The 288,358-nt window shown below is 41.7% G+C and overlaps 2 protein-coding genes and 1 long non-coding RNA gene across 4 annotated transcripts; 1 reads left to right on the plus strand and 2 right to left on the minus strand.

Moving 5' to 3' along the window:
- Positions 1 to 34,044: 34,044 nt before the first annotated feature.
- LOC117977235 (small ubiquitin-related modifier 5) lies at positions 34,045 to 47,895 on the minus strand. The gene is made up of 3 exons (XM_055104752.2): positions 43,902 to 47,895; positions 35,526 to 37,267; positions 34,045 to 34,955 (listed from the first exon to the last, which is right to left on the minus strand). Exon 1 carries the CDS (start codon positions 46,462 to 46,464, stop codon positions 46,159 to 46,161), a length of 306 nt encoding a protein of 101 aa, XP_054960727.1. The 5' UTR covers positions 46,465 to 47,895; the 3' UTR covers positions 34,045 to 34,955; positions 35,526 to 37,267; positions 43,902 to 46,158.
- Positions 47,896 to 106,555: 58,660 nt separating this feature from the next.
- LOC106634196 (uncharacterized) lies at positions 106,556 to 137,450 on the plus strand. The gene is made up of 3 exons (XR_004668285.3): positions 106,556 to 112,210; positions 120,730 to 120,881; positions 132,395 to 137,450. It is a non-coding gene; the product is annotated as an uncharacterized LOC106634196 (long non-coding RNA).
- BCAS1 (brain enriched myelin associated protein 1) lies at positions 114,340 to 229,731 on the minus strand. Of its 2 annotated transcripts, XM_055104755.1 has the most exons (12): positions 229,645 to 229,731; positions 229,081 to 229,150; positions 199,356 to 199,936; positions 166,854 to 167,012; positions 165,975 to 166,019; positions 163,472 to 163,606; positions 156,246 to 156,458; positions 146,205 to 146,246; positions 137,711 to 137,878; positions 128,234 to 128,299; positions 124,233 to 124,496; positions 114,340 to 115,788 (listed from the first exon to the last, which is right to left on the minus strand). In XM_055104755.1, exons 1-12 carry the CDS (start codon positions 229,714 to 229,716, stop codon positions 115,714 to 115,716), a joined length of 1,890 nt encoding a protein of 629 aa, XP_054960730.1. In that variant the 5' UTR covers positions 229,717 to 229,731; the 3' UTR covers positions 114,340 to 115,713. The 2 variants fall into 2 exon arrangements, with proteins under 2 accessions (XP_054960730.1, XP_054960731.1); XM_055104756.1 differs by lacking the exons at positions 128,234 to 128,299; positions 229,081 to 229,150; positions 229,645 to 229,731 and having other exon boundaries at positions 199,356 to 200,295.
- Positions 229,732 to 288,358: the final 58,627 nt, after the last annotated feature.

Consider the following 288,358-nt stretch of genomic DNA (forward strand, 5'->3'; position numbering starts at 1 on the left):
CTTTCGTCTTCTTTTTGGCTTGTTGGTTAATGTAGAGATATCAGTGTTGTAACAAATAAGTTACTATTATTTTCTAGTATGTTCCAAGAAGCAAAAAAAAAAAATATTGCTTGCCTGATTTATTACCAGTGTATTCTGTTCCTGCTGTTAAAAAATTAGGAAAAAAAAAAAAAAGGGAAAGGAAAGAAAAACATTTCCAGTTCGTTGAGCTAACTGGTGGGTGAGAGGCTGAGAAATGATACCATCCTTGCGAAGGCAGATATTATGTCCCAAGAGCACACGATGTGTATGTTCTCAACCTTCTGGCTCTGTTCCACCTTGGTAATAATCCAACCAGTTAATTCCGTGGGACTTAAGCTTCTGGTCTTTGTCTGAACAAATCAGAAATTGCCAGAAAATGTTAGAACAAATTGTAGGTCCCAGTTGTAGTGAAGGGTAGGATATATCCCAGAAACAAAACAAATGACTTAATCCATTGTCAGATGTGGGGGCTTTATGATTCACCCCTTAAAAGAGAATTATGGTGGGGCTTACTTCCCAAGTGAAAGAAAGAGAATGTGCTCTTCCATCTAATCCGATTGTAGGAAAATTTCGGAATGTCACCTTTTAGAGTAAACATTGCTTGACTCTTAGATTAGGTCTGTAATTTATGATGCAGGATCTCCTTTAGAGTTTTCGGTAAAGAATGCTGTATTTGTTCCTTTTCTGTTTGTAAAAATAGGCGTTTGGGTGTGACATCCCTTAGGGTGATCATTATCAGTGTATCATTTTACATATTCTTGTGCCAATTCTAAAATAAGCACATATATTTCTCAACCAGTTGAGTATCTCCTAAATGATGCTTTCTTCTCAGTGGGAAGCTTTGGATACTTATGAAAAAAAAAATCAGAGTTCTTTAAGTTGGAGAGTCCACGCTGATATTCATCACAATTTGCATTTGAATAGTACAAACTACAGGAAACCATGGTTGGGGGGGGAGGTGAAATTTTTATTATGTGCTTGGCGAGGAGTCTCTGAGTGTTTATAGTTTGGGAACGGATACTAGCAGAAGGCTTTCTGTTGTTGTTAGGGACGGCTCACATTCCCTTCCCACCCACTCACTGCCATCTACAGCTCAGCTTTGGAGTCAGAATAGCACTTTTCCTACATTTAGTAGGACTAAGAGAGATTTTTTTTTTCTCCCCTTGGCATATTCCTGCAGCTGGATATTAGGGAAGCAAGGAAGCTGTTGAATAGCTTTCTAGCTAACCACATTCATAGTATTCTTTCTCATCTTCCTTGAGAGTTTCTGTTTAGTTTTGTTCTGTTCTAAGGACCTATTTCCTCTCTAATGAAATTTTCGTAGGACCCTGTTGTTTGAATGTTTGTTTCTGGACCCTTTGAGGTTTCTTTACTGGCATTGTTATTTTGATTGGAGAGCCAATCTGCTATCTGTGAACTTTTGCAGATGCGTGAATCGTGAGTGAGATAGAGAGGTGAGATATATTTGAGTGTGTGGTACGGGGGAGAGAAAGAGTCACTTTTTGTGCTCTTCCGGGCACGTCTTCAAACACACCATGCTGTCCCCACACAGTGAGTAGAATTATCCCAACTGTTTTTAAGTTTTAAAGTGCTAACAAACAGAAAAAACAATGCAAATAATTTTCTCTTCAAGGATCTCTGAGAACTCTGGCCACACCTCATTCTTAAACGCATAATATGTGAGTGACTAGGACAGAATTCTTTCCCTGGATTCCCTTAGAGAATGTCTCACGAAATAACGTCTCATGGCAATGAATCATCGGCTCAGGATCCGACCAGTAAGCCACTGGCCACATTTCTATTTTTAAGAGTCACTAGGAAAAGTTGGAAATAATTTTAGAAAATAAAGAAAATACTCTTTTGCCTTTCTTTCATTTTCTTTTCATTTGGGGAGTAAGTGGAGAATGGGGGAAGAGATCTCATGTCTTTGATTCATGTAAAGCCAAGTTCTGGAAATATAGCAAACGCAGGAGAACTCTTTCTTAAGTGGTAGGAACAGTCCTAATTCCCACAGTTTAGGTTATCTGGTCTATTTCAAGGTTTTGGTGTGTGAGGTTTGGTGTCAACAGCATGATATGATCTGTGGTATACTTAGGGTTCCCAAATATGAATGTAGAAGCATTGAAATAATTTATTTTATTGGATTTGAATTCACTAAATATAGCCCTTGAGTCATGTATAAAATCTCATTGTTCTAATATGAAACAAATGCTGAGTTTATTGTCAAGCCTAATTAACATGTCATGAACATGGGGCACCTGTAAATGATAGAATCTGAGTTAACAACAGCTCTCTGACTGTGTGCACGGGCTGTTTGGAGGGCTTCTTCATGCTCAAAGTTCAACGGCATTTAGAGTTTCAACAGTTTACTGCTTCAATTTTTGTTTACTTTCGTTTCCCCTGGGCAGAACTCTCTAATCTGGGTTTAAGTTTTTATACTATACTTGTGAGAGGTGCTCAAATTACCCTACTCCAATAATAGCATACTCTTCATATGGGAAATTTGAAAAGTGCCTCTGCCCACTCTATACAGAATTTCCTGTGCTGTACATTTATCCTGCTGAGACAGGAAACACAATTATTGTTTGGAATTAAGCTAGACCCTTGAGGAACATGAAGTTCTGCTTACGGTTTCCCCACCCCCCTCCATCATCAGACATGGGTGTTGTTTTATCAGAATTAAATAAAAACGGATAATGTAGCTACAAATAGCTACAGGGAAGGAAAAATCTATTTGTAGGATTTTTATTACTTGTGCCTAAATAAGATGGTTCTCTGAATATTTGCTGACTGTTTACAAGAGAAAATAATCATTCCTGGCTTGTAAGCCTGTCAGGCCATCACAGAAGAAGGTGCAAACTATTTCCACATTTTTTAACCCCCTCAGTTTCTCTATGATTATTCGTTGACTATTTTAGCTGGTGACTCAATGAAAAAACAGAGTCTAAGCAATTTCTCTAGGAATCAAGATTTATCTGCATTTTTTTTTTTTTTTTTTTTTTTGCCAGAGTGGCGTGATCTTGGCTCACTGCAACCTCCGCCTCCCAGGTTCAAGCGATTCTCGTGCCTCAGCCTCCCAAGTAGCTGGGATTACAGGCATGTGCCACCATGTTCAGCTAGTTTTTGTATTTTCAGTAGAGATGGGGTTTTGCCATATTGGCCAGGCTGGTCTTGAACTCCTGATCTCAGGTGATCTGCCCACCTTGGCCTCCCGAAATGCTGGGATTACAGGCATGAGCCACCGCGCCCGACCTTGCATCTTTGGATAATCAAATATTACCTCTTCAGAAAAGACTTCCATGGAAGCCCCTTATGAAATACTGCCAGAGCCCTCACCTCCCATATGGCTCCATTTTCTTGTCCTGTTCACTTTCTTCAAAGCATTCATCACTATGAAGTATTATATTAATATATGTATTATTTACTAGCTTATACACCTCTAGGACAGTGCTACCCAACAGAAATATAATGCAAGCCACACAGGAAATTTAAAATTTTCTAGGAGTCATATTAAGAAAGTAAAAAGAGGTCAGGCGTGGTGGCTCACTCCTGTCATCCCAGAACTTTGGGAGGCCAAGGCAGGCAGAGAGCTTGAGCTCAGGAGTTCGAGACCAGCCTGGGGAACATGGTGAAACTCCATCTCTACTAAAAATACAAAAATTATACTAGCCGGGCATGATGGTACACACCTGTAGTCCCAGCTACTCAGGAGGCTTATGTGGGAGGATCACTTGATCTCAGGGAGGTCAAGGCTGCAGTGAGCTGTGATCACACCATTGCACTCCGGTCTGGATGACAGAGTGAGACCTCATTTCAAAAAAAAAAGAAGGTAAAAAGAAAATGAATACTATTATATTTATTATAATAGTAGTGTTTCATTAAACCCAGTATGTCCATAATATTATCATTTTAACATGTAATCAACATAAAATAATTGTTAATGAGATATTTTATATTCATTTTTTGAACTAAGTCTTTGAAATCCAGTGTGTGTTTTACTCTCACAGCATATCTCAGTCCCGACCAGCCCCATTCAAGTGCTCAGTGGCCACTTGAGGCCTGTGGCTACCATGTCAGCCTGCGTGGCTCATCTATAAACTCCAGGTGGTCAGCAACTTTGTTTTGTTCCCTAGAGCATTGACGCACACACACTAAAGACATAGTAAATAGTCAGTGAAGTAGCAAATGAATGTTAAAATTATAAAGACCACAACTGTTTAGCCAAAGGTCTGTGTATTCAATGCCTTCCAGCATGTTGCAATGACTGTAGTTTTTCTCTTTTTCCTAATGTTTCCTTCTTGCCCACCAATCTAAGGATATCAAAATGCAAAGAATGTCACTATGATCATTTGTTTTGTCATTGAACTGGTTTTTCTGGGAAAAGCCAGATACCATATCCCGTGGTGAATCTCTGCCCACACACCCCTCTGAATGGGTTCATTAAAGTTCCATTCTTGCATATTTTTTTCCTCTTGGCTCTATGTTCCGTCCCTTTAATCAATTCTTGAGCTGCTTAATTAGCAATGATTCAAAACATTTTTTAAAAGATCACGCATCCCTTGATATTTTGCCAGCACCTCCTTCCTTTCATCAAGGCCAATAAACAAAAATGCATTTGGCGCCTTCTTTGTGCCAGATACCATTGCAGTAGGAACTGCAGATATACTTTAGCATAGCAAAGACCCCAGTCCTCTCCCTCAGTCCAGTGGGGAGAAAGTCAGTCATTACGATGAGGATGAGGAGAGTCTGGTGGTACAGACACGAGCTCTGGTGATGGACAATGGAGGTTCAAATCCTGGTACTGCCACTTGCAGCTATATGGGCTTGAGCCTGTCACAATATATCTCTAGCCCTTAGTTTTTCCATCTGTAAAATGGGGATAATAATAGTATGTACAGGTATTAGTCAATTTTTACACCGCTATGATGAAATAACAGAGACTAGGTAATGTGTAAAGAAAAAGAAGTTTAACGGACTCACAATCATGGTGGAAGGCAAAGGAAGGCAAAGGCACATCTTACATGGTGGCAGGCAAGAGAGCGTGTGCAGGGGAACTGCCCTTTATAAAACCATCAGATCTTGTAAGACTTATTCGCTATCATGAGAACAGCATGAGAAAAACCCACCCCATGATTTAATTACCTCCCACCGGGTCCCTCCCATGACACATGGGGATTATAGGAGCTACAATTCAAGATGAGATTTGGGTGGGGACACAGCCAAACCATGTCAGTACCTCATAGTGTTGTTGTGAGGATTAAATTATACATATGTGTTCCGTGGTGAGCAGGTCTATGCAAACCTACCCCAAAAGTCCTAAGAAGCTAAAAGACCAAAGAAAGTGGCTGACACAACGATTTTCTTGGAAAATAACATTTCATAGGGACTTACAAACAGAAAACATGTTTGTGTCTTGGGTGGTGGTGAGACAAGATGGTGGATCCTTGTGTCATTATCCCCCAGACCCAGAACTTCTATGTTATAGGGAAAGGTGACTACAAAGGGATGTTTAGGACAATTGAAGTGCAATAACATCTAGATTGTTTGACCTCAGGGCAGAATTTACAGTAACTACCTGCTCTTACACAGGAACAATAGACAATCTGGAAATCTTGGAGGCCTTCTGGGGAACTAGGGTTAATCAGAAGTCAACATGTCGGGTTAGCTTCCAAGATGGCGCTGCTTTAGCCTCCACAATACGTGTCTTTGTTACTGATTGTCTTTACTACACATTAAAACCCCTGTTAAGGGGTAGCCTTGGCTCATTGCTAGCAGTGGTTAAGAGACATACATATCTATTAAATAAAAGTAATGACAAAAACCACAATTACTTTTGCACCAACCTAATGTTAATATTAAAACATGGCCCTTTAGAGCAATTCACAAGGCACACCAGCACTGACACTGATGGGTCAGGTGGCATTTCTTAGGGGAAGCACCTTCTCAACTGAAAGCCGGTGGCGAGTCCAAGTTGGCTGGATAAAACGTTTAAGCGGGAGGGAAGAGTGTGTGCAAAGACCCGGGATGAGGAACTATTCTGGCAGTTTAAGGAACTGGAATAAGTCAAGCCTGGCTGAGACACAAGCCCCAAAGCCTCTGGGAACCAGGTAGAATATATTAGGGTGAATCATATAATATTCAACAATTTTCAGACTATAAGAACAGCGATTACCTACGGTTTAGCCTAAGAGGATGGCTAAAGTGTGCTGTGTGTTAAAAACAAAAATGTAAACCGGAACAACAGCAAGTTCCTTGATAAATTGTGGGGCAGGAAACACTGGGTCTCAATGAGCAGCCGTGGCCACTTGGGCTGGCAGAACACGTGGAGTGGAGCAGCTGTGCAAAGGGTGGCCCCAGTGCATTGCCACCACAGACGCCCTGTGTGACTATATACTCAGCTATGTGCATTTTTAAAGGGAAGTCCAAAAATAACACTTTATAGGTTGTCTTTTGATTTTAAAATGTTAGTGTGCTCTCTGTCTCTCTCTCTCTCTCTCCCCCTTTCTCTTTTGGCTAGGGGAGCAGAGTAGGGACCAGAGTATTTGCAGGCTGAAAGTGGCCCCTAAACTACTTGAAGCCAATCTTTGGCTCAGAGTTTACACTAAGGCGGGCAGGAATGAGGCACCTTCTGATTTTTTAAATTTTTTATTTTTAGGAGCACCTTGTTGAATGATTTTTTTACTTTTTCTTGCTCCGCTTGAAATCTTTTCCTTTTATTTTTTAAGACAGAGTCTTGCTTTGTTGCCCAGGCTGGAGTGCAGTGGCACGATCTCAGCTCACTGCAATCTCCGCCTCCCGAGTTCAAGCAATTCTTCTGCCTCAGCCTCCAAAGAGCTGGGATTACAGGCATGTGCCACTATGCCTGGCTAGTTGTTTTTTTTTATATAAATATTTTTAGTAGAGACAGGGTTTCGCCATGTTGGCCAGGCTAGTCTCGAACTCTTGACATCAGGTGATACACCTGCCTTGGCCTCCCAAAATGCTGGGATTACACGTGTGAGCCACCTTGCCTGGCCAGAAAATCTTTTCCTTCTAGAGCCCTCCAGTGGCTACTGCGGCACTTAGAATCAAGTTCAAATTCTTTGCCATGGTTTATAAGACTTCCCCCAGCCCTGACCTGATATACCCTGTAGCCTCTCAACTGTTGAGAGGAACCTCTTCTACTGTTCCTCCGTAACAGTGCTCTAACTGCACTTAACTTTAAAACAATTTTTTTTTTGAGATGGAGTCTCGCTCTGTCACCAGGCTGGAGTGCAGTGGCGCGATCTCGGCTAACTGCCACCTCTGCCTCCCGGGTTCAAGTGTGCCTCCCAGGTTCATTCAATTCTCCTGCCTCAGCCTCCTGAGTAACTGGGACTACAGGCATGTGCTACCACGCCCAGCTAATTTTTGTATTTTTAGTAGAGACGGGGTTTCACCCTGTTGGCCAGGATGGTCTCGATCTCTTGACCTTGTGATCCGCCTGCCTCAGCCTCCCAAAGTACTGGGATTATAGGCGTGAGCCACCACGCCTGGCCTAAAACAATTTTTAAAACTCACCAAGTTTATTTTTTGCCCCAGGACCTTTGCACTGGCTGTTCTGTCTGTTTGATATGCGTCTCTCTTAGGTGATCACAAGGCTGGCACCTCCTCATTCAGAGTTCAGGTCCAATGTTATCTCCTCGGGGAGGCTGTGTCAAGGATCACCAAGGTCACTCTCAGACTTGAGAACTTGCCAGAAGAACTCACAGGACTGAGCATCTAGTAGTGCGCATGACTCACGTGTATTGCAATAAAAGGACGCCAAGCCAAATCAGCGAAGGGAAAAGGCACTCGGGGTGATGTCTAGGGGAGACCGGGTGCAAGCTTCCAAGAACCCTCTTGCAGAGGAGTCACACAGGACATGCGTACTTCCCCAGCGACAGTGGTGGCAACAGGTGTCACATGTTATCTACCAAGGAAGCTTATTAGAGACCCAGTGCCCAGGGTTTTACTGGGGGCTGGTGAAATACGTACCCAAATCCAGATTCCCAGAAGGAAAGCAGATATTCCGCATAGACTGTGTCATCTGTACAAACAGTTTAGGCACAGTGAGCCATTCTTTCTTTTTCTGTTGGTTTGTATCTTTTTATTTCATAAATTGTTTTTACAACTCCCTATGGTTATGACCACCTAATGCCAAAGTAAAAATTTTGAATTGCCAGATTTGTATGAAAAGGCAGAACAGTATGTAAAACTATACTTTAAAATAAAACTATAAAATAAAAAATTAAAAATATTAAAAAAATTAAAAATAACTATAAAAGGTTGAGGGTCACCAATCATTCTAAAGAATAGAGACAAATAAAAGGAGAAGCATATTGTTGTTTATTTAATATAATTATAAAAGTTCTGTAACACTGTCATTCAGGTAGAATTTGTGTCATTAGGCCAGGCGCGGTGGCTTACGCCTGTAATCCCAGCACTTTGGGAGGCCGAGGAGGGCGGATTACAAGGTCAGGAGATCGAGACCATCCTGGCTAACACAGTGAAACCCCATCTGTACTAAAAATACAAAAGAAATTAGGCGGGCATTGTGGCTGGTGCCTGTAGTCCCAGCTACTCAGGAGGATGAGGCAGGGGAATGGCGTGTTCCCGGGAGGTGGAGCTTGCAGTGAGCCGAGATCACGCCACTGCACTCCAACCTGGGCAACAGAGCAAGACTCCGTCTCAAAAAAAAAAAAAAAAAAGAAATTGTGTCATTAATTATTAATGTCCCTATCTATTATCTAGGATTGACACTTTGAGGAAATTGACTGTTTTTGTAGATCCACTTCAGATAAGAGCTCATAGCGATAGATCTAGTGGCTTAGCTGCTTTAAGATTATCTCATGAAATGTTGCAATAAAAAATTATTTTTCGGCCTGTCGTGGTGCCTGTAATCCTAACATTTTGGGAGGCCGAGGTGGGAAGATCACTTGGGGTCGGGAGTTTGAGACCATCCTGGCCAACATGGTAAGACCCCGTCTCTACTAAAAATACAAAAATCAGCTGGGCATGGTGGCGGGCGCCTGTAGTCCCAGCTATGCAACGCGGGAGGCTGAGACAGGAGAATAGTTTGAACCCGGGAGGTTGCAGTGAGCCGAGATAGCGCCATTGCACTCCAACCTGGGTGACAGAGCAAAACTCTGCCTCAAAAAGAAAAAAAAATTATTTTATATTTTGTCAAGTCACTCTTAACAGTTAATGGTGGGAATCCTCCTGAGATCCAAGCTTTCAGACAGTGGTCAAGGGCCCATAGCAAGCAGGCGTTTCCGAGGAGGGCAGTCTCACACTGCTGTTTAAACTCTTTTCTGCGCAGAGGGCTTCCCTGGGCACACCCCCAAAGTTACTCTCCCCTCAGTCAGTTTCTGATCTATAATTCGGTTTTCTTTTCTTCTTGGTCCTTACTACAGTCTAACATAATCCCATTTATTTCTTTGCTTACTGGTGGGCTGCCTGTCAGGTAAAGATGTGAACTTCTTGTGAGAGGAAACCACACCTGACGATTTGCTGTTTGAACCCTAGTATCTATAACATTGCCTAGCTCAGGTAATCAGCGACTATTTATTAAATGAATTAACAAATGATTCACCGGTCCATTGCTCAAGGATAATGCTTGCTCCCTGATGGGACAAGAATGACTTCCTTTTACTTGTCCTAAGTGCTTCTCTTTCAGGCTTTGCACTTTGGCCTGTGGGTGCCCTGCTCAAGGTGTTGGCTGACTTGCTCAGCTGAGAGGCAGCTCTCCTGGGTGGGAACAGTCTAGTTTATCCTCTCCCTGGCCAGGCGGACTGACTCTTCTTTTCTTTTCTTTTCTCTTTTCTTTTTTCTTTTCTTTTCTCTTTTCTCTTCTCTTCTCCTTTTCTTCTCCCTCCCTCCCTCCCTGCTTGCTTGCTTTCCCTTCCTTCCTTCCTTTCTCCCTCCCTCCCTACCTCCCTCCCTCCGTCTCTTCCTTCCTTCCCTCCTTCCTTCCTTCCTTTCTCCCTCCCTCCCTCCCTCCCTCCGTCCCTTCCTTCCTTCCCTCCTTCCTTCCTTCCTTTCTCCCTCCCTCCCTCCTTCCTTCCTTTCTCCCTCCCTCCCTCCCTCCCTTCCTTCCTTCCTTCCTTTCTCCCTCCCTCCCTTCCTTCCTTCCTTCCTTCCTTTCTCCCTCCCTCCCTCCCTTCCTTTCTTTTTTCCTTTCTTTCTTCTTTCTTGGTTTTCCTTCTTTCTCTGTCTTTTTTGGTTTTCTTTCTCTTCTTTAATTTTTAATTTTTATACATTTAGGCAGTCCAAGTGCAGTACTTGATTATATAGTGTTATGGTTGAGTCTGGGCTTTTAGTACAACTATCATGCAAATAGTGTGTGTTGTACCCACAGACCGCATCTTTCCGGACTGAAATGTTTTCAGTTTGTTTCTTTTTTTTTCTTTCTTTCTTTCTTTTGAGACTCTGACTCCCTAGTTCAAGTGATTCACCTGCCTCAGCCTCTCGAGTAGCTGGGATTACAGGCGCCCACCACCACACCCGGCTAATTTTTGTATTTTTAGTAGAGACAGGGTTTCACCATGTTGGCCAGGATGGTCTTGATCTTCTGACCTTGTGATCTGCCCGCCTAGACCTCCCAAAGTGCTGAGATTACAGGCATGAGCCACCGTGCCCGGCCCGATTTGTTTCTTTTTAAATTTAATTTTAAATTTAAATTTTATTGATTTATTTATTTGTTTTTGAGACAGTCTCTCTGTCACCCAGGCTGGAGTGCAGTGGTGCGATCTCGGCTCTCTGCAGCCTCCTCCTCCCAGGTTCAAGTAATTCTCCTGTTATTCCCATTTTATGGATGAGGAAACAGGTTTCCTGAAGGCATTTGCTTTGGGTTAGAACATAAAGCCAGCGAGTAGGGGAACTGGAATTCAAATTGAAGTCCGTTTGACTTAAGAGGCTCCACCTTTGACAATTAACATGCTGTCTACACAACACACACACACACACACACATACACACACACACACACATACGTGCGTACATTTTATAAGCGCTGAAGTTGTAAAAGGGTAACCTTTGATCCTTACACTACCTTATACTTCACAGCAAACTTTTCCAGAGAGTTTCATCTCAACTTCCAAGGCACTTTTCCCAGCACTTTGGGAGGCTGAAGCCGGTGGATCACCTGAGATCAGGAGTTCGAGACCAGCCTGGCTAACATGGTGAAACTCCATCTCCACTAAAAAAAATACAAAAATTAGCCAGGCATGGTGGTGGGCACCTGTAATCCCAGCTACTTGGGGTGCCGAGGCAGGAGAATCACTTGAACCCGGGAGGCAAAAGTTGCAGTGAGCTGAGATCGTGTCACTGCACTCCAGCCTGGGCGACAGATGGAGACTGCACCTTAAAAAAAAAAAAAGGGGGGGCCGGGCGCGGTGGCTCAGCACTTTTGGAGGCTGAGGCGGGCAGATCACCTGAGGTTGGGAGTTCGAGACCAGCCTGACCAAAATGAAGAAACCCCGTCTCTACTAAAAATACAAAAATTAGCCGGGCGTGGTGGCGCATGCCTGTAATCCCAGCTACTCGGGAGGCTGAGGCAGGAGAATCACTTGAACCCGGGAGGCTGAGGCAGGAGAATCACTTGAACCCAGGAGGCAGAAGTTGCAGTGAGCCGAGATCGCGCCATTGCACTCCAGCCTGGGCAACGAGAGCAAAACCCCATCTCAAAAATCAATAAATAAAAACGAAACTTCCTTTTTTTTCTTTTTTCCCTTTTTCTTTCCTTCCTGCTTTCCTCCTCTTTCATCCTTCATTCACTTTTTCTTCAGAAACGCAGCCAGGCACTGTGCTAGTCACTGGGGAGACAGGTGCGAACAAGACACACACCTGTAGTTTGCCTCTTTGCAATCTGGCTTTAAGGTGCTGCAGGCATTGAAGCCACCAGGTTCGTAAATGGCAAGCCACAAGAATTTTGCAAAAGGTCCCAGAAAGTGAGGAAGCCACTGAGGTCATGACTGCAGGGCACTCCCACTGTGCGAACAAAAAGTGAGGCCACAGCTGTTAGGTGCCACCACAGGAGGAAGCAAAAATATCATCTCCTTCCTGCCAAGAGGTCTGAGAGGACTCGGCTGCCTGCACCTCGGCATGTCCAGCCTGCATCCTGCTCCTCACCCTGGCTAGGATGGTGCCTCCCCAGCTATGCAGTCAGTGGGCTGTGTGGGATCCATTGTCCCCATGTCCACCTCCCAGAAACCTCGCGGCTAGGATTGGCCCTGCCTTTCACCCAGGTGTGGCCACCAACTACTTGACCTTTAGACATAAAGTTTTTTCTTTTAACTTTTGGTGCCTGCTTCACAAACATTTTATCTCCCTCTTCTTCTTCCTTTCTCCCTCTTCTCAAAAGAGGCAGCCTCTGGAAAACAAAAGAAAAAGACAGAAAGAGGGGGATTTAAGGACTATCGAACCCTCCCCTCCTGCTAAATGTTTAGGTTTTCATAGTCCTTATTAACCCTATCCATGGTTCCATTAATGAAACATCCCTCAATTCCCAATAATAACAACTAACTTTAGGCCAGGCGCTGTGGCTCACGCCTGTAATCCCAGAACTTTGGGAGGCCAAGGTGGGTGGATCACCTAAAGTCAGGAGTTCGAGACCAGCCTGGCCAACATAGTGAAACCCTGTCTCTATTGAAAATACAAAAAATGAGCTGGGCATGGTGGTGCATGCCTGTAATTCCAGCTACTTGAGAGGCTGAGGTGGGAGAATCACTTGAACCCAGGAGGTGGAGGTTGCAGTGAGCCAAGATGGTGCCATTGCATTCCAGCCTGGGTGACACAGTGAGACTTCACCTAAAAAAATACTACTACTACAATGACTACTACTAGTACCACTTCTTGTAATAGCTAACTTTAACCAAAGACCTTATGTGAGCCTGCACTAGCTCACAGATTCCTCCCAATACTATGCAATGTAGGGACTGTGATTATCTCCAATTATAGATGAGAAGCTGAGCCTTGGAGGGAGGACTGCCATCTGTCTAGCATTAATGGTTAAATAGCTAGAAAATGGTGAAGCCAGGCAGGTCAGACTCCAGATATATATGTGCATTTATTGCAAACTCAACTTTCATTTTCCTTTACCCGTGTATAGAACCCATCACAGAGGAAACGGATTTCATGTGAGTCACATGCATATTTTTTCTATAACACTTTGGAATACTTAAGCACCATCAATTAAAAAGTCATATATCCCTCTGGGTTCTTTGGTGATACTTACTGAGTGGAAGTAGACATTATGTTCTCTGTCCATAACTGATCAGCTCAAAATCTTTGTTAATTATTGTGCCCTGAGTTAACTTACTCATTATTTCTTTTTGAAAGATGGTAGGCTTGAAAATATGTCTAAGGAAAAATCATATTTGTGTGGATATATTTTTTTAGCCCTCTATGTAGATTCTTACTGCACTGGGGCATAGTCTCACAGGGTTAAATTATTCAAGCCACAGACAAAAACTTGTACCCAAATGTTTACAGCAACATTGTTCATAATAGTTAAAAGGTAGAAACAATAAAAATGTCCATTAGCTGATTAATGGAGAAATAAAATGTGATCTATTCACACAATGAAATATTATTGTCATAAAAAGAAATGTATTAATACATGCTACAACATGAATGAACCTTGAAAAAATGTTAAGTGAAAGAAACCAATCACAAAACACCATACACTATATGATTCCATTCATATGAAAGTCCGGAATAGCCTGCAGGCTGACGTGGCTCATGCCTGTAATCCCAGCACTTTGGGAGGCCAAGGTAGGCGGATTGCTTGAGGCCAGGAGTTTGAGACCAGCCTGGGCAACATAGCAAGACTCTGTGTCTCTACCAAAAAATTAAAAAAATTTAAAACATAATAAAGATAAATAAAATTTTTTAAAAGCTGGGTGAGGTGGCTCATGCCTGTAATCCCAGCACTTTGGGAGGCCAAGGTAGGCGGATTGCTTGAGGCCAGGAGTTTGAGACCAGCCTGGGCAACATAGCAAGACTCTGTGTCTCTACCAAAAAATTAAAAAAATTTAAAACATAATAAAGATAAATAAAATTTTTTAAAAGCTGGGTGTGGTGGCTTATGCCTGTAATCCCAGCACTTTGGGAGGCCAAGGAGTTGAGGCAAGGAATTCGAGACCAGCCTGGGCAACATAGTAAGACCCTGCCTCTACTAAAAATAAAAATAAAATTACCTGGGCATCGGGGTGCACACCTATAGTCCCAACTACTTGGAAGGCTGAGGTAGGAGGATTGCTTGAGCCCAGGAATTCAAGGCTGCAGTAAGTTATGATCATACTACTGCACTCCAGGCTGGGTGACAGAGAGAGACCCTATCTCAAAAATAAATAAAATAATAAAATAAAAAGAGTCCAGAATTGGGTAATCTATAGAACAGAAAGTAGGTTGCTTAGGGCTGGCAGGGCAGGAGGAGTGGGTACCGGGGGATTAGGGGATAGTAGGTAAAGTTTATAGGGTTTTTTGTGAGGTGATAACAATGTTCTAAAACTTATTGTGGTCGTGGTTGCCCATATCTATGAATACACCAAACACAATTGAATTATGCACTTTAAAAGGGTGACTTTCATAATATGTGAATATATTCCAATGAAACTGTTTAAAATATCATTAATCTGGCCACATAAAGCTTATAATTCAAGCTTTATGTACAGGCATCCCTTGTTTTCACTATGCTTCACTATATTGCCCTTCTCAGGTACTATGTTTGTTACAAATTGAAGGTTTGTGGCAACCCTGTGACCAGCAAGTCTATCAGCACCATTTTCCCAACCACAAAGTGAGTATGACGTGCTCGCTTTGTGTCTCTGTGTCACATTTTGGTAATGTTCACAATACTCACACTTTGCCATTGTTATTATATCTACTATGGTGATCTCTGATCAGTGATCTTTCAGTTACTATTGTACTTATTTTGAGGTACCATGAACCATACCCATATAAGATGGCAAACTTAATTGATAAATATTGTGAGTGTTCTGACTGCTCCACTGACTGGCTCATCTCTCTCCTTCTTTCTTTCTTTCCTTCATCTCTCACTTTCTTTCTAGGCTTCCCTAGACCCTAAGACACAACAATACTGAAATTAGGCCAGTTACTAACCCTGTGATGGCCTCTAAGTGTTGAAATGAAAGGAAGAGTTGCATGTCTCTCACTCTAAATCAAAAGTTAGAAATGATTAGGGCATGTCAAAAGCCAAGAAAAGCCAAAAGCTAGGCCTCTTGTGCCAACTAACCAGCCTGTGCATGCACAGGAAAAGTTCTTGAAGGAAATTGAAAGTACCACCCCTGTGAACACATAAGTGATAAGAAAGTGAAACAACTTTATTGCTGAGATGGAGAAAATTTTAGTGGTCTGGATAGAAAATTAAATCAGCTATAATATTTCCTTAAGCTAAAACCTAATCCAAAGCAAGGCTCTAACTCTCTTCAATTCTGTGGAAGGTAGAGAGGTGAAGAAGTTGCAGAAGAAACGTTGGAAGCTAGCAGAGGTTGGCTCATGAAGTTTAAGGAAAGAAGCCATCTCCATAAGATAGAAGTGCAAGGCTGGGCGCAGTGGCTCATGCTTGTAATCCCAGCACTTTGGGAGGCTGAGGCGGGTGGATCACGAGGTCAGGAGTTCGAGACCAGCCTTGCCAAAATAGTGAAACCCTGTCTCTACTAAAAATACAAAAATTAGCTAGGCATGGTGGCGAGCACCTGTAATCCCAGCTACTCAGGAGGCTGGGGCAGGAGAATCACTTGAACCTGGGAGGCGAAGGTTGCAATGAGCCAAAATCACACCACTGCACTCCAGCCTGGGTGACAGAGCTAGATTCCATCTCAAAAAAAAAAAAGATAAAAGTGCAAGGTGAAGCAGCAGGTACTGATGAAGAATCTGCAGCAAGTTCTCCAGAAGCTCTAGCTAAGATCACTGATGGAGGTGGCCACACTAAGCAATAGATTTTCAGTGTAGATGAAACAAACTTCAATTGGAAGAGGATAGCATCTAGGACTTTCACAGCTAGAGAGAAGTCAATGCCTGGCTTCAAAGCTTCAAAGACTGATTCTTTTGTTAGGGGCTAATGTAGCTGGTAACTATAAGTTGAAGCCAATGCTCATTTGTCATTCTGAAAATCCTACGGCCCCTAAAAAGATGATGCTAAATCTACTCTGCCCATGCTCTATAGGTGGAACGACAAAGCCTGGTTGACAGCACATCTGTTTACAGCTTGGTTTACTGAAAATTTTAAGCCCACTGTTGAAACCTACTCCTCAGGGGAAAAAAATTCAAAATATTACTTCCCATTGACAATGTACCTGGTCACTCCAGAGCTCTGATGGAGATGTTCAAGGAGGTGAATGTTGCTTTCATGCCTGTTGACACAACGTCCATTCTGCAGCTCTTGGATCAAGGAGGAATTTTGACTTTCAAGTGTTATTATTTAAGAAATACATTTCTAAGTCTATAGCTGCTATAGATAGTGATTCCTCTGATAGATCTGGGCAAAGTAAATTGAAAACCTTCTGGAAAGAATTAATGATTTTAGATGCCATTACAAACATTCTTGCTTCATGGGAGGAGGTCAAAATATCAACATTAACGGGTTTGGAAGAAGTTGATTTCAGCCTTTATAGGTGACTTTGAGGGGTTTAAAGACTTCAGTGAAGGAAGTAACTGCTGACGTGATGGAAACGGCAAGAGAACTGTAATGATTAATGGAAGTGGAGCCTGCACATCTGACTGAATTTCCGCAATCTCATGATAAAACTTGAACACATAAGGACTTGTTCCTTATGGATGAGCAAAGAAAGTGGTTTCTTAAGGCCAGATGTGGTGGCTAACACCTGTAATCCCAACACTTTGAGAGGCTGAGGTGGGTGGATCACTGGAGGCCAGGAGTTCGAGACCAGCCTGGCCAACATGGCAAAACCCCATCTCTACTAAAAATACAAAAATTGTCGGGTATAGTGGTGCACAACTGTAATCCCAGCTCCCCAGGAGGCTGAGGCAGGAGAGTGGCTTGAACCCAGGGTCAGAGGTAGCAGTGAGCTGGGGTGGCACCACTGCACTCCAGCCTGGGCAACAGAGCAAGACTCTGCCACAAAAAAAAAAAAAAAAAAAGAAAGAAAGTGGTTTATTGAGATGGAATCTGCTCCTGGTGAAGATGTGAACATTGTTGACATGACAACAAAGGATTCAGAGTATGACATAAACTTCGTTGCTAAAGCAGTGGCAGGGTTTCAGAGGACTGACTCTAATTTTTAAAGAAGTTCAACTGTGGGTAAAATGCTATCAAACAGCACCTCATGCTACAGAGAAATCTTTTGTGAAAGGAGGAGTCAGTTGAAGCAGCAAACTTCGTAGCCTTATTTTAAGAAATTGGCACAGCCACCTCAACCTTCAGTGACCACCACCCTGATCAGTCAGCAGCCACTGAGGCAAGATCCTCTGTCAGCAAGAAGATTACAACTGTCTGAAGTCTCAGATGATCATTAGCTTTTTTGCCAGTAAAATATTTTTACATTAAGGTCTATAAATATTTTTTAGACATAATGCTATTGCACATTCAATAGACTACAGTATAGTGCAAACATAAATTTTATATGCACTGGGAAAAAAATGTGTGACTCACTTTATTGTCATATTTGCTTTATTGTGGGGGCCTGGAACAGAATCTGCAATATCTCTGAGATATGTCTGTGGTTTTTTTTTTTTTTTTTTTTGAGAAGGAGTTTCGCTCTGTTGCTGAGGCTGGAGTGCAGTGGCATGATCTTGGCTCACTGCAACTTCCGCCTCCCAGGTTCAAGTGATTCTTCTGCTTCAGCCTCCTGAGTAACTGGGAATACAGGTGAGTGCCATCCCACCCAGCTAATTTTTATATTTTTAGTAGAGGTGGGGTTTTGTCATGTTGGCCAGGCTGGTCTCGAACTCCTGGCCTTAAGTGATCTTCCCGCCTCGGCCTCCCAAAGTGCTGGGGATACGGGCAGTATGGAGTCTTTTCAGATTGGCTACTTTCACTCAGTGATGTGCACTTATCTTTCCTCCATGTCGTTTCATGGCTTGATAGCAATTTTTTTTTTAAGTGCTGAATAATATTCTATTGTCTGGATGTATTACAGTTTGTTTATCCATTCATCTACCAAAGGACATCTTGGTAGCTTCCATGTTTTGGCAATTATAAATAAAGCTGCTATAAACATTCATGTGCAGATTTTTGTATAGACATAAGTTTTCAACTCTTTGGGTAAATACCAAGGAGTACAATTGCTGGATCATATGGTAAGATTATGTTTAGCTTTGTAAGAAGCTGCCAAACTGTCTTCCAAAGTGCCTGGACCATTTTGCATTTCCACCAACAATGAATGACAGTTCTTATTGCTGTACATCCTCACTGGCATTTGGTAGAGTTGTTGTTCTGAGTCTTGGCCGTTCTAATAAGTGTGTCATGGTATTTCATTGTCATGGTATTTCATGGTATTTCATGTGTATACTTGGCATTGCCCAGATGACATAAGATGTGCAGCATCTTTTCATGGTTTATCTATGATCTGTGTGTCTTCTTTGGTGAAATGTCTGTTAAAGTCTTTGGCCCATTTTAAAATTTCATTGTTTGTCTTCTTATTGAGTTTTAGGAGTTCTTTGTATATTTTAGATAATAGTTCTTTATCAGTTGTGTCTTTTGCAAATATTTTCTCTCAGTCTGTGGCTTATCTTTTCATTCTCTTGTTGTCTTTCATGCAGCCTTTGGAGTTTTTAACTTTCTGACTTGTCCACACATGAGCTTCCAGTCATGAATCAATTACACTTCAGGTGTAAAAAAATAATCTTTTTTTTTTTTTTTTTTGACATGGAGTTTTGCTCTTATTGCCCAGGCTGGAGTGCAATGGCGCGATCTTGGCTCACTGCAACCTCTGCCTCCCGGGTTCAAGCGATTCTCCTGCCTCAGCCTCCTGAGTAGCTGGGATTACAGGCACGCGCCACGACGCCTGGCTAATTTTGTATTTTTAGTAGAGACGGGATTTCTCCATGTTGGTCAGGCTGGTGGCGAACTCCCAGGTGTGCCTACCCTGGCACCGGTTCCCACGGAGATTTCTGCCCTGGTAAATTGTGATTCCGGATATTCGTCTGCTGGTCTCTCCAGGTTGGGGAGTAATGGTTTGCCCCATGACCTCTCTTGCCATAAGAATCTAAAAGAACTGTTTGGTTTTTAGTTTGGTTAGCCTTCTCCTTGTTGTTAGGATGAAGTGCTGACTCCCAAGCTTCGTGCTTGCTGGACTGGAAATTGGAAGTCTGCCTGCCAGTTTTAAGAAACTAAAAAGTGATGAACTGAAAATGTCAGGTAAAGGGATTTCTTTTCTTTTCTTTTCTTTTTTGTCATTTGGTTGGATTCTAAATATAAAATTTAGGCTTCTGGTAGAAGTTCTAAAGATGCCTGAAAGAGGATAGTTTTGACCGATATGTTTGTTGGCCACGCGTGGGAAAATGGTGTTAGTGAAAAGCACATGAATCCTGGTGCCAGCAGAAAGTGGGCATGAATTCTTCTTCCGTCAATACCCAGCTTTGTGCCCCCAGGCAAGTCACTTCACTTCTCTGAGCTTCCTTTTTTTAATCTTGGAACTAGGTATTGAGCCAGTAACCGGAAGTTGTGGTGAGGGTTAGAGGAAATTTGTATATAGAGCATTACAGAAGGCATATTCCCCGTTAGTGCATACATGATAAAAAAGAAACATCACAGAACATTATAGAAGCAAAATATTTTCTTTCCTTAAGTATGGAAAGAAACTGATGGAGTGTTTACTTAATTCTACAAGGATAAAAGAAACTATTCAAGGTTAACACAATGCAGACTGAACTGAAGAGCGTTATGTGGAAAGCAAATTTGAATAACGGAGAAAACACAACTCATTCTCACAGCTGTTGAAAGTCTCTGGGCACATTGGGTAAAGGCTAAGAGGTTGAGCTTTCCCCCTTGGAGCCTTGTGGTCATTGGGAAGATTCTCCTTTGAGGGAATCATTCTGTAACGTAGTAATTGAGTAGTAAGAGAGAATTGTCTTGCTAAGAGCAGTAAAGTAAGTGGCCGAGTAGCAAATCTTCATCAGTTATCAGATGCATCTCTTAAAAAGGCCTATGTAATACTCAGCAACAGGATCACACTATTGTGTTTGGGAGAATAAACTTATTTCAAGCACAAAGATTCCTCCTTCCTCTTTTAAAATCTCTACTTTCTGTGCTCCTCCCCACTTTGAGGGAAGTGATACACTGAAATTAAGTGATGGCTTATTATCACGGTTAACCAGTCTGTCTTGAATTTGCAGCCTGAGCTGACCAGCGCTTATCCTCATGTGACCTTGGGTGAATTAATGGACACCTCTGAACCTCCATTTTCTCCTGTGTAAAATAGCAGCTGCAGCAAAAATGAAATATCAATAATCTCTGAAAAGAATTTAGCTCAGTGTTTGGTGAAGATTGCCTCTCCTGAAGTCTACAAAAGGGCTGGTTTGGTATGTATTCAAAATCTAAATGTTCTTTTGAAACAGCAACTGAGAAACACTGTGTTGAAATTAAAGTGGCAGTTTAGAAGAAGTTTAAAAAGCTGAGAAAGTATGGATTTTGCGATGATCAGGGGTAATCTCGCCACCTGGAAGAGAAAACAAACATCCTGCTATGTTTTTTGCTTTGCTGTAATCACTTCGACATCTAGCCCGTAAGTGAACAAAGATGGGAAAAGATTGGCAAAGATCAAAATAGAATTGGAGAAGAGTTTCAAGAAGAGGTCAATGGAGGGGGACAGCTTATCAGTTCTGGATGGAACCTGGTCATGAACACATATGGAGAAGACTGACAGGTGAATGCACAAGCAGCTCTTGCAGTTGTTCAGGCTCACATGAAGCCCTGGACAACGCTGTGCTGCTGTGGCTGCACCTGCTACCAGCCTTGACACTGCATGTTCTCTATAGAAATGATACTGCTCTTGAAGGGGTAAAACTGGTTCTTGGGAAGACATGAGAGAATCTCACTTTAGAAAATATTAATATAGGCCGGGCACGGTGGATCATGCCTGTAATCCCAGCACTTTGGGAGGCCGAGGCGGGCAGATCACTTGAGGTCAGGAGTTCTAGACCAGCCTGGCCAACATGGTGAAACCCCATCTCTACCAAAAATACATGTATGAAAAATTAGCCGGGTATGGTGGTGCATGCCTATAATCCCAGCTACTCGGGAGGCTGAGGCAGGAGAATCACTTGAACCCAGGAAGCGAAAGTTGCAGTGAGCTGAGATCACGCCACTGCACTCCAGCCTGGGTGACAAGACTCCATCTCAAAAAAAAAAAAAACTATCTATCTATCTATCTATCTATCTATCTATCTATCTATCTATCTGCCAGGTACAGTGGCTCACGCCTGTAATCCCAGCACTTTGGGAGGCCGAGGCAGGTGGGTCACCTGAGGTCAGCAGTTCAAGACCAGCCTGGCCAACATGGTGAAACCCCGACTCTACTAAAAATACAAAAAAATTAGCCAGGCGTGGTGGTGGGCACCTGTAATCCCAGCTACTCGGGAGGCTGAGGCAGGAGAATTGCTTGAACCCAGGAGGCGGAGGTTGCAGCGAGCCTAGATCGCGCCATTGCACTCGAGCCTGGGTGACAAGAGCAAAACTCCGTCTCAAAAAAAAAAATTAATATACGTGATACACAATATATGTACCATGCAAAAACAGATAACAGTATACATGTGGTATTGAAGTATCATGGGGGACAATTGAAAAATAAAGTCTAAAAGGCTCTCCGGAGGATTACAGGTGAAAACAGCGCTGAGAAGCACTAACTCACACCACTAGAACGGAGCAGACGGAACATGGCAGAAGGGCAGGGGCCCGATACAGGACCTCAAGGAAGAAAGGAACTTGGGAGGACAGGGAGGTGGCGGTGGGCCTTGGGAATAGGGATTTTGCGAGTTTGGCAAGTGGGAGATTCCCCTTGAGGTAGCAACGCAACCCTCTTGCTTCCTCCTCCTACCAGTTTGGAAGGCTGTGCCACGTGGCAAGAAGAGAATAAACATCTTGGGAATTCTGGCTGTGCTGTACATTTGCTGTGTGGCCTTCGGCAAGCTACTGACTTCTCTGAACTCAGGATCTACAAACTGAGGATAAGCAACAGGAGAATCTCTGTGAAGTACTTTAAAAACAGGAGATGTTTGGTAAATGTGCAGTCACGTTCATGACTCTTCAAGTTTCTTTTGAAATTTCTGAAAATGCCTGGTGCGGTGGCTCATGCCTGTAACCCCAGCACTTTGGGAGGCTGAGGCGGGTAGATCATGAGGTCAGGAGTTCAAGACCAGCATGGCCAAGATGGTGAAACCCCGTCTCTACTAAAAATACAAAAAAATTAGCTGGGCGTGGTGGCGCGTGCCTGTAATCCCAGCTACTCAGGAGGCTGAGGCAGAGAATTGCTTGAACCTGGGAGGCAGAGGTTGCTGTGAGCCCAGATCGCACCACTGCACTCCAGCCTGGGCGACAGAGTGAAAATCCGTCTCAAAAAATAAAAAAAAAAAAAAAAAAAGAAATTTCTGAAACTACGTATATGGGGGATTAATTGCACATGGGGTGTTGTACATCCATTATTCTATTTAATCCTTACACGAGCCCTATGAAGTGTCTGTGATTAGTGTTATTGCCCTTTTACTAATAATAAACTCAAGCTCTGGAGGGTTAAGTGTAAGTGGCTCAAGCTCATATAGTGCCAGAGAGTAAAGATGTAAATTCCCCCACCCCATCAGCAGAGAGCCCCGTGCTCGTTACCATCATATTATTCGTGAACATTTCACATCAGCTGGGACTTTTTGCCCAGGAAATTATACATCTGTGCACAATTTTGCATACCATTGCAGAAGACTGAGTCTATCCCAAACTCCTTGTTCTAAAGTAGAAGTTTCAACAAGGGACTGTAACTTCCTCCTGAAACACAGTTTGGGAATTGGTAGAGGTGCTTTGGATGAACACATCAGTGTAGTACTAACATGTGCTGGCATACACAGCAGGGATGATGGGTTGGATGTATTTTTTGAAATGTATTTTTAAATTTACATACAGTAAAATTCACTCTTTTTGGCGTACAGCACAATAAGTTTTGACACAGTATAGTAATTTGTTTGTTTTTTGAGAGACGGAGTCTTGCTCTGTTGCCCAGACTGGAGTGCAGTGGCACGATTGCAGTTTACTCCAACCTCTGCCTCCGAGGTTCAAGCAATTCTCACGTCTCAGCCTCCCGAGTAGCTGGGACTACAGGTGCATGCCACCACGTCTGGCTAATTTTTGTATTTTTAGTAGAGACAGGGTTTCACCTTGTTGGCCAGGCTGGTCTCGAACTCCTGGCCTCAAGTTATCCTCTTGCCTTGGCCTCCCAAAGTGCTGGGATTACAGATGTGAGCCATAGCACCCGGCCTAAATCTTTTCCCCATTAAAAAAATGGGTAATTTCTTTTTCTTTTCTTTTCTTTTTTTTTTTTTTTGAAACGGAGTTTTGCTCTTGTTGCCCAGGCTGGAGTGCAATGGCACAATCTCGGCTCACTGCAACCTCCGTCTCCTGGGTTCAAGCGATTCTCCTGCCTCAGCCTCCCAAGTACCTGGGATTATAGGCATGCGCCACCACACCTGGCTAATTTTGTATTTTTAGCAGAGATGGGATTTCACCATGTTGACCAGGCTGGTCTTGAACACCTGACCTCAGGTGATCCGCCCGTCTTGGCCTCCCAAAGTGGTGGGATTACAGGTGTGAGCCACCGTGCCTGGCCGGTTTATTTTCTTATTTTTGAATTTTGAGAGTTTAAAAACCGTAGTATCAAAAGCCTTTGTCAAATATATGATTTGCAAATATTTTTTTCTAATCTGTAGCTTGTCTTTTCATTCTCTTAACAGTGTTTTTTCAGAGTGAATTTTGATAAAGTCTATTTTATCAAAACTTTCCTCTATGTATTGTGGTTTTGCTGTTGTAGCTAATGTTTTCAAACACCATAAGCCAACCAGAATACAACTAGGGGCCATATTTGCCTTGTGAGTTCCATATTTAGGTAGGATTTTTAGGCTAGAAGGAACTTTAGGAGACATGGAAGACAGAAACATGTGCCTCTTGTATTTCCTGCAGCAGGGTCTGTAATTGACCGAGGGCCCTGCGATGCTATGATCTGAAAGCTATTATCATATTTGTGCCAAGGTTACATTTCCCGTGGGCTGCTCCTTGCCCATGACTACATGCGACAGGGATACTAAGGCAGGCTTGTTCCTGGGGGACATGAGACTCCTCTGATACGTAACTTTGGCTTTTTCAAAACTTTCTCAGAACTGCATCACCCTCTCAAACTTTCCCTACCAACCCGTCCTTTCTTCCCTTCTTCCTCTGCGGGGGTTAGGCCAGCATTGTGGGAAAACTCCTTCCCCTTCTCCCTCCAGCTGTTTCTCCCAGGAAATGTGAGGCATGCTTTTTCCACTTTGCAGTCTGATAGTCTGTACCTCAAAGGAACCAAACGAATGCAGAGGATCCCCTGCCACAGGAATCACTGTCTCCAATGCCATGCCTGGCAGGTAACGTACATGAGTAAACAGGGTCAGGTGAGGACTGAGGTGAACTGAAAATTCCATGCCCTATTTTATGAGGACAGCTTCTACCTAGTTCTAACAGGCTGTTATCAAGATGAAATGTGAGCCCACAGCTGAATGCCACTAGATTTTTAAAGAGAAAAGCTACAAAATTTTTACAATTTCTTTTTTTTTTTTTTGAGATGGAATCTCGCTCTGTCGCCAGGCTGGAGGGCCGTGGTGCAATCTCAGCTCACTGCAATCTCCGCCTCCTGGGTTCAAGTGATTCTCCTGCCTCGGCCTCCCGAGTAGCTGGGACTACAGGCGCACACCACCACACCCAGCTAATTTTTTGTATTTTTAGTAGAGATGAGGTTTCGCCATGTTGGCCAGGCTGGTCTCGAACTCCTGGCCGCAAGTGATCCGCCCACCTCGGCCTCCCAAAGTACTGGGATTACAGACGTGAGCCACCACGCCCGGCAATTTTTACAGTTTCTAATTCAACCCTGTCATTTGTCAGAAGAAGACAGCAAGACAGAGAAAGGAAGTGCTTTTCCTAAGATCATCTGAATAGAAGGTGCAAAGTGTGGCTGGAATCCAGAGATGCCGCCTCCTGATCCAGCTCTTTCCTTTCTTCCTCTCTATTCATTATTGATTGACTATCTGGGTTTGTATTTGCTGTGTCACAAGTTATCTAAACATTTAGCATCTTATAATAAGACATATTTATTGTCTCATAGTTTCTGTGGGTCAGAATCTGAGCCCTTGCTTCAGGGTCTCAGACAAATCGGCATTCAAGATGTCAGCCTATGCTGGGATTTCATGTAAAGAGTCTACATGGGAAGAAGCTGTGTCCAGGCTCATGCGGTTATTGGGAGGATTCAGTTCCCTGAGGGCTGTTAGATTGAGGACCTCAGATCTTTTCTCAGTGTTGGTCAGAGGCCACCCTCCATTTCTTGCCACCTGGGGCATTCCAGATGGCAACTTGCTTCATCGAAGTGTGCAAGCTGAGAAGGCCATAGAGAGAGTCTGCTAGCAAGATGAAAGTCACAATCTTTTGCAACCCAATCATGGAAATGACATCCCATCCCCTTTGCTCTATTCTATTTGTTAGGAAGTCACTAGGTCCAGCCCACACTCAAGGGCCTACACTACAGGGACATGGGGATAGGGTGGGGACCATGGGGCTGGGCTAGAATTCTGCCTACCACAAGGCCTTTTTTTTGAAAATGGAAAATTCTCAGTTGTGCTTGATCTTTCTCTTCTAAACCAGGAAACCACTTTTCATGGGAGAGGTCAGGGATCTATTAAGACAGAAACAAGTGCTGGTATAACTGCAGAAAGAGATAGAGAAGAGAGATCAGTGAAAGCAAGAAGGAAAAAAAATTGCAGCGGATAGTGTGAGGGGGGCAAAAGGAAGCTCCAAGCCAGGACAGCAAAGCCCTCTGTTCTCCTTTTCAGGTGACCTCACTGTGCTCTCTTTTCTTTCTTTTTTTTTTTCTTTCTTTTTTTTTAGATGGAGTCTCACTCTGTCACCCAGGCTGGAGTGCAGTGGCATGATCTCGGCTCACTGCAACCTCTGTCTCCCAGGTTCAAGTGATTCTCCTGCCTCAGCCTTCCGAGTAGCTGGGATTACAGGTGTGAGCCGCCATGCCTGGCTAATTTTTGTATTTTTTAGTAGAGACAGGGTTTTGCCATGTTGGCCAGGCTGGTTTCAAACTCCCGACCTCAGGTGATCTGCCCGCCTTGCCCTTCCAAAGTGTTGGGATTACAGGCGTAAGCCACTGCACCCGGCCTGTTCTCTCTTTTCATTTTGTACTTGCCACAGGTGTGAAAAACTGACAGATTGTTCTTAGCAAAGTTCAGACATGGCTTTTGCAGAGATTATTTGCTCTTTTGATGATTACGTATTTCTTCTTCCACTACTGATAGTGTATGTAGTTGTCAAGGGAGAATACCCAGATCAAAACAAAGGAAACTGATTCCTTTGCACATAGGGAGGAAGTTGTAACTGCCCAATGGGTTCTCCTTCCTCATCGCCTAGACAGACCTGATTTATCAAAACAGGGGAATTGCAATACAGAAAGAGTTTAATTCATGCAGAGCTGGCTGTACAGGAGGCCAGAGTTTTGCTGTTACTCAAATCAGTCTCCCCGAAAACTCAGGGATCGGGGTTTTTACGGATAATTTGGTGGGTAGGAGGTTGAAAAATGGGGAGTGCTGATTGGTCAGGCCGGAGATGAAATCCTAGGGAGTCGAGGGGGTCCCCTTGTGCTGAGTCAGTTTCTAGGTAGGAGCCATAGGACCAGATGAGCCAGTCTATCCAGGGCTGTGCTAGCGGATTCACTGAGTACAGGGTCTGAAAATATCTCAAGCACTGATCTTCGCTTTTACAATAGCAGTGTTATCCCCAGAAGCAATTTGGGGAGGTTCAGAACCTCGCAGCCTCCAGCTGCACAGCTTCTAAACCATAATTTTTAATTTTGTAGCTAATTTGTTAGTCCTGCAAAGGCAGTGTAGTCCCAGTCAGGAAGAGGGTTTTTGTTACAGTCTTTCTTTCAAAGTGAAACTATCAACTAAGTTCCTCCCAAAGTTAGTTTAGTATCCACCCAGGAATGAACAAGGACAGCTTGGAGGTTAAAAGCAAGATGGAGTCAGTTAGATCAGATCTTGTTCACTGATACAGTTTTCTCCGTTGTAATTTTTGCAAAGGTGGTTTCAAACTGTGGAAAAATATTAAATGAATAACTGTTAATATTTTTAAAGGGCTGGACAGCCTTGTCCCATTGAATGCTCAGAACAACCCTGTGAGATTGATATGAGTATTGCCCCCATTTTACAGAGGAAGAAATTGAGGCTCAGGGCGATTATGAAACTTGCCTGAGGTCACAGCTAGATGGTGCTGGAGCAGGAATTGCTTCATATTTGTTTTACTCCAATAACCGTCACCAGAGCATTACCCAAACTTTATTCACTCATGTATAAACTGTCATAGTTGTTGTCATATCTAATATCGCTTATCCTACTGTCACATATTTGTATCATATATGGGAACATTTTACCACTCTCTCCCTATAACATGCAGTGGTCCAGGCTCTGAACTGCTGAACTGAACTGAGTTCAATTCTGATTCTACCACAAGCTGGACCATCTGGGCAAGCTACTTAACCTCTGTGAGCTGCAGTTTTCCCATCTCTAAAATGGAGCACATGGGCTCAGTTTGCCGGCTAGTAGAGAGACTAAGTAATATGATAGAAATAAATTACCAGGTACGTTGTAGGTGCTCCATAAATACTTTGTTGGAAGGACCCTCAAAAAGTAGAATTTCTATTTAATTAGCTCTTCTAAATGACATATCCATAGTTAACACATTTCCAACACCATCATCAGTATTAATGAATTTCTTAGCTTCCCAGGACTGCAGAAATGTCCAATTAAGTACTTGTTAAAAATGGAATGAAAATTTAATATCCCATAGTTTGAGACAATATCAAAAAGTCTTGTTACTCTATTTGGATCATATCAAGGAAACTGGATAAATATATTTGCTTATATTTGCTATAGTTTTGTGTGTGTGTGTTTGCTTACTTGTGGAAACCATAATGACCAATATTATACCATGGCTGAGAGTGTAGATTTGGAGGTTTTAATTTCTGATCCCTCAGTTCATTGACTTTGTGACATTGATTATCTAATAGTTCTCTGTCTCAATTTCATTAGATAAGTTGGGAAGGCTTTCAGCTGTAAGTAGTAACCACCATAACAAAAAGCCAACAGAGGCTGAAACAAAGAGGTTACAATTTTTCCTCACTTTAAAGGATGCAGAGGTAGTAGTGTGCTTCCGTAGCTCAAGAATGTCAGTGCTTTGTGGTTCCCCTAGTCTTTCCTTATGGTCACAGGATGCCTAACCCAGTTCACTTTTATGGCAGGGAAAAGAGAAACAAGTAGAACCACTGACATCTAATCATTTGCAAGACAACAAACCCCTGCCCAGAAACTTTCCAGCAGTCTCTTCTGTTCGGGCTTCACTGGCCTGAATTGTGCCATAAGGCCAAGTTGCTAGGGAGCCTGGGAGGGGCTCCAGAGTGGAAGTGGCCAAGGAACAGGGAGCTGTCGTGAGGATGAACTGAGATAATGCATATAAAGGGCTTGGCACTGTGCCGGACTGTAACAAGCACTTCATTCATACTTACAATGATTGGCATTTTCATAATCGGGATGTTTGAACTGGAACAGGGGAACTCAGCCCTGATTCCAGTGTTCTGCAGGGAGTGAGTGTTAGACGCAGGGCAAAAACCTGATTTTCTGCCAGACTGGATGACAATACTATAACATGACTGAGAGTGTAGATTTGGGGGTTTTAATTTCTGATCACTTAATTCATTGACTTTGTGACATTGATTATCTAATAGTTCTCTAATAGCCCCCCTCCATGAGGGGCGGGTTTATGTCTTTCTTGTCAATTAGCCCAGCTCAGTGCCTAAAAGTAGATAAACATATGGTGCTGCTGAATAAATATTTGATAAATGAATACATACGTAAAGATAATTTGATACATTTATTTTTAAATTTTTTTTTATTTCCATAGGTTTTTTTGGGTAACAGGTGGTGTTTGGTTACATGCGTAAGTTCTGGAGTGGTGATTTGTGAGATTTTGGTGCACCCATCACCAGAGCAGTATACACAGAACCCAGTTTGTATTCTTTTATCCCTCACCCACTTCCCACCCTCGCTCCCTGAGTCTCCAAAGTCCATTGTGTCATTCTTATGCCTTTGCATCCTCATAGCTTAGCTCCCACTTATGAGTGAGAACATACAATGTTTGGTTTTCCATTCCTGAGTTACTTCACTTAGAATAACAGTCTCCAATCCCATCCAGGTTGCTGCAAATGCCATTAATTCATTTCTTTTTATGGCTGAGTAGTATTCTATCATATATATGAGATATATATTGATATACATGATATATAGATATATATGATACATATGATATATATTGATATATGATATATAGATATATATGATACATAGATATATGATATATATTGATATGTATACCACATATATATGTGTGTGTGTATATATATACATGCCACAGTTTCTTTATCCACTCATTAATTAATGGGCATTTGGGTTGGTTCCAGTTTTGCAGTTGCGAATTGTGCTGCTATAAACATGTGTGTGCATGTATCTTTTTTGTATAATGACTTCTTTTCCTTTTTTTCTTTGAGACAGAGTCTTGCTCTGTTGCCCAGGCTGGAGTGCAGTGGCTCAATCTCAGCTCACTGCAACCTCCGCCCCAGGTTCAAGCGATTCTCCTGTCTCAGCCGCCCAAGTAGCTGGGATTACAGGTGTCTTATCACCATGCCTGGCTAATTTTTGTGTCATGACTTCTTTTCCTCTGGGTAGATACCCAGTAGTGGGATTGCTGGGTCAAGTGGTAGGATAATTTGGTGCATTTCTTAAAGTTTTTACTGTTCACCATTCTCAAAAGCCATTTATTCGTTGTCTATTTAATAAACTTCAGAATATAAGAATCATAAAACTGGAACTTTTGTAAGTATATTAATTATCTCTTGCTGTGTAACAAATTTTCCCTAAACGTACTCGCTTAAAATATGGACATTTAAAAACATTTTTTTTCTGTTTATTAAAATAAAATATTGTCTCAAGGGCCAGCTAGAAAAATAATGGACATTTCTTATCTCACGGTTTCTGAGGTCAGCAATCCTACAGCAGTTTGGATGGATGGTTCTGGCTCAGGGCCTCTTGTGAATAGTCAAGATGCAGTCAAGATGTTGTTCTGGGCTGGAGGCACCTAAAAGCTTGACTGGAGTTGGACAACATGCTTCTGAGCAGGCTCACGCACGTGGCTGTTGGCTGGAGGCCTCTGTTCCTCACTATGCAGACCTTCCCATAGGGCAGCTTGAGTTCTCATGTCGCAGCAGCTGGGTTCCTAAGAGGAACAGCAAGGAGGAAACTCCAGTGCCTTTTATGATTAGTCTTGGATGTCACCCAGTGTCGCCCCCACAACCTTCTGTTCCTTAGAAACAAGTCTCTGGACTCTGCCTACACTCAAGGGGAAGGGAAATAACCTCTGCCTTTTGGAGACAGGAGTGCCAGAGAATTTGTGGACCTATTTTAAAACCACCTCCAACTGTTTCGTTCAATGATTTCTAGCATCTAAATATGCTTGGCTCATATAGTCGGTGCTTTAATGGAAGTGGCTCCTGTTTATAGGTCTTCAACCTTATACAATTGGGGACTTCCCGAAAGAAAAAGAACACAAAATTAGTTAGGAAAGTTAACGTTTATTTAGAATAAAAGAAGAAAGTACAACAAATTGTAAAAATTTTAAAGCTGAAAAAAATTACTAATATCATAAAATCCTCCCAAAATAGCATCTTTTAAAAATTAACCAACTGCTTGACTTTTTTTTGAAACACAGTCTTGCTCTGTAGCCCAGGCTGGAGTGCAGTGTCTCGATCTCGGCTCAGTGTAAACTCCGCCTCCCGGGTTCAAGCGATTCTCCTGCCTCAGCCTCCTGAGTAGCTGGGATTACAGGCACCTGCTATGATACTTTTGTCCTATATGTTTTAGCTACAAACTCTTTAATTATCTTTTAACAATACTGCGTTATTATTTTATAGAGAGTGACTATGAGAAGGAGGATTTAGTCTTTCCTCCATCATGACTGATCAGAATTTTTAATATAATTTAATTTAATTTTAGAGACAGGGTCTCACTCTGTCGCCCAGGCTGGAATGCCATGGAGTGATCATATGCTAACTGCATTGTCAAACTCCTGGGCTCAGGTGATCCTCCTGCCTCAGCCTCTAGAGTAGCTGGGACCACAAGTATTAGCCACCACACTTGACTAATTCAATTTTTTTTTTTTGGTAGAGACGAGATCTTGTTATATTGCGCATGCTGGTCCTGAACTCCTGGCCTCAAGTGATCCTCCCAAAGTGTTGGGATTGCAGGTGTGAGCCACTGTGCCTGACACGATTGATCAAAAAATTTTTTTTTAATTACTATTGTCAGTTTTGAAAAGTTTCTTTTGGCTTCACCACTTATTACTGGTCAGGTATTGTAAAATTTTAGGATTATTGTGTTAAATTTGAGAAAACATATATCACATTTCTTTCTTACATGACCTCCAAGATTTCAGGGCAATTCGAGTTTTCTTGCGCAGCAGTTAATCTTAATGCTCTTTGAAGGATGACACTCATTAACCAGTCTTGTTGTCCCCATCCTCTGCGTAAAGACGGAGCATGTGTTTTATGTTATCTTTGTCGATGCCAATACATCATGTCAAGTCAACAAGAACTTTACTTCATTTTTCTGGGTGATTCTATCATTTACTCCTCTTTAATAATAGGATGATTGGATAACCCAATCGCTTATTCATTACTTTTACTCAAAATTCTGTCTTGTTCTTAATGGTGTGACCTGTGTTCTGTTTCAACAGAGAACTCACTGAGAGTTAAAGGTCAGGGTACATCAAACATTATGAGAGGCGGCTGGGCACACGGGCTCACACCTGTAATCCCAGCACTTTGGGAAGCTGAGGCAGAGAGATCAGCTGAGGCCAGAAGTTGGAGACCAGCCTGGCCAACATGGTGAAACCCCATCTCTACTAATAATACAAAAATTAGCTGGATGTGGTGGCACACACCTATAACCCCAGCTATTTGAGAGGCCGAGGCTGAGAGTTGCTTAAACCCGGCAGAAGGAGGTTGCAGTGAGCTGAGATCATGCCACTGCACTCCAGCATGGGGGACAAAGTGAGACTTTGTCTCAAAAAAAAAAAAATTCATGAAAGGCCACCGGATTTGTTGGAAATGCACTAACCGTGACCATCCTGTGTGTTCTCACACACGTGCTTGCTGTTTGTGGAATTGCAACACTGAAAGGTACATTTCAGTGTCTGCATATACTGTTTTACTGGAACACAGCTATGCTTATTCTACATGGATGCTTTTGTGCGACAATGTCTGAGTTCAGTAATTGCATTAGAGGCTACATGGCCTACAAAACCTAAAGGATTTGCTATTTGGCTCTTTACAAAAAATTTGCTGACCAGCTACCCTCCTATGGCAATAAGTAAAAGATATACTCACCCCTTCGGCCTCACTGAAGCAATGACCATTTTTCAGTCCTGAGTACATACCAACCTGTAGACTGCCTCAAGACTTACCTCCCTGCTATTCCTTCTGCCTGGAGCATTCTTCTCTTTCCTAGCTAGTTTTCCTTCTGATCCCATTCATTCTTCAGACAATATCACCTAATAAGAAAAGACTTCTCTGAACACCTATCTAAAACAGGTCCTCCCTGTTCTTCTTCTTTTTTTTTTTTTGAGACAGAATCTGTCGCCCAGGTTGGAGTGCAGTGCTGCGATCTTGGCTCACTGCAACCTCCGCCTCCCAGGTTCCAGTGATTCTCCTGCCTCAGCTTCCCGAGTAGCTGGGATTACAGGCACTCGCTGCCATGCCCTGGATAATCTCTGTATTTTTAGTAGAGATGGGGTTTCACCATGTTGACCAGGCTGGTCTCAAACTCCTGACCTCAAGTGATTTGCTGGACTTGGCCTCCCAAAGTGCTGGGATTACATGTGTGAGCCACTGTGCCCGACCCTTCCTGTTACTCTTCACCACAGTTTCCTGCTCTTTTCCATGATGGTCCTGCCCATGGTTTCTAATGATTGATTGGTCTTCTTGTTTAAAGTTATTGCCCTCTTTACTCTGTAAACTCCCTGTCAATAGAAACTACACGTCTTATCACGATAGGTAAAAAACATGTACTCCGAAGTCAGATGGCCTGGATTTGAATCCCGGCTCTGTTACTTATAAGTCATGGAAGCTCGAGTAAGTCATTTCTCCTCTCAGCTTCTCAGTTTTCTCATCTGAGAATGGGCGCAGTCATAGTAACTATTGCATTAAGTTCTGAAGGTTAAATGAGTTGATGCAGATAAACCACTAAGAACAATGCCTGGCTTATCATAAGCATTAGAGAAGAGTTAGTTATTAATACTCAAAACTGTATCTTCAAGGTCCAGCACAAAAGAGCTGAATGAGTATCCCTTTAACAAGTGAAACTTTTTTTTTCTGAATGAAGCATTTGTGGAATGAAGGTTTTATCTAGATGAAAAAATAAGTATCTCATATCTCTCATGCTCTTTAATCATATGCTGCTGTACTGAAACATTATGGGCGTCTAATTTCATTTATCACATGAAAGGCAATGATTCACCTTGACTTACAAAACAAAGTCGAATCAGTAATGCAAGAGTTTGAATTATTTTTTAAAATTAATCCCGCCTCCCTCCAAGACTCCCCCAGGATCTGTATTAGTATGCCATGGCCAGAGTAAAACCTATAAATATTATGAGGCCTACATTACTCAGCTGTTGCCACAATAATGCAAAAAATCACTCCAAGACTCAGTGGCTTAAAATGGTAATTATTTATTCTCACATAAACATTTGCAAGTTAGCTGGGGTTTAGATGACCTGGGGTGGTCCGGGCTGGGCTTCAAGTTATGGGCTGAGTCCAAGTTTGCTCCAGGTGTCTTCCATCTTCCTTGGACGCAGGCATGTGTATGCATCTCAAGGCAATGTTGGAAGTGCAGGAGAGCCAGGCCCACTGTGCAAATCCACAGTGACCTTGCTGGCATCATGCTTGCTAACATCTTACTGGCCAATAGTCACATGGCCAAGTCCAACATCCCTAAGTCAGGGAAGGGTATTCCTCCAAAGTGGGGAGGAGTAAAAATTTTCTGAACACAAATCCGAACTATCCCAAGACCTGTACCCAAATAAAAATGAAAACAAAACTCAACTAAAACTTAAAACTATGTCTTCCAAAGGGACAAAAAAATCTGTATGTTGAAACTTAAATTAACTTTCCTGAATTTTCTTGTTGCATCATTTGGCCAGTAAGGCAGGAGCACGGTGTACTCTCTGCTTTTCTGGTCCTTGAAGCATGTGCTTCGTCTGCATAATGGGCCAATCAGAGCTGTTTGTGTTTCTGTCCTAGCACCGCCCCCATGCAGCAGATATTTGATAAAGTTGGTGGAAGGCAATTATTGAATTCTATAAATATATGGCAATTGCATCAATGCATGCTATATTTGTTTTACAGAAATTTAAGGTCGCTGTAGGTATTGTGCGTTTCTACATCAAAGCTTCAAAAATAGTTCCGGGGTGTGGAGGTGCACATAGCTTCTACTAGCAATACACACACTCTGGAGCACTCCCGGGAAGTCGTGGCCTCTGGGTTTTCTGTTTGTTTCTCTGTCTCCCTTGCAATGTAAATGAAATCACTTTCTCAGCCTGATCATTGCTCGAGGGAAATGCATGCCTGGAAAATAATCAACAGAGAGGAGAATGTAGACAAGTAAGTAAACAGTTTAATGAATATAAAATAAAATGTGAATTAAAGCTGGCTTTCAGAACCTACCATTATCCTTTCATCCACTGTTTATTCAATAATTACACAGTCAATTACAACTTGCATAAAGGATTTTATATACCTATTAGTCTATAAATATCTACAGTATATGCGTATTTATAGATAGGGAGGAGAGGATCGTGACTGAGGAAAAGTGTTCTGACAGAAATAACTGCAAATACTGCAAGGTTGAGCTTCTACCAATGCTAGTTTTTCCTGACCCAGGAGAACTCACATAGTGTTATGAATTTTAATATCACAGCAATTTTTTATCGAGAACCTAACAGGAGCCACACATTGGATTAACCGAGAAATCTCTCTGTATCTATACTCATATTATTTCTAACCCATGTGACACAGCCACCATATATCCCATTTTACAGAAGAGAACACTGAGACTCAGGAAGCAGTTCGAGCCTGTGTTTGAACTCTATTATGTTTCACGAGAGAATAGGCCTGTGATGAAGTTTGGCTACCCACCTGTGTACAGAGAGGGCCGATGGAAGACAAACAATGCAGGCATGTTGATATCCATGTGGCTGTCGCATTTTTTGTGTGCCAGGATTAATGTAATAGAACACTCGGCATGGGAAGCCACCCCGGGGCTGCTCCTGTATATATTTTGTTACATATTCCCTTCTGTTTCCCTTCAGTCATTTAACATAGAGCTGCTTTCACTAGGAGGACGAGAATAGGCATGGTGAGTATGTCTCCTGGATTAGCAGGTGCCTCTGGTTTGAAAATGTTCATTCTCAGAACCATCGGTGAAACCCAGAGATGAAATCTTACAAGCTAATGATAAAGCTTCAAGTAGCCACCACCATGGGAAGGACTTAATTATGTGATGTTTAAAGCAGTGTCTGTAGATTACACAGATATGGTGTCTCCTTTCTGTCTGGCGCATGCCTTACAAGGCACCTTTATTGAATCATGACTGTTAGCTTTCCTTGGCTGTGTGTTAGGGCCCTGGAAGCTTCTATTCAGGTTTAGCTATTATCCACGCAAAGATCGTTATTGCTCTCTTGTTTGTATTTTAGCCTGGAGATTTGTCAAGGAAAGAAAAAACAATTAGGTAACTGTGTAATGACAAAAGAGCAATTTGGTTTGAAAAGTCTCAGAAAACAGCTATTTTTTTTTTTTTTAACTTCTAGGGCATTTCTGCTTTTTTGAAAACAAAATATGTTTAGGAGAATCTTTGTTTTTACAGATACAAAATAAAGCAAGAGGGTTTCTGCCTTTCTAGTTAAAGAGCAATCTTTAAAAGTCATCCAAGAAAAGTTGGCTCTGTTTTCTGAATTGCTATTTGGGAGAACAAAAGAAGCAAGGGAAAGTTTGACTTGACTTCCTCTACAATTTGTTTATATCATCGGAGCAGAAAGAATCTCAGGGCTCAGCTCTCCACTTCCTGAATGAAGAGAGAGAGAGAGAGAAAAAAATGCCCGTGTGTCAAATTCATTGAGATGTGCAAAGTGATCAGCAAAAATCCTGATCGACTGTAGCCCAAATGGCAAAGGAAGGATATTCTTCAATTCAGCTGCTATCTGGCAGGAGAGCTGCAAAGTCCTGATGGCGAGTGTCACCAAATACCTCCTCCTCTCCTCCCCAGCCACAGAAAGGACAGGCAAGGAGGGTGCAGCCTCTCCTGGCCTGTTGCTATGGAGTCCGGCTAATCCAAGACAATGTTTCAGTCGGTCCAATCCAAAGACAGCAGTGGTAGCAATGGAATAGCATTGAAATTATAAATATTTACTTGAAAATAATGCTCAAGCCAGACTTAACTGAAATGATAAGGTCCTGTTTACTTCTCTTGGTAGTAGCCAGCTGAAACAACCAAACCAGTTAAGCAACATTTTTTTTTTTTTTTTTGGTCAGGTATGTACTGAATCACTGGCAGCAAACTTCTGGGATTTTAGGAGAGAGCTTTTCTCTCTCTCTCTCTCTCTCTCTCTCTCTCAATTCTGGGCAGAATGCTTATTTTTGTTTCGTTTTGTTTGTTTTAAGGAAAACAACAACAGAACTTGAGGCTGGCTGAGTTTATTAGATTACTGATTATCACTGTTAGTTTCCCGCTGCTTGTGTTTGTTGGGGGTGGTAAGGGAGATGAGGACAAGAATTCAGATGAAAAACACCCAGGCTTTTCTCTTCTTCATGAAATCCCCCCTGTGAGGTTTTCCAGCTTGCCTTCCCATAACTTGATTCTGGTGAGGTCTGCCATAGCTAACCTATTAAAGAGAACATTGAAATTGGTGGGTGAAAAGGGTTAAAAATACAGCTTAGCAGTGAATATATTCGGGTTTAGCACCCTTACTGGAGGCTGTGATTTCACTGGCCTTGGAATACCAGAGGGAATTGCAAAACGTGTAGATAGAATGAAGAGATAGAGTGCAGATAGAGTGGGGACAGAATAGAGTGGTAAAAAGAACCAGGCTAAGGGTGGCTACTTCCCTCTGATGGGTGGGTCATTCTTGCTAAAGTGGGTTTCTTGGTGAATTACAGTGGCAGCTCAGAGCTGGGGTAAGAGGAGAAAATGCCATCCAATAAGGCTGGAGGCAGTTTGAAAGATGAATAATATAACATGCAGTGATTTCAAACTTCATGCTTTCTTATTGAAAGTTTTTCTTCCAGTTTGGAAGGCAAGTTTCAATCGATTCTCTTGTCTAATCCCTGCTTCCTGCCAGGCTGCGCTGTTGCTGTTTTCAAGAAGAAACCTGGGCCTTGATTTGAATGCTTCAAACACTCAGTGCTCAATTAGCCCTCTTTTGAATCCTCTCTGACGGTTGGTTAAATATGGGTCGAAAGTGCTTTTTTAAAGTGGAACTGATCTTGGGTTGAGGTAACTTAATCTTCTGGTGTTAAGACGCTGAAAAATAATGTTTTAACGGAACAATTACTAGAAGACATGGAAATTGCATTAGGCTCGTCTGTCCAGTTCTATTTTATAGACATGAACATTTCAAAGTACAAAGGGCTATTCTATAAAAAGGACACTTGGCTATTCTTTATAAAGGTTCCCCTTGTACTTTTATAGAATGTTTACAAGGTTAATAAGTATGCTTTTTTTTTTATCACTGTATATTTTAAATGGCCCAACGACTGCTCCCACGTTGATTTGAGAATCATTGAAACTGCCTGAATGGAGCAGGGGTATCCTTTGTTTCCCATTGATTTGGAAACAAAAGACTCAGGGGGGAAAAAAAGTTTAGTTTGCTTCTGAATGCCATATGCAGATGAACGTTCTGCTGATAAAATACACCAAGGATCTGAAAACTTTTTCAAGTCTTAGAACAAGAAGGTTACTCTTGCAGTCACACTGCATGTTTGAACCTGCCTTCCATTTTTCATTTCTCCCATTGTGCCCTGGGCTACCATGGGATTACTTAAGTCACACACCCAAGTCTTCGGAAAAAAATAAACAGCAGTCAATAGAAGAGAACCACCATCAATCGAGGCAAAAGTTGTCTGCTGTTTCTTACTTAGGAAATACCCCATGGACATCATCAGTAAATAAGGTCCCCCACTTTCCCCCTCATCATTTTTCCCAAATTCTCTATATCCAAGATTCTCATCCTTGGCGCTAGTATTTACGACTAGAACATTCTTTATTGTTGGTGGCTGTCCCGGGCAGTGTAGGGTGCTCACCAGTATCTGGTGACAGTAGCTGTTCCCTCTACAGTCATGAAAATAAAAAATGTGAAAATTGAGAGCTGGGCACAGTGGGTTCACCTGTAGCCCCAGCTACTCAGATGGCTGAGGCAGGAGGTTCCTTTAAGCCCAGGAGTTCTAGTCAAGCCTGGGTAATGTAGGAAGACGTTGCCTCTAAAATATATGTATACACATATATATTTTATATATATTATATATTTAATATATAATATATTATGTATTTAATATATGATATATTTTATATATAATATATTTAACATATAATATATTTTATATAATAAATTTATTATATATTTATATATAAATATATATATAAATATATATTTATATATTTATATATTATATATAACCAAAATTTATTATATATAATAAATTATATATAGTATATATAATTTATTATATATAATTTATTATTTATATATTATAGAATATGTTTTATATAATACATATGATATATAATATATATGTATTATATAATACATATGATATATTACATATCATATGTATTATATATTACATATCATATGTATTATATAATACATATAATATATTACATATTATACATATTATATAATACATATAATATATTACATATACGTATTATATAATACATATATATTACATATTATATGTATTATATAATACGCATAATATATTACATATTATATGTATTATATATAATACATATAATATACATTACATATTATATAGCGCATATAATCTTTATATATTAATAACGCATATAATATATTATATATTATGTAACGCATATATTATATATTATATAATGCATATAATATATTATATATAATACATACAATATATAATATATTGTATATATAATACATATATAATATATTATATATCATATATTTTATATATAATATATAAAATATATATTTTATATATAATATATAAAATATATATATTATATATTTTATATATTATATATAAAATATATATTATATATATTTTATATATAATATATAAAATATATATTATATATATTTTATATATAATATATAAAATATATATTATATATATTTTATATATAATATATAAAATATATATTATATATAAAATATATATTATATATATTTTATATTTTATATATAAAATATATATTATATATATTTTATATATAAAACTAAATGTTATATATTATATAATGCATAAATTTATATACAAATATAATTATACATAAATATAAATATCTAGAATATAGCATATATGATATAGATCATATATATCATACTATATTATAATATATATTATAATATATAGTATTATAGTATGATATATACTATATTTTATATTATATACTATATACTATATTATATGTATCATATATTATATTATATATAGTACATACTATGATATGTATCATATATGATATATAATATATTACATACTATATGATATATATTACATACTATATGATATATAATATATATCATGTATAACATGTAGAATATACACTATATAATTTTACATATAATATAGTATACATATTATATATAAGTGTGCAGCCTAAGCAATATGGCAAAACTCCGTCTCTACAAAAAAATTAGCTGGGGGTGGTGGTATGTGCCTGTGGTCTCAGTTACTCAGGAGTCTGAGGCGGGAGGATCACCTGAACCTGGGGAGGTCGAGGCTGCAGTGAGCCACGACTGCACTTCAGCCTGGGCAACTGAGTGAGACCTTGTCTCAAAAAAAAAAAAAAAAAAAAGTAAAGTGTCAACGTTGCCAATGTTTCCAAGAAGGGGAGGTGGGGGGTTGGCTTCTGGTTGGGAAATACTACTTGAGAACCAACTGCCCACAGACTCCTGCTTGAGAAAAGAAGAGGTGAGTTAAATGCTCAGCCAGTTATAATGAAAACAACTGGTTACAAAATAGTACTTTTAGTCAGAATTCATAGAGTTAGAACTTAAAATAGACAAAAGGAAAGGGAAATAATGCATCAAGGGACCCAGAGATCACAGAATAACCAGCCCTTCATTTTCAGGTGAGGGCCTCTGTGGGAAGGTGCGTTCCAAGCCACACAGTTGGAATTTGAGCGAACTGAACCAAGGCTGGGCTTTTGTGTTTGCTGTTTAAACAGTGTGTGGTTTTACTCACCCACCATAGTGCTCCTCCTACTGGTGGGCACCTTACAGTAGGCTGAAAACAACGTGTCTCACTGTCCTTTTTTGTTTGTCTCTGAGTATTTTTCCTTATGATCTTGAAGTAACATTTACTTAATTTGCAATGAATGAAAACAGGCATGTACAGCAATCGTTTAAAAAGTATATTTTATGAGGTTTTGTAAGGATAATAGATTAAAAATTATTGTAGTGACTGTAAATAAATATGGCTATAAACAGTTAAATTCTTTTTGGCATATAAGATACATCTTTGCTCCTTTAGTAGGTATAGTTTACATCAACTATTTTATTATATATCTAAAAAAGAGAAGCCATGCCCAGAACCACATATTCCAAGTCCTATAATCATAAAGGTAATACTAGTGATGAGTGTTTCATGTTTACTTTTTAAAAAATAAGTTTTGAATTATGAGCTGTCCTGAGCAATAGCACAGGTGGACAGAATAGCATCACAAACAGTCCTGAGCTCAGCACTCTGCTTGACTGGTTTTGAGCTCTCCTGTTTCAGGGTCTTTTCAGGTCCTTCTGGCCAGCAACCGTCTTTCCTTTGCAGGGCTCACACCTTCCTTCCTTCATGCAAGCCTCTGCTGAGATGGTATCTCTTCGGACAGGTCTCCTGACTGCTCTATTTGTAGAGAATGCAACTCCAAAATGTATTCTGTATAATAAACAAAAAGCACCCTCCATCTCCCCTGGTCACTCTTCATAGCACTTATTATATATTTGTTTGACTTATTTATTGTCTAGCTTATCCAACTAGAATCCAGGCTGTGACTCGCTGAGGGCTTTGTTTTGTCTACCAATACCCAGAAGGATGCCTGTTATACTGTAGGCACTGAGTAAATATCTATTGAATAAAAGTATTATTGCCTGGGCAAACTTTGTAGGCAAGAGCAGGCTAGTAACAGTTTGGTGTAGGTTGATGAATTCTTACACTCTGGTAAATGACCTTTGTCTTTTTAAGTATAATAATATTATGTTTAATGTTTAAATGGCTTAACACGACAAATTATATTTCCAAGAGTTAATCATTTATCCATCTTAAATAACAGGTCTTGTTTTCAGTAGAGAAAAGTTTAAGAAGAAAAATAAAAAATTGCCTTTCAGCCTACTGATCAGAGAAGCCCTAGTGACACTTAAACAAGCAAAAAAACAAATAATAAAAACACGAGTTTAGGCTGCGGCTGCTCATGCCTGTAATCCCAGCACTTTGGGAGGCTGAGGCAGGCAGATCACCAGCCTGGCCAACATGGTGAAACCCCATCTCTACTAAAAATACAAAAATTTGTCAGACGTGGTGGCACATGCCTGTAATCCCAGCTATTCCGGAGGCTGAGGCAGGAGAATTGATTGAACCTGGGAGGCGGAGGTTGCAGTGAGCCAAGACTGGGTCACCGCACTCCAGCCTGGGTGATTGAGCGAGACTCTGTCTCAAAAAAAAAAAAAAAGTTTAGAGTTAGAAACTTAAAATTTTATAGAAAGGTACAGAATAAAAAGTGGCAGATGTTCCCCTGTGTACTTTCTTGTTCCTTTCATAAAAATAAAACTCCTGTAACTAATTTCTCATGGATTGCTCCAGAAAAAATTTTCTATGCCTATAGGCATAAATTTATCAACAAAATACACATTCTCTTAAATTGCTTTAAAGATACACACACATGCACGTGCACTTCCCAGAAGTTTCTGTAACAACCCTTGCACAATTTATACTTAGATATTTATTTGCACAACCATATTGTGAATATCACCTCCATCTGTCTGCCTGTCCCCTGTTCCCTCCCTAGTGCCTGGCACGCAGCAGGTAATGACCTATTCGTTGAGTGAATAACTAAACTAGTACATCCTGGTTTAACAGAAGGCACTATGCTTTTATTAATGCACCCTGACAAACAGAATTCTTATACCACTAGTTAAGTTCTTCAAGATTCATACTCAATGAATATTGATGGTTTTTTTAAAAATTGATTTTGTTCTAGGTGCTTTCACATGAATGGGATCCTCAGGCTAATCTCCTGAAGTGGTTATTTTAATTCCTGTTCTTCAGATGAGAAAATGGAGACTCACAGAGTTAAAGCCAAATTATATAATAAGAGCTTAATACTAGGAAAAGGTTCTAGGCCTTTGTGCCCTACTTATATTTCTAAGTCTCTTCCTTTCCGCTAGTTTCAAAAGTAAGAATGCTATGAATGTTTAAGCTTAGCTCTGAATACCAAATATTTCTGTACAGTCTGTCATGCTACAAAGGTTCATTTCAAATCTAATTAGCCCAGCAGATAAAGCAAGGAGCTGAAGACTCTAAATAAACCACTAACAAACAAAAAACACCTCTAACACAAAAGAAATCTCTTGATGGTGTAAAAACTAAGCAATGTGGCTTCTAAGAACGTGGCTTCTGAACAGCTCAGAATCAAAACACAGGAAGTAAGCTGTTAATGGCACAATGAAATGAATAAAAACTATTTTGGGGGTGAACCAGAATTTGCTCTCTGCTATTTACTGGTCCGTGTTCAAAGTGGGGAGAGGGGCCTTGGGGTCAAGAGTTTCCCCAGTAGCCCTATTTCCAAGAAGAAATAGCCAATACACAACTCTGTAAAAAAATTAAAAAACATGGAATTGCACACTTAAAATGGATGAATATTATGATATGTAAATCATGTCTCAAGCTGTTAGAAAGAAGAAAGAAAGAAAAAGCAAGCAAGCAAGCGAGCCAAATTTAATGCGGTTTTACTTTGCCAGCTGTCAGCTGGTACAGATTTTGGTCGTGTGTGGTGTGTGTGTGTGTGTGTGTGTGTGTGTGTGTGTGTGTGTGTTTAAAAAATGTGGCCTGTGATCCAGAGCATACCAGGATGTGGGAGACTCACAGGTTACTGTTTAATATTATATAGAAAACATGTGTGCAGAGCCAAGGAGGGGAAAACAGTTCTCTAATCAAAAGACAGGACTAGGGCTTCCTGAGATGTAAAAATAGATGAAAAAGGTGAATCTTTTGTTCTGTGGGTGTTGCCACAGCGTCACCTACTAGGGTGAAACTGCAGTGTGTACCACTCACCTCCCACTTATAGCTGGTCCGTTGATTCCGTTGACTCGGAATAGCAGCCTTGTTCCATCTGCTGGAGTCAGAGGTTTATGGAGGCAGAAAGTGTATGGAATTATTTCCAAAAAAAATAATCACAGGAACGGGGAGAGGGAGGGAGGAAGAGAGAGAGAGAAAAAGAGAGAGAGAGAGAGAAAAAGAGAGAGAGAGAGAGAAAGGAGAAATGAATTTTCAGAATAGAATGAGGTTGGCTGTGTTTGCATTAAAACATTTAAATGAACACTGCAAAAGCTATAAACTGATGATTCCTTAAGAAGAGCTGACTGTTGGGATTGGACCAGAAAAAAGAACCTCAAAAGGGAAGGGATGGGCAGGAGGGAACTTGCTACTGAGAGGAGTAGGGTTTGCAGGTTTGCAGTTATACCTGTTGCTGTGGTTTGATGCCCCTGTGACTGCGAGGCAAGAAAAAGTAGGTGGGACGTGAGGCTCTCTGCCAGCCAAGGGGCCAGGGGAGACCCCACACACACTCTGCATCAGCGCCTCACCACAGGAAGGAGGATAAGGACAAACAAGCACCCTCTCCATGCCAAACAACAAAACAAAACGTTCTTATTCAATGTAAAAGGAAAAAAAAAAACCCAAAAAACAGGTAAGAGATTTCCCACCCTCCCCCCCCCCTTTTTTTTTTTATGAGCGAGAGTTTCACTCTTGCCCAGGTTAGAGTGCATTGGTGCAATCCTAGCTCACTGCAGCCTCAACTTCCTGGGCTCAACCAATTCTCCCACTTTAGCCTCCCAAGTAACTGGAACTACAGGAATGGACCAGCGTGGCCGGCTAATTTTTTAAATTTTTTTGTAGAGACAGTTTCATTAAGTTGCCCAGGCTGGTCTCACACTCCTGGCCTCAAAGGCTCCTCCCACAGCACTGGGATTACTGGCATGAGCCACAGTGCCCAGCCAACTGAGGTAATTTTTTTTTTTTTTTTTTTTTTTTTTTGAGACGGGGTCTCGCTCTGTCACCTAGGCTGGAGTGCAGTGGTGCAATCTCAGTTCATTGCAATCTCTGCCTCCTCAGTTCAAGCGATTCTCCTGTCTCAGCCTCCCAAGTAACTGGGATTACAGGCACACACCACCATGCCCGGCTAATTTTTGTATTTTTATAAGAGATGGGGTTTCACCATGCTGACCAGGATGGTCTCGATCTCCTCACCTCGTGATCCACCCGCCTCAGCCTCCCAAAGTGCTGGGATGACAGGCGTGAGCCACCACACCCGGCCTCAACTGAGGTAATTTTTTGAGAAATTCTGGGCAAATGCCCTCACTTACCACTGATCGTAGGTTTAAAAACGCCAATAAAACTTGTTTATTGCTTAAGACTAGGGCAGTAGTTACCCTGCTGGGGAAGTGATAGAAGGGGGTGCAGAGGTGTCCCTTTGTGAAAACCCATCAAGCTGGATACTCCTGATTTTTCCACTACTGTGTATCTAGCAAATATTTGACTTTTTTTCTTTTACAATTTTTACAAATATTGTTTATTTTAATGAAGCTGGTGTAGACAATGTCCATTTAAAACCCGATATCCCAGGCCAAAAAGTACAAATAAAAAAGAGCAGTATTCTGTTGTATTCATTTCTGCATGTATACCTTTATTGATAATGAAAATCAGAACTTTTCTGGGATCTTCTGACAAGATTAAGAAAAAAAAAATCTTCAAATGTCTTTTCTTCAGGGAAGCCATCTTTGGAGTTAGTCGTTACTCTCAACCTTATCTGTCATCTTGACTTAACCTGATGCTCCTTTTCTTTTGGTCCAGACCCTCAAATCTTAAAAATAGCTTCAAGTTGTTAAGGAGAGGTCATTTTTCCACAGCTCAGTTCTCTAAAAAACTTCCATCTCCCACCAAAAGTCATAGTCCAGGAGTGAAACAATCACATGGTTGAACATCAGGGCCAACTGGAAAGTCATTATGAACACTTGCATTGGTCAATCTTATCATCTGAAAATGTACAGTCCTGAAAAAGGTGGCCTCTCTGTGCACACATAATTTTTATAAAAGGAGAGGGCAATATGAAGAGGCCTGAGCCTTGATCACCAGAAATCAGCATAATGAAAACAAACAATAATGAATAATGAACACCAGAATTCAAATTACCAGATGTTTTAAAGAGATGGAGTGCCTGTTTTCAATTCCGTTTTAAATACCATGCTACAAAAGAACTATTTTAAAAAATAAAAAAGGATTGAGGGAAAAGGAAAAAAAAAAAAAGAAATGTCTAAACTGTTGAATGACCTCCGATTTGTTCCTGATAAACCTCAATCACATCTTCTTCCTCCATTCCCAGTTCTTCTGGAGTATGATTATCAGCAATTCTCTGACCTTCAAAGAGAAACCTGAGGGAATTCACTGGAACGCCCTGTCTCTGACAGTACGATTTCTTGAGCTTCTTGAGAGGTGTTGTCATTTTCACTTTGAAATGAATCTCACTGCTATCCTGTCCAATAACCCTGAGTTTAATATCTTCATCTTTTATCTTATCCCCCAAATGCTCAGTTGAAGGTTTTGCCTCCTGGTCAGACATGGTGATGGGGCATTCACCTGCAGGTCTCCGAACAGCAGCAGTCTCGGCGTAGGCAGAACCTCGCTCTGGCGTTTACAATGCCATCTCCCTTCGTCACAGCACGACACCATGGCGGCAGTCACTTCCGCTATGCCTCACGACACTTCCGCTATGCCTTGCATCACTTCCGGTGCTCACTTCCGCTAGGCGCAGAGAGGAGGGAGGGAGAAGAGCTAACTTTTTTTTTTTTTTTAAGTACCGATACGTATTCCCTGTTCCTGCTTCCTCATCAATTTCAAACTTAACATGACCCAAAGAGAACTTGGGTTCTCTGTTCTCAGGGGCTGCCAGCCATCTTTTCCCAGCCTCACTCCAACAACTTCAGCACATCCTTGATTCTTCTTTCTCTAATCTCCTCACCCAGTCTGGATAGCCTGTTGTCTCTCCCTCTAGAACAGGTCTCAAATCTCCTGGCTTTACCCCATCTTCATCGAGCTGGCCGAGTCCATGTAGTATTTTGGCTGGACAACTGCCACACACTCCCAGTTGGTTTACCCACTGCTTCACTTGTCTCCCTCTCCAGCGAATCCATTCTCCATTTCCATTTTATTTTATTTTATTATTTTATTCTATTTCATTATTATTTTTTGAGACAGAATCTCGCTCTGACACCCAGGCTGGAGTGCAGTGGCACGATCTCGGCTCACCACAACCTCCGCCTCCCGGGTTCAAGCAATTCTCCTGCCTCAGCCTCCTGAGTAGCTGGGATTATAGGCATGCGCCATGATGCCAGGCTTTTTGTATTTTTTAGTAGAGACGAGGTTTCACCATGTTGGCCAGGCTGGTCTCAAACTCTTGACCTCAAGTGATCCGCCCGCCTCAGCCTCCCAAAGTGCTGGGATTACAGGCATGAGCCACTGCTCCCGGCCCCCATTTCCATTTTATAAGAATGGAAATCAGATAACGACATTCTCCTTCTGTAAAACCTCCCCATGGCTTCCCTTCACATTGAAAGAACCACCCAGGCTAGGGAGAAGCCTTCTGGTGTCACAAAAGAAAAGCCATGGCCACCTCCCCTCATCCCTTCCCTCCTCCCTCTTGGTCATTGTGTTCTGGTCTCCTTCTGTCCCTCCAACATGCGTAGCTCATTCCTTCCTCGGCGACTTTGCCTTGCTGTCCTCTGTCCCGGGTCTCGGCCCTAATGTCTCCTCGCCACAAAGGCTGTCCCTGGTCACCTGTGTGGTTGCCACTCACCGTCTCATCACCTTCGAAACCCCTGTCACTGCTGGACATGTGATCTTACCTCTTTGTTTTGTTGTTTATTGGATGTTTCCCTCATTAGGATATAAGTGCCCAGAGGGGCAAGAACTGTCTACCTTACACTACCCTACACTACTTCGGGTGTATAAAAACAATTTGAATGGTCACATGCTTAAAACCCGATTCCTGAACTTCCCATTCCCACCGTCACCGCCTCCCTCCTGTCCTGATCCTCTCCTGGTCTTCCCCTCTCAGCGCACGGCAACTCTATTCCTTCAGTGGCTCAGACCCAGATATTGGAGGCGTCCGGGGTGCCCCTTTTCCCCTCACATTCCACACTCATCCTGTCCGCACCTTCAGTTGCCTTTACCTTGAGAGAGCCTGAGACCACCTCTGTGTCCTGCTTCCGCCCTGGTCTGGGCAGCCACAGGGGTTCCTGGAGCTTCCTGCAGTCGCTGCACTTACTGTCTCTACATCCCCCTGTGCCCTCCTTCAATCTAGTCTCTGGAGTGCGGTTATTTGAAAATCATTTCCAATGCCACATCTCTTTCCAGAGTTCTCCAAAGACGGCCAGCTCAGAGTGAAATCTAAAGCCATTTAGTCACATCAGCCCAAATGCCCCTCTCTGACCGGCTCGCCCACCTACCATCCTTTTCCTTGCTTATTCCACTTTGGGGACACTATCTAAGGGCACGCCTCTGAGGCCCTGTGAGTCTGCTGCTCTCTTTCTGGAAGGACCTCTCCCAGATGCTACTCAGTGCTCCCTTCCTTGTGGAGATCTCTGCTCAGTGAGGTCCTCTCCAGCGTCTCCCTTTAAAATTGTCCCCTCGGGACAGGAGCTGTGGCTCCTGCCTGCAATTCCAGGGCTTTGGGAGGCCAAGGTGGAAGGATCACTTGAGCCCAGGAGTTCAAGACCAGGCTGGGCAAAATGGTGAAACCCTGTCTCCACAAAAAAATACAACACTTAGTCAGGCATGATGGTGCAGACCTGTGGTCCCAGCTACTCTGGTGGCTGAGGTGGGAGGATTGTTTGAACCCAGGAGTTGGAGGCTGCAGTGAGTTTTGATAGTGTCACTGCATTCTGGCCTGGGTGACAGAGTAAGACCCTGTTCTTTTGTTTTGTTTTTAAATGCCCCCTTATACACATGGTCCTCCCCTATCTATCTCCCTATTTTTTCTCCAGAGCACTTCTGACTCCTCAGACGTGTGTCGTTTTTATTATTTGTTGATGCTCTTCTCCCACTACAATGTAAATTCCACGTGGGTGTGGATTTCTGTCTTTTTGTCACTGTGGTATCCTCATAGTTCAAATTGGTGCCCAGCAGATATTAAACACTCATAGATATTTGCTAATTGAATGAACTAGTGATGATGTTCACTGTTGAACAGCATACGGTACAAATCTAAGTCCTCATCCAGTGAGCGAATTAAGGATAATTAAAAGAAATTTACCAAACTTCAAACTCACTCAATCAACAAAGATATATAGAGTTTCTATTGTAAGTCTGGAACTGATCTACCCTGATTTACAGTGTTGAATGAAATAGATGAGATCTCTGACCACCTGCAATTAGCAGTGTACTTGGGGAAAATCCACTGATCCAAGAATCATAGAAACGTTTCATCACAAACTTGGTACTGCTGGCAAGGAAAAGTCAAGAACTCTCGGAGTGTAGTTCCATTTGAGAACTAGGAGGGCTTCTATGAGGAGGTGACATCTGAGCTGAGATGAGAAGGTTGAGATGGTGAAGGGAAGAGGTACAGGGGTGGAGAATGGGGAGAAAATTTCAGGCAGAAGAAACTTCAGAGGCAAAGTCCCCAGTCCCTGGGTAATGGTTAATCATTTACATCTTACTGCTTCCAATATTCTGGTTTCTGATGATTACTATGATTTAACTTCATTTTTTAGCTACCAGTAGAATATTGGTGATAATTTGCATTCTTTACCTCCATATTGGAGGGATGGGAAATGCCTCCAAACCCAGGATTCTAATTAAATTTGGGAGACCACAGAGTTTATGCAGCGTGTGGTTGGATTTTTACATCATCCTTGTTTGTTTTCTTCTCTTTCCAGTCCTTCGACACTGGCTAGTCATTAAAATTTAGAGCTCACCCTAGGTTAAGTGGACAATTTCCTGGAAAACAGCTGGTTGAGTTCCCCCCTGTGCATCGCTGAAATAAACATCCCCTTTGGAGAAAGGCTTCCTTTAGTGCCTTCCTGCTTAGCATCTTTTTGCAGTCTATATTCCTATTTTGCATGACTTCTCAGAAAAAATCTAGAATGATAAGTAAAATAATAGGCAAGGTTTATTAAGCACGTCATTGCTTCACACTACCGTCCTGGGAGCTAGGCACTATTATTATCCTGTATTCACAGATGAGGACCCGAGGCTTGGGAAGCTAGTGTGTTTCACACCAGTCAATAATGAGCAGAGGCAGGTTTAACACCCAGGACCATGTGACTCAAGAACTTGTGCTCTTAACCATTGAGCCACAAGGCCTCCCTGGCCCTAAACGTGAAGGTCTCCTGTCAGTTTCAATTTCCCCAGCTGTTACATGAAGGCATTGCAATTGCACCCAACATTCTACAGTAGGTGTGCAGAGGGTGGGATTGGTGTTTTCTCTTGTAGAGGGAACCAACTCTGTCTTATCCTAAAACTCGGCTGGGCGCTGGGGCTCACGACTGTAATCCCAGCACTTTGGGAGGTCGAGGTGGGTGGATCACCTGAGGTCAGGAGTTTGAGACCAGCCTGACCAACATGGTGAAACCCCGTCTCTACTAAAAATACCAAAATTAGCTGGGTGTGGTGGTGCGCGCCTGTAGTCCCAGCTACTCAGGAGGCTGAGGCACAAGAATCGCTTGAACCCAGGAGGCGGAGGTTGCAGTGAGCTGAGATCGCGCCACTGCACTCCAGCCTGGGTGACAGGGCGAGACTCCGTCTCAAAACAGAACAAAACAAAACAAATCTTGTGCTAAAAAAGTTTAATACATGGATGTTGAGTAAGTCACAGGTGGAGAAAGGAGTCCTAAGAAACAAAGAAATACAGAGGCAGAGAGGAAGAAGAGAGGAGGAGTAGGGGGGTGGGGAGAGAGAGAGAGATAGATAGACAGACAGACAGACATGAGCTAATGCCTAGCTCCCAGGATGGTTGTGTGAAGCAACAACAAGCTTAATAAACCTTGGCTGTTATTTTGTTTATTATTCTTCTAGATGTTTTTGTCAAAAGTCCCACATTTCTAGGGAGCAGAAATGCTTCTTGAGAACTTTCTGCTGGAAGGGGTGAGCTGCAATTCTGTTTTCTACTCCATGTCACTCTGGTAAAGATTCTCCATCCCTGCAATTAGAGTTTGATGATTTGCCTTGGCCATGGACTCATTCCTTGGCTGAGGGAGAACAGGCTGTCTTCATTAACACTCTGCTGAGATGGCTGACAATGGTTCGTGAGGGTAGATAATCCGCTCAAGTTGCTGTGTAACCCAAAGAACCCGAAATGAACGCTGGGCTTTTCAAACCCAGCCATTACTCTTCCTTCCTCGTGGTCACCTCCTGCAGAAAGGCTGGAAGTGAAACCTAATTCAGTCTCGATTCTGTCTTTTGCTCCCACTTTTGAGAGCTCATCTTTATTCAGAAGGTGCCTGGTACGGTACCAGGCACGTAGTAGGTGCTTAGCCCGCCAATGGTGGGGCAAATAAGTGAATAGAAAAGAAAAACACATCCCCACTGTTTAACAATTGCTCCCTTCACCGAAGCTCCCTGAAAGAAGAATTCCTTCTGCTGGGCTTCTTGAGGAGGTCCAACAAATAGCCCTTTCTTCCCTGCCTGGGTTCTTAAACAGCTGAGCCATAAGACAGAAGAATAAGCCAAAATGTGGGCCTGGCGCGGTGGCTGACGCCTGTAATCCCAGCACTTTGGGAGGCCGAGGCAGGCGGATCACCTGAGGTCAGGAGCTCAAGACCAGCCTGACCAAGCGGGTCTCTACCACAAATACAAAAATTAGCTGGGGCATGGTGGCGTGTGCCTGTAATCCCAGCTACTTGGGAGGCTGAGACAGGAGAACTGCTTGAACCCAGGAGACGGAGGTTGCAGCGAGCCAAGATCGCACCACTGCACTCCAGCCTGGGTGACACAGAAAGACTCCCCATCACACACACACACAAAAAGCCTGGGTGCGGTGGTTCACGCCTTTAATTCCAGCACTTTGGGAGGCCGAGGTGGGTGGATCACGAGGTCAGGAGATCAAGGCCATCCTGGCTAACACGGTGAAACCCCGTGTCTACTAAAAAAAATACAAAAAAATTTAGCTAGGCGTGGTGGCGGGTGACTGCAGTCCCAGCTACTCAGAAGCAGGAGAACGGCGTGAAACCGGGAGGCGGAGCTTGCGGTGAGCCGAGATCGCGCCACTGCACTCCAGCCTGGCAGACAGAGTGAGACTCTATCTCAGAAAGAAAAAAAAAAGTCAAAATATCATCTTTATTGCTGAAAAGTCTATAAATATGTGTGGGCCAGAGGGCTTGCCAGCACTGACCAGAATTAGGCAACCCTTCCAACTCCAACAGGAACAGAGAACACAAGATCCATGGGCAACTCCCTCCTACCCAAATATACAAGGAGCAGGTGGCAGCTCAGCCGCTTTCTTCTTCCCCAATCTACCAGCCAGATCAATCACTCCTCCTCTTGCCGCGTGGAGTGGGGAAGGGGCAGAGACAGGCCAGGAGTTTTAGGAGCTGGGCTTTCTTCTGGGGGAAGATGTCTTTCCTCCCAGCCTCCTGACTAGGCCCCTGTGGGCCTAGGGATGTGCAGAAGGGGTGTTGGCCCCAAGCTGATAAGAATCTACTCTGCAAGTCCTGTTCATTCTCTGTGTGGCTATCTACTGATTACTTTTTCACAGCCTGTGACTAAAAAAATTTCCATTACCTGAGACATGATATTAAAACGCCTGGTTTTGAAAAGTAGGGTATGTCAAATGACTGTGAAAGTTCTCTTGCAACAGAAAAGTAAAAATCCCTCAGAAAAGCAAGATCTAATAATTCAAAAAGCAAGATATAATAATAATTATTATTATCATTGACTGGGTGACATCCAAAAGTCAGTTTATCCAATGCCAGGAACTGAAATGTCTGGCCCACCAGGAGAACAGTGGCTGAGCTCCATGATGCTCCTGAGTTTGAACTTTTGCTCTGCACCTTGTCAGCTGTGTAAACTGAGGCTTGTTACATATGTGTGTGTGTGTGTGTATATATATATATATATTTATATCATTACAATTTTTCATGTTCGTAGGTCCATGGTAGGTGTATATACTTATGGGGTGCATTAGATGTTTTGATATAGGCATGCAATGTGTAATAATCACATTATGAAAAATGGAGTATCCGTCTCCTCAAGCATTTGTCCTTTGTGTTACAAACAATCCAGTTATACTTTTTTAGTTATTTTGAAATGTACAGTTTAACTATTATTGACTATAGTCACCCTGTTGTGTTATCATATGCTAGGTCTTATCCATTCTTTCTAACTTTCTTTGTTCTTTGTACACATTAGCCATCCCCACCTTCCCCCACCCTACCACACCACCCCTTCCCCTCTCCCCTGCCACCCAACCCCACACTTCCAGCTTCTGGAAACCATCCTTCTCTTACCTCCATGAGTTCAACTATTTTGATTATTAGATCTCACAAATAAGTGAGAATGTGTGATGTTCGTCTTCCTGTGTCTGGCTTATTTCAGTTAATATGATGACCTCCAATTCCATCCACATTGTTGCAAATAACAGGATCTCTTCTTTTTTATGGCTGAATAGTACTCCATTGAGTATATGTACCAAATTTTCTTGATCCATTCATCTGCTGATGGACACTTAGGTTGCTTCCAAATCTTGGCTATTGTGAACACTGCTGCAACAAGCATAGGAGTGCAGATACCTCTTTGATGTTCTGATGTGCGTTCTTTTGGACATATACCCAGCAGTGGGATTGCTGGGTCATATGGTAGCTCTATTTTTAGTTTTTTGAGGAACCTCCAAACTGTTCTCCATAATGGTTGTACTAAGGTGCATTTCCACCAACAATGTATGAGGGATCCCTTTTCTCTACATCCTTGCCAGAATTTGTTATTGCCTGTATTTTGAATATAAGCCATTTTAACTGGGTTGAGTTGAGATCTCACTGGAGTTTTGATTTTCATTTCTCTGATGATCAGTGATGTTAAGCACCTTTTCATATGCCTATTTGCTATTTGTATGTCTTCTTTTAAGGACTATCTAGTCAAACCTTTTGTCCATTTTGAGTGGGTTATTATATCTTTATATTTTTTATTTTTTTTAGACAGGGTCTCACTCTGTCACCGAGGCTGGAGTGTGATGACTCAATCATGGCTCACTGCAGCCTCAACCTCCTGGGCTCAGGCGATCTTCCCACCTCCCAAGTAGCTGAGACCACAAGCACAAGCACATGCCACCATGCCCAGCTAATTTTTTCTTGAGATGGGGTTTCACCATGTTTCCCAGGCTGGTCTTGAACTCCTGACCTCAAGTGATTCACCTGCCTCAGCCTCCCAAAGTGCTGAGATCAAAGGCATGAGCCACCTCACTAGGCCAAATTTTTTTCCTACAGAGTTATTTAAGTTTCTTTTATTTTCTGATTATTAATCCCTTGTCAGATGGGTAGTTTGCAAATATTTTCTCCCATTCTGTGGGCTGTCTCTTCACTATGTTGATTGTTTCCTTTGCTGTGCAGAAGTCTTGTAACTTGATATGATACCATTTGTCGAAGCTTGTTACTCAATCCATCTGGACCTTATTTACACAACTATAAAATAGGGATGGTAATAGCATCCATTCCTTAGGCTTTTTAGTGGCGATTAATTGAAGATATACATGCATTTCAAACACACACACGCACTAGTGCCTGGCATATAGTAAGTTCCTAATAAATGTGGTTGATACTGTTATATGATTTGTATTATTGGTGATGATAGTTGGGGTCCTTGCGTCACCATGAAATATAAGTTATTCACTCTTATTACCCCCCTGTTGTCTATTTGCTAATGTGCAACAGAAGTGCACTAGGATGCCAGGTGTGGTGGCTCATGCCTATAATCCCAGCACTTTGGGAGGCCGAGGCGGGCAGATCACTTGAGGTCAGGAGTTTGAGACCAGCCTCACCATCATGGTGAAACCCCTTCTCTACAAAAAATAATAAAAAAAGAAAAATTACCCAGGCATGGTGGCGCATGCCTGTAACCCCAGCTACTTGGGAGGCTAGGGCGCGAGAATCACTTGAACCTGGGAAGCAATTGAGCCAAGATTGCACCACTGCACTCCAGCCTGGGTGAGAGCGAGACTCTATCTCAAAAAAAAAAAGTGCCCTGGGAGAGCAGTCTGGGAGTCCAAGTTCAAATCCAATCTCTGGTGTTTTCTACTATGTGATAATTGGCAAGGTCACTAAGCTTCTTTGAGCCTCAGTTTCCTTGCCAGTTATGAGTGACAAAGAATCAGAGGAAAGATCAATTTGACCTTGGAACAGGAACTTTGTGCTCCCTGGAGCATTCTTTCCTTCCGGCTTTTCTTTAGTTAATACCTGTTCAGCTGGCTGCTGCCTCTGTAGGGGAGCCCTCCACAACCTCCTAGACAGAGTCAACTCCCCTGCTCTTATCCCATTGTGTCTATTCACTTGCTCCACAAATTTTAATGAGCAACTACCTTCCAGACACTGCTCTAAGGTCAGAGTGATGAACAAGCAAAACGTGGCCTTGGGCTTTCTAAATTGGGAAGAAAAAGTCAAGGGACTCTCCTACAATATCGTGTTCTCCAAGGTGACCTTCTCTCCCCAGGTGGGCTTGTTCTAGGTTGTGGACATGATCCACATGCTCCAGACCTAGGAACACACACACACGCACACACACACACATTCACTTACCTTCTCCCTAGACTAGAAACCTTGTAAACCTACATATTGGTTTCTAGCTGAGAATACATTGAAATTCCCCAAAAATGTTCTCCCAGCCTCAGGCCTCCTCTGCACCCCAGACTGAGATTATTCAGAGGCGTTACTTAGCCTCTTCTGAGAGCTCCTTTCTGAACATTATGGTGTTAGAGGAGCACCAAGGCTCTGACTCAATCTACTAAGAGGTGGGGTTCACTGAGGGGCTCCACCACAGTCAAACGAGTGCAGGAAACAGCATAAAACCAAACCAACCAGAAGTAGATAGGTCATTTCCTTTCTCACTCCTGTCTAGGATGCCTTTGGCAAGCTTCACTGGGAAAGGAGGAGCCAGAGAGCTGAGCTATTAACACACCTGAGTGTCCTCACTCTGCCACTTATTACCAGTGTGGCCTCAGGCGAGGAGCTAACTCATTTTAGGCCTTGGTTGCTTCATCTGTAAAATGGGATGATGGTGTTGACTTCATAAGATCATCATGCGTGCTAATGGTGATAACACACGACAAGTGTTTACTATTATGCTTGCAGCATAACTGCTGAATAAATATGAGCTACTATTACTATTAGGATGCATGCCATTCTTCTTACATAAGAGAAAGACAAAAGTGGTTTGATGAAAATACATAACGAATAAAATACACGGAATATATGATTCTTCTCTCCCCCCGGCCACGCTCCCCCACCCACATGGCTGACTCATGTCACTTTTGAGGTCATGGTGGAAATGTCATCTCCTGAGAGAAGGCTGTCCTTTGAGGCAGTTATTCCCAACCTTGGCTGCACACTGAAACACCTGGGGAGCTTTTCCAAATAATGGTGCTGGTTCAACCCCCAGAGGTGCTGCCTGGATGTGGACTTTTTTTTTTTTTTTTTTCAGATGGAGTCTTGCTCTGTTGCCAGGCTGGAGTGCAGTGGCACGATCTCAGCTCACTGCAACCTCTGCCTCCCGGTTTCAAGTGATTCTCCTGCCTCAGCCTCCCAAGTAGCTGGGATTACAGGCATGCGCCACCTCGCCCCGTTAATTTTTTTATTTTTAGTAGAGACGGGGTTTCAGCATGTTGGCCAGGATGGCCTTGATCTCTTGACCTCGTGATCCGCTTGCCTCAGCCTCCCAAAGTGCTGGGATTACAGGCGTGAGCCACCGCGTCCAGCAAGGATTTGGAGGTTTTTAAGTGCTCCCAGGGAACTCTAGCGTTTAGCCCAGCTGGAGAGTCACTACTGCTTTTAGAGGCAGTGTAGCGTGGTAACTGAAAGCACAGCCCTGGAGCCAGACTTCTCAGGTTCGAATCCTGATTCTATGGCTTACTAGCTGTATAACTTTGGGCAAGTTATCAAAACTCTTAGGGCCTCAGTTTCTTCATATGTAAAATGGGTATAATGATCATAACAGACCTATCTCACAGTGTTGTGAAGACTAAATGAATTAATATATGACATGACTTAGTGTTGGAAAGACACAGAGTGTTAACCAAAAATAAAATTTGAAGGCCCTCCCTGCCTTCCAACCATCTGAATGGACCCCTTCCTCACCCAGTGCACTCCAAATTTAACCTGAAAGGCTGGTTCAGGCCATGACAGGAAAGAGGGGGGGTTGGACATGCCTCATTATGCCCTCCTCCCTTTTGTAATTCAAGAAAGCCAATGAGCATTTAACATCAACACAGACCTTAAGTCTGATAAGAAACATTTACAATCTATTCTCTCTGAAGCCTGCTACCTGGAGGCTTCATTTGCATGAGAAAACTTTGGCCTCTGCAACTGCCGATTGTAGCCCAGATATTCCTTTCTATGGATAATAACTTTTTCAACCAATTGCCAACCAGAAAATTCTATTTTTTAAAATTTTTATTTATCTATTTATTTGTTTATTTATTTATTTATTTATTTTTCAGACAGAGTCTCACTCTTGTCACCCAGGCTGGAGTGCTGTGGCACGATCTTGGCTCACTTCAACCTCCGCCTCCCAGGTTCAAGTGATTCTCCTGCCTCAGCCTCCTGAGTAGCTGGGATTACAGGCGCCTGCCACCATACCCGGCTAATTTTTGGACTTCCAGTAGAGACGGGATTTCACCGTGGTGGCCAGGCTGGTTTCAAACTCCTGACCTCAGGTGTTCCGCCCACCTCGGCCTCCCAAAGTGCTGGGATTACAGGCGTGAGCCATCGCGCCCGGCCGCCAGTCAGAAAATTTAAAAATCTACCTATCAAGATACCAAAATCTACCTTTCCAGCACTAATTCTGTGTCATATATTAATTCATTTAGTCTTCATAACACTAAGAGATAGGTTTGTTATTATCATAGGTAGAACCTGGAATCACCTTCCCCTCACCCCACTTAAAGTTGTCATATTTTTCTGGACTGAACCAATGTATATCTTACATGTATTTGATGTCTTATATCCCCTAGAATATAAAAGCCGAGCTGCGCCCTGTCCACCTTGGGCATATGTTCTCGGGGTCTCCCAAGGGGGCTGTCATGGGTCATGGTCACTCACATTTGGCTCAGAATAAATCTCTTAAAAAATTTCACAGAGTTTGACTCTTGTTGTTGACAACAGCGAGGTCTTTAGTTTTAATTCCTTTTTTATTTTAATTTTAAATACATTTTTATTGTGGTAGAATATACATAACATAAAATTTACCATTGTAGCCATTAATAAGTGCACAACTCGGCCGGGCGCGGTGGCTCACGCCTGTAATCCCAGCACTTTGGGAGGCCGAGGCGGGCGGATCACAAGGTCAGGAGATCGAGACCACGGTGAAACCCCGTCTCTACTAAAAATACAAAAAAAATTAGCCGGGCACAGTGGCGGCGCCTGTAGTCCCAGCTACTAGGGAGGCTGAGGCAGGAGAATGGCGTGAACCCGGGAAGCGGAGCTTGCACTGAGCCGAGATCGCGCCGCCGCACTCCAGCCTGGGCGACAAAGCGAGACTCCGTCTCAAAAAAAAAAAGGGCACAACTCAGCGGGATTCAATGCATTTCCAATGTTGGATGATCAACACCACCATCCATTGCCAACACTTTTTCATCATCCCAAACAGAAACTCTGTACTCCTTAAATAACAACCCCCCATTCTCCCCAGCAGTCCCTGAGCCTCTATTGTACTTTCTGTCTCTGTAAATTTGTCCGTTCTATGTACCTCATAAAAATGGAATCATAGAATATTTTTCTCTTGGGTTTGGTTTATTTCACTTGGCATAATGTTTTCAGGTTTCGTCTATGTCATAGCATGGATCAGAATTCCACGCTTCTTATGGCTGAGTAATATTCCATTGTATGCACGTACCTGTTTGTTTATGCATTTATCTGTTGATGGAATGTGGCTGTTTCTACCCTTTGGCTATTGCAAATATGTGCTATGAGCATTGCTGTAAAAAAGTATCTGTTTGGTTGGGCGCTGTGGCTCACGCCTGTAAACCCAGCACTTTGTGGGGCTGAAGTGGGCGGATTACCTGAGGTCGGGAGCTCCAGACCAGCCTGACCAACATGGTGAAGCCCTGTGTCTACTAAAAATACAAAAATTAGCCAGGTATGATGGCGGGCACCTGTAATCCCAGCTACTCGGGAGGTTGAGGCAGGAGAATCGCTTGAACCAGGGAGGCGGAGGTTGCAGTGAGCTGAGATCCCACCACTGCACTCCAGCCTGGGTAACAGAGCGAGACTCTGTCTCAAAAAAAAAAAAAAAAGTATCTGTTTGATACCTTTAATTATTTGGGTTTATACCTACAAGTGGAATTGCTGGGTCATGTGGTATTCTCTTTAATTTTTTTGTTTTCCTCAGTGGCTGCATCATTTTACATTTGCTCCAGCAATAGACAAAGGTTCCAATTTCTCTACATCCTCACCAACACTCATTATTTTTGGTATCTCATTGTGGTTTAGTTATAATTCCTTTTGATCTCATCCAAAGCAGATTACCCACTACCTGTCATCCTCTCACCCACAGAACGCAACTCTTTGCTTCCATGCTGGTATCACAGCGTGGCCTCATGTTTGTTGAACGTTTGCCTTGCTGAGCAGCCCAGGAGTTGGCAAACTGTGGCCTGGGGCTGCAGGTGAAACCTGGTGGCTGTTTGTTTTTGTATAGTCCACAAGCTAAAGATGGTTTTTATATTTTTAACTGGTTAAAAAAAAAAAAGAAAAAGAATATTTTGTGAAATATAAAAACTATATAAAATTCAAATTTCATTGTTTATGAATACTCTTATTGGAACACAGCCATGCTTACATATTTAGGTACTGCCCATGGCTGCTTTTGCCTTAGAAGGCAGAATAGAGTAGTGGCAACAGGGGCTGTATGGCCTGTAGAGCCTAAAATATTCACCATGTGGCCCTTTAGAGAAAAGGTTTGCTGAACCCTGCACTGGACCCTGAACTCAGGGACAGTGATCCTGCCGTCTCCAGGGTGCCTGGCCATTGGTAGGAAATTAACAAATAGTCATCGTATTGGTTCATTCTCCCATACTAACTCCAGACACAAAAATAAATCTGAGTTAGATCAGAGAACTAAATATAAACTTAGAGTATTCTAGAAGAAAACATAGAATAATATTGTCGTAGGCTTGGGTTAGGCAATGATTTCTTAGGACACAAAAAGCACTAATCGTCAAATAAAATAAATAAATTGGTCAACATTAAATTTTTAAGCTTTGTTCATCCAAAGATACTACAGACCAATCTGGAACCTGCCACATGTACCAAAATCCATGCATACTCAAGTCCCCCAGTCGGTTCTGTGGAACCTGAGTATATGAAAAGTCAGCCCTCTGTTTTGCAACCTGAAAATACTGTATTTTCGATTTGCAGTTGGTTGAAAAAATCTACGTATAAGTGGAGCCACACGGTTCAAACCTGTGTTGTTCAAGGGTCAACTGTATTAGGAGAATAAGTAGACAAGCCACAGATTGGGGGAAAATTTTGCATATGTGATAACTTGTATCCAAAGTATATAAAGAACTACAAATAATAATACAAAGATAAACACAACTTTTAAAAATGAGCAAAAGACATCGAAGTGCAATTTAAAACCACAATGAGATACAATTTCATGCATATTAGAATAGCGAAAAAACAAAAACAAAAAAGAAAACAAATGTTGGTGAAGATGAAGAGTAACCAGAAGGCTGGTTCATTGCTAAAGGGTGTACAACTGTCTGGCAGTTTCTTATAGACTCTACTCTTACGTATTACCCAAGAGAAATGAAAACCTGTGTCTACACAAAGACTTATTCATGAATATGCCTAGCAGCTTTATTCATAATAGCCACAAACAGGAAACAACCCAAATGGCATTAATAGCAAAATAGATTTTTTAAAAATTATTTTATTTTATTTTTTCGAGACAGAGTCTTGCTCTCTTGCCTAAGCTGGAGTGCGGTGGCATGCTCTTGGCTTACTGCAACCTCTGCCTCACAGGTTCAAGCAATTCTCCTGCCTCAGCCTCCTGAGTAGCTGGGACTACAGGCGCCTGCCACCCCGACTGACAAATTTTTGTATTTTTAGTAGAGACAGGGCTTTGCCATGTTGGCCAAGCTGGTCTCAAACTCCTGACCTCAGGTGATTCACCCGCCTCGGCCTCCCAAAATGCTGGGATTATAGGCATGAGCCACCGCATCCAGCTGCAAAATAGATTTTTTAAAAATGAGGTCTATCTATACAGTGAAATATGATTATTCAGTAAGAAAATGGAACAGACAGTCCATGGAACAACATGAATGAATCTCAAAATCACGTAGAGTGGAAGAAGACAGACATGAAGGAGCACAGTCTGAATTATTCCATTTCTATGAAATTACAGGAAAGATTAATCTATAGCAACCAAAAGCAGGTTAGTCATTGCCTCTGGGGGGTGGGGCATGGGGCTTGGCATTGCTTAACAAACAGCCCATGGTGCTTTCTGGGCTAAAGGACACATTCCCTTACTTGTTTTGGGTGGATGTTAATTACAGGGGTGTATATCATTCTCAAAACTCAGAACTAAACACTTAAGATCTGTGCTTTTATTGTATGTACATTATGCTTCCTTTTAGATAATGGGAGAGGAACAGCTGCCCTTGAAAGGTGACAAAATATTCCTTCATAGATGGACAGTGTCCAAGTGTCAGCTCCCATTCTGGCCTTGGTGAGCCCAGTTGGATTGTGAAGGAAACGGAGAAATCATGGTGCCCTGATGTCTGTCCACTGCGAATGGCGTTTCCTGTTTTAACCAGACCTCTCTTGTGAAGGAAAAAATAGCCATCACTCCATGAGCGCTTCAATTTCCAGTCTAGAAGGCCATTTCCTGGCCTTGCGAAAAAACGACAGCACCCTCTGCCCAGCCTAGAACATCTTCTACCTGCTGGGCCCTGCTGGTGGCTGGGGCCCATCTGAATGCAATCACTTGTTTGTCCCTGGCCAGGGAGAACATCCTTCCAGCAGCCTTGCCTGGATCTGCTGAGTGAGCACCCAGGCTCCCAACGCTGCAGGGGAGGGGGAGAAGCAGAAGCAGTGATTGTCTCTACTTTTATTTTTAGATGATCAGTGAGACAAAGCTGCCTGCATGAGGCAAGTTGTCAAGACCTCTGACTTCCTTATGGATCTGAAGCCAGCTTCTCAGTCTTCTCTCATTGTATCAGTTTCCTATGGCTTAAGGATAACAAATGTCCTTAAGCACTAAGTGGCTTAAAACAACACAAATGCATTATCTTACAGTTCCAGAGGTCAGAAGTCCAACACAAGTCTCATGCAGCTAAAATCAAGGTTTTGCCAGTTCCTTCTGGATGTACAAGAGGAGAATCTGTTTCCTTGCCTTTTCCAGCCTTAGAGGCTGCCCACATTCCTTGGCTCATGGCCTCTTCTCCACTGAAAGCCAGCAGCATTGGCTCTCTCTGTGCCTTTCTTCTAGAGTCACATTTCTTTCTGACTACTTGACTGTCTTCTTCTTCCACTTTTAAGGACCTGTGAGATTACACTGGGCCACTTGGATAATCCAAGCTGAACTCCTTATTTTAAGGTTAGCTGATGAGTCAAGCTAATTCTGTTTACAATCTTAATTCCCTCTTGCCATGCAAGGGAACACAGTCATAGGTTTTGGGAATTAGGATGTGGATATTTTTGGAGAGCCATTGTTCTGCTGATTGCACTCCCTGATGTTCAAGTCCAACTTTAACTCATAAGCTCCTTACTCTCTTAAAATGGCCCTCGGTTGATAGTTTGGTTCCAAGACTTACAAGGTGTGTGGATAATGGTAACAGCAACAGCAATAATTACAGCAACCATACACCGAGAACATGCTATGAAGCAGGCACAGGGGACACATGATATCATCTGATCCCTGTAGGACCTGATGGAGTAGGTATCATCATCCCTATTATAGATGGGGAAACCGAGGCCTGGGCAGTATAAATAATGAGCCCAAGGTTACTCAGCTTTTAGATGGCAGATTCAAGATTGGAACTATAGCTTGCCTGACTTTAACGACTTCCGTCCTGACAGCAAATGACTAAATAGCAAACCTCTACCCTGTCTCCAAGTCAAGCTTCCTCTGAGCAGATATTTTAGATGAGGAATAAAGATGATGTCTGTCCAATGCTTAGTGCAAAAGAGAACCCAAGACATGGAACTTTAGTTAGGTAGCTTAAAAACAATACTATTGGCCTGGCGCAGTGGCTAATGCCTGTAATCCCAGCACTTTGGCAGGCTGAGGTGGGCGGATCACCTAAGGTCAGGAGTTCAAGACCAGCCTGGCCAACATGGTGAAATCTCATCTCTACTAAAAATACAAAAATTAGCTGGGTATGGTGGTGGGTACCTGTAATCCCAGCTACTTGGGAGGCTGAGGCAGGAGAATCACTTGAACCCAGGAGGCAGAGGTTGCAGTGAGCTGTGATTGTGCCACTGTACTCCAGCCTGGGTGACAGGGCAAGACTCTGTCTCAAAAAAATAAAAAATAAAAATAATATTGTTGCCTCTATCTCCCCTTTCCCTTTCCCTTTCCCTTCTCTTTCCCTCCCCTCCCCTCCCCTCCCCTCCCCTCCCCTCCCTGGCATCTTTTAAAGTGGGTGACAATGGGGTAAGGGTTTAGATCTAGGCTCTAAGTTTAGGCTACCCAGGTTCAACTTCTAATATTGTCACATTAGCTGCTTCCACTTGGGTCCATCTCACCCCTGTAAGCCTCAAGTTCCTCCTCATTTGTAAAAAGTGTAGTGTGATACTATCTGCCTTGCCAAGTGCTGGGTGGATTAGAAACAATCATGCATGTGTAGCACACGGTAAACCATCACTATTAAGCCACTCCCACATGTCCATTATTGAAGCAGGTGGTGTGAACAAGAGAGGCATGTATGGTCTTTGTTCACAAGCATCTCTCCCTCTCGCCCTCAGCCTTTCTTTCTCTGTCTTTTACACACACACACACACACACACACACACACACACCAGTTAATGACATCAAGGGGGAAATTAGGAAAGATGAAAAATTGGAGACCAAGATGTTCATAACATGGTTCTAATTTGTGGTTAAGAAATTCATGAAGGAATAGGTCAATGTGTACTCAGAGAAAGGAAAGATTCACTTATGAAGAACGTGGGAGTGAATCACAAGACTGTCACTGTCTGCAACCCTTGAAGGGGCCCCTTGACCATCTTGCTGGGCGATTTGAATCACCAGATGTGGTCTACCACAGTGTCTCTCATGCCGCTGCTCACATACGAACTTCATGATTTTTGCCATATCTCTTGCTGCCTTGTTTAGTATTGACTTAAGATTTTTCTTTCATTATTTGGATATTGACTACACTGACATAAAAAGGAAACTTTATGTCACTATGGTAAATGGGAGGCTGATATTCTTGCCACAGATAGAAACTGTGAAAAAAAATACATACCATTTTTTTTTTAAAGAATGCTTTTTTTAAACTTTTTTTTTTAGGTTCAGGGGTACACGTGCAGGTTTGTTATATAGGTAAATTGTGTGTCATGGGGTTTTGGTGTACAGATTATTTTGTCACCCAGGTAATAAGTATAGTACGAATAGGTAGTTTTTCCATCCTCTCCCCACCCCACCCTCCACCCTTAAGTATATATGTGTTCATGAAAATACACAACTATTAAAAGTAATACAGCCAGGTGCAGTGGCTCATGCCTGTAACCCCAGCACTTTGGGAGGCCGAGGCGAGCGGATCACCTGAAGTCAGGAGTTTGAGATCAGCCTGGCCAACATGGTGAAACCTCGTCTCTACTAAAAATACCAAAATTAGCTGGGCGTGGTGGCGTGCGTCTGTAATCCCAGCTACTCGGGAGGCTGAAGCAGAAGAATTGCTTGAACCCACGAGGCAGAGGTTGCAGTGAGCCAAGATCGAATCACTGCACTCCAGCCTGGGCAACAGAGCGAGACTCCACCTCAAAAAAAAAAAAAGAAAAAAAAGTAATACATAATGTTGCCGATAGCTCTCTGAATACCCTTCTGTATCCCACCAGTGTTTGGTATAACATACTTCAGGGTGCACCACTCTTGCAGAAAAAGCTGAAAATTCTGTATCTTTAGTTATTTAATTTTTTTTTTGTTTTAGAAATGGGGTCTGGCTCTGTCACCCAGGCTGGAGTGCAATGGTGCCATCATGGCGCACTGCTGCCTGAATGTCCTGCACTCAAGCTATCTTCCTGCCTCAATCTCCCTAGTAGCTGGGACTACAGGCGTGAGCCAACACGCTGGCTGGATTTCTGCATCTTTAGGTTCTTAATCCTTAACCTTTTTGCCTCTCAGTTTCTTATCATTAGAATGGGGCTGTTTCACTGTGCACAGTGTCTCACACCTGTAATCTCAGCACTTTGGAAAGCCAAGGCGGGAGAATCTCTTGAGGCCAGGAGTTTGAGATCAGCCTGGGCAACAAATCAAGATCCCCATCTCTACAAAAAATTTAGCCAGGCATGGTGGTGTGTGCCTGTAGTCTTAGCTATTCAGGAGGCTGAGGCAGGAAGATCACTTGAGCCCAGGAAGTTGAGACTGCAGTGAGCTGTGACCACACCACTGCACTCCAGCCTCGGCAACAGAGCAAGACCCTGTCTCAAAAAAAAAAAAAAAAAAAAAAAAAAAAAAAGAGTGAGGATGTTTATAAAAAGAGTCATTATTATTGAGAAATGACTGAGCTGAGCATTTTGCACCCATTAGTTAATATAGCCTTCATAAAGTTTCCATAATGATGTGTTATTATTGAGGTTGTATCTGTGAGGACACCGAGGCACAAAGAGGTAGTTTTGTTCTGTCACACAGCTTGTCACTGCAAGGAGTGCGAACCCAAGACCATCTGAACATGAAGCCTTGACATCCTGCAGTCCTGCCTCTCTGTGCTAGCCAGTTCATGGGGGCTGAGAGCAGCCGAATTAACTAACGATGAAGAAGATGCACTGGGGATAAAGAGGAGAGGCTACTTACTGGTGCTTGCCATGGGCCAGAGACTCCTGGAAGTACTTTTTCTGTATCAACTCATCTCATCCTCATCATAGACGTATAATGGAAGTCTTAGTATTATTCCCATTTTACAAATAAGGATGTTGAGGTACAGAACCTTTAATTAACTTGCATCCAGTAAGTGCTGAACCTGAATTGGAACCTAAGGGGTCTGGTTCCAGAGCCTGTCCCCCAACCTGATAAAGGCATCACACAGATGGTACAACTGTTTATATCATCACCGGTGACAGTTTCAACTCTGCAACTGAAGACTTATCTGTCTGCCTCAGGCTCTTATTTAGCCCCTGCCTGGCCCTACCTTGCTTGATTTCTTTTTTATTATAAGATGGAATTCAGATGACGTGAGCCTTCTAAGGAATTAACTTTGTGGCAGGAAGGTGCTCATTCGTTCATTCACCTAACCAACATAATTGGTGTCTATCTATGCAAGACACTGCACTGTGTGTCAACAAAACAGGAAAGCGGTTGTGTGTGATGGTTCAGATGGCAGACACAACAACCACACAGACCCAAGATCCACACCCCACATCCATATTTGTTAGCTTGCAGGAGTTCTGGTCTGAACTTCTCCAAGCATCTGTTTCCTCATTCTTATTCCTATAAAATAAGATGACTAAACTTGTCCATAATTTATTTTTTTCCCATAATTTTTTTTTTTTTTTTTGAGATGGAGTCTTGCTCTGTCACCCAGGCTGGAGTGCAGTGACGTGATCTCGGCTCACTGCAACCTCCACCTCCAGGGTTCAAACAATTCTCCTGCCTCAGCCTCCCGAGTAGCTTGGATTACAGGCAGACACCACCATGCCAAGCTAATTTTATTATTTTTGTAGAAACGGGGTTTCACCATGTTGACCAGGCTGGTCTTGAACTCCTAACCTCAAGTAATTTGCCCATCTTGGCCTCCCAAAGTGCTGGTATTATAGGCGTGAGCCACCGCGCCTGGCCTTTTTCCATAATTTACTTTTTGAAGAGAATGTTCTAGGTGGATGTTTACTGTATACATACCTTCTTAATTGATTGTCTTCTGTTGAGTAGGGGAGTATCATTATAATTTTCACCTTCCTATCCCCCTGATTATAAAAATAATACAGACCCACAATCCTGTATCCCCAGCCCAGGGGCCAGATGCATTTTGTAAGCCAAATTTTTTGAGCTTTTAGATGCATTTTGTTTATACTAAATGTCAAATAATACGTGAATACCTCTTCAGAGAAATGTATGGATAGTCACACCACCTGAGAACATTAAAGACTTCATGGAAACTCAGAAGAATCCATATTTTGCTGTCGAATGAACTGTGTGGATTTTGGAATTATAGGTAAGGGATTATTAATGGGACCTGCATATGCTTGTGGTGGCAAATTTGGAAAAATACAGTGAAGTATTAAAAAGAAAGTAATCACATTAACAAGAAATAACAATTGGAATTTTCATGTATGTTTTCTAATTCGTTGAATTATTCAACAATATCACTGATCCTCTATTAGATGTTCTAGGCCAGTGGTTTTCAAAGGTGAAATTTTGTCCCCCGAGGGGATTTAGCAATATCTGGAGACATTTTGGTTGTCACATCTAGGGCCAGCTGCTAGTAGGTAGAGTTGGCATTTAGTAGGTACAGTTGGCATTTAGTAGGTAGAGTTGGCATTTAGTAGGTAGAGTTGAGGATGCTGTTAAACATCCTACAATGCATAGAACAGCCCTCACGACAGAGAATTATCCAGCCCCAAATGTCAATAGTGCCATGATTAAGAAAATTAAGAAATCTCAGCTAGGCTTTAGACATATAGTAATGAATAAAACAATTAAAAGTTAATATATTTACTATATATTTATAAAATATATATGATGTATGCACACACACACAAAATAAGGGTTTTAAAATGTGGTATTATTCCATATATAGTTTTTTTTTTTACTTAACATTGCTTCATGAATGTTTTACGATATTATCAAAAACTCTTCAAACACATCATTTTTATGCCTATAGAATATTGCTTCAGAAAGAAATGAAATTATTTTTAGCCATTTCTTTACATAAAAATTGATTTTGCTTTCTTTATTTAAAATAATGCCATGATGAACATCCTTATATTTACATTGTTTTATGACATCTCTGATTATTTCATTGGGTTCTCAGGCTGACAGCTCATTCTAGAGTAGGGTTATTGAGTCAAAGGATACAAACTTTAAAACATCCTTAGTGTATGTGATAAAATTGCTTTGCAGAAAGGTTGTTCCAAGTTTTACTTGGTGCAGGAGTTTACATTAAAAATCAGAGACTTAGGGTACCAAATAAACATAGCTAGGGCTGGGCGTGGTGGCTCACACCTGTAATCCCAGCACTTTGGGAGGCCAAGGTGGGTGGATCACGAGGTCAAGATATCAAGACCATCCTGGGCAACGTGGTGAAACCCCGTCTGTAGTAAAAATACAAAAATTAGCCAGGCGTGGTGGCGTGTGCCTGTAGTCCCAGCTACTTGGGAGGCTGAGGCAGGAGAATTGCTTGAACCTGGGAGGTGGAGGTTGCAATGAGCTGAGATCTCGCCACTGCACTCCAGCCTGGTGACAGAGTGAGACTCCGCCTCAACAACAACAACAAAAAACCCCAAAAACCCCCCAAAATAAAAAACAAAAACAGAGCTAGTTCAAGCTATGAATAACACATCCAGAAAATTCTGGTGACAGGAAGAAGCCTTCAGAAACAGAATAGCCTGTTGGCTATTCTCAGCTGGCCATTTGGTCCTGGATGGACTGGGTGTATTTCCTCTCAGTCAGGCTCATGATACTCATTGTATTGTAATCACCCCAGCATGCAAACAGATTGGACAACAGTTCAAAGACTGGGCAACAAAACACAATTAAGAAGTGATTAACTTATGGGAAAAGATGAAAAGAGCTCAAGTATGAAAGCCATGTGGCAGAAAACCCTGGGAGGAGGTGATCACCATTTCCAAGCATTGAAATTCCATAAATAAAAGCCTAGAAGAGGAACTTCTCGGGGGATGATTTAAAAGGTAATGGCATATCTTTGAACAATGAGGATTCCAGGCTGAAATCTCAAGAGGAAGCTTCCTTGTTGTGGTTCTCAACAGGAATAATCCGTTGAGGAAATGATAGAATTCCTTTTAACGTGTCGGTAGGTGAAACAGCAAGAGGAACACAGGCCAATCAGATAATGTGAATTTGTCCTCCAGCAAGTGCTGCACGGGAGCTTAGTGAATGAGTAAGGTTCTCCCAGACTCAGGGCAAAGGGAGCACAGGCTCCACTATAGGCAGCAGTTGATGGAGAACCACGATTTGGAGGGAAGAAAATTCCTGGTTTCTCTTTTTCTGAGGCTGAAGAAGAACAGAAGCTCATCAAATGGAGGAGGGCTGGCTACTGCTGTAGCCATAAAAAGGGAGACGTAGATATTTTCAGCTTTGCAGACCCTCCAGGCTCTGTGTCAACCGCTCACCTCTGCCTTCGTAGACTAAATGCAGTCATAGACATGGGTAAATTGTGTGGCTGTGTTTTAATAAAACTTTATTTGCACAAACAGGCAGTGCCTAGGGAGCATGGTTTGCTGACAGCTGATCTCAAGAAGCGGGAAAGATGCCCTGTAAAAGAGCGAGGAAATTTAAAGAGAAATGGGTTCAAGTACCATCTCTACACTTAATGGCTAATTAAGCTTTGTGAACACTTGGGGGTTTTTTTGTCCATGAAAAGGGTTAATTGCAGTGCCTCCCTCATGGGTTTGTTCTCAGAATCAAATGGAACAATGTCTGAATAATGCTTATCATAGGCCTGGGTGCACAGAGGTACTAAAATAAGAGAAAGAGTAAAAAGAATGCACATTTTATTATAGTTCTTACCCTATTCTATTGGGTTTATGTAACTGTTTCCTTCACTAGTATGAGCTCCTGGAGTTCAAAAATCCCACTTAGTTAACACATGTCTCCAGTACCCATCATGGTGGCACGTGGTGGTTGGTGTTTTGGGTTTGAAAGCAGCACTGGGGATGGGGGTTGGGGGCAGTGGTTTAGTGAGGGAAGGCTCCCATGGGAATGGGAACCAAGGAAGCAGGACACGGTGGGAGAAGGAGCGAAGCAGAGGTTTTTGTGAACTGGAGTCTAGCTTCAGCCTAATGCCTTGGGGATATACACTGCATGTATCGGGAGCAGATACTGCACCCCAGCATTAGCTCATGTTGAAGCAAAGGGGCTGGCCTTTCATGGCCTGGAACAGTCAGTTACTGGCTGTGGGCTGGCCTCATTAAGAGTGAGGAGATAATCTCCCAGGTGAATTGGCTTCTGTGCTGCTGAATGAAAGCAGCTGGGAGCTGTTAGCTCTGCCAATGGGGTGGGGGGATGGGTGAGGGGGGCATGACAGCTTCTCTGCAGTGCCCAATTATTGCTTGTTCCATAAAAGCCTATGTGTTCTGTGGTTATGCTCTAAATCACCCGTGAAACACAGCTGGTTTATAGGAAACGGGAGAAGGGCAGAGCCAGGGTGACTAAGTCATCACCTGTCACTCCAAAGATAAATTGTTTAGCTGAGAGGCTGAGCCCAGAGATGGTGAGGAACCTGACTCAAGGATGGTGATGTTCTCTCTTTGCAGGGACAGGAAGTGGCTTCTTTTTTCAGTGGCCTGTGGGCGTTTCCTTTGCCTGGAGGAGTGTGTGGTATCATCCAGACTGAGGGTTGCTGAAATCCCTCACCGGGCTTGACACAAGTGCCAATAATGCCACAGTAACATCTGCCTGGGTTCTGGCATCTGGCGAGAGTGGGATTGAATCCCAGCTCTGCCACTTTAGCCACGTGACCTTGAACCAATGACTTAGCAATATAAGCCTTAGTTTCCATGTCTGTAAAATGGGAATAGCAATATTTCCCAATTCTTAGGGCTTTTGTGAGGCTTAGAGTTAATGCTTATAAAATGGCTGGCACTTAATTAAACTCCAATTTCAATACACGGTAATTTTATTTACTTTCTTTGTTACGATGGTGTATTTTTTATGTATTTATAGATATGGTATTGTTCAGTTAATGTTTCCCAGTTGTCATTTGCATATTACTTTGGATTTTTGCCGTATCTGTTGCCACCTGTACTATTATTTATTTAGCACACATTAGTTGACTCTTGAAAATAAAACTTAAATAGTTTTAATAGGACCAGGGCAATAAGGGGTTTGGATGGGCTAGTGCTTGGCCTATGATAAGTATGCTATGAATGGGAGCTACTATTATCATCAACACTGACATTAAATGACTCTTAGTTTTGTATCCTATCTGGGAATTTGCATTGACTCATTTCATTTCTTCCTTTTAGAATCAAGTTGCTTGCATTCTCTCCATTGGATGAGGTCACGTCTTTACTCCTGCCTGAGCTAATTGATGTATTCTTAAAGTGGCTTGCTTGGCTAAGAATTTCATGCATAGTATCAGGGGATTTTTTTTTTTTCCTCTGTTAAATAACTTGGGCTCTGACAGATTACAAGGAAGTTATTACTCAGAGCTAAGTGCTCAAAACTGATTGTAGGGAGCAGTGGAAATTCCCCTTCCTTGCCTAAAATAACTGGAACTGGAACATGACAATATGAGCTTTGTCCAGGCTTGAAACAATATCCTTTCCAAGTGAATTTTGTACGGAAATACTTACCAATATATAGTGGTAGTTCTCACTGACAGGCTAGAAAAAGGTTAGTCATTCCCCGTATTCCATAGCTAAAAGGGCCATTGTTAGGGACAATAAGCCCCCGAGGAGTGAAATTTAAGCATGTGGACATAGTAATATTGGACTTACTTGACTTCTCCCTGCCCCTTATCCCATTTGATTCCTTCACTATCAAAAGAATCTAATTCCGGAAATAGACATGCTCTCCATTTGTTTGATTATTTTTATTGCAAGTATGTTTGTGACAACCTTCCCCTGAACACTCCCGAGCAGGTCCTGAGGAAACGGGAGAAGGAAATGCTCAGGTCCTTATAGTAGATGCGAGTTCAGAGTAGCTGACTCAGATGAATGTCAGTGAGTTCAAATTCCACAGCAGTTTTTAATCCCATGCCTTGAGCTGGTTCAGAAGGTTGATAATTAGCAAGGGCATGTGTCCAGCCCTCGCAGACTCAGGATGTAAAGATCTGGAGATTTTGTTTGAGTGAGTATTCCATTGCTGAACTGTTATGCTCATTATTACAGATTAAAAAAATAAACTGGGCAAGATCTTGTGAAGTGCTTCACTCTGTTTTTTTGTTTTTGTTTTTGTTAATAAAAATTTCTTATTAAAAAAAATTTAAGGCTAAGTGGAAAAGGGGGGCAGGAATAAAAGTGGGAATCCGTCAATGAGTTTTTTTGTTATTATAAGCTCCAAGAAATTTTGTTAGTGCTGGTCATATTAGCTAGTGTTAAGATTTTCTCAAGGCCTGAAATCTACTGCATGCAATTTATTAAGCTGCAGCACCCGTGCCAGGAAACATTCCCCTCTAAAGGAAGAAGGAGGCGGAGTGTAAGGGTTATTTTGATTTGCCTTTCCTGGCTGAGGTCTCTGAAATCACTCTCAACACAACAGGCTTCCTCTTTTGGGGAGGGTCTCCCTCTCCCACCAACCTTGCAGGTTCAGGAGGGAGGCCCTGGGGGGCAGGAATTTGCTCCACCCACTAAATGAGGCCAGATGATTCTGGCATTTAGTGGAGTGGCAGGTGGGACTTCAGAGCTCACTAAAGTCTTTCCTTGCTTTTCCCTCTTCCGTGCCTCTCATCAATGCAGAGGAGTCACATCTTTAGGCTCCTAGAATGGATATGACTCCAACTCTGCCATCCCAAGCTTGGCGGGGGTAATAGTAGGAATGAGAGGGAAATATCAATATTAGTGGGGCCTGCCAATTCACACACGTGCAGGTCGCAGGGGAAGCTTGAGCTGGGAGGGCGTGTGATGCCTGCTCTTCCCTTAAGAAGGGGGCGTCCCCCTGCTCCTGAGTGAGTAAGCACAGTTTACAAAGGCATATATATTTTTTCTTATACTGTACTATGGTACCTTGAATGCAAGTCTACTATTGCATCTATCACAGTATTCAAAGAAATGGTCATCTCTATACTCCACAGTACCCCTTATGTGGATGCCTAAAGAGCCTTGAAAAGAATCCTTATGGCAGCATGGCTGGTCATGGTGATCACCTGGATATGCACAAAATGGCCAACAAGGAGAATGGGTTCTGGGTTGGGTTCTGGGTTGGGTTCTGGTTGGGTATGTGTTCCAAGTATAGCCAGAGAGATTCTTGCCTGGGACTTTTGTGAGAGCTATTGGGAAAAAGGTGTATGTGTGTGTGTGTGTGTGTGTGTGTGTTTCTTTTGGTTTCTTTTGGAGTCACCAGCTGTGGGGACCATCTAGGCCTGAAGCTACAGATGATTGCTTTGCCATTCACATGGAGACAGCCTACCTGAAAGTAATGGCAATATAGAGGAAAGGAGAACCAAGAAATAGAGAATGACACATTCCTGATAACGCTTCTTGCCGCCTGGATCCAGCATGCCTGAAGTCAGCAGTAAACTTGGATGCTTCAGTTACGAGTGCTAAGTTCCCTTTCCTTCTTTTTTTTTTTTTTTTTTGAGATGGAGTCTCGCTCTGTTGCCCAGGCTGGAGTGCAGTGGCATGATCTCGGCTCACTGCAAGCTCTGCCTCCCGGGTTCACGCCATTCTCCTGCCTCAGCCTCCCGAGTAGCTGGGACTACAGGCGTCCGCCACCACGCCGGGCTAATTTTTTGTATTTTTAGTAGAGATGGGGTTTCACCATGTTAGCCAGGATGGTCTCGATCTCCTGACCTCATGATCCACCTGCCTCAGCCTCCCAAAGTGTTTAGATTGCAGGCGTGAGCCACCGCGCCCGGCCTCCTTTCATTCTTAAACAAGATGAGTTATGTCATTGTCATGCGCAACAAAAGCAGTCTTGGCTATTTCATCTTCCTCCTATTGATCTGAACTCTAAATGTATAGGTAAATACTTATTTGGTTAGAGACCAAGCTTTGCAAGAGAGAAAAGTCACTATTCCAAGGACCAGGCGCTTAGGCTCATTTGTGCTCCAGGTTGCACTTTTATTTTGAGGAATTGGCCTGCTTTAATCACAGATAATTTGTCTAAGCTATTCCAATTGCGATTGAATAGTCATTTATGCCATAAGTTGGAATCAGCCAGTGCCTTCAAATGTTGATATCTGTGATGAGTGCAAACAACTTTTTTTTTTTTTCTAACAATCAGTTTTCATAACAGGGGTGCACACTCAGCCCCTGAGTCACCTGTTGGCTAACAGTTCTCTCTCCCATTTGTGATGGCCATTCACCCATCTGAATTTTTGATAAATATACACTCCCAAATATCTGTCCTTAATGAGCCTCTATGTTATGCTCTGGCATGTGGGATATTGCCCCATAATCCTGTGGCCCCAGTATAGACAGGTACCCATTTCCTGTGGCTGCCCACTGAGAGAGTGGTGATTTCCCCATCAGAGGCATCAGCCTTTGACTTGTTTTTCTTGTAGATATGATGCTTCATGCCAAGTCATCCACCAAACACCATGCAACGAGGGACAGGGCTGAGTTGTCTAGAGATGCAAAAAGAAAATTTTGTAAGCTGGTTGCATAACCATCGCTCCTTGTTAGCACTAGTACCTAAGAGGACTGTCTTCCTCTTTCAGCTTTCCAGAGATCTGTGTGCCCTCAGGAAGCAAGTGCAATAGGGATCTATCTCCAAGAATATGGACACTAAACAGGTACAGGGCCCAGGACCACACAGAAGCCGGGAGAGACACAGGCGTGTCCACTCAATGAGGCATCTGGCATTTCAAGACATAAAGATGAAGAGATGCCAAAATAGGGGTTACCCAAATTTATGAAATATTTTCTTTTCTTTTTTTTTTGTTTTTCAGAGACAGGGTCTCATTCTATCACCCAAGCTGGAGTGCAGTGGTTCCATCATGGCTCACTGCAGCCTTGACCTCCTGGGCTCAAGTGACCTTCCCACCTCAGCCTCTTGAGTAGCTGGGAACTACAGGCATGTGCCACCATGCCTGGCTAATTTTTGTTTTTTAAATTTTTTGTAGAGACAGGGTCTCATGTTGCCCAGACCAGTCTTGAACTCCTGGTCTCAAGCGGTACTCCAGGTTTGGCCTCCCAAAGTGCTAGGATTATAGGCATAAGTCACCACCGGTCTCCTTGGAATATTTTTCAGTGTTATATTGAACAAAATAAAAGTTTGAATACACACACACACAAATTACTGTTCATGGCAATGGCATTGTGCTGTATACAAGGCTGTAGAAGTTATTAACCATATTGTCTTAGAATGAACTTGAGGTAATATGATCTGTGGATGGGTACATAAGTATAAAATTGCCCTATTACCAATGCATCCCTGTGAATTCATGCAATCTTTTTGGAGATGACATTGGAAAGTCAATATGAGGCCAAGGCCAAATGTCCCCTGGCTCCTCACAGCCAACCCTACTAGAAGGCATTAAGTTAATACAAAATTAAGATTTTTTTTTTTTTTTTGAGATGGAATCTCCCTCTGTCACCCAGGCTGGAGGGCAGTGGCATGATCTCGGCTCACTGCAACCTGTGCCTCCGGGTTCAAGCGATTCTCCTGCCTCAGCCTCCTGAGTAGCTGGGACTACAGGCACACGCTGCTGTGCCTGGCTAATTTTTGTATTTTTAGTAGAGACGGGGTTTCACCATGTTGGTCAGGCTGGTCTCAAACTCCTGACCTTGTGATCCACCTGCCTTGACCTCCCAAAGTGCTGGGATTACAGGCATGAGCCACCATGCCCAGCCAAAAAATTAAGATTTAAAAACATGATTAGGTTGTGTCTTGTGCTTCCTGCCTCCATAGGCCTGGAAGAGAAGGGCAGTGTGGCGTAATGGAACTAACACTAACTTGATGGGGACCCAAGGGAATGCAATGCTTGCTCTGTGGCTTTGCCCCAGCTAGCCATGAGAGCGTGGGGGAAATCACTTACCGTCTTTGGATTTCCCCATCTATAAAGATGTTAAGTGTTGGACGATGGGCTTGCAAGTTTCTTCTAAAACTTGGTGATCACATCTGTTCCATGTGGACGGTCTAGGTACTAGGGATACAGTGGTGTGAAAAATCACCCTACGCAGATCGTTCCTGCCTACAGGGAATGAGGTAGGGGGATGAAGATAGAGAGGTGAGAGGATAAGGGGGTGGAGTTTATGGGTATGTTGATAACAAGCAAAAATGTGAACTCTACAATGTTAGAGGGAGCAAATGCAATGAAGAACAATGAGCAAGGGAAGGAGCTAGAGATTGGTCAGGGAAAGCCTGTCTGGCCATCAGTGCTTCCCAACTGATTGGCTATTTTTTAAGAAAGACATTAATAAAGGATGTGCCATAGAGGGGGTGGAGGACTCAGTGGGCAGAAGAGCCACTGAAGAATCTACTAGATACAGAAAATGATGGTCATAGGTAATGGTGGTCGTTCATTATTTTTGCATACCGATATCCAATTGTTCAAGTGTCACTTGTTGAAAAGACTACCATTTTCCTATGGAGGAAATAATCCAAGTTTTAAAAAGTTCCACTTAGTGGTCATTTCTATGAACAAAATAAATAGTGCTGGATAACAGATGAGACTTACATGATTCAAAGGCAGTTACGTGAAGCCCTGGGGAAGAGCTTTCCAGGAGAGGGAACGGCAGGTGCACAAGCCCCGAGGTAAGAAAGGGAAATGTCAAGACCAGAAGGCAGGCTGATACGGAGGAATCTTCCAGAAGAAGTCCAAAGGATGAACTGAGACTGGACTTGAGGCAGGACCTCGTGAGCCCAGGTAAAGATTTAAATTCTACTCTAAGGAGCAATGGATACCATGGGTTTTGTGTTACATAATCAATTCTACCATATAGCTGCTTCGATGTAACTTACTGGCAAGAGTGAGTGCTTGGCCTGTATTTCAGAAATTTCTAGAGTCCTGAGAAACCACTGGGGGTGTGGCTGTGCCATCTGGCAACTTCCTGAGAGTCCCCTAATCTGGGGGAATTTATGAAGATGCTCAGGGATATATGTACTTCACATTTCGGCTGTTGAACGGCCCTGTATGCAAATAGGAATTGTATTAGAATGAAGAACGAGTTTTGATATATGGGGTGCATGTGTGTTTACAATTCTTAATCTTGATGAGTCATGAAGAGTATTTCCACATTTCAATAAGTGAACATTCTGGTTATTGTTTACAGTATTTCTCTGTCCACAGCTTTTGAAACACCTTTTATTTGAAAATAAATTCAGGCTGGGCACGGTGGCTCACGCCTGTAATCCCAGCACTTTAGGAGGCTGAGATGGGTGAGTCACTTGAGGTCAGGAGTTTGAGACCTGGCCAACATGGAGAAACTCTGTCTCTACTTAAAAAAATTCAAAAATTAGCTGGGCATGGTGGCGCATGCCTATAATCCCAGCTACCTGGGAGGCTGAAGCATGAGAATCGCTTGAACCCAGGAGGTGGAGATTGCAGTGAGCTGAGGTCACACCACTGCACTCCAGCCTGGGTGACAGAGCGAGACTCTGTCTCAAAAAAAAAAAAAAGTTCAAAGTTACAAATATAGAAGTAGTATAAAAATACCTATATTGCCTTTATTTATCTATCGATATCTTAATATCCATCTGCATGATTGTTAATGCAGTCCTGTTAACTGGAACATTCTCACAGCTTTTTTGGTCTGTTATGATATTAGCATTTTCAAAGAATACAGCTTCCTCCTGTTTGATAGAATGTTCCCCATTTTCTGTTTGTCTGATGTGTCTTGATTCGGTGTAGGCTATGCATTCTTTGCTGGACTGTGGGGCAAAGAGGATGTTGTATCCTCCTCAGGATATCACATCTGGAGGCAGGTGGTGTCTATCTGTTTGTCACTGGTGGCATTAAATACCTCCAACGTTGAATCCAATGTTTGTGGATGAGACAAGGCGGGGGAGGGGAGGAAGAAAGTTGAAAACACAAGATGCCATGACTCAACATTAGTTAAGTTCTTGAGTCATCTGTATTGCTAAATTAACCACCAATGCAAAGCACATGTAGGCACGCACACAAGCACACACGCACATGTTACAACACACACACACACACACACAGCTCAGTTCTATGCTGCATTTTTAAAGCTATCACTGGCCGGGCATGGTGGCTCACGCCTGTAATCCCAGCACTTTGGGAGGCCGAAGTGGGCGGATCACCTGAGGTCAGGAGTTTGAGATCAGCCTGGCCAATATGGTGAAACCCTGTCTCTACTAAAAATACAAAATTGCCAGATGCGGTGGTGCACGCCTGTAATCCCAGCTATTCGGGAAGCTGAGGCTGGAGAATAGCTTGAACCTGGGAGGTGGAGGTTGCAGTGAGCCGAGATCGGGCCACTGCACTCCAGACCAGGCAACAGAGCGAGACTTGGTCTCATTAAAAAAAAAAAAAAAAAGCTATCACCAAAGTCCCGTTTTAGCATTGAGGACATTGGAAGAAATAATTTTGGGAGATTTTCAAATTCTGCATTAAGACTTCACATATAATTAGTACTTCCTAATAATTCCTTGGGTCTTACAGGATTTGGTGCTATGGCTAAGAGGTCTGTGGGCACCAGCCAAGCAAATGCATTAGCTTAGAGCAGTCGTTTTTAGCCCTGGCAGTTCATTAAATTCTCTTGGGTGGATTTAACACCCAGTGCTGTGCAGACCCCACCCCAGATCAACTGAATCAGAACTGAACGTGGGCCACAGATGGGAGAGTTTAGAAGCTCTGCAAGAACTTCTGATGTCCTGCCAAGGTACAGAACCACCAGCTGAAAAGTGTGATTCTGAAGCTTCAGTGATCCCCAAATATTCCTTGCCCTCTGGTCAGGTGCTCCCTTTAATAGCTAACATAGATTAAGTACTTACATGCGTACCAGGCCACATGTGGGCATCCATAGATTTTTGTATTCACACATTTATTTCCCTTCTTTGTGTAAAATCTCCCTAATTTTCCTTTGGCTAACTACCACACCCACTTTCAGCTCATGATTTTTAGGGTGCTGACTGTGCACTCTGACTTCAAGGATGAACATTGATTCCCAGCTTGGCAAACTGATTGGTTCATAAATGATCTAAGTGGTCAAGTGAGACTTGAGCCCAGGACTTTCACTGAAATTATTGGGCAAGAGGCTGGACGCAGCAGCTCACACCTGGGATCCCAGCACTTTGGGAGGCAAAGGCGGGCAGATCACTTGAGTTCGAGACCAGCCTAGGCAACATAACAAAACCTTTTCTCTGCAAAAACAAAAAACAAAAAACAAAAAACAAAAACCACAAAAATTGGCCAGGTGCAGTGGCTCACTCCTGTAATCCCAGCACTTTGGGAGGCTGAGGTGGGCGGATCTCCTGAGGTCAGGAGTTTGAGACCAGCCTGGCCAACGTGGCGAAACCCCGTCTCTACTAAAAATAGAAAAATTAGCTGGGCCTAGTGGTGGGCGCCTGTAATCCCGGCTACTTGGAAGGCTGAGACAGGAGAATCGCTTGAACCTGGGAGGCGGAGATTGCATTGAACCGAGATCATGCCACTGCACTCCAGCCTGGGCGACAGAGCGAGACTCTGCCTCAAAAACAAACAAACAAACAAACAACCACAAAAAATTTGCTGGGCGTGGTGGCGTGCACCTGTAGTTCCAGCTACTCGGTTGGCTGAGGATTGTTGGAGCTCAGGAGGTCTAGGTTGCAGTAAGCCGTGATCATGCCACTGCACTCCAGCCTGAGCAAGAGAAAAAAAAAAGAAAGAAAGAAAGAAAGAAAAAAATAAATTATTGGCCAACAGATGTTTTTATCTTTTCTTGGACTTAACATGGAGAAAAGGGAACCATGAAGTAATCAGAGTTTACTACAGAGAGGGGCCAAGCCAAGAATGAAACCAACATAGAAGAAAGCAGAAAGAAAAAAAAAAAGAACAGAGTGGATACGGTTTGAGCCCCCTGGATTTAGCCACACCTGAAGCTATCAACTCCTGGATCATTAAGTTATATGAGTCAATAAATTCCTATTTTGCTTAAGTCAGTTTGAGTTGAGGTTTCTGCCATTGCAACTGAAAGGCTCCTGGTTAAAACACATTTAAAACTTTTAAAAATTTTACAGAAGTCCAGGAAATAGCTATTGTTAGTATCCTTGTTTCATAGATGCTTTATAGACACTGAGGCTTAGGGAGTTAACAGCTTCAGATGATTCCTATGTATACTTAAATATGAGAATCACTGATAAAGGTACTTGATCTAGCTGTTTCTTAAGGGTGATAACACCTTTTTTTTCTTCTTTCGTTTTCTTTCTTTCTTTCTTTCTTTTTTTTTTTTTGAGATGGAGTCTTGCTCTGTCGCCCAGGCTGGAATGCAGTGGTGTGATCTTGGCTCACTGCAACCTCCGCCTCCTAGGTTCAAGTGATCCTCCTGCCTCAGCCACCTGAGTAGTTGGGATTACAGGTTACTCAGGTGGCTGCCACCATGCCCAGCTGATTTTTGTATTTTTAGTAGATGCAGGGTTTTGCCATGTTGACCAGGATGGTCTTGAACCCTTGACCTCAAGTTATCTGCCCAGCTTGGCCTTCCAAAGTGCTGGGATTACAGGCGTGAGCCACTATGCCCTGCCTCTCTTCTTTCTTCTTTTCTTTTCTTTCTTTTTTTTTTTTGAGACGGAGTCTCGCTCTTGTCACCCAGGCTGGAGTGCAGTGGTACGATCTCAGCTCACTGCAACCTCCACCTCCTGGGTTCAAGCAATTCTCCTGCCTCAGCCTCCTGAGCAGCTGGTATTACAGGCGCCCGCAACCATGCCTGGCTAATATTTGATGTTTTGGTAGAGATGGGGTTTCACCATGTTGGCCAGGCCTGTCTTGAACTCCTCACCTCAAGTGATCCACCCACCTTGGCCTCCCAAAGTGCTGGGGTTACAGGCGTGCGCCACCATGCCCGGCCTCTTTTTGCTTTTAAAAATAAGTCTGGAATCTAACATAGTCTAAGCAAAGAAGGTTTAAAATCCCCACCCAGACCTAACTGACTAGGGCCATGGAGCATGGGGTGAAATCATGAGGTGCTTGGGTTGGAACCGTGTGGATTGCAGCGTGGCTGCAGTGGTGCCTGCCACTTCCTAGCTGTGTGGCCATGAGCACACTGTGAAGACACTCTGCCACAGGGCTTCCAGGAGCACCGCCTGCAGCGGGCTTCCCACAGCTTCACTGAGATGAACCATCGAAAGCCCTGCCTTGGCACTCAAACCTCCAATTTCAAGATTGGGAAAGACAAGTGTATTTCTGCATGTTAAATTTTCTTTCTTTTTGTTTCCTCTTTTGGTGGCTTTATGAGGAAGATGGAGGTGGCAATTGCCAAGTGGAGACTAAGAAGAAGTGGAAAAAAATGAAAATAAGAAAGATAATAGGTGGAAGAGAGTCAGGCAGAGGGAAGGAATCAAAGAGCGGCACAGGACCGTGAGATCCGCCTAGCATCCATTAACAAGTATTCACGGAGCACCAATGTGTCAGGAACTGTCCTCCGCCCTGGGACCATGCTGGGACATGGACCGAGAATAGTCACATGTCCGTGGAGCTAGTGAGGGAGAGAGATGCCAAATAATTATGGAAAAGGTATATCTGCCAAGTAGAGGTAAGTGCTGGGGAGAAAAATAAAACAGGGAGAGTAATGGATGCGTGGGGGATGGGAGGGCACAGCCTTGTAAGGGTTGGGGAGTGAGCCACCAGGAAGGAGGGTATATTAGTCCGTTTTCACGCTGCCGATAAAAACATACCCGAGACTGGGAAGCAAAAAAGGTTTAATTGGACTTACAGTTCCACGTGGCTGGGGAGGCCTCAGAATCATGGCAGGGGGCAAAAGGCACTTCCTACATGGTGGCGGCAAGAGAAAAATGAGGAAGAAGCAAAAGCAGAAACCCCTGATAAAAGTATCAGATCTCATGAGACTTATTCACTATCACAAGAATAGCAAGGGAAAGACCGGCTCTCATGATTCAATTACCTCCCCCCTGGGTCCCCCCACAACACATGGGAATTCTGGAAGATACAATTCAAGTTGAGATTTGGTGGGGACACAGCCAAATCGTATCAGAGGGAAAAGCCACAAGGTGGGAACATGCTTGGCCAGAAGCTATTGTGGCTGGGGTGAAGAAAACAAGGACGGAGAGGAGTGACAGAGGCCATCAGGCCAGGGCGTGAGTGAGGATCCCAGAAAGATAGAGATATGTCAGCGGGTACAAGTCTGGGGGCACTGGAGCGATGCAGGCCTTCACAAATTCTGAAGTGGTAGTGGCCCTTGCAGGTGGCCTTTGTAGGGAGGGCCTTCGACTCCAGCATACATCCCTGCCCTGGGCTAGCCATCCTTGCTTCAGCTTTGACCAGGGTCCATATCATCAAGATCATTGTCACCCTGTTAAAGAATCCAGGTTTTGTTGGAAGGATCATGGGGAGTCCCATGCAGCATGAGACAATGCGCTTTACATTTTAAAAATGACACTGATGCTTCTCGGAGAACAGATTGCAGGGATGAGGGCAAGTGGGCAGCAGAGAATGTGACCAGTCATCTGGATTTACCAGAGATGGAGGGGTTTCCTGGGACATGGGACTTCCAGGGACAAAACCAGGCACTGGAATGAATTGATGACCAGAAAGCAGAGAGATCAGAGAGGAGGCTGTAGTAGTCTTTGACCAAGAGGTGTGAGTAGCTTAGATTAGGGTAAGAGCAGGGGGGTGATGACAAGCGGTTGGATTTGAGAGGTATTTTGAAGGAGTGGTAAGAGGAGCTATTGCTTTAAGAAGTAGGCAAGGCAAATCTCAGCTCCAGGTGGCAGGAAAGCCTTTCAGAAGGAGAGCTCCCACCCTGGGCCTGCAGGCCAGTTGGCTGTGGGACATCAAGTCATTCATCTCCCCAGGTTCCAGCTCTTTCCTCGGTTGGGGAGGGTGTGGGGATAATGATGCCAACCTCGCAGTGTTGCCACAGGATTCAATCACACATCCTGGGATGCCCCTTTGCAGCAGGTGCTGGCTGATATTATTTCTTAGGAGCCTGCACAAAAATTTAAGAAGGCATTTAGGAAGTTGGTGGAGCAGGAGATATGGATGTTTATAAAATGAGAGCCGTCTCTCCTTTGGCCAGTGCTGGATCCTCTCTGCTGTGTGTATCTACATGTGAGAGGGAGGTTTGGGGCTCTTATGTGCAAGACTGCTTTCTGTGCTCTCTGTCTCTTATCTCCTGTCCCCAGCTGAGGTAGGAGCCATCACTCCATCATCCTTGCCCCCGTCGAATGGTGCTTGTCTTCTGCCCCAGCCCTTGCCCTCCTGGCCTGCTGTGTAGTTAGTTCCTGGCATGGAATGGAATCTAAGAATGAAAGACAGGTCGAGCCCTTACAGTTTGCAAGGCCATCTGAGAGGTCTTCGTGTACCTTGATGATGACGGGGTCCTCTCCCCAGCCCCAAGTGAAGTTCAAAGGAAAAATATAATAACGCGGCCGGGCGCAGTGGCTCATGCCCGTAATCCCAGCACTTTGGGAGGCCGAGGCGGGCGGATCACAAGGTCAGGAGATCAAGACCATCCTGGCTAACATGGTGAAACCCCGTCTCTACTAAAAATACAAAAATTAGCCGGTCGTGGTGGTGGGCGCCTGTAGTCCCAGCTACTTGAGAGGCTGAGGCAGGAGGATGGCATGAGCCTGGGAGACAGAGCTTGCAGTGAGCTGAGATCGCGCCATTGCACACCAGCCTGGGCGACAGAGCGAGACTCTGTCTCAAAAAAAAAAAAAATATATGTACACACACACACACACACACACACGTATATATACGTATATATGTATACGTGTATATACGTATATATGTATATATATCCGTGTGTGTGTATATATATCCATGTGTATATATACGTATACGTATATATACACGTATATATGTACGTATACATGTATATATATACATATATACAGATACATGTATATATACACATATATAAAATAAAGCATAAGATATAATTATATTTTTGGAAATGACACATAACTCTATGTATTATGATGGTTTTCTTTTGAGGTTTCCTCTTTGGTTCTTGAGGAGTCAAACCCCTTCTTTGCTATGCCTTAGTTGCATGTTGAGAGTTCCTGTGCCAGGTGCTCACGTACCTGTCATTTCATCAGCTACACACCCTGGAAGCAGGCCTGACTCAATGGTCCCTGCTTTCCCCATGAAGCAGCAGTGACTCAGAGAGATGACACATTTGCCCATGGTCATTCAGTTTCTCAGCTAAATGAAGCTTCATTTAGCTTCATTTCTCCTTCTCTTAATCTCCAGGTATCTATTTATCTATCCATCCATCCATCCATCTTCCTATCCATCTATCCTCTATCTATTGATGTATGTATATATATATATATGTATTATGTATCTATGTGTCTATTACCTGTTTATGTTTCTATTACTTATCTATCTTTATCTACCCATTTATATGTATGTATCTATCTACCATCTATCTATCCATCCTCTACCTATTTTCCATCTATCTATCATCTATGTATGTATTATGTACCTATGTGTCTGTCATCTATGTATCTATTACCTATCTATCTTTTTAAAAATTTATTTAATAGAGACTGTGTCCCGTTATGTTGCCCAGGCTGGTCTCGAACTCTGGACTCAAGTGATCCTCCTGCCTCAGCCTCCCAAAGTGCTGGGATTACAGGCATGAGCCACTATGCCTGGCTGTACCTATCTATCTTTATCTACTCATCTACATATATTGTATGTATGTATGTATCTATCTATCTATCTATCTATCTATCAATCATCTATGTGTCTTATCTATCATCTATCTTATCTATGTATCTCTATGACCTGTCTATCTATGTATCTATCTGTTATCTCTCTGGTTATCTGGTCTCCAGTGCCCACCTCCTCCTCCCAGTCTTTTCTCTCACCCTGATTCTGAACTTCTCCAGGCCTGGTGTTATGTTTTCTGTAGCGTGACCTTATAACTAACCATCCCATCGAAGACGCTTGGGGGAGTGAAAGGAGAGGCTATTAATACTTCTGCAAAAACTGGCGCTGCCCTGAGCACACTGGGATGCCTGGTGGTGGTGGTGGTTAGGTGTAGATTTCTCCCCATTCCTTAGTGCCTCACAAGGGTGCTGTAAAACGTTTGTCGAGTGTGTTTTATCAACAGTCTCAGAAGGGGTGGTAAAAAAATACTCGTTTGTTTCATATAGAGAGAAATTGCATTACAAAGTGATGACTTACAAAATCACGGAAAGGAAATCAATGGTGAGGTGGAGCCAAACCTCTGCTGTAGAATTTCTGGATTCAGATAACACAGAGCTCTCTCCATCAAGCATTTGTGTGCAGAAGCTAAGCTCCAGGCCCAGGGAGAGAGCTTGAAGCAAAGACATAATAAAACAGTAACAGCTGCTACCGAAGCTGTGTCATGCAACTTTGCTTAGCCCTTTACTGTATGGTCTCATTTATTCCTTAAGGAAGGTGAGATTATAATAGAAAAGGAAAATGAATGTGCCGCAGTCACACAAATCACTCACTACTACACTGCCACCAGAGCCCAACAGAGTAGCCACAATTCTTGTTTTCTTCCTAAAAGGTGCAATGGAGTAATACTGCACAATTTCCATTTAGATGTCCCTTCAACACGTTTCCTGGGAATCTTAGAGCAGTTAACACCCATTTAGAAAGGAGCTTTTTCATTTCGTAAATATGTTCAGTGCACCAAAACAGGCAAACAAGATAACCCAAACTCTTAACTTACCTCAGCACCTCACCCCTTAAGATACACAGAAACAAATCAGAAATTATGCTCAATAAGGAATTTGCAAGGCTGAGGAGGGGGAGCTGGAGTCAAATCAGCTGGGTCTTCCGCCCCCTTCAGTAGGAGGGGGAAGATTACTGCAGAGAATGTAACAAGGAGAATAAGAGAGAGGGAGGGAGGGGGAAGAGAGAGAGAGAGGGAGGGGGGTGGAGAAAGAGACAGAGAAGGAAAGGAAGAAAGAAAAAGAGAGAGAATAACTGTTGGTAACAGACAGCCCAAGAAAATTGTAGAAAAGTCCATCTCTGGTACCTACCTGGTGCCACCTTCCCCCCACCCCCGCGTTGTTTATTTATTTATTTATTTATTTATTTTTTCTAGCCACCACCATTTTGTTGCCTGGCAGAGGTGTGAGATGCAAGGCTGTTTACAAAGCCCCCAGCAAGAGCAGTCCCATCATCAGGAGGTTTGCTTCCCCCCCGGGCCAGCCCTCTCGCTCTCCATGCCCGTCTTGGCTGCATGCGTTGTACCTAACACATTTAACCCGCGTTTCTTAAGAGTTCTGCAAAATGGTGTCTGCTGGTGTTTGCAAGGGAAGCTCCCGCTGGGCGTCCCGAGCTGGGTGGGAGCTGAGTGTGCGGTTCCCTAACGAGCTGGCGGCCGGCCTGAGCGGCTCTGATCTCCAATTCTGACGGCTTGTCCTTCAGGTGACCTATATTATCTGGCACCTCAGTTGCTGCCCACAAAGAAAAAGTATCACTGGAAGAAAGAAAAAAAAATCCCAAGTGATCGTGTACATGCTCTTTATTGAGAATATTAAACTCAGACGCCCTCTGCTGGGCAAGACGGGAAGGGGAGGCTGGGAGTAGGGGAGGGTGGCCGGGAGGGCTCAGGAGAAGCCGGGGACGGCCCCCTTCCTGTGAGATCTGTGGGCATGATTCAGGGCAAAGGGCGCCCATCAGAGCTGCTTTAGGCAAAGGGAAATACAAAACAAAACTGAAACCGCTGACAAGGAAATCATTTAATTGGGGAGAAATGACAACTTCTTCACTTGGATTTTTTTTTTTTTTTTTCCTGTTCCTCAAATTGTTGCTTTTGATAGGTGAGAGGGAATGGGGGGAGGGGGGGAGAAAAAAAAAGCAGGGAGACTGCTGGACACTGCCAACTTATTCATCAAGACAAAGGGCTTGGGTTTCAGGGAAGTCCTAGCAAAGAGTGTGGCTCAGCGGGTAGAAGGGTAGCTGAAATACCAGGACATTTTTGAGAGTGAAACAGAGTGCTATGGATGATGATGCGGACACAGCAGGTATAGTCCAGAGTGTCCCAGGCAAATCTGACTACCTAGTCCAGCACTGCACAGAGAGCTTTCTAGGATGATATGAATGTTTTGCATCTGTCCTGTCCTATCTATCTATTTATTTATTTTTGAGACAGAGCCTTTCTCTGTTGCCCAGGCTGGAGTGCAGTGGCACGATCTCGGCTCACTGCAACCTCCAACTCTTAAGTTCAAGCGATTCTCGTACCCCAACCTCCCGAGTAGCTGGGATTACAGGCACCCGCCACCATGGCTGGCTAATTTTTGTATTTTTAGTAGAGACAGGGTTTCGCCGTGTTGGCCAGGATGGTCTCAAACTCCTGACCTCAGGTGATCCACCTGCCTCAGCCTCCCAAAGTGCCGGGATTACAGGCGCAAGCCACTGCGCCCAGCCTGTCCTGTCCTATATGGTAACCACCACCCACATGTGGCTACTGGGCTCTTGAAATGCAGCTACGCAACTGTGAGGGGATGAATTCTTAACTTCATTTAATTTTTGTTATTCTGAATTTACATTTAAATAGTCACGTATGTCTAGTGGCTATCAGACGGTAGAGCTCTGGTCTTACTATTCACAGGAACACACCGTGACCCCCATTGACAGCAGCTAAGACCCCAGGAATAGGCTTGTTGCGAGAGGCCCTCCAAACAATTTATTGAATGAATAAAAACTCAGTAATCAAAAGTCACAGAGATAGAAATTCACAACACTTCTTGGAGACTTATAGGAGCTTCCAGAAACACAACTTCTCCCAGGGAGAGTCAAGAGAGCAGTGTCATTTCCTATAAAATGTCCAAGGCCAATCCCAGGTCCCGGTGTCAGCCCTTGCGTGTGGCACTGGCACCAGCAGCCAGAAAGGTTACTTGTGACTTGTTTTCAGTGCTTTCCTGGGAGTGTCCTGAAAGCTGGCAGTGTTTCTGCCTCGTCAGAAGAGGCCTCATTCATTTGGGGTTGTACCAGCAACTTAAAAAGTTTTTTTTTTTCTTCCCTCTTCCAGTGTTAATAGATTTTGAAAGAGGCATTTTTATTTCTAATTACAAATTCCTGGGTGATGTCATTAAGCCCTCAAACACCCGGTGAGGGCGGCACTGAATAGGGAAAGACAATATGCTAACAAGTTATCTGAGGGTGTCAGAAAGAAATGATGAAAAACAGTACAGTTGGGGGAAATGTTTTCCAGCCTGCTTTCTGGTTTTAGCGACTGCATGGGAAGAGATAAGACACACATGGCTTTTATAAGGAGCCATCGGGATCTCTAGGGGACATGAGGCAGGAGAAAAGAATTGGGCTGAAAGCATCCAATCATCACATATTCACGGAGAAAGAGATTACAATATAGCAGAGGAAGCTCTTCCAGGGCTCCTACAGGGACCTTTGGGGCAAAGATTCAGTGGGCTTTGGGACAGCTTGACTTCAACTAGATGGTATTTGAATAATCTGCTGGAGAGAAAACAGATATAGCACACATTGTCTCATTTAGCGTTGAAACTCTCGGTTTGACTATGAGTAATGTTCAGCCATGCCCAAGGGTCAGGCCTACACTCACTCAGAAACAAGTGGGGAATTGAAGCAATTATTCAGATAATCCATAGACATAGCTACTGGCCAGTGCTGCACCCCTGATTTAGCCCAGAAACAGTAATGCTATTATAAGCTGTTGGTGATTTGTGGAGCAATCTTGAATTTATTAAGGAAAGGAGATTATAGAAAAATCCAGAATGCCAATGGGATGCATTCAGGTTGAGTCATGCAGAGTAAGGTGGGAAATGGAGGGCCTCCCACCCCCGCAAGGAACATCTTGCTTTAGGCCAAAATGGAAATAAAACTTTGGGTTGAAATTTTGCAGGTGGTTTGTTTCTCCATATCACTGTTTTTACATGTGTAGTTGATAAATTTCATGTTGGATTGTATGTGGATCAAAAGGCAGAAAATGGTAAAATGGCATATTAAGAATTTTGAGACAATATGAATAAAATATTATTTACAGCTGTTTCTTAATTAGTACCTTCCCATGATTTTGAGTGGACTAGCCAGTGGGAAAAATGTGTTCATTTTCTTCAGTTGTTCAAAACTACTTTGAACAGAATATAGTTTACCTGCCTATAATGGAAAACCCAGATACCAGCAGCTTAGGCAAGATTTATGTTTCTCATTTACTGCATAATCTAGAGGTAGATAGCTAGAGGCAGAGGTATAATCCAGAGGTACCTACCTAGAGCTGGGTAGCTGCCTACCTCTACTCTACCCCGTCTCTACTAAAAATACAAAAATTAGCCAGGCATGTGCCTGTAATCTCAGCTACTCTGGAGTCTGAGGTGGGAGAATCGCTTGAACCCCGGGAGGCGGAGGTTGCAGTGAGCCGAGATCGCGCCACTGCACTCCAGCCTGGGCGACAGAGCGAGACTCCGTCTCAAAAAAAAAAAAAAAAAAAAAAAAAAAAAAAAGAAAAAAAAAAAAAGAAAAAGAAAAGAAAGAAAGGAAGAAGGGAGACTCAATTAGACCCAATTAGGGGTAAGCATCACGTAGACTTTACCATTTCAAAGAATCTTTAAAACACGGAAAGTAGTAGTTGATGTGGTGTGGATTTTAAGGCCAAATTTTTTGACCCTTCTTTGATCGTCACCTAGTCTTCCAGGTAGCAGATGGTCACATCGTCTTCCAGGAAGAAGGGCAGGAGGAATCACTGATGTCTGCACTCCTACGTGCTACCCCACCTCCACCTTTAAGGAGCTTTTGGGGAAGCCTCAATCAATGATTCTGACATCTCATTGGCCAGAGGTCTGTTAAATGGCCACCCCTAGTTGCAAAGGAGGCTGGGAAATGTAGTTTTAATCCCCCGCGACCCCTCCCCTTCGCCCTCACACACCAAGTTGAAATCACGTTATTAATACTAAGAAGGGGGACTCAGCTGGGCGCCGTGGCTCACTTCTGTAATCCCAGCATTTTGGGAGGCCGAGGCAGGCGGGTCACCTGAGGTCAGGAGTTCAAGACCAGCCTGGCCAACATGGTGAAACCCCATCTCTACTATAACTACAAAAATTAGCTGGGCATGTGCCTGTAATCTCAGCTACTCAGGAGGCTGAGGGAGGGGAAGAATCGCTTGAACCCGGGAGGCGGAGGTTGCAGTGAGCCAAGACCACACCACTGCACTCCAGTCTGGGCAACAGAGTGAGACTCTGTCTCTAAATAAATAAATAAATAAAGAAGGGAGACCCAATTAGGGGTAAGCGTCATAAGTCTAAAGTAAAGTAGACTTTATCATTTCAAAGAATCTTTAAAGCATGGAAATTTGTATCTAGTTTTACAAAAATCATCCTAACTCAGTAGTTTATAGGAGCAACTTTTATTTGTAACTACCATGGAGCAAAATAATCATTATGTGTAATAATTATATATGTCGAGAAGACAGTTAAGGGGCGTGTGTGTGTGCTCTAAGAATGTAAACCTCATTCTTACTGGGTGAGCCTGACTGCGCTGCTCCTTGGGATTTTAAATAAATTAGCTGTGTCTTTGTCCGTCAGCAACTCAGTCTCCCTCTATTAGCATCTGTGCTGAGTAGTGCACTCCTGAGAACTAAATGAAGAGCTGCAGTAGTAGTTTCGCAAACCTGAAATGCAGTGTCTAGAGCAAGTTCAACTTCATTAGCGATTTGAAGAGAGATTTATCGAGCCAAAGGGAAGACCTCTCTGAACGGAGTTTGTCTGCCTTGATTTAAGTAACGAAAACAACCATGGCATTTGAGTGGTGGTTAGGTTCAGGTCTGAAACAATTTCTTTGTGAGTCAACTGTTATTAGCGGTGGAAGAAAGGATGGGGATGAAGGGAAGGGCCGGGAGTAGAGACTATGGCGGGGCATAGGGGCTGATCACACAGGGTCTTGCGGGCACATTAACAGACTGAATTTTGGCCTTTGGTTCGGTGGTTGGAAACTCTTTTAGGGCCAGGCAGTAACATCCGTGCATGAGGCTGGCCAGGGTACAGAAATAGAGAAAGGAGGAAAACTGCAGGGCTGTAAAGCATGTGACTCCCCAAAGCAATGGTCACTACCTGGCTCTAGAGGATTGATTCCATCGGAGACTAAAGACCTACTGCTACAAGCCAGTTAGATTTTTTTTTTTTTTTTTTTGAGACGGAGTCTCGATCTTGTCACTCAGGCTGGAGTGCAGTGGCGCAATCTCATATCACTGCAACCTCTGCCGCCCAGGTTCAAGCGATTCTCCTGCCTCAGCCTCCTGAGTAGCTGGGATTACAGGTGCCCGCCACCATGCCTGGCTAATTTTTGTATTTTTAGTAGAGGCAGGGTTTCACCATATTGGCCAGGCTGGTCTCGAACTCCTGACCTTGTGATCCGCCCGCCTCAGCCTCCCAAAGTACTGGGATTACAGGTGTGAGCCATCGCGGCTAGGGCAAGTTAGATTTATCAGGAAAAGCCCAGTATCTAAATACTTGTATGAAATCTGACTTCATAATGTTGGATCAAATTTTATAATGGGTCAAGTGCTGAACAAAGGTGGCCACAGTTAGCAACTGTTTGATGGGCAACATGGCGTTAGCAAGACACTCTGAGCAGGGAAGACACGGATGCTTTCCCTTTCTCCTCCTCTCTGCCTCCACCTCTTCCTTCTCCCCTCCCTGCCTCCTCTGACATGAGGTTCTCTCCAGCAGCCATGGCAAGGATGCTTTTGAATGGAGTGGAGGGTAGCACAGGGCAGGTAGGGTAGGCATCGCCTAATGGCAGGAAAGCCAGTTAGGATGTTCTGGTCACAGTCAGGATTTGATTTGTTGAGAGTTGGAATTAAGGCAATGACAGGACGGAACGATGGGCTGAATTCTGGAATGATTTCTCAGTCACTCACGGGAGTGGTGTCTGACTGGATAAGGCACAGGTGGGTGTTAGGAAAGGGAGAATTTGAGGAAGACAGTGATTTTGTTTGAGGTCGAAGTCACCATCTGGGATCTTGGCAGCTGAACCTACTCCACAGGGGTGTTTTGTTGAACACAAGGGATTAAAATTTCTTTTGAATTGATTTTCATTTCTTAAGAAAATGCGAGCACTTATATTTAAAGCTAGATTTCCACCTCCTTTTGGAGAAAAAGAAATCTGAGAGTATTAGGCATAGATTCCAATAAAGCAACAACAGCTGGAGCTGGGGGGTGGGGTCGGGGCTTGGGTATTGGGGGAGGTACACGGATTCCCTAGTATTTCTTTGCCCCACCTGCCTTCGGTAAGTATTTGAGTCTGTGACCCCTGAGGGAACCGGTTGTGCAAGTCATAGGAATATACGAGATCATTCAGGCACAACAAGGAGAATTCCAGGCAACAATCACATTTCAGGACAGATAGAAAAGGAGAAGATTGCAAAAGGGATTTAGAAGCTTGGGCTGGGAGAGCGGGAAAGCAACAGGAAGGCAAAGTGGAATAAAAGATAGAAGTGGGGAACCTGCTGTACGAGGCTACTGAAGAGCCGAGTAGCATGGGGTTGAAATGGGTTGTTGATGTAAATGTGCCGCGTTGTGGTGGTGGTGGAGAGGTTGTCGGAGCCTATTAATGTTAAAAGGAAAAGTGCGCACTCAATCAGCCTGCAGGTGCAATTCTCTACCTGCCCTAGAGAAATGAAATTCTCATGGGTGCACAGGGAGAAGTAGTAAAGGGTGCCCTTTGTTGTATTATTATTTGTTTCAGTGAAGAACTAGAAACAACCTAAACGTGCATCAGGAGTTCAAGACCAGCCCGGCCAAGAGACCAGCCTCGCCAACATGGTGAAACCCCATCTCTACTAAACATACAAAAATTAGCCGGGCGTGGTGGCGGGCACCTGTAATCCCAGCTACTCAGGAGGCTGAGGCAGGAGAATTGCTTGGACCCCAGAGGCAGAGGTTGCAGTGAACCGAGATCGTGCCACTGCACTCCAGACTGGGTGACAGAGCAAGACTCCATCTCAAAAAACAAACAAACAAAACCAAAAAGAAACCCCCCCCTCACACAAAAAAGTGGAGTTATAGGAAAATATAGCGTTATAGATGGCCTGTGCTGCGGCTTCCTCTCCCTCTCCTCTTCCCTCCTCTTCCCCCTCTCATTTCCACCCCCACTTCTTTAGAAACAGGATCTGAAGAAAACGCATCACATATACAACACTAGATACCCTTGATGTTCCTGAGATTGGGAATAAGTGGTTAAAAGTGAATTTAGGCTGGGGGCAGTGGCTCATGCCTGTAATCTCAGCACTTTGGGAGGCCGAGGTGGGAGGATCACTTGACGTCAGGAGTTTGAGACCAGCCTGACCAATATGGTAAAACCCCATCCCTACTAAAAATACAAAAATTAGCCGGGCATGGTGGCACGTGCCTGTAGTCCCAGCTACTTGGGAGGCCAAGACAGGAGAATCACTTGAACCCGGGAGGTGGAGGTTGCAGTGAGCCAAGAGTGTGCCACTGCACTCCAGTCTGGGCGACAGAGCGTGACTCCATCTCAGAAAAAATAAAAAAAAAAAAGTGAATTTAATGTTTACCTTTATCTTTAAATTGTTAATTATCATTTTAACTAAGAAAGTGCTGTTGCGTATCACTTGTGCAATTAGAAATTAAAGCATAGCACAATGGATTTAGTGTTTTGCAAGGGCTGTTTCAGCAGTTATGGGAGTGGAAAATAGATTACAACATTCTGAGAAGTAAATGGGAGGTAAAGAGGCAGAAATTGAAATTAAGGGGAAGTGAAACATAGGGCTACAGGATGGGGGAAGACAGTCAAGGGAAACTTCTCTGTTGGTTTGCTTTTAACTGGAGTGACCCAAAAGCTCACTAAAAGGGCATGTTGGCTTCTCCTCAGAGGGCGTTGCCGCTACGGTACAGCAATGGAATTTGTTTCTGAGCTGAGATCACTCCCGTAATTTACATCCCAACTCTTCTGATACAGAAAAGCCTAGAAGGAAGTTGGTGTGAAATAAAAATAGTTTGATTGGTGGAATCAAATTATAATCTCTGTATAAAGGCTAAACATTTGCATGGGGGAAATGTTGCTTGAAATAGGATACAAAGGAATGTCCACCAATAGAGAAATTATTAAATGTTATAATAATCTGTAGGGTAGACTATTAGGTAGTTATTAAAAATCATGTTTTTCAAGTTTTAGAAAAATTTTAAAACATGGGAAAATGCTGGTAATACAATGTTTAATTTTAAAAGTGCATGCTACAAAACTTTTTATGCAGTTGAGTGCTTACAAAATAGTATTTCTGCATAAAGAAAAAAAAGAAGGAAAAGTGGTTAAAATGTTAACAGTGGTTCTCTCTGGGTGATGAGGAAATTGGTGATTTTATTTTTCAGCATTTCTGTTGACACAACAATTTTCCGTCAAAAACATGATTGCTTTTATAATTCCCCGAAGGAACCGTTCTTAAAACTGTAGTTTGAAAATCATTTAGGAGGGAAGACAGCCAAGGAAGGGTTCCTGTTTGACAAGCAATCAGGCAAGCAGGCCATAAGCAGCCTGGGCTTGGATTTTGGAGTTTTTTTTCTCCCACCTTTTCCCCAGATATCAAATGTCAGGCCTCCACACCATTAAAAGGACCTAGAACCATCAACTTCTCCAAGACTGGGTAACAAAAGTCAACTCTTTCCTGCTCCTAACTCAAGGGGGTGTTGTGTGTTCTTGACTTTATAAGAGAAACAGAACTCTAGGGAGCTGTAGACACAAGCTAGCAACAAAGATGTGGCCCCTGTCTCCTCAGGCTGACCTGAACAAGTTGTGTGATTCGCTGAGAGAAGAACTCTGCCCGCCTCCCTCATACTGACCCCGCTGCTTTCCCCAACATGGCAGGAGGCGATGCAGCCTCGTGATTAAGTCTGCAAACTGGAAATCACACACTCCCATTTGGAATCTTTGCTTTTTTGCTTAACAGCTCTGTGGCTTCTGGCAAATTCTGTAACTTCTTTACACCTCAGTTTTCTCATGTGTAGAAAGGAGATGAAGAACCCCACCTCACTGGGTTCCTCTGAAGATTAAATTGAATAAATCCATAGAGGAGAACATGCAACAGTTACTGAATCAATGATTTCATTCTCAGGTTCTCTAATTTTGTTTTCTTTTCGTCCTGCCTTATGGCCATAATTCGGGTGATAAAATAAGAAAGGACATGGCTGGCTGTGGTGGCTCTTGCCTGTAATCCCAGAACTTTAGGAGGCCAAGATGGGAAGATTCCTTGAGGCCAGGAGTTCAGACCAGCCTGAGCAACATAGCTCAAAACATTCTCTACAAAAAAATGAAAAGATTGCTGGGCATGGTGGCATGTGCCTGTAGTCTCAATTACTTAGCAGTCTGAGGCAGAAGGATCTCTTGAGCTCAGGAGTTTGAGGCTGCAGTGAGCCATGACTACGCCACTGCACACCAGCCTGGGTGACAGACCAAGGCCCTGTCTCTTAAAATAAATAAATAAATAAATAAATAAAAATAAAAGGATAAAGAAAAGAGAGTTTGAGGAGAAACATTCTCTCTCTCTCTCTTTTGTTTTTGAGATGGAGTCTCTCTCTGTTGCCCAGGCTGGAGTGGCAGTGGCATGACCTCAGCCCACCTCAACCTCTGCCTCCTGGGTTCAAGCAATTCTGCCTCAGCCTCCCGAGTAGCTGGGATTACAGGTGCCTGCCACCACGCCTGGCTAATTTTTGTATTTTTAGTAGACAGAGTGTTTCGCCATGTTGGCCAGGCTGGTCTTGAACTTCTGACCTCAGGTGATCCACTCGCCTCGGCCTCCCAAAGTGCTGGGATTACAGGCGTGAGCCACCATGCCCAACCCACTGTGGCTTTCTAAAGCCAGACTTAGAGTTAACCAGATCTGCTGAGATCTTTCCTTACTTACACCTACTAAAGGTAATTTATTGTTCTTTTGTTAATGAATACATCAAAATACTCATATCTTTTATTAATCTCAGATAAAAGATCACTAGAGTATTGGAGGAATCGTTTCTAATACAACTTTTTCAGAAGAGGGGAAAGCAGCTTTTCAAAATGAAAATGAGGTCACTATTTCATTCACGTGACTGTCATCTTGTGAAGTTCATTTTATTACAACCTGATCTTATAAAAAGAATCTCATTTTGGTTTAACTTTTTTAGGCTACCTTACAGATAACTTAAAAGTTTAGCTGAGAGTATTTATTTCCAAATTCCACAGTTGTCTTAAGAAATTTTAGCAAAAAAGGCAAAACACTGTGTACAAAACAGTTCAATGTGGTGTTATCTAAAATAGTGTGGTTTGTAGTAATTCCACGTATAATAGTACAGCAAAAGAAAAATGACTTATTCAAGGCTTGTTACACTGACACCATGAGATATCTTGTAGCCATAAAATTGTAATCGTGTTGTTTATGAGGAAAAAGAAACCAAAGCGAAATATATCTGATATAATTTTACATACACAAAGCATAAAACAAAATAGTTTGCACTGAACTGGGGAGTCAGCCAGCGAGCATTTAATTGAGTGCCTACTATATGCCAGCTACTTTCATAGGTATGAAATGATCAATGTAAAAAATATTTGCAAGGACTGTGTAAAATTAAGATTGTGCCGGGGAATGGGATTATCATGGTTGTTTTTCCATTCTCTCCTCTAACATTTAAAAATACGTTGTGGTTTCATAATAAAGAAAAATACATGTCTGAAACAGCATCATAATAAACATTGCAGATGCTGATTTTGTGCTAACTTGATGCCAGGCACTGCTCTGAGCAGTGGTGTCTGTATCTGATTTACTTCCATGATGATGGTATTATCACCATAGAACAACGCCATTATTACCATAATAGCACCACACCCATTTTATAGTGAAGAAACTGAGACAGGATGTTCTAGCTCAGTGTCTTAGCTTGAACAAGCTCTCCCACTTAGCTCAGTGGGAATCCATGTTCTTAACCAAGACTTCAAGCATATCACACAAGGGTCTGCAACACAGTTATGCATGCGGCAGCTCCTATAGTATTTTCTCGACATTTGGCCTTTGGAGTGGCTCCCTCCCATTATACTGGGGTGTTCTGTGTTTTTCTGATTTATCACTCCCCTAAATCTTTACTCACAGGCAATACTCAATCAGGCATTGAATAAATCAATCAATTCCCCTCTCATAAAAGAGGCCAGGGATAATGTTGTTCACCTTCTTTTCTTTTAGAAGTGTCTGTCAGCTCCCTGAGATTTTCATAGAATTTTTCCTACATGCCCCACCACTGCCAGTTTCAACAGACAAGGCTAACTCAGTTCACTAGACAAGCAAACACTTCAACTGAGAAGGCAGTGATAAACACAGGAAGTTATTTCACCCTGGGAATATTCCGGAAACCAACTTTGAATAATTGCTTCATGTTCAGTTGGACACAAGTTCACTCCCAGGTTGACTCACGTATGTAAATGCTCCTGACTACCGTCTGACTGCATCACACACACCCCCCTACCTTTCCAAAATGCTAACTACACAGCATGAATCAGCCGCTCCTGATTCAGAGCCCCGAGTCCTTCATCATCAACCTGGGCTCCTGCCTTTGTCTCCTACCCTCATCCAGTCCAACAGCAAACCCCACCCGCCCCATCTTCTAAATAAATCCAGAATCTGATCACTCTTCACCATCCTGCAGCAGCACCTCAGTCAAATTCCAGTCATCACTGAGCTGCGTGACAGCAACAGCCTCCAAACTCCTCTCCCCGTTTCTTCCATTGGAAGGCTTGGAGCTGATCTGACTTAAATTTTAAAAGACTCATTCTGGCCGCTGTGTGGAGGGTGCACTGGAAGCTCACCTCTTTCTCTGGACCAATTTCTATCTGCTTTTTCCCTTCACATCTAAAATAGGTGCTCCCCGGGGATTTGGCTCCTGATCTTATACATACATGTATATATATATATATGGGGCGTGTGTATATATATATACACACACACACACGCACACACACACATATTTGAAATGGAGTCTCACTCTGTCACCTAGGCTGGAGTGCAGTGGCGTAATCTCGGTTCACTGTAACCTCTGCCTCCCGGGTTCAAGTGATTCTCCTGCCTCAGCCTCCCGAGTAGCTAGGACTATAGGCAGGCACCACCATGCCTGGCTAATTTTTGTATTTTTAGTAGAGATGGGGTTTTGCCATGTTGGCCAGGCTGGTCTTGAATACCTGGGATTACAGGAGTGAGCCACTGTGCCCGGCCGCTGATCCAATATTTTACAAAGTTTGTGAAGAGGATGACTAATTCGTGGAATCACAGGTTTTAATAAGTTCAGGGGCACTGGGCTCAGCAACTTGCAACTGGTTATTTACAGCAGGGATTCTCAGAACCTTTAATATCCTCACATGTCCTGGGGATCCTCAAGAGAAAGACAACAGCGGGTGTTTTCAAACCGTGATGTTGTCTCAGATTCCTCCAGGGCTTGCTCCCTTTGTCCTTCAGGTTCATGCTCCATGTCACCTCCTCAGAGAAGCTGTCGCTGGCTATCCATAACATCCCGTCCCCTTTCCCTGACTTAGTATTTTGGGGTGGGTGGCATTTATCAACATTAATAAAATGATATCTCTTTTTTCCTATTTATTACTATTATTTTTGCTTATGTAACCTCTTGAATTATCTTTGCTGATTAGTTTCTGCTACTTAGAGTCAGTAACCCAGAATCTATTAATATAACCTTCAGGAGTGTGCATGACGAAGTTATATTCTGTCCTGCTTAGTCTTCAGTGGTCACACGTTTTTTGTTTTTTGTTAGACAAAACAAAACAAAAACTCAAAAACGTGTGACCACTGAAGGTCAAATGTGTGACCCTGCTCTGTTGCCCAGGCTGGAGTGCAGTGATGCCATCTCAGCTCCCTGCAACCTCCGCCTCCCAGTCTCAAGCAATCCTCCCATCTCAGCCTCCTGAGTAGCTGGAACTAAAGGCACACACCACTACACCCAGCTAATTTTTTTGTATCTTTTTTTTTTTTGAAGGAGTTTTTGGTCTTGTTGCCCAGGCTGGAAGCAATGGTGGGCTCTCGGCTCCCTGCAGCTTTTGCCTCCCAGTTTCAAGCAATTCTCCTGCCTCAACCTCCTGAGTAGCTGGGATTACAGGCATGCACCACCAAGCCTGGCTAGTACTTTTTTTTTTTTTTTTTTTTTTGAGACGGAGTCTCCCTCTTTCGCCCAGGCCAGACTGCAGTGGCGCGATCTCGGCTCACTGCAAGCTCCGCCTCCTGGGTTCACGCCATTCTCCTGCCTCAGCCTCCAGAGTAGCTGGGACTGCAGGCGCCCGGCTAATTTTTTGTATTTTTAGTAGAGACAGGGTTTCAACGTGTTAGCCAGGATGGACTCGATCTCCTGACCTCGTGATCTGCCCGCCTCGGCCTCCCAAAGTGCTGGGATTACAGGCGTGAGCCACAGCGCTCTGCCTAGTTTTGTATTTTTAATAGAGACGAGGTTTCTCCATGTTGGTCAGGCTGGTCTCGAACTCCCAACCTCAGGTTATCCGCCCGCCTCAGCCTTTCAAAGTAGTGGGATTACAGGCGAGAGCCACCGCACCTGGCCTTTTTTTGTATCTTTAGTAGAGGTGGGGTTTTGCCATGTTGCCCAGGCTGGTTTCAAACTCCTGAGCTCAAGCAATCTGCCTGGCTTGGTCTCCCAAAGTATGGGATTACAGGCATGAGCCGCCCGTGCCCGGCCTTTGTTTTTCCTATTTATTATCTGACTTTCCCCGCTAGACTGTAAGATCCAGGAGAGCAAGAGCTTTGTCAGCCTCGCTCTCTGTGCAGCTAGACTGTAAGATCCAGGAGAGCAAGAACTTTGTCAGCCTCGCTCTCTGTGCATCTTCAGTTTCTAGAACAGCATCTAACATGCAGTAGGTGCTCTCATTAAATCTTGTTGAATGGACACAGGTGTATTGATTTTCTATCATTATGTAGCAAATCACTGCAGAGTTAGTCACTTAAAACAATACCCATTTACTGTCTAACAGTTTGAGACTCTGGGTATAAGTTAGATGGGTCCTTCGCTTTGAGTCTCACTCGGCTGAAATCAACATGTTGGTCAGGTTTGTAATCTCATTTGAGGCCTGAGTCCTCTTCTGAGCTCACTAGTTTTTGACAGAATTCAGTTCCTGGGCAGTTGTAGGACTGAGGGACTCAGCTCCTGGAGCTCCTAGTTGGCCGCTGTGTTGTTCTCTCCACGGCATGGCAGTTTGTATTGTGTCCCATACAAAGCCATGGGACAATGTCTGCTGCTGCTTCCCTAGTTCCTTTTAAGGGATCACCTGATTAAACCAGGCCTACCCAGGATAAACTTCCTCTTGATCAAATCAAAGTCAACTGACTGGGGACCTTAGATACAACATTCTTTTACCTTTGTCATGTAACTTAATCATAGTAGTGAAAGCTCATCAATTCAAAGGTCCAGCCAATGTTCCAGGTAAGGGGATTATGGATGCCAGGTACACCAGGTCAAGGAGGGGACAATCTTGGGGACCACTTTAGAATTCTGCCTAGCACAATGTGAAGCTTTATATCCCTTAGAATACCTTATAGGATTGGGGGTCCTCTGGGAAATGCTTTGAGAAAGGTGCTTTCTCTTCCCCAATTCATCAACCTCATTTCTTAAACTAGAGAGCATATCTGCAGACAGCTCTGGGGGCTGAGCAGGTAAGAAGAGTTCTGTGGGGATCGTGTAAAAGTGAGACTAAGCCCCAGCAAAGGGGGAGGGTCATTTGGTGTCCTATATTTTGTCTGTGATCCCCCAACTTCCAATATTTCAAGAGAACATGGAAATCTGAATTTGCGTATGCATTTTTCTGGTGTTTAAATCTTGGAAACAAATTCAAGTTTTAGCAGAATGCGTTGCCCTTCCCCGAAGAAACATGACTGTAGGCTGTACTGGGGAGGTTGCGTTGAAAATTGTTGCTGAAATGATCACTGTCTTTTGAAGGCTACTGCACCCATATCTTTGACTGGAAACTCTTCTCTGAGGTGTCATTTACATTTCTACTTGCTTGCATGGTGGAAATGTTTCTCGAGCTCAGAACAGAAAGTCCACTAACAGTTTCATCATATTTTTACTCCCTCCTCATAGTCACACGTCCTTCCTGGTGGGGTTAAGGGTTTTCACATACACCTGTTCAACCAACCTCAGACCTCAGTGATGTTTATGACTTGTTCTGTCTCTGTCACTTTCCTAACATCCAACTATCATGGGGTGAAAAAAATCGCTCTTAGAAAAGCTGCTTGAAGCCCTCTCTCTCCTGGCAGGAGGGCAGGAGGATGCATTTATGGAGAAAGTTTGCTTTTTCCTTGGAAAATCATGCTAATAGAACTTGAATTACAGAATTTAAAGCCTGTCAGGGAGGAAAGTGACAAATTAACCTACTTGGAGGAGAAATGGAAAAGCAGGTCTTATGAATGATCAGATTCTGTCACTTCCCTGCCCAAAATGCTCTAGCATCTTCCTATCAAGTTCAGGCTAAAATCCAGGTCTTACCATCATGGTTACAAGGTCTTTCTGGTTTCTGACAGCCTGTCCAACATTATCCAAGGGCACACGAGCTCTTTTCAATGTGTCAAATGTGCATTCACCTTAGGGCTTGTACAGTACCTCTTCCTTTTGTCTGGAATGCTTTTCTTCCTCATATTTGCATGATTCACTCCCCAGTCTATGAAACTCTGTGGTGAAATGTCATCTTAAAAGAGCCTTTCCCTGATCAACCCAACTAAATTCACATGCCCTTTTCTCTGTATTACTCCACTTTTTCATTTACTAATAGCATATTCCAGTTTTTGACATCTTATCACTAGTTGTTTGTTTATTGCCTGTTTCCTGTACCAAAATATAAGCTCCTTGAAGGGAAGAGCTTTGTTTTGTTCACTTCTTTATTCTAAGAAATTAGAACAGTGCCTTATCCACAGCATAGATTCTCAGTAAATATTTATTCAATGAATGAACGAATGCAAGGATGGATGAACAAATGAATGGCAGGTCTGTTAATCTATCAATAAGAGGTGTTGCATCTCTGCAAAGAGATGTTTTGTTGCACATTTATTTTCTTTTCATAACTGTCTTCTCTTTATTATCTCCTTGTTTCTAATTTTTCTAGGTTTGATTGCTTTTATTTTTCTAATTTTCTAAAGTGTGTGCTTAGGTCATTGATTTTCTTCCTCTCTTGTTAGTTAATATATGTATTTAAAGATAAACATTTCCCTATAAGCACAGCTTTAGCTGAATCCTACATTTTGATATGTCAAATAAATATTTTCTAATTTCTACTGTGATTTCTCTTAAATCATGAGCTATTTGGATTGCTTTGCCTCATTTTCAATTATTTAGACATTTTCTTATCCTTAGTTATTGGTTTCTAGCTAATTCCACTGTAGTCAGAGAACATATTGTGTGTTTTTAGCATTTGAAGTTTGTTGAGACCTACTCCATAGTCCAGCATGTGACAACTTTTGTTAAATGTTCCGTGTGCACTTAGAAAAAGAAGAGGTAGTGTGCAGTTATTGGTTGGTTTGTTCTACAAATGTCAGTTAGGCTGAGTGTGTAAATAGTGCTGGTCAAAATTTCTCCATTCTTACTGACTTAAATTATCTTTTTGTTTATCAGTTGCTAATAGAAATAGGTTAAAGCCTACTTCTATAATTGTGGATTTATTTCTCCTTTTAGATCTGGCAGTTTCTGCTTTATGTATATTGAAACTATTCTAGCAGGTACTGTAGATTTAGAATTGCTTTTTCTTGTAGGATTGACCCTTTTTGTTATTATAAGATAATCCTCTTTACCTTTTATATTGTTTCTTTTCTTAAAGTGTATTTCATCTGATACTAGAATAGCTACACTAGCTTTCTTTTGATTAGTATGTTCATGAAATATCTGTTTCTATCTTTATTTTCATCTTTTCTGTGTGCTTATATTAGGTCTTATCTCTTGTAAGAAGATTATATTTGGGTTTTTTTTAATTTAGCATAAAATCTGTCTTTTAGTTGGAGTATTTAGTCTATTTACACTTAAAGTAATTATTAGTATAGTACTATCACAATATTAATATATTACTATTTTAATTAGTTTCAACTTTTACGAGTTTCCCCTTTTCTCCTTTCTGACCTTTTAAATTAATGAGGTCTTTTTTCAATCATTGTGCTTCTCCTATTAGCTTGTTTTTTCTATATTTTTTATTACCTTATAGATTACAATGATAATTCCTGACTTATCAGAGTCTAATAAAATTAGTACATTTGCTAGCTCTCAGGCAATAAAAGAATTTGGAACATGTTTAGTACCGTTTTTTTCTTGACTACCTTTTGTGTTATTGCTACCATGTATTTGAACTCTACATATATTTTATTTTATTTTATGTTTTCTTTCTTTTTGAGATGGAGGCTTGCTCTGTCGCCCAGGCTGGAGTGCAGTGGCACAATCTTGGCTTGCTGCAACCTCTGCCTCCCGGGTTCAAGTTATTCTCCTGCCTCAGCCTCCCGAGCAGCTGGGATTACAGGCATGCACCACCATGCCTGCCTAATTTTTGTATTTTTAGTAGAAATGGGGTTTCACCATGTTGGCCAGGCTGGTCTCAAACTCCTGACCTGAAGTGATCCACCCACTTTGGCCTCCCAAAGTGCTGGAATTACAGGTGTGAGCCACCACACTTGGCCTTCTATATATTTTTTAAATCCCAGAAGACATTATTATGATCTTTTAGTAGAGTTGGTATTCGTTTAGATTTACCGACACATTTATCCTTCTGTTGCTTTTAATTCTTTCCTATGTTTTTATTCTTCCGTCTGAGATCATTTTATTTTTTTCTTAAAGGGTATCTTTTAGTATTTCTTTTAGTAAGGACCTGCTGGTAATATAGAATTTAGTTTTTGTTTATCTGAAAACATAGCAATCTTCAATTTTGATAGCTATTTCTTACTGGGTGTAGAACTATAGGTTGGCAGGGTTTTTTTTCAACCCCTTTTGTTTTTCTTTCTTCTTTTCTTTCTTTTTCTTTTCCATCTTATCTTTTTTTTTTTTTTTTTTTTTTTTTAAGGAGTTTGTCCTCAGACTTTGATTAGTTCTGCTGAATCAGCTGTCAGTCTTATTGTTGCTTTCAATTGAAGTGGAGCACTGCATCTCTCTTTTAGGATGCCTTCAAGGTATTTGTCTAGCTTTTATGTTTGTACTCAGTAGGTAAGATGGTCTGCAACTATGTAGCCATTTTTCCCAAGAGAAATTTCACATATTAAATGGCTTTGGTTTTCCACAGATGATGTTAGAGATAGCAAGCGGAGGTAGAGGGAATGAAGGGGGATCAAATCAAGAGAGGTTAAGATAGAGGAAGTAGCTTTACCTAAGGTGAGCAGACCTTAGACAATTGGCAGAACACTGGGCCAAAGGAAAGATATAGGGGGCAGGATGGCATTTTCTGAAGATAAATGACCCCAGAAATTCAGACACTGTGATATCCAATATTCATTTTATATCTCTCTTTATTGTGTTGTATTTCCCTTAAGTAAGTGAGGTTCAGAGAGGATAATCAGCTTGTCCAACATCAAACAGCCGGTCAGAGTGACAGGCTGACATTCAAACTCATGCCAGTAGACTCTAGATCCCACACCTTTCGCTGCTGAACTATATTAAAGATCAGAGGCTTTTAAAGTTTTCTTATTACAAATCATAATAAGAAATACATTTTGAGTCTATACACATACATTAGTAATCAAAACAAACCTTCCACTAATGGATGTTAACCATATTACCCGTGATGCACCATGAGCTTTCTATTGTATTCTATTCTATTCCATTCTGTTCCATTCCATTTCATTTGCTGGATCAACATAAGTGGGTTGGGCCCTGGCTTCAAATAAAAACCACTGCTAAAGACAGGAACTTACCTTAAAGGTTAAAAAAAGTACATAACTCCGATTAGCCAAGAAAAACTCAGAAAGTGAGAAGGAAGGGCAAAAAAAAAAAAAAAAAAAAAAAAAAAAAAAGTCACTTCTTTTTGTCTTTCAGGAATTTTAATAATAAAACAGCTTTGGATCACCTATTTTAGATTCTTCTAGTAGACAACCCCCAGTAGATTCCTTAACTTTTCAAATGGCATTGAAAAAGCGAGGAAGTTATTTCACCTCTTTGGGAGGCTGTCTCAGTCCTCTCTATCCATTGGAGGGCAGGGCAGCCACTCAATAAGTGTCTGTTGCATGAGTCAAGTAAAGGATCAGACCAGGGTGTCTCAGAGCCTTCCCTGCTCTTCTGTTCTCTGTTAAGCCACTGAATGAAGAAGGCTGCCACATTTTCCTCTGGGTCAATATCAACAGCAAAACAATATCCCAGAACGGTCATTTCTGGGACAATAAATAGTTTTCCAGAGCTGCTATCTTAGGCCTCTCTGCCACTAAGGGATTAAAGAGAAATGCACACCCCTCCAGAATTTCCTGTCCTGTCTTGCGGTTAACTTAAAACATTTTCAACTCCCGCCTCCCCCTTTCTCACCATCTCTCTTCATGGTTAAAGAGGTTATAAATTTGCAAAGGAAATGATTAAGCAAATCCAGAAAACTTGGCCATGGGACCTGATTTTTTAAGGCCTTAGTTTTTGAAAGCTGAAGAAATCTGTCCACTGAAGGATTTGCACATGAGTTTTTTAGTCTTAGGGCTGGGGCATAATTTCCTGTTTTTGTATTCTCAAAACTGTTAAGCTACTTGTGAACAACTGGCCAGCAAAGATAGGGAGGGGGCAGGGGATGCAGAGAGAGGGTTGTGAGCCCAGAGGGGAGGAGAAAGGCTGTTTCTCCTCAGTTCTCACAGAACCTCTATGAAAATAGAAAGATTTATTTATTTATTTACTTTAAAGACTGTGAAGTAGAGACAAGGGGTAGATTCTAGACATTGAAGTTGGAGGTGTGAGTGGTAAAGAGGAGAAGAAACATGTTTTAGCAGGAACTTGAATAAGCTGATTGAAACTCAAAGAACAGTCTGTTTCCATAAGCATGAACATTTCTTGGACACTCATTTTGTGCTTTGCATGGAATACATCATGAAATCCCCACAGCAGCTCAGTGAGGTGGATTCTGCTAGTGTCTCCACTTTATGGATGTGAAAGTGAAGCTGGAAGAAGTTAAGGAAACTGCTCAAAGCCACGTGGCTAGCAAGTAGCACGACTGGGATTGCAACCAAGGCCGTTTGGACCCAGAGCCTGTGTTCATAGCTAATGCTCTCTTCTGAAGATAAAGGAGGAGACAAGGATGTCAGCATGACCATAGCATACATGTTCATTTATTTAGAGCCAGGGAAGGGGGTGGGACACTAATCAAGGTTGCCTCTTCCCTTCCCTTCCCTTCCCTTCCCTTCCCTTCCCTTCCCTCCCTTCTCCTCCTCTCCCCTCCCCTCCCCTTCCCTTCCCTTTTTTCTCCTCTTAAAGCCACCAACTGTGCTAGTATTTGTATGTTTACTCTCAGATCATTTTTCCAAGCTTCTCTTCAAACTGCATTTCCCAGCTTCCATTACCAACTGGCTTCTGGTTAAGTTCAGCCAGTGGGTGGCACTGACACGTATTTTTCCTGCCTCCTCCCTCCAGTCAACAAAAAGGTACTGCTTGCAGAAGCCTCCACTGGGTTCCAGCTACCCTCAAGCAGCCTCACCCCCATCCACATGGGGTTCTATTTCCCACAGGGTGCCGGGTTCCCTGGCTCCAGCAGCATCACCTCTTCCCTTTGGCTGTGTGTCTCTAGTGGTGGTTCTTTTTGTAGCCTATTTCTATTTCTTTATTTCTGTTTTTTTTAAATTATACTTTAAGTTTTAGGGTACATGTGCACAACGTGCAGGTTAGTTACATATGTATACATGTGCCATGTTCTATTTCTAATCTCCGGGTGGGCCTCACGGCCCCATGGTTGTCTTTTCAACTCTTCCAGTACCTTTAAAACTAGCACCCATATTAATGTCCTTCTATTCAGCTCCTTGTCATGGGATAGAGGTTCCCGAGAAAACCCTAAGACAGAGATCACAGATTTTTCTTTTTTTTTTTTGGAACAAAGTCTCGCTCTTGTCCCCCAGGCTGGAGCGTGATGGTGTGATCTCGGTTCATGGCAACCTCTGCCTCCCGGGTTCAAGGGATTCTCCTGCCTCAGCCCCCCGAGTAGCTGGGATTACAGGCGTCTGCCACCACACCCGGCTAATTTTTGTATTTTTAGTAGAGATGGGATTCTCCTTCCTCAGCCCCCCGAGTAGCTGGGATTACAGGCGACTGCCACCATACCCGGCTAATTTTTGTATTTTTAGTAGAGATGGGGTTTTATCATGTTGGCCAGGCTGGTCTAGAACTCCTGATCTCAGGTGATCCACCCGCCTTGGCCTCCCGAAGTGCTGGGATTACAGGCGTGAGCCACCGCACCTGGCCGACACAGAGGTTTTTAACCTAAGACACAGACCCTGAGACAAAAACTTAGGTGCAAGTAGTTTATTTGGGAAGTGATCCCAGGAAGCACAAAAGGTGGGGTGGGGGGGCGTGCTCATGAGTATGTTACTGCTGTGGGTGACGGGTGGCTCGGTCTTGCTGAGGACCCTTGAGAGAACACAAAGATGACCCCTCAACATTGTCCCACTGAGAGATGGGGCAGCTGAGGTGTTTACCTTTCCTCTCCCATCTTTCACTGATTGAGAATTGTCCTTCGGGGCATAAAATTTCAGGTATTTTCAAAATGCCATGCAGGTGGGCTAAACAAGCTCCTACAGCCCCTGGAGAAAGCCACCGAGAGGAAAAAAGCAAAGAACGAGGAGTTTTGGGGTGGGAAGCTGTCAGTGCTGCAGGTAAACTTGGGTAGTCTGAAGACAATGGGGCAGGGCAGCCACAGCACCTACTGCCATGGCGACTTGGCCACCGTTATAAGTAGATGCAACTGTACAACCAAGGATAGCCAAGGGTGGACCTGAGCCCCCTCTCCAGAAATTCTGCCTTACTTTAGAATGGGGTGAACAGCAGGGAAAATGAACATTTTTCTTTGCTTTTTCTCCTCCCTCCTTTCTTTTTTCTAGATAAGCCAGCCAGCCAACTGCTCATGAGGATGAAGAGAAACTGGGGCAAAGTTTAAGGATGTCGCAAAGTCTGGGTGGCCTTCAGTCCGTGAAAGAGAACACATCTGTTCTATCTCAGGCTGAGGTCATCTGCATCCTCATCAATAAGCTGACTGAGCACTCATTACCTGCCAGACACGGTGCCTACATGCTCTAAATGCACGGTCTCGTTTATTCTCAGCAACTTTCCGAGGTAAGTGCTGTTAGCATTCCCATTCCACAGAGGAACAAACTAAGGCTCTGAGAAGAAGTAATTTGCTCAAGACCTCACAGCCTGGGATCATGGGTGTGAATCATCTGGGTGAATGATGAGGCCAAATCCCAAGTCCATGTTTATGACACTTAGAAATAACCATTTAAGTGTCCTTTGAAGGGTCAAAACCATTTAGAGGTTTTATCTCTTTCTTACAATCTTCAAAGAAGTTTAACACCTTATAATAAATATCTCACAGATAACTCAGGTCACTCAGTGAATATTAGTTGAATTGCTTTTGTATTAGATCCTACCTGCAGCCAAAATATAAATCTATGTTACCCTCCAGCTCAAATATCTTCCATGGCTCCCCATTGCCGTCAAGAGACAATTTAAACTCGTTACTATGGACTCTTTACTCCAAGTCCTTGAGATCCATCTGTGCCACCTCCCCAGCTTCCATCCTCTTATCCGTTCTCCTCACAGTCTCACTTCAGCCATGCTAAGCTACCTGCCATTCTCTCTGTGGACCCTGGGCTCTTGCACTTGCTGTTCTTCTGGGAACCCTTTTGTCCAACGCTTATTCATTCTGTGTGAGTTAACTCAACTGTCACCTCCCCAAAGTGGCCAACCTCCACCCACTGTGGTCTTGCGCCAGTGCCTTCCCCTGAGTCCCATGACACCCTGCATTTGCTTCTCTTACATTGTATTATTATTATCTTTTTGCCTGCCTGTCTCTCCCACAGACATGAAAGCAAGCTTTCATGTACTTAGGTTGGATTTCAACCTTGGCTCTGCCATGTGTGTTCTTGGGCAAAGTTGTTTTTTTCTCTGTGAGCCTTAGTTTCCTCAGCTGCCAAATAAGCAGTGAACAAGGTTAAGTCATGTGACACACAATACTTGGCATATAGTGAGGTTCAATGTTAGCTTTTTTTATCTAAGCATCTTCAGGGCCAGTCTTTGGACCAAACATGCTGTTGATGCTCAGTGAAGTGGCAGCTCTATCTGGACCAGTGGTTTTCAAATTTTCTCCTTCATTGGAACCACCTGAGAGGCTGCTAAAACACAGGTTACTGGGTCCCACCCCAAGAGTTTTTGATTCTGTGGGTATGGAGTGGGGCTTGAGAGTTTGCATTCCTAATATGTTCTCAGGTGGTGCTGAGGCTGCTGGTCCTGGGACTGTACTTTTAGAACCACTGGGCTGGTTACCTGGGAAGGGTAGATGTCTGGTTAGGGTGATCAGACATTCAGAGCTAAAACAAATTCATACTAGAGGATAAGGCAATCCACAATGGGTGTGGCCACAGGATATCTGTTTATCAATTTATCCATTCAACCAATATTTGTTGATTATCTACCATGTCCAGGCATTGTGCTAGACACTGACAATAGAACAATGAATGAGCAAGACAAGAAGGTCCAGATCTTGATAAGTTCACATTCTAGTGGCACTGCTTTGGAAGGTGGGGGCCGTCATTACACAAATCCCATGGGTGTGAATTGAAGGGACACAGTTAGTTTGGGGAATGGTTAGCCTTAAAGCCACTGATACCAATAATGGCTTTACTGTCTACTGTATCATTGTATTGCCTTCTCAACATGATTTCACCAAAATGATTCATTGAAACTGATTATGGTATTCCCATAATCCCCTTGCCTGGAACTGCATCCATCATTCAGCACAGTTTTAGGATGAAGTCAACCCATGGAACATGGCAGAATGGAGTGTCAGAGAACCAGAGCCAGGCTATGAGACTTAACACCAGTTATATGAAACGATACATTTCCTCATTATCGTTGTTAGCTGGAAGAGAGTCTCAGAGAATCAAAGCCAAAGATGTTATACAACACCTATTATATGAAATGATAAATACCCTTATTGTTACGAGTATCTGCCAATTCAAGTAGGGGTTTTCTGTTACTTGGTGCTAAAAGTTCCCCATGATAGAATAGCTTGCCTTTCCTAAGTGCTTACAATGTGCCAGCCACTGCACTAAATGTTTGGTATGCACCATCTCACTGCATGCTGGCAGCAACTCCACGAGTAGGCTCTATTATTAGCCCATTGTTGAGGGAGGACACTCAGAGTTTAAATCACTTGCTCTTTAGTTGGGAGTGGAGAAGATGAGAGGTAAGGCTGCTTTGTGGAGCAGGATGGGCCAGTAAGGATTACTTAAATGCATTGCAATGACACCAACTGAAACGTTTTGCAATCACACAATCTTCCTTGAGCTTCTTCCAAGATAGAGCAGATAAGGATGGAAACACAAACCAACCAACCTTATCTTCGTTTGGAGGACTGAGAATCATAGAAGGCAACTGACTTGCCCAGTTCAGCTTTCTCGTTCTAGTTCTCCTAATTAAACTTGACTGCTTTCTAGAAGTTAATCAACAAATACACTCTCAGGCTGCTTTGGCCCAGTTTCCCGGTCAGGCAATCAGGGAAAAAGGGCTAGGCATTGTAAAACCCCAGGTCCTGCAGCTCCCCCACGTGGCTGCATTTTGACAAAAGCAAGCTTCTGAGAGAGTAGATCACGTAAGGAACCAGCCCTTCCATGGCTCTCATTAGCAGAAGTGCAGCTGGGGGCCATTTTGTCAAGAAGTGCTTATTTGGAAAAACAAAACAAAACAAAAAATGAAAAAAAAAAAATCTATACAGGTGCATGCCAGTCCCCCGGTAATGAAATGTAACAAAGGAAGCACTTAAGTTCAGTGAGGGAAATACAGCTTTAAATTACAGATTGTACCCAGAGCACTTTATAAATGGTTATGTGTGATAATGTATTATCCTTACTTCTGTGAAATTGTGGACTGCAACTTCTGTCGGGGCCAGTTAAAGGGCCAGGAGATGGAGAGGGTTGCGTGAATGCCATTCAAGAAAAGGGCAACAGAGGCTAAGGGGTTAAACTCCCCAGAAAACCAATTTATGCAAAGGGCTGGATCCTGACCGGCATTCTGCACTAACGATCTGAATTACAAATTTAGAGAATTTGCTGCTCGGTAAGTAATTTCTTTTCTTCCTAATGGAGACTATAATTTCCAGTGGGCCAGTGCCACTTAATTTGCACTGATAGAGTGAACAAAATCTTGACCACGGAGAAGCCTAATTCTACTCACCGTGCAAAATTGCCCTTTAAAAAGGCTTAAAGAGAGACATTCAAAGGATGGTTAAAACCAACCCCTATAATCTTACATTGCTGCAAAGCGCATTCCCTAGTTTCCCCTGTGTTTGTATCTTGGGTTAGTTAATAATTGGAATTAGTTCTTTTTCCTTCCCCGTAAGGTAGGTAGTGTAGCTGATTTTATTTTTTTAAGGTATAAGATCTACTTGGGATTATCTGACATAAGAAATAACATTGTCAGATTCAGACTGGAGAAATCTGCACCCTTCCAGGCACTCTGAGAAGGGAAAGGACACAGATTCTTGGTTTCTTGAAATCTAATTCTTTAAGACACTTAGAATCTAATTTAATGAGACCCCAGTGCTTCTGGACTGTTTGCAAACAGACAAGAACAATCTAGTGTGTGGGAAGTGGGAGGAGGGAGGGGAGAGAGTGTGTGTTTAAACCCCTGATAATTTGTCTAAAAAGCAAGGGGATACATACAACAAAGACCAGGAATTTCACTTTCTTTCTCCTTTCCTTCCCATTTTGGTTTCTATTTTGTTACGTGCCTCCTTCTCCAAGACAACGAATGCAGGAAGGACCTCACTGGCTGCTGGGAACAACTGCCCTTTTGAATGAATTCTTTTATGGTTACCAGTCAAAAAGTCACCGTCAGCTGGAACTGGAAGGGAGGTGTGTGTGGGTGTGTGTGTGTGTGCGTGTGTACGCGCAGTGGCAGCCATTTCAGCTCAATAGCTCCATTCCTGGAAAGGCCACTTCTTCTTGACATGGGAGAAGACACACTTCCCTGTGTACCTAAAAATAAATAATAAGTAAATAAATAATAATAATAAGAAAGTCATTTTTGCTCCCTCCCCCAGGTCTTAATTCTTCTTTCTCTTTTAATCATGTTTTTCTGTGTGCCACCTTTGCTTTGCTTATTTCCCCCACTGCTTGTTCTGTCTGATGGCATTTCTGGGAATCTGTGTCCTAAAGGCTTTCTTGGGTTTATTGGTGAGTTTCAGCTCTTTTTCACTCTAGTTCCGCATAAGGGGTGGGCATTAGTATTTATTGTAAATGCATTGGAAATGGGATCTCAACAATAACACACACACACAAACACAAAAATGGAGTATTAACTTGTTTCTTAAGCTAAAACTGAATTTAGAGTTCTCTCAATAAGTCATGCGCTTTACTTCTCTCTGGCATTTCTTGCTTTTTTAAAAAAAGCAATTTCATTAAAAGACTATTCTCTTTTTTGGCCCAGGAGCATAGGAAACCAGTTATAAAAACTGTTGGCATGCTTTGCAGAGAGATTCTCAGCAAAGAGGCTTTTTTCTGTTTTATTTTGTTTTGTTTTGTTTGAGTGGGGGCTTGGGAGGGCTCCATCTGCCTTAGTAACTGACTAAGTAACTGGCCTGGGCTACTCAGTCTGTTTCTCTTCCTCCTGCCTAGGGGCATTTCTTATCTGGGCAAAAAGCCCCTGTACCCAGCGAGGTGAAACTTGCAAATGATACTGTCACCTTCCTCAATGGACTGCAGCTCAGGAGCTCACCAAAGGTTGCAGCAGGCAACCCCACGGTGTTTGGAGACAAAGGAATAGCAGCTGCCTGGTTTCCTTGAATCACCCCGTGCTCTGACGATGGCAGTGATGGGCCTCCCACCAATGGCTTCCCCAAGTGCTGTTTTCCTGCTTCATGCCAAGTTAAGCATTCTGATACTAAGCGGCACGAGATAGTTCTCAACTGGGTGAGGCACAGGTGTGAGTAATCTCGAGGTATGGTCAGGAGGTTTGAAAAAGCTAACCCAGCTGCAAGGAAAAGACCTCTGGTCTTTATTGGAAACACGAATTTGACCCGTCCAAGCTGGGAGCTAATAGGCCCCAGCAGCTCAGGATCCTCTCCTCGCTTACGCTTGGGTTTTGAGTGATACCATATTTTTCTGAACACATTTTCCAAATGCCTATTTGCCAAAGCCGTGGTGTAATTTGCCTCAGCAGCAAACTTGTCCTTATAGTCGAGGTCCATCCACATCAGGAGAGTATATTCAATGTTTATCTCCGATCAATGTGTGATGAATTGCATATGAGATAGATTTGTGTGAGCCAATGTGTGTGTGGATCTGTGTTACTTACATGTGTTTATTTGCATGTATGTAAATATGACTGTGTGAGTGCATGGATCTATTCCTGCATGATATATATTTATATATATGAATATGTGCATATATATGCAAATATGGGTATAAATATGTATCTGAACATATATGTGTGTATCTGTAGTGGACACTGTCAATGCACTCATCCTCCAGTTACTTAGGCATCCCAGCTTCTCAGCTCAATGGGGGCCGCTTGCCCATCCCCCCACCTCCCAGGGCAGCCCAGAATTCACCTACCAGGGTTCAAAGGCTGGCTCCCTTGACTCAAGGTCAAACTATCTGGGTGGTGCAATTCATGCTCCAGTTGAAACCAACCCTTGCCCAACTCTTTTCTTGCCCTCTTCTTTTTCTCTTACTCCCTTTCCCTCGGAGCCCACTCCCAGTATATCCTATGCGTCCAAATCCCCATCTCAGGCTCTGCTCCAAGCAACCTGGCCTAAGACAGCACTATTCTATACATGCATGTGTGTGTACATGCAAACATACAAGTGCACACATTTGTGTGTGTGTGTGTGTGCCCATATACAAGGAAATCCGGGAAGATCTGGGAGAGAATGATCTTCCAAAGAAGATAATGGAGAAAGAGTATGGATTTTATAATGTAGAAGTTAGAGCCATCTCAGATATAGAGTGGGACTGCTTTGAAGTTGAAAATTAAAAGATACTTTAGAAGTAAATGTATTTTTTATTAAATCAGAAAAAGAAAGATACAGTTTACATGACTGTCAGTCAATCATATGCTACTTTGAATTACATTTTAATAGACTCAGGGTCCTATTTACTCCTTTGTACAGGTATTAAAAACAACTCAGGTATTTGAGAAATCTGTAAATTTTTATTAACTGAGGTTATGGGGAGGGTTTTATCAGAGCACATCCTGAGAACATTAGGAATGACAGACACACTTGAGATAAGTGTCAGACGGAACAGATGAAGCGAGCCCCTCAGCCATCTGAGAAACATTAATAATGTAAGATAGCAGAGACCAAATCTTTGTTAGGGATACAGTATACAGGATAAAAATGGGGACCTTGCCGCCCCCTTGTGTTGCAAAATAACCGTGCAACTTCCTTTATTTTTTATTTTTTTTTAAGTTGTAATCTTTGCCCTTGTCACTGGGCCTCAAAAGCAATTGTTTTCCCAAATCATTTTAAGCCCTCCCCAGTCAATCTTTTCCCTCTCATCAATAACTTACAAGGACCCTATTTGAAAAACAACGCTTATTCATTCGTTTTTCTATACCCCACACATTCCATTCTAGGAAATTGGCAACCACCCAACACAGCCCGGGTTCTCCCTCCTTGAGATGTGAATTTAAACAAATGGATTTTCGTCTCCCTTCTTCAAGCTTAGAGGATGAGCACGCGTTTACTATAACGCTTAATTCCTTCTAGCAGCATTTCTCTTCTATAACTTACTTGCCACTGCCTTTTTTTTTTTTTTTTTGATAGAATCTTGCTCTGTCGCCCAGGGTGGAGTGCAATGGTGCAACTTCGGCTCACTGCAACCTCCACCTCCTGGGTACAAGCGATTCTCGTGCCTTGGGCTCCCGAGTAGCTGGGACTACAGGTGTGTGCCACCATGCCTGGCTAATTTTTGTATTTTTAGTAGAGACGGGGTTTCATGATGTTGGCCAGGCTAGTCTTGACCTCCTGACCTCAGGTGATCCACCTGCCTCGGCCTCCCAAAGTGCTGAGATTACAGGCGAGAACCACCACGCCCGGCCACCACTGCCATTTTCATCACTTAACCCGAACACATTCCTCTATTCCCTCCCTTTCCTGCTTGGTGATCATCGACTCTTCTGACCCAACTAGGTGACCTGCTAAACCATCTTTACTGTTATTTGCCAGAAAAGACTGGACCAGAGACATAAATAATACACCTCAATATACAACAGCTCGGGCTTAATTTCTAGGCAGAATTTCATTTGCTGGCCATCAGAAGAATATATACATGGAGCGTGTTTGGGGAGGAGATGGAGTAAGGAGAACACATCTTGGTGGCAGGAGAACCTGGTGGGAACCGTGCTGATTTGTTTACTTGGATTTGCCAACTGGTCCGATGGATACTGGGTCTGTTTGCACTTGAGCATCCAACATCCGCTTTGGTCCCTGGAGAAAAACAGAAAGACGTGGCAGCCTATTGAAGCTCTGTAATGTCAACAGCAACAATGGCCATTTATGTAGCACTTACTCTGTGCTAGGTGTTGGGCTAAATTAATATATCTCATTCCTCAGTGCTGGGTAAGAGAATGGTCTCCAGTCAGATGCCTGGGTTCGATACCCAGTTACATGACTTTCTAGCTTTGTGAAATCTTGGACAAATTACTTATCATCTCTTTGCACTTTGGTTTCTTTATCTTTAAAATGGAAATGACAAACTTATCTCAGAGGGTTGTTCCCAAGATAAAGTGAGTTCATACTTATAATGTACTTAGTACCTGGGGGGTACTAATTCTACCTCACTTTAGCTCCCTCCCCAGTTACCATCTAGGTTCATCACCCTGTTTTATTTTCTTCTTCTTTTTTTAAATTATACTTTAAGTTTTAGGGTACATGTGCACAATGTGCAGGTTTGTTACATATGTATACATGTGCCATGTTGGTGTGCTGCACCCATTAACTCGTCATTTAACATTAGGTATATCTCCTAATGCTATCCTTCCCCCAACCCCCCATCCCAAACCCTATTTTATTTTCTCTCAGAACATACCACTCTCTGAAATGATCTTATTATGTAATTTATTTGTCTAACATCTGTCTTCTACACCAGATTGGAAGCTGCAAGGATTCTGCGTGTCTCAGTGCCTTGCAGGTTCCTAGCACATGGTACCTAGCCTTAACATTGACTGAATGTGGGTGAAGGAATGTTGTCAGGCAGATACAATTATTTTATTTTATTTTTTTGAGACAAAGTCTCACTCTGTTGCCTAGGCTGAAGTACAGTGGTGGAACTATGTTCACTGTAGCCTTGAAGTCCTGGGCTCAAATGATCCCCCCACGTCAGTCTCCCCAGAAGCTTGGACTACAGGTGCACACCACCAAACTCAGCTAATTTTTAAATTTTTTTGTAGAGACGGGGTCTCAATTTGTTGTCCAGGATGGTCTTGAACTCCTGGGCTCATGTGATCCTTCTACCTTGGCCTCCCAAAGTGATGGAGTTACAGGTGTAAGCCACTATGCCTAGCCTGAGTACTATTATTATTATTATTACTTTACCGTTTCTGTCAAGTATAACTTTTAAGTAGTAAAGTTAACCTTTTCTGTATTTGGTTCTATGAGGTTAGACCAACACAAATAGCCCCCTAAAACCACCATCCAAATCAACATGTCACATGGTTCTGTCCCCTCTCAGATCTTTCTTGTGCCTTTTGTGGTCAACCCCTCCCCACCGCAGACCCTGGCAAGCACCGATCTGTTTTCATCCCTAGAGTTCTGCCTTTGCCAGGATGTCATATCATGGGATCCTAGAGTATACACAGCCCTTCAGACTAACTTCTTTCATGTAGCATAGTGGATTTGCGATTCATCCACCTTGCTGCATGGATCAATTGTGGGCCTCCTTTTATACTATAAGACAGTATAGGGTAGTACAGTATAAGATTATATATATTGTATACAGTATATATATATATACACACACATAGAGAGAGTATAGTATAGAGTAGTATAATAACATATTGTAGCATAGTATATATAGATAGTATAGTGTAGTATAAGGTAATATAGGATAGTATAATATAGGGTAGTGTATATTTTATAGTATATATAGTATACATATATAGTATAGTCAAGTATGGTAACTATAGCACAGTATAGTTTAGTACACTGTATAGTATAGTAAATAAAGTATAGCAAAGCATAATGTACAATATAGTATGATATATACAGAACACTATAGTATATAGTATAGGAAAGGGAAGTATAATGTACTATCACAAAGTATGTATGGTCTAGTATATGTACATAGTGTCATATGGTTTAATGCAGTAGAATATACATGATATCATATAATATGTAATATAGTATATAGAGTGTATTATAGCATAATAAATAGAGTGTAGTTTAGTATACATGATGTATATAGGGCACATATATAGTATATGTATATAGTACATAGACTGTGTAGTGCCCTGTATAATCTAGCATAGTATAGTATATTGTATATACTACATAGTGTAGTGTAATTTCATGTAATTTACCAAGGAATCAGATTGCTGGTCTTTGAACGCCAGACCTGCCACTTCGTAGCTGGGTGACTTTGGTCAAATTGCTTAACCCTCTACTTAGGCCTTAATTTTACCGTTGATAAAATGGGAATTCACAGGGTAGTTTTGAAGATTGTTAGTATGTGCAATGTACTTTGAACAATCTTTGTCACACAGTAAGTGTGATAAAAGAGTTATGATTATTTTTAGTGGTGGTAGTTGAATTCACTACTTCATTCAACAACATATATTGAGGACCTACTGCAGACAATACATTGTGTTATTAATAGTTTTGGGGCATCAAGAGATGACCAGGACACCGTGAAATACCGAAAGCTTGGGCTCAGGAGTCAGCTGTGGGTTTGGGGATGCTCCATCCCTTTCTGGTTGCATGACCTCTGGCCGGTCCCTCACCGCTGAGAGCCTGCTGCCTCATCTGTGTGAGGTCTTAGACTGCCATCCCACCTGGTCCTCACTGCAGCCCACGAGGTTGACGCCACTGTCGCTCTCAGGCTACAGAGGAGGCTGCTGAAGCCCAGCGAGCCCAAGCCACTTCAGTCAAGTTCCTGCCAGTAAGTGGGGTGCCGGCTTCTGTCCCCGATCTCTGAACCCTGAGCTGGGTAAAGGCCATTCCCCAACCCCTCCATTTACCGTGCATTGTAATCGCTTGTTGCTGTGATTAGAGCACAAACTCCCCATGGCACAGCGGTGCCCGACTCATCTCTGCACCTTTACAACCCAGGGCAGGGGCTAACTAAATAATACTCACAAAATAGCCTTTCCTGACTAGTTAAACCTCACAAGCATTGCTCTAAGGGCATTGTACACTACTGCGTTTCATCTTCATGCTAACCCTGTGATGTCAGCACCATTCACTTCATTGATCTGGTATCTGAAACTCAGCAAGGTGACAGGTCCAAGCTCACTCAGCCACTAGAGGAGAGCTAGGTTCAAGTCCAGGAACAAGCTTCTTGCAAGTGTCTAGAGCCTGGTCTCAGGCTGGCCACGGGTGGCAGCCATCCATCCTGCCTCTGTTTGCCCAGCGTGCCTTGCCGTGGGTCCTGGTTCACCCAGGCTCCACCCTGCCCAGTCAACTCACCTCTATTAAAGCTTACTTCCCCGAGGTTTCCCTCCTTTAGGTTCCATGAGCTTGATCTTGCAGCTTGATGGGCTAAACAGCAAACTCAGATGGCCAAATGGCTGCCACGGGCCTGAACTTTGCACTAGATGGACTTGTACAAGCATTTTCTTCATTTATTAAAAAAAAATTAGATGCTGGCATTTAAAAATTAGGTATTTGCTCTTAAAAATTCTCCACCTTTGTTATTTTCTCTTGACTAAATGGACAGGTCCTGCCACAATGGGTCTGCAGTCCCCCAAGGTAACATGTGGCTGGTGCTGAGGAGGGGCACCCCCTTTAGGTGGGCAACTGCCCTTCAGGTAGCCACAGACCACACCTGACTCACTGGCCTCATACATACACATGCCCTTCTGGCCTCACTGGGACTCCACCTTGGAGGCCAGAGACATAAATGCAACCCCTTTCCTGCCTTATATACCAGGACTACACGTCACAGTTCACAAGGCCAAACCAGACCCATTCTCTTACCTGTTCTCTCTCCAGCCCAGTGAGGTGGACAATGATTATTATTCACCCTATTTTACAGATGCAGAAACTGAGGCTCCAAGATGACCTAGGACTAGGTCATGCGGTAACGGCCTGGCCACTTTGACTTGGAATCTGGCCCTCAGCTCACCTGTTGTCCCCGGCTCTCTCCTGTTCACTGCCCGCTCTTTCCAACCCTCGGTCTCAGGCTCCTTGCAGTGACTGCGCTGATTGTCACAAGCCTCGGTTCAGCCCACACCAGTGTGGACAGATGTCTTCCCCTTTCAAGCCTCCATTTGTTCACCTGTTAAACCTGCCTGCAGATTGCGCTGCACACAATCTAGCACTTCAGGGGCTCATGAAAATGGGAAAGGGGAAGGCTGGGAAAGGGCCATCAAAGAAGTGGTGCTTAGGGGAAGGGAGAAACCCAGTCTTCCATCAATCAGAATAGTTTCACTTTTATCATATGTGTCTGTGTGTGCGTATATGCATATATCCGTACACACACACACACACACACACAGGTTTTGTGACATTTTCTTTTGTAAACAAAAAAGTCCCTTTGCTCAAAAAGAAAGGAAAATGTTTGCAAACAGTTGGACTTTGTGAATTCCAAGGGCTTCCTTCCAGTTCTTTTCAGATTTTTGAAAACCAAGTGGGTTGCTCTCAGTTAGAACCCAAGTAGCATGATGGAGAAGGGGGAAAAAAGGACCTGACTAACGAGGATGTCACTGTGAGACAAAGATCATGCAGGGATCGGCCTGCGGTGTGTCTCATTTCCTGTGGGTAACAGGCACCACAATAGTTCTGTGGGTGGTGACAGGCTCGGCTGCCAGCATTCCCCTCCCAGGAAGGCGGTCAGGCAAACCTGGGGAATGTGTCCAGCTTGAAAGTCTTCGAGGCTTGGTCTTTGGAAAGTGGCAGGGAAGCCCCCCGCCGTCCTCCATCATTGCTGGAGGCCTTGTGACACTGGGACGATGCAGGACTTGGGGTCTAGGGGGCCTGAGCTGAATGCTGCCTCTGTCTCTTACAACCTGTGGAATGTTCAGCAAAAGACACAGCTTCTTGGAGGCCTGGCTTATGTGTCTGGGAGGTGTGGCAGAAGCAGTCCCAGCCTGAAGGGATGCTGCCATCCTAAAGAGATGAGGTCTGTAAAGGAGTGTGGTCCCAGAGGAGGGACTCGGTGTCTAGAACTGTAATTAGTGTCTCAAACCTGTCCACTTCTTGTCACTTCTTCAGGAATCACCAGGCCAATCTCCATCAGCTCTCCCAAGAAACATGACCTGTATTAACTAGCTCCTAATGACCTTCAACAGCCATTCTCCACCACAGCAGCAAAATGAAATCTTCGAATGTTATCAACAGGGGCCAAGACTTCTTACTTAATATCTGTGAGTAGCTTCCCTGCTCAGATAGGATTATGTCCGCATTCCTTGCACAGCCCGTACAGCCTGCATGAGGAGGTCCTCGCCCACGGCTCCAATCTTACTTCCATCATTCTCCCCCTACCCTACCTCTCCACCCTCAGCAACCACGGCCTTGTTTCTCTTCCTGAAATGTACTAAGCTCACTAAGCTCATTCCCACCCCCGCGCCTTTGCCAGGGCTGTCCCCTCCTCCTGGAAGAAAGAGCCTTGCTCTCTTCCTGTCTGGCACCTTTAACCTTTCCTGTCTCATCTCAGATGTATCTCCTCAGAGACAATTTTGGGATCCACCGATTAAAAGTAGCACACCCCGCCCCCCAGACACACTCAGGCAAAAGTAGCACACCCCCCCCCATCCATACTCAGGCAAACTCTATCGCGGGACCTTGTTTATTTCCCTCAGTGATCTCCCAGACCTACAATTTTGTTGGCAAATTTTGTCTTTAATTTTGTAATTTTAACGTTGTAGTTTTAATAATTTTAACCTTGTTTTTAAACTTATCTACTAATACTTTTTAGCTGCATGCTTCCCCTTCGAATATGAACCCCTGATGTCAGGGACCCTGTCCCCTTTGTTTGCTGAATATACCTCCAGCGCCTAGTTCAAGGCTTGGCACATGTTTCTGCAAAGGGCCAGTTGGCAAAAATTTTAAGCCTTATGAGCCATGCAGTCTAGTCAACTAGTCAACCCAACCAGTCAACCCTAGTCATGCAACTAGTCAACCCTCATGTTTTTGTGTGAAAGCAGCTACAGACAACATGTAAATGAATGAACATGGCAATGTTCCAATAAAACTTTATTTATAGAAACAAGGGTTGCATTTTTAATACCCCTGGTCTAGCTCACTGCCAGGATTCTAAATATTCTACAAATATTTGTTAAATGAATGACCAGATTATTAGAAATCATCTGAACTTTTCCATACCATCTTTCTTTTTCAGCCTTCGTACCTATTGTAGAGGCTGGCTTCTATTAAAATAATTAGAAGCCACAATGTAAATCATTCCCTGGGAGGTGTTCATTTTAAATGAATGAATAAATCATGGGTTAAAAACGTGTAAACTAAGACCAGGCATGGTGGCTCATGCCTGTAATCCCAGCACTTTGGGAGGCTGAGGCGGGCAGATCACTCGAGCTCGGGAGTTTGAGACCAGCTTGAGCAACATGGAGAAACCCGTCTCTACTAAAAATACAAAATTAGCCAGGCGTGGTGGCGCATGCCTGTAATCCCAGCTACTCGGGAGACTGAAGCAAGAGAATCGCTTGAACCCGGGATGCGGAGGTTGCGGTGAGCCGAGATTGCACCATTGCACTCCAGCCTGGGCAACAAGAGCGAAACTCCATCTCAAAAAAACAAAAAAAGTAAACTAAAAGAAATCCAAATACTTTCCCCAACATCTTTCCTGGTCCTTTAGCAACTTGCTACTCAAAGTGTGATCCCTGGATCAGCAGCTTTTGTAGCATCAATCAGGAGCTTTGTGGCATCCCAAGTTGGACCCCAAAACTACTCAATCAGAATGTGTGTTAATAGATCCCTGGGTGATTCGTGTGCACAGTACATTTTGAGAAGACTTGCGTTGGCAAATCCAATACAGCCTCACCCACTTGGGTGAAGTCTTTCTCTCAGGGCTACAAACTGGCATTCTTGCTTTACATTGACATCTGCCTTCCTCACATCAATGAAACCACTGCAAGGACTATATGATTAGTTTGAAGACTGCACTACACCCAGAAAGAAGAAGCTAATAAGGAACTATTACATCTTGTGGAATAGGAGAGAGAAGCTATGAGTGTGAATGTGCTTTAGATGGAATGCTTAATAAATATTTTTGGAAGAAAAATGAAAGAAGGAAGAAGGGAAAAAAGGAAGGAAGGAAGGGAAGAAATTTCAGTGGTTTCCATATGTAAATCAAATGATTAGTGGATACCCACTTTCAGTGTCTCCATTCTCAAAGTGGGTATTTTTTAAACATGCAAGTAGAAATTGTTAAGTGTGGTTAAAGTTGAGTACAATGTTTTATCGAAGGGTAACAATTTCAAGTAATGTATTCCAACTTTATATATCATATTTTGGTATCTATTATTTTAATCTCATCCATTCATTCCTTTGTCTATCAAGCACCTGCTGTTTATGCAGTCCTATTTCAAGTCCTTGAGATACAGCCTTGAACCTGAAAGGTGGTGCCCTGCCCTCATGGAGCTGGGAGTCCAGTGGTGAAGAGGGGCTTCCATTTTGTAGAGGAGAGTAAAATAAGCAAATCTAAAACACCTCCCCACCAGTCTGCCTAAAATTCCAAGCAGTAAAAGAATTTCCTCTGCATCTAGCAGCCATTGATTCTATAGTCCATGGAGTAACACAATTGTGCATTTATACCCCTGTTAAATTAAATAAGCAGGAGGCCTTTAGCCTGAGGCAGTCTCCTTACTCCGAGTGTCTATGTAACAAACTGCAACCACATTTAGTAAGTAAACAAACCAAAACCTACCTTATGAGTATCCTTTTTTTTTTTGTAACAAATAGCCATGTTGCAGCCAATCACAAATAGCTGAGCTTCAGCCAATCACAGGCAACCAATTGATCAGACCATTCCCAAATAAGGCAGACACCTCATCACATCATGACCAAATAAGGCAAACACCTCATTGTACCCAATCAGATAAATTTTCTACTTTGCTTCCATGTTTGGTCTATAAAATCTTACTGCTCATGCCACTGGGCAGTGCTCTCTGAACCTCTTTGGGTTTTGAGTGCTGCCCAATTCATGAACTGTTCTTTGCTCACAACATAAAGTGTGTTTAAATTTGATTTGTCTAATTTTTTTTAACACGTCAAATTGGTATAATATAATGTAAATAAAATCAGCCAATAATGCATTCATTCATTCATTCATTCATTCATTCAACAAATATTACCCAGAGCATCTGCTACGCACAAGACACTGAACAAAACTGATGATGATGTTGATGGTGATGATGATGATTACTTCTACATGCTGATTGCTCCCTAGGTCTCAGGCACTGTGCTAGGTGACTAGATGCAGTATCTCACCTGTTTCATGAACTCTATGAGTTAGGCATCATTATTTATGAACAGATAAAAAATCTGGTTCAGAGAGGCAATAACTTGCTCAAGGTCTCGGCTTGTAAAATGGAGAAGGATTGAACCTGCTGGAAGTCACATAGCAGTTCAAAAACCCTGAGTGATAGACCCGGGATCCCAGTGTGAAGAGCCACATGTAGAATTTGAAAAACTGACTGGGGCAGATGGTGTTGGGGACGGAGAGAGCCCAGAAAGAAGAGGCAAAAAAATCCACCTACCAGGCCTTTAAAGAAGCCCCCAAGGGACTGCTGCCGCTTCTCAGGTCTCTTTTGGAGCTTGTCCCCATTCTGCAGTGAGTTCGTGTCCACCGTGGCCTGCTCTGTGCACTGGGCTGGTTCTTTGGCTTCCTGCTTGTTGCTCTTCTGCTTGTTCATCTCGGCTGCTGACTTCTTGTCCTTCGCGGAGCCCTCTTTACCCTTCTGTGGTGCTCCTGTTGGTTCAGGCTCTGGCGGTGTGATAGTCTTTTCTGTGGAGTCTGATGTCTACAGCAATTTCAAACAAAGTACATTTTTAGTGGCTGCAGGACAACTCTCAATAGCAAGGGAATAAATATGTTAAAACAGAGATGTTCAAATGTTGGGTGGTATCTACATTTTCATGAATCCTAGGTGAAATGAAAATAAAAAAAGGTAAAATGTGCACTTATGAAGTCATGGTGGGGACATTTATTTAGTTATCTAATAATTCATTAATACATTTTATGCTATCCCAGAAAGCACTCTTTATCCCTTATTCTGGAACCAGAACTTGGCTTTTCCTTGGGGAAACACTCTTCTTCCTCATCTACTCCGTGTGGTCCAGGCAAACTATTTCCACCTCCAGACAAGACCATGTGACTTAGGCCTGACTAATCAGAGCATTGTATATGATTGGCCAGCTGTGATTGGCTCAGCATAGCCAAATGCAGATAACACTGGAGCTAATCTCAGAGCTTTGCTGAAATGAGAGAGAGGCTGGTTCCCTTTCTGTTAGATCTGAAGCTGTGAAAATGTATGACTGGAGCTTCCAGAACCACCAATATTTCTAGGGAAAATCTTCCCGAAAATGAAGCCAACACAGAGAAAATCACAGCTGAGAAATGGAGAGAGAGAGAGAGAGAGACACCAGGCATTGATGGTATCATGCGTGCCTCCTAGATCTAGCTGTTCCTGGGGCCCTTTTATGCTTAAGCCAGCTTTGAAGGGGCCACTCCCACTTGCAACCACATGTGAGTGTTTTCCTGGGGATGCCCATTCTTTTCTTCATAATTACATCTACCCTAATTTTTGGCGTGAAATTGTCCTTTTGCTTCATGAAATGGTGGTAAAAGAGATGATTGTTTTATTAGTTTTGAATGTATATCGTTTTTTGTCAAACTGAAAGGTTTACAATCCCACATGGTTCCAATAATTTGATGAGATGAGGCTGTAAAATCCAAAAATCTAGTAAATGCAGGCTGGGGTAAGAATAACCACGTGGATATCTTATTTCTCCAGCTGCAAAAGCAACAAAGGTCCAAAAAAATATTTCTCCAGTATAAGAAAAGCACCAGTTCAAGCAAGGCTGGCTTTGATGTTGGGGAGAAAATTTAGAGCAGGGGAGAATGAATGTTACATGCCCTGTCCAAAGGGCAACAGTTGCTCTGATCCAGCCAAAAGATACCATGTAGGCTTGCAGCCCCAGTGTGGTCAGAGCTTCTGTTTTTTCAAGACAACCTTGAAATTAAATTTTAAAAAATGCAAAATGTCACCTTTTAAACATTGACTTCAAAAGTTTTAAAGCCCTGATTGTGGCAACTGGCAAACACACTTGACCCACCGGATACGTGTGTATAAGCATGATTCATGAAGTTATGTACTGTACCCAGGTAAAAAGTTCTACAACAAGGTAGCAGCTTTGATGGAGAAGGCATCAACTGTAGGAGAACTTTCTTTTCACACCAGTGAATCATGCACACCCCTTAGAAGTAAGCGGGAAGACAAACAGCAGAGACTCCCCGGTCCAGAAGGCCTCCACCGGTGCTCTTCAGAGGGCAGAAGTCCTTGGAGAAAGAAGCAACAGGCATCCAGTGTACCTTGAGAAGCTCTTCTGTAATACATGTCTTGAATACTTCTGGCAGACCCCAACTGTCAGAGTTGAAGCAAATGCTAAGATATGGATGTCCAAGTACAATAGATATCCCAGAGCAGATACTGTCCTTAGAATGAAACAGAAACTCTCACCACAATGTTCTTCAGAAAGGCCAGAAACCAGAGATCCCAGTTCAAATGCCTTGTTAACTGTTTTTGTTGTGTAGAAGATTTTAAGATGCAGTGAGTGGCTAAGAGCTCAGTGTCTGGAGTCAGAAGGACCTGGTTTGTTTCTAATTCCACCATAACCTTGCTGTGTGACCAAGGATAAACTGACCTCTTAGTTTCCTCATCTCTATGGGAGCAATAAAAGAAATGACACCTTATGGTGCTGTGAGAATTAAATTAGCTAAAAATGGAAAGGACACACCAGTGTTCTTAAGTCTGAATCCAAGGCTCCGGAAAATAAAATTCCCAATTGGATTCTGAAAACACTCCTAGGTGGGTATAAATAGAAGGATGTTTCTAGCTTATTTGGATTTGTATGGATGTCATTCCAATTTTAGAATCACCAAGATTATTGGCATAATTCCTTCACTGTAAAATTCCAGACAAAATATACCATCATATTTAACCTTGTCTTAAAAGCTTAAATATGATGAGTATAGTAAAAAGCAATATATTTCCTGTTTAAAAATGTAGGATAAACCAATTATTATGGAAATAAAAATACAAAAACCTATTTACAGTCATTACCGTCCATTTGTGAGTGTGATATGGGCAACATTATAAGATGGAAATTCCCTATCAGCAGCATAATAGTAATAGTAACATATAGACACTGTTAACAATAGAATTGTGCCCCCACCCCAACGCATATGTTGAATCCTTAACTCCCAATGTGATTATATTTGGAATAGGAAGTAATTAAGGTTAAACAAAGGCATAGGGTGGGGCCCTGCCCCAATAGGATTAGTGTCCTTATAAGAAGAGACATTGGCAAGCTTATTCTCTTTCTCTCTCTGCCGTGTAAGGACACACTAGCAAGAAGGTGGCCATTTACAAACCAGGAAGAGAGTCCTCACCAGGAACCAAACCCTGCTGATTTGGTTACTCCTTAATCCTATCCTTTCCAGCCACAAGAACTGCAAGAAAATAAATTTCTGCTTTTAAAGCAACCACCTATGGCATTTTGTTATGGCAGCCCATGCTGACTAATACAGTAGCTAACATGTATTAAGCCCTCTATACCAGAAATGTTCTAAGTGTTTTACATGTATTGATTCATCTAAGTATGACAACCCTATAAGGAAGTACTTTTCATAGCTCCTTTATATAGATGAGGAAACTGAGGCGCTGACAGATTTGGCAATTTGCCTAAGTCACACAGCAAAAAAAAAAAAAAAAAAAAAAAAGTGGCTGAGCCAGGATTTGAACCAGACAGTTTGTGTCTACCACTCATTCTTGTAGCCACTTCTCTATATTGTCAAAACTACTAGAAGAATATTTGATGCCATTTTTTGTGGAGGTGTATTTTTAAATTAAAAAAAGAGTGCAGCTGCATGATCCTATTTAAAAAAAGGAACACATGTAGTTATAAATATGTCATAGCTATGTTTCTTTAGAATAAAGAAAATAATGAAAGCAAACTGCGTGACCCCCCGACTCCATGTCTTTATTCTGTTCAAGACATAGATTCTAGTACTTGCCAAATACCATGCAAGGTGATAGAGAAATAGAAGAAGGAGACTTCTTGCTCCACAGACATTCCAGACAGACATGAGAAGGAGCAGGGGAGATAAATGAATTATTACAATTTGTGATGACGCTACGAAATAAAAGAACAATATGTAGTTATGAGAGGCAGATATGGAAGGTCTTTTTGAATAGGTGACATTTATGGCAAAAAGTGAAGGGTGAGAAGAGATTTTTAATGCAGAAAAGAGGGAAGCACATGTGTGAAAGTTTTTTGATAGGATAAAGCTGAGGAACTCTAGCTTGTTCATGCTTGTGTCTGCAGACCCCAACATAGTTCTTGGCATATAGTAGGTGCTTAATCCTGAGATATTAAATGAGTTGGCTGTGGCTGAGAATTTTATTGAAAAGTATACTGTGAAGAAGTGAGAATACACCACTAATCCCACCACCAAACTGAGTTCGAGGTCACTTACTTGGCAGCTGGAGTCTTTCCCATTTATTTCTTCTGAGTGGGTGATCCCTCCATCCCCTTTCACTGACTAAAATAACAAACAGACAATGGCCTTCAGCCACCACAAGTACAGTGACGTGGAGAATGCAAGAAAGTTCTGAAATGGATGATCTCAGTCATTTATCATTGAGGTTTGGGGTCAAGAGAAATGGAAGGCCAACTGGAAACATGTTACTCATTGGATATAGAGATTTCCATGCAATTTCTAACCAGATCTAATTAAATTCAAGTGTTAGCCTCCAAAAATAACAACAAAAGTACTAAATCCTGGAATTAGGCAATTCTGAGATAAATGATGACGGTTCCAATTAATGTTGGAAGCAGGAGATAGTTGAACATATTAAATGAAGACTGAATGAACAATTGACCCATGAGTAGCCTTCCACTGGGAATATTTAGGCTGTGGGTGTTTTATTGGTTTTTTTTTTTTTCTCTCCTTGATAGAGATATGAGTTTTGTTTAATATTTCATTTTCCACCCTTTAGCACCCCCTATAGCCAGCAACACCAGTGACAGGGATAAAAGGGGTTGGACTTGACTGCTTAAACTCCACAATCTAAGCTAATGGTTCTAGAAGTATGATTCCAGGACCAGCAGCTTCAGCATCACCTGGGAACTTGCTAGAAAGGCAAATTCTGGAGACCCAGGCTGGATCTGATCAATCAGAAGCTTTCAGAGGCGGAGGCTCAATGATCTGCATTTTAATAAGCTCTCCAGGTGGTGCTGAGGATTGTTTGAGTTTGAGTACCACTGCTCTCAGCAAGTTGGCCATATACAGGTTCAGACTCATGCTGGGGTCTGTGGTTTTAACGGTGCATTTAGTAATGTCCTATGCTTAGTGCCTGATACCTAAGAAACCTGGTGATAAAATGGTCGGTTCTTATCAACAACATTGACTCAGGTCTAATTCCCACACATTTGATCACTGCTTAATGTCTCCTCTTCCCAGCTAAGGGAGGAGTATAGAGAGCAGGGTTTCAGCCATATGGGGCAAAGAGGAAGACTCCAGATTCCACTGTTATTTATGGCCATGGCTGTTCTCTTAGCAGACAGTAAGAATCCACAACACATGCACTAAGAACAGCCAGAAACATTGAAAACACTCAAATACTTTTTGACTGATTAATATTATGTATATTTGTTGTCTGAGCTACGGTGTTCACATTAGAGATAATACAAATTATTATTTATGAAGGATAATTTTTAGTGGAGTGCTTACTAAGTGCTGGGCATTGTGCTAAATGAGATAATAACTTGCATTATTTCATTTATTCATTATGTCAGAACCTTAAGATAGTGGAATTACTTTATTTTCCAGACAAGGAAATGGAAGCTCAAAGATACTAGCATCACCATGGAACTAGCAGGTTTGAGTGCCAGTATTGGACAGCAGGCAATGACTCCATATTCCAGACTCTAAACCACCTCCCCATACTGCCCCTAGAAGGCAGGAGGCACCACTCAATCAATAAATGTTTATTGAGCATTCACTGTATGAAGTTGCTGAATGTTAGATTAAACAAAATGATAAAAGCTTGGATAAGATGGAGGATGACCAAACTCAAATGTGGATGTTTATGGGATGTCCCCTCATCAGGAGTCAACTGTGCTCTTATTTTTGATATTATTATTGTTTTTAAGAGACAGGGTCCCATTCTGTCACTCAGGCTGGAGTACAGCGGCACAATCATCATTAACAGCAGCTTCAACCTCCATGGTCAAGCAATCCTCCTGCCTCAGCCTCCCAGATAGATAGGACTACAGGTGTACACCACCATGTCCAGCTATTTTTCTTTTTTTTTGAGAGAGAGAGTCTCACTTTCTTGCCCAAGCTGGAGTGCAGTGGCATGATCTTGGCTCACTGCAGCTTCCGCCTCCCAGGTTCAAGAAATTCTCCTGCTTCAGCCTCCCAAGTAGTTGGGACTACAGGCGCCTGCCAACATGCCCTGCTAATTTTTGTATTTTTAGTAGAGACAGGGTTTTACCATGTTGGCCAGGCTGGTCTCAAACTCCTGACCTCAAATGATCCACCCGCCTCGGCCTCCCAAAGTGTTAGGATTACAGGCGTGAGCCACTGTGCTTGGCCCAGCTATTTAAAAAAAATTTTTTTTGCAGAGACAGAGTCTCACTATGTTGCCCAGGTTGGTCTCGAGCTCCTGGGCTCAAGTGATCCTCCAGCCTTGGCCTCCCAAAGCACTGGGATTACAGAAGGGTTGTGCTCTTTTTAATATACTGCTTAGTGTGAAAGAGGTGGTGTCTGGAAGTTCCGTGTACTGAGGAACATCATTGTTGCAGGTTTCACTAAGATTGACAAACAAAGATCAGACTATCCTCTCCATAAAATTTAGATCTGTCTACATGGAAAGTGGGTTTTTCCTTCCTCCGTGCCTTGTGCATTGTTCTACAAAGGCCAGTCTTGCTTGAGAAGGTTTAGAAAAAGAAATGAACTGTTGGCTATTTCTTCCCTCCTCATAACCAGCTCTGTCAGCCTTCCCATCACACCCAAAGCTTTGGACACGTAAGGATTTCATTCAGCCTCCAAATTCGGGCTGTGTCGTAAGAGCCCTTCCTACTCAAGCCCATTCCCAAGTGGCCTTTACACTGTGGCTTTGGATCATATCTGTCAACCTTTGGGAATGTTGAGCAGCAAAAAACAAACAAATGCACAAAATGGCTTTTTAGGCAAAAACCGAATGGACATGAAGAGTCACGCATGAGCACTCCACCACCTTCTAGAGAATAAAGTTCTCTCACTTGCCCCCTAGGAGACGGGAATTCTAAACTTCCCGTTAGTTGTTTCAATTTGGCATTCATTAGGGACTCTGTCAATTTAAGGTTTCAATTTGCTTTCTTTCCCCCCATTTCTTTGAGAGCCCTTGGAGAAGAATTGGGATTGAATCAGAAGGCTGTGTTGACAGCAGCTGATCTGAGCTGACATCATGAACCATGAAAACAGACCTCCAGGCTGTCAGGGAGATTACTGCAACAAAGTTCAACTTCTTAAAAAAAAAGAGAGAGAGAGAGTATCTCAAACTTTTCAGTGATTTTTCTTTATTGCTTATTTTGAGGCATGTAAAGCTGTATGTATGCAAAGGTGACTGAAGTTTGGGTTTACACTTAGAATCTTATTAAATCCATCTGAAGTCACTTCTGTAGCAGCAGTTATTATTAATAACAACTGTTTCCTTCCTTCCTTCCTTCCTTCCTTCCTTCCTTCTTTCCTTCCTTCCTTCCTCCCGTCCTCTCTCTCTCCCTCACTTCCCTCCTTTTTTTCTACCCTTCTTTCTTTTTTCTTTGCAGAGACAAATCAGAATAATTCATGTTGAACTCTGTATTCAAAGGAACCATAAACATAGAAGCTTATTTTTTCCAGCTGTCAAAAATAGCAAAGTTACTGTTTAAAGAGACTAAAATTCTTCCAGAGACTATTTAATACTTTGAAGAACAGTTTAAAGACTATGAAGTAATTTCAGAGATTTTCCAGTGTGATACTGAGCAACTTTCTTCATGGAGTTAATTTTTATTCATGACAGTCAAAGGTGAAGTATCTCAGGGCATTCAGCCTGCAGTGTTGTGATGGAATCTACTTGTGGCATCCACGCCTTGTATATTAATGAAATCATTTTTTATTTCTTTCATCGTGTCATGCATTCCTATAGCTTGATACTCTGAGGAATGTTTGAACCATCTCCAATGTATATCACTTAGCTATTCAAAAATCTAGCAAAAATGTTTGGTGGTCAGTTCACATTTCTTTGAAGGGAATGTTAATGTATTTTGATGGCAATATAATTCAAACACAATTGACATTTAAAAGAAAAAGAATTGGGCTGAAAATTTAATATATGGTGACTATATCTGCAATATTGTTTATCAGACCAGTCTCATGAAAACAAATCCAAGAATGGGATCTACTGAAAATTTCTAGGATCAACAAAGGTAATGGATCTGAGCTTAGTATTTTACCAAGATGCTCACTTGAAATGGAATTGGACTAGTCAGGCAAAATTCCCCAGCCAAGGTAAATTTGGTTTTAGTGACAAATATATTTAGAAAACCTATGTGCAAGCTTTAAGTAAGCCATATATTAATTTTCTTCTCCTTTGCCTTATTGTCATTTTAGGTAAGTGCAACAGCTCAATGCATCAAAATGGTATTTCCATAGAACACACTACAAAAGAAATCACAAAAATGGAGCATGTGGTTGTTCTACCTTCATATCCTTTCTGAGAATACCAGCTGCAGAAGCACAGGAAGCAGCAATTACACATGAGTCAAAGGGTGAGCTTTAGAACAACAAAATGACAACAAAACAAAAAACTGCGTTGGAATTCTGGCTCTCCCGCTTACCAGCTCCGGGACCGTGGAAAAATCCCATAAATACTCACTAGTCTCTGTGTCCTCATGTCCATCATGGGGCAGAGAGAGCACTTGTTTCCTAGAGTTCTCTATTAATAAATGAGATAGTGCGTGCAAAGTGCCTAGCACACAATAAATAAACGGTAGCTCTCGTTGTTATTGCCAATAACTGAAAAGTGCTGAATGACTACAGAGACCCTCTTAGGGTAGAAAGGAATGCAAGTCATTGGTAGGGACAGGAATTGACCAAATTAATGCTTCCTTCAGAAATCTTTCCTTAAAGAGCAAATCAGTATTAACATTTTAATGCTCAGGGAAGAATTTCATATGGAAGACTTTCGGTTTTCTGTTTTGTAACTACCATCACAGACCACCCTCTTTCCACCTCCAATAGTACATTTCAACAGGTTTTGTTAGACTTACTAGATTGAATATAATGAATTTAAAAAACCCTCTGATTTCATGGCTGCCTCCTCATTTGGACTTTTAATTTACCCATTATTAAAGCTCATAGTATTTCTCTAAGCCTGAGAACATTATTCCAACAAAGATTTTCTTACAAATCTAATGGTCCAAAGAAAGATATGAGGAGGAGTAAATGAAATAAGGTAGGTGAAAATAGTTTGGAGGAGGAAAGCATTTTCAAGTGTAAGGTGTTATTAATATTGACGAAGTATAAAACTGTATCTAGATCTACCACCTTTCTGGTTTCATTTGCCTACCTGCTTTGTGGACACATGAATGCAGTATTCTACCCACTCACTTTATAAAAATACACCAGCACTTCAAATATTCAATTTCTTGACATACAGCTGAATTAATATGTATAAGAATCTTTTCCTATTTAGGGCATGACAGATGTCTTAGATATTCCTCGCAATTATTTAAAATCCTGCAGGAGCCCGCAGGATTTCTGTGAAGTGCTACATCTCCATGTGTTGAATGCACTGTTAGGACTTATATGATTCTGTTTTCCTTTCCCTAAAATATAGTTATTTTAAAAATGATACTTTTTCTATTTGTATTTATTTATTTAAGACAGAGTCTCGCTCTGTCGCCCAGGCTGGAGTGCAGTGGCGCGATCTCAGCTCACTGCAAGCTCTGCCTCCTGGATTCATGCCATTCTCCTGCCTCAGCCTCCTGAGTAGCTGGGACTACAGGCGCCCGCCACCATGCCCGGCTAGTTTTTTGTATTTTTAGTAGAGACAGGGTTTCACCGTGTTAGCCAGGATGGGCTCGATCTCCTGACCTCATAATCCACCTGCCTCGGCCTCCCAAAGTGCTGGGATTACAGGCGTGAGCCACCGCGCCTGGCCTCTATTTTTATTTTTATGAGCAGTAAATTTCTAGAAAGAAAAAGATCTCTAGCTGGGTGCAGTGGCTCATGCCTGTAATCCCAGCACTTTGGGAGTCCGAGGCGGGTGGATCACCTGAGATCAGGAGTTTGAGACCAGCCTGGCCAATATGGTGAAACCCTGTCTCTTCTAAAAACACAAAATTAGCCAGGTGTGTTGGCATACGCTTCTAATCCCAGCTACTCTGGAGGCTGAGACAGGAGACTCACTTGAACTCGGGAGGCAGAGGTTGCAGCGAGCAGAGATTGTGCCATTGCACTCCAGCCTGGGTGACAAAGCGAGACTGTCTCAAAAAGAAAAAAAAAGAAAAAGGAGGGAAATGCAAAGGATAGAAAGCAGAAAATCAATGATTTGGTGAATGGTGAAACTGAATACAAAGCATAGGTTTTGCAGTTGAGTTTTCTCTTCCATTAAATCAATTATTTAAACAAATCGATATTTTGCTAACAATATCCAAAATTTGTCTGAAACGTTTATTTATTTGGCTCAACATCCCCAACCGCTCAAAAAACCCTGAGTGATGGGCCAGATGTTGTCTCTATTTTCAAGCTGTTAGGGCAGGTTTTTTCTTTCCTGCATAAATCCGAAGACTTTGAATCAGTTTGGAAGCTATGAACATGTTACTAAAAAGTATTTCCTAAAAATGATTGCTAGAGCCAACTTCCAGAAATCTACCCAATGGGGACATTAACACATGTGCATAGAAGTAAATGTATAAGGATCTTCATACAGGCTTGCGAAGCAATTGAAATAACGTGGGTGAGACACTTGGTGTGTGCTCACTGAATATGAGGATAGAGTTAAAAATAAATGTCTGTTTTATTCTCCACTGGGAAAGAGACTGCACCTGTTTATGCTCACTGTTGTATCCCTTGTGCCTGGAATATAGTGAACACTCAATAATTATTTGTTGAAAAAGTGAATGAATGAAATGCAAAAAGTTGAAAACATACCACATGTCCATCTATTGAGCAATGGTTAACCTGAGTATGATAAATCCAGACAATATGATTCAAATAAGTTGTTCTAAAGAATGAGGCGGTTCTCTATCAGGGGTTGCAAACTCAAATACCCACAGGGAAAGGGCTGGTAACATAAATGAGTGAGCTAGACTGGGTGTGACAATAGGGAGTGGTAGGGACTTTAGTAAGCTGGAAAACTCTTCATTTGTTTATTTGAATTAATCACAATATAAATATAGTGTTGTAATGAAAGCAAAACAGAAAAAAAGACAATAATTAGAATACCTGGAATTTTAAAGTAAATTCCAACAATCAGTATTTAAATTTTGCAAAGATAATGTTCATGTTCCCAGGCCTTTTCGTGGGCAACTGGTAATAAGAACAATGGACATCATGGAATCCAATTCTAAGAATCCATTGGGGATTGCTGGGGAAAAGTGTGTCCTCACCTACCTTCATCCCTATCCTATAGCGAATTGATTCCAAAGGATGATTTTCTTTTCAATTTGTTTCCCTCAGAATTTAGACTTACCCATTTTTTACCGCCAAAAAATTTTCCCAAACAGCATCTAACAGATAGCTCTGGGGGATAAATTTAAGTAATATGAGACCTCATTAGAATTTAAGAATTTGTTTTAGATGGATGCTGTGAGTGGTTTAGAGGTTTTTTTTTTTTTCATGCTTTCTTTGGAGTTTCTTGTACTTTTCCCTGTTTTAAATGAAGGAGCTTCGTGTTGGTTATTTGGAAGAGACCATCATTCTATTTACTGTTTTTTTTTTTCTGTACCTCTCAATTCCATCCAGAAATGGAAAAGCTGATCACTCTCAATATTATGAGCTATTTGGGGATCCCATTTGTAAGTTAGATGAGTTGCCGGAAACAGGCCAAATGTTCTTTTCTTTCCTGGCATCATGTAAAAATTGGTTTTAAAAAAAATCTCAAGTCTTAATCTCCATTTTCACTGCCAAATTGCAGATCAAATGGCCAATGAGATAGATGGGGTTTTGGCCATATGGGCCGCCCACAACTGATTCTACACTTTTTACTTCATGAGAATATAACAGGAAAAGAAAATGATTCCTGTCAACAATTTCTAACATAATTATTTCTAATACGCCTCAGTTCCCATTGGCAAGGGTTTTGTTTTGTTTTGTGGGCTAGATAGAATTCCTTAACAGGTTGAGCCTGTGAAATTAGAGAGTTGCTTTCTCAAAGGATTAAACTCCAAATACTCCTGAAAATAAAGTCACACTATAATGAAATTCTTGTTTTTCATTAAAAGAGAATTAAACTAATGACCTTTTACATGCATTTTTGTTTTTTGTTCTCCAACTGATTTAGGTTTTGTTGCATTATATTATTTAAGCTCCTGGCTGTTTAGTCATTTAATGTGCATTGCTTTTTATAAACAGTAAATATATCTATCACATTCTTTCTATTCTACACAAATTAAAAGCATGGCTAATTCATCAACTAAGTTATATATTTCACTATTGGAATATTATGTTGTCATTTCCTTATTTATCTATAAGCTAGTTTTGTCCAAATTTGTGTCACTCACATGTCACCTTCAGAATTTTTGCCGTATCTTTATATAACTTGGACTATTTGATACATAATCCTTAAAATGCCTGATATTCTTTATGTAAACAAATGTAATTCAAAGAAAACCTCATATCATTACCATAATAAGAAAAGCAGTATCATTGACCACCAAGAAAAGGAAACTTTAAAAACAAATAATAGTAAGCAATAATAGTAACTTCCAGTTAGATGCTGTTGTATGCCAAAATTTGGACGCAACCACAATTAAAAGGCCGAAAAAAAGAAATAGATGTTGGCGTGGAGGTGGTGAAAACGGAACACTTTTACACTGTAGGCGGGAATGTGAACTAGTACAACCACTATAGCAAACACTGTGGAGATTCCTTAAAAAACTAAAAGTAGATCCACTATTCGATCCAGCAATCCCACTACTGGGTATCTACCCAAAGGAAAATAAGTCATTATCTGAAAAAGACACCTGCACACACAGGTTTATAGCAGCACAATTCACAATTGCAAAGATATGGAACCAACCTAAGTGCCCATCAACCAATGAGTGGATAAAGAAAATGTGGCTTATGTACACCATGGAATACTACTCAGCCAGAAAAAGGAATGAAATAATGTCTTTTGCAGCAACTTGGATAGAGCTGGAGGCCATTATTCTAAGTGAAGTAACTCAGGAATGGAAAACCAAATACCGTATGTTCTCACTCATAATTGGGGGCTAAGCTACGAGGATGCAAAAGCATAAAAAATGATATAATGGACTTTGGGGACTCAGGGGAGAAGGCTGGGAGAAGGGTGAGGGATAAAAGACTGCATACTGGCTGTAGTGCACACTGCTCGGGTGACAGGTGCACTAAAGTCTCAGAAATCACACTAAAGAACTAATCCATGTAATCTCAAATCACTTGTATGCTCACAACTATTGAAATAAAAAAAATTCAGACCCAAGGGCACCTCTTTTTTTGTTAAAAAGTGTTAGCAGGCATTAAAGAAGGGTTAAAGAATATTAGCAATAAACTGAGACTTTCTGTATGATTGAATCAGAAGGAAAAAAGGGAATTTTCTCACTATGCAATCCATATTCCATTCACATTCCATACATACCAGCTACAATTATGTCTCCTACTACCTGTGGCATGAGTCCACCATTGTTCCCAGAAGCCACTCTAGGTATCTTAGGTTTCCTATACTGGAAGTAAGGGGCTTACCATTTGTCTGAGAAACGCCATCAGAGAGGTTCTTGGTTTGCTTTCTTCTCTTTTGAGTTTCGCTTCTGTGGGTTCAGGTGCAGCATCTCCTTCGTTGAGGTCCACTGTTTGTAAGGCTGATTCTACTTCCTTGGACTTTATAATCTCTACTGGTGACTCACACACCACCTGGATTATTTTGCCAGGTAATAAGAAAATGAAAAACAAAACATTCCCCCAAAACATGTTTTACAAAGTGGGGTCCTTGTTGCCCCCCTGTCCACATAGTAGCTACAGTTTTGAATCTATGACCATTTCTACACAGGCACATCTTGGAGAAGTAATGCTTATGTTGTACAACGCACCCATTTCCAAGCTCAACTGCCACATTGACATGGAAGTGGCAAAATCCCTTCCCCAAGGGGAAGAACAGATAAGAGGTCCTTTTTGGGGACTGTCATTCAGAGCATGCTCAATACCCAGTCTAATCTAGTAAGCCCACCTCTTTAATCTGCCACGTAGGTGAATTACATTTGGCCTGTGTAGAAACCAGGAATAATCATTTTCTTAAGAGTCCAACGTTAGAGACGGTAACCATGACAGCTTCCAGTTCTCTTTCCAGTTCCCCTGCAACTGTAAAGAAACTGTCCTCTTTGTAGAAAGGAGAGTGTAAAAACCACTGAATTTAATCCACTTCCTCATTAAGTGATATCTAATTTTTCCCCAGAACAGTCATTTGCCATTTCACTTACTTGAAGTTTATGCTTTCAGAAGAAAAATGAACTTGGCAAGAAACTGATGGCTAAGTTGTTCGCGGCCCTGGCCATGGTACCTAGTGAGCTCGATTTCCTCTGCCTCTGAGTGTCTGTGGCGGCTTGGATGGAAGGGCCCATCTACCACACTCTGCTTTCAACTTGTGTTCTTTTGCAGTGCCTCACTCCATTTGTACAGGGCCCCAGTCACATCTGGGACAGTTTCTGCATTTGTGTTGCTCCCTGCCACAGGACAGAGTGAATTGGCCAGGAGAGGTTTTTTAATTTCCTTTGTTTCCTCAGGCAGGGGCTGGCAAAATACTACCAAATCCAGCTCAGTGACTGTTTCTGTGTGGCTCCTGGGCTAAGGATGGTATTTACCTTTTAATTTTATTTATTTATTTAAGAAATGAGGTCGTGCTACGTTGCCCATGCTGGCTTTCAACTCCTGGGCTCGAGTGATCCTCCTACCTTGGCCTGCCACATAGCTGAGACCTCAGCACACGCGACCACGCCTGATGGATTTTACGCATTTAAAGCGTTGGAAGAAATATTTTAAAAGATAAAATGTATGGGATGGAGACCACAAACGGCCTATGAAGCCTGAAATATTTACTATCTGGCCCTTTAAACCACATGGCTTTCATCTGCTGCCTCCCTGGAAAGTACCATAGAGTCAAAGGCATCTTCCCACTTGTCTTTGCTGGGCCAGACCCCTAGCTTCTCGGAGCCTTGTTCTTGGTGTCAGGGGGTAGGGGAAGGGGACTTAGTTATTTCCAAAAATATCGTCTGCTGAGAAACTATTTTCTTTCCCATCATACAGAACATACCATTGGTTTGCAAAATGACCCGAATTTTCCAAATCGAGAAGAACCCTTAGTCTCTGTATTGCCATTTGATTCAGGGAGTTGCCCATCAGTAAATCAGCATGCAGAACACCCCAACATTTGGCAACTAAATCACATTTCTTAAGCTAAATTAAATTTCTTAAGCTACTGACACAATTTCTAGTATTTTCTTTTTTGTAAACAAAAATGGAAGTTGGGGGGTTACAAACTCAAAAGTCCTCAGGAGGCAAGGCAGAGAATATCAGCATGGATTGACCAGACCTAAGACCAAAAGTAGTGACAGGGATGATGACAAAGTCATGTCAAGCTGTCCCATCTAAAGATGTTAAATGATTAAAAATGCTGGATTGGCCAAACAAAACCTATTTGTGAGGAAGGGTCTGCTGCTGGGCTGTTGGCTTTGGACCCCAATCTATCTTTAGGAAACGAGGTGGAGACTGGAGCCATATCAGAGACTGAGAATGGCAATAGAGCATGGACATGGATTTCCACATTTTGAACTGATTTAATTCAATCGCATTTCTGAAAAGTAAGTGTGAGCCACAAGAGCCCTTCAGGTGAGGCTGAAATGTAGGCAATCTAACTCGTGGTCATAGAGGACAAGCTCCAGAACAACTTGCTGGGCTCTAAATCACATCTATATCCCTAATCTAAGCTCAGTGCCCAACATCTCTGTGCTTTTCGTGTTCTCTGTTCTTGATGGGAATTGTATACACATCAGAAAGTTGTCTGCATATTAAATCAGGCAATACATGTCAAGTTCTTAGCACCATGTGCTCAGTTAATGCTAGTGGTTGTTATTTGTGTTAATGTTAGAGCTATTTAGTCCATGAGCATGAATTATCTGCATTAGGCATCATGCACATATCCAATATTTAGAGATGATTATATTAATAGCTACTTCTTGCTATGCCTGGTATTGTACCGGGTGTTTAATATTTTTTTATAAATAGCATCAAGATAGTTCGACAGCTTAGGAAATATAACATTATCCCTATTCTATAGATAAAGAGTGAACAATTGAATGATTTGGCCAGAGTCTTACCACAGATAAATAGGCATTACAATGAGGATGGCATTTTCTGCGGCAACTCAATGTATCTAATAGTGGCTTAACCAATGAAAACATGGAACAAGAAGTTCTGGGGTTGGTTCAGTGGCTCCACAATATCTCTAAGAACTTTGGCTCTTTCTGTTCTTGGCTCCACTATTCTTGGCATGCTAGATTTTCATCATTTTATTTGTTACCTCATGGTTATAAAATAGCTGCCACAATTCCAGATATCACATCCTCAATCCAATGTTCTGAGAAGGAAGGTCACAGCCAAAGACTTGCAGCAAATAAACATCTGTATTTTGATCCCCTACCTCAGGGTACCTAAATTTCATGGGTCAGAGCTAGGCCACTTACCCCCAGGCTACTTACTAGTGAAGAAAATGAGATTACTAACTTAGACTAATCATGATCAAATACTTTGGGGGTATAAAGTTGGCAACTTTGCCTAAAACTAAGGGTAGAAGAGTGGAGAAATAGAAAATAGCTCTTAAGTAGATAAGGAATAGAGTTTGCGTTCAGAAGTATTCTGTCTTTGAGGCAGTGAGTTCTTTCTTCGTGTGCAAAGACCTGGAGGAAAAATTACTCATAAATAAAATGATCAGATTGTATGGCAATAACTCTGTAAATCAATTCTATTTGGATGCCAGTGGTTCCCTTGCTGAGCCTTTCCAAATGTTGAGAGGTATCAACCCATAAATCCTAGGCCACAAGTCCATTCTCCAGAACACAACTATTGCAGTAGGTAAAAAAATATAGTACTTCTGGAGACTTCCACTACCTTTGAAGTCAGGCCAAGAAGTTGGCTTTTAGTAGCCAAGGAAAATCCACTGACATCCAGTGTGGAAATCCAGAACAATCTTGGCTAAATAAGGATCTGATTTGCATATACAGACATAGGAATTCAATTTTTATTTGGATAACTTTCCAAATTTCTCCTAGGCCAGGGCTTTGGAAAAAGTTGTTTCCTATTTAGAACATATGACCGCATCTGCACATTTTAATTTTGGATATCATGAATGGACATAATTAAAGTCAGATGTGCGCTACATTTTAGAATTAAATCCCCCCTGCTTGATTTCTGTAGAGGATATGGTAGACATTGCATGAAGATGGCAGGTACATCTAACATTGACAATATACATTTCAGTGAAGAGTTTCCCTTTTTGCCTCAAATTTTATACCACACTTATTCTTGAAATTTGGTTATACAGTTTTTACTAGAGCTGTGGCTTTTGGAAATTGATTTATGGCAAATAGATTTCGTCCATTTAAACTTCATGCACAACGTCATATTAACATTAAAGGTTTTTATTTTAGAATATTTTAAAGATTATTTTGATAGGACTTTTAATGTGATTGATTACAAAGACCTCCCACAGATTTTTTTTTTCTACTCAGTAACTATTCTCTCTCATCTGCTTACACACTCTAATTTTGCTTTGGGAGAGCAATCTTTCCCATCTTCAAGACTATGTAATTTGGATTAAGCCAATTAAAAAGGTCTAAACCAATCAACATGGTCAAGCTCCTTGACTGTGGTTGGTTTAGAAATGACAGCATGCGGCAAATTGTATTATTTCTCCAATTATTTACCCTACCTTCCTGTAAATGAATTACACACCTGTGCCCATTGATGTGTGACTTGCTTTAGTGAATGGAACATGGGTAGAAATGACATATAGCATGCCTGAGCAGAAGCTTTAGGATCCATTGCATGATTCACCCATGCCACTATTTTCTCTCTGCAACAAGAACTGCATGTCCTTATTGAAGAGACTGCTGCTTCCCTACTGACCTCAGCAGGAAGAGGCCACATGGGTTAGCCAAAGCCAACTGATAGCTGGCTTGTAGCATGAGTGAGAAAAGAAAAAATAAAACAAACTTCTTTGCTATTGAGAAGCACTGTAATTTGGGACTTGGTTGTCACTGCAACACAACCTGGCAAAAGCTGACGAATACAGCATGTGAATGCATTTCAGTCAGTGAAACAGAACAAACTCCAGGACATGTAGGGTTGCTACTTGACAAATAGCTCATTTACTTTGGACTGAGTGATGTGATGTTGGAAAGCTGAACATGTAGCCAGGCCAAGAAGGCTGAACCCAAGGAGAGCCCTGAATTAAATTTTATTTGAAAGCAATTTAACTTTCTAGTAATGAGAGCCAGTAAAGGCCACTTTCTTTCTAATCCAGGTTGAATTGGGTTTTCTTTCACTTGCAACTGAGAGATTACTTATTAAGAGAGATAAACAACAGAAGTACCTGTTTCCATGGTCTTACAGGTTATTGGAAGGAAAGAAATTTTTTTCATTAGAACATTAACTCAATTAACCAATGGGCAAAATATTTTTTTTATTACAACTGAAAGATTCTATCATTTCAAGAGTTAAAAAAAGATTTATTTCTGATAGGACCAGAAGCACATTCTAGGAAAAGCACTAAACTTCCACAGGCTTCAAAATCCTTATTTTTCTTTCTGTGAGAAACTTTGAGAAATGTTGACATCACTCTGTTTTTTTTTTTTTTTTAAATACAAGTGGGCCTTGCATCGGTTGATAGATTAGTTCTGGAAAGTTGTAGGTAGAGAAATTTTAAAGAATAAACTCAACCACATTTTAGCCAGAAGTCGTTATTTAAAGCACTCTTGTAATATGGTTAATCATATCTAATTGTCCTGTTGTGAAGGTGTAGAGCACTATACATTGTTTTGACTAATGCCTTCTCTCTTATTTAAGAGAGGAGGAAATTAAAGCTAACTCTGTTTTACATATTCCTTCAATCCACATGGACACTGAGTCAGCTGTGAGCTGTATCATTTCACTAGGAAAGAAAATCACTGATTACTGGGACATGCTCACTCACTATGTTGTCTCTTATTTGCTAATTTGCTAACAATTACTGCAGAAGGTGGCAAACTTTTCCTGCAAAGTCCCTGCCAATCAGTGTTTCTGTTGAAACTACTCAACTCTGTTGCCTAGCAACAAAGCAGCCATAGATGATATGTAAAGGAATTAGCATGGCTGTGTTCTAATAAAACTTTATTTCTGGACACTGAATTTGAATTTTGAATTCACGTCATAAAATATTCTTTTTAAATTTTTTTTCAACCATTCAAGAATGTAAAGATCATTTTTAGCTTGTGGGCTGTATTCGGCCCATGAGCTACAGTTTGCTGATCCCTAAAATTATTGAGTTCCTCCTACATTTCAGGCACTGAAGTAAGCACGTTATAGACATGATCTCTAATTTTCACAAGAACCCTAAACTGTAGGTGATATTATTATCGCCATTTAACAGATGAGTAAACTGAGGCTCAAGAGGTGTGGCCTGAAGATGATGGGATCAACGTCACAACCATCAGCCTCATTCCCTCCAAGTGACAGGCTGTCAGAAGATGAAATACTGATGCTGGGAGTGGTGGCTCACGCCTGTAATCCCAGCACTTTGGGAAGCCAAGGTGGGCGGATCACTTGAGGTCAGGAGTTTGAGACCAGCCTGGCCAAGATGGTGAAACGCTGTGTCTACTAAAAATACAAAAATTAGCCAGGTATGGTGGTGCCTGCCTGTAATCCCAGCTACTTGGGAGGCTGAGGCAGGACAATCACTTGAACCTGAGGGGGTGGAGGTTGCAGTGAGCCGAGATTGTGCCACTGCACTCCAGCCTGGGTGAAAAGAGCAAAACTCTGTCTCAAGAAAACAAACAAACACACAAACAGAAAAAAAGAAGATGAAATATTGAGCCTTAAAAATCAAAATGTTGCTTGTAGTGTTTAGTCATTTAAGGCAATTTTTATAATGCTTCTTTATTTTATTTAACAAATATTTTGCCTTATTTTATGTCCCTATCATCAGTTTTTGTGTTATCGTTTGGTGTCAATAATTTAACTTTTAATTTCTGTTTATATTTCTATTTAAAATTTCACAGTAGAAAATAGAATATCTCCTGTTTGCCTGTTAGAGATCAACTCTGCATTTTAGCATCTGAGCTGCGGGAAACACAGGGTTCCTTAAACAAGCAACTACACACAAACATCCAAAAAGTTTTTCTTTAGAAAACTCAGAACCTCAAAGCTAACAGATGCTACAGATTTTACGGGCAGCTTTTAAACTTAAAGTTCGTGGAAAGAAGTCTTGTGGAGTCCTCCTTGTAGGTTGCAGGAATAGAAACTTTGACTTTCTATAAAATAGTAATTCATGAGAACTTTCTGGAATGATGAGAGACCTGAGCTTTGCTGGGCTAAGATTGGCTCAAGAAAGAAAAGAAGGAAGGAAGGAAGGAAGGGCAGTAAAACCAACACACAGATTTTGAGAGGTGAAGCCAGCTGGACTTCCTGGGTCGAGTGGAGACTTGGAGAACTTTTCTGTCTAGCTAGAGAATTGTAAATGTACCAATCAGCACTCTGTAAAAACGCACCAATCAGTGCTCTGTGTCTAGCTAAAGGATTGTAAATGCACCAGTCAGCACTTTGTGTCTAGCTAAAGGATTGTAAATGCACCAATCAGCACTCTGTAAAAACACACCAATCAGTGCTCTGTGTCTAGCTAAAGGATTGTAAACGCACCAATCAGCACTCTGTAAAATGGACCAATCAGCACTCTGTAAAATGGACCAATCAGCAGTCTGTAAAATGGACCAATTAGCAGGATGTGGGCGGGGTCAAATAAGGGAGTAAAAGCTGGCCACCCCAGCCACCAGCCACAACCCGCTTGGGCCCCCTTCCATGCTGTGGAAGATTTGTTCTTTCTCTCTTCACTATAAATCTTGCTGCTGCTCACTCGTAGGGTCTGTGCCACCTTTAAGAGCTGTAACACTCACTGCGAAGGTCTGTGGCTTCTTTCTTGAAGTCAGCGAGACCAAGAAACCACGGAAGGAACCAACTCCGGACACAATTTCAAGATTTTTCTTCCAACAAGAATCCTAACACAGCCATTCTAATTTTTATTCCACATCACAGACAACATTTCAGAAACGTGTTTGGATGTTCAACATCTGTTCAGTTCCCATAACTAAATAAAAATAAAAACACACGCCCTATTTAGGGCAAGTAAATAAGGGACACCCAGAACAAGTTTTGCTTTGGCAACATGATAATGTTCGGTTTCTATCTCAAGGAGCTGTGAATTCACTTATTCCCTACTTATAAAAATTTCCCAAAGACTGCACTTCTTTCAAGTCAGAGCTGTTGTTTTGGGTCTGAAACTCACGAGGTCAATTTATTAATCTCCCTGGAAGCTACGTTTTCGTGATGTTTTATATAGCACCATCCCTTTCGGGGATGAATGAACTGTCTTGAAAATTTTGACAATTCCTCTAGAAGATTAAAAGCCAGGAAAACTGTGAGGCTCAACGTCTCTATCTCAGAGGTAGACCCGTGAAGTCAGCGCTCTAACCTGAGACTGACATTCTCAGCGTCTGTTGCTGCAAGATGTTCTCATGCCTGATGCAACTCCCTGTCCTGGGTACCGCCCAAAGTTAGTAAGAAACTGGATCACCATGGAAATAAGAGTGAACGAGCAGTCAAGGTGGAATGAAGCAGAAGGCGGAGCATCATTATCCCTCAAGGATGCGCAAAGCTGTTCTTACGTGTAGTAGACTCTTTCAGCCCCTACTGAAAACAATTATAAAAATTTGTGCCCTGATTTTGCATTTATTTTTCACTGATTCAATGAGAGTTACAAAAATTCATCCAATGTTATCCTCCATGCGTCCCTAATCACATACGGGGTAAAAGAGTCTACAACAAACGAATCACACTGGCAGCATGCAAGAACACAGGAGCCCAGAGCTGAAAATGCCCAATTGTCCAACATGGCGGAAGATGAGAATGGAATGATTCTGCCGTGGTGTGTGTAACTTACATTCTCCTCTGCACCTGTGGGGACTGAGTCCTCTTTAACTGACTAAAGGAAGATAAAAACAAAAGTGAGAGTTAAAAGGTTACAAAAAACAAAATTGTTACATAAAAGCAAAGGGTTAGTTGGGCTCACAGTCTTGTGGTGCGTTCGGGGACACTGAATTGCCTAGGTACACCTCCTTCTTAAAAAGAAAGGAGACTTACAAAAATGAAAACGGTATATATATATATATATATATATATATATATATATATATATATATATTTATGTATTTTAAAATGCAACAAAGAGAAAATTGAAACACAGATGCAGCCAGGATACAAATGGAGCAAGCAGAAGCGTTGTCACAGACAATGCTAACTGCTGTAGGTAAGCAATGTACTTGCCTTTATATTTTCTAGTAGTTGATGAAAAGAGAGAAATGCAATTAATCATTCAATACAGAGTCACTGTTAGGTAAAACAAAGAAGCTACTCAGGAAAATTCTGGTAATAAGTTCAGAGAAACTCATTCAATTGTCTTTTTGAGCAAGCAGGCTTTATAATACAATAGGCAGGGTCCAAGCCCTACCCTGACCATAGCACAGGGGCCAGCAGCAGGGGCCGCTGCTTTCGTCAGCCCTCAGTCTAGGCCAAGTTCATTAAGTCAAAGTTCAATTTGACTAAAACATGTCTGTGGAAGGCTAGAGAGCTGCAGTCCTACATATCCACATTCAAACACCGTTTTACTCCCAGGAGTAATGCTGGCATATACAGTCCTGCCCCAAGTGGGATAGGAGTTATCCCGATTCTGTCAAAGGTCAAAGCCACAATCATTCTATCAGTTAGCCAACTTTGGAGTTCATTTTTGCATCTTTCTTTTGGTGGTTCTTAAAATTCTGGACGGATGGTGGTGGATGTTACAGACCACTTTGAGACTCATTTGATAGATTTGGACTCTCCTCCCAGAGAAATGCACATAAACAATATACTTTGCAAATAATTTCAGGATTCATAGACCTTCTATGTCTCTCCTCTTGGATTACAAGTTAAGAACTCTGTCTATATCCATATTGTTACTAAGTCCTATTTGTTTTTCCTTTAAGGCATCCAGGGGAGGGGAAGACAGGAAGTGATATTTACAAATGTATCTTCTGCACTAGGCATCTTGCGTTATATATCATCTCACTTAAAGCACCCCAAAATGGTAAGTATTGTGATCCTAACTTACAGAGTAAGAAATAGAGGTTCAGAGAGGTGAAGCCACTTGTTCCAGTTAAACAGCTAGAAAGTGGTGGAAATGGTTTTAATGCATTTATTTTACATCTAAAAGCCAAATTTTCCCCTGCTATGATGACTTCAAGGGTCAGAAACACATTTTTTCGGCAATCGTGTGAATTCCTTTCTTCACACACAGACTTATTCTCTCTAGATGAGATCTTCAGATTGCATAATTTATTTCTAGTTATCTTCTTCCCACAGTGAAGTTTCTCTGGGCACAAAAATGTTCCTAAAAGAGATTGCTGAATTTCTGAAAGCTTCTGATTATCAGGAAATTGTAATGTGTTCAGAAGAAATTAGCAGTAGTGTTACTGTATTAATCCGTTTTACACTGCTATAAAGACATACCTGAGACTGGGTAATTTATAAAGGAAAGAGGCATAATGGACTCACAGTTCCACATGGCTGGGGAGGACTCAGGAAACTTACAATCATGGTGGAAGGGGAAACAGGCACATCTTACATGGTGGCAGGCAAGAGAGAGTGAAGGGAGAAGAGCCCCTTATAAAGCCATCAGATCTTGTGAAAACTCACTTGATATCAAGAGAACAGCATGGGGGAAACTTCCCCCGTGATCCAATCACCTCCTATCAGGTCCCTCCTTTGACACCTGGGGATTATGGGGATTACAATTTGAGATGAGATTTGGGTGGGGACACAGCCAAACCATATCAGATACTTTCTTGAAACTGCACCCCCTTTTCTCTGAGATTAGTCAGACGCTGGTTAATACCATGAACACGTAATGAACCAAATGGTATCTTTAAAGCCAGACCTCCTCAAGGCCAGCCCACAAAAGTTTCAGGAATCATTATACTGTTTATATTAGACTGAGAAAACCCTTGCATTATTTAAGAACAGCACTTCTAGGTTTTCATACCCTTTTTCCTGTCCTAGTTTATTGCAACAAGACTAGTTTTTATCTTTGATTGCCTGTGTCTAGAAAGTTTCTGGCTGTTCATTGCTCACTATATTTCAGAAGCAACTAGGAACTTGGAGTAGATTCCATCACCAATGTAGATGATGGTGAGGAATAGAAGGGGCTGCTTCTGAATAGATTTTTTAAATCTTCATTATGGTTTCAGACCTCCACATCTTTCTGATGTTTTAAATCTGGCATTATAAATATTGTCTTTTTCAAAAGGAATTGCTATTTTATATTTTAAAGTCAGACTACTTAGCAAAGCCCTCATTTTGGGAAATAATCCAGTTGAGCATCTCTCAAACTTCAATGATTTTCATACCATGTTCTAATTCTTTTTTAAATTTATTTATTTATTATTATTATACTTTAAGTTTTAGGGTACATGTGCACAATGTGCAGGTTAGTTACATATGTATACATGTGCCATGCTGCTGTGCTGCACCCACTAACTCGTCATCTAGCATTAGGTATATCTCCCAATGCCATCCCTCCCCACTCCCCCCACCCCACAACAGTCCCCAGAGTGTGATGTTCCCCTTCCTGTGTCCATGTGTTCTCATTGTTCAATTCCCACCTATGAGTGAGAATATGCAGTGTTTGGTTTTTTGTGGAATACTATGCAGCCATAAAAAATGATGAGTTCACATCCTTTGTAGGGACATGGATGAAATTGGAAATCATCATTCTCAGTCAACTATCGCAAGAACAAAAAACCATGTTCTAATTCTTGACCTGTCCATGTACCACCTCTATTCAGTTGATGTTTTTCTTTAAACTGACTCTCTTCTCTTTTTACTTAAATATATTTTTACTTAATATTTTTTACTTAAATATATTTTACTTTTAAAATTAAATATATTTTAAAAGAAATGCCTTATCATTACAGCAAATGTCATATCAACTTAAATATATTTTTACTTAATATTTTTTACTTAAATATATTTTACTTTTAAAATTAAATATATTTTAAAAGAAATGCCTTATCATTACAGCAAATGTCATATCAACATCCTTGCTGTAAATAGTAGTACGTATTAAAAAGTACAATTGATAAAAAACATGCAGTAAGTTCTAATTGTTTTTAAGTCTTTCTTTAAAAAAGAGATCAGCAGGTGTTTGTACAGTAATAAATGCCTGTGAATATCAAGAAGAGACTTCTTAATGTCACCAGGAGAATTGGAGTAGAATGAAAACAGGAGATAAATGCACTATGTAAAGGATTAAACGCTTCTCAGATTGTGTCCAAGAGTCATTCTAAATAATTTTGAACTATTCTTGTACATTTGAACACTGGCCTGCAAGTGTAGCCTTCTGTTAGTGGTTGTTGAAATATCCAGTTAAAATAAGAATTCAAAAATGGATAATAAGAGGGCAGGTTCTGATCCCCCTTTAGTGTTTGACACATGTAAAAGAAAATCTGCTCAGAACCCAAGTCTAGAGTACCATACACTGTGGAATCAGGTACAAATTCAGTGTTTCAGCTATGCAATCTTGAGCAAATTAATCACACTTCTCTGCACCTCACTTCACTTACCCAAAGGCTGACTGTTAGACTATCTACTGATCATAGCGTTGTTTTAAGGAAAAAATAAGATAAGGCCTGTGTAGGGAAAATCATGGCTGAAGCACAGCTGTGACTCACTGAAGCCTGGTGGCTGGAGTCAAACCCACATGGTTCCTCTTGGTACTTACATGAAGACCCTCATTTACATGGGAGTTGGAGATCCTGGAAGGTATGTTTATGGGGGAGGGGCAGGAACAACTCAAACCATGTCTGGAATTCAGGTACAGTTGTCTATAGGCTTTTCTACAAGCCAGAATGTATTGAAGTAGAGCAAAAATAAAGGTTTCAAGAAATGGACCCTAGCAAGAGAATTTACCAGGAGCAATAAGAACTCCAGAGTCAGCAACCTCCAGGGCTTGTGAGAAATAGTGGTTCTGGGTAGGGTGCTGGTGGCTGGTAGAACAACTCATTCCAGCTCAGCTACTCTTGAACTGGCTGTCTACTGGGGAGAAAAAGGGCTGTATGGATGCCTACGGTGGGTCTTGCCAAATGGGGCCACTCTGGGGTCCAAGCAGCTGCAGCGGGATTCTCCTTCCAGAGCTAAGCACAACATGGAAGGAAAAGGTTTTCTGCCTGCTGCCTCGCAAGAGACAGGTGAACTCTCGTGGGCTTGGGAGTCCCAACAGCAGTGATGAGTGGGATAAATTGGCACAGATCATCTCCTTGGTGGCTGTGGTGGTGGCAGTGGTGTGGCTTGGGGCTGACCACCCAGTAGGGACATATGGCAGCCCAGGCTGATTCATGATCACCTATCTTGGATTCCTAGAACTATCTGGATGGGATTTGTGTGGGCATGGATTCATGTATGTTCAGCATTCTATGAAAATTGCTGATATTGATTTTGTTTATGGAAAGCACTTAGCACACTACCTGCACATGGTATATTTTCAATTAGCAGCAGCAATTTTTATAAATGCTGGGAAGAAATGACACTGGCTAGATCTACTAGACCTATTTAGAATTTTTCTTGAGTAATTCTATGTTGCTTTGGAAATGTTCTTAAGTCTGCTTGGGCCAGATGTATGTTTTTTACGGAACCCCTTATAAACAGACATTTTTAACACTGCTAACTAATAGGTTATATTAGGTTCCAGAGTTGGAATGGTGTAGGGGACAATGTGGGTCTCAGTTAAAATCTTGATGACCCAGTGTTATGTTGACCTTTGAAAACCAAAAATTCTAGGTCATACTAACCTCAGCCCGTTGTGCCGTTATTTTGAGATTCATATTGTTTATATTTTGGACTGCATTAGTGAACCCACCCAGCTTGTAAACTTGATAAATGTTCTTTTAACTTGGTCGTTGTCCAAGTTAACTGATAAAAATTTTGAATAAACAGGGCTGAGGCCAGATTCCAGAGGGCTTCCCGAAGACAGCTCCTTGCAATATGTTTTGTTCCTTAATAAATATTCTTGGTCGGCTTGCATTCCTCCAGCTTCTTAGCATGCATTAGATGCAATTGCACAGAGCTGAAAAAAACAGTAATGCTAATAGAGATAATAGTGATGACAACCCACATTATAGGGCCACTCTTAGGCTATTATTGTCAGGCAGTGGGTTAAGTGCTTTATGTTGTATTCCAAGCTAGTATTCAAATGGAAACCAATCTTCTTTAATTTCTAGGTCTCTATTGGAACATCTAATAAACTGTTGCTTTTACTCAAACATCACATCTGCCTTTGGGGCTTGAGGTGTGTCTCTACTCTCCTTGAAAGCTGACTGATGTATTATAGCATCCTCTTTGAGCATCTTTGAGCCAAGCCTGGATCTCACATTTAACTTGTATTTGTATTGGGCATGGTTTCCATGCTCATACATAAAGACAAATGAAGGCAACTTCTCCCTTCTTTCTGTATGTTCTCTATATAACAGGAAGCCTGGAGCTAGGGAACCAGGAATATCATTTTTCAATTCATTATTTTCTACTGCCAATGAGTATGTTGTGGTGGATGATCCACAGTTGAGGTCCAGCCTCATTAACAGTGACAATAAAAAATCTAGTTTAAAATCTACGGGATCCTGTTTGGACATTTATATTGCTAAGAATGGGGAGCTAAACAGCAGATAACTTATCCATAGAAACTAGAATAACAGAGTTTCCTCTCCTTTAAAGAGCAAATTCAATTCTTAAGGTTTCTTTAAAAGACTTTCACATGGTAACACTTAAGCCAGCATTTGCCCTGTTCCTAGTGAGTCTTCTAAAAGCATCATTTTGATCATGTGACAGCTCTTCTGAGCCCATTAACTTCACAGTAGCCCTAAGACATTTTCTATTAAGCCCAGATTGGTCAGCCCATCTTTCAAGTGCTTCCATAATTGTCCAGACATATGCCCAGACTTTCTTAACCAGAATCCCCATGGGAAGGTGTTAAAATCTGTATTTGAAACAAATCACCCAAATGATTCAGATAAATTTTTTAAGTTCTTAAGTCTATTTTGACGTACACTGATTGCTCCCTTTTCTAAACAACCGTAGCATTTGTTACCTGTACTCCACAGAGTAATACTAAATTGCAAATTTCATTGTTTCAGAATCAGGTTATAATTCAGTGAATATCAGTCATTTGGCGTTCTTTTTTTTTTTTTACTCGATCCTCCCAATAAACACGAAAGATAGATGTCATTGGCCAATTTTATAACTGAAGAAACTGAGGCTCAAGAGTTTAAGTGCTCCACTAAAATTTAAACAGTCAGTAACTGTCAGAACTGAGATTTGATAATGTCTCTGTGGCTTCAGAGTGCACATTATTTTCCCACTCCACTCTTTGTCTCCCCCAAAGGAAAGCAGAAAAGGGATATTTTGAAGATATTCCAAATACATCAATTATTAATTACAAATACATGTGCGTGCATGTGTGTGTGTGTGTGTGTATCATGTTCCTCCAAATAGATTTCAAATCTTTTGATGCTAGCAAATGAATTTTATACTTGTTTTGCACTTAGGTGGTGTTAACACCAGAAGCCACACGTGGGTGTTTAGTCATGACCACTGATTGTTCATACTTGAAGAAATGATGACATCATTCACTGAGCACATACTATATATTAGGTGCTTTATATGTACAATTATTGGTTTCTTATAACAACACTGTGAGAAAAACACAGTCCTTATTTTACAGATTAGAAATGAGGGTCTTTGAGTGGTCAACCAATTTGTCCGGGGATACACAGCTCAACCTTTCTGATTCTGTTGTGTAAGCCTTGCCATACACAAGAATTATCAAGACTGTGTATCCCAATCCTCTTATTCAACAAATGAAGAAAAGAAACTCAAATAGTGTAAATAACTTATGTAAGGTCACAGAGCAAGTGAGAATCCAATTTACTCAGAACAATAAATGGCATATTTACTCCAGTTAACTGCATTTTAAACATGTTTTTGGAAAGTACAACATAATTTGAAATTGGTTTCCTTAAAGGTATTTTTTATTTTATAATAATAACTACTCTAGCAATAAAGACTATAAATCAAAACAACTTATACTTTCATATCCATAGCCTGTTCTGGGAAAAATTCATTTCTGCTGTCTGTAACTACAGGCTTATAAACTTTAAAATCAATATGTTTGAAAGCTTTTCAACTAAAAATGAGAGAAGAAAGAGAGGTTAGGTTAGTTATCAGTGAAAATATAAGAAAATGTAAGAATTTCCTAGAATTTCCCTTTGCATTTTTCAAAACTCTTCAAAAATTTACAAGGGTGATTTTATAATCATAGTCTTTGTAATTTAAAGAAAAGCAAACAAAGGTCCTCATTTTGCTTTCTACCAGAATATAAGCTTTCTTACAAGAATATAAGCTAGGAAAGGGCAGACATTTGTTTACTGCTACTTTTTCAATGCCTAGTATTTAGCACAAACTATTTAGCACAAAACAACTTAGCACAAATAAAGTAATTAAAATATTGTTGAATAAGTAAAACTTTGACGAAGAGCCTTTTCTTCTGATTGGGTGCAAGAAGGAGAGACACAGGGGATTTGGTTTTTGATTTCTTTTAACTTCATATTTTTAATGATATACTAAATAAAGCTAAATAGTGGCTCAAAAGACAGTGAGACTGAAATAAATGAAATTCTATCATTAGGGAGATGAATGTCAAGTTGTCCTGACATTGTTTTTCAAAGGAATAGCTTGAACTTCAAAGAAGAACCATTGTATCTCTTGTAGATTCCAAACATTAAATAAGCACTTGAGGCAATAGTTTAGCAGCTTTCTCAAACTGGACAGTATAGAAAGATAAAGACGTCGGCATGGTTAGTTCTTCAACCCTCCTGAGCACGGAGGAAATAGATGAGAGGTAACACTGTTCAGCGGGCACTTTTGTACTAGGTCCAGTGTTGGAGGTTTTACCATCATTATTTCACTTAATCCTTACTTCATTTGTATTCATTTGTATGACATAGGTACTATTATCATTTGCATCTTACAAGTGAGGAAACGAAAGCTCATAGAGACAAACTGAGACTCAAAGTCAGATGTGTCTGATTTCAAACTTTTAGCTTTTACATCAGCGTTTCTCAAACTTCAGCCACTGGCACACCACCTATGTGGTTTTTGCCATATTGTATCATCTGTAGCAGCCATGGAAGTGTGCTGCTCAGATTCCTGCAAGAAAGACAGCCCCACCTGTCATGGCTTCAGCTTCTGCTCCTCTCCCTGGGGGCTCCTACCAATGACTGGGCACGACAGGAGTACTGGGCCATTCATTCCGGTCCAGTGTGGGCCTCTGGAACAGGCAATCTGTACTCTACGATTCTCCATTGGCTTGGTCAGGACTTTCTTAGCACCACCTTCAGTTTGAGGCTTTCTCCACCCACTTCTCCTTCCTTCTCTGTCTTTCTTGCTAGATGGTCAGAACTCTCTGTAGTCTGAAGGCTCTCTGTGCCTAGCTCTGCCACTCCTACTTCTCCTTCACAGATGGCTTCCTCCAATAAATCTCTTGCACGTCAATTCTGTCTTGGTGTCTGCTTCTTGGAGGACCCAAATTTACCGTTATTTATCTACTATCAGAACCATTATTTATGTAACACTGTCCTTTTTATTAGATTCCTTTTTAAACAAAATATGCTTATTTAACCTTGAGCAAAACATACGTTAATCTCAAATTGAATGTGCTAACTCTATTTTTCCTAAGACACCTTGAATATGCATATGAATACATGGTAATTATTTAACTAAAATTATTCAGATATGGGCCGCTTAAGTCTTCTCTCTTGTCTCCAATATACACATATACCTCACTTGGAAATTGTTTCTTCTATTATATTGCTGGTAAAAGATATTTTAAGATAAGTAATGGTGGGTGATGAAGAAAAAGGATTACAACAGAATGTATCAGCTGACATCATCCAAAGTTTTTATGAAATAGTGAAGACTGTGTTCTGGGAAGAACCTGGAAGGAAGGTTTCTGTATGACAGGAAGCAAACAGGCAAGGGGCCCCGCATCCAGCTGGATTCTGGACGACGGAGTAAAGCTGACACCACAGTGGCATCTGCATTCATCATCTGCTTTGCATGGTGTGCCAAGTGCGATAGATGTTTTGATGAAATTCTGAAGTTAGATTTTTCCAGCTCTATGAATTCCACCCACACCCTCATCTCCAACTTCTTGCTCATCTTTTGGCCAAATTTAAAACAGACAAAAGCTCTGCACATGTGTAGCAGCTGGGGCTTGCTCAGCAATGATAATTAAGGAATAGATCTAGAATAACTCAGCCCCACTCCCCCTGTCCTTGCACCACTCAGACCTCATATGGGAACAAAATCAGACAGTGGTTTGACTTTTCCTGTCATAGAGCACAGTGTGTGCCTACCCTGGTGGTGAACTGATGGACACCCTAGGTTTCTAAAAGGATAGTGGAGACCTAGTGGCTGATAATGAATGATTCGGTCTGGCTGGGGAGGAGTGAAGACAGAGAGCCCCTAGGTGGTTCATCTTGCCAGAGTAAGAGTGCTCAAAGAGACCAGGAAGAAGTCAGGGTTTTAAACCATTTCAGAAGGAAAATGAAATCATGAAATACCACAACCCTCTGTCATGAAATGAAGTCACTCGAAGAGTGAAAAATTCTACTTGTTCATTTCCTTTTCTTCCCCACGAAACACATGTTTATAACATGACAGGTGTTTCATTTTTCCTAGGAACACATTAGAAGGCTTCTACTCAATGGGAAGCCGAGTCATTTTGAAGACGAAGAAACACCTTCCATACATTGTTGAGTACAACAGTTAGCCCAATAGAAATAAGTTCTGGAGTCATCCCCGCCCGGACGACTCTCTAACGCTTGAAAATCAGATTTACCTTTTTCCAAAACAGTTTGCCCAGAGGCAGAGAGGTGGGTCCTGATTTCTCCTTGGTTCCCTCCTTCGCAGGTTCAGGGGTTGTCACGGACTGTGTGTGCCCCGATGGGTTGCATCCTTTGGAATTCTTGCCAGCCCCTTGGGTCTCCTGGGATGTAAAGTTGGCTTTGTCTGACTTAAGGTCAGCTGAAGTGGTGGGTGACTTTTCAGCACCCTAAAGAGTTAAAAAAATGGAGGGAAAACATTCAAAATGGTCTCAAAATTTTAAAAATGGAAGATCTCTTTTTAATAAACATGGGCTGAGGTTATACATAATGTTAATTTTCTTCTTTATATTTTTCTGTATTTTAAAAATTTTTACGGTGAATGTGGACTTGTGTTAAAATCTCAGAAAAAGTTAAGATATTTTTCTTTCAAAAAATAAACATAGAAGCATTATTAATTATGTTTATGTAAGTAACTCATTAGGAATCAAGGTGGTGGTAAGAGACCCTTTGCTGTTAGAATATGGAGTTCTTATTTAGGCCACTGGTCTCCAAATGGTTTCAATCAAGTTCCCATCAGTAAAAACATTTTGAATTTCCACCTTCAATACATGCATACTTATTTATGTATATATTATAAACATGCATCATTTTACTAATCAAAATTAGAAATTAAAGGAGAGTTAAATTAAATATAGAACTTCTGAAATTTTTCTCCATACTCCACTTTGGGGATGACTGAGTTAGGCTATAAAGTTAGTAAAAGGCAACTAGGCTGGAACTTGGTGAAGGGATTTTGAATTGGAAGAGTGTCCACAAGCCCTAGTTCTTCACTTTTAGGTGCAGCCCTACTCTCCACAATGAAAACTTCTTGAAATGTTATCCATTCGCTCTTTATTTCCTCTCTTCCTCTCTCTTCCTTCCCTTCTTCCCTTCCTCCGCCTCCTTCCCTCTGTCTTTTTCTCTCTCCCTCTGTCCGTATCTCCTTTCTCTCTTTCTGTCTCTCTCTCTGAGCAGCTGCACTGAAGTCCAATTCCAGGACATCTGATTTCTTCAGCAAGGGGGTGTGAATTTCTACACTCTGCCACCCACTGAGTCATGAGATAAAGGAAGAGTTGGGAGAATTATAGTCAGAATTTATCTTGACATGAGTGAATATTGGTACTCATAATTTTAACATCAGGTTCATCTGACCTAACCTCTTAATCCTAAACATCTTCATTTTATGATTTTTTTTTTGCTCTGGATACTTATGACTCAATCCCTTTAAATTCCCAGGGATGTAATATCCTTGACTAAATTTTCTGACTAAAAGAAAAAATATATTGCAATAAAAATGGGGTATGGGCCGGGTGTGGTGGCCCAACACTTGTAATCCCAGCACTTTGGGAGGCCGACGTGGGAAGATTTCTTGAGGTCGGGAGTTCAAGACCAGCCTGGGCAACACGGTGAAACCCTATCTCTACAAATAATAAAAAATTAGCTGGGCATGGTGGCTTGCGCCTGTGGTCCCAGCTACTTGGAGGCTGAGGCAGGAGGATTGCTTGAGTCCAGGAGGCTGCAGTGAGCCATGATCGTGCCACTGTACTCCAGCCTAGGCAACAGAACAAGACACCATCTCAAAAAAAAAATATAGAATATGGACAAATTCAGAAAGTTTGACAGTATTTTTTGATCCTGGAAAGAGTCTTAAAGCCCATCTGATCCAATGCATGAATTTTCATGGATGGGGAAACTGAGGCCAATGATCTGCCCAACGCTGAACAAGGGCACAACCTGGCCTCAAGTCTGAACTTCCGGCTCCTGTCTAGAGCTCTTCCCAGGCAGCACATTGCTTCTCCAAAGGATGTTTGCAAATAACATGAATTTTACTATTTGATGCAAGACACAACATCTTCTTTGCTGAAATTTTTAATACTAAGAAGGAGTCATCCATTGAGCAGATTCTAAGTTCAAGTTAAGATAAAGAACTGACGTCTGGAAATGAATTTTGTGATAGTTGATACTGGAATAGCTCCAGTTCCATTTAAAAGTATACAAAATGGCAAAATGTTGGAATTTACAATAACCTTTGCATTTTATAGACAGTGAAGTCAAAATGGCTGAGCTCATAAGATTCTGCATTACAAACGTCCCAAATGCTCTTGAGCACCTGGTGCTATTTTAGCTCTAAACGGTAATTAAATTAAAGGGGACTGGTTAAAGGGTAAGTACCCCTCCTCCTAACACACACATGCTAAGTAGCTTGTTTTCTTTTTCAGAAAATAAGAGAAAGTAGTATTCATTAATTCATTTAAAATCCACTTTGAGTGTCTTCTATGAGCCATGATATGTACTAAGTGCTGGAGTTACATGTCCTCAAGAAGAGGATGACAGTAAATAATTCCACAAATAAATGTAAAATTTCAACTGTAATAAGTGCTACTGAGTGGGGAGGCGATTTGAGGCTATTCCTCTCAATCCCATAAAAAGCTAAATCAAGGAGTTTGATCCACTCATGAAAATCAGGGAAGACTTCACTGAGAAAAGGATGGTTGTGCTTTGATCTGAAGGGTGACTGAAAATTAACCAGAGAAGGGAAGAAGAGAGTTTTCCACGCACAGGGAACAACTGCCCTAAGGTCCTTCGGCAAGTATCGGAGCAAAGAGTGGCCAAGCGTGGCTACTTCAACAACAACCTCTCCTTCTGCTTTCCTGGGAGAATCTCCATTTGCCCAGTGGTCCATTTTAGACCAAGAATCCGGGGGTTGGGGCTGACCTCATCCCCATCTCTAAGAAAGGGCTCTGGTTGCTTTGAGCCAATCATCAATCTGCCAAAGTCATTAGAAGGGCGGCTCCATGGCCCCACGCTATTTTGGTGTAACTTCTGAGGCTTGGCTTTGTACCTTTTCTAAATGCTGTGTTATTTTTCTGGCTCAAGGGTTCCCTTTGATGTGCATTTAGCCCACTTACTCAGAGTCACATAGAGGTTACAAAAAACAAGGTTCCCAGGTCCTGGAGTGCCAGAATTTCCCTGGGACAGCTCCAGTTTACCTAATGCATTACATACTTGGCCGTTTTCACCACTCAGCCACCACCCTTTCTCTCTCTGCTTAGTCTCCCTGGACCACTGTTGCATCTTGAAGACATAATTTCCAACTTTAAACTTTTATTTGATGACAAGAATAAAAGGTAACAGTGACAGACACTGTTTTAAGCACCTGAATGTCCTGACAAAAGTCCTATGAGGAACTATTATTTTTTGTATTTTAAAATTGATGAATCATAGTTTTACATATTTTCGGGGGGTCCATGTGATATTTTGATGCCTGTATACAAAGTGCAATGATTAAACCAGGGTAACTGGAATTTCCATCACCTCAAACTCTTATCCTTTCTTTGTGTTGGAAACTTACAATTTTTCTCTTCTAGCTGTTTTGAAATATCCAATAAATTACTGTTAGCTGTAATTTCCCAATGGTACTATCAAATGCTACAACTTACAGGAAGACACTAATTTTTATGCCAATTTCACAGACAGGGAAATTTAGTTGCTTGGTGGCTAAGTAACTTGCCCACAGTTACACTAATGAGGGGGCAGAGCTGACAGCTGAATCCAGGGAGTCTGATCCCCAAACCCAAGCATTAATAGTGACTCCATACTACACTGTTTCCAATGAATCAAGGTTTCCTGCTCCCTGGGCTATTCCACCCATCAGTGAGGGAAATCTATACCACCATTCTCAACAAGGGCAATATACAACAAAAAATAATATTGCCTTTGTTCTTGGGAGAAGGGTTAGGCCAAATTAGATATTAACATGGTCCGTGGCTCCCCTAAAGAATTACAGTGCATTAACAGGTATAAAGAATATTTGTTACATTAAAATTTCGTGGAGGGAAGGGTGATTACAGCAAAAAATAGTCTAAAAAAGTATCATGGTGAGGGTTGATACTGAGATAAAGATTGGGAAACACATCTATACTGATCAGTTTCATAGGGAAGTGACCAATTTTTTTTTCTCTTTGTATTGGGAGGATATCCAGAAACCCTTGAAAAACATTACAAGGGCACGACCCTACTACAGTTATAGTAACTATATAATTCTAATTTATTTGTGTAGTTGTTTGTTGAATATGTATCTCTTTTGCTAGAGTCTTGGTCATCATCATATCCTAAGACCAAGAAAGCCTTGGTCATGATTACGTCCCCAATTCCCATCAGGCCTAGCTTCTGGCACAAAATAGACAATCAGTCATTCAATTAATAATTACAGTCTATGACAGGGACCAGAGAGAGACACCCACACAAGATCCTGTCATGCCATATTTCCAGCCACCCACCCCTGCTCACTGGGTTGTAGAGTACCAGTCAGAACACCATTAGTCTTTTCATTCCTGCCCACCACTCTCCTGCCTTCCCAAAGAAGTCCCCCAGATGGAGTTCTGCCAGCATCAACCAACTGGATATTCTTTGTTTGCGTTACATAGGAGACTACAAAAATTTTAACTGTGTTTTCAGAGGCAATCTCATGAATAGGGTTGCCAGATTTAGCACATGAGAATAAGAATATAAGATATTCCATTAAATATTAATTTAAGATCAGCAAATAATAATTTTCTAGCATAAGCATGTCCCAAATATTGCATGGGACATACTTATATTTAAATTAAAAAGTTATTTCTTGTTTATCAAAAATTTGAATTTAACTGAGTCCTCTATATTTTACCTGGTGGCCCTACCCATGAAATTCTAGTGGATTCAATTTGGAGATTGTATGTCAAATGACCTTACCTTAATAAATTTTCGTCTTGTTTTCACATTGGGTGTGGGAGAGAGGAGATGTTAGTAAGATGTAAACACTACACCAAGAACCAAAAACAATGAATGAATGGTAGAGCTTATGAATCATGCATGCTGCTTGCTAATACTTCAGCTGCCTTACAGAAAGGGTGGGCACTGGGGAAACCTGAGGAGGGAGGGGAGCATTTTGGGGCATGGCAAAGGCATTCTAAAGGAATGCTCTGTTTTGTGTCTAAAGTTGTCACCAAACAGTGGTGGCCACATGAAAAAGTTTGATTCTGAGACATCACATGCCATTAGGCCGAGAAAAATGGTTCCAATTCAGCAAAAGCTGACACTAAATGTATTTCATTTACTGATTTCAGACTTCCCTACTTTTTGAACTGAGAAAATTCTTTTTATAAGAAGGATCATAGAGATGTAGAGAAATAAAGCCCCAGAATTAACCAGAATTGGTAACCTTTTTTTTTTAATAGCAAAATAGTTTTATCCTTGAATTTGCTTGGATTTCTCGTTTTCTTTTCCAGGTGACAAACCCATGGGGAAATGGAGAGTATCACACCTCCTAAAATCATGATAATGTCACGGAGAGAATCTGGCTGGTTATTTAAAGGCCCTATTTTCCTATCTTTAGAGACAACAGAAATAATCAACAGAGAAAAAGAAATGAACTATCTCAGGTGCAGAGGTAAAAGCCAATGAGCTCTAACAAACTGCTGCGTAAATAAGAATTCAGAACATTTGGGAGGTGTCCCTTACTTTGATTTACACTTACATAAAAAAATACACTGAATGCCACTCAAGGCAAAACCCTGAAGTCCTTGTGTCTGTGTTACAGAATTCCAGAAGGCTGTTCCCGCGGCCTCTTCCCACTCTTCCAGAATCCTGTCTTTTCCCCATCTACCTCAGTGACAAGATGGGAGGCCAACAGTTTTTGGGAAGCCCTAGGAATGATAACATTGAACTTGGGTGGTCCCTTTATTGGTGGCAAGAGATACTGCAGACGTAAAATTTTGTAGTGCATGAAGTGAATGTCATAATGAAAGGCAGATCTGGGGAAACATCATACACTTCTTAAACTTTCAAGGCCCTTTACTTACAAAAGCTCCAAGTGGGAGTTAAACTAGATTCTTTCCTATGAGATCTATGACGCGTTTCACCAGCAGTTACTAAGTTATTTCCCAGCAGTTACTAAGTTATGTGATGTTGGAGCACATTTTAATCTTCCCTCCCCCATTGCAATATTTATCATTCCCCATTCTTTTCTCTTCACAGAACAAAATTATCCTGTATGGAAATTGAAAGGTGGCTTCATAACATAGTCTGCTTATGCAAATACAGATTCAGCTGTGAGAACCTTCTATGGAGTGCTTATTTGCATATACAATCCCGGGACTGTGACATCCAGGTAGGGAAGTTTTTTTAATACAGGCTTTTGACTTGGTGGAAAATGGCTGATATTTTAAACAAATTTTCAAGCATGCTAACCCAATTCAGGGATCCTTTAAACTGATGGTTTCAGACAAACACTGGCGTCTTCTTAGACATTGGAAGCATAATATTTCCCAAACTGACTTCAGTGTTGTCCTAACTTCCCAAGGACATGGAGCTGAAACATGCTCTGCCTTCATTCATTGCTTTTTTCCGCCTGGACTTTTATTTGGGTTCAGTGTAAGCTTAGTTAATATTGGAAATAGATGAAACAGACCACAGAAAGATAACATTATTACTTGAGGTTAGAAGAGTATTTCCCAAAATGTAGGAAGCATACCATTGGTGGATCAGAGAAGATTATAGATTGTGCAGAAATATGATATTACATAGTATTCAAATAGTGAAACCACTTCTCCTTTTCCAACTCTCATTGAATCCTTCTACTAACATTCTGGAGAAAGTCTCAGTCTGGTGATGGTACATCTTTAACATTTTTCTACCATTGGCCAATTAATCACCTTTTAATAAAGCTAGAAAGAGCATCAGATTCAGAGCTTAATACAAATGAGGTAGCTAGAATGTAATGTCTTTCTAATTAGCCAAATTAATGCTTACCTTCCTCTTAGGAAAAATTATTCTGATTTTCTATATATGATATAAAGTTTCTTTTAAAGATACATTTAAATAGAAAATAGGTCAATTTCAATGTAAAAATATCAAATAATAGTACATCTAACAAAAATGGTGAAGGTGGTACACAAGTTATTGACATTTGGGAAATACTGGGTTAGAAGAATAGTTCCAGAACCCTGGTCCGCACTAGGAAGACACCTGTTTGAAATGTTTATGACTATGGGGACTTAAAAATCACTGAAGTTCAATTCATATCATCTTTAATTCTCTTTTAATGATCCCCACCACCCAAGGCTCTGTTTTTACTGGAGAGGAGCTGGGTGGGCTCAGGATGGCACATGTCTTGTGAAGACCAGAGTTCTTGTTTTTCCTCCTACTTTAATAAGATACAGACCTTATGCCTAAAGAATTTTCTAAAGGCAAGTCCTAGCCTGGGGCTATCCAGGTGCTTTTTCTTGGCGCCTCTAGCCTGGATCTCGGATGTCTTCTGACCAGCTTGTCCATCACAGACACTTTCTGCTTTCGATGCCTTTGGGGCAACAGCAGTCACAACCTCAGAACTTTGTTTTTGAACAAAATTCTTTTTCTTTTCTGTTGTTTTAAAGTGCATTAATACACCGTGACAATTAACTGTTGGTACACCATCCCCTCTTCTAACCACAAAACACCGTGTAAATGTTTATCTTTTTTAAACTCCCATATTCACAATTTTAGATATACAATGATTTTCAACAGTGACCTATTTAAATGACCCAGATGAACACACCTCAAAGCAAGACAGAACAAAACAAAACTCTGTATCTCCATTTGCTGAAGACAAATAATAGGACAAGATAATGCAGTCTCTACTTGACAGTTGTAGATATCTAAATGCTATTGCCACATGGTAAAGTAAAAAAATACCTGCAGACAAAATATTTATTTTTCATCCTGGAGTCAAAGCAAAGACTGCTGCTGAATGTCTTTTAGTCTCAAATCGATCTCCTTTGATTCACTATTAGAAACTTTATGGAAGCAATATCACCTGCAAAAATTTCAATTCACTTCTGGATGGGTAGACCCCTCCAGGCAGAGAAAATGTGTAGTGTGAACCAATCCACTGAGGCAAAGTAGAGGGAGATTGAAACCGAAATAGCCTGGCTACAACCACTCAAGATTGTTGACTCAAGTTACAAATGTCAGGGCCTTTCGTGTAGGGAAGGTAGTGGGCTGAAAACAATACAGACTTCAAAAGCATGAATCCAAGAACTTCAGTAGAAAAGATATCAAAATTGCAAGGTATGAGAACCAGGTTTGTAGAAAACACATCTGTTTGTGGGTGTCATGGACAACCTACATTCACAAAACCCTCTTTTGAGAACCAGCTCCACTAATGTGACCCCACAGCTTCCTGGGCAGGACGGTGAGATTTTATCAGCTGGGTACGTTCAGTTTTGACCACATTCTGGGTCAGGGAGGAGTCTTGGTCCATGACCAGCTAAAGAGAATGAGTGCATCAGGTCACTTGGGAAGCCACACATACATTCCCATACCCCACTGTTTAGAGCCTTTTACGCTATGTGGCTTCAAACAATGCAAGACATAGAACCAAAAGAAATACATTTTGCCCCAACCATTCATTGAATTTGACCCTATGACCTCGGAGCAAATGAATAATTTTATAGGAAAATGCATGTAGATGCTTCGGATACATATTTTTTTTCAATGGAAGAAGAAAATTCTCGAGGAAACCAAGAAATACAATACAAATGTAGTTATGTCATTCAACCAATCTTGGCTGTGATCATGGAAATAGGGATCGCTACATTTAATCAGAGCTCTACAGTTTGCAAAACAATGCCACACCTTCATTCAACCCTGGGGTCCAGGACAAACAATTTTTTTGTCCCAATTTTATAGACATGAAGACTTGGGTTCAGACAGATTAAGACTGTACCACTATCAAGTAGCAGAACTGGAGCTGAAATGCAGGTCTTTTGAGACAAAATCTAGGATCCTCTTTTCACAGCCAACTCCTTCACATATGGGTAGCAGATGTAGGGGGCAAACCAAGCCATGTATCTGATCCCACTGTTTTTCAAAGCACTTTCCAATATCAGAAGAAGGACCCAAGACACTTATCTGTCACCAAGTTAAACTTCCCTCATGGTTCCCGTGAAACTTAAACCGTGTATTCCACTAGAGGTAACGAGCCTTGTCCAGTGTAAAGAGAGAACATCTCTAGGAAGATGTTATTTCAAACCAAATTTATTTTGAGGGGAATTGGCTGAATTTCTTGGATGACAGTGAAGAATCTAGGCTCTCTAGCGTGTCCTAATGCCTCTGCGTGGCCATCCATTTGGCAAGTGTCCCATGGAAACTATTTTATTTCACCAAACCACTGCCTTTGCAGTAAAGATTTATTTATTTTTCAAATTACATTGAAAAATAACATATTTTTTAGAAAACAAAAATATAGCAGCTTTCTTCTACTTTATTTTTTTAGAGTCCATGTCCTACTGAAAAGCTTTCTTCTACTTTACATGGACTGTTTTTTACTATATTCCCTGGGTCCCTCTACACACAACTAAAAAGACTAAGATGATGATATAATTATTAGTATTCTGTTCTTATGCTATATAAGAAATTGGTATTGTGATATTATTTAGCCAGAGTTGGCACATCTTTCAAGCTTTCCAGTAAAATTTTAATTTAACTACTGTTAATGTAAATAAAATATTTTAAAGACAACCTAACAGCACTATTAAATTGCTAATTATATATAGATATGATACACACACACACACACACACACACACACACATATATGTATCCAAAAAACAAGCAAGCAGACACAAATCCAAATCCAATTCTATGCGCAAACCCAAATATATACATACACACTTCAAACTACCTACCGTGTCTTCTGGGTCCTTTTTTGTTTCAGCTTTGTTAGGTGAAACCTTAAAAGTTTGAGAAAGCCAAATATTAGAAATCATTGCTCTTTAGAGTGATTTTTATTTCATAGATAAATAATTCTTTAGGGTGGTCCAGTTCACCATACAGGTCAAGAATAAAATGAGAAGTATTTTTAGTTCAATAGAAATCTCAGGACCGCCGGGTAATACAAAAGTTAACAAAATTAATATCTTATAATGAGATACATCTGATCTTATACATTTACCAAGAGTGTGACCACATTCAAAATTGTCTCCTGGAAGACCACAGACTTCCAGTAAATTTTATCATTACTCCAAACACATGTGCAACCCTCTGGTGTTTGTGGCACATTCTGTTGACATTTATTGTTTTTTCTTTTGAGGTTAGTCTTGATATTTGAAAATAGCCCAAACACATTTGGGACAGTCTGCTTCACTGTGCATTCATTCATTCAGGTTTTTTTTTTTTGAATGATTTCTACAGTATTTTATTTGCCACTTGAGTGGCAAAACTGCTTTGAGAGGTCCACAACACAGGGAGATATTTTTCAATTATTTTTATGATCAATGACCATAAGACATTCAATTGCAATAGAATTCCATTACAACACAGCCCATGTTACATGATTTGGGCATCCACTGCTTATACCATGGTTCCCAGCTTCAGGGGCTCTCTTGCTAAAAGCCTGATATAACACAACTTTCTTATGAAGCATATCTTGTCCCTGTTCTCTCCCATGCTCCAACAGCACCATGATAATTCATTTAGTACAATAACATTCAAATGTGCATTATTCTTAGAATTAACGAAACTTTTGAGCAATAGAGTGGAGGGGAAAAGAGGAGAAAACTGCTTACCAGAGTTTTAAAGAAACTCATGATGGAATTATTATTCTCTGCTATAGCTGCTGCCTGGGAGTCGTCCTTTGCAGTCTCCAGTCCTTCTGGGTCCCCAGGGACAGAACAATCCGCAGTTCCAAGTTCTTGTCCTTCTTTTTCCTTGCCGTCAACTATGTCCTAGGAGCAAAACAGTTGTCACAGTTGCCACTTGCTGAATGTGAACTCTCAAAGTCATACTTTTGCTTCACACCCCTTTCTCTCTTACCCCCTAATTCCAGCCATACTTCTTCTGCCCACGGGCGTGCAGAACAATCATGAGATTATAAGAGTCACTCTTCCTTCCCTCCCCCTCTTTCTAACATATTCAGCATTTGCTGTTGGTTGGAGGGACATTGTTTGGAGCCAAAGGGTAACAAACACAGCAGTGCACGTTGCATTTCAAACAAAAACCCTTTTCTTCCAATTCTGCAAAGAAGTTGCGTAAGGTATCGATATTTTCCATCTTTATAGTCTCCTTATCTATGATGTGTACATTATCCCCAGAGATGGTGTTTCCCACAATTTCCACAGAGTTGGATTATATCAACTAAAAAAAAAAAAAAAAAAAAGAAAAAGAAAAAGAAAAAGTACGGGTGTTTAAAAATAACTATTTTGCTTTTGAGATATGAGGTTCATCCGTGCAAGGGGTGTGATAGGGGAACTGATTTTCTCCCCGACCTCCTCAGGAGGGTAGGATGCGTTCTGAATCTGCCTTCCTTTCACCATCTCACCTCTCACGACCCCAGGACAGGAAGCTACTGCCTCTCCACCTTCTGACTGCAACAGCCCTGGCCTTGTCTCTGGTTGGGCTCTTGACCCTCACAATACATTCTTTACTCAACAGATCCCATCTTCCCACTCCTTACCACCCTCCAGTAGCTTCTGACAGCTCTTGGAGTCAAGCCCAAACTCTGATGCAGGATCTCCAATGTCTAACATGGTCTGCCCCTGCCTAAATCTCCATCCTCTCTGTACCACGTGCTCCTTCATTCCATTTTCTGGCCCACTTTCTTTGAGTTTTTCAAACATACCACAGGTTATTTCCAAACTTCTGGCTCTCTGTTTGAAACATTCTGCTCCTCTGTCTGCCCGTAGGTAATTTCCATCCATCCTTAAGGTCATAAGTGTCATCTCTTGGGAGAGATTGTCCCTAAACATTCATCTAAGGCTGTCCTCCCACCACTGTCGTCTCCACCAGAGTCCCTTGCCCTTTTAAAAATCTTTGCTGTGTCAGCAGTTCTGTTTACTTCTCAGTCTTTGTGCTTTTCCTCATACTCCCATTAGACTATAAACTCGACAAAGACAGGGATAATATCTACTTCACTCAGTGCTTTTCTCAAGTACCAAGGACAGCGAGGCCCACAGAAGGCATTCAATAAATATGTATCATTTATGAAAATTTTACAAACATAGAATAGTGCTATCTGTACCAGCATAAATTCTCATGTGACAAAGTAGTACAGAAACTTCCCATTGCAACACAGCTAAACCTGCCTCATTCTTTACGACTCAGGTGACATTTATTCCATTGCTTGGTTATAACATTGTTTATTGTCTAATATCCTTATCGATGGACATTCACAGTGTGTATAGTTGTATATCTAGAGTATTATAAGCAGTAGTAAAGTGAACATCTCACACTTTTATTTTTAAATACTCATATGTATCTATATTTTCTTTGGGTAAATTATCAAAAGTGAAATTTTTGGGTCAAGAGGTATGCAAATTATATAAACTTGATGAATATTCTTGCAAAAAATGAGAAGGTTTCAACAGAGAGGTCCTGCAGGTACATTGGTGCGTCTGAGAAGCTGTTTGGTGCACCGGAGGTTGTGACAAGTGAGACCTAAAATGTACCCAGGCTGGGCAGGTTGGTGCATGTGGTTGTGGCCTGGCAGTGGGGAGCTTGGTCTGGAGGTGGGTGGAGTGAGGGAGGCGGACTCGACTCTCACCTGCTGGGTGAGCATCGTCTTCACTCTTTGCCCTCCCTTTCATCCCCGTGTAGTCCTTCCTTTCAACCCAGGGCTGTGGGTTCCGCCTTCTCCACACCATCTCCCTGCCCCCATGCTGCCAGTTCCCTTACTTAGAGGAGAATGAAAGGAGACACTTCTGTTTCCTCAAAAACGATTTCTAACAATTCGCAGTGTGTGAGGTGGCAGAAGCCCACAGAAGACTTGGTATTTCTATTTTGACCCCTTCTCTCAGTAGTGGAGAGTGGGATATGGTAGCACTGCATTTAGACTCCTGGATTTTATACTTTCTCCTCTGGGGTTGGCAGTGTCTGGACAAGCAGTATAAATTGATATGGGTTGACTATCCCAACCACTGAGATACAATTCAACTCATTTTAATGGACGATTCTATTGGGCCATTTTTTGCGTTGTTATAAAGACATACCTGATTCTGGGTAATTTATAAAGAAAAGAGGTTTAATTGGCTCACAGTTCTGCAGCCTTTACAGGAAGCATGGGACTGGCATCTGCTTGGCTTCTGGGAGGCCTCAGGAAGCTTACAATCATGGCGGAAGGAGAAGTGGGAGCAGGCACAGCACATGGTCAGAGCAGGAGCAAGAGAGAAAGAGTGGAGGGGGTGGTGGGACAAACTTGCAAATGACCATATCATGTGTGAACACAGAGCAAGAGCTCAGTTACCACCAAGGAGATGGCCCAAGCCATTCATGATGGATCCACCCCTGTGATCTTTCACCAGGCCAAACCTCCAGCATAGGGGATTACAATTCAACATGAGATTTAGGCAAGGACAGATGTGCAAATTACGTCAACTACTTATTAAGCATTACATGTACACCAGTGCTTTCTCTTTCCTAAGCTAGTATAATTTGAACAAGGTCACTTAATCTTAATATATCATTATTTATTATAGAATAATATACAATGTCAATATGTCAAATATTTTACATTTACAGCATGCAAACCACTATACAAATAAATGCATTACACATATGTCACTTGATCTTTACAACAATCTTCTGAGACAAATATTACAATTAACAGTTTCAAACAATGAAATGAGGCTCAGAGAGTTTAGGTTACTTGTCTAAGGTCACACAGCTTGAGAGGGGCCAATATGGGGATTATAAGTCAGGCCTGTCAGAACTGAACATCTTAAAATGCTATAGATTATTTGGCTATGAGTGTCAACTTTGCTAAACTTATATAGTGTGTGCAGTAAAATGTAACATCATATAAATTAAATCCAGGTGGTGGAAAACCAAGATCCTCATAGGGAGTGTATATAAATATAGACTACATCCATAAATTCCACCAGTAAAAACCCTTCATAACTTAACTCTCCCAAAAAGTACTGCACTTATAACTTGTTTAAACCGTGTCATCCTTACGTCTTAAACAATGCTTGTTTATGCTTGTATAGCTTTACAGTTACGAGGCGCCTTCACAAATCTATCTTATCTAATCTTTGCCAAGACTGTGCAAGGCAAATTACAGATGAGAAAACCGAGGCCCAAAGAGGTTTAAACATCATGTCCAAGGCCACAGTTGGCAAGCGTAAGCATTCATTTGTTTTTGCCTAAGTAGCATTCCTCACTCCTTGTGATAACAGGACCCTCCTGCTCATTCCTGGAGAAGTGTCCCTCTTCTATTCCATTCTCATTGCTTTTCTGCCCGTTTTTTTTGTTTTATTTTCCCCCTGGGTCACTCTTGTAACCCCAGTGACCTGCTTGCTCTTCTTTGAACATGTCAAGTAGGCTGTTGCCTCAGGACCTTTGCATCTGGGCTGAGCTTCTGCCTGCCAGGAGCATGTGACCTTACTTCTTTCAAGTCTTTTTCAATTGTCACTTTTTTTTTTTTTTTGAGACAGAGTCTCACTCTGTCACCCAGGCTGGAGTGCAGTGGCATGATCTCGACTCACTGCAACCTCTGTCTCCCTGGCTCAAGCAATTTTCCTGCCTCAGCCTCCCAAGTAGCTGGGATTACAGTGTGTGCCACCATGCCTGTCTAATTTTTGTATTTTCAGTAGAGATGGGGTTTCACCATGTTGGCCAGGCTGGTCTTGAACTCCTGACCTCAGGTAATCCCCTCACCTCGGCCTCCCAAAGTGCTAGGATTACAGGCATGAGCCACTGCGCCTGAGCCAATGGCCACGTTTTCATCGAGGTCTTTCTTTACCACTCTACTTTAAGTTGCTATAATATATCCCAGCATATCTGATGCTGCTAATTGCTTTATTTTTCTCCTAGTATATTTCACTTCTAATATATTACTGGCTCCTCTTCCCCCCAGGGACATCTGGTAATGTCTGGAGACATTTTTTTGATTGTCACGAGTAGCGGGTTAGTGAGCTACTACTGGTATCTGGAGGATAGATGCCAGGCATGCTGCTAAAACTCCTGCAATGCCCAGGACAAAGAATTATCTGGCTCTCAGTGGCAAGACTGAGAATTATATTAAAACTCTCACTTGTCATTTTGTGTTTTGTTCCTCTCCCTTCACTGGAATATAAACCAATGAAGGTTCTTTTTCTCCCTTATGTTTCCCCAGCACCCAGACTTGTGCACATGGTACAATCTCAAAAATTACTAGTGAATGAATGAACAAATGATTTAATCCAAGTGAGAGTATCAATCATCAACTTTTAGCCATTATGATTTCAAATATTTTTTCTTCTCTCCTTTTCTCTCCTTTCATGGACTCCAATTACCTGCCTACTAGCCTACTTGAAGTTATCCTGTAGCCAATTAATGTTCCTTTCTTCCTTCTTTTTGAAAAAGCCCCCTTCCTTTTCACCCACTTCCCTGTGGTTCCTTTTGGATAGTTTCTATTGCTGTGTATTTAAATTCACAAATTTTTTTCTGCATTGTCTGATCTGTTGTTAATGTCATCCAGTGTATTTTTTACCTCACACACTGTAGTTTTTATCTCTAGAAATTTGATTTGGATTTTAAAAATATATCTTCTATGTCTCTACTTAACTTTCCAAACATATGAGACACATTTATGCTAATCCTTTTTATTTTTATTTTATTTTTTTGCCAATTCTAACACCTGTGTCAGTTCTGGGTAGGTTTTGGTTGATTTCTCTTCACATCATGAGTTACATTTTCCTGCTTCTTTGCTTCCCTGGTAATTTTTGTTTGCATGTCAGACATTGTGAATCTTACCTGTTTGGGTGGCTGGATATTTTGTGTTCCTATAAATATTTTTGAACTTTGTTTTTGGAGGTAGTTAAGATACTTAAAATCAGTTTGATCCTTTTAGTTCTGGCTTTTAAGATTTGTTCGTGAAACTGACTTTGCAAAAATTATGAGTGAAAAAATTATGACTGTGAAAGAGATCTGACCTAACCAACACCATCTTGCCTTTAACTTCCAAGCTGCCCTTGTTCATTCCTGGGGGTAGGCCACACTAACTTCGGGAGGAATTTAGTTATAGTTTAACTTTGAAACAAAGATAATAACAGTCCCTTCCCCAAACAAGCCCCCTTTATTCTTGGGGACCAGTCCACCTTTGTAAAACTAGCAAATTAGACACAACATTAGAAATTATGGCTCAGGAGTCATACAGCCAGAGGCCACAAGATTCTTAACCTCCCCAGTTGTTCTTATGGATAGCATTACTGCTGTAAAACCTAATATTGGTGTTTGAGATATTTTTCAGACCCTGCATTCTGGTCTGGCTCATCTGGGCTTGCGGCCCCCACCCAGGAACTGACTCAGTACAAGAGGACATCTCTGATGTCCTATGATTCTGCCCCCAATCAACTAATCAGCATTCTCCACGCCTTAGCAATCTGCCCACCAAACTGACTTTAAAAAACTCTAGCCTTTGAATTTTGGGGGGAAGCTGATTTGAGTAATAAAAAAGTTCTAATCTCACATTTAATTGGCTCTATGTGTAGTAAACTCTTTCTCTATTGCCATTCCCCTGTCTTGATAAATTGGCTTTGTCTGGGCAGCGGACAAAAATAACCCATTGGCAGTTACATTAGGCAGGACCAAAATCGTGTCTAGTCTAGGAAGCTAATATTTTCTCGCTAATGAGCAAAGACCCTGTGACTACTCTACCCAGTGCCTTATTAATAATGAGGTTTTCTAGTCTGGCTGGTGAGAGAAGGCACTCTCTCTGGCCCTGTGTAAATGACTTTCTGGTGGTTGGTTTTTTTTTTTTCCCCTTCAGTCTTTGCTAGTTTCCTCATATGAACATATTGGTCAGCTCTCTGCCTCATACTATGTGAGGACCTTTGACAGACCCTTGGAGTTTGCTCTCTGTGTATCTCTCTCTCTCTCCTCTGATGCTTTGTCTATGAACTCTGGCCACCTTGGGCTCAGGGAGCCTGCTGGGCTCTGCCTCAGTTCCTTCCCCCTAGGCTATGGGCTGGAAACCCTCTCAAGGCAGTAGGCAGGAGCAGACACAGGGATTATCTCTTATGTCCTGTCTCTCAGAGAACACCTATCCTTGTTGCCTGATATCTTAAAACAGTCTTAAAAATTGTTGTTTGGTTTTTTTGTCCAGGTTTTCATCTGTTTTAGGCAAGAGGGCAAAGCCAGTTCCTGTAACTCTCCCTTAGCTGAAAGCTTCTACTCTGTTAATAGTAGACAGTGTTGACTTCCTGTAGCTGGCTACAGGTGAGTTCGTTTTCGGTGATGCATGAATCTTGAGCTACATTATCATGTGAACAGCAATGAGGATCAAATCAGGTCTGAAAAGAAGTGAGCTCCCTAAATTTGAAATTAATAAGTGTATTTGAAATATGAACTTTGTCACCAAAATTAATAATAAATCTTGTTCTAGGGGTGTAGCAGATCTTTTTATATTAATTAGTGATAATGATTATGAACATTATTTATAAATGAATAAATGAAGGGAAGAATGAATGTCAATGATCAATCTCTCTTTCTTTCCCATAGACTGATATTCAATTGAGTAATTTTGCAAACAAGAATTGAAGCTCATTATCTCTTACTGCTATTTGTTTTCCTAATTCCCCTCTCATCAGTACCCATCATACTGAATCATAATTGATTAATTGCCAGTATCACCTGCTCAGCTGGGCATTTGAGGACAGGCACTGCGTGTGTCTCATTCACAACAAGATCAAGTGGTTGATAAAAGTTCCAGTGCCTGACAAAGACTCCATATTCACCTCCCAGCTCCACTCACAGGTTGAGGAACCCCAGCTGGGGTCTTAGCCTCTCTGAGACAAGGTCTTCTCATGGAACACAAGATTAATAATAAACCTTGCCTGGTATAATTCGTTGTGAGATTCCATAAGAAATAATGCATGTAAATTCCTTAGCATAATGCCTAGTATAGAAGTGTCCAATAAATGTTAGCCAAACAGACAAAAAAAAAAAAAAAAAAAAGCAATGAAAACGCCATACAATTTGCAAAGTTCCTGACACAGAGTAGATTCAGGAGAAACATTTGTTAAAGGATGAAAGGATATGGAGTAAATTCTTTTTTCTATGCCTTTGTACACTGTGCTCTCCAGCTTCTGTCTTCCCTTTTGAAATCTATTCTTCACGATTGGAATCAAGTCTCCCTCTCCCACTGACGTTTTTCTGGGTCAGGCCACCCATGGACTCTGTCCCCTTCTCTGATTTCTATACCACAGTTCTCAGCACTCAGTTGGTACTTAGATTACGCACTTAGACCAGCCTAACACCAAAGGCCAGGTTGGAATAATTTGCATTAAAAATGGGGCTTTTGTGAAATGGCTGCAAAAATACAAAAAGCACATTTTGGTGAGTATTTTAAAAGTAACAATAATACACATATTCTACAAGGGTTTCAATCAGCCCCAGGACTCTTTCTAAATGGAAGCATATTTCTTGTGAAATGCCTCATGAACAGCTGAAGCTTCATAAAACTAAAAGCAAATAAAAGCCATGGTCTTAATAGTCTTGTTAGGTTTTCTGGTTAATTCTGGGAGAAAAGTCTTTTGCTTTGGAAGAGATGTACTTTTTAAAAACAGGTTCTAATATGAGTTGAACTTTTAAAAACTAACTCTGAGGTATAACTGGGATCCGAGCGGTTAAGCTGGTTGATTAGAAGGATGGCTGCGAATTCTATTTATAGCAGATGAGTGTTGATATACATATGAGGAAGGCGATTTTATTTAAGTGGTATGTCCGTGCGCACACACAGTTATTCTTTTAATGTGTATTGTGGACTGAAAGTTTGTGTCTCCCCAAAATTCATGTGTTCAAATCCTAACTTCTGATGTGATGGTATTAGGAGGTGGGGCCTTGGGGAGATGACTAGGTCATGGGGTGGAGCCCCCATGAATAGGATTAGTGCTCTTATAAAAGAGACCCCAGCGAGCGTTCTAGTCCTCTTTCCATCATTCCAGGGTGCAATGAGAAGCTGGCCATCTGCAACCCAGAAGAGGGTCCTCACAAGAACCCAACCATGCTGGCATCTTGATTTCAGACTTATAGCCTCCAAAACTGTGAGATATCAATTTCTGTTGTTTATAAGCCATCCAGTCTATGGTACTTTGATAGCAGCCTGAACTAAGACAATGTGCACTAGAAAAATATGTCCAGCATCAACCTTTTCATATTATGGATATTTTTGTGTAGGTGAAGTTCAGTATAAAGTAAACTTTAAATAAAGCTATTACATGAATAACTGAACAGGTGTCTTGAAGATGAGTCATTATGAAAGTGGCACAAGACATAAATCTAGACTGAGAAATTCCCCACAGGCCTAAGTAAGGTGTTGCCCAGGAGCACTATTCATGAATTCACTCTCACTCAGTAACTATGTGGGGGTAGTTACATTATATACAAGCTGTGCAGAGGCCACACAGCATTAGCATGGGCTCTGAAGTTATGCTTTCACTGTGTATTGTGGACTTAAAGTTTGTGTCTCCCCAAATCCTAACCCTCAATGTGACTACATACAAGCTGTGCAGAGGCCAGCTGCCCAGGTCCAATCCCTGCTCTGCCATCTACACCTCTGCAGTACTGCACTTTCCCTAACTCTAGGTTGCAATTTGCTCATTTGTAAAAGTGGGGTGATGAGTAGCACCTGCCTTTTAGGGTTGTTGAGGGAGTAAATGGGATAATCCATATAAAGGACTTAGGAGAATGTGCAGTACAGAGGAAGCATTCAGTAATGGTTAGCTATTATTATTGTGTTTAATTTAATTACTGAGCACTGTGGTAAGCTGTGAGATTTACAAAAATGAATCTGACACTGTCCTCTCTCCTAGATGCTTGGAGCCTTATGGTGGATAAAGGTCAGTAGATAGGGACAAGTACTCTGATAAAAAGACAAGTGAGGCTAAGCACAGTGGCTCACATCTGTAATCCCAGCAATTTGGGAGGTCAATGCAGGAGAATTGCTTGAACACAGGAGTTCAAGACCAGCCTGGGCAATATAGTGAGACCTTGTCTCTATGAAACAAAGCAAAAACGAAACAAAACAAAACAAAACAAAACAAAACAGAAATTAGCCAGGCATGGTGGCATGCACCTGTGGTCCTAGCTACTTGGGAGGCTGAGGCAGGAGAATTGCTTGAGCCAGGGAGGTCAAGGCTGCAGTGAGCTATGATTGTGCCATTGCACTCCAGCCTGGGTGACAGAGCAAGACCCTGTCTCAAGATAGAAAAAAAAGACAAGTTAATTTTATCAGCCCACTGGGTCTCAGCATAACTGGATTTTAGAATCACCTGGGCAGCTTTTTAAACAAATGCCAATACCCAGATTCCACCCCGACCAATTACATTAGTCTTTTTGGAGGTGAGGCTCAGATGTCAATATTTTTAGACCTCCCCAGGTGATTCCAGTGTGCACCAAGGTCAAGAGTGACTGAACTAGAAGGGAGAGGGAGACTTGAAGATGAAGCAGCATTTGCCCAAGGCCATGGAGCATAGGTTGCAAGTAGACTCGCAGAAACAGGGAGGAATGCAGGATGGTGATGGAGAAATTTCTGTCAAGTGGACATGGAGGAAGGCATGTGAGAAATGCAGAAAAAGATGAGGTGGGGATGGGTTTGGGGAGGGTTTAGGGGGCAGGTTATTCAGTTCAGCAGAGGTATGGGGGTTATGAAAAGCAAGATGGTTATAACAATAATTTGGAGTCAGACTGAGGAAGTGTTGACTGACATTTAAGGAGTAGGTGCCATGGAAGGTGTTTGGGCTCAGGCAGCCTCACTCTACCTTACCAGGATGGTGGGCACAGGGCAAAGGGGCTCAACAGCAGCAGAAGCAGCAGAGGGTTCCATCACATAATTTTGAAGTGGAGAAGTCCCCACCTATTCCCTGAAGAGAAACATCATGTGGATGCCCACAACGGAGAAGATATGGAGAGTCGGAGAGAACAATCTGCAAGGCAAAAAGCCTAGAGCCCTTTCCCCTTAACCCCTCCTCCCTAAACTCACATGCATTAGGGGAGGGCGAGGAGAGGAAAAAAAGCAAGTCCCCCTTCTTCCAGACTGCAAGGACCTCAGGCCATGGTCAAGGCAGAGCTTGGTTCTAGCAGGAATTGGGATGAATGTTATAATGAATGTGTGATTAAAGTTTTAAAGTTGGATTGGGCTGGGCATGGTGGCTCACGCCTGTAATCCTAGCACTTTGGGAGACCGAGGCAGGCAGATCACCTGAGGTCAGGTGTTCAAGGCCAGCCTGGCCAACATGGTGAAACCCCGCCTCTATTAAAAATACAAAAATTAGCTAGGCGTGGTGGTGCATGCCTGTAATCCCAGCTACGGTGGAGGCTGAGGCAGGAGAATTGTTTGAACCCAGGAGGTGGAGGTTGCAGTGAGCCAAGATCGCACCACTGCACTCCAGCCTGGGCGACAGAGTGAGACTCCATCTCAAAAAAAAAAAAAAAAAAAGTTGGATTGAACAGGACTTTTGAATCACAGCAAGTTTGGGGACCTGCCTACGGTGTCATGAAAGATTAGGAGAGAAATTTTTGATCAAATATCTACTGTGTGCTTCCCACTGATGGAGGCAGTGAGAGTACAGCTCACAGTCCTTGGGGAGCTGAAATTCTCACAAGGGAAAAAACCGAAGTGGACAAAAACACAGATAAACTAATACATCTCACAGATGACTCAGGTGGTGAGGGCTGCTAAGGAGAAAAGAAAAGGCAAGGCCACGGAGGGTGAGGTGATGGGCTGCTGGCTACTTAGACAGTAGGCAAGGTTCTCTGAAGTTGGCGTGGAGGCAAGGAGGTAGCTCTTCTGATCCCCAGCCTGGGTCCACTGCTCTGAGCTACTCCGGCCTGACAGCCCACGTGCTCCCCAGTGCTCATCACAGAAAATAAAAGGGGCTATGTCTAGGTTGCCCCCAGCTCCTGTCCTGATTGGGTTTCCTAAAGGGCTGCAAGGCAATGATTCTTTTTTGTGGTTCCAGGGCTAGACATACAGGGGATATCTATTGAACTTTCTCAAAACAAAATGGAATACAGTGATGTCAGCTGAAGGGACTAGGAATTACTAAAATATCAAGTGGACCCTATGGATCTAGGTGGCCATCAGGATCTGCCACGTTGGATGCCCTCTGAATGAGGAAGAAAGCTGCGAGTACTTCCGTAACCTGGAGAAAGAACCCTACTGGAGCGGACACAGTTCAAAAGAACTCCAGGAACACAGGAGCCCGCTGCCTTTCTGCATTGCCCCATGACATCTTCTCTAGCCTCTCTGCTTCCCTGATTTCCCAACTGCAGTAATGTCTCCTGCCTTGGACAGACAGTAGCTATGGAGGAGCAAGATCTGCCGGCCCAGGGCAAGGAGTAGGTTTGCCTGTGGCTCTTCCTGAGTGAGAGTTTTATGGCCTTTCCAGGTGAAATTCTCAGCTTGAACTTAAGCCCTTACTTTGAAATATTTTTTTTTCTTCTTAGATTGACATTAAAAAATAACATAAGACTTCTGCTTCTGGGAAGATGGGGCACACACACTTTCTCCTGTTCCTCTCACCAAGGACAATGAAGAACCCTGGACATTATAGAGAAAACATACATAAAAGGATTCTGAAAGGTGGAGAAGAGAAGGCAGACCAGCTGAGGACCCGAGGAAAAACACGATGGTGAATTCCTTGGGTTTTCTTTTTGCCTCAAGTACCCCAGACTTGGAGTTGAAGAAATTAGCAACCTGGAAACACCTATAGGCTCTGACATACTCACAAATCCTTTCCGAAAGCCTACTCTCTCTGACTAAAGGACCAGGAAAGGGCAATCTGGCAAGACAGAAAACTTTTAGACAATGACCATACTACTCCAGCCAAATACCACAGGACATTCTGTGGTCTCACCATCTCCCATGCCAGAGAAAGCCAAGTGGGGAGCCTAGACTTCCACTTTCACAAGAGCGTAATAGGTTATCCCAATACCCCTGCAAGATGGCATCTGTGAGGCTAAGTAGGGAGCTGGGATTCTCATCCTCACCGGTTGGTAATAAGCCCTCCCCACCATGGTGTCCGCGGGGACCACATGGGGAGCCTGGACTTCCAACCCCACCCAGGAGTAATGAGATGCTCCTCCCTTTCCCCACTGGGGTGGTGTGAGAAGAGACCCAGTGGAGTTAGTGTCAGCCAGTGGTAATGAGACCTCCACTGTGGTATCAGTGAAGGTCATGTGAGCAGAAAACTCCCGCCTCCACCCAGTAGTAATAAGGAGTGTACCCCCGCCCCCCAACAATGGAGGCTGGTGAGAAACCTGGATGTTTGCCTCCACCTGACAGTAATGAGGTAGCAGCCCCAGTACTGCTGGAATGGTGTCCGGGACAGCCAGCTAAAATAGAAAGTTTAAGCAAGATGCAGTCTCATAATATGAAAATGGTCAGATTTCAATTGAAGATAACTTGTCATACCAAGAACTAAGAAGGCCTCAAACATAATAAAACAAGGCAATCAATAGACGTCAACATGGAAATGAGATGACAGAGATGCTAGAATTATCTAACAAAGATTTTTTTTTTTTTTTTTTTTTTGAGATGGAGTCTTGCTCTGTCACCCAGGCTGGAGTGTAATGGCACGATCTTGGCTCACTGCAGCCTCTGCCTACCGGGTTCAAGCAATTCTCCTGCCTCAGCCTCCTGAGCAACTGGTATTACAGGTGTGCACCACCACGCCCAGCTAATTTTTGCATTTTTAGTAGAGATGGGTTTCACCATGTTGGCCAGGCTGGTCTCAAATTCCTAAACTCAAGTGATCTGCCCGCCTTGGCCTCCCAAGTGCTGGGATTACAGGCGTGAGCCACTGTGCCCGGCCTCTGACAAAGATTTTAAAGTAGTCACAATAAAATGCTTCAATTCACAATTGTAACAGTGCTTGAAACAAATGAAAAAATAGAAAGCCCCAGCAAAGAAATAGAAGATATAAAAATAACTAAAATGGAAATTTTAGAATTGAAAGGTATAATAATGAAAACCAAAAGCCCAGTGAGTGAAATCAACAGCATAATGGGAGAGACAGAGAGAAGCAGCAGCAAAAACCTCTATTAGTAGAGACACAGAAGACAACAAAAAAGGGAGAGCAAGAGAGTCAAGATACAGATTACCAGTATCAGGCACAAAACTGGATAAGAGAATGCCATAACCAATGCTACCTACATAAATTTGACAACGGGCAAAATGGAACATTTGCTCAAAAAACACAAACTATTATAACTGACCCAATATGATATAAATGATTTAAATATCCATATAACTATTAAGAAAATTGAATTCATAATTTAAAAACTTCCAGGAAAGAAGTCTTCAGGCCCAGAAGACTTCACTGGAGAATTCTATGAAATGTTTAAAGAAGAATTACACCAATTCTACATGAAATCTCCTAGAAAACAGAAGAGGGAATGCTTACTAATTTATTTTATAAAGATAGTTACCAAAAACTTGGTACCAGAAACAGATAAAAATGGCACCAAAAAAATGAAAAATACCCTACAGATCAATATGCCTCATGAGTATAGATGCAAACATTCTTTACAAAATATTAGCAGGTAGATTTCAGCAATATGTCAAAAGAAGTATACATCATAACCAAATGGGATTTACTATAGGTTTGCAAGCTTGATTAATATTTGAAAATCAGTTGATGTTATCCACAATAGTGACAGACTAAAGAAGAAAAGTCACATGATCACAACAGTGAATGCAGAAAAAGTATTCAACAAAATTCAATCCTGCATTCATGATAAATCTCTAAGGAAGACAGTAACAGAGGGTGCTTCCTCAACTTGATAAAGACGATCTACAAAATAAAAATTGAGAACTAACATTATCCTTAATTCTGAAAGACTGAATGCATTTCTCCTAAGATTAGGGGCAAGGCAAGGATGTCAGCTCTCATTATTTGTATTCTACATAGTAGTGGACGTTCTAGGAAGTATATTAAGGCAAGAAAATAAATATAGGGAATACACATTGAAAAGGAAGAAATAAAACTGTCCCCAGAGAAGATGGCAAAATTAGACAATTTCTTTATTTTCAAAATTAGAAAATCCCAAGGAATCAACAGAATAACACCTAGAATTAATAATTGAGTTCAGCAAGGCTGAAGAATACAAGATAAACATGCAAAAATGATCTAGATTTCTATGTACTAGGAACGAACTCATGGGCACTGAAATTAAAAATACCATAATAATCATACGAAAATGAAATACTAAGGTTTACATCTCACAAAACATGTGCAAAACTTGTATGCTGAAAGCTATATAATGCTAATGAAAGAAATCATAGGAGACCTAAATAAATGGAGAGACATACAATGTTCATGGATTGGAAGACTCACATAGTAAAGATGTCAATCTGCCCCAAATTGATATACAGGTTTAATGCAATTCCTGTCAAAATTCCAGCACCTGTAGCAAGACATTTTGTAGAGATAGATGAGGTTATTCTAACATTTATATGGAAAGACAAAGGATTTAGAATAATTTTTTAAAATATAAATTGATGAATCAGTCTATCTGATCACAAGCCTTGTTATATAGCTACAGTAAGCAAGGCTGTATGGTATTGGTGGAGACATAGACATATAGAACAAATGGAATAGAGAAGCCAGAAAAGACCCACACAAGTATGCCCAGATGACTTCTGACAAAGGTGTAAAAGCAATTCTACAGAATAAAGATAGTCTTTTCAACAAATTGTGCTAGAGCAATTTGACATCTATAGAGGAAAAGAAAGAACCTCAATTTAAGTCTCACATCTTATATAAAAATTATCTCAAAAGAGATCGTGGACTTAAACATAAAACCTCAAATATAAAACTTTTAGGAAAAAAATAAGAGAAAATTTCTGAGACCTATGGTTAAAAAATCCATAAAAGACCAAAGACCAAAAGCAAAATCCATAAAAAGAAAACATAATAAATTGGAATTCATCAAAACTAAAAAATTTTGCCCTGTAAAAGATCCTGTTAAAAAGATGAAAAGGGAAACTAGAGAGTGGGAGAAAATATTTGCAAACCACATATCTGACGAGAGACTAGTATTTAGAATACATTTAAAAGAAAAAAATTCTTAAAACTCAACATTAAAAACAAACAAAACAATCCAATTAGAAAATGGGCAAAAGACGTGAGGGGGCATTTCATTGCAGAGGATATACAGATGGCAAATAAGCACATGAAAGATGTTCAATCTCATCAACCATTAGAAAAATGCAAATTAAAACCATAACGAGACATCACTATGCACCCATCAAAGTGGTTAAAGCAAAAAATAGTGACTATTAAATGCTGGGAAGGATGCAAGAAACTCGATTACTCACTTTACAATGTAATCACTTTACATTGCTGGTAGAAATGTAAAGGGATACAGGCAGAATAGAAAACAGTTTGACAGTTTCTTAAATAATTAAACATGCAGGCAGGGCGTGGTGGCAAGTGTCTGTAATCCCAGCTACTCTGGGGGCTGAGACCGGAAGATCACTTGACCCTGGGTGGCTGAGCCAAGATGGCACCACTGCACTTGCCTGGGCAACAGAGCAAGATCCAATCTCAAAAAATAAAAATAAATAAATAAATAAAACATGCAACTATAGTGATTGCACTCCTGGTCATTTCTCCTAGAGAAATGAAGAATTATATTCACACAAAAACCTATGCATTAATGTTTATATCAAAGTTATTTACAATAGCCTCAAAGTTGGAACAACCAAACATCAAACTGGTACTTCCACAGCATGGGATACTACTTGGCAGTTGAAAAGGACCAATATCTACCAAGACACTCAGTGATTCGGATTAACTTCCAGAGATTTATGCTGAAGGGGAAAAAAGCCTATGTAAAAAAGGGTACCCACTGTATGATACTACTTAGATAGCATTCCTGAAATAATAAAGCGATAGCAATGGAGAACAGACTAGTGGTTGCAGGAGGTAAGAAAAGGATGGGGGTGAGAGGGAAGTGGATGCACCTGAACAGTCAGTATGCAGTATCCTTGTGGGGATAAAAATGTTCTCTATTTGATTGTATCATTGTCAATATCCTGGTTGTGATATTGCACTATAGGTCTGCAGATGTTACCGTTGAGTGACACTGGATAAAGGGATAACTGTTCTATTTCTTACAACTGCATGTGAATCTACAATAATTTCAAAGTTAAAAAGTAAAAAAAAAAAAAAAAAAAAAAGCTTGATAGGATAGTTCTGGAAGAGCAACAACGAAGAACCACTTAAAAAGTTGAACTTTTGGGATCTGCAGTTAAATAAATTCGCATGTGGTTTTAACATGTGAAATTAACCCATAACAATGTGTGATGGAATATTTTGCAGCCATGAATTATTTAAGGAGTGTGTAATGACAAAATAAGTGTCCATGATAACCGTAAAAATGATCAGCCTTTATGTGTCAGGCCCAGTGCTAAGCTTGTTAAAAAGATCCCGTTTAATTCTTACAACGATCCCATGAAGCACGCACTGTTTGTAATTCCAATTATACAGATGAAGAAATTAATGCACAGAAAGAATAAATAACTTGCCTAAGGTCATAAAGCAGAGTTGGGATTTGATCCCAGGCCCAGCTGATTTCAGAGGCCAAAGGTTTTTCAGTGCCGTGCTGCACTGATTCTATCTCCTTTCCTTCAGATGTTTACTCAAATATTATCTTCTCACCAAGTCCTTTCCTATTTTAAGTTCCTGCCACTTTATTCCTTTTCTCTGCTGTATATTTTTCTACTTTGTAACCATCAGCCATACAACATATGTTACCATCAACCATACAACATATGTTAGCATCAGGCATACATGCATACGTTGTATGGCTGATGATAACAAGGTGGTAAAATTCCAAAGACATATAGGAATTTAGTATATGATAAAGATGATACCTAAAATCTATGGAAGTGAAGAACTTTTAAATAAAAGATGTAGGAAAAACAGAGCAGCCATCTGGAAAAAAATTAACTTGGTGTCACAACTCAACCCTCTACCGGGATAAAATCCAAATAGATTAAAAATACTACAAGGAAACATGGAAAACATCTTTTCATTTTGGATTGAGAAGGCTTTTGTGTGTATGACTAGAAATCCAGAAGTCATGAAAAGGAAGATCGAAAAGTAAAAAAATCCAAATGTTTACAAAAACATTCATTGGCCAAGCTTGTGTGAAGAAGGCAATCATGCATTGCTGTTACAAGTATAAACTAATTCAATCCTGATGGAGGGCAGAGAGGCATTGTGTACCAAAACTGTAAAAAGGATATATTCTTTTACCCTGTATTTCCATCTCTAAGAGTTGATGTAGAGGATAAACCTAAACTCACACGTGTGAAATAACAAATGTACAAGGTTATTCATTGCAGTGAGGTTAACAGCGAAAGTCTGGAAGCCAGCCAATGGGCATTAATGGGGTCCTGGTTAAATAACTCATGGTACAACCATTCAACAGAATACTCTGCAGGCATTACAAGTGAGGAAGCTCCCTACAGATACAGAAAGTATTGTTAACTGAAAACAAGCGTGGAATAGAACAGAGTGCATATTATGTTACCGTTTGTGTAAAAAAGAAAGAATAAGAATTTATGTTTTATTTCTTATATATGCTCAAAGAAACCCTCGAAAGATACATTAAAAAATACAAACAGCAATTATCTGCTGGGTGGCATTTTATAATTTTTTGTTTTGAACAGAGTGAATATGTTACGTATTAAAATGAAGACTAAAGCAAAATATGCATGATTAACTAAAAAAATTTAAAAACATCAAGAGGGCCAAACTAAGCACAGTTGTGATGAGAGTCCAGCCTTCAGGCCACCAGTGTGTGGCCTGTGCTTTAAACATGTTATTTGTAGGTGCTGCTGCTATTCTCATCAGGCCTCCGAATCATTCTCAGCAAACAACATTATACGGAAACAGAAACATTCTCCAGAAAATACCTGGAAACTGTTTTTAAGCAAACAGGTGTCCATGGTGTTAGCTTGTTTTTCACCTCTGTGTGAGAAGTTTATATATATTTTCTTTTTTGTTGGCTTCAAAGAGCAAACAGATAGGAACACTGCTAAAGTGATTACAATTTGTCATGTTGAAAAATAATGCCGCCTTATCATAATTTGATTGTCTGTAATAAGGCCCATATGGAACTTCTGGCACTTTCTTTCAACTATTGTCAGCTGGACTTCAGACTCCTTTAAGCAAGATCTACGTTGTTAAAGTGAAAATATAAGATAAGGCTTAAAAAGCCTTGTCTGGAATGACTTGTGATGCCTCTACTCCATCTAGATTTCCTCATTGTGTAGCACTGATTTTACTCTTAGTCTTAACACCACAAATCAGTACCGAAAGTACAGGTGAACACAAGAAAATTTATGTGAAAAATGTTGAATGGTACAGAAACTCATGACTCCACTCCTTTCCATCTGTCAGAAATTTGAGCCCCACGCTGCCTGGGATAAAAGGGAAGGCTCTGCTTCCTCTCCCCAGAGAATATCACTCTAGCACAGAGGGTTCGATTTGCTGGACAACAATAGTCTCTGGACAATCATGAAGTCTTCATTTTTCTTCTTCTGAAAACACTGTCACCTGTGTGTAGCCATTGTCAGATTCAGGAAGAAAAATAGGGTTTGGTTAATTTTTGAAGATAGAATTTGTCCCCCAGTTTGCCTAGAAAGGAAAGCAAATTAATATGCAAGCAGGAAGGAATGTGAAGACCAATACTAAAAATATTTTGCAGAATCTCAGAATTTCCTAAGCAGACTATGATTTTTTTTCTTTTTTGAGATGTTGCCCAGGCTGGAGTGCGATGGTGCAATCTCGTCTCACTGCAACCTCCGCCTCCCAGGTTCAAGTGATTCTCCTGCCTCAGCCTCTGGAGTAACTGGGATTACAGGCATGTGCCACCATGCCCGGCTAATTTTTGTATTTTCAGTAGAGATGGGGTTTCACCATGTTGGCCAGGCTGATCTCAAACTCCTGACCTCAGGTGATCCACCCACCTTGGCCTCCCAAAGTGTTGGGATTACAGGCATGAGCCACCATGCCCAAACTCTTTTTTTTTTTTAAGTTTGTTTTACTACAGTGCTCAAAGCCACTGAAGGAAGGTCAATAAATATATATTAATGTAGGTAATTCTGTACTTTTATTTTTTCCACTACTCCTACCCAAATCACATCAACTGATAAAAATTCAATGAGTAGTTTTTTTAAAATAATGCATTCACATCTTTCAAGCCCATGGCAAAAACAGGGAAAGAACACAGACAGCACAACCATAGGAAATCCAATTATGAAAGGGCTTCAAATCTGCCCACTTAGGACAACATTTCTCTTTGTGATCTCCTGCTGGAGATGATTACACATTAGCTATAAGTATATTTAAAAAGTTGTTATTCTTTCTGAACAATGAATTGTCACATAAGCTCTGGGTGGCATAGTTTGGAAATTATCGTTAGAGGAAAGTAACCTCTTGTTGAACTGTTGCTAGCAGCCTGTGGCAATTTCTAATTAACACAGCTCAGGAATCCTCAGCCTCTTAATGCAGTCTAGAGGAGGAATCGAGAAATTACCTAGACGGTGGTATTTTTTTACCTTTAGTTAGATTGGTGGTTCACCACAGTGCTCCTTTTATAAAAAAGAGAAAACACAGATAACGAAGAGTAAAATGAAATGCATCGATTATTCTATTACTGAAAGTCAACTGCTGTCAACAATTTGCAATTTTTTATTCCATGCTGCTCTTTGGGTGGGATGACAGAGCTGTGGCACAGGCAGGCAGAGATCATTTTTACCTAGAGGAGATTGTTCTGCATGCTATTTTGAAATCTGCTTTTCTCATTTAACATTATACTATCACTTTCTTCACCTGACCAATTCTATTTTTATGTCACCCTCGTTTATGGTGTCTAGTGTAAGGGTGTGCCACAATCAATACGAAAGACCTATTGGATCATTTCAGCTTTTTTTCTTACAGAAAATACTGGAAATTTTTTAAAGCCCCGTCCATGAAATATTGATCATGTTCTCAATACATTATTTTCAAACATTTTTTATTGATGCATAATAGATGTACATAATTTTGGGGTACGTGTGATAATTTAATACATTCATATAATTTGTAAAGATCAAATTCATGTACTTGGGATATTCATCACTTCAAATATTTGTCTTCTCTTCATGCTAAAAACATTCGACTTATTCTATTCTAGCTAGTTTGAAATGTACAGTAAACTATAGTCACCCTCCTGACCTATCAATCAATAAATTCTTAAATGCAGATTTGCTCATTCAGAAAGCATGTGTGTTTGAAGACTTTAAAATTGCATACTGCCAAAGCACCACGGTGGAAACAAGCTTCTTAGTGGTCCAGGTAGTTGATTAAGAAATTATCTAAGACTTCAGAGGGAAATAAAATAACATGAAAATATAAAACCAAGAAATCTAGATTTCCATTGTCCTCTGGCATCTTTTCTGAGATGGAAATTGAGTCTGGATAACACAGATATAAAAATGTTCCACTTAGCCATTTTTCCTCCTCTTTTGGGGAAGAGAGAGGCAATGTTAATTTCAGCTGCTTATACTAATTGAACCAAGCCGGGTTGGACCAATTATCCAGTGTGATACTCTCTACTGTAAATCACAACATCACTACCTGTTTTACTACCCTGTGGACATAACCTCAGGATACTTAAGGCTCATCTCACACGGGGGTAGCAGAAGTCTAGCCCAGGGCCTTAGCATGGTACATCATCATTAATCCATAGTTATTAACTGATGTGGAGATGTTACATTTGTAAGATTAAATAAAGCATTGTGTGTTGTTCACATAGGGGGAGGGGGGAAAGAAATCTATCTAAGAAAGCAGCGCACACTTGCTTCCCATATAAAGCTAGTGTACATTTTCTCTTTTCTCTCTCAGCAACTCCTCTGCTTGAGGGGTAAGTGAATTTGTCAACTTGAGTTCCAATGGCAAGTAAAATGTGGGTAGAGAATTAAGCAATGAAATGTTCTTCTCTTGTTTCCCTTTTGGCAGCAGGCTTTGCTTTGGGGATAGTCCTAAGGACACATGAGTTGGCACACTCTTAAGTATAGTTCCCTTATGTGTGATTTTTTTTCTTTTCTTTTCTTTTTTTTTTTTGAGGTGGAGTCTCGCTCTGTTGCCCAGGCTGGAGTGCAGTGGTGTGATCTCGGCTCACTGCAATCTCCATCTCCCAGGTTCAAGCGATTCTCATGCCTCAGCTTCCTGAGTAGCTGAGATTATAGGCGTGCACCACCATGCTTGGCTAATTTTTGTATTTTTAGTGGAGATGGAGTTTCACCATGTTGGCCAGGCTGGTCTTGAACTCCTGGTCTCAAGTGATCCTCCTGCCTCAGCCTCCCAAACTGCTGAAATTATAGGCGTGAGCCACCACGCCCGGCCAATATGTGTGATTTAAAATGGAAAAATACTGCTGCAGGCAGAGTGAGTGAAGAGTGATTCCCAGGGTAAGCCACACTGGGCAAAAGGGATTTGTGGAAGATTCTTCTGTTCCATGATTAGTTCCTAACAAGCACAACCTTCCAGACTGGTGACAGCATTTCACATTTACTAAAGGAAAAATACCCAATGTTACGGAAAACAAACAAACAAAAACAAAAAACAAACAAACAAAAACCACACCAGAAAACCTGCCTTTAAATACAAAAAACTAATAATCCACAGCCTAGAACACATTCGTCATCTATTTAACAAACACTTCCCCAAAGCGAGAAAACAGTTTTGAATGCTGCCAGAATTAGGTTGCAGACTTTCTAAGAATTGTTTGGCCCGTGCAAAGAAAGAAAGAAAAAGTCACATGCTATTCACTGACTGTTTAAACACTTCTCTGTTTCTGTTCCTCACCCAGTTGTAATTTTCACTCTCCTGTCTACTTTCTATCTCAAAACTCTGTTTATTTCACTCAGAGCTCTTTCTAAACTCTGGAAGTGTTTGCTTGTTAATTCTCTTTTTTAAATTGTTGGTTTCTCCACTAGAAGGAAAGCTCCCATGAAGTACACTGTTCTACCTGCTGGGGAATCTAAAATCATTCCTGGCACAAAGAAAATACTCATATTTGTTGCATGAATAAATGAAAGTATCGACTTACTTTTTTTTTTTTTTTTTTTTTGAGACAGAGTCTCGCTCTGTCATTCTCCTGCCTCAGCCTCCCAAGTGGCTGGGACTACAGGTGCCCGCCACCACGCCTGGCTAATTTTTTGTATTTTTAGTAGAGATGGGGTTTCATTGTGTTAGCCAGGATGGTCTCGATCTCCTGACCTCGTGATCCACTTGCCTCGGCCTCCCAAAGTGCTGGGATTACAGGCGTGAGCCACCGCGCCCGGCCTCCCACCTCTTTTATATATTGCTTAACACTGGCTGCCTGATTGACTCTCAGGCTGGAATGACAGATGGTCATCTAAGTAGCTTCAAATTCTGATAAGTGCTATGAAGGATGAAGGAAGTAAAGTGGTCCATCATGGGTGTATTTACTTGATTCTCAACTGTACCCAAGGAAAATACCAATGCAAGTGTTATGACGAAGGACAACCTACATGGCTGCGCTGCTGGGAATCATTTGGTGAACTGGAGAGTGGGTGCCCCATCTTAAGGGACAGTCACAACTCACATTCTGTCTGCAAATATAGGGCAAAACTACCCATTATGGGGAAGTCTGAAATATAGAATTGTATTGACATATTATTGCTTTAAAATATCATCAACTTTGTCAATTCAAAAATATAACTAATTAATTAAAATAGTATTTAAAACACTATGTAGGCCAAGTAAGATGCATCTCTGGCTAGAGGCCTTCTACAGATGGCTAGTTTTCAACTTCTGGTTTATGTTTTTTATTTTATTTTACTTCTTCAAACCCACAGCCAACATCATACAATTTCTGGTCTAAATGCCTAGCTCAACATTCTCTAGAAGAACCATTCCTTGGAAAATTGAGCTACCTTGTTAGAGGCCCAACAGCTACATGGATGATTAAGTTTGAGAAACACTTGGTTAAACAAAGTGAAACAGGCGTGCTTGCTGCAGGACTTCTCAGAGCCTTTAGTAGGTGGATGTCCATTGTGAATCTTCAGTAGAGACTATAAAGCAAATAGATTTTCTGAAACTATTCCATAGCAGAGCCCTATTTCTAGGCCCATCTTATTGGACTAATGTTCCACAGACCAACTTGGAAAGTACTATCACGCTGGTTAACATTAGGTGTCAACTTGATTGGATTGAAGGATGCCTAGATGGCTGGTAAAGTATTGTTTCTGGGTGTGTCTATGAGGGTGTTGCCAGAGGAGATTAACATTTGAGTCAGCGGACTGGGAGAAGAAGACCCACCCTCAATGTGGGTGGGCACCTTCCAATCGGCTGGCAGCATGGCTAGAACAAAGCAGGTGGAAGAAGGTGGGATAAGCTGGGTTGCTGAGTCTTCCAGCCTTCATCTTTGTCCTGTGCTGGATGCTTCCTGCTCTTGGATGTTAGACTCCAGGTACTTTGGCCTTTGGACTCCTGGACTTACACCAGTGGTTTGCCAGGGGCTCTCAGGCCTTTGGCCACAGACTGACGGCTGCACTGTCGGCCTCCACACTTTTGAGGCTTTTGAACTTCTGCCACTACTGGCTTCCTACCTCCTCAGCTTGCAGACGGCCTATAGTGTGATTTCACCTTGTGATAATGTGAGGCAATTCTCCTTAATAAACTCCCTTTCACATATACGTCTATCCTATTAGTTCTGTCCCTTTGGAGAACCCTGACTAATACAACTAACTTTAGAATTTTTTAAAGATATAAGATGTTTCAAAAGTTTTAAAGTGTTTCATCTCTTTGAACCTATAGGCACAGTGGTTAAGTGTGTGGGCATCGGTGACCAATTTCCACCCTGCCACTTTCTAGCACTATGATTTGCACAAGTTACTTTACCTCTCCGTGACTTAGTAAACTTGATAAGTTATAGCCGTTATAACTTCTGAGGGGGCGAGTCAGATGGGACAATACCAGAGGGAATGATAACTCAAAATTTATTTTACAAATTAATTGCAAAAAACAATTTACTAGATATTTCAACGGATTAACGCCATGACATGTTAAAGACCAAATTTAAAATACCAAGTAGATAGTACAAATGTAGACTTGTACTATGATTCTAAAGTTTAAGTGAAATCGTATACACCACATATTTTGCAATGACTTTCTATTTCAACTTGTGTTAGGCAGAGCAGAAAATGACATTGCAATAATACATCCTAACAGTCTTTGAAAAGTTGAACCATGACGTGTACCACCCTTATTCTTGTCAGGTTCATTTAACAAACATTATTGGATGCTAACATGTGCCAGCCATTGTGCTAGGCATTGGGAATACTCAGTTGCATAAAAAATGGTCACGTCTCTTAAGATAACTGTCTCAATGTGTCGAAGTGGTCAGATAGCAGAACAGCGTTCTGCAAATTTCAGACTGTGATCATTAGCAGATTTAAAAATAATGTAGTGGGTCAAAACCAGCAGTAAACAAATCAAACAGAATAGAAAAGAATACAAAATCCCTGCAGGTGTTACATGCTGCAAGAATAGTATTACTTCATGAATTCTTTGTTTCATGTATGCGCATGTATATCAGCTCAAGTAAAATCTAGTTCTTACTATGGGGTCACAGTTAAATTAGAAAACTAATGTAATGGATACACTCAGATGAATTACCATAGGTGGATACTGTAGCAGCTTCTACTTGCTCCATTCACTTAATGATTTCCAGACAATGTTAGATAGAGAAGATAAATCTGGTTTCTATCTGTGGCATGTCCTCTTTGCTGGAAGAGCCTTCTTTCTACTGAAGAAACTGAAAATGCTGGCTGATAGCTATTTGCACCTTGACACAGACACGTGACTCAATTTCACCAAAGGGCTCTGAGGATAAATTTTAGGAAACTCCTTTCTTATTTATAGGACATTATGACACATACATCGGAAATATTACACGTCCAATTCCAGGTCACTGCAATAGAGTCAATATCACAATAGAGTCACACACATTTTTCGGTTTCCCAGTGCACATAAAAGTTCTCCACTGTCCTGGAGTCTATTAAGTGTGCAATAGCATTACGTCTAAAAAAAAAGTACATACTTTAATTTAAAAATACCTTGTCTCATGGTGTATATGTACCACATTTTCTTTACCCAGTCTATTGTTGATGGGCATTTGGGTTGATTCCATGTCTTTGCTATTGTGAATAGTGCTGCAATGGAATACTATGTGTCCATAAAAAGGAACAAGATCATGTCCTTTGCAGGGATATGGATGGAGCTGGAAGCCATTATCTTTGGCAAACTAATGCAGGAACAGAGAACCAAACACCGCATGTTCTCACTTATAAGTGGGAGATGAACAATAAGAACAGATGGACACAGGAAGGGGAACAACACACACTGGGGCCTGTCGGGGGTTGGGGGAGGGAGAGCATCAGGAAAAATAGCTAATGCATGCTGGGCTTAATACCTAGGTGATGGGTTGATAGGTGCAGCAAACCACCATGGCACACATTTATTTTAAGTTCTGGGGTACACGTGCACGTCACCCGGGCTCCTGCACATCCTGCATTTGTACCCCAGAACTTAAAATAAAAATTACAACAAAAACTTTATCTCTAAAAAATGCTGACACAAAGACACAAAGTGAACACAGGCCATTGGAAAAATGGTGCTGATAGACTTGCTTGATGCAGGATTGTCACAAACCTTTAATGTGTAAAAATGCAGCATCTGTGAAGCACAATAAAGAGAGGTATTCCTGCATACTTGGAATCATGTTAAAACCACAAGGGACTAAGCCTAGGGACTAAGCAACAATGGAGGACACCAGTAGAGAAAGACTGAGGCGGGCTTGTGGGGGCTGTGAAGATGTTGAACCAACCTGAACTCCTCTACCTCTAGGGTTCTTTTTACATGCAAGAAATAGTACATTCTCGTTAAGTGAACCACTATTAATTGATTGTTGTGTGTGTGTGTGTGTTTCCTGCAGCCAAAGTAAAAATGATATATTACCAACCCCTAAATGATACACTATTCAAACTCCATCACTCTGAAAAGCCATTTGATCTATTTCATAATTACTCATTTCTAAGTTTCTAACAATTTAGAAAATATACAGTTTTATTTAGCATGACTACTACTGATGGCCTATATTATCTTCTAACTTTACAAAAACCCCTAGGGCAGGTAGTAGCTTCCTTTTGTGGATGAAAACACAGGTTTTTAAATGATTGAGTATAACAGGCTTAGGTGACAGATGGATCTCCATTCCACTTCTGCCACTAATTAGCTTTGCGACCTTAACGCAGGTAACTTAAGTTCTCCCCAAGTTCTCTCCTCTGTTCAATGGCAATAGAAATACCTACCTTGTTGGGTTGTTTTAACAATAAAAACAGATAATGTATGCAAAATGCTTACTACACAGCCTAGAAATAATGGATTATTTTAAAATGGGGCTATTATTGTCATTTAACTCAACCACACAGCTATTTAGTGGTAGAGTCTGGACTCATACCTAGGTCACCCAGGCTCCTAACACTTCCACATCACCTCTGCCACTGCAAACATCTCATATTAAGCGTTTCTTACTGCTAAATGCATCAAAATCCCAGTGGTATAGCTGAGGACCTTGTTTACTCCAAAACTTGCATAATGTAAGATGGATTTTCCCTTTGCACTGACAAAGTCTTTTGGGTGGCTAGTTCTCTTTACCAGTTGAAAAGGCATGGCCTTGTGGACATAAGGCAGAAACAACACAAAATAAAAAACAGTTAATAATTCACTTGGCCTTCTAAAGTTGAAATTGGGTAATTCTTTTTATTTGTTTTTATTTTTCACTTGGGATTTTGGGTATTTACAACTTTGCATATGCTAACATCTTTGAATTTCATTGCCTCAAGTTGGAACTTCATTGAACAAGTTTCAAATAATTGGCAAAAATAGAAACGTTGACTATCTAAGACTATGGGCTTTGGAGATGGACAATTTTGGCTGTGCCACCTTTTAGCTGTGTGTCAGGAGTGATATGCTTTCTCTGAACTCTTGACTTCTTCATCTGTAAAATGGTGAAAATACAGGAATTCCCTGGTAAGATTTGATGGCTCAGTGAGCTGATTTCTACAAAATGATTTAATCACAGAATTTGACTTAAAATGCGAGAGGGATTCATGCTGTCCGAAATCATCCAAGAGTGGAGATATCTGGTTAGCTTCATGGAGAACCTGGCACTGAGTATCAAGTCAATTTTTGATAAACAGAGAGAGAAAGAGACATAGGCAGAGAAAATACCAGGAGACAGATGGCGTTTGCACAGGTCAGGTGTTGGCCATATTGACTGGAGAAATTTAAGGGAAGGGTGGAAAATGCAGTTGGAAGATAGGCAGAGGAAACATTGTGGAAACCCTTAAATGTCAGACAAAGAAACTGAGGCTTATGGGCATGGACACTAACATTTCTATTGTTTCAAAAATAATTTTACAACTTTTATACCTTTCTCACCCAAGTTAGGACTTGTGCCTTTGGTTATACAACTCTTAAATTAGAGTCAACTGTGCTATCTCTGTGAGTTTGGGTTGAGGACTATGGAAGGGAAAGGCAAAAAATAAAAGTAAAATGTGAAGTAGAAGACAGGGAGAAAACCCATAATACTAGTAATAGCTAATTTCTCTTTTTTTTCTTTCAAAATGCAATTTGTGCTAAGTACTTTATATGGCCTATCTCATTTAACTTCTAAAAGTGTGAACAATGTGAGAATGTGCTAGATACTATTATTATCCCCATTTTACAGATGAGGAAATTGAGGCTCAGGAGGTGAAGTAGCTTGCCCAAGATCACACAGCCAGTAGGTGACAGAGGTAGAGAGGAAACCTAGGCTACTTGACTATGATGCTTATGTTTAATTCACTACTAAATACCATGTAGGAAAGGACTCTGGAGACCTTGGTTCTTTAATTCCAATTCTACCACTAAACAGTAGAGACGGGATGAACTTGTCATTCACTGAGATGGAAAACCCCGTGAATTAAACTGGTGGGCATTTTGTTTTTGTCATTGTTAGGCGATGAATGAAGAGTTCCATTCTGGACACATTAGGGTTGAGATACTCAGTGAGCAGCCAAATGGGGATGTAGAAATTCAAGTAGACATGTGGAAGAGGAGGCAGCTGAGACTCACGTCTGGACTTCAGGGATGGATCCCGGCTAGAGATGTAAATTTGGAGCTTGTCAACCCATAGCAGTATTTAAACCTTTGGGACTGAGGGAAACCTTCAAGGAAATAAGCGTAGTTAGAGATAGCCAAGAAGTGAACCCTGGGGAAGTCCAACATTTAGAGGGTGAGATCCAGCAAAGGAGATGATGGAAGAGTAGCCAGGGAGGTGGAAGGATGTTGTTTCAAACAGCAAGGTGTGGCCCACTCAGTCACTGTGTCGGATTCAACTTGCAGGTCAGACCTACTAGGACAAAGATAGAGACCTATAGGATTTGGCAGCCAGGGTGATGGTGGGGAATTTGAAACATCATGGTGGCTGTGACAAGAGCCTGAATGGAGTGTGTTCAAGAGAGAAAAGAAGAGAAGTGAAAACACAGAATATTGTTCTTATTATTAGTAGCCTGAGCCAATCTGAGGACTGATGCACTTATCACAATGTCTCTTAAGATACTATGTCTCTTACTAGATTATACACTCCTTGACAGACGAGAAACATGATTTATTTTTCAAATGCCTTGCACAAGGTTAGTGCGAAAGTAACGATTGCAGGATTTAATTAAATTTTTAAAAGAAAAAAGACATTCTTCATCTTATGAAACTCTGCATGGCAACACTTTACGCACCCCACACCCCCACTCAACACAAACACAACTCTGGAAGTACTGTGTTGATAACAGAAATGTGGTAGGTTTTATTTTTAACCAATAAAGGTCAAGTTTGCATTATGTGATTTTGTGTGTGTGTGTGCTGATTCTTTTAAATGCATATCTTACAGCTCTGGTTCAGTTGTTGTGGGGAGAGGAAAAAAAACTCATCCCTGCCAACACATTGGTTTGTATGAATCACAGCTCAGTGAAACCTTTCAGGCATATAATTTATCTTTTCTTTGGCCTATGTAGTAAACGCTTCATTTGTTCATGAATTCTTGCCTTGTTTTAATTATGCTTTGCCCTGAATGTAGTTTTATAAGGCACAAAAATAAGATTGTCATTCTGAAAACACAGAAGATTTGTGTGTTTCCCCCAGGATGAAATGGTGGCATCTTTCTCCCAATTCACAGCTCTGTGGGCTTGTGGCTGGAATTCCAATCCAGCAGGGAGCAAGCCATAAAAATGGGGGGAAGGGCTGCTGGAGGGAGGCAGTGGATGCGGCTGAGCCCAAGGCATAATTCACCCTAAGAATTCTGAATCAATACACTGACATCCAGCCATGTACAATGTGGTACTCCCACCAAGAAAGCCACTGATTGAGAAGTTTTATTCATGTTACTTTCTGAGGGTTGGATTGTCCCATTACATTTATAGAACAATTGCTTTTTTCCCCCTAAATACAGAACTATGCAGCCGCGAGTCAGAAAAGAAACCTTGACAATCAGAAGGCTGTTTTGTTGTTGTTGTTAAAAACCTTTGCAGGCATATGCATCTGAATATCCATAAGTTCACAGGCTGAGGGAGAAATGGCTATTTCATAACTTTTCTGTGTTTCACATGTACATAGTACAAAGTGGGCACTCAGTATTTCAAATTTCAATATCACTGAAAAAAATGGAAATTTGTCATGTAACAAAATCAGATGCAGACTTCACTGGTGAATCTGAGGGAGTGAATTCACTTATTCAGAAAGGAAGACAGTTACAATTCTTGGGTCTTCTGAGAGATCATTATAACTTGAAAATATTACACAAGGGCTTTGCTATATTAGATACCTGCCATGTTCCTAACACAAGCTCCCATTTTCTGACTCAAATCTCATTTTGGAACACATTCCACTCAAATTGAGGTTCTACCCCTAAGAGTTCTTTTTCAATAAAGAAAGCCGAGTTAATAAATCACAACTCCAAAACTTTTCCTCACTTTTCTTAGACTAGAAATAGATTGAGAGTGTCGAGGTTTTATGGCTGAGTACATTGGAAGGCTGGCTATTCTATGCTGAACTGGTTTACTTGATTAAGATGGGGATTTGGATGAGTCACTGGACACCTGTCCAAAGATGAGTAAAACACATTCCTTCATTGTCTTCCCATAAATAACTCAATCTTCTCCTAACTGAGCCAATGGATAGGCTTTGGACGCCCAAGCAAAAGAAACACATGACTGTTAAAAAATCACAACCTCAAAATGGCCTTAGAAGCCTATGACCAATAATGAGAATGGTTTCTCCACTCAGGCACAAGTAGTAAACAGTTTCTCCCATATGCAGGAATATTGACGACCAGTTTACCACCTCTGGGCACGTAACTTTCAGGTCCTGGTTCATGCATTTGCTGGAATGTTCCCTGGGCCATGGAGCCCAGTTCTCCTGGCATCTGGCATCTCCCCCACACTCTGCTCCCCCAGCACAGCACTTGGCATCTTGCATTGCAATTGCACGTTTATTTATTCACTTCTCTCACTGGACAGCAAACTCCACCAGGGCCGAGACTCTGTGTCTCGCCCTTCACTGTGGTCCCTGTGCCTCACCTGTTCCTAGTACAGTGTCACACTCAGTAAAGAGCAGATGCCTGGATGCATTTGGAGACTTATTTTAAATTATACGGAAAGTTATTCAACCGGCTTCTTGAACTGGTGCATTTTGGAAAGTGGGTGTTTGAAGGGAAAATGTTTAAACTCTGAAAGAAATGTTGGAAATAAGCTCTTTGAATCAAAATGTATAGAAAACACAAGAATGCTGACAGTAAGAGCCTAAAACACATGATGCCTATTATCTTTTCCCAATTTTAACTCTCCAGAGTGTTCAGCGGTGCCCAGCCTTCATAATGTAATTCTTCATAGCACCCTGGATGCATTAAAACCATAGATTAATGTGATACTTATTTTCATTAAGGAAAATAATTTACGTACAGTGCTCAGAGTAGAGCCTGGCACATTGAACATTTTCAATAAATGACAGCAAGTGTAATTATTAGCACTTCGGAAGTGCAAAGTTGCATTGTATTAAGACAAATATATTTGGAGCTCATCCAATTTTTTCCTGGCTCTGAAGTCTGCTAGTGGCACTTAACTTTATTCCCAAGTTTTGAAAAATATTGTTTTTTAAAAAGTCTGTTAACCAAGGAAATGCATGCCCTAAACCTATAATGTATCAAGTTTTACTTCCTTCTTCTTTTAAGGAGTTCTTTTCCTGCCTTGAATACAAACAAACTCTCTCAAGGTTAAAAGCAAATGCTCTTTTTAGTGTCAAAAAGAGCTTGCCTTTCTTCACTCAGGAAAAAAAGCAACTGATTCCAGGATATCTGCTTTGAAAACCAACACAAAAAAACCCCCCAAAAAACAAAAAAACAAAAACAAAACCCCCAGTTTTTACAAAGGTATTACTCCTACTTGTTGGAAAAGAATTAGTACATAAAAGAGTCTGCCCAGAGCTGTAAAATCTCTTTATGCAAACACACACCTTAGAGCAAAAGATGGTTAAATATCAATTCAGGCTATTAAGAGTAAGGAATGAAATGTGTTCCAACAAAACTCTGCAGGTCAACAAACTACAGAGACTAGGTGACATCTTTTAGGAATCATTTTTATTCCACTAACGCCTTTTCCTCCAGAATCCACTGATCGTAAACGCAACCTGTCTACTTCCGCCTTTGAAAAATGGATGGACAAATTCATCTGCATGTAACTCACCTCCTCTTTTCTTTTACATAAAACAGATGCCACAGCTGTTATTCTTCACACAGAAGTTTCTACCCAGAGAAACATCAGGATGACACTCTGCTGCAATGTGCTATTTGTTCTAGAGGGGTCAACAGCTTGCCACCTTGCCTAGGCCCAGGGTGACTGCATATGTGCAGTGGTCTTATCCCATTAGCGCCCCCGAGCATGCGTTCAGAACCAAGTGGATACACCTTGGCACACTTACCTTCCCTGCAGGGACATCATCGGACTGCCCTGATAATCCAGGAACCTCATCCACCTTGTCTTGATGCTCTGCCCTCTTGGCTTCCTGTTGGCTGTCACCTGGCACCTTTTCCTGTCCCTTGTCCAGCTTGAAGAATTTGTCAAAAAAGCTGGAGTCCTTGGGCTTGGAGGGAGCTTCTCCTCCTGCTCCCCCTGTCTCAGGTGGGAGAAGCGTGGGATCCCCGGCGGCAGAGAGGACCTTGTCTTGGGCCGGGGCGTGCCCTGGGGTTTTATCTGTGTCCTGCCCCGGTCCAGCTGCCACCGGAAGTGTCCAGCTCTCACTTGGGTCTTTGTTCGCTGGAGCTTTATTGGAGCTGACATCAAGCTTCACTGATCCAAGGGATGAATCTGCGGCTTGGTCTCCGGTACGTCCTGGTACAGGCCGAGAGAGCATCAAGAAAAAACGAGATTTAGCAGCTGGTGCCTCGGGTTTGGCCTCTTTCCCAAGATTCTTTCCGTTGGCATCCGCAACAGCACTTATCTCCATCGTCTCGGGGGAAGAAGTGGCCACATTATCCGTCTTGACACTTATTCCCAAGTCGACTGTAAACACAAACATAAACAGCGGTTATTCAGCCAAGCCGGGAAATTCAGGCACTAATAATGGACTCCAGACATTTTTTATACAAAAGCCATACTGCATACTGGAACTGTGTTGTTCTCTGGTCATTCTGAAAGGCAGAAGTTAGCTCTCCAGATCTCCTTGGACCCTGCTTTTCTTGGGAGAGGAGAAGGCAAGGTTGGTGAGGAGGGAAAGCTACTTAATGGAAAGTCACTAGCTGCCAGGTGTGGAATGAGTGATATTCAATGTTAATTAATCTTCTTTTATCTGTGTAAGAACTCCGTGAGCAGCATATTGTCATGATGTCAACTGGGAGGCAGTACAGCAGTTAGGAGCTTGGGTTCTGAAGCTAGAACAAGGTTTCTCAACCTCAGCACTACTCACATTTGAAGCCAGATTATTCTTTGTTAGGGAGGCTCATCCCGTGCCTCATAGGCTGATTAGCAGCATCCCTGGCCTCTGCCCACTAGACGCCAGTCACATTTCCCAGTCATGGCAACCAAAAATATCTCTAGTCATTGCTAAATGTCCCCTGGAGGACAAAATCTCTTACGTTTGAGAGGCACTGAGCTGAAATGTATTTTTGAATCCAGATTATCTAATTTTCTGTGCCTCAACTTTCTGGTAAAAGGAGACAGATAATAAATCTACCTCGTAATTTTGTTAGGAAGATTACATGAGTTAATAGTTTTAAAGCAAGTACAATAGCGCCTGGAATATATTAAGTGCTTAATAAATATCACAAACATTAGTTATCATTATTCATGAGTGAGAAAACTGACAGTCAGAGAGGTCAGTACACCCTCCCCTGGCTGCCCAGTAAGCTAGTAAGCAGCAGAGTCTGGCTTCAGGCAGAAATCTGACTTCTAAGTTCATGCACTCTCTGTCTTACCAGGGACTTGTATTAGCATAGACTGTGAAGAATATGGGAAGATTTTTAAAATACAGTACTCAGAAAATTTCTCTTTGAAAGGCTGGAAGAGCAGATATCCGCACAAGAAGGCAAATTAGACCTCAGGCCAGTGTGGAATTAAAGGTGTAGGGTTATCTGGTCAAGACTGTGTGTGTGGATACAGGCTCCAACCCCTCCAGGCAAGGGCACTGTTTCCAACATCCACCCTTTCTCCTTTGACCTCTACCTTGACCTAAATTAACTATAAAAGGTCCTTCTTTTCTAGGACCCTACTATAAATCAGTGTAATATTCAGGAAAAAAAGAACACCAAGAATGTTGGGATCCCAGTTAAAGATCAAGATTCTCTACTGATAAGCTGTGTGATATTGAGTAAATCACTAAAAATCTTTGAATCTCTTCATTTGTAAAATGGGAATATTGGTAGTCCTACTGCAGGGTTGTTGTAATGCTTAAAGAAGAAAAGTCATGCAAAGGATCTGGCACAATGCCTTTTCCATAATAGGTGCTTAGTAATTGACACATACTGTTATAACTTTTCAGGTTTCTCTTATGCCTTTGACAACATTGCATTTTGCTTGCTATATCTGTAGTCAGACACTTCTTAATATCTGTTTGCAGGAAGACAGAAAAATAAAGGGAAGAATTGAGATTTCTTTGATCTATTCATATTGCTCATTAATATGTAGTGAGAAATACATACACACACACATACACACACATGCACCCATTAGCAATTGTTTTTGCCCAACTCTAGTGTCTCGCAGTGTCTAGACTAAACAACAAACAAAAAAGGGGGGAGAGTGAGCTGGATTAAGCATTGAGGCACAGGGAAGAAATGGTCTGGGGCAAGCCCAGGGATGAATGTTAGGGGTTTCTCATAAACCTGAACGTGAAGAAAATCACCCTGCCAGCACATTGATCTTCTAGCTCTTCTTAACCTTTTTTTCTGTGATTCAGGAATTCATAATGATAGAAAATATTATACTAAAGAAGAAAAAAAGAGGGAGAATAAGTAAGTGATAGATGGATGCATCAGGGTGTAAAGTTAGCAAGTAAGGCTGTTGAAGTGTCAGAGTGAATATAAATGAATTGTGGGAATGGTCCATGCCAGGAGAAGAGGGAATGGTTGACAAAAAGGGAAATGCTAAGATTCAAAACAGGGAAGGGCTTTTCAAAATGCCAAGAGCACCAACTTATTTCTTTCAGTTTAATTCCTCTCTTCCTTACCCACTGGCTGGAAAGCAAAGGAGCTAGTGGTAAGTAAGAGTGTTATAGCCAGAGAAAAAGTCTTCGAAAAACACAAAGTACTTTCCATGGACAACCTTTTTTATTTTAAAGTGCCAATATGTTGCTTTGAAAAAGAATAAATTCCTTATATCCAGGTATCTGGACTAGACTTCCGTGCATTTAGTGATTATAGCAAATCCAAACAGTAGCTTTTGATATCAGAGAATGGGTAAAGTGTTTTTGACAATTTCTAAGAACTTAGAGTTCTTAGGTGATACATTCCATGCAACTGAAGCTCTGCTCTCCAAATTTAGGTGGGTACATACCCAAGTCCATCACCTGGGGCTTCTATTTCCTTTGCTCAGATGCTCACCTCCTAGGTGGGCACCTGACATAAGATAGACTAATAAAAATAAATCCTGTAACTTTTGATACTCCTATTAAAAAAGAGTTGCAAACCAATAGGAGGTACACTTGAGAATCAGCACAAATGAAAGTAGAACCTGGAAATCCAGGAAGCAGATACCCAATCATGTCATTTAAACATATAGATCCAGCTGTGCCTGAAGCTGAACTTTAGCATTACATAAGCCAATAAATCACTCTTCCCCAACTTACGCCAGTTGAAATTGAATACATACTCAGTGACTTTGAGAGAGTTCCAGGGAATTGGTCAGTCCCTGTTTCACTTGTAAATACACAGCAATCAAGCCTACCAAATCTATGATTGATTGGGGTGTCTGAAAGAGATGGAGGGAATGGAACCAACCTGAAAAACATATTTCAGGAGTTCATCCCTGAAAACTTCCCCAACCTAGCTAGAGGGGCCAACATTCAAATTCAGGAAATGCAGAGAACCCCAGTAAGATACTCCACAAAAAGATCTTCCCCAAGACATCATCATCAGATTCTCCAAAGTTTAAATGTAAGAAAAAATGCTAAAGGCAACTAGAGTGAAAGGCCCGGTCACCTAAAAAGGGAAGCACAGACTTACAGTGGACCTCTCAGTGGAAACCCTACAAGCCAGAAGAGATTGAGGACCAATATTCAACATTCTTAAACAAAAAGAATTCCAACCCAGAATTTTATATCTGACTAAACTAAGCTTCATAAGCAAAAGAGAAATAAGATCATTTTCAGACAAGCAAATGCTAAGGGAATTTGTGACCATTAGACCTGCCTTGCAACGGTTCCTAAAGGAAGCACTAAATATGGAAAGACCATTACCAGACACTACAAAACACACTGAAGTACACAGACCAGTGACATTGTAAAGCAACTACATAACAAGTCTGCAAAATAACCAGCCAACATCATGATGACGGTATCAAATCGACACATATCAACACTAACCTTAAATGTAAATGGACTAAATGATCCCATTAAAAGACATAAAGTGGCAGGCTGGATAAAGAACCAAGAACCATTGGTATACTGTCTTCAAGAGACCCATCTCCTATGCAGTGACACACATAGGTTCAAAATAAAGGGATGGGGAAAAATCTACCAAGCAAATAGAAAACAGAATAAAACAGGGGTTGCAATCCTAGTTGCCGACAAAACAGATTTTAAACCAACAAAGGTTAAAAGAGAAAAATGCGGGCATTACATAATGATAAAGTGTTAAATTAAACAAGAAGATCTAACTATCCTAAGTATATATGTACCCAACACAGGAACACCCAGATTCATAAAGCAAGTTTATGGAGACCTTCAAACAGACTTAGACTCCCACACAATAGTAGTGGGAGACTTTAATACCCCATGACAATATTAGACAGATCATTGAGACAGGAAATTAACAAAGATATTCAAGATCTAACTCAGCACTAAATCAAATGGCCCTGATAGATATCTACAGGACTGTCCCACTTGAAACCATACAATTACATGGTAATTGAATGACCTGCTCCTGAATGACTTTTGGGTAAATAATAAAATTAAGGCAGAAATCAAGAAGTTTTTTGAACTAATAAGAACAAAGATACAACACACCAGAATCTTTGGGACACAGCTAAGGCAGTGTTAAGAGGGAAATTTATAGCACTAAATGCCCACATCAAAAAGTTAGAAAGAGCTCACGTTAACAATCTAACCTCACACTAGAGGAACTAGAGAACTGAGAGCAAAAAAACCTGAAAGCTAGCAGAAGACAAGAAATAACCAAAATTAGAGCTGAACTGAAGGAGATTGAGACATGAAAAACCATTCAAAAGATCAATGAATTCAGGAGCTGTTTTTTTTGAACAAATTAATAAAATAGAACATTAGCTAGAGTAATAAACAAGAAAATAGAAAAGATTCAAATAAACACAATCAGAAACGACAAGGGGGATATTACCACTGACCCCACAGAAGTACAAACAACCATCAGAGAATATTATGAACATCTCTATGCACATAAACTAGAAAATCTAGCAGAAGTGGGTAAACTTCTGGACATATACACCCTTCCAAGACTGTACCAGGAAGAAATTGAATCCCTGAACAGACCAATAATGAGCCCTAAAATTGAGGAAGTCATACATAGACTACCAACCATAAAAAAACCCAGTACTAGATGGATTCACAGGTAAATTCTACCAGTTGTACAAAGAAGAGCTGGTACAGTTCCTACTGAAATTATTCCAAAAAGTGGAGTAGGAGGGAGTCCTTCCTAACTCATTTGATGAGGCCAGCATCATCCTGATATCAAAACCTGGCAGATATACAACAAGAAAAGCTTCAGGCCAATATCCTTGATGAACTTCAATGCAAAAATCCTCAATAAAATACTGGCAAACGGAATCCAGCAGCACACCAAAAAGCTTATCCACCATGATCAAGTAGGATGCAAGTTGGTTCAACATATACAAATCAATAAATGTGATTCATCACATAAACAGAACTAAAGACAAAAACTACATGATTATCTCAACAGATGCAGAAAAGGCTTTCAATAAAATTAGACATCCGTTTATGTTAAAAACTCTCAATAAACTAGGTATTGAAGGAACATACCTCAAAATAATAAGAGCCATGTATGACAAACCCACAGCTAAGATCATACTGAATGGGCAAAAGCTGGAAACATTTTCTTTGAAGACTGGCATAAGACAAGGATGATCTCTCTCACCACTCCTATTCAACATAGTATTGGAAGTCTTGGCCAGGGCAATCAGGCAAGAGAAATAAATAAAGCGCATCCGAATAGGAAGAGAGGAAGTCAAACTATCCTTGTTTGCAGATTACATGACATTATATCTAGAAAACCCCATAGTCTCAGCCCCAAAGCTTCTTAAGCTGATAAACAACTTCAGCAAAGTCTCAGGATACAAAATAAATGTGCAAAAATTACTGGCATTTCCATGCACCAACAACAGTCAAGCCAGGAGCCAAACCAGGAATGCACTCCCACTCGCAATCTCCACAAAAAGAGTAAAATACCTAGGAATACAGCTAATTAGGGAGGTGAAAGATCTCTACAAGGAGAATAATGAACCAGTGCTCAAAGAAATTAGAGATGACACAAACAAATGGAAAAACATTCCATGTTCATTGATAGGAAGAATCAATATCATTAAAATGGCCATATTGCCCAGAGCAATTTATAGATTCAATGCTATCCCTATTAAACTACTGTTGAGATTCTTCACAGAACCAGAGAAAACTATTTAAAAATTCATATAGAACCCAGAAAAGAGCCTGAATTGCTAAGGCAATCCTAAGCAAAAAGGATAAAGCTGAAGGCATCATGCTACCTGACTTCAAACTATACTACAAGGCTACAGTAACCAAAACAGCATACTACTGGTACAAAAACAGACACATAGACCAATGGAACAGAATAGAGAACCCAGAAATAAGACCACACACCTACAACTGTCTAATCTGTGACAAACCTGACAAAAACATGCAATGGGGAAAAGATTTCCTATTCAATAAAAAGTGCTGGGATAACCGGCTAGCTGTACACAGAAGATTAAAGCTGGACCCCTTCCTTACAACATATACAAAAATCGGCCGGGCTTGGTGGCTCACGCTTGTAATCCCAGCACTTGGGAAGGCCGAGGAAGGCGGATCATGAGGTCAGGAGATCGAGAACACGGTGAAACCCCGTCTCTACTAAAAATACAAAAAATTAGCCGGGTGTGGTGGCGGGCGCCTATAGTCCCAGCTACTCGGAGAGGCTGAGGCAGGAGAATGGTGTGAACCCGGGAGACAGAGCTTGCATTGAGCCGAGACCACATCACTGCACTCCAGCCTGGGCGACAGAGTGAGACTCCGTCTCAAAAAAAAAAAAAAAAAAAAAAAAAGAAGACATACAGGTAGTCAACAAGCATATGAAAAAAAGCTCAATATTACTAATCATCAGAGAAATGCAAATCAAAAACCACAATGAGATACCATCTAATACCAGTCAGAATGATATTATTAAAAAGTCAAAAGATAAGATGCTGGTGAGGTAGCGGAGAGAAAGGAATGCTCATACACTGTTGGTGGGAGTGTAAATTAGTTCAACCATTGTGGAAGACGGTGTGGCAATTCCTCAAAGACCTAAAGATAGAAATACCATTCCACCCAGCAATTCCATTACTGGGTACATACTCGAAAAATAGAAATCATTCTTTTATAAAGATACATGCATGTGTATGTTCATTGCAGCACTGTTCACAATAGCAAAAACATGGAATCAACCTAAATACCCACCAATGATAGCCTGGATAAAGAAAATGTGGTACATATACACCATGGAATACTATGCAGCCATAAAAAAGAACAAGATCATGTCCTTTGCGGGAACATGAATGGAGCTGAAGGCCATTATCCTTAGCAAAGTATTGCAGAAAAAGAAAATCAAATACTACGTGTTCTCACTTATAAATGGGAGCTAAAAGATGAGAACACATGGCCACACAGGGGGAACAACACACACTGGGGCCTATTGGAGGGTGGACGGTGGGAGGAGGGAGAGGATCAGGAAAAATAATTAATAGATATTATTTCCTCACCCAGGTATTAATAATACCTATTTCATCACCCAGGCTTGATACCTGGGTGACAACAAACCCCCATGACACAAATTTATCTATATAACAAACCTGCCCGTGTACCCCTGAACTTAAAATAAAAGTTAAAAAAAATGCGAAAAGATGACATACCAAAGAGATGTTACTTTTCATTTTTAAAAAAGTCAAAGAATTTAAGGAAAATTAAAAAGAAATCAAGAATGACAATAGCAGTTCCAAAATATTTAGAAGGTAGAGTTGAAAATTTTGATTTTCTTAGTGCAGAAAAATATTTTGTGCTGCATGTTTTTTTAAAGAAAGTCATTTTATCTGTATATGTGATTAAAACCTTATTTCCAGTGCCATCTTCGTGTAATTGTTAAGAACTTGGATTGTGGATCACAGGAACCTGGCTTTGACTCTTAACTGCTCACTCTTTAAATGGATAACCCGGGTAAGTTATTTCCTGTCTCTGTGCCTCAGTTTTCTTACAAATTGGCATGAAAATAACAGTGCCTCCTTCAGAGGGTAATTCTGAGGATTAAATGAAATATTGCCCATACAGTGCTTACCGCAGGCTGGTAGATGATTGGTGTTCGGTAAACAGTAGTCATTTTTGTTATACTAATATATTATTAATATATTTACCATTTTGTATTTTTAAATGTAAGCCATAAGGAAAGGAATTATTCCAATAGTTTAATTTACAAACTTGAGTTTTCTAGAAAGACTTTTAAAAACAGTAGTGATATAAATCAATTTATCTTAAGAAACATAAGTATCTGGGCCAGGCAAGTTTCAGAAATGTTTATCATTTTCAAAGTACCAAATATTCTAGTCAAAACAAGCTGCTTCATCAGAGTTCTAATTATATATTTAAACATACATGCACACACACACGTTTGTATTACAATATTCAAAACTTCTGAGGAAGAATTATCTTTTTTTTTTCATGTGCCAAAGCTAAAACTTTCACTTGCTACAGCTGTGTATTAGTCTATTTCCATACTGCTATAAAGAGCTGCCCAAGACTGGGTAATTTATAAAGGAAAGAGGTTTAATTGACTCACAGTTCAGCACGGCAGGGGAGGCCTCAGGAAACTTACAATCATGGTGGAAGTCAAAGGGGGAGCAAGGACCTTTCTTCACAAGGCAGCAGGAAGAAGTGCCAAATGAACGGGGAAGAGCTCCTTATGAAACCATCAGGTCTTGTGAGAACTCACTTACTTTCATGAGAACAGCATGGAGGAAACTGTCCCCATGATCCAATCACCTCCACCTGGTCTCTCCCTTGACACGTGGGGATAATGGGGATTAAATTCCAGATGAGATTTGGGTGGGGACACACAGCCTAACGACATCAAGCTGTAAAAACAATAGCTAACATTCATTGACTGTTTCCCAGCATTAGGATAAATGTGTGTAACAAGAGGCATTTTATTTATGTATGACATTTGTTTATTTATTATTTATTTATTTGGATAAATGTCTATAACAAGAAACATTTTATTTAAGTATAACAGCAAATCTACAAGTTAGGTACTATCATCACTCCCACTTTACAGGTTGTGAAACTGAGGCTCTGAAAAGTCAAGTCAGTTTTCTAACGTTGTCCAGCTAATGATTGGTAGATTTAGTATTTGAACCCACGTTTGCCTGATTCCAAAGTTCAAACTCCCAACAACATGTGGTAACCAAAGCAAGAACAGAAGAGAAAGAAGAAATAGAAGGGAGGGAAGATGAACAAAGTAGACAAAGTTTAGTTAATAGAATTAGTGGATACTCAAGAAAAAACTATGTACAAGAGGGGGAAAAAACCCTGTTTTCTCACATCTGGGAAACATTGATATCTATATATTTTTGGTTTTAAATAAAAATTAGGTTATGTCATTCATCTGCATAAAACCATCCAAAGAAGGGCCTCACAAAATTAAAACAAAATCCAAACTCTCTACCATGGGCCACACCCTCCAGAACTTCAGCTCGTACTATGTTTTTCCTCACACCTCTCAACATACCAACATATTTCCACCCGCAGCCCTCACCACTAGTTATTCTTTCAATCTGGAAATATTTTCGCTAAGATCTTCCTATGGTTACCTTCTTATCATTCAAGACTTAGGTTATGTCAGGCCTTCCCTGACTCCTCCATCTGAAGTAACCCCTCCTGCTCACTCCTGTTTATTCTCTAGACTCCACAGAGAATTCATCACTCTGAAATGATCCCATTAATTTCTTCTTCACTTGTTTCCTCTCCACGACCTGTAAGCCACAGGTGGACCCGGACTTGGTCTGCTCTGCTTACAGCTGGATTCCAGTGCCTCCCATAGTGCTAGACACTAGGATTAAGCCAGGAAACATGGGTGAAGCAGCAAGCACAGAGCTTGGGGCACAGCCTAGCAAACACTCCACAAAGGACCATGATTGTAACCGTAGTAGGGCACACCAATGAACAGGTTGGGAAACTGAGTCTCTGAGAAGAGACTAATGTTGTGCTGGATGAAATTTCTTTTTCTGACAATACATTATCCAAATCCTCCAAGCTTTCAGTTTAAAGAGGAAAGCAGGAACTATCATTATAATTTTATTTACAAAGTGTCCATGTATGAACATTATTCACCGCCGAATCATCTCTTCCTATGCAAGCAACACCGTCCTATGCATCAATATCCTGATCTGTCAGGATTCAGGATAAAGTGGACATATACACACTAATTGCAAAGGGAAATTGTAAATCTTGCAAAAGATGCAGGGGTTTACAGAGTCTTGTAACATTGGTGAGCTGCTCAGATCACACACATGACCGTGGTTGGACAAGGATCTGGCAAAGTTAAAACAGATCACCGAAGAAGGAAAAGTGGACAACACAACACAGTAAGTTCTTCAAAAGAGTTATATTAGAATATCAAAAGATTATGTTAGGCCTTTGGGAAAACTCAAAACTTTACGAAGACCTCAAAAAATTATGCAAAAATGACCCTTCAATGGTCATGCTGCAAGAGTCAAATGACACTTCAAACAACTGCAGCTTTCTATGTTGTGCAAATGCATTTGTTGTTTTAAAGGTCGTAAAGTCAGGGTACATGTGGCAGATACTTATGACTTGGAGGAAGATGTTAGATTTGAAACTTTCACTGAATGATCGCATTTCATGCTTTTCATCTGTACATTAAAAAGCCAGAATGTCTTTGCCAAGAAATTCTAGCATAAATAAAAGAAAAGGATGGGATTTTGGAACATCGTGGTAGAATTCTTGACTATCAGCTTTATACAACATGTCTGGACATTTAGTGATGGAAATGCTGGATTCCAAAGGAATGTAGGCAAAGGTACTACTACCCCCATGCTCTTCAGAAAGCATCCTCTAAAAGCAACAGTGATGATCAGATACTGTGGGGCAAGACTGACAGTGACACTCACGATTTCCACTCTTCTCTTTAATCATATATTTCCTGTCATTCATGTGCTACAAAACTCTGGAATATGCAAAGCTCATTCAAATGCAAAGCCAGCCTTTGCTCCAACATGAGCATATATTTTCATTTAAAGACAAATCAGATGTTTCATTTGGTCTTTTGTTTTTTTTTATAAATCTGATAATAATGTACATTTAACCTGTGTTTACAACCAAAATAATTAATCTCTCTGAACCCTTTGTTTTTCCTGTCTCTATCCTCCACCCTCATTGCCAGATGAATAACATCTGCAACCTGATGTGGCATATTGAACTTTGTTTATACTCACACAAACACGTATAAGCATCCCAGATACACATATACAGGGACTGTATCTGTCCTTGTTGTTTTTATAGAAATTGGATCACATTAGACATATTTTCTGATGACTTTTGTACATTATAGTTGGTCTTCACAGTCAATAGCTCCAAATCTATCTTATCTTCTAAAATAGCTGCATAATATTCCTCAGTATGGATATACCAAAAGATATTTAAACCATTGCCTAATCAATGAATATCCTGGTAGTTTCCACATTGTTTTTTCCATTTCCACTATAGTGGAATAAACTTTCGTGTTCAAAAATCCTAAACTGGTGCTATATTTCTATAGAATAGAGGCACAGATGTAGAAGTGTTACCCTCAAATCAATATGCATTTAGTTTTGAAAAACAGACACTGCCATATTATTTTCTTAAAAAGGCTCTACAGATTCACATTTCCAGCAGCAATGAGTGTCTCAAGCACCTTTTAAGTGGTAAGCAGCTTACCAGGGGAGGTGGCCTATTATTCTATCAGTGGCTTCAGTTGTTAGGACACCACGGGTCAGCTGTGGAGATACGGTTGTGGGGCAGGTTGAGTTCAGGACACATAGAAGATTGCCAAAGGGTGACTATTATTACTTTGAGACTCTGGAAAAATTAGCCAGGAAACAGAGACAAGAGGCTCAGGGTGCAGCAAAGCAGCCAAATCAGGACGATATTGTTTTCTTTGGAGCAGATATACTAATGGCCAAGGAACTCATAAAAAGATGCCTAATGTCATCTCATTAGGGAAGTGCAGTCAAAGCCACAGCATGATACGTCTTCACACCCACGAGGATGGCCATAATCAGAGAGACAATAACCAGTGGTAGGGAAGATGTGAAAAAATCGGAATGCTCATGTATTGCTGGTAGGAATGTGACATGGTGCAGCTGCTTTGGAAAGCAGTTTAACAGTTCCTGGAAAAGTTAAACATGGAGTTACCCTAAGACCCAGCAATTCCATTCCTAGGTAAGCAAGAAAATGAAAACATATGGCCACACAAAAACTTGTACACAAATGTCCATAGCAGCATTTTCATAATAGCTGAAAAGTGGAAACAACCCAAATATCCATCAATTGGAAAAAGGAAATCTAGCATTTGCATATAATAGAGTATTAATCAGCCGTAAGAAGAAACAAAGCACCGATCCACGTTATATCATGCTTTATACTTGGAAGCATGATGCTAAGTGAAAGACGCCAGACACAAAAAGCAAAATATTGTATGATTCCATTTATATAAAGTGTCTAGAATAGGCAAATCCATAGAGGCAGAAAACAGATTAGTGGTTGCCAGTGGCTGGGAATAGGGAAAAAACTCAGCGCTAAAGGGTAGGGAGTTTTGTTTTGGAGTAATGACGATGTTCTGGAATTAGATGTGGAACGGTTGCACACACGGTGCAAATATCCTTAAAATCACGGAATTGTCACTCTAAAAGGTGAATTTTATGGTAGGTGAATTGTACCTCAATTTGTAAAAAGAAGAATTAGATAAATAAACAGCAACACAGCACCAAGGGGTGGGGGTAGGAAATAGACAACAAATAGGAGTGAAGAGTTCACAGGAAAAGACATGCAGCCAGCTTTTAAGCAGAAGAAAAGATGTTTGGCCTCATAAATAGTAAAATAAAAGCACAATAAAATTATGACACTTGGCTTTCCCTTGCCAAATTGGTTAAAAAGGAGACAATTGATGACCCCAGTGGAAAGCGTATAAAAAAAGAGCAGCTGTGGCTGGGTACGGTGGCTTAACGCCTGTAATCCCAGCACTTTGGGAGGCCGAGGTGGGCAAATCATGAGGTCAGGAGTTCAAGACCAGCCTGGCCAACATGGTGAAACACTGTCTCTACTAAAAAACAAAACAAAACACCAAAAAATAGCTGGGCGTAGTGGCGGGCGCCTGTAATCCCAGCTACTTGGGAGGCGGTGGCAGGAGAATCATTTGAACCTGGGAGGCAGAGGTTGCAGTGAGCCGAGATTGTGCCACTGCACTCTAACCTGGGCAACAGAGTGAGACTCTGTCTCACCAAAAAAAAAACAAAAAAAACCAAAAAAAAAACAGCCATATAGATCGTCGGTGGGAGTGTAATTTGGCCACTTCTTTGGAAATAGCTCAGTAATATCTATTAATACTTAAAATTTCACAAACACTGTAAGTCTAACTTCCACTTCTAAAATGTTATCCTAGAAATAAAATTGCATAGGGGTACAAAGGCTTATGTATGGAACTATTTGCTGGACTACTGTAGTTGTGGCAAAAAACTGGAAATGACCTAAACACTTACTAGTAGAAACCTGGTTAAATAAATTATCATATGTCCTTGAGGACACAGGGACACAAAGAGGGGAATGACAGACACTGAGCCTACTTGAGGGTGAGAGGAGGAAGTCAATCAGAAAAAATAACTAGTGGGTACTAGGCTTAGTACCTGGGTGAAATAATAATCTGTACAACAAACCCCCATGACGTGAGTTTACCTTATAACAAACCTGCACATGTACTCTGAACCTAGATAAAAGTTTTAAAAAAATAAATAATCATATGTCCCTACAATGAAATATTCCACAGGCATTAAAATTCCCCAAGGAATTTTAGTAAGGAAAAAAAAAAGCTGTGCCCAACAGCACATACAGTATGTTTCCATTTGTTTTTAAAAAATGGTGTCGGGAGGTTGAGGAGAGAATTTATAAATAGACATGCCTGGGATACCTCTGGATATAAGAAACTGTAGAGTATTTACCTCTAAGGAAGGAAATTTGGGATGGGGCTTGGGGAGCCATCAGAGTTAGGGTGGGGATTTTTTCTCTGCCTTATCTTATTATGCATATCGCTCAGAATGTTTGCTATGTGTATGCACCTACCCCATCCATTAAGAAATGAAGAAATAATGAAAAGAAAAAATGAAAGTAGGGAACTAGAAATGAGAGGTGGGATTCAAAGTGGACTGAACACTTGACCTATTTCCCAATTTGCCTGGGGCTGGCCCAGCAGCGAGGCAGGTTCTAACCAATGAGCATCAGCTTTGAATGGAGGGGTTGATAGGCTGGGTGGGCCCTGCTTGCTGAGAGTGTCATGGCCTTAGGGACATCTCCATGTTGCAGAGTCTGAGCCTCTGCTTGGCAAATTCAGAAAATCCAGCTTTTCTTTTTATATCACCTGGAGTTGATGTAACTCTCAGAAGGCATTTTTAAGAGGACTCATGAATTAACCACATAGCCAACTTACTGGCTTAAGACTACATGACATAAAGCTGCAAAGGGGGCCAGCCACTGGTAACATCCCACCACCGTCCCTCTCTGTGGAAAACACAGATGGGACGCACATTGTGACGGGCAGGATGCCTGGTGAGCCCACAAATCTGCAAGCTCAGCTGAAATTGGTTACAGGATTTCAATGTTTCATTGCTTGAAGCTACGATAACTTGATGATGATGATGACGATGACAATGATTTTTTTTATAGCCATCTTTTTAGAGGGATTTGAAGTAGGGAAAAAAATAAACCTCACACTATTGGAGGTTGCCAACTATGAGGTCTGCTGATTGTTTGGCCAACACAGTGTTTATATTTTTTTGAATTGGGAAATTTCATTTAAAAGTCCTAAAATCAGGCTGTTATTGAAATATCTTATTATTGGCTCAGGGTTTCCCAGGGCAGCCATCCTTGAAACTGTGGGGAGCCCTATTAACAAGGAGGCTTTCCAGTTCCTTGCAAACTCCATTTCATTCAGAGCCTTGAGCCAGTTCTTACATGGTCCTCAGACTTGAGCTAGTGCAAGAATACCCGGGAGGGGTTGTGGGAACAGACAGCTGGGCCCCACCCCCAGGGAAGGGGGTGTTTCTGACTCAGGAGGTCTGGGCTCCGGCTGCAGAAACTGCACATCTAACTGGTACCCAGGTGATGTGATGCTGCTGGCCCAGGGACAACTCTGCGAGTCACTGCTATTGGGCACTGCTATTGCACCCACACAAAGAGGCAGGCTCTGCTTACATTTTTCAGTTCTTGTTCCCAGAAACATTTGCTCTTTGGGGTATGCTTTGCATATAATGGATCCTACCCACTAATACAGTATGCTGCTTTTATTGATAAACTTCCAGAAACTTGAAGGGCACCTTACCATTTCTTTGGTCTCACTGATTATTTTTATTTTTGTTAAATGAAAATTGTTGGTAAGTTCTTTTTGGTGTGGTAAAAGGATATGAAAAGCTGATTTTAAAAAAATGTCCACTCTAGGATTAGAATTGTAGGTGCGTTTATTCTATTTCAAGATCTGGTTAAAATGCACCTTGAGGAAAAGAACTGAGTGCAGCTGTTGTTATTTCTCAATGCTGTTTCTCTTTTCATGTTTTTTTCATGTTGTCTCTTGGTCTGTCCTATCTCTCTTGGTCTATCCTCCAAGACAGAGATGAGTGACCTTGAAACCCTGCCAATGTTTTTATCTTTGGAGCCCAACTGTGCTGCCTTGTTTTCTTCTCCGTCCAAAGAGGCAAAGAGAAAGTTGCATATTACTCGACAGCAGTTGCGTGACAGTTAAAATCAGATTGTATGAGTCATGGAACAGTAGTTGTGTCCAGAGTATCAGTCATGGTAAGTACAAAAAAGTCCTTAAAAATTTAAAACAGAAATGCCAATGTTTTATTTTTGAAAAATGTGAAGAAGAAATTTTCCGGCCGGGCGTGGTGGCTCATGCCTATAATCCCAGCACTTTGGGAGGCCAAGGTGGGCAGATCACCTGAGGTCAGGAGTTTGAGACCAGCCTGGCCAACACAGTGCAACCCCATCTCTACTAAAAATACAAAAATTAGCCAGATGCGGTGGCACGCGCCTGTAATCTCAGCTACTAGGGAGGCTGAGGCATGACAATCACTTGAACCCGGGAGGCGGAGGTTGCAGTGAGCTGAGATCATACCACTGCACTCCAGCTTGGGCAGCGGAAGGAGACTCTGTCTCAAAAAAAAAAAAAAAAAAAAAGAAAAAAAGAAATTTTCTAAGTGTATTCCAAATAACTTTTAATATTGGATAAACATTACGAGTTTAAAAATACTTATGCCAGAGGAGTGCTGTGACTCGTGCCTCTAATCCCAGCAATGTGGGAGGCCAAGGAGGGACAGTCACTTGAGCCCAGGAGTTTGAGACCAGCCTGGATAACAAAGGGAGACCTCATCTTTACAAAAAAACTAAAAAATTAGCCAGGTGTGGTGGTGTGTGCCTGTGATCCCAGCTACACAGGAGGCTGAGGCAAGAGGATTCCTTGAGCCCTGGAGGTCAAGGCTGCAGTGAGCGATGATCATGCCATTGCACTCCAGCTGGGTGACAGAGCAAGACCTCATCTCAAAAAAACAAAACAAAACAAAACAAAAAACTTACGCCCAGGTAAAAATTGTCAGAGAAAAATAAGAAAAAAACTGAATGCCCAACATTAGCATAATGGCTGAATGAATTATAGTATGTCTATACCTTGAAGTACATTGTAGCTTTAAAAAAAATGAATTAAAGTTATACCAGTTGAATTTGGAGTTGAGATGGGGAAGATTATTACAATTAAAAAAAAACACTATTAATGGATGTGCTAGGAAACGTCTGTATAGGGCTAAAGTAAATTAAAATAAAGACCAGACCTGAAGAATCCCTGAGTGGACAAAGCCTGTTAGACCACATAAATGACCTAAGCCTTGCTTGATTTGCAGACATAAGCAAAACAACTCGAACTGTTTCTTGTAAATGCCTATGCTAAAGAAAAACAGAACTTGAGCTCAACCAATTAGAAACAGTCAAGAAACTTAAAATTATATAACTGGGTACCTTCCAATGAGATGATCAAATAAGGCAACTGTGTAATTGTAACACATCAAACACATTTTATATTATGCTTCTGCATTTTCCCTTAATTCTTGCATGTAATGCTTTGTCATCAAAACACTAATTCCCTTTTGGTTTTCTTTTCTCAAATTAATGAATTGCCTCTATTCAGATACACTCTTTGAAATTTTATTGTGTCTCAGATTTGTCTTTTACAAAGTATAGAACAAAGAGAAAAATATGAAAGAAGAAATATTAAGTTGTTAGCTTGGGTGTCCTTGGAGGGGGTAGGGAAGATGCGAGATGAGGAAGAAGCCAATAAGAAAAAGAAAAAGACAGGTTTCACCAAAACAACAATAACAGAAAATATGATTGCATTTATTCATATATGTTAATTGGTATTTATGTAAGTATATATGCATGTAAAAATAAAATACAAAGAATTAAAATGCATACTAATAGTTATTTCAGTGATCTATAGCTGTGTAACAAGCATCCCCAAAATGATTGACTTAACCACCATTTTATTAGGTCATGATTCCATGCATTAAGAATTCAGGGCCGGGTGCGGTGGCTCATGCCTGTAATCCCAGCACTTTGGGAAGCCAAGGTGGGTGGATCACGAGGTCAGGAGTTTGAGACCAGCCTGCCCGACATAGTGGAACCCCGTCTCTACTAAAAATACAGAAAATTAGCTGGGCGTGGTGGTGGGCACCTGTAATCCCAGCTACTTGGGAGGCTGAGGCAGGAGAATCACTTGAAGCTGGAAGGCGGAGGTTGCAGTAGGCCAAGATCATGCCACTGCACTCCAGCCCTGTGGACAGTGCGAGACACCATCTCAAAAAACAAACAAACAAAAAAAAGAATTCAGGCAGATGCCAGGTGCAGTGGCTCACACCTGTAATTCCAGCACTTTGGGAGGTTGAGGTGGGCAGATCACCTGAAGTCAAGGAGTTCCAGACCAGCCTGGTCAACATGGTGAAAACCTGTCTCTACTAAAAATACAAAAATTAGCCAGGCATGGTGGCACGTGCCTGTAATCCCAGCTATTCAAGAGGCTGAGGCAGGAGAAACACTTGAACCGGGAGGTGGAGGTTGCAGCAAGCCAAGATCGTGCCACTGCACTCCAGCCTGGGTGACAGAGTGAGACTCTGTCTCAAAAAAAAAAAAAAAAAAAAAAAGAATTCAGGCAGAGAGGATAGGATCAGCTTATTTCTGCTCTATGATGTCTGGAGCCACAGGTGGGGTGCCTTGAAAGGATGAAGATGGCTGAGACGGCTCACACAGGGACATATGTCTGGAGCTTTAGTTCTGGCTATGGGCTGGTTCCTATGGTCCTTCCTCATACGGCATCTATTAGCTGAAATGCCCATGATGTTTTCTTTACTCACAGGTCTGGTTCCTGGACTGGGATGGCTGGAATATTTGGGAACTGGCTGGGCACCTATCTCTTGCCTCATGGCTTCTTCATGTGACTAGCTTGGGCTCTCTCACAGCATGGCAATCTCAGGGTAGAACTTCTGATATTGTGTCTAGCCTTTCTCAGAGCTAGTGTTGCAAGAGACAAGGCAGAAGCTCCAAGTCTTCTTAAAAGGCTTCTTGAAAGTCCTGTGTCATCCCTTCTACTACATACTGTTGGTTATATAGGACCAGCCCAGAGGGGACTACACAGGGGTGTGAATACCAGGAAGCATGGGTTATTGGGTGGTGGGTTGTGTGTGTGCATCTTTGGAGACTATCAACCACAATAATGCAATAGGGAAGATAATTTTATCTAACAGGAATTCTCCACTAGACTTTTTGGTGAGAAAAAGCACTGAGTTTGAGAAGGATGAGATTTCCCCAGGGCTCTTGCTCACTCCCAAGGAAGACAGAGGCACAAGGAGCTATTGGGCCATATGGGAGAGCCAGTGTTCAGAACTCTCTGTTATTACTTTAGACTGAGTGGTGATACAGTGCAATGGAGGGAAAGAAGAAAGGAGAGTGCCTGTGAGTGTTATCAGTGGAGAGTCGTCCAGGTTCTTGGTGTTTTGAACAAAAAAATTGGACAAAATGCACAAACAAAGCAATGAAAGCACAGATTTATAGAAATGAAAGTACACTCCACAGAGCGGGAGCAGGTTTGAGCAAGTGGCTCAAGAGTGCTGGTTACAGAAATTTCTGGGGTTTAAATACCCTCTAGTGGTTTCCCATTGGTTACTTGGTGTATGCCCTATGTAAATGAAGAGGATGAAGTGAAGTTACACAGTTATTTACTTGGTGTACCCCCTATGCAAATGAAGAGGATATTTCCTGCCATAGCTGAAGTGCAGTTACATCCATAGTTGAGCATAGAAAGTTGTGGGTTTTCTGCTTGATTTAGTTCTAGGAAGTCCTTAGCTTCCCTGCCTCCAGACCCTATTCCCCTACCTCACGAGGATGGGGTGTCAAACAGAGTTTCAAGGTGGAGAGTTGAGGATAGGGAGACTCTTGAGTGAGAGACATATAGCAATGTGAGGAGAGAGAAAAGTGGTGTTTAGGATGTGAGTTAGATCTCCTTAATGTCTTTTGAAAGGCCAGAGTGAGGATATGAACTACTTTCCTTTGCTCAATTCTAATAATTCTTTGGAATCACCTCTGGCAGACACTGCTTGTGGCCTGCCCAATGGCCAATCGTCTCCAGCCCCAACCATGTATTATTATTATTCGCTTGCATCTCAAAGAGATGCTTGATTCCCAGTATCCCATGCAGCTGGTATGGGCCATGTGATGTAGCTCTGGCCAATAAGAGGATGCCTACATGGTGGCAGAGGCTTCGGGAAAGGATCCTCCTTCCTCGCATAATACAAGGAGAAAAAAAAAATGGTGGCAAAGTTTGGCCTTTCCTCTCCTGCTTTTGGATCCCATGATGTAGAGATGTGATGTTTGGTTCTGTGACAGCCATCTTGTGAGCAGGAGTGACACAATTGGCTCATGTACTTGGTGTTTTGATGAGGCTGTCAGACTGCTGTACCAAATTTAGAACTGCCACCTCCAGACTTCTTGCTCAAATTAAAAGTGCTATTTACTTAGCCAGGGTTGCATTCCTCGAAGCTGAGTGCAGCAGAGTCTGGGAACTTGCCCTTCGGCCTTATTATTTTGTTCCTCTGCTACCACTGGCTTAATATGCCACTGTTCATTCATCAACCATTTCTAAGTCTTTAGTGTATCTCAGGCCTTGTGCTGAGCTCTGGGACCCTCATAATAAGAAAGGATGGCAAGTGTCCTGCTCTCAGGGACTTTTACTTGAGTTTGGAAACAGATAAAAAATAACACCAATTGGAGGGAAATAGTGGACACTAGGAGAACACACGTATTTGCTCCCTTCCAGACAAGTGCTGTTGCCTATATTTTTTACTACATCAGGGAGCTATGCTTTTTGGCATCAGGTCTCCCATTCCACTTTGACTAGGCATTGATATTGGCAAATGCTACTCTTCTCACTCATTATGTTATTGGCAGGAGCACTTTTCTCAAGTTAGAATTTTCAATCCAATAAAATGATTCCACTTACATCTTTTTTTTAAGAAAAGCAAAATTAGTCTATTCTTTTTAGGAACAATGACTAGGAGCAAAAAAGGAAAATACTAATTTTAGAAACCTTTTATCCAGGTCAAACATTCCTTCTGTTTCTGGAAAATGACGTGTCCTGGCAGGGAAGGCATGTCTTAGTCTCTGCCATACGTTAGCAGTGAGGCCTGAGAACTAATGTCATAAATTTGCTAGAAAGGAATCAAAGAAGGGCAAAAATCAGGCATTTTTATTTCTCCAAAGATCTATGAAGTTTTAGGCATAAATAATATGCAGGTGGGAAAATCTGGTCAGGTGATATGTCAGGGAAAGCCAATGGTAAAGAATAAGTATGAAAATAGCCTCTACTTTTTTTTTTTTTTTTTTAAATAGAGATGGGGTCTCTATGTTGCCCAGGCTGAACTCAAACTCCTGGACTCAAGCAATCCTCCCACCTCAGCCTCCCAGGGTGCTGGGATTTTAGGCGTGAGCCACTGCACCCATCCCAATAGCCTCTACTTTTAGTTTTGCCCGGACTCCTTTATTTCAGCACTTTTATCTTGTGCCAGCTGCTGTTTTTAGAGCTCCCCTACAAAGTTCATACTATTATTCCAATTTTACAGATGAGACTCAGAATAAACTTCCTTGCCAAGGTTGTACAGCTAGTGAGTGGCAGAGCCAAAACCTATGCTTGGGTCTGTTAGAGTCCAATGCTTGAGAGGATATGGTTCCATTTCCGATTGCTGTAATGAATTACCCTAAATGCCCCAGCACAAATATATTACAGTTCTGAAGCCTGTAGGTCAAAAATGGGTCAGCTTCTAGAAGCTGTAGGGGAGAATCTCTTTCCTTCTCTTCTCTAGTATCCAGAGGTCACCTACATTCCTTGGCTTGTGGCTCCATCCTCCAGCTTCCAGGCCAGCAGTGTAGCATCTTTAAGTCTCTCTCTCTCTTTGTGACATCTGCTCCCATAATCACACCTTTTCCTACTCCAACCCTTCTGCCTCCCTCTCATGAAGACCCTGTGATCACACTGGGTCCACCTGGATAATCCAGGATAATATCATCATCTCACATTCCTTAGTCACATCTGCCAAGTCCTTTTGCCATGTAAGGTCACATACTCATAGGTGCTGAAGATTAGACGTGAGCATTTGATGGGAGGAAGGGCACCGTGCCGTGTGCTGGACTCTTAGCTATGATACTCTGTGGTCTCATACATGAAGAAATTGCATAAGTAAGTTGCACTCCCTAGTGTATGCACTCTCAGTGGGGATGGTATTAATCCCAAGGGGGTGAAAATTGGTTCTGTGGGGGAGGATGAACAAAACTCATTCTTTTTATGTATAGAGCACAGATACAGTACATACACAGATACACGTCAGTGATATTACAATTTCATGAATGGGATGTGCTTAGCTCTTAATGCACTACCTCGTCTAGTCCTGGATGTCACCTGTGAGGCCAGCGTGTCATCCCCACTTGCCCACCTGCCTTCTTTGCCCTGGCCGTCCATGCTCTGCCTCCCCTTGCGTCCCTCCCCAACACCTCAGCTCTGCTTGAGTAAGATGACTCTGGGGTCCCCCTTGAGAACATATGTGCCTTTTAAAACTATGTTTTTGTTATTGAAGAACAAATGTTAATTAAATCACATCAGCATTAGCTGCACTCTCACAGAGCTTGGTTTTATGCTAATACTGGCCATCTATCTCTTTAGGTGGGTCTTTTGCAAAGAAACAAACTAGAAAACAACTATATTCTCAAGGTGGTAAAGAGCCTTTTTAGGTATTTCCTTCCCAGAATCTCTAGGCTTAGGCTTTCTCTTCTCTTTTTAGCTTTTGAGTGAAAAAGGTAAGGAGCAGCCGTCATTCTCCTTTCTTATTGGTGGGAAAGTGATTGTTGCATATTAATAGGGGTTGTGGCACCTCCGTGGTAATGTTTCACTAAACAGAACAGCATATTCTCTTTCTAGGATGATTAATTTTGTGTGGCCTGACAGTGGTGTGTGGGACTAAATGTTCTGTCCTTTCTAACTGCCTGATCTCTGAGCCATGGGAGATTGCGTTTCTCCTTCACAATCCACCAAAGTTTGCATGTGAACAAAACAGGGGATCTCTGTACGCAACAGGAGGGTGATGTGCTCAACTGTGAAGTGTGGTCCTACTTGAAGTTGTCTGATTCAATGAGATGCAATAAATTAACATACCACATGTATTGCGGGGAGGTGAAGAGGTACCAGATGACAGTCTCCTGAGGTCTCCCTCTCTTGGGCAGTATATGGGAGGAATGGGCTGACAAAATAGCTAAGAGATGTCATCTCTTCACAAAACACCTCCCCATCACATTACTTTCTTTTGTGCAGACTCCTCCTGCCCCCAGTGATGAATTCAGAGGAATCAAAAGAACTGGTTGAGCAGAAGACACCCTTCTAACATAGCAAATGATCTTTCCCCCCAATCTTTATTGAATTTACTTTTTTTCTTTAGTTGATGTGAGCTGCTTTTGACTATGCTGGTTTTTTTTTTTTTGTTTGTTGTTGTTGTTGTTGTTGTTGTTGAGATGAGGTCTCTCTCTGTCTCCTAGGCTGGAGTGCTGTGGCACGATCTTGGCTCACTGCAACCTCTGCCTCCTTGGGTTCAAGAGATTCTCCTTCCTCAACCTCCCGAGTAGCTGGGATTACAGACGTGTGTCACCATGCCCAGCTAATTTTGGATTTTTAGTAGAGACGGGGTTTCACCACGTTGGCCAGGCTGGTCTCAAACTCCCAACCTCAGGTGATCCACCTGTCTCGGCCTCCCAAAGTGCTGGGATTACACGCGTGAGCCACTGCACCCGGCCAACTATGCTGATTTTTAAAAAACTTCATTGTACCTTAACAGCATTTACAAAAATCAGATTTATCTGATTGAAGTATAATTTACATACAATAAAATCCACCAACTTTAATAGCACAATTCAGTGCATTTTGACAAAATATGCAGTCATGTAGCCTCCACCATGATGAAGGTATAAAGCTTCTCCATCATTGCAAAGTTTCTCGATGCCCCTCTGCAGTGAGTGTCTCAACCAGCCCCAGCCCCTAGCAACCACTGATCTACTTTCTGTCACTACATTTGTGCCCTTTCTAGAATTTTATATAAGGGGAATCATGTAGTATGTTGCCTTTTGTGTCTGGCTTCTTTTTCTTAGTATAATAATGTTGAGATTCATCCATGCTGTTGCATTGATCAGTAGTTCCTTCTTATTTATTGCTAAGGAGTATACCATCTGCTATAGCCTGAATGTGTCCCCCAAAATTCATATGTTGAAACTTAATTACCATGTGATCATATTAAGAGGTGAGGCCTTAAGGAGGTGATTGAGTTTAGAGGGCAAAGAATTATAGACTTTATAAATGGACTTGAGGGAACTAGTTAGTCCCTTTCCTGCCCTTCTGTCATGTCTGCCGTATGAGGACACAGCATTCCTCCCCTCTGGTGGGCACAGCAAGGCGCCATCTTGGAAGTAGAGAACAGGGCCCTCACCAGACAGTGAACCTGCTGGTGCTTTGATTTTGGACTTCCCAGCCTCTAGAACTAAGAGAAAAAAATTTCTACTTTTTATAAATTACCCAGTCTATGGCATTTTGTTATAGCAGCACAAACATATTACGAGACCATTGTATGGATATACCCTAATTGGATTATCCATTCTTCTAATGATAGATATTTTGCTCTAATAGAAATAATTCTCAAGATATTTTTGGGTTCAAATAAAACAACTATTTGAAAAGGATGGAGACAAATTGAGGATACTAATTTAAACAATTGCATTTTGGCAGAACAAGCACATAAACCTCTCACCCAAAGTTTGCAAGCAAATGTGTTTGTCTTAGTGGCATTGCAGGTAAATCACATGGTATGTTGCTTTAACATCATTAGCAACCTACTCCAAAACGGGACACTCAAATAACATCTAAAATTGGTGAGTTAAGCTAGAAATATAACATAAGCAAAAACTGAGACATTTTGATTTTTTAATATATTGTTACTTAAGATGAATAATAATACCAAACTTTTGAGAAAGATCTCCAATCCACATGGATTGTATTACTTAATGTTTGTTTGATATCAAATTCCCATGGTGGTTTGCTCTTACTAAGAAAAAGCACTCTACATGATACATTTCTTTCTAGGAGGATACAGAATGTAATTTCATGTTTTAGTTTAAAAGAGGTATTTTCCCTGATTGATATCTCTCACATTGTATCGAAAGACAAATAAAAGACTTACAAGGCATAAGGGATGTAGGAAAGACTAGTTTTAACTTTTGATTTTAAAATTCCAAAAGATATGTTAGGCAGAAATAATACAGTTAACTTCAAATAGCAATGGCAGTCTTTATGTCAATTGACATTAAATCCAAGACAGAATAACTTTCCTTATGTGTTTACCACATGCCAGACACTGTTCTGAGAGTTTTAGGAGTATCAACTTATTTAAACCGTACAATAACTTAGAAGCTTTGGTCCTATCATTATTATAATTTCCATTTTACAGATGACAGAACAAAGAAGCTCGGAAACCTGCCCAAGCTCACATATTGGAGCCATGATTCAATGTAGCATTCCAGCCTCTTTGGCTGTTTGCTTAGCCACGGTACCATTGCTGCTTCTAAATAAGCCTTCATAGGAAATATTATTGGATGCCAATGGTATTAGTCTGTTCTCAGGCTACTAATAAAGACATACCTGAGACTGGGTAATTTATAAAGGAAAGAGGTTTAATGGACTCACAGCTCCACATGGCTGGGGAGACCTCACAATCATGGCAGATGACGAAGGAAGAGCAAAGGGATGTCTTACATGGCAGCAGGCAAGAGAGCATATGCAGTGGAACTCCCTTTTATAAAACCATCAAATCTCGTGAGACTTATTCACTATCATGAGAACAGCATGGGAAAAACATGTCCCTGTGATTCAATTACTTCCTACTGGGTCCCTCCCATGACACGTGGGGATTATGGGAGCTACAGTTCAAGATGAGATTTGGGTGGGGACACAGCCAAACCGTATCACCAATGAATTGTTTTAATTGTAATTTTTGTAAGTAGGAAAAGTATAGATAAAAAGAAACCAAACAGTCAACTAGATTTCTATTTACATATTTTTCCAATGACTTTTCTATACCTCTATACATATATGTATACGCCAACAGAGATCAATAGAAATGTGCATCAAAAGACATGGTCAAATAATTCTCTCTGAAGGACAAAAAAGGGTCACCCAGAATTTCACTTTTATACCCCTTAAAACTGCACTGAAAATTATAACTTAGCTAATAACCTTAGGAAAACAGCATGAGGACAACAATAAGCTTAAAAGGGGTAATCACTCTAAAGCAAGTTGCACAGGTTGAAGATGTCAATGAATAACAGGCAAAATTGCTACCTTGGGATTAACTGGGACTCTTTACAAACTCTCCAACAGTAGCTGAGGATGTTGACAGCAAGACGGCCAGGTGTGAGGGCGAGGTACAAATAACCAATGACTCGGAAATGTGTTTCTTTTCCCTCGTCATGTGCAGGTGTTCACACGGCAACTGCTGTCTCAGACTGTTGTCCTACGTTTCAAGAGAAACCTATTTCCCTCCTTTTGGGAACATCTTTGTAATATACATACATATATATGAAATATGCATATATATGTATATCTCAAATATGTGCATACATGTATGTGAGATATATGCATATATGTATGTGAGATGTACACATATATGAGATATATATGAGATATACCTATGCGTATGTATATCTCATATGTGTTAACACACATGCATACATATATAAAAAACATAAATATATTACAGGTGAGAGAGGAAAGAAAAGAGAAAGTGAGACGGAGGATGGAGAGAAGGGTAGAGAAGAGGCTTTCTCAATCCTAACGATTTTTCCCTATTCATTCCTTGCCCTTGCACTCCATATTAAACATAAGAGGATAATTGAAAACAAACAACCCGATTAAAAATTGGGACAAAATGAGAATGTAAACTGGCATAGTTATTATGGGAAATAGTATGGAAGTTCCTAAGAAAGTTAAAAAATAAAACTACTATATTAGTCTGTTTTTCACACTGCTGATAAAGACATATCCAAGACTAGGAAGAAAAAGAGGTTGAACTGGACTTACAGATCCGCATGGCTGTGGAGGCCTCAGAATCATGGCGGGAGGTAAAAGGCACTTCTTACATGGTGGTGGCAAGAGAAAATGAGGAAGATGCAAAAGTGGAAACCCCTGATAAAACCATCAGATCTCATGAGACTTATTCACTACCATGAAATCAGTATGGGGGAAACTGCCCCCATGATTCAAATTATCTCCCATTGGGTCCCTCCCACAACACATGGGAATTATGGAAGTACAATTAAAAATGAGATTTGGGTGGGGACACAGAGCGAAACCATATCAACTACCATATGATTCAGCAATCCACTTCTGGGTATATATCTAAAAAAATGCAAGAAGGGTCTCAAAGTGGTAGCTGTGGCCCCAAGTTCATTACAGCATTATTCACAATAGCCAAGATATGGGAATGACCTATGTGTCCATCAGTGCATGAATGGAAAAAGGAAATATATATATGGACACACACATATACATATACATGTGTGTAAATACACACACACAACAGAATAGTTAATCATACAAAAGAAGGAAATATTGGCATTTGCAACAACATGGATGAACCTGGAAGACTTTAGGATAAGTGAAATAAGCTAGACACAGAAAGACAAATACTATATGATCTCACTTTTATGTGGAATCTAATAAAGTTGAATTCATAGAAGCAGAGAGTAAAATGGTGATTATCAGGGGCTAAGGTCCAGGGAAAATTTTGATCAAAGGGTACATACTTTCACTCATAAGATGAATAAGTTGCATGGTAAATATAAGTTAATAATACTGTTTTGCTTACTTGAAATTTGCTAAGAGTAGATTGTAAGGGTCCTCACCACACCCTACAACAAAAACAAAAAAGTAGCTACGTATGGTGGTGGATGTGTTGAATATATATATACACATACACACACACACACACACACACCATGGAATACTACTCAACCATAAAAATAACAAAATAATGTCTTTTGCGCAACTTGGATGGAACTGGAGGCCATTATCCTAAGTGAAGCAACTTAAGGACAGAAACCAAATACTGCATGTTCTCACTTGAAAGTGGGAGCTAAGCCATGTGTATACAGGGGCGTAGGGTAGCATAATGGATATTGGAGACTCCAAAGAAGGGAGGGTGGGAGTGGAATGAGGGTGAAAGTTACTTATTGGGTACAATGTATACTACTCAGGTGACAGGTACATTAAAAGCCCAGACTTTGCCACTATATAATCACATCCATGTAACCAAAAACCACTTGTACCCTAAAGCTATGATTTTTTTTTAAAAGAACCTTCTACAGAGCCCCCAGTAGTTCAGGTTCTCAATCCCCAACTTTAGGGTATTCTGAATAGCAGCTATGGGATGAGACTAGGGCATGGAATTTTCAATACATTCCCTAGGAAATTCTAAAAGCTTTGGAACCAATGCTATAATATACCTCCTTCATTACTCAGGAAAGGAAACTGAAGCCCAGAATCTTACATGTGAAAGAAAACAACCATAACCATAATATGATAATGATAGGAGCACTTATTATCTGTCAGGCACTGTAATATGTGCTTTCATTATATCAGATGCTTATGCTATAAGTACTGTCATTATTCCCACTGTACAGATGAGGAGCCAGAGGTTCAGAGAGGTTATGTAACTTGCTCAAGGTCACACAGCTAGTACGTGGCAAAGCTAGCAATCTGATTGCAGAATTCTTACCCTCAACTACTGGGCTATACTACCTCTTCTTATATAATTTATATGTATCCGTCACATAGTAGAGCCTGACCACCCTGGAAGCATTGAATATACAGTCTTATACTCCAGGATAAAGTCAAATAGGTAAGTATATGCCTCAGTTTTAACACTGCCCTCATGTGGACACAATTCTGTTGTCTTTTATAATTTATCAGTTTCTGAGGAATTCCTAAGTGCTGATAATGGCAGAGGCTGTGCACATTTGGGGAAAAGGAATATATGAAATATCGCTGGAGACTATGTTAAATGTTTAATAAACAATCTCCTTTAATCCTGATAGCAATTCTGTGAGGTAGGTACTTTTATCCCCATTTTACAGATGAGAAAACTGAGGCTGAGAAAAGCAGATGCCTTGTTCCAGGTCACACAGCCAGTAATCTGCAGGGCAGAGATTGCAACCTAGGTCTGCCAAGCTTCATGTTTTCACTCTATTGCTTTTATCTTATCTGCTGTAACTCCTCAGTCTCCTCCAGCTGTCACACACACTCAGAAGAGATCTGTTGTTATGGCTGAATCATATTGCCCCCAAAGATGCTGAAGTCCTAACCCCCTGTGAATGTGACCTTATTTGGAAACAGGATCTTTGCAGATGATCAAGTTAAGATGAGGTTATTAGGGTGGGCCCTAATCCAACATGACTGCTTCCATATGATGAAGGGGAAATTTAGACATGCATAGAGGGAAGATGACATGAAGATGCAGGGAGGAGATGGCCATCTACAAGCCAATGAGAGGGGCGTGGAACACATTCTCCCTGATGACCCACAGAAGGAACCAATTCTGCTGACAACTTTATTTTGAACTTTTGGCCTTCAGCACTGTGAGACAATACATTTCTGTTGCTTAAGCCACCAGGGCATGGTAGCCCAAGGAACAAACGCCAAGTATTTTCAAAGTGAGCCTGCGGCTTCGACCCTTTCATTTTTTTTTTTTTTTCACCATAAACAGCATCTGCAGACCCCCCTTCCCCACGAGAGGGTAGATGCCCTTCCCAGAGTGGCACTGACCTTCCTCTAAGTGCTGAACTGTGTGGGTCGACACCACCACTGGAACCCCGTTCAGAGCAGACGCGTTGTCCTGAAACAGAGCACGTGGCATTGTGAGACAAATCTTCGGGGGAAAATCAGAAGAACTCAAGGAAGAACCTCGAAGATACAAGGGTGTCTCACAAGTAATTAAACTTAACTTAAAGGCTGTGTTTCTAGAAACTCCCCAGTTTTCTATCATGCCTTGGAGAACCAAAATAACTCACTCCAAGAGTGGACTCCAGTTATTATGAGAGCACACCATGGTGCCTCAGCTCAGGGGACCCCACACTCACAGGAAGCTCTGACCCGTCGCACGGAGGGGACCCCAGGCTCAAATGGGCATTTGTCAAGTCAGGGCTGGAGCACGAATTTAATATGCTGATTCTGACACCTTTTAGGTTATCCTCGCTCCACTGTCTTGCACACACAGACACAATCAATCAGCAGCCAGGACTTCAGTCAACACACTTGTCAAATACAGGAAGTTCTTCTTTTTTTTTTTTTTTTTTCCTGCTGATGCCCCTGTAATGGTTACTACACTACCTTGTAAGTCTCTGCTTCTGGTTCATTCTCTTGGTCTTCAACTCTTTGGGGAACACTCATTTGGTTACCCATTGCTCCTATAATGGAGAGAAAGAGAGGAAGAGAGAAAGAAATCAAAACCAAACGAAGCTACATGTGCTACTAAGGTGCAGAGGCCTGACAAGCCGCCCATGGCTGTATTATCATCAGCTGAGATCAGAACAAATTGCTTGTATTAGTCCGTTCTCACACTGCTATGAAGAAATACCCGAGACTGGGTAATTTATAAAGAAAAGAGGTTGAATTGACTCATGGTTCCGCATGGCTGGGGAGACCGCAGGAAACTTACAATCGTGGCAGAAGACACCTCTTCACAGGACACCAGGAGAATGAGTGCGAGCTGGGGAAATGCCAGATGCTTATAAAACCATCAGATCTCGCGAGACTCACTCAGTATCACGAGAACAGCGTGGAGGAACCTGCCCCCATGATCCAATTACCTCCACCTGGTCCCATCCTTGACGTGGGGATTATGAGGATTACAATTCAAGATAAGATTTTACGTAGAGACACAACTAAACTATATCATTGCTTATATTTATTTTGGGGAATAGAAAGGAGATTTTGGACTCATATATTCAACAGAATTAAAGTTAAATGCAGTCATAATTTTCAGTTGCATTTCATTGCTAGGGGAAAATATTTATCATCATGAAAAGTGTATTCAGTGTAGATAGCATTTTTTTCTCTTTTAGCTAAAGTCACAGCTATTAGGATTTTAGAATGAGGGTAATTGAAATAATAATATTTTTTTTCTGATTCTCAAACTAAATTAATTCCCCTATTAAAACCTTTTACACTACGGCCTTTTTTTTTCATAGCATTTAGCAGGGCTTGTAATTATATACTTACTTGGGTATATATTCATGCTTTCACTGATTTAGCACATATGGTCATGTGTCACTTAAGGGCGAGAAAATGTTCTGAGAAATGCATCATTAGATGATTTCATGGTTGTGTGAACATCATAGTATAGCCTACTACACTCCTAGGCTGTATGGTATAACCTACCGTTCCTAGGCCACTAACTTGCACAGCACGCAACCACATTGAACACTCTGGGAAATTGTGACACACTGGGAAGTATTTGTGTACCTAAACATATCGAAACAGAAAAAGTCCAGTAAATACATAGTATTATAATGTCATGTGACCACTAAGTATATGTGGTCCATCATTGACTAAGGTATCATTATGCAGTGTATGACTGTGTCTATTGAGCACAGCTCTGCACCTGTTGCTGGGCTGGGCACTAGGGTTACAGCTGTAAATTAAACAGGCAAGGCCCTCTGACTTCATGGAGCTGAAATATGGTACACAGGGAGAGAGTTAACATATGAACAATAAATCCACAAACGAGGTCGTTTCTGATAGTTCAAGGCAGCATGGCACAGTGGTTATGACCACAGACTCTAGAGCAAGACTGCCTGGGCATGAATCCTCTCTCTGCCCCTTGTAGCTGTGTGTCCTTGGGAGAGTTAATTAGCCTCTCTGTGCCTCATAAGACTGCTATAAGGACCCAATGAGTTAATGCTTGTGACGTGGTTAGAACAATGTCTAGCTCATGTTAAGCAAAACATATGTGCTTATTAAACAAAAATGCATAGGGTTCTAAGTTATGAATAAAAGTAATTTTTTTTTGAGACGGAGTCTCTCTCTGTTGCCCAGGCTGGAGTGCAGTGGTGCAATCTCGGCTCACTGCAACCTCCGCCTTCCGGGTTTAAGCAATTCTCCTGCCTCAGCCTCCTGAGTAGCTGGGATAACAGGTGCGTGGCACAACACCAGACTATTTTTTTTTTTTTTTTTTTTTTTTTTTAGTAGAGACGGGTTTTCACCATGTTGGCCAGACTGGTCTCGAGTGCCTGGCCTCATGTGATCCACCCGCCTTGGCCTCCCAAAGTGTTGGGATTACAGGCATGAGCCACTGCGCCTGGTCGAATAAAAGTAATTAATAATATTACGTGAGATGGGATCATATGGGAGATGGCAGCTTGTGGCACTGCTGGGTAGGATGGTTCTGAAATGACTGTTAATGTGGTTATTGTCCCATAGGTGAAGGGCAAAGTTGAATATTTAATTTATGTCTCCCTTCCACAAGAAATTGTAAGCACCCTGACGTCAAAGGCAGTGTCTACCTTCACCCAATTTTGTATCTCCTAATCTTAGCAGTGTGTTTGCATTTACTGGGAGCTTAATTATTATTAGTCAATGGAGGGAATAATGATTGATAGCATCTCTCACATATGAGGCACAGACCTAGGTACATGACCACATCATCACCAAACCTCTGAAGAGCTTCGTTATAATAATGTATGATGTATAATAATAATGATGATAATAGCAAATCATTACTTATCATGTTCTCAATTCCAAGCTCTAATTTCGGAGTGCTTCACCTGTATTGTCTCATGTAGTCCTATAGCACTCCTGTGAGATAGAGGTATCATGATTTCATTCTTCATATGAGGTAGCTGAAACTCAAGGGGGTTAAATCATTTTCCAAAGGTCACCCAGTTAATGAGCAAGATTCAAACACAGCCTGGCTGTGCTCCTAACCACCGGAATGTTCTGCATATTACTAGCTTCCCTTAAAAAGCAGGAATGGAACCTCCAAGACCCACCAAGGGCAAACATCCAGTGAGGAATTGACTCCTAGTATATCTGATCCCTACACAAGGACTCTTGCAGCCACTCCAAAGGCCTGCTGTCTTGCCACCTAAAGTTCTTTTGCACACGTAATTCCAATGTAGCCCATCTCCAAAGACCTAGCTTCTGGCTTATCTGCTCTAGTGGCTCTCGGAATAAAAATTAGGACTTTTGATTTCTGGCTGAAAGGAGTCAATGAGTCACCAGGGATTCTTGTGGATCTCTCGCCATTGGTGTGAGTTTTTATTCCCTGGTAGTAGACGCATTGAGCAATTGGATATTGAGGAGGCCAAAAAAGGGTCATGGATCTCACCATGTGTTCTCTTGCAGGAATTTAATACATAACCAAATCTGGGGATTTTGTATGTCTTCTGATCATACCACATAATAAAGCTGAGCACTGTTAAAACATGTAGGACACTTGTTGTTTTGTGCTATTTTCTATTTATAAAATCCGTGACTCACACACTTGCATCAGATCATCGCTTCTGTCTGTTAATGGGACATTATGAATAATATAATATTGAATCCTCAAGACCAGGGTTGGCAAAGAACAGGGGTGGCTGGATTCAGCTCATTGCCTGTTTTAGTAGGCCAGTGAGCTAAAAATGAGTTTTAAATTTATAAATGGTTGGAAAAAAATTAGAAGAATCATAGAATGTGACACATGAAAATTATATGAAAGTCAAGTTTTGGCATCCATAAATAAAGTTTTGCTGGAAGATAGTCATGTCCTTTTATTTATATATTGTCTATGATGGCTTTCATGCTGTAATGGCAGAGCTGAGTAGTTGCAACAGAGACCTATGGCCTGCAAAGCCTAAGATATTTACTATCTGGCTCTTTACAGAAAGTTTACCAGGATTTGAACCTACTGTGTATAAAAACAATGACAACAACTCTAAAAAATCATAGAAATGATAGAGTAATAACAATAACAACATTTGGTGAGTGCTTACCATCTGTTGAGAAACTTCTAGGAGCTTTATTTGCAGTAAAACTAATTTGCTCTTTGCAGCAATTCAACAAGACAGAGGTATTATTATTTCAATTTTGCTGGTGTGGAAACTGAGGCACGCAGGTTAAATGTCTCAGTCAAGGATACGCGCAAACACATACGTTCATATATACACATGCGAGAATATATACACACAAAGTATCTCTATCTAAATTCAGCTTTTAACAAGTTTTAAAATTATTTTAACAGTAGGATTACAAGCTTTATTTTAAAGCTCTTACTATTTAATGTAAATTCAATCCTAACAGAGCTACTTTGAATCAACGCTTGAGGTTATGAAAAATCTTGGAGCTGGAAGACGCATGGTGTACAGAAGTAGGAGAGAAGATTTTTCTTCCCACAGAGTTGGGGTTACATTATTCTGATCATTGCACACCCTAAGTAGTCTCTCGGCCACTTCAAGGTGAAGGGCCCTGAAAGAAGGAAAATCTAATGGCGTGTCTTTTTCAGTGATAACCTGGATTCAGATATTGTCACTCTCCACCAGCAGATATAATGCATGTGTCGTGAAATTGCTCCTGCCTGTCCATCCACCTTTTAAAGAACAGGATTCATCTGGGTGGGACAAAAGCAAAAGGTTACTGCCATCTATTGGCTGATGTCAATATTAGCAGAAATGAATTCAGCCTACAGGACTAGGTCCAAACAACCGGGAAGGCTGAAAGAAGCATTTTGATGTTTTGCAATGAAGCCTTCTGTTCACAGTTGGCAAGAAGATGGCAACTTCTTCAGTGCCCCAAAGGTCCTGGAACTCGTAATAATGATAACCATATATGACTTGTATGGAGAGCTTGCCGTATGCCAGCCCGGTGCTGAAGCTCTATGTAGACGTCAGTGTAGCACATAGGATAGGAATGTGGGCTCTGGAGTTTGGAATCCCTGAGCATCACTGAGCCTCGCTGGGCCTCAGTTTCCTCATCTGTAAAAATGGGGATAATTATAGCCTCCATCTCAAGGGGCTGGTATGGAGTCAAACCAGTGAATATAAGCAAAGTGCCCTGAACAGGGCCTGGCACATAAAGAGGACTGCGCAAGAGTTAGCATGAGTAGGACTCTCACGGGTATGATCCTTGCTCTTTGAAGCCAGTTTCTCCCACAGGTGCCCGGTAGTGAGACTCTACCGAGGAATCCGGCAACATTTCTGATTCCTGTGATCCTCTCACCGAAAAGTCAAGTTGGGGCCCTGGAATTTGTATTTTTAGCAAATGCCCCAGTGATTCTCATGATCAGACACCCATAGAAAATAGTGTGATGGTGACCATCTTCAAGCCTTTTCCAGGAGTGAGGATGCTCTAGGACACAGGACTCTTATGTTAAAATTGGAAAACCCTGGGCAAACCAGAATGACTTGGGTGGAGACTTTTTTTTAAATCCCCGTTTAATAGATGGGAAAACTGAGGCTCAAGGCAGTTCAGACAGTAATTCTTGTCTGTAATAGTTTTCTCCCATTTCTCAAAAAGGAGAAAAATAAATCAGATAGAGTTTTTCATGATAAACGTACAATTGAAAGAGCTAACTTTCATTTTTGAAAAAGAAAAAGTTTGAATGGGGTGTTAAAATGCCCTTTCTATCATGAACTGATTATATGAGTGTTTTGTCTTTATGACCTTATTTTACATTAAACATACGAAGCTATGGTGGGTGGAGGGGTGTTGTTTTTGAAATTAGACTTGTGTTTGAGGGTTTGGCACTTTGCCACTGGGGGTTGATTGTGGAGGTTCAGATGAGAAAGCCCCTTCACTTCCCCGCCTCCTGCCTGTGTTATGGGGGCCCATGCACAGACTGGGCTGCGTGTGAGAACCTCCTACAGAGTTCTGAGATCCCCATGCCCAGGCCGCAGCCAAACTGATGACAGCAGATTCTCTGGGGTGGGGCTGGGCATCGGGGTACTTTCAAGATCTCTAGGTGATTTCCGTGGCTGAGAGCCCCTGTTTTGGATATTTCTGGGGTGAGTGAGTGAGTGTCTCCTGGGGTCAGAACTCTCCTGGCTGCTGCCTACCCTGACCTAGACAACCAAACCCACGGATTCTCAGACTGAGGAATAGCTCAGGCTTCGGAGTCCACAGACCACCATCACCCAGGCACCTGAATACACTCACAACCCTTCTAGGGGCACTGCTTTGCTGACGCACTGTTTCGTCAGCTTGCAAATCAAGAGAACTGTCCTGGGCCTCCAGCTTCCCTTCCCCCAGAACTGGCGGGCAGGGCAGGCTTTCCAGCTGGTTATTCAGAAGCAAGCCCAGATGCCCCAGCGGAGGTGGGTGGAGGCTGCCCTCCGCAGTCTCGCTCTCCTGCATCTCTGGGGTTCCCCTCTCTCCTCTTGAGAACAAGAGATCTGGAGTGAGACAGGCATCCGTAAAATCCCACGATCGTGAGGCTTTGGGCAAAGCACTTGACCCTTCTGAAAGTATCTTTCTTGTGGAAAATGACAGTATTCATAATGGTGGCAATAATAAACACATTTAGAGTGTTTTCTCTGTGCTGAGCAGTTCTGATTTGCATATATTTGCCTCTCTTGGTCCTCCCAACAACTCTCCGAGTTAGGTACTTTTATTTTCCCAGTTGTCTTATGAGAAGCCAGAGCACAGAGAGGTTGAGTGGCATGTCCTGATACATCGTGGTACCGTGCGAAGGGGTAAATGTGATGGGAAAGTGCCTGGCAGGGCGAGCACCTAGTAGCTATTAGTGATATAGATGTCCCAAACTCAACTCATGATGGTTCGACTGACAATATTTCAACTTTATGATGAGTATCTATCTATCATCTATCTATCTATCTATCATCTATCTATCTATCTACTTTATCTATCTATCTCACACACACACTATATATATAACATATTTACAATGTCTAGGGTATTTTATTTTGGTACCAATTTTCCAGGACTATATATCTATATTTCATATTTTGGATCTTGTCCTATTCCTCGATGACTTACATTGCTTTGCTAAACGTTTTCTCCTTGGAAATATGCTGTTCTTTGTTTCTCCCTCACAATAAGTGGAGCACAGCATTTCTGGAGTCAGGAGCGATTTTGGCCCCGAAGGGGCATTTGGAAATGCCTGCATGCAGTTTTGATAGTCACGGTTCAGCTTTGGGGGGCGTGCACTGGTATCCGGTGGGTAGAGGCTGGGGACGCTGCTACATACCCTGCAATGCCAAGGACCGCCCCCTTCCCCCAGCGAAGAATTGTCTGCTTTGCTGAGGGTCGCTAGTGCTGATATTGAGGGGCCCTGCTCTAGTGCCTGGACTTGGGGATTTTCTCCTCATGTTTGTAGCCAGGTGTCACCTAGGGATCTGCATTTCTGAAAAGCACGTGAGTAAATTCGTCTGTGGTGGTGAAATAGTGCAAGCCCTCTGCCTGGGCTCCCCTCTGGCTCACGCTGGCCATATGCATAAGCCCTGGCTCCGTGTCTGAGAAGTGAGGGGTGGAGGGAAGGACCATAATAGATTCCTTGCGTGGAGCTCCTGTGAAGATTAGAAGGGTGTGGCCCATGTGTTGTATAACTGGGTGGCTGGTGCACAGCAGCTGAGGAATAGAGATAAGCTGTTAGTATAAGCAGTAAATAAAATGGGCCATACATTAGCAGTAGTAATACCTAATATTTCTGTAGCGCCTACCTTATGCCAGCCATTGCTCTGAATGCTTCTCTGTGTTAACTCACAGCTTCCTTATCAGAACCCGATGAGGCAGGTATTTTTTTTTTTTTTTTTTTTGAGGCGAAGTCTGGCTCTGTCGCCCAGGCTGGAGTGCAGTGGCGCCATTTCGGCTCACTGCAAGCTCCGTCTCCCGGGTTCACGCCATTCTCCTGCCTCAGTCTCCCGAGTAGCTGGGACTACAGGCGCCTGCCACCACGCCCGGCTAATTTTTTGTATTTTTGGTAGAGACGGGGTTTCCCCGTGTTAGCCAGGATGGTCTCGATCTCCTGACCTCGTGATCCGCCCGCCTCGGCCTCCCAAAGTGCTGGGATTACAGGCGTAAGCCACCGGGCCCGGCCGAGGCAGGTATTTTTATTGTCCCCATTTTACAGATGCAGAACCTGAGCCCAGGGAACTTAAGCTCCTCACTTAAGATCATGCTATGGATTGAAATGTGTCCTTCCAAAATTCGTGTTGGATTCGTGTTGAAGCCCTAACGTGCAATATGACTGCATTTGGAAATGTGGCCTCTAAGGAATCAAGGCTAAATGAAATCAGAAGGGTGGACCTTGATCTGATAGAATTAGTGTCATTATAAAAAGAGACACCAAAGAGCTCTCTCTGTCTCTCTCTCAACCGTGTGAGGACACAGCAAGAAGGCAGCTGTTGGCTAGCCAGAAAGAGTGGTCTCACCAGAAATGCATCGGCCAGAACCTTGATCTTGGACTTCCAGCCTCCAGAACTATGAGAAAACAAAAATGACTGTTGTTTAAGCCACCTAGTCTGTGGTGTTTTGGTTACCGCAGCCCAAGCTGACCAATACAGATCATCTTCTAGTAAGTGGGAGAATGAGGACTTAACCCTCGCAAACTCAAGTCCAGAGTTTAGACTTTTACCTTTTCTATTTTCATACTTTCTACTGTCTCTTCTGCTGCATAAGTGATGTTATAGTTTTATGAAATATTTATATGTAATATAATAGAACATGGAATAGAAAATATTTCCTGCATATTCATTCTTGCAATGAGAAAATTATAACTAGGCAAGGAATATATATGGTACAATCTAAAGTGAGGATTAGGCCGGGCACTGTGGCTCACGCCTGTAATCCCAGCAGTTTGGGAGGCTGAGGTGGGTGGATCACTTGAGGTCAGGTGTTTGAGACCATCCTGGCCAACATGGCGCAACCCTGTCTCTACTAAAAATACAAAAATTAGCCAGATGTGGAGGCACAATGCCTGTAATCCCAGCTACTTGGGAGGCTGAGGCAGGAGAATCGCTTGAACCTAGGAAGCGGAGGTTGCAGTGAGCCGAGATCACACCGCTGCACTCCAGCCTGAGCGACAGAATGAGACTCTGTCTCAATAAGTAACTAAATAAATCAAATAAAGTGAGGATTGAACAACTGAAGGGTCACTGATAATCACTGTAAGGATTTAGCACCAGGGCTTGGCAGTACTCAGGTGAGTAAACGTTAGTTATTGCTAATATTATTCATTTATCTTATTATTGTTATAATTGAGTTAGTTCTGTGTTCTGATCCATGAGTGAATTGGCCTCCTGGAAGCTGCCCTCAAATCCCTCCTCTTTTACACAGTGATTGATGGTCCATGTCGCCTCCTTGTAGTTACAGATTAATAATAGGCCCTGCTCCTGGAAACAGGCCAAACGCCAAACCCCATGCAAGCTGGCCTGGAGAAAGCACTTCTGAAACTTCATCACCAGCAGGCAGCTAGACGACTGCTGAATGGAAGGGGGGTTGGTTTTGAAGGGTGGAATGGTGACAGAATTAGTCACCAAGTAAACAAGCAACACCTTCGATCAATGCAATGGAATGTAGGTAACCCAGGGGCCCTCCACACTGCTCAGCTGAGGGTGACGCCAACATGGCCAGGCTGGCACACCCAGCAGAACCAGCCCTCTGCCCCCAACATCAGTAAAGACCTTGCAGGAGGAAAGAACAGCCCCGCTTTGCCTGCCCCACAGTCCTGCAGCTCCATGTGTGTGCCCGCACAGTGCTAGGAACACGGCAGCTATTATCAGGAGTGCCAGGTACAGTGCTACAGGTTGCCTCCTGCACAAGGGGACACAGGGAACTGAAATCCAGTCCTCACTGAACTGCCCAAGCCCTGATTCCTGGTATGGGACTTTGTGGGTCCAGGGGCAGGGGTGCCTTGATCAAAATCACCTTGGGTGTTTTAGGGCTGCTTGGTGATTGATGTTTTGCTTTCGGAGTACTTAATTATGTTCGCACAAACGGATGGTAATCCTAAAAATCTTAGAGCTCGCTCTCATAGTCTTATTATTGCACCAAACATTGTTAAGTGCATGATAATCGCAGGTAATGTTAATTGGAGGCTTACTATGTGCCAGGCAGCACCAGGCTGAACATAGCAGGGCACAAAATGTAGGAAGGCAACCATCTCTGGTGCAGAATCGGCAGCAGAGAGTGAGCGCCTCCCTGCATTTTATCCCCCAGGTGCTCACTGGCTTCACCCTTGCCCTGACCCTGGTGCCAGGCACTTCACACACATTGTCTCCTTTTCCCTTGCAGAGTCCCATTATTCCCTGATTGCACAGATAAAGAAACCAAGGCTGAGCAATGCCATCCCCTCATCTCACGAACGTCACCTCCATGAGGGTAGGCACTTTACTAGTCCTACTTGCCCAAGAGTAGCAGTCAGAAAGCTACGGGGAGGCACACCTGGGGTTTGAACCTGGGTCCACGTGACTCAGGCACTCAAATCCTGAACTGCTTCAGGGCAGGGCACTTGGCTTGAAGAGAAGCTGCAGACACAGAGACAATCAAGTCACATCTAGTACTCCAGCAGGACAGATGAGCCTGCATGGTGCAAAGGTACCCCCGCCCCCAACCCAAAGCCTTTTTCAATTCCTCTCCCTCCACATCTCTTGTCATGGTAAAGCAAGCAGAATCCATGGGCTTTAACGGGCCCATTGCTTTTCCCAAAGCTCATGCATTTTTCCTAAAAACAAAACCCTTCTGGGTTCCAGAACTCTTTGGAAAAAAAGAATCTTCTGTGATTTGGGACATTGGTTTGTTCCCCCACCCTCACTTAAATGAGAAACTGCTTTAGCATGCCCCGCCCCGTCTGTTGTCTTTATTTAGGAGGATGCACCCTCTACATACCCTGAGTATATACACCCAGGGCCTGAAGCTGCTGTGATCAGCTCAGGATCCCCAGGAGGCTGAGGCGGATCAGGCCCTGGACTCCGGGGGAACAATGTAAGGGACACCGAAAAGCTCAGTCATGGAGATGAATAGTATTTTAACATGAAATTTGTGAAAATCAAAATTACCGCTCTTCCTGATCTTATCTTTCTGTAACATGTTCATAGTTTGTTCATCACGGGTGTCTTGCCATTAATTCTGACTTTTAAAAATGTTGTGTTAACATACCATTTATCTCCGTGACTGAGTTTTTTGCCATCCCTTAAATTTCGTGCCCAAGGTGAGAGTCTCACTGGCTGCACCCTCATCCCAGGCCCGACTGGACTCCAGTTCCACAGCATCCTTTCCATGAGACCTGGAACCAGATGCAGCTCCCTCTTCACCCAGCTTCATGTTCCTAGTTGTAAAATGGAGACGACGGTAACAGCGAAAACAAGAACCACAGCTAAGAGTTACTAAGTGCACAGGTATTTACGGGCAGTAGAGTCCTCTCAGCCCTTTGATCTCAGTACTGTTATTAGGTTCACTTTACAGATGAGGAAACTGAGGCCCAGAGGGCTGAGGGAACCTGCTCCAGGGCACCCAGCCAGCCCAGGGTGGAGCTGGGGCTGGCATCTGGCGGTGTGGCTCCAGCGCACCCGCATTCTAATCGCAATGACTCTTCCAGGCAGGAAACTGGTTCAGAGGGAGATGTAAACAGCAGGGGTCCTGCAGCCGGGATTTGAATCAGCAGCTGCCTCACAGGGTGGTCTTGAGCGTTAAATAAGATTCACAAAAGGCACTCCACAAGTCCTTTTTCTTGTCTCCCCACTTCTTTAGGCAATGCCTGAGGTGAAGGCTCAGATTCCACTCGGCTATGGGGCATTCTTGCCCTGACGGATCCCCAAATCACACAGCCTATCCCTCCATGCAGTGACTTCTCCCCAAGTCCTGTGCTTGAAATGACCCTCAATGGTTCCACCAAATAGGAGTTATTTATGTAGCTATGCGCCTAACACTGACCACATTGTCATTTGCTCCTTGTAAAACTAAAAACTTTGAGGTGAGTGCTATCTTTGGGTCCATTTCACAGATAGTGAAACTGAGGCTTACACACATCCAAGGCCACACAGTGAACAGAAGGCAGAGCTGGGATCAAACTTGACCCTGTCTGACCTCTGGCCTCTATATGACACCGTCTACCACAAACAGCAAACCCTCCAGCCATGCCTAAAGGATCTGAAAGCAGTTACCTGCTAAGCCCCTGTGGGAGTATCTTCAGTCCCCTCGTGTCACCCGGAGCTGCTCCTGCACAGGGTCCTGGGTCTCCAGTGCGTGCTGCCCAGTGCCTGGCTGTCGGTGGAGCCTGGCTCCCTGCACTTTGCTTCCTTGTGCAGAGCCTGCTGGCTGAATACACAGAGCAGGGCAAACACAAGCCTGGGTGGAGTCCTCCCTTCTCCCCCGACCGTCCTGCAGAAACAGGTTCTCTTCCTGATGTGGGGCTGCCCTCCCAACTCCAATAAAAACTGAGCACCTGACTCCTCTCGCATTAATGCCTCCCTGGCACCCCAAGTATTCTACCCAGTGCCCCTCACCTACTGAGGCTGCCGGGTTGACCTGGGGAAGCAGTTTCCTTCCCCAGTAACCGTAGGTCATGGTCAGAGCAGGGAAAACACGTTCTGTGAGATTTTGTAGTTCTGTCTGCCTTTTACCTTCATTGACTTCAGAACACCACCTCCACCACCACCTAACCACCTAATTGGAAGGAAATAGCTTCTCATCCACTCAACTACCCCTAGTCATGTAAACCTTATTCCCAAAGGGGTTTGGACACCAGAAATCAGGTAACCTGAGGGTGGTTTATTGCTCTGGAGACAAACCATGATGTTGGAAAGGGCATTCTTTTTCTTTGCAGGCCAGAAATTCGACAGGCTATGCAATTTATTTAATTCAAGCAAGGATGTTGTTTAAAGTGTCTTACAAGGACATATAAAATAGATTATGAGACCATGAAATAACATATAACAAAAGAAGATTGAAGAACAAAATTTGGAACATCAAATGAGAACAGGATCAAAAATAAATGCTCGTGTTGATTTACCCTTGCTATGAAGGGTTTGCAGATATGGCTTTGAGCTTCCTAACAGCCAATGCAAGAAAGGAAACTTGATAAGTTACACTACTTAGTGCTCTGGAGAAGACATTCAAGAGAATTGCAACCAATAATTATTGTGGTTTTATTCAACAGTATACTCAGCTTAACCCCTATCATGAATACTTGTTAAGCACCAGTCTATATATATAAGCCAGAGTTTAGAGAGGTGAGTAAAAGATGCTGGGTCTCTACCCTTCTTGCGCTCAGTGTCATTGGACATAGAATCCTGTAAATATAAACACAGAATTACAGGGTGTGATTCTCATTATAAAAGAAAAGCCAAGGCAGCTAAGGGAGCGAAATAGAGAGAGCTGGGGAAGGCCTCTTTCAGAAATCAACATTTAAGAAAAAAAATACTATTTAAATAAATGCTGAATACACAACCAGGCACACCGTAATTAGGGTTGTAAAGTCGATTCCAGCTCAGCACTGTACATGTCAATCTGGAATGTAGTAAACCCAATTATTAAGCAGCTGCCATGCACACGCTCTGTGCTGACCCAAGCCTGGAGGCTCAGGAGCTTGAGCTCTGGCCCTGGGTTGAGACAGACAAGGGCTCGGATCTTGATTCTTACTGATCGGCTGTGGGATTATGAGCAAGCTACTGTACTTCCCTAAGTCTCTGTCAGCCCCCTTGGCTGTGTGCTCCTTTGTGTCTATTTTGCATCTATTCTTGTATCCCCAACTCCTGGCACCCTGCAAAACGAGGATGGGGATCCCTCTATGATAGAGTAGGTACTCTGCAACTCCTGGCTGATTGGACTTGTTCATTCTTTTTATTTTTTTGAGACGGAGTCTTGCTCTGTCATCCAGACTGGAGTGCAGTGGTGTTATCTCGGCTCACTGCAACCTCTGCCTCCCAGGTTCAAGCAATTCTGTTGCCTCAGCCTCCCAAGTAGCTGGGACTACAGGTGTGCGCCACCATGCCTGGCTAATTTTTGTATTTTTAGTAGAGGTGGGGTTTCTCCATGTTGGCCAGGCTGGTCTGGAACTCCTGACCTCAAGTGATCCAACCGCCTCAGTCTCCCAAAGTGTGGGATTATAGGCGTGAGCTAACACTCCCCATTGTCTTGCTCTCTTTTAAATTATACATGGCAGTAACTGCCATTTGGATGGCATTAGTCTTTGCAAAGCCTTTTGTGTTTTTCCGTCCATTTCATTTATGTCCACAGTGAAATTAAGATCTTTTGCTCCCATTTTACAGAAGAAAAACATAAGGTTTAGGGATATGAGCGATTTAGGAGATTAAGAAAAATCATTCAGGTGGGGGCACTCAGCAGTGTGTCTGGCAAAATGTAGACCATCACCAAGCATCAGCTGGTGTAGTCAAGGGTGTTGATGAAGGATCTGGCAAACTGTAGACCATCACCGAGGATCAGCTGGTGTAGTCAGGAGTGGTGATGAAGGGTCTGGCAAACTGTAGATCATCACCAAGGATCAGCTGGTGTAGTCAGGAGTGGTGATGAAGGGTCTGGCAAACTGTAGACCATCATCAAGCATCAGCTGGTGTAGTCAGGCGTGGTGATGAAGGGTCTGGCAAACTGTAGACCATCACCGAGGATCAGCTGGTGTAGTCAGGAGTGGTGATGAAGGGTCTGGCAAACTGTAGATCATCACCAAGGATCAGCTGGTGTAGTCAGGAGAGGTGATGAAGGGTCTGGCAAACTGTAGACCATCATCAAGCATCAGCTGGTGTAGTCAGGAGTGGTGATGAAGGATCTGGCAAACTGTAGACCATTACCGAGGATCAGCTGGTGTAGTCAGGAGTGGTGATGAAGGGTCTGGCAAACTGTAGACCATCACCAAGCATCAGCTGGTGTAGTCAGGAGTGGTGATGAAGGCAGGACCAGCTACATAATCTGCTGAACCCAGTGCAAAACAAAAATGATGAGCCCTTTGTTCTAAAAGCGGGGAAAAGTACCATTAAAGGTATGAAACATAAAGCTGTTTTCTCTCCTTCCTGGTCTCTTTCTCTACCTGTCATGTATTTTACTTATTATTTGAAGTCATTCTAAGGGAATAAAAAATAAAAATGTAAGTGATCAGCGTGAGTTTTGCCATCCGTCTTTAGATCAAGCCATGCTGGTTTGAAATGCAATGAACTCGAGGGCAGAATCACCAAAATCATACGACTTGTATTTTGTAGTTAGTTACGGGGCCCCCGTAGTCTGTTCTCACTAAAACAGTGTAAACGCTGCATAGAAGTCATCATTCAACTGTTTTTACTCTACCTCTGGATACTCACCCATTCTACTAATGCTCTCTATCTTCAGTTTATTGATGAATAAGGAAAAATCAAAAGAAAAAGAAACTCTAAGCTGCCCTATATTTCTGTCTTGCTATGTTATCATTTTCAGCACAAGTGGTTGGCCCTTACAGGGAGGTAACCTGGGTAAGAAAGGCTAGGATAGGATTCTTTTGTTGTTTGTGTTTCTTAGAATGTGCTGCCTTTTTTTCTGTATTGAAGATAATTTCTGATTTGCGTGGAAAGCCTGGACTCTTGGGGTGTCAGTGCCTCCACATACTCAATTGCAGCTGTAACTCACATGTGTTTTACTTGCTTTGAGGCTTACTGAATAGTCATGAACTCACTGGCATTCTCTGCTCATGGGCATCATGGCTGTTATATGTGAATAGGCGGCAATGAACAGTAGACTTGCATATTGCTTGTATCTCATGACTATGCTTCATTGTCTCATCAGATTTTACTTACTCAACCCAAGTTCAAAGATAACACTACAACTGACCCTTGAACCACAAGGGTTTGAACTGCATGAGTCCACTTAGACATGGATTTTTTCCCTTCTTCTGCCACCCCTGAGACAACAGGACCAACCCCTCTTCTTCCTCCTCTTCCTCAGCCTATGCAATGTGAAGATGACAAGGAAGAAGACCTTTATGGTGATCCATGTCTACTTAATGAATAGTAAATATATTTTCTCTTCCTTATGATGTTTCTTAGAATGCGTTGTCTTTTTAATGTTCTTAATACCATTTTCTTTTCTCTAGCTTACTTTATTGTAAGAATGCAGTATACAAATGTAATACATATAACATAGAAAACATGTGTTAATACATAAAACATAGAAAACATGTTTATGTTATTAGTAAGGATTCTGGTCAACAGTAGCCTATGAGTAGTTAAGTTTCTGCAAAGTCAGAAGGTATACTTGTATTTTCAACTGCACAGGATTGATGCCCCTAATCCCCGTGATGTTCAAGGGTCAGCTGTGTTAAGATTTTCAATATGGCAACCGCAGAGCAATAAACCAAGCTCAGGGCCCTGGGTGGAGGTAGCAACAAGTCTTCAAAAGTGCAAACTTCTTGGTGGAAGAATTTACTTCCCGGTGTCGACAAAGCAGGGAGTTCACTAAGAGTAAAGTTTCTCCTTGCTACACAGACTTCAGGTGGTGCTCACCATCACGCTTCCAACTTGGTTTGCCTCTTAATCTTCTCTCTTTACGATCTCCACCCCTCTTCAAATATTGACAAGCACATGTGGCTGTCATCTCCTGTTATCAAACTGCTTTCCTGAAAATCTGGATAGAGCTGGTTGTTGAATCGAAAAGAGTCATTGGAAAACTGAAATCGGAAATCTCCCCAGGACCCTCTTTCAGACCTGCCCCTGCCTCTCTGCATATATTCTGTCCTCCACCCAGGCTTCTCGCTCATGCTAAGCCACGTTGGCTGTGTTTTTGATCACTGAACCAGCGGAAGGCATGACCCAGCCATTATAGTGTGGTCATGCACCCAGGGCCTGTCAGTGACAGCTGGTCTCCTGCCAGTCAGGATGCCCACCCTGCTCCAGCTGAGACAGGAAATCTGACATACACCTTTGTCTTTTTGTATGCCACCCATCACTTGGCATTTTTCAGATCACTTTCTTGTGCTTTATCTGATATGCTCCTTACTATAATCCTATGACATAAGAAGTATCTATTTGCCTGAGGAGGAAACAGGTTCAATGAAGACCAATGTCTTATGCTAAATTAAGCCATGGGCTAACACTGGGGGCAGATCTCTGAAGACTTAACTCAGGGTCAGTCTTGGTTAGGAACCCAGGGTCTGGCATCACTCAGCCTGAGACAGAATTTTGGTTTCACAGTTGATTCACTGTGTGACCTTGAGGAGGTTGTTTGCCCTTTCTGTGCTTTCGTTTTATGACCTAAAAATGGTTCTATTGGCAGCACCCAAGTTATAGAGTTGGTGTGGGAATTAAATGAGATAATTCACAGAAAATGCTTAGCACAGGGCCTGGCACATAGTATGCTTAATAAAATGGCACAGTCACTAAGGATAGGGTTGGGATTTAAACACATAGCATCTGACCTCAGGACCTGCACTCTTAACAACTAAATTTACACATGCATATGTAATATATATGCACACACATGCATAAACATATCAACATAATTAAAGGAAAATAAAAAATAGTAACAAAACTCACAAATAATCTAGAAACCGCATGCAAACTGCATTGAATGTGGATTACTTGACCATGCGTCTCTGTTTCAAATCTCTGATTCTTTAGGTCATATTTTAAAGCTTACAGAACATTTTGAGAACTACGTTGGATGCTTTCTCATGGAGAATGCATCCAGTGTAGTGCATGGAGAGAGTCTAATCCTCCTAATCTAGTTGAAGTATGAGAATATCATGCAATAAACAGAACACAGTTTTGTATTCACCTCTATCCCTGTCCCTGGAGATAGGATGGGGGTTTACTGCTGTCATCGGCAAAGACCACACCTGCCATTTCCCCTGATTCAAACCATGTTCTCCATCGTGATATGCTGTTTACTGACCTCTGTGAGGGGGCCAATGATGAGCACAGTGGTTAAGAGAAGGCCTTGGAATTACACCCCAGTTTGAACTCTGGCTCATACTTCTGTGCTGTGCAAAATCAAGCATGTGCAAAATCAAGTTGTGCAAAACCTTCTTACTCTAAAATAGAAACAATAACATCTCTCCCGAGGATTGTTTTGAAGATAAAATGGCATGAGGAATGAAAACACCAAGCCCAGATGCTGACAAACACTAAGGGCTCAACCAGAAATACCTGTTATTACCGTAATTGGCTATCATTGAGTCTACAGAGATGTGTACAACCATGATGCAGCCATATATTCAGAGAGATTAATTTTTGTCACCACTATTGGGCACCCCTCTTTTTTTTTTTTTGAGACGGAGTCTTGCTCTGTCACCAAGCTGGAGTGCAGTGGTGCAATCTTGGCTCACTGTAACCTTTACCTCCCGGGTTCAAGCGATTCTCCTGCCTCAGCCTCCCGAGTAGCTGGGACTACAGGTGTGCACCACCATGCCCAGCTAATTTTTGTATTTTTAGTAGAGATGGGGTTTCACCATGTTGGCCAGAATGGTCTTGATCTCTTGACCTCGGGGCACCCTTCTTTTATTGCGAAAATTGTGTCTTATTTATATTTGTAACCTAAGTGCCTACCTGAATGCCAGCCCAACGTCAATGTTGCCTCAATGGCTCATGGCATGTTGAATACAATATGGTACCTGCCATATCAGTCTTAGGTTTAGATCTCAGCTCTGCTTCAGCTATGCCATGTGAATGTGGGCAAACTCCTTAAGCTCCCTGGAACTGTTTTCTCACTGCCAAATAGGGATGGGACGTTTAATGTATGGGAAATGTCTAGCACACAGCCTGGTACATAACTTGTGATGTACAGCAGCAGAAGGTAGCTGCTGTTTTTCATCATTATGAGTATTATTGGAGTATAAAAAAAGTAATATAGAAAGGAAGAAGCCAAGGGTGGTGGTTGAGGCAGAGCGAGGTCTCCCCACCTCTGCACTACTGCCATGTGGGGCTGGATCTTCAGTGCTGCAGGGGCTGTCCTGTGCATCGTAGGGTGTTTGGAGCATTCCTGGTCTCTACCCATAGGTGCCAGGAGCATGTCTCCTGTTGCCATAAGAAAAGATGTCTCTGGACATTGCCAAATGACTCCTAGGGGGCAAAACCTCTCCTGTTGAGAACCACTGGGGTAGAAGGATGGGTGAAAGTTTGGTAGCCACTTTGCAGGGGGTGTACTTCCTCTGGAAAGCTGAAAATTGGCAAGGATAGGAGGCTTGGAGTATGGATGACAGAAATTCCAGAGAGAGAAAAGAGGCAGGGAAATACATCATAAGCTCTGGGATCAACAGGTGCCCAGTGGCTGGAATATAGGATATTATTGCAATACTTAGTATTATTTTTATTGAGAATAAGGCTATGAATGTGGCCAGGGAAAGAGCTGGGGTATCATGCTAGGGGTCTGGGCTTTATCCTGAAGGGTCACCAAATATACTGACACTGTGAGGAATTTGGGGTAGTGTTGCTTGATAAAATAATGAAATTATGACACAGCTATAGCACGGATGAACCCTGAAGACACTATGCTAAGTGAAATGAATCAGACACAAAAAGAAAAATATTGTATAATTCCACTTATATGAGAAGACTTAAATTCATAGAGAAAGAAAATAGAATGTTGGTTGTCAGGGGCTGACAGAAGGGGAATGGGAACTTACTGTTTAATGGGTACAGAGTTTAGTTTGGGAAGATGAAAAAGTTCTGGAAATGGATAATAATGATAGTTGCACAGTGTTTAGAATGTGCCTAATACCACTAAAACGTATATTTAAAATGGTTAAAAAGATAAATTTTATGTTCCTTATATTCTATCACAATAAAAAACACAAGTCCAGTTAAATTTGAATTTCAGATTCAACAATAAATAATTTTTTTACTCTAAGTATGTCTCAAATACTGCATAAGCATAGCATAAGTATGTTTCATGTACAATATTGGACATACTTATACAAAAACAATTATTCATTATTGTTGAAATTCAAATATACTTGAAATTCAAATTTAACTGGGTGTGCTGTACTTGTATTTGGTAAATTTGCCATCCCTAAGTTGGGGACATTGCTGAGGGTGGACTAGAGGGAAGGGAATGGTGGCAGGCAAGCCACAGAGGATGCATTTAGCCACAAGTAGCAGGAAACTTGATGGACAGCAGCTTAGACCAAAAGAGCATTTCCGGTTTAATTAACAGGAAATCCACAGGAAGGTGCTTCCGGGGCTGGTGCAGCCGCTCAACAGTGTCTTTGAAACTCAGGTTCTTTCTGATTTTCTCCTCTGCCAGACTCAGGTATTCAACTCATCAAAGCAAGAAGACCACCTCAGCTCTAGAACCACAGTCTCCTCCTAACTTCAGCTGCACGGAGCAGGGATAGACACAAAAGACCTTTCCTTCCCAGATATTGTTGGAAAAAAAAAAAAGAAAAGAAAGAAAAGAAAAAATAGAAACTTTTTTTTTCCTTCTGGGAGAAAAAGCTTTTGAGAAGGCCTCAGACAGAGTAATCGACTTCTCTTCATGCCTCACTTGTCAGAACTGGATCTCACCACTCCCATTCGCAAACCAGTCCCTGCAAAGGGTAGTAGGATTGCTGTAATTGGCTTAGGTCAGGAGTCAACAAACTTTTTCTGGAAAGATCCAGATAGCAAATATTTTAGGCTTTGTGGGCCAAATGGTCTCTGTTTCACACTACAATTCTGCCATTGTAGTGTGAAAGCAGTCAAAGGCAAAGTTTAAATGGATGTGGCTGTGTTTCAATAAAACTTTATTAAAAAAAATACAGGTGGTGACGTAACAACTAAACTCTAAGAGTCTGGACAGAAGCCAGGCAAAGAAAGCTGTGGAAAGAACATTGAACTTGGAGTCAGCCCTGCTCACCTGGTCTGAACTCTTGGCTTTGCCTTGTGTCCTTAAGTAACCTACTTCTCTCTGAACCTCAGATTCTTCAGCTGCAAAATGGGGATAATAATATTTACCTACTAAGGTTCTTGTGGGGGAAGTAGGCAATGGAAGTGAGTGTAAGGAGGGAAGAGTAGAAGGAGTCCAACAATAATCTGAGTTTTCTGAGCTCAAGAATGTCAATACAGGCAGGGCATGGTGGCTCACGCCTGTAATCCCAACCGAGGCGGGCAGATCACCTGAGGTCAAGAGTTCGAGACCAGCCTGGCCAACATGATGAAACCCTGTCTCTACTAAAAATACAAAAATTAGCCAGGCGTGGTGGCACACGCCTGTAATCCCAGCTACTCAGGAGGCTGAGGCAGGAGAATTGCTTGAACCCGGGAGGCGGAGGTTTCAGTGAGCCTAGATCGCGCCACTGCACTCCAGCCTGTGCGACAGAGCGAGACTCCATCTTAAAAAACCCAAAAAACCAAAAAAATAAAAATAAAAAAAAAAGAAGTTCAGTGGTAGGTTTCAGATTCCACACTGCAACCAACTTTGAGCAACTATCACTTGCCAGGTTTTGGTGGTGGTGTAGAAACTACCTGCAATTACCCAAAAAGGCTGTTCAAATACTTCTCCCTTTTCCAGCTACAGACCTGCAAGAGACTGGAGTTGCTTTGTGTGCTTCAACCAAAACAACATATGGCAACAGACTGAATGCAGAAGCAGATACAAGAATCCAGCTGTCTTCTATTAAGGCAGATAGTAAAGAGACTTGCAAAAATGTAAAACTACCACTATTTTTGCCTTGTTGTGTTTTGGAACAAAACAAATAGTTTTGTTGAAAAATTTTTAGAAAAAGATCATTTTTCATAAAAATGTTATTTATGTTAAAATGGAAGGGATTTATTTCTTTGAGATGAAATTATATAAATTTTTAAAATTCTTAGTTTTAATTTTTAATGTGGTAAATAGGTATTGCTCAATCCACATAAAAATTCTTTGAGATCTTACGTAATTTTTAACAGTGCAAAGTGTTCTGAGAACCAAACTTTGAAAACTGCTTTTTATTTTTTCATTACAAATTTATTATAAAACACACAGAGGATAAAATTTAAAATAATAATCTATAATCCTGTCACTAAGAAATACCCTCTTTTGGTATTTCTTTCCTTCCGTATCAATATCATACCTATATTACTCATTGTGAAATACTGTTTCGAAAGCCGGAATTTTTTTTTTTTCATTATAGATGTCACAAATAAATTTAAAATAGGGGTTGGGGGGTTTAAGTACCTGAGATGAATTAACTCCCTGGCCATATTGGGTATTTAAGTGTTTGACACCTTCTGCTATTATAAACATGACAGATTTCCTAGACTTCTCCCTTAGAAGCATTTTCCAGATGTTAAAGTATTGGATCAAATGGTAGTCATGTTTTAGAGGCATTTGATACATGTCGCCAAATTCCTGTTCAACTGGATGGTCTTCCGTGAGGCCAGGCTGGGTCTCCATAACTCAGAATTATATTTGGCACTTCCATGGATGGGTGAATGGATGGATGAATGGATGAACAAATGTGTGAAAGGGATGGTTTCTTTGTACCCACGTTAAAATTGGGTGTTAACAGTTAAATTATTTTGTATTTGCTTAATTTTAAAAAGGTGTCTCATTAGGATTGCTGTTGTAATTTTCATTTCCTTCATGACTGTGACATTAAAAGTGTTGTCTCATGTTGACTGGACATTTGTCTTTATCTCTTGTCAAATGCCAAAGCCATTGATTCTTGACACCCAGTTCCTTTCATCTTCTAGCACTCAGCCTCCTTGCAGATCAGTTTTCCCCATTCCACCAAGTCAGAGATAAAAGGAAGGGGCTGGGGGCAAGAGCTTTGTGATGAGTCTTCTGTGATGTTGCTAGAGGGAAGTGTGTTTTTTCCAAGTGAGGATTAATTGCCAACTTTTCTTTTTTTTTTTTTAAGACAGGGTCTCACTCTGTCACCCAGGCTGGAGTTCAGTGGCAACATCATGGCTCACTGCAGTCTGGACCTCCTGAGCTCAAGCCATCCTCCCACTCCAACCTTCCAGGTAGCTGGGACTGCAGGTGCACGCCACTACACCTGGATTTTTTTTTTTTTCATTTTTTGTAGAGATGGCATCCCCCTATGTTGCCCAGGCTGGTCTCGAACTCCTGGGCTCCAGTGATTCTCCCACCTATGCCTCCCAAAGTGCTGGGATTACAGACATGAGCCACCATACCTGGCCAATTGCCAACATTTAATAATCAGGAAACTTTATATAAAAATTTAAAGATCTAGTCTCTCATTTGTCAATTAAAAGGTTTGGCAATATTGTCACATCACAGTCGCCTGGGTCTAGGCGTTGGCAGCCTTTTCAAAGGGACACTTGTTTCTTAGTTTATGTTGGTTTCCATCACTCCCTCCCCGCTGGCCCCACATCCATTGCCTATTTATCCTCACCCTCGTGCTGCCATTTTTCTTGGAGCAAATTTATAAGAACCATGAACTATTTCTACTAAAATATGAAAAAAGAACACTATAAGAGATCCTATGTCTTCATAAGAACGCAAAAGCATCCTTGTAAATGAAAAGTTACATATATTTCATAGAAGTTTGATGTATTTAGTATAACATAATTATAATATTTAATATAAACGTAGTTGCATATGCTTAAAATACAAAGTATGTCTGTGTTGAAAACAAGTATAATTTTTTCATCCAATACATACTATGCTCTTAGCTGGAGAGTTTATGCCCTGATATTTATCACACAGCATAGGAAAACCCCCATCTCTACAAATATTGAAAAAGAAATTTAGCCAGGCATGGTGCTGCGTGCCTATGGTTCCAGCTACTCGGGAGGCTGAGGCTGGGGGTTTGCACGAACCCAGGAGGGCGCGGCTGCAGTGAGCCATGATTGCACCATTGCACTCCAGCCTAGGCAACAAAGCAAGACTCTGTTTAAAATATATATATAGATGATTAATTCCCACTTTGAACAAACATACTTCCTGAGTCTTCCCGACCCCTGCAGACACTTGAGTTTGTGAGCCCTGACCAGGCTGCTAAGCGGTGTCCGTTGGTTTTCCTGTTGCGCCCGGGGTAGAAGTTTGAAGCTGAGCTTCAAGTGTTTGTCTTTCCCTTGGGAGAAGGAGATTTTCTAGCTCACCTCACATAGTGTGTAGACATCTGGGTTATCCTCGCTTCTCTAGAGAACTATAGCTAAGAAAATGAGAAGCCATCTCTGAGGAGCAATAACACACAGTGCTCTGGGAGGTTGAAACAGAAACCGAGGAAAAAAAAACAAGTTTTTCAAAGGTGGATTTAAACATGATCAGTTTTGCCATATCTGTGTTTTCTCTGTCCTACTGCAGGGCTTCCCAAACTTTAGTTATACACTGAAGCTTTTTTTCTCATTCCTCATGCCATATAAACGAAAACATATTTTCTTTAAATTGACTCACGATTTCATTTGAAGTATCTAAAATAGAGACTATGACTACCATAAGTGGAAAATTAGTATTTTGTCCCCCAAATGTAACATTTTTAAATGTAACATTAAAAAATAAACCTGTAACAAATGTAAAGAAATGTCTTACGTTCTAGCTAGATTCTGTTGCCTGCCTAAGATCCACACCCAAGGCCAGCTCACTCTGTTAAAAATATGTTAAAGGAATTCTAGCATCGCCGGGCGCGGTGGCTCATGCTTGTAATCCCAGCGCTTTGGGAGGCCGAGGCAGGCAGATCATGAGGTCAGGAGTTCGAGACCAGCCTGGCCAACATGGTGAAACCCCATCTCTACTAAAGATACAAAAAATTAGCCGGGTGTGGTAGCACACGCCTGTAATTCCAGCTACTTGGGAGACTGAGGCAGGAGAATCACTTGAATCTGGGAGGTGGAGGTTGCGGTGAGCTGAGATCGCGCCATTGCGTTCCAGCTTGGGGGATAGGGGCAAGACTCCATCTCAAAAAAAAAAAAAAAAAAACACCAGAAAGAAATTCTGGCATCAAACTAAGGCTTTCTCTTTGATACATCCAGAAGCATTAGTTGATAATTGAAAGAAAATGGCAAAGGGAATAACTACCTCACCTTCTCAGTTGGTGACTGAATAGTATTTTAAGTTCACTTTATGCCCAGTGCAAACTTTTCTATCACCACTGGTAAGCATTTCATAACTTGTGAAACACTATCTGACTGTACTGTTATTCATTTATTAATTGAAAAGAAAATATTTTTATTACTACTTGTGTTACTCCACCAACCAACTACTATACCAGCCTCTCACTGATTGAACAATTACCACACCATGCTATTTTTCTTGTTCCCTGACACAAGTTTTTGAACCATTCTTGTATACTATTTTTCAATAATTCCTAGTTCCCCTTTTACAGATGATGAAAATAAGACTTAGTGAAGTTAAGAAACTTAGCCAAGCTTCACACCTAGTAAATGATAGAGTTGAAATTCAAATGAAGTTTGGACATTACTTCTAAGAGCTTGAGGTTATTTATCCTTCAGATCAACCACCAAAGTTGATTTGATTTCACCCCTCAAGCCCCAAGGCTCCCACAACTTAAGAAACAAATGATTCTCCTGTCAGAGAACAAGGATAAAAAACTCCAGAAAAGTGCTATTTTTTCCTTAGCAACAAGGGGAGATATGGTTCCAGATTCAGAATCAATCACAAATGTGATTTACATGGAACTGAATTTTTATCCAGAGGAAACATATTTACTTAGTAAATAGACCATCTTGAAGGAGGGCAAGAGTCCAGAAATAAAACAACTTTCATTCTGAGTAAGGGAAAATGTGGTGTGGGCCTTCTTCTCCAGTGATAGATGTACAGAATTTTATGGACCAATTATAGCTGAAGAAGATTAGGTTTCTTTGAATTCCACAAGATGAAAGGTCCTGTCACTCCTTTATCAGCTGCCTTCTAGAAGTTTCCAGCCATTTACCTATCTATCCTTTAAACCATCCACTCAGCCATTCATTCACTTACCTACCAACCCATTCATTCAGGTATGCAACTAACCATTCACCCAACAACTCACTAATCCATCCTTCCATTCTCCTTCCATCCCTTTCTCCATGTATCCACTCTTCTCTCCATCCACCCGATCATCATCCATCCATCCATCCATTCAATGATCTACCCATCCATCTATCCATTCATCCATCCACCTATTCATCCAATCATCCATCCATCCACCCTACATCCATTCATCCATCCATTCATGCATCCAATTATCCATTCAATCATCCATCCATCTATCCTACCATCCATCCAATTATCCATCCATCCATCCATCCATCCATCCATCCATCCATCCATCCATTCTTTTTGTTCTCCAAACATTTATTAAGCACACACCATGTGCCAGGCCCTGCATTAAGTACTAAGATTATAAAAGGATACAAAGATAAAAAGAGTACAATTTCTATCTGGGCTACAGACTAACAGGGAGAGGGGTATGTATAAAGTGAAAAGAATGTGCAAATAGCAGGAAATAAAGGGGGCATATGAGGCCAAGAATGAGACGTGCTCTCTCAGCCTGAGGTGGGGAGTAAGGCTTTCTGAAAGAAGCATCTTATAAATTGAGAGTTGAATAAAAAGGTGGCATTGGTCAGATGAAAGCCAGAGGTCTGGCAGGGAGAGGAAAGTTGATTTCAACACAGCCAGCCACATGTGCAAAGGCCGAGCATCCATAGCGTTTCTAATGGTACAGTGCTGGAATATATAAGCTCTACATTTTGGGTTCTGAAGGGATTGTCTCATTCCTGATTGAGCTTCCTGAATTCAGATCCTTGCTTGGGCTCTCCCTACCTAAAGACTTGGATTTTCATTTGTGTTTGCATTCAGATGTTGGCTGAATCTTGGTCAATATTGTCCCAGATTGTTTGGTACCAGGCCTAAATGCCACAGTATTACTCAGAGCAATTAACCTTTAGTCGTCAACCCAACATATTCACCATACCCCTGTTGAACAAGAGACTGGGCTTTTCTCCAGCTCATTTCTCCTGGCCCAGGCTGCCTACTGGCAGACTTGTAATGCAGAATTATTTTGCCTGCAGCAAATATTATGGAAGCTTTCTTGGAGGTCTGAGGTTAAACCAGTGCAGAGTTTGCTTTTTGCGTCTTCTTGGCATCCTCAATGGGGACATCATATGCCCCAGCCTTTTTCTGGTGAGGCTAAACATTGGAAACCAATATCTGTTTCCTTCACATTTTTACATAGGATACAACTTCATAGCATGTTGGCACTCATCATTTGGAATAGTAGTTCAGTGGGCAATTCAAACCTGTCACTCTCAAAATGTTGTAGTGCCTGACACTGGATTTGTTTGTAAACTTAAGAAAAAGTGTGTTGGAATTGGAAGGGCTGTGTGACTTTGGGCAAGTTACTTAGAGTCTCTGGGCCTCAGTTTTCTCCACCTGTAATAGTAGGCACAATAATATACCTACCTCGTGGAATTTTTACACAAGTTAATATTTGAAGTGTTCAGAACAGTTCCTGGAATACAGCAAGCATAGAAGTGTTTGTTAAATAGAATTAAAAAATAGGAAAGAGGTCTAGAGTAGTGAAATCCATTTATGCCTAGTGTTCCATTATTGGAACACTAAGCATGTGGGAGTTATCTATATCCTACTGCTCAAGGTCATTGCCAAGGTCTGATTTTTCAATTCAAAAAATTGCAACTTCAGGCATAAATGGGTTAAAAGCAAAGGTGCAGGAGCCAGGTAGATTTAGGTTCTGATGTGAACTCTGCCACCTTCTCACTGTGTAGCCTTGGGAAAGCTAATGAACCTCTCTGACAGTCCAGTTGCTGTGAAAATGAGGCTATGACAGTTCCTCCCTCTTAGGATGGTGTGGGGTTTAAATGAGATAATGCACAGCACGCTCTTGGCAAGGTGCTGTCATAAAATATATGGTGGTTGTTTGCTTCTATGTCATTATTATTCAACTTAAGGTCTGAGTTGGCCAGAATGAAGAATTATGAAATCACATTTGCAAGAGGAAAGTGAAGCCCTGTCCCCGGGAATCCCAGCCGTCTGCCCTTCTCCTGCATGTCCTCCAGCATCCACTCAGGGATAGGAATCTCTGCAGGTGGGAGAAGGGGCCTCGGTTACTTCTGACAACTATTGTCCTTACTTTATAAACGTGGGCCCTGAATGTTTGGTGACCTGCCTAAGGTGACCCAAGCACTACGTGACAAAGACAGCATTTGAGCCCCTGTCCCCTGCCCCACTCTTGGCATGCACACGGCAGCCCTGGAATCAGACAGGCCTGGGTTTGAATCCTGGCTTTGATACTTCCTGCCTGTGAGACTGACAGTGAGTCACTTCATTCCCTTCAGCTCCAAATTCTTCGTCTGTCGAGATGACTAGCAATGGCTGCTCTCAGGGCTTTGGAGAAGATCGTGTAAGGCAGAACATAAGAAGTGTTCAGCGTCATGCCTGGCCCACAGTGAGTGCTTCATCAATGCCTGGCACATGAACTTACTGTAATGTATACTGCTCTTATTACTCAGCACATTCTCAACGCTACTCTAGATTTCCAAAATAGGAGAGATTTTTGAAAGCCGGGACCTCCAGCTTCCTCACCCTAGAGTGATACATTTATGACTGCCAATTTCCTGGGAATCGTATTTTTTTTTCTTGTCTGGGTTACAGTGTGTAAACGTTCATAAAAGGACACTGCCCTGTTTGAAAGCCAAGAACAGCTGTTCGGAGAGCATGTGTTGTAGGGAACTTCTCAAACAATCGCACACCCTGGCCACCAAGTTTGTTTTCTGAAGGGTGGCTTTGGATCCTTGACAATATCTATTACTAAAAAGAAAGTGTTTCAGGCACTGGGTCCTTCCCCATCAGTTTCTACTTCTATGACTGTGGAATTATAAGTCAGTGGATGAAATCCGTGAGAGCCATCCAGTGGTGTATCAGCAAGGGTCAAAATGACACAGATGACACACTCGAATATGAGGATAATTCAAGGGACATTCACTGCCTGACAGATTAATTACCAACCTTCGAGTGGGGCGTAGCAGGACAGGATAACCTGGAAACCCAGGGGTAGCAACAGTGGACCCCAAAGACAGAGCATGGGATAAAGCTATATCCACTTTTTTTTTTTTTTTTTTTTGAGACGAAGTCTTTGTCTGTCGCCAGGCTAGAGTGCAGTGGCACGATCTCAGCTCACTGAACCTCTTCCCAGGTTCAAGCCATTCTTCTGCCTCAGCCTCCTGAGTAACACAGGTGTGTGCCACCACACCCGGCTAATGTATTTTTAGTAGACATGGGGTTTCACCATGTTGGCCAGGATGGTCTCGATCTCTTGACCTCATGATCCACCCTCCTCAGCATCCCAAAGTGTTGGGATTACAGGCGTGAGCCACTGCACCTGGCCCAGTATCTGCTTTAAGAACAGAACAGGGATTTTCTGTCTAAGGACGCTGCCAATCTGAGGTCACCTCACTCTCCTCCTTTCCTATAATTTCCTACCTGGGATCCCCAGTAGCCAAGCCCAACCAGAAGCCCAAGGATACAACACTACATCAATTGTGTGTTGCCATCATCCATACATGTTGGCCTTGGGAAACAGAGAGCAGAGATGGGTGGGAAGTGGACCAGGAGGGGCACACAGAAGCAATGCGGCAGGGGAGGTGAGGGCAATGAGCTGCGTGGATTCAGAGGCACTGGAGAAGCTAGTCCCATTAAGATCAATCAGACTGATCAACTGTTGAGCTAGCAATTCAAAGTACCAACTAAAGTTGGGCAAATTTTCTACAATAGCAAGCGTGTCATGCTGCATTGCGATCTAAAAAACACTATATCTTTTGTGAGGAAATACATCGTAAAGCCCAGATAGCAGAATGATTGGCCGAAGTAAAATAGATCATATTATTCACCTCTACTTTACAGTTTTACTGGATCGACTTTTCCTCCACTCCATCCCAAGGATGCTCACAGCCCTGACAGTAAATGGGAATTGGCTATTCCCTGGTCTGGGTACTCTTTTTATCGACGTGTTGATTTTTAGGCCTAGTAACTCAGTTGTGTTTGTTCCCATGCCTGCTTATGCCTGCAGTACCTGTTAATGGCAATTGAAATAATTAATACCTAATTCAGTAAACTGTAAGGATAAAAATAAAGAGAGTTGTTACTTCTGTGAAAATTCAGTTACATTCTGTGGGGAAATAAAATCAGCAAAGGCCAACCATTATAAAAGAATTGCAGTCAAAGTATTTGTGAGCCAGGCAATTGTTAAATGATGGGGGGAATCATAAGAATCTAGAAGGATTCTATTTATAATTTATGGTTGGTAGTCCCAGGTCATTCCCTTGCTCCCAATTCAAGCCCGTAGCCAGGCTTTTAACATTCTTCCCTTGGGGGATTTTTCAAGGGTGACAGATGCTTCTGCTCTGTGGTCAATTGCTAAAATGGAGAAGAGGAATCCAAGCCTTGCTCATCTTCTGGAATTTTCCACATCTCTTTCCTTTCATCCAAAGACTTTGCTTGTGCTTCTTTCCCTCTTGTGCTCCAGGGACACCTTGGAAACTTTCTTCATTGATCTTTTAATATTACCAAGAATGGGACATGCCCTTTACATCTGACCATTTCTGCTTTATACCTGAGGTATACTGAAGATTCCCTGAGGCAACTGAGAAGGCTTTGAGTATGAATGTCCCTCCTCTCTGCTCATGTGGAATTTTTCTCACTTGCCATGTTACCTTTGAGACAATTTTGTTCTATGCCTGCCTCTTCTCTAGACAGTAAGCCCCTGAGGATGGGGAACATCTCTCATGCATCTTGGTCCCTTCAATGTCCTGGAATTGCTCTGGAATATTCTAAGCAGCCAGTGAATGCTTGTAAAATCATCTGAAAAGTTTTTGAAAATTATTGCTGGAGACACCAAAGGACCCAAAGATTTTGCATTTATAAGTAATAACACGTTATCCAAGCTCTTTAGACCTGAAGGATGTCTGGATGGGGCTATGGCGAACACACCTGATAGCAATAACTTAAGCATATCTTTAGAATGACCCTGTATGGCGGATGAACCTCGATGTGTGTTCCAAGATAGGGGATATGGAAGTGGCCAGCCTAGAGAGTCATTCCCTGTCTATGAAGAACACCTGAGCCCCGGGGCCATCCACTGGAACATGGACCACAAAGGGGATTGAGGCCCTGAGTGTTGGGTTGAATGACTGCCAGGTGGAGGTTGTTAGGGGGAGGGTGCTACATGAAAGTGCTATATAAGCTCCTTGTCTTTTGCAAGCTATTGCGGTTCTTCTGCTCAGCTCACCGCCACTGGGCCACGTGGTTCTCATGTCCAGTCCGCTGCCACTGAACTCTCTCCCCGGTACGTAAGTCCCCAGTAAAACCCCATGTCTTGATTGCTGGCTCTGGGTCTCTTCTTCAGCCTCTTGAACCTGGAGCCAACCTATTGGAGTCAATAGGGGTTTGGTGTAACAGAGGACTAAGCTTGTTGAAGATCAGATTTGAAAAAGCAAATAATCAAAAGTAGAAAAGAGCAGGACACTGCTAGGTCACGCATGATGGCCTCAATAAGTTTGTTCCATTTTTTCCTTCTAATAACTTATTTCTTTTCTTTGCCTGAAAGATTTATGTATCTGTAGGGAATACTTTTGGGTGCAAGTAGCAGAATGCCCAACAAACAGTGGTTTAAACTGTAAGTTCACTTATTTATTTCTTAAGAAGTCCACAGCTCAGCAGCCCAAAGGTGATACAGTGGCTTAATAATGTCATCAAGGAAAGAACATCTTCCTGTCTTTCCACTGAATTATCTTCAGAGCACTGGCTTTTTGTCCTGGGCTCATAATCTTGCAGTTGTCACTAATTTAAATGTCACATCCCAGCATGGCAGCATCCAGAACAGGAAGGGAAAGGGTCCTCTTCCTTGTATGGCTCTCTCTGACGTAGGGAGGAAAACGTCTCTAAGAAACTCTAAGAGTTGTCCTTTCCTCATTGGCCACACCTGAGCCAATTGGGTGAATTGCCCACCTGCAGACAAATCACTGGCACATTTTAACCTGTTGCCACAAACTACAAATTGGCTTGAAGCAAGCGTGGCCTATCCCCTTAGGGATGGATCCATCATTGTCTGGAAGAATAAACAGGGTCTATTTGTAAAGAAATGGGGAACCAGCAGTGTCTTCTGCAATGTATTTGTTACCATGGCAAACACATGTATAGAGATACATGCCTTTAATGTGGGAGTTTTTAAGCCATGAGAGATATCTCAAGAAGTTCATCAAGCTATCTGTGTTCACCATTTGTCCCTCCCTGAGGAGTAGCTTTTTTGTCTCAAGATCAAAGATAGAGGTTTCCAAACATTTAAAAGACAACGTTCAGGTTTTTCTTGGGAGATAGAGGTGCACAGAACGTCAGGGAGGGAAACGGGCTGGTGACTGAGAAAGGGGAAGTGATTCCAACCTGGTAGACAAATGGCAATGCCTAGTACCAAGAAAAGGACAACACTTCTTTTGGGGGATTGCTGTTTTCTGTGGGTACCAGATACCAACACCACCTTTGCCTTCAGTCTTCCTGGTTGGGGGCAGCTGTGGCATGGTAGTGGCATCAGGCTTCTGAGTGCAGAGGTTCTGGGAGCAGCAATGTGAGTCTCTGACTCTCAGCCTACGGTCAGGGGAAAGGTCATCTGTGAAGAGCATCTCTGAGCTGACTTGAAGCATCAGAGTTCAGCAGATGGTGCAAGCGCCAGTCAGGAGCAGAAAAAATAGGCAGAAACAGCCACTGTAACCTTCTAGTGACTCCCTGGGGACTCTGAACCTTCAGTTTTCTTATTTGTAAAAATAGGGACTGTGGTTGGGCATGGTGGCTCACACCTGTAATCCTAGCACTTTGGGAGGCTAAGGGGGGTGGATGCCTTGAGTCCAGAAGCTCAAGACCAACGTGGGCAACATGGCGAAACTCTGTCTCTACCAAAAAATACAAAAATTAGCTGGGCGTGGTGGTATGTACCTGTTGTCTCAGCTACTCAGGAGGCTGACATGGGAGGATCCTTTGAGCCCAGGAGGCAGGGGTTGCGGTGAGCTGCTGTACTCCAGGCTGGGCACAGAGTGAGACCCTGTCTCAAGAAAACAAAAACAGAAACAAACCAACAAAAATCGGGGTCAAAACTGTATCTATCTTAGAGATACGACTAACAATATAATATGGTGAAAGTGCTTAGCACAGTGCCTAGCAATAATAAACCTACTAAATAATAGCTGTTATAATATTATTATTTTCTGATATTGTATGATTATAGAAAAAGCAGAGACTCCACAACCAAGATGAAAATGGAAATTCTCAGAAATTGAATTGGTTAAGTCTTGGAGCTAAATTCATTTGATAAAGAAAAAAGAAGAGATGTGATGCCATTTGAATCTCAATATTGGGGAGCAAATTCCTATCTACTATATTAAGGAACTAATTGAAGGTCCAAGTCCCTTTGAGAATCATGTTCTCTTTGGAGTGCAGCCTTTTCAATTCTACTGCTAATGGTAACATAGCTGAGGCAGTCACACTGTTATCCAGATATTTCTGTCACCTGCATGCTGAATTAGACATATTATGGTACAGATTGTCTGTCTACCATCTAATTCTGTCATCTTTGTCTGTACGTATCTATCTATTGCTATCTATCTGTGTGTATCTATCTACCTATCTCTGTCTGTCTCTCTCTCTCTCTGTCTGTCTATCTATTTATCTGACCTATTTAGTTCTTCATCTGTGACATGCACCATAACATTGTCTCATTTAATCCTCACAACAACTCTTCAGGCTAGAACAGAGGCTTTCAAACTTCTTGGAAAAGTTACAACTAAGACAATCGCTTTTCCTGAGAACTCTGTTTATAGAAACACACACACATCTGAAAAAGTTGCCTATACTTACTCCATGTGACACATTCTATTCAATTCTATGCTACTGTATTCTATTCTGGTCCATTTAAAACATAATTTATTGTGGGTCACAATATGGCTTTTATGAATCTTTATTCAACTGAGTTCTTGTTATTCTCCATTTATAGAAGAGAAAGAGTTGGGGGAGGTTACAGACAGATGGGAAGAAGCCCAGCTCATCAGAGTAAGAGTTGGAATTGAACCAATGGCTTCTCTGATGTCCGAGCACTGACCATGATGCCCTGCTGCCTCTCACGGTGCTCCTCTGAGGATGGGTGCTTCACACCCAGCTAGTTCCCTGATTATTTTACGATGGCCATTCAAGCCCACCCACCTGCCTCTAGCTCAGTGGTTCTGAATTCTGGCTGCATGTTGGAGTCCTTGGAACCACTGTCCTGAGGATGAAAATTGCATAGACCTGGACTGGGGCCTGCACAGGGGTAATTTGTATTATTTTATTCCAACCTATTGCTATCTTTAGATCTAAAGTGAGTCTCAGCCAGGCGCAGTGGCTCACGCCTGTAATCCCAGCACTTTGGGAGGCTGAGGTGGACAGATCACTTGAGGTCAGGAGTTCGAGACCAGTCTAACCAACATGGTGAAACCCGATATCTACTGAAAAAAAAAAATACAAAAGTTAGCCAGGCGTAGTGACAGGCACCTGTAATCCTAGCTACTCGGGAGGCTGAGGCAGGAGAATTGCTTAAACCCAGGAGGTGGAGGATGCAGTGAGCCGAGATCACGCCATTGCACTCCAGTCTGGGCGACAGAGCGAGACTCCATCTCAATAAATAAATAAATAAATAAATAAATAAAAATAAAGTGAGTCTCAACCTGTTGAACTATCCTAAAAAATCCATTCTGCCAATCTGTGCCTTTAATTTATTTACGTTTAAAGTAATTACTGATAAGGAAGAACTTACTTCAGCCATTTAGCTGTTTGTTTTCTGTATATCTTGTATGCTTTTTGTTCCTCGATTCCTACAATACTGCCATTTTTGTATTTAGTTGATTTTTTTTGTAGTGTATCATTTTGATTTTCTTTTTGGTATATGTTTCGTTATTTTCTTAGTGGTTGTCTTGGGGATTGCAATTAATTTCTTGTACTTATCAAACCCTGGTGAACAATACCAACTTAGTTTCAATAGTATAAAAACAGTCTGCCCCTAGACATCTCTATACACTCCCCCTCCATATTGTTATCGTCACAGATTATATCTTTGTACATGTGTGCCCATTAACAGTGATGTATAATTATTGTTTCATGAAACTAACTTTTAAATCATATAGAAACAAAAAAGGAGTTACAAAAGAACAGTAGGTACTTTGCATTTTTTAAAGTCTACCCATCTCATTTCAGTGTGCACCCAGGGTTAAGAATCCCCGCAGGGAAGAGCCTAATCGGGCGCTTACTTCTTCCTGTTTTAGTGGGGGCTGAGATTGCAAAGCAAACTAGCTAATTTGCTGGGACATTTATAACCAGGGAAAATTAAATAATATGTACAAGCAGAAACACAAGGCATATTATTAAAGCAAGCATGTGTGCAAAACACAGTGTCCTTTCAATTGCAGCATTGTTTGCCTCTTCCCCCAGCTGGCTCCCAAGTATGTAATGCCGCTGCAGAACTGGCTGTGGGGAGGAAAAATGAAGTGCACTTCTCTGATTTTGTCTGGTGCCATCCACTTTCACTCAACCTTCCCTCGAGGAGAGAAGAACAATACTCCCATTGAGTCGCCTTTGTAGCTTGAATCTGAATCTGCTTTAATAATTCCTGTTTTTCTGTTTGTGTATAATTATTTCAACTCCCTGGGTCACTAAGTCCTCCCTGAAATCGGAGGGCTGCCTTATTTTCATATCTATGGTATAGAAAGCCCAAAGAATACAGTCAAATGGAATTTCCTCCCCCTGCATAAATGGAAGAGTTCATGAATTCTGTTTTCTCCACATGAACAATCTATTCTTGGGAAAAGAGAACTGCCCTTTATGAATGATGAAGGAGGCCATCGTCAATTGGGTAGAGTCCATTTTCTTCTTAGGAAGCAGCATGAAGAATTCATGGCTTGTTTGTTTCCTGATATGGGAAAAAATTCACATGCATAACAGCATAAATCCCACCCACATATTTAGGTAATAAATTAGGATGAAAATCTCCTACGATAATTAGATTTGAAAATGCCACGTTTTCTGTAGAGCTACACAAATACCTTAGGGAATGGACTATGATGACGTTCCAATAAGCCTCAGTGTGTCTAGCTGTGAAATGGGTAACAAAGTCTCATCTTCTGAAGAAAGGCTGACATTGTCAAAGAAAATCATGAAGTGCCACATTTATGACTAGCCTTGAGATTCATGGTCTTTCATTTTAAAAAGATACAATGTAATGCTTCATAGGAGTTATCCCAATAGCTCACTGTAATAGCAGGCGCTGATGAGATTCTTGCCTGGTGTACTGCGTCTTGGCAAATATTGACGTGGGATTATTTTGTTCAATGCCAATAATAAGCGTATCAGATAGGAAGTGATATTAACCCCACTTTTCAGATAGCAAAGCAGGGGTTTAATGAGGTTAACCCATTTATGCCTGAGGTTGCAATTTTTTAACTTTGAAAAATCAGCCCTTGAGAAGCAGGATATAAATAACTCCTACATGCTTAGCGTTCCAATAATGGAACACTAGGCATAAATTTAATAAGCTCAGTTGTGCAATCTGAAAAGTGGGGTTAATATAACTTCCTCACTTCATATAACCTGCAGACATCATTGCCAGGATAGGAAGACAGGTCGCAGGGCAACTGAAGACCTGGTCACTTTTCCCCAAAGTTAGCGGGATGTCACTTGTGGAGAGCTGGATGCTTTTAGGCATTACACAAATGAATTCCATGTATTTATTTATTTATTTATTTATTTTTGATTAAAAATTTTTTTTAAAATTATACTTTAAGTTCTAGGGTACATGTGCACAACGTGCAGGTTTGTTACATATGTATACACGTGCCATGTTGGTGTGCTGCACCCATTAACTCATTATTTACATTAGGTATATCTCCTAATGCTTTCCCTCCCCTCTCCCCCCACCCCACGACAGGCCCCGGTGTGTGATGAATTCCATGTATTTAAATGAATAAATCAAGCAACAAATGTATCAAGTAATGTCACACACTTCATTGGACAAATATTATTACTTTAGGGCAAGAACTAATAAAAACAAAATGAATGGGTTACAGAAAAAATATTGAGTAAATAATCATCCAGGTAGTACATGTCAAAAATCTTAATAGCTTATTCAAATGACTAGAAAATATTTTTTAAATGGTGGAATAGAAAATGTGAAGGCTGGGCACGGTGGCTCACCCCTGTAATCCCAGCACTTTGGGAGGCCGAGGCAGGTGGATCACCTGAGGTCAGGAGTTCGAGACCAGCCTGGCCAACATGGTGAAACCCCGTCTCTACTAAAAATACAGAAAATTAGCCACGCATGGTGATGGGCACCTGTAATCCCAGCTACTCCAGGAGGCTGAGGCAGGAGAATTGCTTGAATCCAGGAGGTGGAGGTTGCAGTGAGCTGAGATTGTGCCACTGCATTCCAACCCGGGCAACAAGAGTGAAACCCTGTCTTAAAAACAAAAAAAAAAAGAAAGAAAGAAAATGTGAAGGACCCTTTATATTTTTTTAATGAGTGAACTCATTATTTCCAGGTCATAGCCTCCAAATATTATCAGAACCTCTAATTGTCCAGGGGCAGGGGCACATTCCCAGTTCTCCTTTTGCCACAGGGGACAGCCCAATGCTGGAGCCCTGCAAACCCTTAGGAAACTTTGCTGAAAGTGTGCTATGTCCAAAGGAGCCTAGGCGACTTTGCTGATCTGTCACCAACTTGCTGTGTGGCTTTGGGCAAGTCACTTCACCTCTCTGTACCCCAGATTTTTTCTGTATAAAATAAATGTGTGAACAAGTTTGTATCTAAAGTATATTCCAATGCTATGTTTCTGGTTGGAATGAGCTAATTAATTAAAAAATTACTAAGTGGATATTACCTCTAGCTCTTTTGGGGGGAAGTACCCTAGCCTGGGGATTTAGAGTGGGACTCTGGGTGCAGAATAACTGGTTTGAATCTTGTCTCCACCACTTTTTTCTTTCTTTTTCTTTTCTTTTCTTTTTTTTTTTTTGGAGATGGAGTCCTGCTGTGTCGCCTAGACTGGAGTGCAGTGGCGCGATCTTGGCTCACTGCAACCTCCGACTCCTGAGATCAAGCAATTCTCTTGCCTCAGCCTCCCGAGTAGCTAGGATTACAGCACCCACCACCATGCCCAGGTAATTTGTTTTGTATTTTTAGTAGACATGGGGTTTCACCATGTTGGCCAGGCTGGCCTCGAACTCCTGACCTCGTGATCTGCCCGCTTTGTCCTCCCAAAGTGCTGGGATTACAGGCATGAGCCACCACGCCTGGTCACCACCACTTCTCTCTGTGTGGCTTTAAGCAAGTTACTTACATTCCCTGCACTTCAGTTTTCCGTAGAGTTCATGTACATCAGTTGTCGAAGGGCAGATGTCTGGCACATTGGAAATATTAGTTATCTGTGAATTGGGGGACTGATTTTATAACTACCCAAATCATATTTATTTCCTAGAGGAATGAAGATGAAAATAGTGGTGGTTAGTGTCTAGCATCGCACTATGTTTGCCAAGATTAATTTGCAATGAGCCGTTTTCAAACAGGATGTTCAGCCACTATATGTACTTCTTGAAGTAACCAGCAGGTGGTGAAGTTGGATTACATTTTAGATGGTCAGGGCCTGGTGTACCTCTTGCCTGGGGTTTTGTGAGAGAAAAAAAAAATAGCTTTCTTTTTTATCAGCACCCCAAACCATTAACATCTGGAATCAATAGAGGCTGTATCTGTCACTTAATGCTACAGAAATTGCAAGAAAAAAGTCCTGCTGTTTAGTATACCAGTTCTCAAAATGTCAGCATCATTTGTGTCACCTGGGGGTACTTGTCAGGAATGCAGTCTCTCTGGTCCCACCCCACAGGATGGAATTGGAAACTGTAAGGATGAGCCCATTCATCTGTGTCTTCAAGAACTCTCCAGTGATTCTGGTGCCCTTGCATTAGAGAACCGCTGTGCTAGAGGTCTTAGTATTGGCTGTGAATGTGAGTAGGTAAAGAGAGGGTATTTGGTGAGTGTCACTACCTCAGTGCAGGCCAGGGACCAGTGGTTCCACATCAATGTGGGGGAGTGTTAGAATGCATGGTCTCTGGCCACACCCCAAACAAGCTGGATTGAAAGTCGCATTTTCACCAGCTCCTGGAGATTCTCCTGCATGATCTCTTTCTCTTTTTCTTTCCTTCTCTTCCTTTCTCATTCTCCTCTCTCTTCCCCTTTGCCATCTCCACTGCTCCCTTTCTCAGTGACAATTGGGCATACCCCTTGCAGTGCCGGCTGCTCAGGTGGGAAAGTGGAGAAGACTCTTCTATTTCCCAGCCTGAGAAAATTTGCTTACCTGTAAACTCAGCACTTTGGGAGGCTGAGGCGGGCAGATCATTTGAGCCCAGGAGTTTGAGATCAGGCTGGGCAACATGGTGTAACTTCGTCTCTACAAAAAGTACAGAAATTGACCCAGCATAGAGTCGTGCACCTGTAGTCCCAGCTATTGAGGAGGATGAGCTGGGAGGATCGTTTGAGCCTGGAAGGCAGAGGTTGCAGTGAGTGGAGATCGTGCCACTGCACTCCAGCCTGGGACAGAGTGAGACCCTGTCTCAAAAAAAAAAAAAAAAGAAAAAGAAAGAAAGAAAGAAAGAAAGCAAGAAAACTTACTTGAAGCCTACTGGAGACAGACAGCTAAACATACAGTGTGGGACACCTGTGCTGCCACCTGAGCGCCAAGAGGAGGGAAGGACCCTTTGGGTTGGGAGCTTCGCACAGAGGGTGGCCTTGAGCAGCACCTAGAAATCCAGTTGAGATCTTCACTTTCTCCACATCCTCCTCTCCCCCTGTCGTCTGTTGTTCTTTTTCTACTTACCTGTCTTCTGGCTCTTTTCACCTGTGGATAATTTATTCCCACAACTCAGTCTCACCAGGATGACTTAAAGTCTAAAGTACATGTCAGTGGTTCTCAAAGTGCAGTCCCTTGCCAGCAGCATCATCACTTTGGAACTTGTTAGAAAGACAGATTCTCAGGCTCACTCCAGACCTTGTTAAAGGAAACTTTAACAAGGCTTCTAGAAGATTCTAACACACATGACAGCTAGAGAACTGTGGCTTTAGATGGTGGCAGAAATTGTTCATTGCCTACTCAAGCCACGGGTTCAAATTCTTCTTGGTAACAGACCCAGATAGGGGTCCAAGTTTCAGGTGAGTAACAAACACTGTTCTCAGAAACAGTAAGCTCTTTCCCTTGCCCCAGGGGAATGAAATATGATTCGTCTACACTGTGATTCTACTTCGCAATGACAGGTAGTGGCAAATCAGGGACCCAAGAAGCAACTGATGGCACAGTCAAAATAAGGTAATTTAACGGGCATTTCCTGAAAATAGGCTATTTATAGGAATGTGAATGTGTGGTAATGCAAGGAAGAGTGAAGTAACCACAGAAAACAGCCTGAGCAGTTGCCTTCCCCGTGAGAAGGATCCCTTCAACTCTAGACCTAAGGGAGCAAGAAAGGAGAATTTAGGAGAGAGTCAAGTTGGGGGAGTCCTTGACAGGAGCAATGACCTTATGTCAAAGTCCTCATCCAGCCTGAGGTCAAGCCAGGGAGGAAGTCAGGGGACTCCTTCCCCTCTCCCCATCATTGTCTTCTCTCCCTGAGACCTTGAACTGGCACCCCCCATTGGCTGAGACCATCCGGGTATACAGGAACCCTAAAATCTTTACAGGTAGGCTTTACCAGTCTACATAGGGTATTAAAGGGCAGAATATGAGTTTGGGGAGCAAAAGGAAGACATCCTGTTCATTGGTCTAGGGGTGAGCAGGTGGCCCAATCTGGCCAACGAGACATATGGGAAAGTCTGCTGGACGCTTCTGGAAACATTTTCTTTCCTGACTGTCGTAGATAGAAGACTCTCCTTTCTACTTGCTTGGGATGCTTTTGAGAGGTTGCACTTCTCGGACTTTGAAGCCACCTTTGGCCACAAGGGGAATGCAAAGAGAACTACTGTCAAGAACCTGGATACCCACAGAGCTACTACAAGGCCTTGGAACCCCCAGCTCCAGCCTTCTTGTTAAGTAAACAATGGATGTCTCTATAGTTTAAGCTTCTGAGGGTTGTGTGTTCTGTAATGGGAAAATCTGTGGAGTTATTGCTAGGAATGGTAATGGTGAAATCATTAAAACACGGACCCCAATTCAGAGTCAAATTCAGCTGTGTTGATGCCCTTGGATCTGATTAAAAGAGCTTCCTTCCTATTTGAGTAGGGGAAGTGGATTCTGGAAGACAATAGAATATGGACATGGAAAGGGATCCCTGAGTGCCTGAGGAGGGGGCTTCTGGGGGAAGAGCCTGGCAGTGATGCCTGGAGAGTCAGGGTCACACCCCTGGCCCAGGCAGAGGGCACTGCTCAAAACACCTTGTACCTCCCCAGGCAAGGTCCTTGTAACCCATGACCTCAGAGCATTGAGTACTTTAGCTCAGCTTCATCTGTGATAGAGAGGAGACAGCTCAGCCTGTCTCCTGTGAGGGGAAGATTTCTGTGTGTCTGAAGGAAAAGTTCTCTGCACTCGCCCAATGCACAGCACTTCACAGCCGCCCTCATCCCAGCATCGCAATCCTCTCAAATCCTGCCCTGTATCAGCCTCTCCCCTCCCCAAACAGACAGGCAGCCAGGAGTAAGGCCATGGTGGTTGACTCAAGCATCTCTCTTCCCAGGCTGAAGTTCCACAGGTCTTGCTCTACCAGCTACAGTCCTGTGACACTTAGCAATGGGGTATGTTCTGAGAAATGTGTTGTTAGGTGATGTCATCATTGTGGGAGCATCATAGAGTGTACACACACACCTTCATGGCATAGCCTACTACACATCTAGGCTAGATGGCTTGGTCTGTTGCTTCTAAGATACAAAATCTGTACAGCGTGTTACTGTACCGAACACCTCAGGCAACTGTAACACAATGGTAAGTGTTTGTGTATCTAAACATAGAAAAGGTACAATACAAATATGGTGTAAAAGATAAAAAAAAAAGATACACCTGTGTAGGGCACTGTATTAGTCCGTTTTCACACTGCTGATAAAGCCATACCCAAGACTGGGTAATTTACAGAAGAAAGAGGCTTAATGGACTTACAGTTCCACATGGCTGGGGAGGCCTCACAATCATGGCGGAAGGCAAGGAGGAGCAAGTCACATCTTACATGGATGGCGGCAGGCAAAGAGAGAGAGCTTATGCAGGGAAACTCCTGTTTTTAAAAACCATCAGATCTCGTGGGTCTTATCACTATCACGAGAACAGCATGGGAAAGACCCACTCCCATGATTCAATTACCTCCCACCAGGTTCTTCCCACCACATGTGGGAATTGTGGGAGTTACAATTCAAGATGAGATTTGGATGGGGACACAGCCAAACCATATCAAGCCCTTATCACAAATAGAGACTGCAGGACTGGAAGTTGCTCTGGGTGAGTCAGTGAATGAAGAGTGAGTGAATGTGAAGGCCTAGGACAGGACTGTGCACAGGACTGTGGAATTTACAAACACTGTGCACTTAGGCTACACTAAATTTATAACAACACATTTTCTCCCTTCAATAATAAATTAACTGCTTACTGTAACATTTTTACTTTATAATGTTTTTAGTTTTTTAAACTTTTTGACTTTTTGTGATAACACTTAAAACACAAACACATTGTATAGCTGTATGAAATATATTTTCTTTACATATTTGTTCTACAAGCATTTTTCTATTAAATTTTTCTTTTTATACTTTTTAAGACTTTTTGTTAAAAACGAAGACACAAACATTAGCCTAGGCCTACACAGGGTCAGGACCATCAATATCGCACTGTCTTCTAGTTTCACATCTGCTCCCACTGGAAGTCTTCAGGGGCAATACTATGCGTGGAGCTGTCATCTCCCATGATAACAATGCCGTCCTCTGGATACCACCTGAAGGATCTGCCTGAGGCTGGTTTCCAGTTTTTTTTTTTTTTTAAATTTATAGCTAGAAGGAGTACACTCTAAAATAATGATAAAAATTATAGTATGGTAAACACAAGGCAATAATAATATTTTGATTAGATTATAATCTTATGGGACTGCAGTCATAGATGTGGTCTGTCCTTGGAAATGGTATGTGGCACATGACTGCACTTCGTCTGCCTCTGTCCTCTCAATCCCAAGCGCCTATTTCTCTAACAGTCAGAGGCACTGACAGAAAGTCAACACATGCATTCTGACTGAGCTGCACAGCACTGACCCTGTTAGTGGCTCTGAAAGTCAAAAAAGCTTTAGCCTTCCATCACTAATCTCATTCCTCTTTTGTTTGTTTGTTTGTTTGTTTGTTTCTTTCTTTATTTATTTCCTGAGATGGAGTCTTGCTCTGTCCCCCAGGCTGGAGTGCAGTGGTGCAATCTCGGCTCACTGCAACCTGTGCCTCCTGGATTCAAGCGATTTTCGTGTCTCAGCCTCCCAAATAGCTGGGACTACAGGCATGCATCACCATGCCCAGCTAATTTTTATATTTTTAGTAGAAATGGGGTTTCACCATGTTGACCAGGCTGGTCTCGAACTCCTGACCTAAAGTGATCTTCTCACCTCGTTTTCCCAAAGTGCTTGGATTACAGGCATGAGCCACTGAACCTGGCCTCATTCCTCTTTTAAAGCTTGTTCAAACCAATTACTTTCATTGAACTTGCCAAGAATGAAATGGAGAGGAAGAGGTTTCGTGTTAATCAGGACTCCTCTTTCCCAGCCTCTTGAGTCATTTTGCTTGAGAACAAATATGATCAAAGTGCAGAGTGAAGGAAAGGCATACGTAGAGGAAAGGGGGCTTTTGTATGCCAAGCCCTGTTCCCACACCTCATATCATTTAATCCCCAAACCATACCAATCACCCCATTGTACAGGGGAGATACTGAGGCTTACAGGACGTAGCCTAATCCCCTGCAGGAAAGAAGGTGTGGATCTGGAACTGAATGGGGTGGTCTGGGAAGACCACCTCGATGAGGTGACATTTGTCTGGAGGTCACGATGAACTGAGAAAACAAATGATATGAATATTTAGAGGAAGAATTTTCCAGGAGAAGGCAGTGAAGAGTGCAAAGATCTGAGAGTGAGCAGGCTTGGTAAGTTCCAGAAAGAGCAAGATGACTAGTGGAGTGGGGCGAGAAAAAAAAAATGCAGTAGGTGAGGTCAGCAGGGTGGAAGGGGTGGGGCAGATAAGGTAAGGTCTTGCTCGATTGTCCCCTGCAGTCACACATATGGGACTCACCCCATTCCCTCTGCTTGCTGGTCCCTGTCCACCCCACATGGTAGCATTTCCCATGCTGAGTCAAAGTGGTCTCTTCACATCTGTATTTCCCCCTTGACTGAATTCCCTGCATCCAGCTTTGTATTCCGGCTCCCAATGGAGTCTTACCTACAGGCAGGTCCCTTTACTTGAGCTGGGGGGCAAATGAAGTTTCTTGCACAAAATCAGATCATGCTGGAATGCAGACACATCTACAAAACTGTGCTTCGTAAAACTGCATCATCTTTTTCAAGAATGGTCAGTACCTTCCTGGCTGCTCTCTGCTTTTGAAAAACTGTGTATTTTCTATTCCTCTTTGAAATTCACATGGAATATACCAGCATATAAAAGGCCCTGGGAATTCTGGAATCAACAGACTTTATTTTGTTGAAGCTACCTTTGATTTAAAAAAAAGTTTGTTGAGCATTAGAATTTTCAAAAGACATATGGCTTTCTAGCAGAACTAGTTTTCCAGGGAAAGCAATTTGGAAAACACTCGGTTGAGTGGAGCAGCAGCAATGAGAATCAAGAAATAGATTTCGTGAGACGTGTTCATTCTTTACAAGGCCTAGGCCTTTTAATATTGCCAGTGAAGGGTAGGAATGGATGAACTTTTTCAGAATGAATTGATTAAATGTGTATTCTTAAAACCAGGGGAATTTGGTTAGGGAACCACAGCTCTTGCGTTAGATGTAAATTGCTGTGTAACAAATTACAACAATCATGGTGGCTTTAAAACAATACACATTTATAATCCCACAGTTTTTGTGGGTCAGGACTCTGGGTATGGGTTAACTGGGTTTTCTGCTCAAGGTCTCCAGGCTGAAATCCAGGTGTGGGCTGGACTGCACTCTGATCCGAGATTCAGTGTCCCTTCCAGTTCACTGGTTGTTGGCGCAATTCATTTCCTTGCAGCGGTGGAACTGAGAATCCCTTTTCTGCTCACCGTCCTCCAGGGACAGCTTTCCACCCCTAGGGGGTGCCCACATTTCCTTGCCATGTGGCTTTCCTAGACCATTCACAATGTGACGTTTACTTTCTCTTTTTTAATCCTTATTATTATTTTTAATTGACGCAATAATCGTATATATTTATAGGCTAGAGCTTGATATTTTGATGAATGTATACAATATAGAAGATCAAATCAGGATAATTAGCATATCCATCATCTCAAATAGTTATCATTTCTCTGTGCTGGGAACATTCAGAGTCCACTCTTCCAGTGATTTGAAAATATGTAGTAAATTGTTAATGATAGTCACCCTATAGTGCTGCAGAACACTAGACCTTGTTCCTCCTATCTAGCTGTTTGCCCACCTTGGTTTTCCCTCCTGCCCCTACTCTACCCACCGTTCCCTGCCTCTGGTAACCATTATTGTCCTCTGCTTTTATGAGGTCATTTTTTTTTAGCTTCCATATATGAATGAGAGCATAGAGCATTCATGCTCATGAAAGATGAGATTTATCTTTCTGTGCTAGACTCCCAAAGAAACAGGATCAGCACCTGACAACCACTGAGCTTTCTTTTGACCTTTGGATAGTAGTTGACAGTTTGTTTTCCTTCTGCAGGTTCATTGCTAGGATTTCCCCATAATGCATGTGTTCCAGTGGGGAATGTGGCATATCCCAGGCAAGGTCACTGAGGATTTTTGAGCAATCATTTTCTCCAGGTCACTGTGGTCACCGGGGCATAGAAGGTGAAATGCTCCAGTCTGTAACTGGTCTAGATTGGTAGTGATGGAAAAACATTCTTATTGTCAGTGCCCAGCCACTGGGCGGTGGGGGGGGGAATGCCAGCTGGCAGGGGCACTGAGAACAAAACCAAATGGATAGTACGATGAAGCAGGGATCACCAGGTGCGTAAAAGGAGAAACAACTACCATTTATCGAAGGCCAGTAATGTGCCAAGCATTGTGCCAAGTGCTCTTTTTGCAGATGAGAAAACTGAGTCTTGGAGGTTTTATAGCTCATCCAACGACACACAGCTAGGACATGGTACCAGGGTACGAATATGGACTAACACAAAACTCAAGTTGGAACATAATGGTTGCACATTAAATCATTATGTAATGCAAAGAACTGGCCTAGAAGATGGTGATAAAATGGCTTACATAGTCCCTGTCGTGCTGGAAAAGTGGTATTTCTAAGCAAGAGCTAAGCTTGCCTTTAAATTTGTCAAGCTTTGGAATTGAGTTACTGTTTCTGGACATGTGTCACACCTATACATTGAGATGATATTCTCTTTGCTTGGCAAAATAACGAATAAGCAATTGTAAAGTCTCTTGATTTTTGTAGGGAACTATCATAAGCCTTCCTGATCCTCCCTAATCAACAGGCTAAGTCAGTTTGCTGCCATACATAGAAGGAGCAGGTTTTGGAAGAGACAGTTGCCAGCTCTGCCGGTTTTTATGTTAGTGTTCAGTTAGCTCACCTATAAAATGTGGATAATATCCGCCAGATTGTAAGACTCAAATGAATGATTTAAGTTCAGTGCTTAGCAGGTATTCATGGCTATAATATCCTCACTGGTGTAGCAGAGAAGAGGAAAAAGCAATTTATTCTAACCGTGGATGCTGAGCTGTGTATGAAATGTGACTTGATTTTTTTGGGCAGTGGAGCAGTGGGGGTGGGTAGCTGCTATCTTCCAGAAAGGGAAGTGTGTGGGATGATGAAGAAAGTACTAAACTCTATACCCAAGAACTCTGTTCACCATCTTCCCACTGGCCTCTGGGCCTCAGTCTTCTAATGTGTTAAAATGAGGTTTTTTTAGATAAGGTGAGGTCTGCAGGGTATTTGTTCCAAAGGATGGGTGTAGGGGGTTAATAATTAAAGCATGCTGTGATCCAATTAGGGAAACAATTGCAAAGCAAATTAAAGAGATTATTGTTATTATCCTTAGACTTCTCAGAACCTTTAATGTGCCAATGTGTGTGCTAGCTCTCCTAGAAGGGGCGTGGTAGAGTTTCCCAAACTAATTTGAAAGATGCATTAGAAACATTTTATTTCCATCATCCCCAAAGCTCCTCTTGACCTGAAATTCTATGATTCTAATATCTAGGTAATGTAGAATGGCTGGTTCTTTAGAGGACAGTAACAACATTTTTCTAGTTTTGACTTAGGATTTTGGATAAGGCAAATTCTACTTCCTGTTACCTCTGGAGACATACGCAGTCATTCAGTTATCTCTCTTGCCTTTGAACTGGGTATACATATTCAGTTGGATTATTTATCTCTGGATTTGAAAGGATTGCATTTAATTTTGAATCAAGGGGAAAGTGATCGTGGTGTTCTGAGTCACTAGTGAAGCCAGTTACAAGCCAGCCTCAAAGCAAGCACAGTCTTGCACTGATTAGGAAACGTTGAGACAAGATGGCAGCCAGAAATATTTGAAGCTTTAACACCAAACAGTTGTGACAGCAAAGGTCTCCAATTTTTGCTTTTCATCTTAATATTATCTTTATTTATAATATTTTTAAATGATGGAATTACTAAACTGAAAAATAGTGAAAGCTACTAATTATTAAAGTGCTTACCATGTGCTGTTGCTATTCTAACTGCTCTTCTTGCATTATAGCCTCAGTTTCATCCCTGAGAGACAGGTCCTATTTTCTCCATTAGCCAGGCAAGGAAACGGGCAGACAAAGCAGATTTTCTGAAGTTACACAGCTTAGAGGAGAATGGTCCAAATCCCGCCTTCATCAGTTCCTGGCCATGTGGCTCTGGCCAACTGGCTTATTTGCTTTAAGCTTTGTTAGCTCTTCTACAAAATTGGAATAATAATGAATAATAATAATAATGATAATAGTTTCTAAATAACGAGGTCGTTGTGAGGATTAAACAAGCTATTATATTTATGGAATGCAGTGTTGCCTGCACAGAGTCAGTACTCAAAATCTGCTAGCTATTATTTTCAAATTATGGTTATTATTACTATATTGACATGTATGTTAGGAAGCTGTTATTCTATCTCAGAGGTAATGCTTTTAATATAAAATATAAATATAATTGTGTGTATATGGGATAGGTATAAATCTTAAGCTATTAATTCACTGTTATGCCTTTTTAAAGTGTGTAGATTATGTAGTCATAAGTTAATACCTATAGCTTTCATTCTTTTTCCAATGAAATAAAGCTGTTCATTAAGAGCGTCATGTGAACCAAAAATTTGGAATAAAATCATATTGAATTGTACCAGAGTAGGAACTCTCACAGAGTACTGGTGGGCATTTGAAGTTGCAAAAACCATGGAGAGGGAATAATCTGGCAAGATCTAGTAAGGAGGAGGCTGTGCATGCCTGTGACCTAGTAATTAATATCCTGGAGGGACTCACACATGTATACAAGGAGACTTGGGCAGGAATGTTGGTGGCAGAAGGATTTGAGATAGTAAAAAATGGAAACAAACCGAAGGTTCAGCAACTAGATAAAACAAATGAATTAGAGCTCTAAGTACTAGCAAGGTAATATCATAAAAGTAAAATATTGAATTAAAAGGAAATTACAGGAAAATATATGCAGAATAAAATCTGCAAACAATATCACAAACTGATCATGAACATATTCATATATTGCAAAAATATCATACAAGCTTGAAATAGTGAATACCAAATTCTTGAATTCAGGATGGCTGTTGTTTCTGGATAAGGAGGAACAAAGATGGGTTGGCTGAGAAGAAGGCAGTGCAATTCAACTGCATCTGGGATGTGATTTTTATGAACGTGTTGGGGCATGAATGACCAATGTCAAGATTTGACAAAGCTGGATGGTGGCTGCTTTTTTGTATGCTTGAAATGTTTCATAATTGTAAAAAAATCCCATTTTATTACTTGTTTTGCCTTCTCTCCTCTTTTTGTCTTCATCTGTTTCATAGTTTCAACAGACTTAGCACCTTATGTCTAGGTGTACGTTTTGAGGGGACAGCAATTTTTTGTGCTACAAACTTTCTGTAAGAGGTCTTGGACTTAGGGATTCCAGTTCTCAGTGTTAGACCTTGTTTTCTGCTGGGTTCAGATGAGAGGTCATACAGTGCAAGCTGGGGCCCAAGTTGAGTTAATTATTTAATAAGGCTTCCACTTAGTCTGTGTAAACTCCACGAGCTCTCCTGACGGCCAACTCATTCACACTCCTTGGCCCACAGAGGGTTCAGAAGGGCCAGGAGGTGAGACAGTTGGTGAGAACAAACAGCATCCTTCCCTGCTGTTTATCAGTGTTTCTGCTGCTTGCTCAAGTAATCAACAGCATAGGTAGGGCTTAAAGAGGAAATCCGGTGCCTGCAGAATTATGACTGACCTATTGAGGAAAGGTTCAGAGAGGCTGGGGAGTTTGTGACCTTCCGGTTAAAGTGTGACTTCAACCAAGGCAGACCAGGAGGGCGGGTGAGGCATCCAGTTCATAGATGAGATCAGTGTCAATGGGTGCAAATCCAGCAGGGTGACTCCGTGTGTGTGTGTGTATATGTGAATAACACAAAGCACGTCATGAAATAGACGCATTAAATCTGAAGTATGTAATGTTGTATATAATGTCTTAAAAGTTCCCAACTCAGCACACCATGAAATGTCTAACCATGACAATTAAACAATGAAATGGCTCGACAGGAAGGGCTTTTGCATTCCTTAAAGAACTTACATTCCAAAAAAGCCAGGTGGAGACATAAAACAATCCTTCCTCATAGATGGTTTGTGTTGGGTTGGTTTATTTTATTTTATTCTATTTTATTTTGATAAGACATGTAATATGAGATCTACCCTCTTAACAGACTTGTAAGTGTACAGCAGAATGTTGTTATCTATGGCACAATGTTGTACATGGGTCTCTAGGACTTACTTATCTTGCATAACTGAAATTTTATATTTGTTGATTAGCAACTCCCATTTCCTCCTCCTTCCAAACCCTGTTAACCTACATTTTATTCTTCATTTTTATGAGTTTGACTGTTTAGCTAACCTCATATAAGTGGAAACATGCAGTGTTTGTCCTTCTGTGACTGGCTTGTTTCACTTGATGTAATGTTTTCAAGGTTTATTCATGTTATCACATATTTCAGGATTTCCTTCTTTGTAAAGGCTGAATTATATTCCGTTGTATGTGTGTGCATGTCTATGGAATATAATTATACATGTACACACATACAATGGAATATCTATATCTATATCTATATCTATCTATATATATCACATTTACTTTATCCATTTACCCTTTGATGGATATTTAGGTTGTTTCCACATCTTGGCAATTGTGAATAACATTGCTATGAACACAGTAGTGCACATACCTCTTCAAGATCCTGAATTTAATTCTTTTGGATAAATACTCGTAAGTGGGATTGCTGGATCTCATTATGAAGCAAAATTAGACAAGTGGGACTACATCAAACTAAAAATCTTCTGCACATCAAAGGAAACAATAATAGAGTGAAAGGCAATCTACAGAATGGGAGAAAATATTTGCAAATTACATATCCAATAAGAGTTAATTTCCAAATATATAACTTCTACAACTTAATACCAAAAAAGAATTACCTGATTAAGAGACGAGCTAATACTTTAATAAATATTTCTCCAAAGAAGACATACAAATAGCCAACAGGTATGTGGAAAGATATTCATCACTAATCATCAGGGAAATTCAAATAAAAGCCATGAGGTATCCACCTCACACCTGTTAGGATAGCCATTATAAAAAACAAAACAAAACCACTTGTGTGCTGTTGGTGGGAATGTAAAATGGTGTGCAGCTTCTATGAAAAATAGTATGGAAGTTTCTGGAAAAAGTAAAACTGGAATTACCATATGGTCCAGTCATCCACTTCTGGGTTTATTTGTTTTAAACACATGCATGTGTTCACACACACACACACACACACACACACACACACACAGCCTTTTTTCTTTTTAGCTTATTTATTTTGTTTCATATGAGGAATTGAGAAAGCACCATGGGGTACTGGAGCCATGGTGGTGATAGCTTTCTGGAATTATCTGAGACTAACTGTGTGGTCAGAGGCATTTCTCATCTTTGTTCTTGGGCCAGTTGGTCTGATGAGGTGAGAAGCTGGATGGGGAGCCCCCTCTTCAGGGAATTCCATTTCCCACTTCAAGAGTGAACCGTAGTCGTCAGCCCATGGGCTTTGGTGTCTGAGAGATGTGAGTTCAATTTGGGCTCTTTCCAGTTCTACAACTTGATGCAAGTTACTCCTCTGAGCAATAATATTCCCAGCTTAATTAATAAACTAATTAATAAATGCTCAATAAAAATTATCTTATTACTCTTATTATTTTATTAATTTCATTTGTAAGGCAAGTCTTCTATGTAACCTTCCAGTGAAATCAGGAAAGACCCTACTGTCATAATTTAAAACAAGTTTTGTAAAACTTAATTTTCATTCCTTTATCATTGGTAACATTCACATGGTTCAAAAGTTACTAAGGCTATCTTCCCCAGGGCCTTCCATGGAGGCCTTCACTGTGTTATGCCTTTTTAAAGTGTGTAGATTAGGAATATGCAAACAAACAAGCACATACATGTACCAGGTAGTTACTTACTAAGTAGACTATGTGAGCACTTTGCTTTTTTTGGTCACTTAATGTTTCTGGGAGATATTTCCTTTTTGTTACATAAGAGGTGAAGTCATTCTTTTGTATGACTGTGTTGTTTGACAAATGGATTCTTTTGATTTTTTGACTTTTCTTTCAGTCTTCTTTTGCAGTGGAATACCTAGGAGTTGTGTTGTATTTCTTCATTTTACTCATTTATTTTTCTTGTCTGTGCCTCTTGCACTAGCTGAGCCTTGATTCCATCATGATCGAGGGATTCCACCAAATTCACTATTTGAGAAGCCCTGTGGTGTGATGCATATCAGGGTATATGCCCCAGGAAGGTGAGTTTCATAATCAACATTGCTGATTACAATCAATGTTTCATAATTAATCTACTCAGGAAATAATTTCTGAGCATCTATTATATGCCAAACACTGTTCTCTAGGCTCCAGGGACACAGAAGAAAAGATGATATGGCCCCTGACCCCGTGGAGTTTATGGTGGAGCAAGGGAGCTATAAAGTCATGTAGTAACTACAAAAAAAGCCTGGCAGATGTCGCGGTGGGTAAATAGAGGAGGCCTTAAGCATATAGGGCAGTGGTTATCAAACCTCAGTGTGTCTTAGTATTCCTTGGAAAGCTTGTTAAAATTCAGATGACTGGGCTGCACTCCCCAGAGATTTAGATAAAGTGTGTTTATGCTGGGGCCCAGAAGCTACATTTTTACTAAGCACCACAAGGGATTCTGGTGCAGGCTGTTCTGCAGACCTCATTCTGAGAAGTACTGGACTAAAGGTTAGTAAAGAAAGGTGGGCCGGGTGCGGTGGCTCACGCTTGTAATCCCAGCACTTTGGGATGCTGAGGTGGGCAGATCACCTGAGGTCAGGAGTTCAAGATCAGCCTGGCCAACATGGTCAAACCCCGTCTCTACAGGGTCTACAGAGGACAGCCCCTCCTCTCTGAGGCTGTGCTTTGCTGTGCTTGTGAAGGTTTGTGCCTCCTCTGGCCCCGAGTCTCATTCACACCCACCTGTCTATTCCTGTTGGTAGGTGAGCCCTGGCTCTAGCTTGGGACTCAGGCCCCATGCATCTCATTTTAAAACAAATGCTCTTTGTATTTTGTAAAAATACAAAAATTAGCTCAACATTACAGGCGGGTGCCTGTAATCCCAGCTACTCAGGAGGCTGAGGCAGGAGAATAGCTTGAACCCAGGAGGCAGAGGTTGCAGTGAGCTGAGATTGCGCCATTGTACTCCAGCCTGGGCAACAGAGTGAGACTCTGTCTCAAATAAAATAAAATAGAATAAAGGTGTATTAGTCAGTTTTCACACTGCTATAAAGATACTACCTGAGACTGGATAATTTGTAAAGGAAAGAGGTTTAACTGACTCACAGTTCCGCATGGCCAAGGAGGCCTCAGGAAACTTACAGCCGTGGTGTAAGGGGAAGCAGGCACATTTTACATGGTGGCAGGCAAGAGAGAATGTGAAGGAGGGGCTGTCCAACACATAAAACCATCAGATTCATGAGAACTCACTCACTATTATGAGAAAAGCATGGGGGAAACTATCCCCATGATCCAATCTCCTCCCACAAGGTCCCTCCATCAACACATGGGGATTACAGGGATTACAGTTTGAGATGAGATTTGAGTGGGGACCCAGAGCCAAAGCATATCAGAAGCCTTCCTGGAGAAGGTGAGGGCTAAGCTGAGATCTAAGAAATGAACATGAATTTGCCATGTAAAGAAGGTAGCAAAAGATCTTCTAGTCCATTACTTCTCGAAGTGTGGCCCACAGACTGGTGTCTGTCTGCAAACTGTTTATCATCAGTCCCCATCAAGATAAGCACAGAAATTCAGTGTTTAAACTTTATGTGGCAATTTGACATTGTAACGACACCCCAGCATGTGATTAGTGGATTCATCAGTGGACTCATCTATACTGTCTGAGCTTGGTGTAGACCTGCTTGGGTGATGTTAAATTCATGAGGGCATCACATGTGACACAAACTGCACCCTTGTCCTGTATCAAGATCACATGTATGTACAGGATGGATTGGAAGTTAAGTCCAGCAAAAAGTCCCAGTGCTGGTTCTGCCCCAAAGAAGGGTTTGGGGAATATTGTTCTAGACAGAGGTACAAGAGGACAGCTGCTTTGGAGGAACTGGAAGAGGTTTAGTGTGATATGGGGGCCTAGGGTATGAGAATGCAAGTAGTAGGCTGTAACCTGGAACAGAAAGTAAGGCGGGCAGGTTGCCACCTGATTGAGAAATTTAGACCTTGTGCAAGTGGCTATGGAAATCCACTGAGGGAACTTAATTGATGTTTTTAGGCACCAGGCCCTTGTGTTTAGAAATTCATTATAACCCTCCAGTGTAGTTGGGTTTCCCTGTTACCTGCAGTCTATTTTCAAAGCCAGGTAAGAGTTGAGGAAGTAGCAAGATTATGAATTCGCCTAAGGGCTTACTGTTTATCCAGTGGTTTGCTTGATTCCTCCATGGGCTTCTCCCATGACGGCCCCTCCTCTCTGAGGCGGTGCTTGTGAGGGTTTGTACCTCCTCTGGCTACAAACCCTCATTCACACCCACCTGTCTATTCCTGTTGGTAGGTAAGCCCTGGCTCTAGCTTGGGACTCAGGCCTCATGCATCTCCTTTTAAAACAAATGCTCTTAGTGTTTTCCACATACCATAATGCTTTGAAAAAAAAATTCAATATTTTATTAAAAAAATTTCAAACTATAGAAAAGTTAGTAGAATAACAATATAAATACATTTTTACTTTTCACCTAGATCCTTCAAATTGTTATCATTTGGCACATTGGTTTCTCTCCTTATAACAGATACTGTATATTATGTAATATATGTAATATATAATGATATAATATATGCACACTTTTTTCTGCTAAATCATTTGGGAATAAATGGCAGATATTATGCCCATTTACTCCTAAAAACTTCAGCATGTATCTTCTAAGGGCAAGGGTATTCTCTTACATAAGCACATGCACTGATCACGTTAAAAACATTTAACATTGCTACAATGCTATCATCAGTAGAGTCCATATTCTGATTTGCTCAATTGCTCCCAAAATGCTGTCTTAAGCAGTTAATTACCTGACCTAGGATCCAGGGTCACATATGGTATTAGTTCTCTTCAGTCTTCTTTATTCTAGAATAGTGTCTTAGCCCTCCTTTGCTTTTTCTGATACTGACAATTTTGAACAGTACAGGCCAGTCATTCTGTAGGATGACCCCCAGTTTGTGTTTGTTTTCTGGTTCTTTCCTCCTGATTAGATTCAGGTTAAATAGTTTGACAGAAAAACTGTAGGAATAGTATTGTGTTCTTGGTGAATCATATTCCAGGGTGTACAGTGCCAGTTTTCCCCTTTATTGGCAATATACATTTTGGCTGCTTGGTTAGGTTTGGTGCATCATATTCCGGGGTGCCAGTGCCAGTTTGTCCCTTTATTGGCAATATGCATTTTGGCTGCTTGGTTAGGTGGGGCTTTGCAACTTTCAAGATGCAAGTCCCTGGAATAAGTTTATTGCCATGATTGTTTCCTTGGGTACAAGGGTTGCCTTAGAGTATGTCTTACTCTGGGAAGGCCCTTCTTTACTCCTTTCTAAGAGGGCGGGTCTCTGCCAGCTCTGCCTTAGGACACATGATCAATCGGTCAGGTGACTTCTCCCATCTCCAAGAGCCTGTGTTCTAGTGAGGAGAGACAGGCAGTAAACATGTAAATGTAAATGATCAGAATAAATGAGTCAATTCCAGATTATGATAAGTGCTGTGAAGGAAATAAAACAAAGGAATGGGACAGGGTTAGGTAGGGGAAAGTTGCCATCCATAAAACCAAGTTCCTGCCCTCCTGGGGTACCCATTGCAATGGGGGACACCAAGGATAACAAACATATATATAGCAAGTCAGGTAGTGCTGAGTGCTGAGTGCCCTGAGGAGGAATGAAGTCTGTAAGGAGAGAGGAATGTCCTGAAGGATTCTACAGAGGGGGCAGAGAAAACGTCGTTCAGGAAGTGACAGTTGAGTGGAGAAAGAAATAAAGCAAGGACAAGCCCTGTGAGACTCTTGGGGGAGAGTGGTGCAGGCAGAGGCACCTGGTGGGCACAGAGTTGGAGGCAGCAGCTCTTAGTGCAGTGAAGGAAAAGCAAGAGGCTGGGCTGGTTTGGGAAGTGGGCTAGAGTGAGGAATGGGCTGGAGTAGGGAGTGGGCTAGAGTGAGGAGTGGGCTGGAATAGGGAGTGGGCTGGAGTGAGGAGTGGGCATGAGTGGGTAGTGGGCTGGAGTGAGGAGTGGGGAGTGGGCTGGAGCGAGGAGTGGGGAGTGGGCTGGAGTCGGGAGTGGGGAGTGGGCTGGAGTGGGGAGTGGAGAGTGAGTTGGAGTGGGGAACCAAGGTGGGGCCAGGGCCAGACCCTGGAGGCTTTTCAGACCTTTTTCAATGGTAACGACATTGGCTTTTATATTCATATAGAGTTCGGGAAACCGCTGGGGTGTTGAGAGCAGGGAGAGGCATCATCCACGTTTCAAAAGTATCAGCTAGGCCACTTTGTAGAGAAATTGATGAGGTGGGAAGGATTGGGTCCAAGGTCAAAGTCAGGCATCTAATTCCATTTCAAATCCTAAGTTTCAGGATGTATGGGAAAAACAGACGCGGGAGAGGGAGAGAAGTGGCCTCTTGAGATCCAGAACACCAGACCAGGGAGAGGCCAGCAGGCTCTGTCTCAGATAAGAGGCAATTTCTGTGGTCAGCCAAAGCCGCATTTGAATCTCAAAGCAGAAAACCCAGTATCTGGAAGAAAAACGAAGGGGGCTCCATGGGAACCGTGACCTTGTTCTGTTCACCTGTGCCTCCCCAATGCCCACTAAGGGGTGCTCAACAAATAAATAGATGGATGGATGGCTGAATGAATGATGCAATACCTTAGCTTCTATTATTATTAATGTTCAAGTATGGAAACCCATCTCCTGAGGGTGAATTTGCACCATGTCAATTTAGCTAAAGTGGGACTACGTTTCCCGGAGTTTGCTTTCTTCTATATCCCCTGCTGGGAGTTGCCTGCAAGAGAAATGTGCACGTGACTTAGAAGAGGGAAGTGAGGAGCCGGCAGTTTGAAGCATCTGGGGGTCAGCATGGAACCAACATGTTCGCAGCTGCCGCAAGCTGTGGCAGGTCAGCAGGCTCATCTTCTTGGCGCTGGGCAGTGGCTCCGTTCCTGGCTCCTGAAGCCCCTGTTGACCAACTCCTTCTGGTCTTCAAATCCTGGTCCAGGCAGATGTGTAACTGCGTGGTGAGGAGGCTCCACCGCTCATGCAGGTCACATGCGTGGTTGAGATCAGAGACCACGAGAAAAGCCACAGCTGCAGTGTATCACGAAGGTTTCATGCTGTTCTTTAGCCTTCCTACTTCATGCCCATCTTCTTGACAGCCGGTTCTGCTGACTTCAGCTGACTTCAGGAACGGCTCCCACAGTCATACAAAACCTAATCTCATAAAATACCCCTTCAAACTCACTCATCCTGGTCCTGCTTCCCTGACCAAATCCTGAGGATGAGACTGGATTTAAGTATTTCTCAACCTTGGAGCTTCTTGGGCTTTGCTATTGCAAATGTTAAGTAAGAATATTAATTTTAAAGGCATGTTTATCAAAATAACTGATCAACTCAGCTATTTTAATACCAGCGATTCTCATCTAAACATACGGAATTGTTTTCAAATGGGTGAATATGTTTCTCTTCAAGTTTTATAGATGTTTGGTAAGAAAGCAAGTTTTTCTTTTTTAAATTGTTTGCCTAAGAGGGATATAAGGAAATGTCTGTGTTCGATTTTGCAATATGTGTGCGAAATGACTTTGCAGTGAGTCGTGGAGGTGATGAAGTTCAGCTGGCAATCATTGGCAGACCCCGCCGCCCCCCCGCCACCCCCACTACACACACACACACACACACACACACACACACACACACACACACACAGTTCCCCTGCTTGGGAGCTGTGACCTTTAACTGAGTTCCTGAGATTAAAGTTTAGTCCTAGTTTGAGGCTAGACCTAAAAGATCTTAATTTTTCAGATATATGGGGGAAAGAGACCTGAAAGAAGGAGAGGCTGGGCTCAGTGGCTCTTGCCTGTAATCCCAGCACTTTGGGAGGCCAAGGTGGAAGGATTGCTTGAGCCCAGGGGTTCGAGACCAGCCCGGCCAACATGGTGAAACCCTGTCTCTACTAAAAATACAAAAATTAGCCATGTGTGGTGGCACATGCCTGTAATCCCAGCTACTCGGGAGGCTGAGGCAGGAGAATCACTTGAACTGGGGAGGGAGAGGTTGTAGGGAGCCAAGATGACACCACTACACTCAACCTGGGCGACAGAGCAAGACTCTGTCTCTAAAATAAAATAAAATAAAAGGAGAGAAGTGGCTGCTTGAGATCCTGACCATTGGAACAGGGCGGGGAGGCCCCTGGGTTTTGTAACAGCTAAGGCACAAGCTCTGCGACCAGCCAAAGCTGGATTTGAATCTCAATCATGCTGTGTAACCAGAAGCAATTGATGCTGCATCTTCAAGTCTTGATGTCCTGGTTTAGAATGTGGGTGATAATCATTTCTCCATGTTTGCAAAGGTCAAATAGGACTGTATACCAAGGACTCGGCACAGCATCTGGTGCCCAGCGCAGCAGACAAGGGATGCCTGACTTTGACCTTGCTAGGTGACCTGTTAAATAATTTTTCTGTGCCTCAGTTTCCTCATCTGTAAAATGGGGCCTACTAATAGTATCCACTTGATAACATTTTCATGAACATTAAATGAATAAATAGTGTGGTTAGGATGGCAAACACTAGATTCAAATCCTGTCTCCAACACTTAATTGCTGTGTGACCTGGAGAAAATTACTTAACATTTCTGAATCTCAGTTTCTGACCCACATAAAATGAGTCTGGTAATAACAGGTACCATAGGGTTGTTGTAGGAGTTAAACGCCAGCATGTATGCAAAGCAGTTAGCAGAGCCTAGTGCATAGAAAGTGCATGTTGTGCACATGTACCCTAGAACTTAAAGTATAATAAAAAAAAGAAAGTGCTCAATAAATATTGTTTATTAATATTGCTGTCCTTATCATGATAATTAACCAGATTCAAAGATCTGAGCGAAGGGCATTGCAGGCCTAATTGTCTTTAACTCATACAACCATTCTTCTGGGTAAGGATGACACCATTCCCATTTTATGGAGAAGCCACTGGAAGGTTGATAGTAGGTGTCATGTTCATCTCTCTGACTGGGGAGCTGAGCTCCTAACCACTCCACCTTACTGCCTCTAGGTTATTTTTTTGTTTCCTTTTCTTTTTTTCTTTTTTT

Source organism: Pan paniscus, chromosome 21 (assembly GCF_029289425.2).
Source record: "Pan paniscus chromosome 21, NHGRI_mPanPan1-v2.0_pri, whole genome shotgun sequence".
Lineage (NCBI taxonomy): Eukaryota > Metazoa > Chordata > Mammalia > Primates > Hominidae > Pan > Pan paniscus.

Coding starts and splice junctions, on each gene's coding strand:
- LOC117977235 (XM_055104752.2), bottom strand. CDS start 46,464: ATGTCTGACCAGGAGGCAAAACCTTCAACTGAGCATTTGGGGGATAAG.
- BCAS1 (XM_055104755.1), bottom strand. CDS start 229,716: ATGGGTAACCAAATGAGTGTTCCCCAAAGAGTTGAAGACCAAGAGAAT. Junction 167,013..199,355: donor ATGATGTCCCTGCAGGGAAG/GTAAGTGTGCCA, acceptor TTTTGCTCCTAG/GACATAGTTGACGGCAAGGA. Junction 163,607..165,974: donor AAAAGGACCCAGAAGACACG/GTAGGTAGTTTG, acceptor GTTGCCCCAAAG/GCATCGAAAGCAGAAAGTGT.